The sequence below is a fragment of the Lissotriton vulgaris genome, chromosome 7 (assembly GCF_964263255.1).
Source record: "Lissotriton vulgaris chromosome 7, aLisVul1.2, whole genome shotgun sequence".
Lineage (NCBI taxonomy): Eukaryota > Metazoa > Chordata > Amphibia > Caudata > Salamandridae > Lissotriton > Lissotriton vulgaris.
Window position 1 is genome coordinate 338,718,945 of NC_141695.1, and position 288,358 is coordinate 339,007,302.

The 288,358-nt window shown below is 45.9% G+C and overlaps 2 protein-coding genes across 2 annotated transcripts in view; both read left to right on the forward strand.

The window, feature by feature from the left end:
- Positions 1-14,774: 14,774 nt before the first annotated feature.
- On the forward strand, positions 14,775-182,398 carry GYS1 (glycogen synthase 1). Its single transcript, XM_086930200.1, has 16 exons — positions 14,775-15,498; positions 59,463-59,644; positions 98,009-98,200; positions 98,923-99,108; positions 99,925-100,069; positions 125,605-125,722; positions 126,648-126,768; positions 127,523-127,629; positions 128,433-128,492; positions 131,639-131,717; positions 136,206-136,319; positions 160,808-160,934; positions 161,431-161,526; positions 177,497-177,660; positions 178,507-178,587; positions 179,415-182,398. The coding sequence occupies exons 1-16, from the start codon at positions 15,381-15,383 to the stop codon at positions 179,745-179,747; spliced, it is 2,223 nt and encodes a 740-aa protein (XP_086786326.1). The 5' UTR covers positions 14,775-15,380; the 3' UTR covers positions 179,748-182,398.
- An 80,723-nt stretch (positions 182,399-263,121) lies between these two features.
- Positions 263,122-288,358, forward strand: part of LOC147701524 (circularly permutated Ras protein 1-like) — a 223,338-nt gene continuing 198,101 nt past the window's right edge. The window contains exon 1 of the mRNA XM_086930201.1: positions 263,122-263,440. The gene's annotated coding sequence lies outside the window, so the exon portion shown is untranslated. The remainder of the gene's footprint in view (positions 263,441-288,358) is intronic.

The following is a 288,358-nucleotide window of genomic DNA, read 5'->3' on the forward strand; positions in this document are numbered from 1 at the left end:
CCTCTGCATAAGAATCGTTCAGCGCTATCAACATTTACACGGAACAGCGCTGGACCACTGCTGTTTTAAGGGAAGCGGAAGATTTTTTTTTTTTCTCAACAGGGAATTTAAGGATTATTTGCTTACTTGTTTTTATTGTGGCGTCTTTTGAAATCGCCAACTTCGACTCGCGAGCATTCGTTACCAGCATACGCGTGCAAAGGTTCGTGCATGACTACTTGAAACTCCGCTGATCAACATGAAGGTTTGACGTCATCGCGCAACGTTGGGAGCAGTAGAGACGAGCTTCTAGGAGACGATCTTTCAAGTTTTCCTGATCTCGTTGTTTTGAGACGTTTCTCAATCTTGAAATAACAGTGCACATCACAACAAAGCTCAGAGTCATCGTCTAATCGTGTTTTCCATCACGCTGAGGAAATCATACTGAAGATATTTATCCATTGGAAGGTTTTCAGTGACACGCACACTGCGTGTTGTGTAATTTAAATTATTTATTGTGACTTTAAAGTTTGAAGTTGGAATTATATATATATATATTTTTTATTTTTTTTATTTTCCTATTCTGCATTTAAACTTACACATAGTGTGTTAAATAATTGAATTAACATGTCTGGTATTGTACCTCCTCCTTCATTTTTGTCATCACCTGGTGAACCACCCAGGGCTTGGGAGATTTGGGAACCTGTTTTCTTAGCTTATGTAGATGTATTGGAAGAAGGGGAGTGTGAACCAGAAAGAAAGCTGTCACTGTTAAAACATTGTTTGGGTGGTATAGCTTTGAAAGAGTTCAAAACATTACCAGCTCTAGTAAATCCGGGGAACATTAATGTGTATGAATATGCCTCATTACAGTTAAGCTTAAGATATGGAAAGAAAAAGAATGTTGTCATGGAGAGGTTTATATTCTATTCTCGGAAGCAACGTACAGATGAACCTGTAGAGGATTTTGTCTCAGCTTTAAGATCCTTGGCTGTTACGTGTGATTTCGAACACATATCTTATGAGCAAGTAATAAGGGACCAGATTTTGATGAGAACTAATAACAAAAAAGTGCAGGAACGTCTTTGGACAACCTCTGATATGTCTCTTAATAATGCCATAGATATTGCGAAGTCTATAGAACACTCAGAGAAATTTGTCAAGGAGATTAGGGGCAATGATAAAAGTGATGTCTTTAGTGTACCTAAAGATGTGGATAAGTCTATGAAAAGTTTTTCACAGAGGAATGAATTTTCTTCTAGAAATGATAACAAGTTCAGGAATCAGAAATATGAGAGGAAAACCTCAAAACTATTATGTTTTAGGTGTGGAAGTGACGGACATTTAGCAGATTGTAAGAATTGTCCTGCTTTAGGGAAAACATGTTCAAAGTGCTACAAGAAGGGCCATTTTACAAAATTCTGTAGGTCATTACTGGGGAAGATGAATTGTATACATGAATGCTGCGAAGGTTATCAATTGGATGATGAAGAAACATTTCAAGTTAACACTGTTATCAATGTATGTGAGGATGGAGATTGCACTAAATTTCCATCTTGTATTATAACTATTGATGAAGTGAGTTTGGAAATTTTCGTAGATTAATGTGCATGGTATACCATCATTTCTTTAAGTGTTTTTAGAGAAAAATTTCCGAATAAGAAGTTACTCGAATCTGATGTATCCCCTGGTGGCTACACAGGCCACAAAATTGACCTAATTGGTTATTTTATTGCAAATATACAATTTTCTGACCGACACATATCAGGAAAAATGTATGTGTCAAGATCTGGGTTGTCGCTTTTAAATTGGCCACACCAACACCAATTAGGGATGAAAATTGATCCCAGGGCTAATCCTCCTGTTTATGTTGTGCAACCGTTGAATGTTTCAAGTGTTGCTGGCGATAGTTCACTACTTGTAGAGAATTTACGTAAATCTTTTCCCACTGTCTTCAGTGGCACTTTGGGTCGGTATAAAGGATTCGAACATGTCATCAAATTAAATGAGAATGCCATTCCTGTGAGGCATAGAGTAAGGAATGTTCCTTTATCCTATAGAGTCAAACTTAAAGAAATGCTAAAAGATTTATGTGAGAAAAACATAATTGAACCAATAGAGTCGTCACGTTGAGTTTCCCCTATTGTAATTTCGGTTAAGTCTACTGGTGAACTCAGATTATGCATTGACCTCCGCAGTGTCAATGGTGCCATTTGGGTGGATTCGCACCCCTTACCCAACCTCCATGAGATGGTTTCAACACTGGCTGGTGCACAAGTCTTCTCGTGTGTTGATCTAGCCAGTGCTTACCATCAGGTGGTACTTGCTGAGGAGTCCAAGAACATAACTGCTTTTATCACGCCTGAAGGTTTACACAGGTTTTGTCGCATGCCTTTTGGATTGGCGAGTGCAGCCTCAGTGTTCCAGAGGTTAATGAGGGATACCTTGGAGGGTTTGAGTGGTGCCATAGCATTTCAGGATGACATTTTGGTGCATGGAAATGATGATATAGAACATGACAATAATCTAAGGTGTGTGATTGCTGCTTTAGCGGAGAAAGGTCTTACACTACGTCTTGACAAATGCAAATTTAGGCAAAAAGAGGTGGAATACCTAGGGCATACTATTAGTGGAATGGGAATCAAACCAAAGAAGAATCATGTTAAGAGCATCGCGAATGCTCCTGTGCCCACATCGAAAGAACAACTCGTGGCTTTTTTAGGTCTTATCGAATTTTATGCTAAGTTTATCCCTAATTTTTCGGTAAAGGTTGACCCGTTCAGGTGTTTATTGAAGAAAAATGCCAAATTCGTTTGGACTGATGAAATGACACATGCTTTTCAGTCTTTGAAAATGTTTGTTGTGAATGCTCCGTGTCTCAAACCTTTTGTTGTTGGTGTGAAATGTATCATTATGGTAGATGCAAGCTCTTCTGGTTTGGGTGGAGTACTTCTGCAGAAGGATAGTGAGAAAGAATGGGTTGTTGCCTATGCGTCAAGAGCCTTGAGAGATGCTAAAAAGAATTATTCTGTCATAGAAAGAGAGTTACTGGCGTGTGTTTGGGGAGCTGAGCACTTTAGACCTTTTTTGTGGGGTACGAGATTCTTGATAAAAACTGATCATAAGCCTTTGGTGTATCTCATGGCTCCAGGTGGAGGCAGAACTAACCGTTTCCTATTAGAAACTCTCTTCTTGAAATTGCTCATGAGGGACATTTGGGGATATCTTTCACCAGAAGACGTTTAAAGGAGTCTTTCTGGTGGCCAGGTATTGACTCTTGTGTGGACCATTTTGTACGCTCCTGTTCTTATTGTTCTAACAGTGACAAAACAGCTGTTGCTTTACGTCCAGAACCATGCCCCATTGATTTACCTTCAGGTCCCTGGCGGAAACTGGGGATAGACATCATTGGGCCTTTTAGTTGTTTACCCAAACAGGAGGCTTTTGGTATTGTACTTATAGACTATTTTTCCAAATGGCCGGAGGTCAAGATGGTTAAAGAGGTTACTTCGTGTCAAGTAATAGAATTTTTAGATGAGATTTTTTGCAGAGAGGGGATTCCTCAGGAAATTGTGACTGACAATGGTCCACAGTTCGTGAGCAAGGAAATGGAACAGTTTTTTGTTAAATGCGGTATTGTTCATAAGAAGATTGCAGTTTTCCATCCTGAAGCAAATGGCCAGGTTGAACGGTTCAATCGTGTGATCAAAGAAGCCATACAACTTTCTATCAAGGGTAATTTGAATTGGAGGAATGCTTTGCAATCTATGTTGTTAGCTTACAGGACTTCACCCAACTCAGTGACATTGGTTACTCCCTTTGAGCTTTTAAGAGGACGGAAGCCCAGCACAAAGTTAGTTCCCTGGTGGCTAAAAAAAACCTTAACTGGTTCTGAAAATTGTTTGAAGGTAGATTTTGAAGCTGTTCAACACAGGGTTCAGTTGCATAAGGATAAAATGAAACATGACATGGTCAAAAGAATTGGTTCTACGTCCAGTCGTTCTATTAAGGTGGGTGATTCTGTTCGCATTAAAAAGAAAGAGGGTGTGAGTAAAGGTTTTCTTGTTTGGTCAAGCCCTAGGAAAGTTATTGAAGTTTTTAGAAATGCGGTCAGGGTTGATGGTGGTTCTGTGTGGAATTTGAGCAGAGTTTCTTTGTTTAATGGGCCTAGTCAATTGGTGGATGATTTGGACAGCAATGTTTTTTTTGATGTTGGGGAACAGAGAGACAATGGGGAACGCTTTCATGCTGAATGTAATTCTGACAATACTAGAGCTACACGTTCTCATCGTTTACCTGTTCGGTTTGATGACTTTGTGATGAACTGATTTTTTTTTGTTGTTGTTGTTTTTTTTGTGTTTTTTTTTAGGGGGGAAGGTGTGTTGGGAATGTACATATGCTCACATGAGCTGTCACGAGCGTTCAGGTGTGTCTGGCAGCTCGTGACAAGCTCGTGCTTGGGGGACATTGTGTTATTGTTTGAACATGTAGAATGTGAACAGTTATGGCTGTGATCTGTTATCAACATTACTGACTTGGAACTGAAGGCGAGAGGATCTGAATAAACTCCGTCTACCAACTACAACCTTCCTGTGTGATTTCTGACTTCCCTACACATAGTCTTGGCCAGAATGTTAAAGTTCTAAGTCCCAATTCCTCTGCAATCGGTCTAACTCCCAGATCTAGTCTCAAGGGGAGTAGCGGCGTGCTTGATGGAAGAGCAACCAATTGTCTGATGAATTTATTTTCCGTTATCATCATGTTTTGGGCAGAAGTGTGACCCCACAGTTCGGCCCCATAAGTAACAGCTCCCCGTGCCTGGGATTTATAGATCTGGATGACAGGACCAAGTGGACGATATGTTGATTTGTTCATCATCCTTGTGATCCCTCCCCCGATCTGCACCAATTTCATGTTTGCCCTGATCTGGTGTGTCCCCCATGTGTTCTCATTTAGGGTTACACCTAGGTATTCAAATGTGGAGACCCTGTCTGGTACCAAGGTCATGCAGTTGGTTAAGTTGGTTCTGTCAGTGATTGTTTTGTGCATCAGGAAGAGGGTGCAATGTGTGTCATCAGTGTAGGAGATGTTGGTGATGTCTTGTGATTGGATGATGTAGGCGAGCGATATCATGTATATGTTGAAAAGGATGTAACTGAGGGACAATCCCTGTTGGAATCTGCATAACAATTTATTGGTCTCTGATGTGGGGGGTGGTTGCCTGACCCTTTGGGTACTTTCCATGAGGAAGGAAAAGATCCATTTGAGAGCAGATTCTTGGATTCCAATCTAATGGAGTCTTCTGATGAGGGTGTTATGGGAGACACTGTTAAAGGCAGCAGAGAGGTCGAGCAAGATGAGGGCTGCTGTTTCTCCTCGGTCCAGGATAATTCAAATGTCATTGAGGATTGCTACTTCGGTGTTGTGGGTCTTTTTGAATCCTCAATTAGTGTTGTCTAAAAGATGGTGAAGTTTGAGGTGGGTTGCTTGTTGGTGGCCTTCTCCATCACTTTAGCTGGATAGGAAACTGGGAGATGAGTCAGAAGTTGCTCAGTTGGTTCGGGTGGGCTTCTTGAGGAGGGCGTTGATTTCTGCAAGTTTCCATTCATTCGGGAAAGTGACAGACACGATGAAGGTGTTAATGATGTGGGTTAGGGTGGTGATGATTGGTGATGTTCCCAGGTTTTAGATGTGGTGGGGGCATGGATCCGTCTGGGCATCTGAGTGGCTGGTTGGCATGACTGCCACTGTGTTGTTTCTGGTGAGGGTTGTCCATTTGGTCAGGTGGTCGTCTTGGTTGGTAGAGGATAGGTTAGCAACAAATTCTCTGGGGTTGGGTTGATGTGCAAAGTTGCTGTAGATATCTATAATTTTGCTGTGAAAAAAATTGGATAGGTTGTTGCAGAGTTGAGAGGCAGCGATGTTGGTGACAGTGGCTGAGGCCAAGGTGAAATCCTTAACGATCAAGAGGCTCTCCTTGCAGCTGTTGGAGCTTTGCAGTCTCTCTGGTATGCTCAAGTAACTGAAAAGTTAATATTTGGCTATCATTTTCATTTGCCAGGCAGCTTTAGTGTGGCGTAGAATCAGATTGCACGCCATTACTTATTGGATGTTCCTCTGGTATGCAGCGCGCTCTCAACAATGCACAGGAGAAATTAGGTATTGTTCACTTAATTCCTCAATGCACTTTATTCTGTGGAGCCTGGGATAGCCCGATGTATTGGGCGATCAGAGCATAAGGATGTGCCAGCCTTAAGCGGCTCTAGGCCTCAAAGGCTTGTGCATCAGCACAGAGAATATGCAAATATGAATGATTACAGAGGTCAGCATTTGCCTGTAATGTTGATATTGTTACTTTTTACAGCTTTTTGGCATATTATTCAGCTGCAAGTTACATGATACAGATATCAGAACTGGCTTTCGGCGCAGCCTCAAGGAGGTAATTGAGTTATGAAAAGAACAGAGACACATTTTTTTAAAGAACACAATAACATTGTAAGTCATTTGAAAAGCTATAGCATGTTTTTACTGCTGTTTTTGGGCTTTTTTTTTATGATTTTCAATGTATTTTCCTTTTTTTTTCAAGGGATATCTGGTCGTGCCGGACAGGGACAAAGTCACAAGTTCAACCCGACTGCGATGGAGAGTGGGCCGGCTACAAGGACTTAGTTAGGCCCACTGAACAAAGTACCTTAAATCCTGGTTACAGAGCATTGCATGGATCCGGGTTGAAGAAGTGCCGTGCAGCTGTAGCAATGCATCAGGTCTGAGATGTGGTGAGGCTTCTTTGCGCAGTCTTGTTGGTCTTCTTGCACCATCCTCGAGGATCCTGTCATCGGGCTTGTGATGCGATGTGAAGTCCTGGCTTAGAGGATGCGGCAAGCAGCTGGTGATAAGTCAGTTCCAAAGAGCTGCAAGGCTGTAATGTGGAGTCCAGTGCTGTCGTTGAGGATCAGTAGATGAGAGAGACAAGGACCAGGACTGTAGATGCGCTGTGCCTTCGACTATGCGTCAGTCTAGAGGACTTTGATGCAAGCCTTCTGCGCTGTGTCCAATCCACGCAGCCATGCGTTGGTTGCTCTTGAGGATACACCGCTCAGCCAAGGAGATGCGTTGGTTGGCCTTGGAGATGCGCTGCTCAGCAGAGAAGATACATTTGTTCTGCTGGTAAGCACCTCTGGCCAACTTCCAAGGGTCCTGGACTGGAGTGACACCACCAGGCAGGGTAGACTTACAGATGACAGAGCACAGGTGCAGATGCAAGGTTGTTGGAAGCCTGTATGTCCTGAGGTTTCAAATCATAAGGCCAGCCAACTAGCCCTTGGAGTCACTCTGGGTTCTGGGGTCTAGAGATGCAGGTCTAGTCCTCACCCATGCAAAAGGGCAGCAGGGTAGCTCAGGAAAGCAGGAGTCCAGCAGAGTAGTAGTCCAACAAAGTGGCAGCCCTTTCAGCAACACAGCAGTACTTCTTCCTGGCAGAGTACCCACGGGTACAGAAGTGTACTGAAGTAGTGGCTTCTGAGGTCCTTATTTTAAACACTTATTTCTTTTCCATGACATGACATGTAGATACACGGAGTAGAGTTACCGATAATCACGTATTCACTCAGCATACTGGGAACTACATTTTGAGCAGACACAGCCATTTTTTCACATAAAATGTGCACCCAGCGAACTAGTCATTCATTTACACTTGCATTTGGTTTACAATGTAAATATTTTTTACATTAAAACTACTGATACCTAAAGATACATTCATTTTGTCTTAGTTCACTTTTCCTGGTTTTTAGAAGCCGTAATTAGAAGCATGTATGCCGTGATTACCAAACAGTTTTGATATGGCGAGCATGCGCACATTGTGTAACTGTCTGTTTATTTTAGGTAAGTCCTAGATGAGGCATTTATTTTCGTTTGAGTACACATTTGTACAGCAGTGGGGGTAATTTGCAGTAGTGCACAATTCAAAATTTGCAAACATTCGTGACAAGAATTTTCAATTCTATTAAGGACTAGGAGGCGAGGATTATGCTTAGTCTCATTTCTTTATTGAAATGCTCAGCAGCCAAGTAAAAAACCACATTACCCAGAAACACTTGGGTAATAACCATAGAGTCTTGTTAGTATAAATAGGTGTACAGACAATCCCACTTCCTCTTTCTTTGGTGAGGAGAATCCAGGAAACAGTAAACAATCCAAAAGTCAATGCAACAGCAAAGATCAGTCCATTGAAGGTAACGAAGGGAGACATCCCAAACAGCCGAAGGCAGAAAACCAGGAGACTTCTTTAGAGAAGATAACAGGCGCTCCTACGAGGAACTGGAGGCGCATCACTTGGGATCAGAACCTGAAAAAAGATACAAAGCCGTAATAGCCATTCCAAAAAAATCAGACATATTCCGAAGTGAGGGTGGGAAAAGAAGACAATGCAATATATACTGTTGTAACAGATTAATGTAAAACAATTGACAGTAATACAATGTATAATCTATGGGTGGGATAATCCTCGCCTCCTAGTCCTTAATAGAATTGAAAATTCTTGTCACGAATGTTTGCAAATATTGAATTCTATTGCAGGACAGGAGGCTCCGATTATGCTTGTTCAAAGCTCATCCAACACCACAGACGCAACCGTAGGTACAGGTTTAAAGTAAAAAGTCTTAAACACTGAATCTGTTGACCAATCAGCAGCTTTCATAAGGTCCCCCAAGGTGACCCCCAATGAAAAAGCCTTAGAGGCCATGGCTCCACGAGCTGAATGAGCCCCAAAAACAGAAACATCGATCCCTGCCTCTCCCATAAGCCACCGTACCCAGCGAGCCAACGTAGCTGTAGTAACGGGGCGGAAAGGCTTCAGCAATGCAATTAACAGTTGACCATGCATATCAGAACGAATAAGAGAAGTACTCACCTCATAAGCTTTCAGGCATTGGACCACACAAAGGTTGGGACGCGCCGGAAAAGAAGGGTAAGAGATAATCTCAGTATCAGTCTTGGTGCGCCGGGAAAGGCGAAATGTAACCCCTTCAGGATTAAAACTCCGACCAGCAAGATCCAATGCGTGAACGTCAGAAATCCGTTTGCAAGAAAGCAAACATAACAACATGGTAAGCTTGGCCGAAAGTTGTTTGCGCGAAAGCAAGGAATTAACCGGCCAGGCTTCTAAAAATCGCAAAACAACCGAAACGTCCCATAAGGCCACATATTTGGGACGCGGAGGGACAGCCATACGAACCCCCTTAAGGACCTTGGACACCAAAGGATGTTCCCCTACAGGCTTACCATCAATCGGAACATGACCTGCCGAAATAGCAGAGCGGAAATTATTGATAGTACGGTACGCCAGACCAGAAGCCGAATACAGGGAGGCCAGAAAATTGACAATTAAAGAAACATCCGCTGATGTTGGATCAGCTTGCCGTTGAGCACACCAGTCACTCCAACGGTTCCAGGAACCCCTGTAACGCTTGTGGGTATTTGGTGCCCAGGCGTTGCTGAGGAGTCTGGTAGCGTCCGAAGAAAGGCCTGACACAGCCCACCGTTCCCCGAAATCCGCCACGCCAGGAGAAGGAGAGAGGCTGACTGAACTAGGGAATGCGGATTCTGAAGCGGATCTAACAGGAGATTCTGCTTCTGAGGCAGAAGAAATGGCAATGCGCAAGTCATTTCCAAGAGAACAGGGAACCAAGGTTGAGCCCGCCACAGAGGAGTGATCAGAATCAGCTCCGCCTGAAAACGTTTCACATATGCCAGAACCCTGGGGATCATCATAAACGGGGGAAACGCATAACACAGGGAGGTCGGCCACGGTTGAAGGAAGGCATCCGTTGCCAGAGCCTCCGGGTCCGGTCTCCAGCTGAAGAACCGGGGAAGTTGTGCATTGAGCCGGGACGCAAAGAGGTCGATCTGACAAGGGCCCCAGGTCCGTAGAAGTTGTCGAAATACCCGCGGATGGAGTCTCCAGTCGCTGAAATCCCTCAGGTACCTGGAATTCCAATCCGCCACCACATTGCGACAACCCGGAAGGTATTCCGCAATAACTGTGATCCCGTTGTGCAGACAGTAATGCCAAAACTCCTTGGCGATCTCCGCCAACAACCTCGAACGAGTCCCTCCGAGCTTGTTGATATAACGGACTGCTGATACATTGTCCATTCGGAGAAGTATACAGCAGCGGGACTGAAGAGGAGACAGACATTTGATCGCGAACGATCCCGCCAGTAACTCCAAACAATTGATGTGGAGACAGCGTTCTTGGGGGGACCAACGTCCCCCTGTCGTGACTGGACCGCAGCGGGCTCCCCAGGCCCATTGACTGGCATCCGACTCGATCACAATCTCCGGAGAAGATCCGAAGAGGGCCCTGCCGTTCCAGGCCTCCATGTGATTCAACCACCACGTCATCTCCGACTTCGCCTCCTCCGACAGAGGGATGCGATCGGAATAGCGAAGGCCCCTCTGAAGATGCTGAATCTTCAAACGCTGCAATGCACGGTAATGCAGCGGAGCCGGTAATATCGCCTGTAGAGAAGACGCTAAAAGCCCTACAACTCGAGCTAATGATCTCAACGACACCGTCGGACTCGAGACAACAGACTTCAATTCCCGTTTGATGTAACGAACTTTCTGACGAGGTAGCAGAAGTTGACAAGAAAGGGAATTGATTTGAAACCCCAAGAAATCTATCACCTGTGTAGGTTGAAGTACAGATTTGGGAACATTCACCAAAAACCCCAGAGACTGGAGCAGGTCTACGGTCCACGTCAGGTGAGACATAAGCTTTATCGGACAATCCGCTAACAGGAGGATGTCGTCCAAATAGATGATCAAGCGAACTCCGCGACTGCGGAGAGATTCCACGACCGGACGTAACAGTTTCGTGAAGCACCACGGTGCTGACGAAAGGCCGAATGGAAGAACCTGATATTGATACCACATCCCCAGCCACTGGAATTGAAGAAAACGGCAATGGGGTGGAAAAATCGGAACCGAGAGGTATGCATCCTTGAGGTCTAGACGGACCATCCAATCCCGTTCCCTCAGGAGATCCCTCAACAGATGGATCCCCTCCATCTTGAAGTGGCGGTAAACCCCTCCCGCATTGAAGTCCTTCAGGTTGAGGACCAACCTCGATCCCCCTCCCTTCTTCTCCACAAGGAAGATTGAGCTGACAAAGCCCTGAGGATGGCGCACCGTCGGCACAATCGCCCCCTTGGCCTCCAGAGACCTGAGTTCCTCTGTGATGAAGTCTCGACTTTGGTTTGAGAAATGGAGAGGAAAAGGAAGACGGGACTGACGAACAGGATGATAAAACTCCAGCTTGAAGCCCTGAACTGTCTCCAGCACCCATGCATCGCTGGAGATTGATCGCCAGTTCTCTAGGAAAAGGCGAATCCTGCCCCCCAGAACAACACTGCATGCAGGAAGAATGCTCACCTGAAGTGGCGGAATCGTGGTAGCCGCCGGCGGATCCACCAGCACGTCCTTTTTTGAACTGGCCACGTCCTTTTCTTGAGGGATAGAAGTTTGAACGAGGGGTATAACCCGAGTCCTGCTGACCTCCTCGCTGGGACTGGTACCCCTTCTGGGAGGGCTGTTGCTGACCACGGCCGGAGGAACGCCCCCTACTTCTTCCGGCCCTGTTGAAAACCGGACGAAGGGTCCGGCGGAGAGACGCTTGAGCCTTATCCAGGCCGCTGAATGTATTTACAAAGTTGGTCAGCTCCTTCAAAAATGGTTGCCCAAAAAGAAGACCCTGAGCCGCAGGACCCGACTCAGAAGTAGGCAATTCTTGCAGTTTAGGATCCAGCTTTAGCAAAATGGACCTGCGCCTCTCAGCAGAAAGCGCACAGTTGGCATTACCCAACTGGCAAATGGCGCGCTGGGCCCAATTAATCAGCTCATCCGGATCCACCATCCGGTTAGTACTTTTAGCCAGGAAACCAAGGTCCAACATTTTGGTGAGGGGACCCAGGAGATCTAAAACCTTGTCCTGGCAAGCCCGCCAGGACCTATCCAGACCCTTTTTGGGGTCTTTCGCAAATTTGCGGAGGTACGTTGTCATAGTGGGATCTACCTCAGGGGTCTCCGCCAGATGATCAGCCAAGTCTGGTCGCGGGCACTCAGACCGGAGACGGGCACGTACCTCCTTTTCAAAGGGCTGGCGTATGTGCTGCTGGACGTATTCCGTCACAGCCTGGGAAGGAAGCCAAGCCGTGGACTGGGGTGGACAATGTCCACCGGCTCAAAAGTCAGGACAGGTGGATGCGAAGACGCATCAACAAAATGCTCCTTGCATCTCTTTTTCTTGGGAGGGGGAGGAGCGGGATCCGAGGAAGAGGATGACTGCAGGTCATCGCTCTCACCTTCCTCAACAACAGCGTCAGGTTTGGCAGAGGACAAGGACAGCGCCAATTTCTTGAAGACAGAAGAATGTGGATTAGCAGGAGAAGATGACGATTTCTTAGCCGCAGGGACCCAACCCTGCTGCTCAGCATATTTAGTCAAGTGCCTTTTGAGAGACGTGATAGCACGCACTAGTGCTCTATTCATTGAGTGTTGGACTCCACGGTCCAAAGCCTCCACCAAATGTTGCTCCATGGAGTCTGGAGCCTCCTCATCGTACTCTTCCTCATCCTCATAGAAATAATCACTCATGATTCACAAGTAATGTGAAAATATATGCCCACAAATGAGGAATGTAAGGTATAAACAAGCCAAAGGCTCAATAAAGGGGGGTGAAAAAAAACCCTCACAGCAAGCCAAAGCTGTAGAGACTACAGGTCAAAATATGTAGAGAGTGGAGGGAAGGCTTACTGTCACCAAAAACGTCACCCTAGGCAAAGCCTATGCCAAATTTTACAACCAGTATCCTATTTTAGACACTGGCGTCGACAGGGTCAATCCTGGAGGCTTGTGGGCGTTTACGCCGCAGGGGACGTCCTTCAGATGAGCTCCGGTGAAGAAACAACACGGAGCGCCGGAAATACCAAAACGCGCATGCGCGTTGAACCGGCCGCCTGAACAGGAAGGAGAGCAGCTCGCGCGAACAGCGCGAGGCAGCCCTGACCCCAATAAACCACTCCACAACAAGAAATAGAACCCAGGCACAAAGCGCCTGACTTCAGGGTGGAGATGCCTCAAACCCAGCCGCGCCGCCACCGAAACGCAACGCGAACGGAATGGCGAAGGCAAGCGCAAGCAGCGCGATACGCGCGGAAAACAAAGCGGCAGAAATGTTAAACAGAAGCCGCGCAAGTAATACAAAGTGCAAGGCAAACAACAATAGTAAGGTAAGAAGCACTTAACTGGCTGCGGAGCAGCAAAGAAAGAGGAAGTGGGATTGTCTGTACACCTATTTATACTAACAAGACTCTATGGTTATTACCCAAGTGTTTCTGGGTAATGTGGTTTTTTACTTGGCTGCTGAGCATTTCAATAAAGAAATGAGACTAAGCATAATCGGAGCCTCCTGTCCTGCAATAGAATGGGGTTGTCTGCAGCAGCGTTAGTGAGTTCCAAATCATAGTTACAGTACATTGTTTCTTTTCCATGCAGCAAACATGCATTTCTAAATCAGATTGTATGACCCTGTGTGTTGTAAAGTTCTTCAATCCCTGGCGGCACAGCACCAGGTCCCAGGATAATGTGCTGCATGACTACACACTTATCCAAAAGGCGAGACCTATTGGCTTGTAGCGCCGCCACAATGCTGCATGGCTATGCCAATGTTTGTTCAGAATTAGTCTTCAGGCCAGGTTAACGCAGACACCACTGTTGTGCGCGCTGCAAATTGTCTGTGCACATAATCCTGGCAGAGCTGCCACTCATCCTTTAGAAAGTTCGTAGAACGAGACAGAGTTAGAGGCAACAAAAGTAGCATCTGCGCACTGTCACTGAAAAAAGCCCTACGTGACTCTAGACATTGTGCAACAGAAGCCTTTCCGCACGTACTCCACGACCTGTTCGAATGACCGGGGCTGGCAACCAATGAAACATTCGTACCAGTATCACACCTTCGACCACCACGATTGACAGTCAAGCAAAGCAATCGAAACTGTAATCCGCCAGCCAGTCATATTTCAGCCTACCAGAGGTATTTCAGCCTACCAGAGAAGTACAAACCCTGCCATCGTTTACACCAACCGGATTCCCAGTTTCCAAGAGCGACGGAGACGTAGACCAATCAGACGGGTTGTCCTGTCTAAAACCACATCAGAGTGCTACTTTCTGGGGCTTGTAACGGTGCCAGAAAACGTTATTTCTTAACCCGACTGAGTTTCTCCTGCTTATATAAGGAGTGTAACGAGCAAGCATGTACCGCAGTCAATGAACAGAATGGAGCAGCAACTGAAGGGGCGGAGTTTTTAAGCAAATCCCAATTTGACTCCGCCTATGGCGGACGTGCAAACAAATGCACGCTGTCGGACCACCAGAAGCTACCTTAACATTTAATAGCAGTGGATTCCTGTTAACGTGAAGAAAATTACAAAAAAATGGCTATTAAATCGAAAGAAATATATGTGGTCTAATAACAGAAACTGCTCTTGTTTAATAGTGTGATAACTACAACACCCGTGCAATTTTTAAAATATTGAAGACTTGTCTAATTTATTGTATGTGTACATGTTTTGTCTTTTCAGTTTAGGATTTATTCAACTAAATTCAATATACCCCACATTTTGCTTGAATCAAGTTCAAGGTAGCGATACCAATTACCCTTCCAAGATGGTCACTTTGACAACCAACCACAGGGGGGCGCACTCGCGCTATACCTGTCTCGCTGGTTTCCTTATTGCAGCAGAGCGCGCTCCAGTTCTACTGTGCAATGAGAGCGAAGGGATCTCTCTGACAGAGCCGGTCAGCTGCGCAAGCAGGGGGAGGAGAACTGGGGTGGGGACAGTCCAAGGGCAGCGGCAGGAGAAGGTTCAGTCAGAGAGGCAGGCTGCTCTCAAGGCTGCTGGGACGCCCGCTCTTCAGCATAGCTCTGCCTGCTTCTCCAGCGCTTTGGTGCTCAGCCCTGCCTGCTTCCCTCCTCCTGCTAAAACTGCCTGTATTTTTCTGTGAACTTGTTTAGAGCATCTCCCCGTTTTAGCGGGGCTGCATCTTGTAGTGCCTGAACTATAACTAACCTCTACCTGCCAATTTCGGCGCTTGACTGCTTGCTGCCAGCCGTCTTCCTTCATCCGCTTCTCCTTCCTTTTCGCTGCACCCTGTGCATAGAGCGGTTATTTCTCCATTTTGCGCTGACACTCTTGTTCTCCCTTCTGCTTGGTTGCCTTCTCTTCCCTTTGGTTGCCCAATCCACCTGCTTCTCTCATTGGCTGGAGGCTGTCTTTCATCCCGGTTGCTTTGCAGCGTACCAAAGGTAGACGGGAAGTGGTACTCGAGTTCCCCCTGCCACTATGCCGCTGACCCGGAGTCTTTCGGTGACCTCGCTTACTGGCCTCGAGGACTGGGACGATGAGCTGGACCTGGAGAACACCGTGCTCTTCGAGGTGGCCTGGGAAGTGGCCAATAAAGGTAAGCTATGCCTCAGACTGCTCCCCTGAAGGGATTTTACCCAATTATTGTATCAGCCGGCATGCCCCTTATCTTGTCGGAGGATTCTGTTTTACAGTTCTGGTCTATGCAGATAACACAAGACTCACCTATTGGGTAAATACCACACACCTTTGGCTCAAAGTGTCATTCTGGGTCACTCTCGGTGGCCCCGTCGGCTTTCATGTCGTCTCTCCCCAACATTTTCACATTTGCCTGTTAAAATATTAACTTTTGGGTCAATTGAGAGCTATACCTCCGTTATAGGGGCCTCCATTACATGAAATTGGAGCCCATGGTCCGCTCACATTTTAAATTCTGTCCCTGTTTAGCATTGTGCAAATTCTAGGTTGACAATACATGTTTTGGATAATTCCAAGCACTGTGCAGCCTGCCTACCGTCAGGTGGGTATGTGAGGGTGGCAGGTGTGGTGCGGTGATGTGGATCATGGCCTTCTGTCTAGTTTAATCCTAAGCCACTTGGGGCAGCCTCATTTCCAGAACTGCCACCCTTGATAACATGAGTTATATAAGGTGGAGTTACTGCACGACTACACCATTGCACATCACGCTTCTTGAGGATGCTTGTCTTAAGAATGGTCATGGTTACTTCCAAGGCCTCTTAGTATTACATCTTGCCTACAATGCCTATGACTGAATGCAGTGACTTGTTTCCAGTGTGGCGCCGCACTCAGGGGTCCCCTTTGTGTTTAAATTGTCAGTATGGCTGTGTTCACTGACTGTGCCACTTGACTTGCTAGTGTTCTATACATGATCCTGACGAATAATGGACCCTCTTGGATGAAAAACAGCTGCCTTCAAATAAACAGCAACAGAACAGAAGTACTCATCATGGGCCCACACCCTGACACCTGGAACGATACCTGGTGGCCCCCCCACCCTCTGAAGACCTTCAGATGGATCCCCCTCGAACACAGAAATACCGTCACTCACGCCCTGGTCCCCAGCAGACTTGACTACGGCAACGCACTCTACACCGGAATAAACAAAAACCTCACATGCAAGCTACAGAACATCCAGAACGCCGCCGCAAGACTGGTCCTCAACCTGCCAAGACACTGCCACGTCTCCCAGCTTCTGAGCAAACTCCACTGGCTCCCCATCGAAGCTAGTCACCTTCAAGATGCTCACAAGGCCCTCCACGATACCGGGCCAGCATACCTGACCACAGCCAACTCAAATTCCACGAACCCCAAAGGACCCTACGATCAGCCCAGCTCTCCTACTCTGTGGTCCCACACACCAGAAAGACCAGATCAGGTGGCCGCTCCTACTCCTCCCTCGCGGCCAGAGCCTTGAACTCCCCCCCCCCCCCCTCTCCTCCTCACAGACAACCTCTCTCCCCATCTTCACAAGAAGCCTCAAAACCTGGCTCTTCGACAGACCCCCTCCTTGATGGACTGGAACCTGCGAAACCCCCCTCCCCCAGTGCCTTGAGACCCTTAACAAACACATAATTGATTGACCCTCTTGGTACGGTCCTGGCCACTCGTAATGTATTTTGGTACGGACTTGTGTCCAGTAAGATCCAGGCCACTGGTTGGGCCTTTTGGTATGTCCTTGTGTCCATTATGATTGTAGCCACTGATGGTGCCATTGGTTAGGTTTGTGTCCACTATGATACTGGTTTCCAAAGTACTTTTGTTGCCTTTTAGAGTACCTCTATGTCTAGTATTATCCTCCCCGCCAATCTTGCCTCATGGTCATCATCGTCATAGCTTTTAAAGATCACTAACGATCGGGGAAGACAAAGATGTGCTTGAAAGCAGCAAATAAAAGTTCACCCAAATAAATTAATCTTTAGGGCCTCCCTAAAAGGAGTGATATCCTCTCGTGTTCAGTATGATCCTGGCATTGCCTCTTTGTACGCTCTTGTGTTTGGTGTCGTTTTGTTAACTGATAGTACATCCTGATGCAACATTCTGCCAAGAGATTCTTGTTGCCTCTTCAATTTACTATCTGCTTAAAGAGGCCTTTGTCACTGACGAAACCTTTCTGCGCCCGCAGAGACCTTGGCTTCTGACGCTGCCCATTGAGGCTAACACTAGAGTCACACTGGTCAGAAACAAGATATTTCACAGCTTGCGTCTTCTTTTGGCTCATGACATTCCAGTAGTGATACCCACACGTTTCAGTTCCAAGATAATGTTGTTGCTTGTGTTTGCACCAATAAGCTCTTTTGCCACATTTTCTGTACAGGATTGAATCCTTCAGTATCTCCACAGTTCACCCCGATGGGGACTTCTTTCACTAGGGCCTTTCTTTGAAAAAATCTTCCCCCTTGTTCAGCTACTCACTAGTGTGATTACACTATTCTTCCACAGAGACTGCTCTTTGAGATTTTCTGCTTAAAATGATCTATAGAGGTTACTTCATTACTGTTGCCTCTGCTTTCCGTTTTCATTCCACTTTATCTTTATTGGCCTAGTTAGTTAAACCATTGCAACATTCAAATAACATCTAAACCTTGTTAATTAAAACACCGAAATGGAGCATCTTCACAGACCTGGTATCTCTGTCCGTTTAGATACAAAAATAGATTTTAGTCTCATGGAGTGGGGAATCCATTTAGTCTCAATCTGCCCCGTTTTGTTAGCAGTTCTAAACTTTAGGAGACTTGCAGATGATGCCTCTAGCTGTTCAGTTTATTGTTCACAAATCTGGAATCTGCCTCCATTTATTAGTTAAATTTAGTCACTACCCGATGATGCTCTCCCTTGAAAGAAATATGAATACCTTCTGACAAGTTTGGTTGCTATCCTGGACAAACGGGAGATAAAGCAATTTCCTACCATCGGCTATTAAAGAATTGTAGAAATGCCAATGAAGTATTGTGTGGTAAAAGAATGGTGAGTGGAGTGTAAAGTGGTACGATAATGTATTTTTATTTGTGTTGGATGGATCTGTACATCACTGCATTGCTTCAATTCTCAACTTGATATCGAACTTGTTTTAGGAGATACAACTCGCCTATCATCTATCTATTGTGAAGCGATCTCTTAACGGACATGTCACACAATTTCATTGATGGTCCTAAATAGAAAACAGAGTAATATGGTCTGTGTGCTCCTGAACCAGTGCCACTGCAAGGTCATGTGCTCTGGAGCCAAAGACTAAAATAGTTTCCTGCACAGTTGAGAACTTCCAATGGTGCTGCTGAGTCACACAAAACATGGGTTATGGATGGTGCAGTCGGGATGCATCCTAAACGCAGTGTCATGGAGGCTTCAGATAGGAAATAGCGGTGTCCGGCATCCAATCACTGCACTGACTGACGGGGAATTAAATATTTAATATTAACAATTTCTTTATGTGGCAGGGGTTCTAGGAACATTAATCTGCAGCCCTGTGAGTCTCTCAAAGGGATTGGACATTAGTTGAATGTAACAGAACAGATGCTTAAGCATTTCCCAGTAAGTAGGAACGACCCATGCGCCTACATTAAGTACAGAAAAAGAATCCACCAAAGGCAGCCATGTAGCACCTGGGCTCCATAGTGCAGTAGAATATCTGGGAGCTTTTCATGTTGTTTTTTTGAGAAGCTAGGGGAACCATCTATAATTACTTTCCTGATGGATCACCCTGTCTGGAATTCTTTATGGTTAGGAGAAAGAATAAATAGGCTGATGCAAGCTAGGCTCTATAGGTTATTGGAGTCAAACAGCTGCTCTATCTGAAAGCCAGGGCACCTGGGACAGAATCCCTTAAATACCAGGAGCAGTTAGACACGACTGACTTCACTCCATCCCTGCACTAGAATCTCTTTTTCACTATAGGCCATTTTGTCCCAGGGAAGTCTTTAGGACGATAAGGAATCGGGCAGAGGGATAGTGACAACTAGAATGTGTCTACAAATAGTACTCCAGAACCATCTTGAGACTGGGAGTTTACAAAGCAGCTGCATGGGTGACCTCTGTGCATAGCTATGTGACTTTTTTGGTAGCCGAGCTGTAGTGCCCACACTCTTGTCAGCTAGCACCTGCAGATTAGTCACTCTGTCCTGGGGCTACACAAAGTGGGCTGGTCCCCCAGCCTGCAGTTAGTGACCATAGCAACGAACAGTCTCTGGTAAATAGAATGGCATCTCACCCGAGTCATAAGCCCCTATTCTCCAGAGTGGGAGACCCCTGCTTCTGTATGGCCCCAGGTTCAAAGTGAGCCATTTTGTTGCAAACCATCGTCTTCTGATGTCCACCTAGCATTTTCAGCGTTTAAACATAAAGACCAGTGATGCCCCACATTTGTGATATTTGTATACGTTAAAATTATATCCACCAAAGTCTGTATGACATCTTCTCTTTATGAATCGATCTTATATGCACAGCAAAAACCAGCCAACGCGTTTCGTTCAAATGAGAAGGGACTTCTCCTGGGCACAGAAGTAGTGATAGATTCTATTAGAAAGCCCAACTTGATAGTTATGTTTAGTTCATCCGTATTATCCATGAGCCGTTCATCCGTATTATCCATGAGCCGTAAGTGTGGGAATTCCTGGAATGATCCACCCAAGAGGAAAAAGAGTTGCAATAAATTACATTTCTTCCTTGATGTAATTAAGCCTACAGGTGTGATCTATATTAGGAGTATATAAGAGGAAAAGGGCATGTCCGCCCCATGTGGAGCACCTCAATCTGTGCTGGTTGGCGTGAGTTAAAACACTCCTCCCGGTCTCAGTAACACGGTGGATGTAGGAGCAACGTTTTCTGCGTTTGCTTAGTTTCTGGGGTGAAGCTCCTTAAAAAGCCTGGGAAACAATTACCAAAGATCACTTGATTCTATTTCTTTTCTGCTGCTGCCACCCAGTGCACCTGACGAGCACAGTAAACAATATAATTTAGGATTATGCAAAATATGTTTAATGGCACCAAGTTGGACATGCAGTGCTGCCAAAGCAAAACTATCCAGTAAATCCAATAGTGCAGAAACTACGATTGTTTGTGTAGCAACCTCCATGCTGTCTTCCTCTTTGGTTTGCAATGAGACCGACTCCATTTTAGCATAAAATGCGAACATGCTTTTTATTCTCACTTTGTGACGAGCAGTGACTGCTGATTATAGTGCTGTGAAAGGAGTCTCTTTGACCAGAGGAGGGTCTCTCCTTGATATGGCATCATGTTACACAAACACTATTTGATAAGGATGATCTCATGTTTTACAATACTGTTGTTTATTTAGTAGGCTGACTCTTCTGGGAGATGTTTTAGGTTTTTTAAATAATGCATGGCACAGGCGTGGAAAAGTAGATATTTTGATTGGGGAGCAAATCTTTGAGATGCTGGGAGGCAGCAGCACCGCATTCTTTTGCACACAGGGCTGAGTCTTGTGCAAATCGGGATGTCACTAGCGTGGTGTGCGTGCTTGCACCTGCAAAAGCAACACATGTATCCCTCATGAGGCGTTTAGTGGCATCAAACTGGTACATCATCTGGGTTGTGAAGAAAGCTTGCACTGGTGCAGTTTAACATAAATGATTGGGTATGCGTGCACTGGAACATCCTGGCTGCCTGTTGTGGGCTTCTATGGGATAGGGGAGGGCGAGGAAAGTGGATGGATAAGCTCATTGAATTCTGCTACAGGTGGTGCTGGCACTTGGGTTTCCCTTGCACTGGAAATCCCCATGGAGCGGTAATGCACCTTCAAGGCAAGGGCACGTCTCTGCTCCTGAGGGACTAAAAAGGTAATCGACAATGTCTCCTGCTAATCACAGCAGGTAAAATCTTTTTCTAGTTAACAACACATAGCGAAAGTGTGGACCATCCTGATTCGTCCCGTCACTGCTGCCTTCTGAGATGTCATTCGAGTTTAGCTTCTTCGAGTCTGATGCACAAAAAATAACTTCACTAAGATCACAGGTCACAGTGACGTTGGAGTTTGATAGCCATATAATTGAGAACCCTCCTGAATAAAGATGGCCCTTTGTGACTTCAGGTTATCTTTGTTCTTCTTGCCATCCTACTTCATCGCATGTACCTTCATTGAATTTACCGAACACTTAACTATCACTACAGTGAGTTGTGGCATGCAGTTACTCCCTACACCCTTTAATGTGGTGAAATCCCATTCTCTAGTTTTAAGGCAGCTGCATCTTTATTTTGACTTTCATTCGACAACAGGAGTTGGAAAAGGGAACTGCAGAGTTGACCTTTAAAATTTTATCTTTTTAAAGGCCATATTGGCTTTAATTCGTTATATTTGCTCTCCAAGAGTGCGATGTATTCCGGTCTAGCAGTTACTGTCTATTGCGCACAAAAGTTTTGGCAAACTTAGTGGAAGGAATCTGCCTGGTTTCCCATTGAGAGTAGGACGGGCTGCTCTTGCATTCACCAAAGACACCCATGATTGACAAGAGGTAAACAATTTTCTGTTGTCTAGGGTTGTGGAATTTAATAAAATACTTGTATGTCCGTGGGACAGGTTGCTTCGTAAATCTACTTGTCCTGTAAGAAAATCCACTTTCCCCTTTGGTGCCACGTAGCGTGTTGAAAAATTATGGCAGCAACCTCGTTATATAAGACCTCTGATTATGCCAGACTTCATACTAAAATAGGGTTTGAATATTAGCAATTCCCTTATTTTGCCTCCTTTTTTCAGATCTACATTCTGGAGGTGGCGGTAAGCAACAGCTTCACTACTGGAATACTGTTAATTCTGTGCGAAGCAACACACTTGCATGTTTTGGAGGTTTTCACTAGCTCTTCTCAAATCTTTTTCCATACTGAGAAAGGTTGGAATTTCTTTTCCTGACCAGGGCAGAAGTAAAACTTTATCCTTTGTTTGGTGGGAGGGCGGGGGAAAGTGGTTGGAGGGAAAGTGAACTTATAAACGTTAAACAGATTTTCGCATGAGCAAATCTACACATGCTAGTGATTACATTCAGTTCATAAATACTTTCTAGGAATACGATTTCCTGGCCTACTTCTGTAAATTCTTGCGAATTCATGAAAGCCATAAATCTACACTTATGTAAGGGCATATATCATGGGTGCACTTTTGTGACTTTTTAAAAAGAACTGGGCACCTAATGAGGTCTTGGGTTAACCAAGACCTTTGTTAGTATTAAAATGTTCTCCCTCTATTGGCTGGTTACAGTGTGAGTGACAGTATTCTACTTTTCTACAAAGAGAATATAGGCACCCAAATAGTTTTGTTCAGTGCCAGGGACTACTGCGGCAATTTGTTCTTTTTGAGACCAGAAAATACTTTTGCTTTTTGCCAATGTTTGTTATTATGATGCTGGCCTGGCAGCTGCCACAACAATTACGTTTTACAAAAACCGTGTCAAAACAAGACACTCATTGACAAAATCAAAAGGCTGACCACCAATGCCAGATCAACTGGCTTTGCCAATGCTTGTTCCCCACCCCATGTTTTCATCATCTTGTTGAAACTGGTTACACTGATTTTCCATTATGTGTTGATGCATGCAAGTATTTCCCAAAAATATCCATTTTACTAAATGATGCTTCAAAGAAATGGTACCTAAAACCGTTACAGTAGTTTAGCCAAAAGTTTCTTTTTTTTTTCCTAGTTGCAGTTTTTGTTAATCTTTTTATTTTGAAAGCAAAGAATCATCAGTCGTGCCTTCAGGCATCCGCAAATATTTGCATTTAATCAGAGAGCAGTTTCAGAACATTATTCATAGCCTTATATTATTAAACTTTTCAAACGTGTGTACACATTTTTATACTGGAACCACAATCGCTAGTGCAGTCCGGGCTAACATTTCCTTAGAGCGCTCACACTAATAATATTTGCTTTGCATTAATGAACCATAATGACAAGTTAGAGCAGCATTAGCATTTGAATACAAATATTACCTTAACTGCACCTCCGAAACGTCATCAACTGCTCCTTCAACTCCGCTACCTTCCCAGAAGACTGGAAACACGCTGAACTCACCGCCCTTCTGAAAAAGCCAACAGCGGACCCCACCGAACTCAAAAATTACCGCCCCATCTCGCTTCTTCCATTCCCGGCAAAAGTCATCGAGAAAGCCGTCAACAACCAGCTCGCCGCCTTCCTCGAAGCCAACAAATCCCTCGACCCCTCACAATCTGGCTTCCGAGCAAAACACAGCACTGAGACCGCCCTCATCGCAGCAACAGACGACATTCGAACTCTACTGGACAATGGAGACACAGTCGCCCTCATCCTCCTCGACCTCTCCGCAGCATTCGACACAGTCTGCCACAGCACCCTTCTACAACGCCTCAATAACATCGGAATCCAAGGAAAAGCACTTGAATGGATCACCTCGTTCCTCACCGGAAGAACCCAAAGAGTCCGCCTTCCTCCGTTCAAGTCCGAGGCCTCTGAAGTCATCTGCGGCGTACCTCAAGGATCCTCACTCAGTCCCACCCTCTTCAACGTATACATGAGCCCCCTCGCGGCCATCGCCCGCCAACACAACCTCAACATCATCTCTTACGCGGATGACACTCAACTGATCCTTTCTCTCACCAAGGACCCCTGCACCGCCAAAACTAACCTACACGAAGGAATGAAAAAAGTCGCCGAATGGATGAAACAAAGCCGTCTGAAACTGAACTCAGACAAAACAGAAGTCCTCATCTTAGGTACATCCCCCTCTGCCTGGGACGACTCCTGGTGGCCGGAAGCCCTCGGAAAAGCACCCATCCCGACAGACCACGCACGGAACCTTGGCGTCATCCTGGATTCTTCACTCTCAATGAACAGACAAGTCAGCGCCGTATCCTCTTCCTGCTTCAACATTCTTCGCATGCTCAGAAAAACATTCCGCTGGATCCCCTCCGAAACAAGGAAAACAGTCACCCACGCTCTGGTCACGAGCCGACTGGACTACGGAAACACCCTCTACGCAGGTACCACCGCTAAACTCCAGAAGAAACTCCAACGAATCCAAAACGCCTCAGCCAGGCTCATATTAGACATCCCACGTAACGAACACATCTCTGGTCACCTTAAAGACCTCCACTGGCTACCCGTCAATAAGAGGATCACTTTCCGACTGCTTACCCACGCTCACAAATCACTCTACGACACCGGACCAGATTGCCTCAACTCTCGACTGTCCCTCTACACCCCCTCCCGCCAACTACGTTCTTCCAGCCAAGCCCTCGCCACTGTACCTCGCATCAACAAGACCACCATGGGAGGCAGATCCTTTTCATACCTGGCTGCTAAAACATGGAACTCACTCCCCTCTTACCTTCGCCTCACCCAGAACCACCTAGCGTTCAGAAAGCAGCTTAAAACGTGGATATTTGACAAATAATCCTCCTCCCCTTCCTAAGCGCCTTGAAACCCTCTGGGTATGTAGTGCGCTATACAAATTATTTGACTTGACTTGACTTGTTTGTGTTGTGGGGGGTTGGTCCTACTTGTCTGAAGGACAAAATAAACATTAAAGCTTGCTGTCCTTGACCCCCTAACAATGCGTCCTGGGGGTCCGGCTATAGGAATTCCACAACCCTGTAAGTTATCCATCAAGGCGTCATCTTTGACGCCTTAACCGCGGCGCTTTTTCCGCCGCAGTGCGGGCTTTCTAAAGGGTGAGCGGGGCTCCGTCGGCCATTGGCCGACAGCAGCACCAGTAAGGTAGTTCTGGCCGACGGGAGCACGGAAGGGGTTATATTTGTGAGGCCATTTTGTTGGGTCCTGGGGCTTGTATGAGGTTACTGGGAAGAATCCTTGATAGCTACTGTTATTTAACACTTCTATGCCAGGATGCAGGTCACAGTGAGTTGATTTGGTAAACTCCAGAAGTACACCCTACCAGTTTGTTTCAAGCAGTCCAGTAGTCAAGGAGGTGGTATGTGTATATAACTTATAAACCGTATGGCACAGTAATTATACACCATAGACAGCAATGTAAAGTAGGAGGCGAGTTTTATATAAAAAAAAAGGAATAGTTCTTTATCTAAGTAAAAGAATGGCACGAAACCCCCAAAGGCTTTGGAAGCCTTCAAGAATCTCGTGGACTACAATTCTCTTTTTTTTTTTTCTTCATCAGTGAACCAAAGAGCTAAACAGGAATTAACCTTCTAGCCTCTTCCCATTTTCGCAGCAAACCCTCTGTGGGTTTGAAACCAAACCCTAATAACTAAAACATCCATCACCCAAAATTAGAAATGGGGTCAAACCATGGCCTTTTACAAGTTTTTATGGTGGTCTAGGCTGAGTGATACTTTAATCTATTTACTGTGTCTTGATGGTAATCTGGTGTGTAGGGCTGTGGGCAACATTTCTGCTCCTATGGCCCTTGACTCTCTAGAAGTAGCAACCTAAAGCTCTTGAGGTGTAATCTAACAAATTATCTAGGGTTAGAAACTCAGATAAGTCTTGACACATTATTAATCAGTAACTTCGATGTGCTGTAGCCAGTTTTACCCTAAAAAGAACAGATGTTTGTTTACTTATAGCTAAAAATTGGTTGGTTAAAATATGATACACTAAAAAAGCAAACAGGCTTGGCACCTTCTAGTCTAGGGTATGATCCCCAAACACAGTTCAAGCGCGTACACACTATGTTGCTATAACCTACATAGCATGCGTCCCTATTGACATCACAAATCTGTGGGGAATAGTTCTGGTGTTCTTTGGAACCTGTTTTTGTTTTAGGGTTCATGAAAATCATTGTTTATCCTAATCACCCAAAACAGCTTTTTTATTACGTTTCTTAAGAGCTATGTCTGCCCTTTCCTTTTCCAGTACAGGGAGAATCTGACCTGGCAGTTAGGGCTGGACATTTCCCACGGGGAACAGGGTCAAGACTAATTTGCATATAGCTGGGTTTAAACTGGAATGGCATGGGGAGGAAAAAACGATGGATTCAGGAATAGATCTCTGTACTAGGGTCAATGTTTTACGTTGTTCAACATTCTGTCCATCAATTGTCCTTTTTGCTTTTGCCCTATCCGGTAGCATTTTTGTTTGGGACAGAAAAGTCCTCCACATTGTAATGGACGTACACCCCTGCCCTGAGTGCCCAACTGTATTGATGAATGGATCCGTAATGCAGATTTTTTTGTTATCTTAGGCAACATAGATCGTGTGTGTGTGCGCCATAACATAGGCTTGTCTCACGAATCGTGATCTTGTTGGAACGGGAGGGGCACCTAAAGACCTACCCTTATAGTGGTGGAAACCTTCTGCCTTCACCACGAGTTAAGCAGCACGAGCGCAGTGGTGGCAGCAAACTATGTAGTGATCAGTTGGAGTGAACAGGTCTTATTTTAACCCGTATCACTGGAGTGAGCCCTACAAACGCACTCATTTTTTAAAGTTCAACTGCTGTGTGCTTAACTCACCCTTGGCCTACATCGGTTTGTTGTGAAGTGCTGTGCAGTATAGGAGTGGTGTGTTTGCGACGGGTGTATGTGTCCTTGGGAAGGGTACAATACAGCGATAATGCAGTACTAAGCAGTGCCTGCAGGGTGAAGTGCATGTGCTGGGTCTGTGTGTGCCTATGAGTGGTACAGTACATGTAGGTTGTAGTGCTGTGTATTGCATGCATGGTGAGTGCATATGCTGGATGTATGTGTGCCTATGAGTGCGAAAATACATGACGGATACAGTGCTGTGTATTGCACACCTGTTAAATGCATGTGTGCCTGTGAGTGGTAGAGCACATGAAAGGTGCTGTTCAGTGTGTGTAGTTTGTACACATGCTCTGGGTGTATGTGTGCCTGTCGATTGTACAATACATGCAGGGCCCTGGGTTCTATTTTGAGAGACCCAAGCCTGCAAGTGAAACATGGAGAGGAGCTAGAGAAATCTGCCCCCTCCCCCTCCAGACGGCTTTTGTTTTGCTGCATTCCTGTAAGGTGGGTGGGACACATGCTGGAGAGGGGAGAGCCAGGTTTCCACTGTACTCTACAAAGGATACTCTTTAATTCAGTGAGAGGTCACAAGGAAGGGGCTTGGGCACATCTCAGGAAGGAGATGTGGCTAGGAGAATCAGTAGGCCTGGGACCCTGAGCTAAACTTTAAAAAAAAAAAGAATTAGTTTTATTATACAAGTGTCAGCAGCAATATACAAATTACACCAGCAATGGCTAAAATACAAGTTTCTCTTCATCTATCTCAACCTTTGACAGATGGATATTTGGGAACATTCCACAGCCCCGGCCCCCACAATATTTCTCTTGCCCACCATTGCAGCCGCCGCTAGCTAAATTCTTTGGTATTTGTGCCACATATGTTCCCCAGAAACGCATAATATATGCCACCTGGCATCCAGGGGACTTCCTGTTCGGGCACCTCCAACATAATCCGAATCACCTTCCTCCTATATGCTTGTATAGCAAGGCACTCCCACAGGATGTGGAAGAAGGTGCCTCTCTGCTTACAGCCACTCTGACCTTCCCTTGTTGGTATGCGTCCTACCGTGAACATTAGTGTGCTGTTGTTGTATGACCTGTGCAGGATTCACAGTTGACCAGTCTAAATCTTGCAAGGCTCGTCACCTCCCTAGGGCTCTGTACCGCCTCCACCCAATCCTTATCTTCTAACAGGCCCAAATCGGACTCCCGTGTCTTAGTGAGTAGATCCGGGGAATTGTTGATTATCTTCTTGTATATGCATGACAGTGATTTCGCCGAAATGGGGTCTTATACAAATCTGTCCTCTAACGGTCTGCATTCAGGGATCTGGTCCCACTCTTTGAGGTGTCTGCCCAGCGCATGTTTCAATTGTAGATATGTGTAGTTTTCTGTGTGCCATAGTTGAAATTCTTTCTGTAGTTCTGGGAATGATAGCATTGCCTGCCCCCTCCACACATCACCTAGACGAACAATATCTATTAATTTCCATTTAGAAAAGCCCCGCAGGTTACCCACTTCCCGGAGCATTTCACTGCTTATAGAGGGGTCTCTTTTGTCAGGCGATTTTTCCCACCCTAGAAATCGATTTGTCCTAGAAGAGTGAGGCCACTGTGGACCCTGTGCGCCTGCCTGGGACAAAGGACTCTTAACCATGAGCAATGTATCCTCATCTTACACCTCCAATATGCAGGAGGAACCAGAGACTTAGCTGGTGAATAGGAGGCGCTCAGAACATCCAGTCGCTGTGGAGGCACAACCTCGTGTGCAGAATCTGACCGCTGGGTGCAGCCAGCTCAGGATTGCGTTTGGCAAACTCAACTGAATTGACTGCTGCCACTCCAGCACCCGTGGAAGGAGCGCTCTCAGGAGCTCTGGTCACTCCGATCCTGCGAAGTAAGAGTAAGACTGTTTTCTGGCCAGTTGGCCCTGGGGAACGTTGCAGCTAATTAGCGCTGCAGTGCTGGAACACCGTTGGCTTTAAACATAGTCCTAGTGGTCTCTTTAGACTTGTTCTACTAGTGGGGCATACCCTGGATGCCATTAGTGAATTGAGGAAAACATTATCTATAAAGCGAGGAGAAAGTAGGACAAGGGACTGCCAATGAAATACTAGTGCCCTGGCCTTGGTGGGATTCCATAGTTGTTTGTGAATGTTGTATTTTTCCTTTGTGTGAGTAGCAGTAAAAAGAATACTTTTTTCTCTTTCATAAAAGTGAGTATATTACTGCTCAATGATTTATTAATGCATGCATTTTGAATTGTGAGCCTGTGTTCACCCCCTCACGTGTTCACACCTCTTTTCTCCAAACCCCTCCCATACACTCGCATACACACAGGGAGACTTGAACAACTTGGACCACACTAACCCTGAGAGTTCAGTGTAGATGGGGTACTTGGCTCAGTTGCTCATGACCCATAGTAAGTCCAACCCGTGACATCAAGAGTAAAAGGACTCCACCCCTACAGTTTGGCCCAGTAACTCCTGCTTGCCTTGTGGCTCCCTGAAAGGGGTTCTGAAAATTGTGATAGCCCTAGGTACAACAGTGGTCAACTTAGTGGGTTTGAGCCTATGTGGGAGAGTAGCTAGCAAATAAAAACACAAGACAAACTGGAACAACTGTGCCATTCATGTTGGAATAATTCTTCTAGGGTACAAAAGGCTTTTTCAACATTGTTAAGTAGGCGAGTTAATGAAGCTAGTGGGGATCCGGTAGTCTGGTAGGGAGAATGCCTGATGAAAAGGACCAGACACTCTCATTGACATCCCCTGAGTCCCAAATGTCTGGGGCACCTTCTCAGAATTAGCCGATCTAGGTCAAAATGTTCCATTAGCAGGGGTGCACCATGAGACCAGTGGAACCAACAAGCTTTACCAGGTGGGGCTGAGAATAGGAGTTTAGGGCCAATAGCGAACTATGACTAAACTTGAATAACTCAGGAGTTTTGAAAGTGCTAGAGAGTCCTTTTGCATGGATGACAGCCAACAGAACATTATACCAAGGCCAAGAGTGGAGAAAAAGCACCCGTGTCCCCGTGAGACTGAGACTTGGAATGGGTAGAAACCATGTCCTCTTGGATCTGAAATAGTACTGGACAAGTCATCAATGTTGCATATGTTTTATACTCCTAAGGCACTTGTAACCACTGTTATCAGCTGGTCACAGGTTTTCTGGATTCCCTATGACTGTTACCAGACTGGCCAAGCTGAGGTCTTCAGAGTTGTTAAGAGATGGCCAAGGTGCATTACAATAGGACTGAGCGACCTGGCACTTGATTGCTTTGAGTGTACACCTTGGTTTTCTGCTGTGCAGCCCACACCATTAGGCCACAGAGCTAGCTCATTGACCCAGGAACAGTAAGGGTTGTAACTTACACTCAGGCTTATCACCAGGATATTTTTCTTGATGCAGATGGACCAGGATGCTGTCCGGCACTCTGTAAAACGTGCTCTTTAAAGGCAGACTGATGTAGGATGGTACGGTCTGCATCCCATGGTTACCCCCACTTTTTGCTGTGTTTCACTGGTTTTTCGACTTTAGACTGCCTGTGGCCCTGCTAATCAGGACCACAGCCTAGCTGTTCTCTCTCTCTAAATTGATACCATGTACTTTAGGTATATACCAAATTGGTTACTGGGTCACCCTTATGAGTCCCTGTATGTGGTACCTTAGGTACCCAGGGCATAGGTACCCCCCGAGGCCTACCAGGGGCTGAAGCATATATTGTGCCACACCTGGTTAGCCTTCCAAAATGGCACCACAGGTCTGCACTTGCAGCCTGGGTAAGGTGGTGTAAGCACTCCTTACTTAGATATAGTATACCTATGTCTACCTTTACATATAAACACATATTAACCTACAAGTCGCTCCTATGGCAGACCTTGACAATCCTGGAGGCAGAGAGCTTGAATTTATGTGAGAGGGTGCCCTAGCATGAGCTGAGCCCCTCTGCAGCTTTCGGAAATATCTCCTTATAGCTGTTCTATGATATAGCCATACCATATACTCTTAAGTGCATTATAATCCTCACGGTTAATGCTAACTTTGATTTGGCTTTATCAAAACATGTCGTGTTTGGTGTCAAACACTTTGGAAAACTACCCCCCGCCAGTTCTGGCGGCGGGTGTAGCATTCCAAGCTTTTAGAGGGAGAAGACATGTACACACTGGTATACCTGGTTAAAGTTAAACAGAGCCCCAGCATCACAAAATGGATGCTGCTGCCACAGACACGAGTCTGCCCTCTTGCTGCTGGATGAAACTCTGGCAGGGGAGGCCTGGACAATAGGTTTCCTGTCCAGGGAGGTGCTGGCACCTCCCCAGACAGGCTTTAGTGTATTGGGGCAGGGTGGGTTGCATTCAGTGAATGCTTTTCAGACACTACCTGGGGCACCATGATTCTTCCATGCATTTTCTAGTCCAAACTGGTTGCTGGGGCACTCTGCCCCAGCTTTGGCGCGAAACTGGAAAAAAGGGGAAGGGGTGTAACCACCTCCTCCCCAGGTCCTCCCATAGGGGGGGACCCTAGAGTTAGTCCAACCCCTAAACTTAGTATAAGTATAGGAACCCAGTCCCTAGGACTTTAGATTACCCTGGACGAACCTCGATAGAAGAAATCCTGGACCTTCGACATATCATTTCGACTGAAAGACTGAAGAATCTCCCTTGTGGTCAAGGAGTGACCTCCTTGTTCAAACAGGCACCAAAGAAGCATCTTTGCCACTCTGCATTTTCGAGGCTCCCGCCTGATACCGAAGAATCTGCAACACCGGACACGGACTTCCAGACATGTCTGAAGCTGACACGGGATCCCAGCAGAGCTGAGACCTGTAGCTGATACGAGAGACGTGGGACCAGAACTCCTGGACATCCTGCATTTTTGCGACTCCACCTACTTCCCGAAGTTGTGCATTGGGGTATTTGAAGCCCCTGCCCGAGCACCTTTTGCACTGAAGTACTGAGGCCAGCACTCCACGAGTGACCCTTGAGTCCCCTTTCTTCACCGCAGCTCGAGGCTCCTACGTGGTCCTTAGTCCATTGACTAGTGAGCCCCCACGAAGGCCAATCCTTTGTTTCTTGAGCTTTCCTGGTTGCTCCAGATGTGCTCTGACTCCCTTGCAAAGGAGGCGCCCCTCCGACCTTGATGGTCTGAACCAAAGCCAATCTTGTCATCTTGAGTGGGTTGCTGTTGCCAAGGCTTGTTGGGTCCAATCAGGATTCCGACGCTGATATACTTCGCGGGACAGCTTGAATCCAGCTCCTGGTTGTCGTCAACGCCTCCTGGTCCTTGTGGCTGAAGAGTCCAGCTTTACCTCTTTCACCTGACACCAGACATCGGCTGGCATTTTCCTGTCGCCATCCTGGTCACTGGCTAGTGACCCAGACTCTGTCCCCTCTGCTTTCAGGTTCTTCACATCTCTGATCCACCGGACACTTTTCCTCTGGTCGCCTGCAGCATTTCTTTGCAGCTCTCCATTGAAATCGATGACGAAACTCGACACCAAAAGATACCTATGCACCCGGCTTCCCTGGGTGAGGTAACACGAGTACTCCAGCGCTCCCATGGGTCTTGACTCTCGAAGTGTCCTAGTCTAAAAGGGTTCCATCCTAGTTCACCTCTAAGTGCCCTTATTCTTTAGAATTGATAATTGTTCGTTCTCCATAGAAAGTCAATGGTGATTCGCGGCTGTGTTTAGACACTGCACTCGTCCCCCGTGGGTCTCCTGCGTCCCTACCTTGGGTGGTTCCTGGTTGCCTCAGCTGTCCTACAGGCCTTAGGCCTGTTTTCTAACCCTCATGTGGTTGTTATACCACTATTTTAGTATATGGTTCGTGAGGCCCCTAGAGCATAACGTATACTGTGCAACTTATCGTATGCTAATTAAGTTCCTTGTATTGTACTTTTACCTCTGACCTCATAAAGAGTCCAGAGGGGTTGTGTTTAGAATAAATACATATATATTTGATATATACCTTGTGTGGTGTACTTTCATTTGATCATTCTAGAGATTATAGACTGGTAAAACAACTTGCTTAACTCCCCTCTAAGTCTTAGCCTGAAGGCTGGTCTCCATAGCAACCACTAGGATAGCTTTCTATAAGGTTGACTTCAAACCTACCATCAATTAATTTATTTAACTTTTAAGGCGCACAGCTACCCACACAGGGTTTCCCGGCGCCAAGGGATAGCTTAAAAGAATGAAAAGAGAACAAAAAGCAGCTTATTGCAGAAAAAGCCATGTCTTGAGGACTTTGCGAAAGTTAAGATAGTTGGTTTCGGTTTTCAATGAAGTAGGCAGGGAATTCCAGATCTTAGGGCCTAAGTGGGAGAACGAGCGACCGCCCATTCTCCCCAACTTAAATCTGTGAATCACTAAGTCACCCTTACAGGAAGACCTGAGAGAACGTGTGGGGTGATATACATGAATGAGTTCCTGTAAATATGTAGGAGCAGTACCCTGTTTGATCTTAAATATATAGCAAAGAGCCTTAAACTTAGCGCTGCTTGCAATCCTGATCCAATGAAGGTTCAGGAGTGACCGGGAGATGGAGACTCTGCGCGGGACATGGCATAGAAGTCGGGCAGCCGCACTCTGCATAACCTGAAGCTTTCTAAGAGCTTCATGGCCTCCCCCTAGGTAAAGAACGTTGCCATAATACAGGCGCGAGATGATTAGGACCTGGACAACCGTCCTTTGTGTGGAGTCAGGAAGCATCCAAAGAATTTTATAAAGCCATCTCAAGATGGTAAAACATGTGGCGGCCACCCTCACCACCTGCTGCCGCATAGAGGTTCTCATCAATAAGAAAACCAAGGTTACGAACTTGGGCAGCGGGTTGAGGGGAGGACCCATTTCTTGGGGCCAGTGTTGTGGGCCCCATAGGTTCTTGCGTTTGCCCAAGATGACGACATCAGTCTTGTCCCCGTTCAGCTTCAAAAAGTTATTACACATCCATTCTGAGACTTTATGCAGTCCCTGTTTAAGGACTGAGATGTCATCGGCTTCCATAGCGGAAAGAGAAAAGATGAATTGTGTGTCGTTAGCGTACGAAAATAGAGAGAGACCAGCCTCCTCCAGGATGATGGCCAAGGGTCTGACATAAATATTAAAGAGTAAAGGACTCCAGATAGACCCCTGGGGTACTCCATACGCTGAAGTACAGATTTTAGAAGAAGCTTTCGAGGAAAAGACCTGAAAGGTGCGGCCTCTAAGGAAGGAGGCAAGCCAGGCCAAAGCGGGACCGTCCTCTCCCAAGGACCGGAGAGAGGCAAGGAGAATGGAATGCGACACAGTATCGAAAGCCGCACTCAAATCGAGTAATGAGTGTTGTTGTCTCTCCGCGATCCATGCAATGACGCTGTCTCTCAGTGACTCCTAGAAGAGTCGTTTCTGTAGAGTGGTTGACCCTAAATCCCGATTGGGACGGATGCAGGAAACCCAAACTCTCTACATAGTGAGTTAGCTGATTGTTGACATGTCTTTCCAAGATCTTGGAGAGCACAGGAAGCAAAGAGAGGCCTATAATTCGACAGTGTTGAAGGGTCAGCTCCAAACTTCTTTAAGAGTGGAATAACCATTGCGTGTTTCCACTCAGGCGTGACAAAGGCATCTCTCAGTGAAGAATTAAGAAGCTCTTTTAAGACATTAAGAGAATCAGGGTGGAGTTGGCGCAATATTTTAGTTGGCGAAGGGTCACGTGTAGAACCTGATTTGATACTTGCCAAACAGTCATAAAAAGATTTTTCATCGCATTGTAGCCAGCCACATAATTTGGCTGCAGAGTCAGGCTCACTTACGTGAGTGGAGTCAGAAGTCGGCATGGATCTGACTGGGATAGGGAGAGTAGCCCAAAGTACCATAGACCAGCTCAACCTTCTCGATGAAGAAATCAGCAATTTTATCACACTGGGCCTCATCGAGGATCGGAGGAGATGGAGTAGTGTTAGAGCCTGTCAACTTCTTTACCACTGAAAAAAGAGTGCGTGAGCAATTTTGGGCCTGTGTGACAGTGTTAGCAATGAAAGTGGCTCTGGCCAAATTGCAGGATTTATGATAGTCTTTAAGGGTTCTTTCATAATCAGCTTTCGGGGTAGGAGAGTAGGATTGCCTCCATTTCCTCTCAATCGCTTTAAACTTAGATTTAATAGCTTTAAGGATATCTGTGAACCACGGAGCCGGAGGATGGTGGGGCATGGTGTATTTGGACACAAGAGGCAGACATGTATTTACAGCTGTGGTGAGCCAATTCGATACGGCAGGATCAAGTAAGGACCGGGGCAAATTAACATCCTGCAGGTTCTTAGATAATAGGTTGTTAAAGGCCTCAACTTTCAATTTGCCTCAGCGTCTAAAACTCTCATAAAAATCTGGGGAGACCCTGCTCTCAACCCCAGAAATCACCAGATTGATTTGAACCGCAAAATGGTCCGTCCATTCCAAAGGAAGAGCAGGAAAACTACAATCAAGAGAGATTAGAAAGAACAGGGTCAAGCAAATGACCTGCCACGTGTGGGTCCCGAATTACATAAGGAGATGTTGAGGGCCTCCAAGTCAGACAGAAAAGCAATGCGATATTACATTGAGAATTTTCTAAATGTAGATTAAGATCCAGAAGAATGGTAAAATTAGCAGCTTTCAACAAAAGGGGAGCAATAACATCAGAAAAGGAGGCTGCCCGTGTACCTGGGTTCCCCGGGGGGTGATATATCAAGAGACCAGGTAGGGTCAGCTGCGGATTAACTAAAAGTTTGAACTGGGCAGCTTCACAACCCTGGAGAGGCAGGGCTTCAAGTTTTCAGCAGTAACTCGCTTTAAAATATCGCAATACCTCCTCCTTAGTCTCTTTCCTTCCTGACAATAACATAGTCAGGAGGTAGGGCAATAGCAAGGTCGGGTCCTGAACTGACAGGCAGCCAAGTTTCAGTAAGAAATCGGGCATCCGGTTTCTCCGTGTTGAGGAAGTCAAAGATATTGTCTTTATGTTTGGGGAGGGACCTACAATTAATGCTCCAAAAACGCAAGCAATGTCGAGCAGAAGTCAGTAATATTTTACGACTCATTCCATCCTCTGACCTACTCCGAGGGTTATCTTGCTTTTAAATATTGTACCCAGTGAAAATCCGCAAAACGGGCATTTAAAACCGTGCATGGAGAGGACACAGATCTTACACTTGAAAGAAGGTCTGGGGTTAAGTAACTTTAAATCAGTAGCAGTGTAGCTTATCAATTTGTTGTTACTTACAGGGTTTTGGGCAGAGTCTCTGGGCACGGCAGGGCACGGACGGGCGCAGACAAGCTTGCCTCTGGCGCGCAGCGTGCTAGCATTTGCCCTCTTAAATAGCAGGACAGAACAACTAGCGCATCAACAAAGCTGGCGCTCACCCGTTGCCTTCAAAAGTGAAGGACTACCGGTGAGATGCGGGCCACACGAAAATACTAGAGTGTAAATGCAAGGTAAGAAAATAGCAGCAAGAAGATTAAAAATACTGTTAACCCCTTCCATGCTGGTGACGAACCACAGCCGTCACGCTCTGCGGCGCTCGTGTGCTGATGACGGCTGGGGTTCGTCACGGCCCCGCCCTGTTCTTTTGTTTACCGCACAGCGGCAGAAACGGCACAGCATGGAAGGGGTTAAGACTTTAATAAAAAATATTAAAAACGAAAATATCTCAGTAATGTGTAAAAGGAGCTAAAGTACTCCTGCAATTCATTTTAAAGTGCGAGTATGCATTGCAAAAGGTAAGGCGACCTAGGCACAACCCAATCCGCAAGAACTGCAATTTGTGATCTCTGTGAATAAGGGTCGTTTGGACTGGAGCAAGGTGATCACTACAATAGTGGACATCATATGCCAGGCCAACTTCTCACAACTGACACGACTCAAAATCATGGGCACAGAACAGGATCATCCCGAGTCGGACTGGTGAGAGAAGCGATCCTTAACTGGTCAACATTTTTCCTTCTTTGCAAGCATCAAATCAGAGGCCAGATAAACTTTGTGTACTCAGCCATCTGTTTCTGCTCTGTGCAGTAGGTCCGAATGAAGCTCTTCACCTCAGCTAGACATTGGCTATAAGAAGTGCTGCTGCTTCTTCTGGAAGTATGGATTCAGCCAGTTGGGTTCTTCGGTAGCCTTAATGTTAATCACCCCATTTGTCATCCAGGGTGCTAAGACAGGTTTGCTTGAATGTAATGATCGCTGTCACTTCTGGTACTTAGTACGTGTAACCTTTAGTTTGAACTACTCATGCAATTCCTGACTGACCTGAAGGTCATCAGTTGCTTTTCTCATCAGTTCAGCCATTATATATATATATATATATATATATATGTCATACAAAAGAGGCGGCACAACCAGGATACTTTTTAAGTCTGTTTATTAGACTTCACCCCACCAACGCGTTTCAGCCACAACTGGCCTTGCTCACGGTTGGTTAGTCCCTCCACAGTGTTGCTTTTTATACTCCCACAGATTACCAATTATGAGGCATTGTGGGATATGTAGTTTGAACGTGACAATTAAACATTAAAAACAAAAGGAAGACTTAGTGTGCTTTTTCAATTGTTACACTATAGTGACAAATCGTCCACTGTGGCTGTGTTATATTATTGGGTTTAGTACCCTCGATTTCTTTTCTCAGTCTTGCTCAAGATATTGGGTATAGTACCCATATGGGTGAACACATTAGTCCAGATGAACATGCAGGTCCTCTCCGAAATTCATCCCTCTCGGATGCTTCGTTCTGAGTCTGACAATCATCTTTGATTCCATTTGACGGAGTTTCCGAACTGTGTCCCCGCCTCTTTCCGATTTTTCCAGCATTTTTATTCCGTAGAACTGCATCTGTCTCCAGTCCCCATTTTGACATAGACTTAGGTGTTTAGCCGTGGCATATTGCATGTTTGAATTTTTCACCGCTCGGATGTGCTCCAATATCCGTTTTTTTAACATGCAGGTTGTGCATCCAACATATTTCATGCCGCATTTACACTCCACAATGTATATCACATTTTTTGATGAACATGTGATTTGTTGGTCAATTCTCATTGTTTTTCCATCGGGTTCTCGTATTTCTCTCATGTTCTTTCCAATTTTGCAGGCTTTGCACGAGTTACACGGTTTGAAGCCTTTTCTTTGATTTTGTAGCCAGTTTGGTTTTTGTTTTTCTTGGAAATAGCTTTTGACCAATAAATCTTTCAGGGAAGTGTTCTTTCTATAAGTTATCAGCTGCGCTTCTCCGAGGGTGCTGCCGATATCAGGATCTCCTTGCAATAGATGCCAATATTTTTTCATGATGCCTGTAATATGACCACTTTCTTTGTTGAATGTAGTTACGAACCTTGGAGACTTGCCGGTTTCTGTTTTTTTGTTTTGTTCAATTAGTGTTTGGGTTCTGGTTTTTGAGTCAATTTTTCTTTTACATTTATTTAGCACCCTCTCTGTGTATCCTCTAGATTTGAAGCTGCGTTTGCTTTCCTCAATTACTCTTTCTGCTTCTTCTGGTAATGAGCAATTTCTCTTCAAGCGTGTGAATTCGCCATATGGTATGCTTTCCAGAAGGGATTTAGGATGAAAACTAGTTCCATGCAACACACTATTTGTTGCCGTTTTCTTTCGAAATAGTGTGGTTTCAAGCTTGTCATTGGCCACGTATATTTTAGTGTCCAAAAAGTCTATTTCCTGCGCACTGGTGTTACATGTGAATTGCAGACCCAAGTTGTTTTCATTTAATTTGTTGAAGTAGCTTTGGAACTGTTTATTTGTGCCATTCCAAATAACAAACAGGTCGTCTATGTACCGAACCCATAATATTATTCGGTCTAGATCTTGCTGATTGTTTTGATTCCAGGCTACATGTTTCTCCCACCATCCCATGGTGATATTGGCATAATTCGGGGATAGAGAAATGCCCATGGCAGTCCCACAGATTTGCTTATAGAGTTGTTTTTCAAACATGGCATGGAATGGCACAAATAAACAGTTCCAAAGCTACTTCAACAAATTAAATGAAAACAACTTGGGTCTGCAATTCACATGTAACACCAGTGCGCAGGAAATAGACTTTTTGGACACTAAAATATACGTGGCCAATGACCAGCTTGAAACCACACTATTTCGAAAGAAAACGGCAACAAATAGTGTGTTGCATGGAACTAGTTTTCATCCTAAATCCCTTCTGGAAAGCATACCATATGGCGAATTCACACGCTTGAAGAGAAATTGCTCATTAGGAGGTGAGCATGTTCCCGTAAATAAAGCAGACTTATTGCCTTGTCAAAAAGTTGCCTATTATTTTAGAAACACACACACTGCATTGTTTAATACTTATTGTCACAATGTATTTTAAATAAAGCATTTCTAAATAAAATTCATTAAAATGCTTTGGAGTCTTTTTTAAAAAAACACATTTTTTAAAACAATTTTCCAGCCGCAAAATGCAATCATAGAACCAGCCACAAGGCGTTCCTGCACTCCAGCTGAAGAGCATACAGTTCCAGCTCAGTGCTTTCAAAATAATGACCCACGAGACTTACTGTGATTTCTGATTGTATTTTTTTTTTTATGTTGCTCGGGGTGTCATGCTTTCTGCAGCCCTCCACAACATTAAAAACAAACCTTAACAAAGCCAAAAGTCTTGCATACGGGTGAGTGTGATTGACAGTCTGGTGGGAGTGGTGAATGGAAGGAACGGTGGGGTGGAGAACCAGACTGTAAAAAAAAGCGATATGAAGCAGTCCGCGATGACCGCATTATAGCTCCTTTTTTTTCTGTCTTTTGGGAGTGGGGAGAAGAGACCGGGAGGTTGACGGATAGATGAGCATGGACAGGGTGGGTGGAAGAGAGAAGAAACTGGGACTGGGCAGGTGGGAGGAGAAGAAGAAAAAGCTGGATATGGCGGTGAGGGGAAGAGTAAGAGGAAACGGGCGGTTGGCATGAAACGGTGGCAGGTGGGCGGAATAAGAAGCAACATGAATGGGATAGAAAAGAAGCAACATGAGTGTCGGGCGGGTAGTAGGAAAAAGAAGCAGCATGGATGGGACACAGGTGGGAGGGGAGAAGAAAAAAAATAAAAAATAATACCCCAACAGCATCGGAATGACCCTAATAAATTTGAAGTAATCAATACTTGGTCCATCCTCCTGCTGAAAGAAGAAGGCAGCAAATGAGTGACAATGAAGCTGACAAATGTTAAGCAGTGGGCGAACTTGAAGCTCCTTCTACAATATCTCTGGCAAGTGGGAGTGTATGCTCAAGCACACATGCAGGCGAGTCGTAACTAGCAAGAACGCATGCGCTAGCGCAGGAGAGACCTACAAATGCTTGGTGATGCCTCTGCCCCTTATAGATCAAAAACTACAATTTTAAATCCCTCGTAGGGCATTATGGGGCGCTCCTTGCCCCTGGACAGTAAAATTAAACAAGCATTTACAATGCAATGGTCTCGGCATTATTAAAGGTAGAGCTATTGGCATTGCTCATGACATTTTTTCATTTTCTTTTTTTTTTTTTACACCTAAATAAATGGTATTGTCATTTACAATGGCAATAGATGAGCATTAGACAGTAGTAGAGAGTATTCCCGGACACAGAGCCACTTAAGACACACACAGACAGAGCCACACGCACACAGACGGCTCTGTCTGTGTGTGTTAGTGGCTCTGTGTGTGTGCGTGTGTGGCTCTGTGTGTGCGTGTGTGGCTCTGTGTGTGCGTGTGTGGCTCTGTGTGTGTGTGGCTCTGTGTGTGTGTGGCTCTGTGTGTGTGTGGCTCTGTGTGTGCGTGGCTCTGTGTGTGCGTGGCTCTGTGTGTGCGTGGCTCTGTGTGTGTGGCTCTGTGTTTGTGTGTCTCTCTGTGTGTGTGTGTGTGTGTGTGTGCATGGCTCTGTCTGTGTGTGTGTTTGTGGCTCTGTCTGTGTGTGTGTGGCTCTGTGTCCGTGAATACTATCTACTACTCTCTAACGCTCACCTATTGCCATTGTAAATGATGATACCATTTATTTATGGGTTTTTTTTTTAAATGTCATGAACAATGCCAATAGCTCTTACTTTTATAATGCTGAGACCATTGCATTGTAAATGCTTGTTGTTATCTACAATTAAGAGAATTTTTGTCACGTCTTTCTTCAAATTAAATTAGTATGGATAATAATTTGTCTTTACAGAGATTTATCAAAGTATCAAGATGTGGCTATAATCATACTTTTTGTTCAGTAGTGATGAACCAGAAGAATATGGCTAATAAAAGTGATGTCTTGTCTGCTAGTCAGTCACACAACTTGCATTCTAATGTCTCCGTCACTAATATAAGGCTTACCAATCAGCTCGCTCAGAACATCTTAAACGTCTCCAAGATTAAGACTCATTCCTTTAAAAACGTTGTATGATTTATATACTCCAAAACATAAATTCTTCGGGACTCCGCCCCTCACTGCTTCGCAGTGAGAGCTACGGTCCCTCGACCTAAAAAACCAAGTAAAACAAACCCACATGGTGCACTGACAAAGTATAGCAGCTTTAAGTTTGGTGTAAGAATCAACATTTTATACTATAGGGAACCTGCTGATGTTTAGCAGGGGAAATCTGTAGGATTATTATCGTACTATGCAGATCTTGGTGCGTTATTCACCAAAACAGCCATGTTAGTCCGAGAAAACTCATAATAGGCATTATATATAGCTGACGCGGGTATTGTTATTTATACGGTGTGATGAAGTGCTTTCACTCCTGATCAGGCCCTTAGAGTTTGTATCTGCCTATTATTTGTGGAGAGCAACACCATCCTGCCCTTGGTCTAGTCATTTCCTCTGTATTGGTGGAAATGGCTTTCACTCAAACTAAGAATGGGAGCTGATAATAGGGGCCTGAGGGCCAGCATGGAACCGAAGGGTGCTACAGGTGATACCAAACCAACCCACCACTCTTTATTTCTTTAGTGTTTAACTGAAATCATACAATTAATAAAACCAATTCATATAAAACGATCAGTAAGAATCCATTATTTGATGCAATTTATTAAGAGTGCAATTTACTAAGTCCACGTCTTTGTTACAGAAACAGTATAGCAGCTTTAAGTTTGGCGCACGAATCAACACGTTACACTGTAGGAAACCCGGATAAAAAAGGAGCAGCATAATGAAACCCCAAACCATATGATCACCTACCTCGGCTTCATAGACTGGAACTGGTGTCCTACAAACGCACACGCACACACGCGCACACGCACACACGCACACGCACACACGCACACACGCACACGCACACGCACACCCACACGCACACACACTCTCTCTCTCTCTCTCTCTCTCTCTCTCTCTCTGAAAGGGCATTCAGTAACTGAGCTCAGGTGATACTTTTGCAGTTGAGCTTTTGCACTATGAAAACCATGTGCCAGTGGGTGAACATCAGCTGATACCCGTTTTCTCTTTTCACTAACTGCTGGACTCGAGTGGCCTGCACTAGGGAAGAGATCCATAAAGTAGCAATGTAAAATGCTGTATAACTGCATGCTTATTCATAATCGGAACAGATATAAAAATGCAGAAAAAAAAGAAAAGAGTTAGTAGAAAACAACTTCTTTCGTGTTATGGAAAATAAAGTCAGTAACGCTTATTAAACAACCAATGTTTTATACAACATAAACATATTGAAGGCAAACGATATCCTTGCCAACAGAAAAAAATATATATTTAGGACAGCACTTTAATTTATATTTCAAACGCAATTTTTTAGTAGCTCCCGTGCTGAAGCTCCGTTGCTGTCCATGTGCATGTATCCAAAAAACAGCAAGTAACACAAACGAATATGCAGCAGTGACCAAGCATAGCAGCTTTGAGTTTAGTGCAAGGATCTCAACTATGGCCATGTGAAAGACGGCTAAAAAAAGAGCAAAAAAATGAAATAACAGACCATAGATCACCCACCTCTGCTTCAGAGACCGGAAGTGGTGCCCTGCACACCCATTGAAAGGGCATTCATTAACTGATACTTTTTCACTCTGAGCTCGCGCTATGAATTACATGTGCCATGAGAGTGAACAGTACACTGAGCACATAGGTGTTCGGTTTGTCTTGGGCTGCACGAGAGTGCAGGTGAACATCATCTGACACTCGTTTTCTCTTTTTACTAAACACTCTGCTGGACTCGAGCAGCCTGACTAGGGAGGACAAAAAGGCACGGCTCGTTTACTCTTGCTGTTCCCAGGTCAGAGGGCACGAGTGGAATCTTGCCGACCACAGCCTGTGGCTAGGGAAATAATAAATGCAATATACAAAAAGAAAACAAACACTTACATCGTCCTCGCGCGCTCCGTGGACCGGCCGCAGCCCCGGGTCTGCCGCGGCCGGTCCTGCAGTAAGGGGCACGGCGCATGTGTAAACCCGAAACCTTCAATGGGGCACGGCGCATGCGCAAGCAGCGGGAGGTATAGCTAGCGTCTCAGCTTCCGAGGAGGACAGCGCGTTCGCGCAAATCACCTTGCGCGCGGCCAGGACTGTCCTCCTCGGAAGCGGAGTCTCTAACTATAGATCTCTGGCGAGAGCGAGCTTCGCTCGCTTCTAGCCGAGACCTAAAAAAACATGCCACTGGAATGCAGATATTAACACAAAAGAGCCTTCAATGTCGTAGGGTGCATTAACGAGTCCTACTGATAGCACCACGAGCACCGAACGGAATACCAGACCTGTAACTTTCATCCACAGAACTAGCCAATAGAACCAGTATTCAACCTTGGAAGACACATACGCGCAATGAAAAAATGCTCCACAATTCCGCAGCCTCGAAATGTGTAGACCTGAAGAGTTACGTTACCTACAAGATAACAATGAAAGACTATAAGTAGGTCTTCAAGTTACTTCCTTGCAATTAAACACTGGCAAACTGTTCAGGTTACCACGCTGAGCTCAAAGGCAGAAAGACAGCTGTAACGTTACTTGCCTGGGACAAAAAACTTACTATCAGTTGCCATGTTACCACCCTGTTTTAAATACAGGCATTACCTTCATGAGAAAGATGAAGGTCAGACAATCTGCCATCAAGCCACTTGCCTGGCATGCTGAAAGCCTGACAGGCACTCCGGTTACCAGCTAGGGTTGAAAATTGGTTGGTTCATTGCCTCACTGGGAATAAAACGGTGACAATAGGCAGTCATGTTGTCTGCTGTGGATGAAAGCCTGAAATCTAAAGGTTGCCACCATGAGATGAAAAGCTGCACAATTCTTGTATTTATTGCCTTTCAGGATGGAAGGCTAACAACTGATAGTCATGTAACCTGCCTGGGATAAAAGGCTGGGATGTGCCTGGAAAGATGAAAGGTTGACCATCAGTCTCCTTGGCGGATGGATGTCAGGCTAACAGTCTGTTCACTCTGCGCCAGGGAACAAATACGGTCAACTTATTTTTGTGAAAGGCACAGTAGACAACCAAAGAAACATAACTTGAGAGGTCAGCAAATAACTGACAGTCACCACCCTGCATTTCCCAGTTATTTTACTGAATAATCAATCACCTCTACGCTAGACCTACTGGCCCCATCAAATGCCGTTTTTCTGATGACTTTATACCATAGTGGCTGTCAACCAAGAGGCACAATTTTGTCCTTTGAAAAGGGACCTATATACTAAGCCCGGTAGAGTCAGAGGTCTTCAGAAAAAGACAGAATCACAGCCACAGAGTATCTCAGTGGCTTCTTCTGCCAGCAAGAACGCCTTAAAATGTTCTAGCGGCATCTTCAATGGGGGTAAGCGACCAAAGTATCAGGCATGCAAAACCAACATCTCTGAGTGTCACTTAAACCGCAGCACAGTCTGGCTTGGGCCCATTAAATGCAGAAAAGAGAAGACAAGATGGCAGATGTTTTTCTAACTAAGGATTGAGGGCCTGGATTGCCACCCCCCTCGGAACTTTGCCTTTCCCGTACCACTATACATTTCAGAGGAAGATGTAGACCCTTCTCTTCAAAGATCAACTAGTCATGTATCCGCTTGGTCCTCTCCAACAACCTCTTTCTTACAACCCTTCCTACTCAGTACCACTTTCTTTCATTCCTTTTCATAATTAGTCCCCACACTGCTTTCCAGGTTCGCTTCCACCATGCAAGTCCCAGAAGCCCTTGTTAAGTCCAGCTGGTCAGCCTGCTCTACCTACTACTGAAGCACTCTTTAATTTGAAGCAATATGAAAGCCACCCTAAAAATTGGTAACTAGTTTTGAGGTAACTGCTACAGAATGGATGACGAGGTTAAGAAAAAGTATATGGATTAAGAAGAAAAAAAAGCACAATTTGCCATGCTTTACCACAGAAAAATATTGTTGGTCGTTCATCATGAAAGAATGCTAGGTCGATAAATGCAAACGTCTCCGCACCTGGGAGACGGAAACTCAAAGTAAAGCCTTAATTCTTTCTGGTATACACACAAAACAAAAGCTAGCCTTTTTTGGTAATTCAGTGTGCAGAGCGCTATGCACCAGGTCGCACTACAAATACAAGGCCATCCGTCCACAGTAAATGTAGGTAGCTGAGGCAACAAAAACTATCAACCAGCATATCACATCAAGACTCAACTGTGTCATTTGTTTTTGTAACTGAATGAGGAACTCTTGCTGTAAGAGTATTGAATTCCTCGTGCGCTCCGTGGACCGGCCGCAGCCCCGGGTCTGCCGTGGCCGGTCCTGCAGTAAGGGGCACGGCGCATGCGTAAACCCGAAACCTTTAATGGGGCACGGCGCATGCGCAAGCAGCGGGAGGTATAGCTAGCGTCTCAGCTTCCGAGGAGGACAGCGCGGTCGCGCGCGCGTGGCCGGCGCAAATCACCTTGCGCGCGGCCAGGACTGTCTTCCTCGGAAGCGGAGTCCCTAACTATAGATCTCTGGCGAGAGCGAGCTTTGCTCGCTTCTAGCCGAGACCTAAAAATGTGAGCGGCTCCTGCAGCTCATTTACTTATTTATTTGCTTTGAGTTTTTTCTTGTCCCATCTGCATTTTATTAACAACTAGCAGCCCGCCCTGACGTTGTCCGGGGCAGAAGGGGGCTGGGGGCAGCACCGCTGCATGAGACGCGCAGCAGAGCAGCCAGCAGCGGGAGCAGCAGAGCGAACTCACCAGCATCACGTGCCCAGGGTGTTGTTTCCTTGCCCCCGTTTTCTTGCTCCTGACCGCTTCTGGCCACGCTTGTTTCGTTGCTCCTTGCTGCTTCTGCCCATGCTCCTGTCCTGACTGCGGAGGCTGCCTGTCCACCGCTCCTCTTCGCGCTCCTGTACGCCGCTCCTCCCCGCGCTCCTGTCAGCACGCACGTCGCGGCCGGACTACTTTTTTTTATGGTAAATTTTTTAAAGAACTTATCTTTTTTTTTTTTTGTTACATAGCCTATGTCCATCTGCTTACCGACGTTTCCTATGATGTATTGGGTGTTTTGATTGGCGCTGTGGTTCCCGAGTTTACCTGGCTCAAAGGTGTGTGTTCTCTCTTTCATAATAGTAGTATAGAGTATAGATAGCACTCAAATGGTAATTAACTTTATAGTATCCTCTCACTTTGCAGTCAGTGAAAGAAAAATAAACACCAATCCCATGTTAAAAGAATAAGCAGCAATTGTCAGAAGACATAGCCTGACCTTTGACCTCTGTCTTCAAAGCAACTTTAAATCTGCCAAGATAAACACAGAATTGAAAGGCATCTCTTTATTTCTTTATTGCTGGAACTTTCTGATCCCCAAAAATCGTCTTGCAATGTTTGGGAAACGCTGCGTGAAACACCTTGTCTGGCCATTTCCTTGCAGCATTAAGCACTTTTGTAGCAAAAACATCCGAGAAGACAGTTTTAAGGGCTCAAACCGCCCTGGTTTTGTGTGTACAACAGCTTCGGACTTCTGATTTGTCAGAATTGATTTGATATTTATTTAGCAAGCACACTGACGCCCGTAAGCACTCCTCCTGTAAAAGGATAAGTTCTGGGGTCCTCTTCACCAGCCCTGTTGCCAAGCCCCCCAGTTAAGCACCACAATACTAATGAGCCGAGGCATTATTCTCTTTAGGGGAGCAGTCCCTCGCGCCAGCTGCTCGGGGTTAAGCTTTCTATAGGAATGCCGCAGGCTTCCAGTGCGTCTTTGCAAGCTCCTACTGCGGCGCTAAGGTTTAAGCACCTGCTGCAGAGATGTGAACGCAGCTCGAGTTCTGAGTCTCAAACTCCAGAGGGGTCTATCAGCAGGTCATCCTTCTCAGTGCGACAACATGATGCGCACCACAGAACTCGGCAAGAACCAGCGCCTCGATCTTTCTTTCTTTCCTATTATTTCAACACTTCACGGCATAAGAACAGCCTGGGGAGCGTGCAGGCCGATGCTGTACAATATTTGGTATTCCATGGGATTTCTGTTTTATTTTCCTGCTCTTCGCGCCTTCCGCCTCCGGGAGCCAATAACGAATCTGTACCTTTACCTTTCTCTTTGAGGTGTCGTGGCATGCATGCTCTAATACAGCTACCGCGTCACGATTTTGTAAGCCAAACATTGGCAATGCTTTCATTTTTCCTGCGTGTAAGGAAAGCTTTAGCTTAAAGCTTTGTGTCCGTTGAGCCTGCTTGCAGCCCTTCCTCCTTTTTAAACAGCCCATCCAGGCTGGATGCTTTGCTTCACGGCTTGGCTCCTCCCTGCGCTCCCGATGTCAGCACGCACATCGCGGCCGGCGCTACTTCCAAGGGACTACTTTTTTTTATGGTAAATTTTTTAAAGAACGTATATTTTTTGTTTGTTATATAGCTTATGTCCATCTGCTTACCCTGACGTTTCCTATGATGTATTGGGTGTTTTGATTGGCGCTGTGGTTCCCGAGTTTACCTGGCTCAAAAGTGTGTGTTCTCTCTTTATAATAGTAGTATAGATTGTGGGTGGCAGCCATTCTGGGTGCAGAGGAGCCAGCCATTTTTATTCTATCATGGTTGCCCTGTGGCACTCCACCCCCCCCTTTTTTTCCCTCTATCGTCGGAAGCTGCAGGCAAAGCCCCAAAGCCCTGGCACCCCCTTCCAGCTCTCCAGCCACCACCTATCCTTAGTGCGGCAGAACAGACTGTTGGTTTGCTCCTATCCAGGCAGGAGCAGCTTTTCCCCTCTGCTCCCACACGGTGGAAGCGAAGCTGCGTTCCACTGCCTGGGACAATGCAGGCAGGAATTTAAATTGGATTCCCTGTCTGCACTCTCCCGGGTAAGGAACAGCACTGTGTCCCAGGAGATGGGGTCTCCAGGGCCTTAGGGTGGCTTGACCAGTGTGCCCAGTGCCCACCGCCCCACATCCTGTTAAAAATAGCTTCAACCCTAGGCAATGGGGTGCTCAGGGCTGTAGGATGACTTGGAGAGGGTGGGTCCCACGCCCCTGCTCCCCAATAAAAAAAATGCATTAGCCCCTGGGGAGGGGGTGCTTGGGGCCATATTATGGCTTGGAGAGGGGGCTTGCGCACCCCCACCCCCTAAAAAGGTAAGCGGCCCTGTGGGAAAGGGTCACCGGGGCCCTAAAATGGCTTGGTCAGGAGGGGGCTGCAAGTCATCTCTCCACATTAAAATGCGTGTGCTGACCGCTGGGCCCTAGCCCATTCCAAAGGGTCTTATATTTTAAGTATGGAAGCCTGCACCTTTTAAAAAAAAAAATATATATATATATATACAGGACTGCGGATCGTTCACATATTTCCCTACTACGTTTTCTAATACCAAAACCATTAGAAATTGTTCTCAAAGGAGCCGTGAATTGATACAATTCTTCAGATTCTGCCACTTGTATCTGGGACTCGAGTGCCTACAGAGAAGCGAACACAGTGCAAACCATGGTCCGTGGGTCCATGGGCTCCAGGCGGAAGCAGAGATAGCACAACCCAAGGAATCATAGACACCACAGTAGTGGTTCTGTGGGATGTACACCTAAGCAGAGATGACACAACCCAAGGGCAGCCCCAGACTCACTGTGGGTTTATGCTGTAAACCGAAGCGGTAAAGGCACAACTCGCTTGAGGGGGGCTACTAACGAAGCAGTGAGAGGAAGCGTTTAAAATGTAGTCTTGTGGAGGAAGATGGAGATTAGAATTAGGAGAAGAGGTGAGGCAGAAGTGGGTAAGGAAGAAGGGGAAAGGGAAGATAAATCGATGGAGCGCTGAGCAAGGGTCTTCTGTGGCCCTGACCGCCCCAAACATAGACGACACAAGAAAACACCCTTAAATTTAGTCATTTACCAAGATACTGCATGGTGCGGGGTTAAACAGTGCAGTGCGGGAGGGTTGACTGCTGAACGAATCATGTCACTGACCGCTTTTTTCCAAAGCCATCGTAGGCTAAAAGCTATGTGAAGAAAAGCTGTTGATGACTGGCTCATTTTAAGGATTATGGGAGCCCCAAGCAAGACCTATTTTGGGGGCCCTGTTTTGAACAACCACCAATTCTATTACTCATTTTCTGCTACTTTAAGTTTAAATGGTGCTAAACAATACTAAATTCTGGTTAAACTTTCAGAAACGTGGTCACATAAAAATACAGCTGGAATAAGAACTGCCTGTCAAAAATCCTTCAGATGACACCAAGCAGAGAAAGATAGAGTAAGATGTAGATGTAGTCGGTGAAGAGGAAAAAAAGGTTGAGGTAGAGAAATAGACTGAGGTGAAAAAGTCAAGGTTTGCTGTCTCTTCGGGCCATGGAAGGCGGGGGCATGGGCAGTTGCCCACTTTGCCTATGCCTTAAATCCATCTCTAACTGAGGGAAGATAAACTCTGTAAAAATTCAAATCTGGCAAAATAACAAAACAATACAGAAGGAAAATTAGGTCTCACTCCATGTATTTTGTGCCTGTTCAGTTTGTATCAAGAAGGACCTTGTACGTCAGCTGCTCCAAGGGCCACCTCTGTAAGCCGAGTCCTGATGCATTAATCAATTTGAAGCGCAGTAGGGCTACCGTTGCCACAAGGCATTAAACAAAAGCCCAGGAGAGGAAACATGGCATCCTGCGATCAATGAGGACCTGGCAACTCCAGTTCCATTTGAATTGTGTTGCGATTGCTCCTGTGATCTGTAAAACAAAAAGGACAGACATGCATCTTTTTGCAGACCAAAGTATTTAAGCTTACATTTCATTTGACACTTTGTTTTTTTACAAAATCTATTTAGTTAAAACTTCAATATCGTTCTGTTTAAGAGTGGACTAAGTTTATATAAAAATATTGTACTCGCCTATCAACGGAGAGACTCGGAATGAAAAACTATTTATATAATTAGACAGCATTTGGGACACTAACTTTCAAATTCATGCATATAATTGGCATTTTATTGCCTGACCTCCACCACACCCACAGTCTAAAATAAATGTACATGTGCTTTACGTTTCAAACGGGATGTGCTTTATATGTCTCTCTCGTCCAGGAAAACAGTTGAGGAATTGCACTTTATGTGACTGATTTTGTTGCTTTACTATGCAAAAGTGAAGAGATTCAGATTGCATTCCTGGAAGCTCCTTCAACAGCCAGGCACGTAACCCCTGTATACAGCTGTTAAGTAGTAACATTGTAAATGCATCTAGTTTGACAGACACAACTTTTTTTTATACAGTATGCTTCTTTTTAACTGTAGTACTGACTGGACAAGTCTGCTGCTTGCTTTCACACTGGCAATGTGTGTAAATCCTTTGCAATTGTGTTGCAGTTTTCGAAACTTCATGTCCCTTTGTTTGGGGGGAGGGGGTGGAGCCAAACAATCAGAGTACGGAGGCCTTCGGCGGTGAATTGAGGGATGTTTCTGCTGTATCCCATTTGTTTGTAATGTCTCTTAACACTTCACCTTTATTACGAGCTCTTAAAGAGCTGATCACCTGTCAGCACAACACCCTTTTTAAGTCGAGCTTCGAAAACCTGTGGTATATACTTTAGTATATACTAGTTTATATACTTTGTGGGCTTAGAGCCCGCCCACTGCTTTTCATTTGTTCCTTTTAAGTGTCCTTTAAAAAGCCTTGCTTACAAGTGGTTAATCTTTCCTATTTGTCCCTCCTTTTGTCCTTTGTTCACACCCACTGAGCAGCGCCCTAGTAGTTGTGACCTTCCACTTGTCCCATTGTAACATCTGTTTAGGGACTACTTTTCCCTTTATTTAGGAGCATTGGACATGAGCACGCGATGTTTTCAGTTGCTCTGAGCTTAGACTGCTGTTTACCTAAACAGAGCTGTAATTTTTGTTCTCTCCTCACAACTGCGGCGCCCTCCTCCCTAGCGTGCCTGCAGAGGTACTTAATATCCTTGTGCCGAACCCTTTCCTACCTAGTGCGGTCCCCTTCCCCCCCCCCCCCCCCCCGACCCTGCTTTTTCAATTTTCTTTAAAAAGCGAGTGCTTCTGATCATTACTGTGATAAACACTTCTCTGTCCGAAAGATACATTTTTTAGCCGCGCAGACATTAAGTGATTTGCCCAGAATCACAGGATGTTCAGCCTCCCACCAAGACGCAAACTCAGTTCCCCAACTTCAAAATCAACCGCTTAGCAGTTAAGCCACATCCTCTTTATATTTATCTGCAATTACAAATAATTGTAATGCTTTAAGTTTAAGGCATTGTGAAGGGCGCTGATGTTTTTGAATAGCTAAAGAAAGGCAACAATGCAGTGTTATTCTGAAAACATAAAACAGCACAAGTGGTATTGTCCTTTTATATCTCCAGTTTCATGCTCTGTTTTAATTCGTAAGGGTTCATTGTTCATAGTATCCGTAGACCCGCCCCGGCGTCCCCTTCCGGTCTGTCCTGGGATGTGGCAGTCCTGACGCTGTTACAAGTTCTGGAGCAGCGGACATTTTCCCTGTGAGGAGAGGAGCTTATCTGACCAGCATTTTGTACATAAGTTTTATTTCCTTCGAAAACCAGGTAGATGGGTACCTGGCATACAGAGTTCTTTAGGGATGTAGTGCTTGCATTATCATTAGTCCAAATCACTCGTTGTTCTTCAATATGGAATAGTTTCTGATGTGCCAAAAGTTAATGCTGACTTCCAAATCAAATCATTTTCCTTACTTTTTTACTCTGCATTAAAATTGAAAAGTGCCATGTCTCTTCTACTTTTTAGCTGTACGACCCTGTTTGCACTTGCCTGAATTGTTTTTAATCTTGATATTTTAAGTACTTTCTCAAACTTGTACCTGTTGTGAGATAAAAGTTGTTGCTTGAATCTGTTGGTTTTGCTAGGAGGAAGGAGCAGCTAAAATCGGGGTTCCTGCTCACTTCTGCCATTTTTACTTCGCTGGGACAAGGAGAGGAGCCATTTTCTGACAGTGTGCACTCTATTGCTCATGCTTTTAAACCAAGGAGCTGCTTATGGCAAGCCCGTCTATGCCCGTCCGCGTCCCGGAGGAAACCAGCGCTGGCCATGCTGCTGATTTGACTGCTGATAAGAAGCAGAGATTGATGTATGATGGGACAACACTGCAAAATTTAGGTATAGAAGCGCCTTGCAAGAGAGATGTTATGGAGTGTGGCAAGTTCGATGTATTCCAGTGCGCATTCTGCAACTGGGTCTCTTCACGTGGAGCAGAGGAATCTCCCACTCACCTGTTAGCAGCTACACTAGACCTGGGAGGGAAAAACATGAGGGAGATCTCTCCGCTTTTTTGATAAATATGCACTCCCTGCAGAAGCATGAAATGTAGGTTTCTGACCTTCTCCAGGACTTCAACCAGATTTACTGTTAATGGAAACTTGGCTCACTGAATCTTCCAATCCCACGCCGGCAGCGGCCATTTCACATGGGTACAAGGTATTTAGGAAGGACCTTTCCCTTGGTAAAGGGGGGGAGGCTATTATCTTTAAGCAAGAATTTGATTGCACGGCTGTTACCCTGGGAGATATAGAGGGGGCAGAATGTCTAGGTTTCCTCTGCTCTCTAGCACCATATCAATCCCTTGCAGGTGCTCTGATCCAAGGTCGGTGGGTGCCATATTTAAATCCCTTAACGAAGCCGAAGAGCCTCAAATATAGCCACTTTCTTTTTCTGGGTGATCTAAACCTTCACATGGATATACCAATGGAGTTGTAAGTCATCTCTTTGACTGAGACTCTCTCAGCTCTTAACGTCTTTCCTTATGTGTCTTGTCTTATGCATAGGGCGGGACATAACCTAGTATATACAATAGAAGGGGGTTCCCCAAGGCAATACAGGATATAGGCAGGAAGGGAGGGGATCAAAGCATAAATAGAGAAGAACACCCTGCCAAAATGAATACCCAATGGTAGGCCTATATCCCTACTTCCGGCCTTTTCCAAGGTGCTGGAAAAACATGTGAATGCAGTCAATGTGGGAAAATATAATCTGCTGCCTAGTAAGTAGCCAATCGGGCTTTAGAGCTAGCTGCAGCACCGAAACAGCCTTGCTGGAGGTTACAGAACATATCAAAGAGAAGTTAGATCAGGGGGCGAAAGCAGTCCTAGTATTGATAGACCTGTCGGTGGCCTTTTATACTGTCCCTTATGCTAAACTCTTGAAAAGTATTGAGAAGCTTGGTGTCCCTGGTACGGCTTTAAAGTGGCTAGCTTCTATTCTAGAGGACGGAAGTCAGGAAGTTGTGGACTCCAGCCTTCACTGCTACCCTTACGAATTAGAAAGTGGGGGTCCAGCAGGGCTCTGCTCTGAGCTATACGCTTTTTAATATGTATATGACCCCACTAGCATCATTGGCGGAAGCATGCGGGGCTAAAATAATATTGTATGCCAACGACACCCAGCTGCTCTTCACCTGTGAAAAAGGGGCAGACTTTGAGGGGGGGAAAGATTAGAATGTGCCTCCCTAGGGTTTTCAATTTTTGGATGAGGAATCAATTAAAGTGCAACCCCGAGGAATCCGAGATTATCTTTTTGGGTGCACTCTGAAGAGTGGAGAGACTGGTGGCTTTTGGACTTGTCGCCACCACCCTCTGCTCACAACACAGTCAAAGGTCTGGCATTTTTATCGATAGCACTCTTGATGAAACATCAAATTCAAACTGTAGCGGGCACCTGTTTTGGTCTACTATGAATGCTGAGGAAATTTTTATCTCTATCAGTGACCACTAGGAAAACTTTAGTTGAGGCACTGGTTGCTTCCAGACTGCATTACGCAAATGTGTTGTTCCTGGGTCTACCTGACTACCTAGTCAACAGTCTTCAGGGATTTCAAAATGCAGCGGCGAGATTGGTTCTCATTTTAAATCCCAGGACACAAATGTCCCCTCACCTCCGTGCCCTTCACTGGTTACCAGTGAGAAAGAGGATCACATTTAAGGCTTTGATGCTTACTTTCAAAGCCTTACATGGCATGGGTGCCTGTTACAGCAGGAAGAGAATATCCCATTGCACGACATCAAGAACTCTGAGGTCATTATCCAATCGCCTGTACCCAGGATACGTCTGGCTCGATCTGGAGGAAGATCCTTTCTTTCTGGGAGTTCAATCCTGGAACCCTCTTCTGGTGACCATCAGAGACACTATGGATCTGGCTGTTTTTAGGAAACGAGTTCAATTTTGTTATTCCTCAATTAAGAGGCATAGGGGGTAGTGGAGAGCTGCCTATTAGCGCGAGGACACTCTTGCTCAGTAGCCGTGCGCTGTACAAATGCAAGTTCATTCAGTCATTATTCCTCATTAGTTCCTTTCTCGTTGTTTGAGCTCCCTGTGTCCATTTTTTGCTTTGCTGGAATTCTTTTGCTGCTAAATACAGAGCTGGCTCGGCACTGACACACAAGGCTTCGTTATGAGTCTGGCTGTCCAACGACCGCCAGACTTATGGTTGAGGTCTCCCAACCTCCCTTTTAAGACTAGGGCGATCAGGCCGCCCTGGAAACACGGCAACAGCCAGGTAATCACTCTTCCCTTGCGATTGCATGGTGGTTCTGACTCCGCAATATGCTTGGCGGGCCGCAGCGTATTAAGAGTTTCCTCACCACCACACTTTTCATGGTGGCGCAACTTCCATGAAAAGTGTGGGGGAGAGTAAACAAAGGGGGCCCTACAGGGCCCCCAGGTGCCTCACGCTATGTGGATGCACATAGAGGGGGGCTTAACATGTGCCCCCCAGTGTGCATGCACACCAGTACCTGCACAGCATGGGCTGCAGCAGTACATGCCGTGCAGGTACCGTCTATGACGTTCCGATTGCGGTGCCTATTTTATAGGCACCGCCCTGGGAATGCCAAAGAACCGCCTGCCAGAGCATTAAAAAACTCCTGATTCGGCGGGTGATTCCTGCACAGGTTTGGTGGTGCGGGTGGTCCTGTCATCGCCAAACTCATAAAAAGGCCCATAGCTTTGATCTCTGGTTGTTAACTTCTATCAGGTGAGAGAGACTTGAGAAGTGAATGCTTTATACATTCACCTCGCACAACATTTGCAAAACCTACCCTGCGTCAAGATTGAGCAGAAAGTTGGCCACCTTCGTGGGTCTGAATGGTCAGATTTAGTCTATTGCCCTCCATTGTTTTGCACACACCTGACTGGACAGTGGTCAAGTGCTTTAGTTCAACCGATGTGCCCCCAAAAGAGATTGGTGCAGTGTGCGTAACAAGTCAACCCACTCTACATTGAGTAGACTCTAGATAATTTATTCGTTCAGCCTTCTGAGCGTGATCTGTGCTCTGACTGTACTACCTTCCTATTGACTCCTGGTGCGTTGCCTGTGCATTCTGCCAGAGCAGGGGAGGGAAGTTGCTACTCTGTGGGAAGCCCCTCAAATATGCTCCCCTTTTGGCTAGCCTTCTTATTTTTGTTGGGGCCTATGCTCGTGCTTATAATGGGCCCTCTTTCTTTGGGCATGGCACCATATTTGATTTGGCTTCTATTCTGTCTTCATTAGTTGTGTGTCAGAACCAGAAGCTGGGAAAAGCAGTGGCTATCTTGAAAGGGAACATCATAGAATTTTTGGGGTTTGCAAAATTCCTGGGAATATATCTTGTGTGCTCTTGAGGTGGCACTGTGGGCTTTTTAGGTTTGAGCCAAGCATGTATTCCTGAATCGGACTGCATGACCCAGTGTGTTGTAACTGTCCCTGGCAGCACAGCATCCAGGATGATGTGCTGCATGGCTAAACACTTAAAAGGGCCCAAAGGTGAGACCAATTGACTAAGCTAATGCTTGTGTTTTTTTTTTTTCGTTTTTTTTTTGAATGCTACTTAAGACTCCCTGCGTGCTGAAAATTATACAGTCGGAGGCCACCTCGGCATGTAGCTTAAAGGAAACCTAGGTTCGGAGTCGATTAATATAATGAAATATTGCAATAAAATACTATTCTAAATTGGGTTTACTTATCTTGACAATACTTGCCATGCGTGGTAATGACTGCGTGGAAAGGGCAATACTGTTGAAGTTGAGTTGTAATGTCACACAACCCACCCAGAAGAGCACTAGACACACTGTCCTTGGGAGGACGGTGGAGTTGGGTTGGCCTGCTTGAACATAGTGATGTCCCAGCAGGCTGTTTAATGTGAAAGGGTAGCTGGGCTGGACAAGTGGAGAAGGACATTGACTGACCTTCAAGTCCTTTGAGAGAAGCTGGCTTTGGAGACCTATCTTGGTCTCTAGACACCCGCGTGCTTATCTCTTGCTGAAAAGTACATTTTTGTACCACAGACCACTGGATTGCAGGGTTGTCCGAGAGGTCACTTTTGCTTCAGAAACCTCCTTGCAGTGAGACCATGAGAATTTGAAAGGACGCATAAAGGAATGCTGACCGGTAACCCCCTCTTTCTGTAGCTAGGAGAGCCACCGGAACAGTGGGTTCCCTTTCGCTGCCCCTCCCCCTCTTTCATTTGACCGGTATGGTACTCAAGGTCAGCTAAGCCTCCTCTTGAAGATAGTGTAAGGGGCCAGGGCTGAAGCAGCGAGCCCCCTTGGAAGGGCATCGGAAGAGAAATCCATCTGGAGAGCATGAGAAGGGGCGTCCTCGCCTCTTGGCAGTGGTCGACAGCCACTTTCTCGCACTATCTTCACAGCAAAGGCAAGCAGATAAGCAAAGGGCGTTTAGTGCATTTTCTTCCATGTCCAGCTCCTTGACTGGCCCCGCTGTACCTCCCCAGGGCGGATTCCTTCTCTGCGAGCTCCATCTGGAATACTGCACTTTAATGTTTAATAGAACGTGTATGTGAAGTAAGTTTGAACATATCACGCTCTCTTTCACCTTATTGAAGCCACTTACCTAGTTAGCTACGTTGTTTATAAACTGCATTGACTGGAGCAAACGCAAGCTCAACAAAAAAGAAGCAAAGTCCATCTTCATGCCTGGCCACACACATAATACACGTCAAAGTTCTTTACATTAACCACCACAAATTCTAAACTTTCCACGCATCTCTACTTGCAAATAACAATGCACAACAAAAAGATGGAAATTCAGAACCGTGCCAAAAGTGCACTCGATTAAGAAAGTGCAAATGTGGCATACTAATGATAAAAGGTCTGACATTCCCCTCCCTCCACCCTCCTACTCCCGTTTACAAGGAAGTCATATTTCTCTCTTCTCAATTGTTCGTTTTTGCTCACCTTTCCTAGCTGTAACTCCACTAGCTTTCTATTTTTCACTTCACAGAGTCCTCACTCCTTCTCTTGTGCCGTATCTTTTGTTCCTTTGAAACGCGGTTATATACACTATGCTAACTTTTTTTTGTTTTTCTATTCTTTTACGTTTCAGAACACATCAGGAAATGCTGTAAAAATTTAATTGAAACAAAAATCAATAGGAATCGTACACCAGTTCTAAATAACCAATACCTAGACTTCTCTGCCCAAGTCATGCACACAACAGAATGAATGTGTTTACAATTTTCTGAAAATCGGAAGAGAGAGGGTCCAGCACACCCCCTTCAAAGCGAGCTGCCTCGCTTTCAGAATGAGCTGCCTCATCTTTAGAGCCAGCACTACTAGCCCTTTTGGATGACTAGCTTCTCTTCTCCCGCGCTTCTCGGCACCCTTGCAGCCAGGGCACCTTTTGACCGGAAAACGAATTGCCAGAACAACAAAACAAGGCAACAACCCTTCTCCATCTATGCACCCTTGATCTGCAACTAGATCCCCACATCCATCAGTACTGCACTAATGTGGAAAAAGCTGAAGGTGCACTTCAATGGCCACTACATCACAGCTCTGTACCAGCCCACTTCCCCTCTCAGAACTCCGCTCCTTTCCAAACACTAATTGAACGCATCTTTGTCTTTGACCACGTGCACCTCTCCATCATCTTTGTGTTAGATTTGTGCTACACAAATACCTCATACATACATACAATATCCTAGCTGTCTCTTTCTTTGGATGCCCGTGAACCAAAGGTCTAAAATTTGGTGTTGGACAGCTTGATATCAGGAGCGCTGGGCCTTGCTGCATGATGACAGTCTATAGAACTGAACTTCCTACTCTGACATTCAGGGGGGTTTTCATATAGTGCCTTGAACACAACACTCACTGTGAATTGGGGATAATTCTCACACGTACTGGCACCCAAAGTTCATGACTGAGATCTGAGGTGAAGATAGAGAATGTATTGCCCTGCTTTTCAAACTTATTGACATTTTCTGGACTACAGGGCGAGGAAACTGGACTGAGGTCCAGGCTGTTCTAACCTAGCCAGATTTTCAGGCTATTCACATAATTTCGATTTATATGCAGTAAATATGAAATTTAATAATTTGAATATTAAGTTATTATTATGAGTATTTGGCATGGATCCGAGCCTACTGAATCTATTTTAGACACTCCAGTCCGAGGAAATCCTTAAAAGGAGAAATTTCTATGAAAGAGCAAATCTGGCAAAAATATCTGCACTCAGAAGACTGCTTAATTTCACATTTCTTGCGGCGTGAATGTGGAAGGTAGTGGTCCTAATTGCTGCAAAAATATGCTTCTAGATAAGCAGATGCGACTCCAGATAAAAACCCCAGGATGGAACAAATGCTCCCAGAGACACCTTAGTATTGGTCATCCATGGACCCTGCTCCTGTTGAATCCGGTGTGGATGTTTTCTCGAGAAGGAGCTTGTTGTGTATTTTTTGTCCTCTGAGTTAAATGTGAGGAAATGTGCAACCGTGCAGGATTCAATATGGCTGATATATTTTCCTATCCTTATTAATTCTTTTGAACCTCGGTTGCTGCTGCCGCTTTCCTGCTACTGTCCCAAGTTTCTAAATTCCAAATTTATATTGTGAAAATTGATCGGGATACCGGTCAACACTAATTGCCACAGTGGAACCAACGTCTGCACTTTTTGAAGTCCCTGTGGGATTTACTGTGTTGCCACTTGGGCCTTTAAGGCTTCACTTCCCAACAAATCAGAGTCCGTGCTAGAAGTGTTTAATAAAAGTTTCGAAAACAATTGTATAAACTTGTGATATGTTTAGTTTGCTATTGTTCCCATTCTGTACTGTTTCATATATGCAATTGCTTAGAAATGCACCATGTTTCACCTGGTTTTCAAATAGCTTAGCCTTCTCGTGTTTTGTGTAATTCCTGGAATTAGAAAGGGCAACTAATCTCCCAATCCTGTCTCCCAGGGTGTTCTCGTCAGTGGTGAATTTGACAGTGTGTTTGTTCATTGAGGTGTTCCCATACTTGCTTGCTCCCTGATCGCTTGCTGCCTGCTCACATCCTGTTTTTTCATTCCACAGTTGGAGGTATCTATACAGTGATCCAGACGAAGGCAAAGATCACCTATGACGAGTGGGGAGAGAACTACTTCCTGATCGGTCCATATTTTGAGCACAATGTTCGGACTCAGGTAGAGCTGATTGACCCTCCGAACCCAGCCATCAAGCGCACAATTGAGTCCATGAATTCCAAGGGATGCAAGGTGAGCTGAGATCTGCTGGGTTGCCCATGCATGGTAGCTGATGCCCTCCCTGGAACCATAGAGGGGCTTTTCCATAGAAAGTAGCCCCAATCTTGAGACCCACTAAAGCAACATGAATAGTGCTGACAACACACCCTACCTACATTCACGATGATAAGGGTTCTCTTTGCTGCTCTCTAGCCCTAGCTTCACAATTCTACTTTAGGCAGAGTGCTAGAAATATGCTTGATGTACGGCACAATGGAGTTCTGACATGGATGATGTTCGGAACCCCTGTTGCCATTTAGCATCGCCTAGTTCAGCCCTAATGCGTTAACCTTTAAGTCTGGAAAGGTGTCTACATAGGTTAAACACTGTTGACAGCTGGTGTGAGCCGAAGAACAACTCCGCATTTTATCCTTCCAAGTTTGATACACTGCGAGCCATTTAATTGATAAGGATCGTCGCCAATATAAATGTAGTGTTTTCCAAATGAAATAAACAGGAAACATGAAGAAGTCCACAAGTGTAATTTAATCGCCTCATCCACCAACAGCCCAAGGTCGTAACTGACCAAGAATTCACATCACATTCCTATTCTAAGAATTACATAACATTCCTATTCTAAGAATTGTCCTGAGCAGAGAACCTAGATTCTTGAAGAGAAAAGATGCATGTTAATAAAGCACAACATTACACTATTGTTTACAGTGCCTGGAAATAACAGAAACTGCGATATGACATGCATATAAAAAGAGTCTTACTGTAGGGAAAGAAAGATCTATTATCCCCATAATCTGGAGTAATACATAACCTCCTGAGATTCTGGATTGATAGCAGAAGATGTGCTTCTGGCTACCCCTTACGGCTCAGGTTCAGCCTGCCGCTGTCCTAGTAAAACACTGCAGGCATCCCCCAAATATAAGTGTCTGTACCATTTTGGCTAGATAAGTTATGTACATCAGTAGTAATTAGATAGGTGTACATAGCTGGGGTTAGTGAGTAGAATTCAGGGCTCGGAGTGTGGAGGTCCAGTTCTAGAGCTAGCAAGAATAAAGATTTTTTTTTAATGGAGAATCAATAGTCTGCACTGTATTAATTGTGGTTTTTTTTTGTCTGACTTGCCTCTAACTCCTGGAATTCTTCTACCCCAGTACATGTTTTATCTATTAGGCTCTAGACCCAATATTCAGTTTGTTTCAGACACTTTATCACCATGTGTTTCAGATTAAATTTGCACCCAGTTCCAAATAGCTTTTTTCACCCAGCATCTTAAATTAAAGCCTGCCTTCAAACAGTGTAGAGCATGCCGGACACGCACACTGGAACTGCTCAAAGGCCCTGGCTGTGGGTTTAGGTTCTTTATTTCAGTTTGCCTCCAGGTATTCTTTTACCTGCTTCTTTGCTGTTTGCCTTCTGGAGTTCAGTGGAGAGCTTGCTATGGAGTTTTGTTCTCTTCTGTTGCTGTGTCCTATCCATATCCATCTTTTTCTCGTAATGATGGTATCTGTTTTCTTAATCGTATCTGATGAGCAGTTCCTGGTTTGAGATTGTTTGCGGCCAGAAAATGCACAAGATTCTTCTTAGGTTACTGGTGTGGAAGGCTGATAGTTTGTTGATAACGCTATGCATAATTCGCCAGTATTCTGTTGCATACAAGAGTGTGGACAGACCGCAGCTCTGGTAAAGTCTCAGCTTGGTGTTGGTGCTGTGCTGAGATGACCTCCACACATTGCTCAGTATCCTGAAGGTATTCCTGGCCTTGTTTAGTCTGCTCTTGATGTCACTGCCTCCCTCTCATCACATCTGATAGTACTGTCTAGGTAGGGGAACTTCTCCAGTCATGGCTAGGTCCTCTCCATCCTCCTTGATTTGTGAAGACTGGGATGGTGACCAGCATGACATCTGATTTCTTCATGTTGATCTTCAGGCCCACTTGCTGTGAATAGGAATTGAGGTGAGGCATCTTTTCAGGCACCCAATGATGTGTGCGAGAGAGCAAGATTAGGTCATCCGCATATTCCCCCAGTGTAGAGAATAACGTCCGTTTGACGCCTCTGGCTTGGTCTTGTGCTGTGCGTCGCATCACCCAGCTTATGATTTGGTTGAATAGCAACGCTGAATCGTGCATCCCTGTCTCACACCAGTATTGATTTTAAAGCTATACTCCGTATCTCCCACCTTGCAGGTAAAAAATTATCAAAGAGGCTCCTGATGAGAAGTATCTGCTGCAGTAAGCCATCAGCTCTCAGTACAGGGAGACTCTGTCTGGTGTGAAATCACCCTTCAGTCATTCCTGTGTAAAATCCTGGTGAAATCCTTATACAGCACATTTTCTAATGCTGTGGACTAGCAGTTCAGTAAGGAATTGGCTGGGTCTGCAAAGCCAGAGTGTGTTGATCAGATCCTTACTCTGTTGGAATAGAATCAAGAAAGAAAAATGTACCCTGCACATGTGATATCGTTTTATGGTGATCCCTACCTGGTTTAAGAATTTGCTGCCTAGAGCATTGGGATATATGGAAAACAGTCAATAGTTACCATATCGAGGAGGAGTTGGGTTCTTGCATTAGTCCTGTAATGGGCTAATTTCCAATGGCGTGAGGCAGGGAGTTTGTTCTTAATGATTTTTTTCGGTGCCCTGATGAAGGTGTATGGCGTTTTACAGGTTACACCGAAATGCCTGTTGGCATGAGATTGAAGCCATTATAGGACCATTAAACGATACCAACACAGGTCCAACATCAAGTGTATAAAGGACTGAGGAGAAGTGAAGTACACTAACACTGGGAAAAACTTTTTTTTTAATTATTTGTATGCAATATACATTAACCCCTTCCATGCTGATGACGAACCCCAGCCGTCATGCACTACGGTGCTGGTGTGCTGATGACGGCTGGGGTTCGTCACGGCCCGCCCCTGTTCGTGTTGTTTACACTACACCAGGGGAATCGCGGCCGCATGGAAGGGGTTAAAGAAGAATTTTATATGAGTTTTTCTCTCATAAACAAAAGACTATATTAACAATTGTTGGACACTGTTAATGTACAGAAATGTTATGTAAAGGTGTGCATAGGGGGTATGAGGTATGAACGAGTGTATTTTAGGAGGGAGTGGCTGTGTGTGATGTGGGGAGGAGCTAATTCATTTGGATTTTGTGACTATTTGCTTTGTGTAAGAAATCAACATATGTATTTAAAGAATCCTGTGTAACAAAGATCGGTTTCATTTTTTAATAATTAAATTTTGACCTAAATGAAGTGGAATTATGTTTTGGTACATATTGTACACTCTATATGGATTGTGTTTGTTTGTAAAGAGTATTTTGATAACATTGAGAGACTATATAGCGGTTGTTTCTATTAATAAGGGGAGGTGGTGTATGTTTGGTCTATTTTCCCTGTTCTGTTACTTGTATTTATTTCCGGGGCCCTCTTTCCCTATTCCTAGATCCTTACTTTATGCAACATCATAGAGCAGTACACAGAGTAGCCGAGGCCATTCTAGATCCTTACTTTATGCAACATCATAGAGCAGTACACAGAGTGGCAGAGGTCATTCAAAATTAATTTAAGTCCTGTTAGGTCCAGGTTTATATGTGCCATTGGCCATATAGATGTGTTTGCTCTTCTGAGAAGCCCACTGGTTCAGTGATATGATGTTCTTCAGTGTTGCTGGACTAGATGCAAGAGTGCCTTTCCCTATGTTAAGGCGTTAGCCCTGGCATCTCGCTAATAAGGGTGGGCGGCCAGCTACGCTCCGTGCACGGAGTGCGAGTAGTGCCGTCTCCTACGCATTTTGCGTAGCGGGCGTAGCCAGGCGGCACTACGCGCGCTCCGCAGACGGTGCGTAGCCGGCCGCCACCCGCCTCCCTCCCGCCCTCCCTAAATACTTCAATAAAAGGATAGAAAGCTTTTAAAAACACTTACCTTGTCCGCCGCGTCCCCGGGTCTCCCTCTCGCCGTCCCTGGATTCGCGCCGCCATTTCGAATACTAATGCGCATGCGCGGGTGCCCGCGCATGCACATTTCTCACGAGAAATGCGCGGGCGCCCGCGCATGCGCATTAGTATTCGAAATGGCGGGCCAAATACAGGGACGGCGAGAGGGAACCCCGGGGACGCGGCGGACAAGGTAAGTGTTTTTAAAAGCTTTCTATCCTTTTATTGAAGTATTTAGGGAGGGCGGGAGGGAGGCGGGCGGCGCGTAGTGGGGCTACACGGAGTGCGCGGGTGGGCGTAGTTTTGTGCCCACTTCGCGTAGCTCCGCGTAGCCCCACTCCGCACACTACGCCCAGGGTTACTCGCTAATACCCCATTGACTGCAGAGCTAGTGCAGTTTGAAGGTAGTTCAAAGCTAAAGCCATTAACTTGCCTAGTTATTTCCACAATATATTCAAGAACAGTACTTTTCAATGAGTCTTTCCAGATCTCGTGCTTGGCCGACCTTCCTGGTAAGAGGAGTTGGATGTGACTTGTGTGGTCAAAGTACATTCCTCATGTGGGTGTCATCTTTGCAAGTGATGGTGGTGCACTAAGCAGTTCAGTATTCATCTCAGTTTAAGGACAAAGGCACTCTGTATATTCTTCGGTGTGCCACTAAAGTGCTGTCAGATCAGATCAGGGGGATGGCTAGTGCTGGGTGATGTGCCACTGCAAGCTGTACTATAGACTAAACTTTGGCCAATTCTCTCCACTACTAAAAAAAATAAAAAAATCCCAGGCTTCGACCCGAGGACCTTAACAACTTCAGGTCAATCTCAAACCTGGCAAAAATCCTCGAGAAATTTGTCCTACTCCAACTCAACCAGCACATCGACACAAACAATCTCTTGGACGCTCACCAATCAGGCTTTAGAAAGGGCTGGAGCACAGAGACAGCCTCACTAAATATTGCAGACGACATCCACAAATGTATGGATGCCGGTCGCTGCTGCCTGCTCATCTTCATAACCCATCCACGGCCTTCGACACGTGGACCATAAACTTCTTCTCCACACATTAAAACAATGGATCGGAGCAGGCTGCATGGTGCTGAAATGGTTCACCTCATTCTTCCAAAACCGTTCTCACCAAATCAAAATAAATAACGCAACCTCCGGTAACTCCACTATAACCAGAGGTGTCCCTCAGGGTTCAGTCCTCTCACCCACTCTCTTCAATATCTATATCTATATTACTACCATAATCAATCAAGCCACATCACCTACCACCTATACGCTGACGACATCCAGCTCTACCTGGAAGTCTCCTCCCCAGAAGACATACGCCGTTTCAATGATACCCTAAAAGAAATTCAAAACTGGCTATCACACAGCCACCAGCGGTATAAAAGGGGGTGGTAATGGACGGAGCATCTGAAACAATCAAACACTCCCACCCAGTCAAAAGATCTGGGTTTAATCCATCACCGTTCTTTAGCCCACTCTGCCACCCCAGTTCAGACATGGCTATATGTAAATCAATCTGACCCTGTGCCTCATGGGAACAGTCCAGCCCGAACTGCCAAGCCATGTCTTCCCTGGACCGGAATCCAGCTTCCGAGGACCGGTTTCTGGCAATCCAGCCATCTTCAGCCCGGCTTGCTTGAATCCAGTGGCAAAGTGAGCAAGGGACTCACGTCTGAGCATACCCTGCCACACTTATGGCGGCCAAAAGCGGTATAAAAGGGGGTGGTAATGGACGGAGCATCTGAATCAATCAAACACTCACACCCAGTCAAAAGATCTGGGTTTAATCCATCACCGTTCTTTAGCCCACTCTGCCACCCCAGTTCAGACATGGCTATATGCAAATCAGTCTGACCACCCCCTTTTGTATCACACAGCCACCTAAACCTTAATCAAGATAAGACAGAAATAATTCTCCTCTCTAACAATGGACAAACCCACCAGGTCCAAGAACAGGTTAAGCTCATGAACTCCCTAAACTATGACCGTTCCCTAACTGGCTGCGCCAAGTAGCTGGGCATCTTACTGGACCCTACCCTGAACATGAGCTCTCACATAAAAGCTAACATTAGGAGTGCTCACTACAAACTAAAACTACTCAACAAAATCAAGCCCTTCCTCCCGCCTATGATCTCAAGACTGCAACGCAAGCCCTGGTTCTATCCAGACTAGACTACGGAAATGTTCCCCCACAGGCACAGCAAAATCATACCTAGCCCCCATGAGAACAACTCTAAACGCAGCAAGGATGGACACAGGAGCAAATAGGCACGATCATAACTCGCCCTCTCTGAAAAACCTCAAATTGCTCCTCATTGAAGCACAATGCCAGTTCAAAACTGCCTGTCTCACCAACAAAGTCCTTCACACTGGCAAACCAGTCTACCTTGCAGCCAAGCTCACTAAGGCAGGCCAGGCAAGAAATCCGAGGAGCACCAAAAACCTACTTCTCATTCCCCCAAAGAGACACAAACAAAAAGCCCTGGCTTGCTCCTATTCGGGAAATTCCCCCAAAATCTATAATTCACTGCCAGCAGATCTCCGAACTAACCCCTCCTTCGTGACCTTAAAAAATCAAAAAACGTAAGAACCTCCTCCTCGCCCGACACCTTTAACCTTCGGACCATACACCGTAGTACCTTCCCAAAGACTCTCCATTTTTGCTCTGTCTGCTCTCTCCTGTTTATCTGTGTACATGTTGTAAAGCGCTCTGATACCCTCGGGTCTTGTCCGCGCTATATAAAACTCTCTAAATAAATAAAAAGACCAGTAAGGTTCAGGTTCAAAAACAAGTTTATTTAGACAATTGTCCATAAAACATTCTAAAAAAATACAGATTAATTCAAACCTTTAAAATGAACCCCCCTCCTCACAACCCCATCCCCATTACATTTCATTTTTTAAAATTCTGTTTAACAGATCGTAAGAACCGAGCAATCCCAACTGCCACATCTAAATATTGCATCTCAGACAGTAACTCCACCGCTTTGTTCCTATGAAGCGCATCATATTTAAAAAACAAAGGTCTTAAAAACTTGATCCGATTTGCAAGATAAAAACGCAGTCCATAAGAATATGCGTAATAGTGCATTTGGCTTTCAAAGGGCAAGTACAAAGACCACTGCAACTCTGTCCTATATGGGTGGGATGCATAGATTGGATTACATCCCACTCGAGCCCTTAGGATTTCTTTTCTCAAGCCTGGATCTGGTAACTGATAAATAAGGGAAAACACAATCCTGGCCAAGTGAAGCTAACAAGAAGCTAATGGATGATTTATTCTTTAAATCTAATTAACCACATTGTTGTGACATCATAGCAGCAGATTCTTTTAAAGCTCGTTTGCCTGGGAAAGTTAGCCAGGATGTGACTGTACCACTATTTAAATGGAGATTCTTCATTGCAGTCAATCGGGTTCTAACGGCCTTTGCTCACATCCTTTCACTGCTTTGGCTCTCTTCCCAACACAATCTGGGTACTTTAACCACCTCATCATTATCCAGCAGGGTGTGGAAGTATCTTGTAGCTTGAATGGCGGCCGCTATGTTCCAAGATAACAGACTGACCTCTCTCCTTATAGCCTGGACCATGGTACCTTGTGGGAGTGATAGACGTCTTTTAAGCACAACCCCTTCCAGTCTGTCCCATTCATAGGTTGGATCTAGAGAGAATATCTCTCCTCCATACAGGCCTATTGGTGGGATCGTCCCTTCATAGGCCTTTAATAATGGGTTACGGGATAGGCCCCCAAATCTGCCATTGAATCCAGATAAACGGCATGCCTGCAAGAGGGCCTTCTGCCTATTGGCATACCATTGCGCATCCCAATTCAAATTTTTCCTAAAAGTTAAACCAAGATATTTATACTGTTCCACTTGTTCCACCACCTTAGAATCTAGATACCAGGCAAAACTCTGCACTTTTTTCCCAAAAATCATAATTTTCGTCTTTTCCAGATTAATGCGAAGCCCGACACCTTTAACCTTCGGACCATACACCGTAGTACCTTCCCAAAGACTCTCCATTTTTGCTCTGTCTGTCTGCTCTCTTGTTTATCTGTGTACATGTTGTAAAGTGCTCTGATACCCTCGGGTCTTGTCAGCGCTATATAAAACTCTAAATAAATAAAACGACCGGTATGGTCTGACCACTGCTTGAGGAATCTGTTTGGAACTCAGGTTCACAAAGGTCAAGTTAACAGCTTCCCCGTGGGGCTTATTTACTTTGTGTAGCACTGCTAACCATCAGCAATGGCGCTAAAGCGCTTTATACACTGTAGAAAATCGGATTTTAGTTAAATAAGTGAAACGCACATTACTCAACACCTTCATATTCAGTAGAGTGCACTATTGTAATCATTGTTGGTAACCTCCCCCATTACTTCTATACAGCACTAGATAAGCACATAACCTTGACTTCCAAACTCTGTACAATTTACCCTAGCAGACCTCCATTTCATCGTTTAAGCAGTAAGCCCTTAGCCAACTGGCTCACCACTAAAATCCAGGCATTATGTAATCTAGTGAGGCTGTAAATGACCTAGCCCCAAACTACATTTCTGGCATCCTTTCCTTATACACACCTAACAGAAGCCTGAGATCCACCAACCGCAGTCTTTCAGTCCCACACAAGGCATGTTTTAGCACCTGCAAGTTCACTCCTTACAATTTCGAGGCCCTCTCGAAGAGTAAAAAAAATATAATTGAAAAATTACCACCTGCAGCTCTGAAGAAGAGTGATTGCTCCCCCAATTTGCTGTAAATCTGTCAATTCCATGCCTTTATATTGCAACAGCTAGTCCTGTTATGGCACTTGTTACATATAGATCCTCGCATTTGTTGAAATTAACCAGGACATTCGCGGCTTTGTCTAAACTGTATTAACAGCCCAACCTTCAGTTACCTTTTTACCGCAATTTTTACTATGTAAAACATTTCTGTTCAGAATGTTACTGCTGCAAAATAAAACAGTAAATCACCCATACAAGGAGATGTGTTACAAAGCAGAAAATGAGTGGGGAGTTGTTGTAACGATTTGCTTTGAGAATCTAGCTCTGGCTAGACTATCCCCAACAGAGTTCCTAGATATAGCTTCGCAAAAAACATTGCGTCAGGAATTGGCCAGTTAGATTATCCTTGAGGCGAGACATGAACATTGCAAGGATGGCCACCATGAATATTAATAGATGGAAACGCAGTTTAGGAGTGCTGGTTAATCTTATATTGCACATTAAGGCATAAAGATACTTTTTTTCTTCTTGCCCCTTAATTGGTAAATTTGTTTTCCAGGTATTTAGAGGTACCCCGTTGTAATGCATTGTATGAGGTACAAGTTATCTTTTATGTACCTCATGCTAAGACTGGCTTTCTGTGATCAGATTTCTTTGTTTGAAATATGACTTGGGCAATAGAGCTGGGGACTGCTTTTAGACGTGCAGGGCAGTCGGTGAGTAGTGCATTGACTTATTTGACCATGGCTTTTACTAATCTCTCCAAATTAGTTCTGGGGAAAGAGGTGTATTGTGATTATTGGATGATAACTGCATAAGTTAATCACCCTAAACATTGTAAACTTTCTTCAGTTATTCTGCAAACGTTTGGTTTCCTTATCCCAGACAAACACTATCTTTCTAACACCTCTACTAGTTTTACAGCTCTGTAAGTAACACTCTTCAACCCATAGGGCACTAAAGAATCCGTTAAAAGCGACAAGAAGTTCCTAAATTACCTCAGAAATGTGTTCTGCTCCTGTTGATGCGTTGATTAACGTCCCATAGTGTTTGTGCCTCCAGCAACCTGAACGAGCCTCAAGATGCTTTTATTGCGTCGTGGAACACAGCTCTGTTTTAACCGCTGCAACTTAGATGCATGATACTTCCACACTCCGGCCTAAGAGCCCTTCTTGTTATGTGTATTTTTAGAGCGCATTATCAGGCGCGAGGGTATCGGACTGTGAGAGCCGTGCTTTGAGGGGGTGGTGGAGGGGAGTAATCGAAGAGCCAGGTCTTCAGCATCTTGTGGGACTGGATGAGGATGTGGCTAAGTGAAGTAGGAGTGATATAGGAGAAGGTGTGACCTCCAGTTCTCTTTCTGTGTATGCGTGTGGGTGGGGGGCAAGTATGAGTCTGCTGAGCAGAGGTGTCTGGATTCTTGGTGGGAGGAGCTGCAAATGCTCAGATAGGTAGTGCTGGTGTTGTGCAGTGCTTTGAATGTGTGGGCGAGGAGTTTGAATTGACTCATTTCATTTTTGTAAAGTGTGTAGTTGCCGAAGAGGTGTCCTAGTGCTTGGAAATCACAATAAGTGAAAACTAAAGGGACCTGACATGTTCATGGATAAAGATAGAAAAGCCAAGTTTTTAGGGCTTTGTAGAACAGTGGTAACTGGTCATGGGCCAGGAGGAAGTTTTCCTTGTTTGGCACTAGGTACTGTGAAGGCGTGACTGCCTGTGTGAGAACAATGAACCCACCCGACAGACAGAAGGCCAGCATCATAAGGCCGGAGATTGCAAACCGGAGCATAGTGCATCAATTTTCCTGGAAGGCAGCCAAGACCTGAACAACGGAAGGCTTTGAAAGTAAAGCACATGGATTTTTAAAATTACATGTGGAGGTAGTTAGCCAGTGTTCAGTTTAAAGGTTGGTGGAGGTCTAAATGAGGGTAGAAGCCCTGAGTGCTAGACGTGCCCCAAAGTTCTGAATATGATGTTGCCTTTGCATCAGATAGGATGAAGCACCTAAAAATAAAGAATTGCAATAGTCCAAGACCGATTTATAGTGGCCTGGACAACCAAGCGATGAGGTTCGCTGACAATATAATGAATCATTTGGCAAAGTAACGTGGGAAGTAAAAAAGCAAGCGGAGGGGAGTTTGCTGACCTGAGAAACTAACCAGAGTTCATGATCAGACAGGAAATCTAATTTCTGAGCTGAGGAAACGGGAACTAGTTAGAAACCCGAATGGGATGAATAAAAGCCGGCAGGTAAAACTTGGGGCCTCTGCGCCCAGGAGAAAAATGGACCAGAGCTGTTGAAGTATATAATGGTAAACTGCATACCTTCACGCTCTCTCGTACTTTTTATTTCCTGGTTGTAAGTCAATGGAAATGTGAGCATGTGATTGAAACTGTTACCTCGGACTAAACTAACTAATGAGCAGAAGGCAGGATCTTCTGACAAGAAAGAATGTAAATGTAAATTGATACTTGTATAGCGCACTACTCACCCGCAAGGGTCTCAAGGTGCTTGTACGAATACCGTTGTGGAACCCATCCTGGCTTTCCCTGTGAGGCGTCCACTCCTGGGCACCCTCAAGGTGGAGGCCAGGCATCCTTAGCGTTGTGGGGGTCGTTGTGGAGATTAAGAAAGCTATTGCCCAGAGTTGCAGAGTGGGACTCCATGATTGGAATAGGCACTGAGGCGAGAATTATCAGGTCCGTGGAATTTTTGAGCCCAAGACCCGCCGAGGCGGGGAATTGAACCCTGGTCCCGGGCTAGACCTCTGCATTGAAGACTAGATGCAATAATATAAATAAGCACCAGCTCCACTACTTTCTATAATTCACGCTTCATGTTGCCAATCCACAAAAGGAGGCTACACTTAATACACCGTGCAGAAGATGTGCAACTGTTCAACACTGAATAAAATGGCTTCTAGGCCTCAGAAATGCATGAAACCATACAGACATATTAAAGTTAATGTGCACTTCACGTTATTATAGAAATGATATTGCATGCAGCCATTGAACATAGCAGTACATGTTAAGGCCTACATGAGTACTGACGTGTTCATTATAAAGTTTTGCCATGGAGTCACAAGAATAAATGGTTCCACTTTCTCATGAGAATCTAGGGGTCGTCGGTACATAAAGCTACATCCGGCTGAGCGGATGAGCTTGTTTGGGTATAGACCTATAGTTTAAAAATTGCAGAAGTCCAGGAGAATTGCGGCACTCCATGAGAGAATGCTGAAATCATGAGAATAATTACGGCGCTCCATGAGAAGAGCTTTGAAATCCGTGCACGAATGAGCATGTTATACCGCTTAATCATAGTTTGAGAGATGGGATTTGACCCAGGCATGAGCATTGCTTTGGTTGCCAACCTCCAATAGACCGTGAAACATAAGAACCCGTATCAAAAGTGGCCGATAAGTCCAGTAGGAGCAATGCAGAAGATCTACCCTAGTCTGCCAACATCCCTAGATCATCAATCACCAAGAGTAAGGCAGTCTCTGAGCTATGAGATTCCTAGAAGCTTGATTGGGCAGGGTCCAAGGTGGAGTTGGATTCAAGGAAATATGATGCCTGCCTATTGATACCCTTCCCTATAAAGATTTTTTGTTAGCTTTAACATAAAAATGGGCAACTAATTACAAAGAATGGTGGGCTCCGCAGAAGGGTTTTGAGAAGGGGTATCACCGTGGCATTTTTCCAAGGAGAGAGAACATTGGAAGTTAGTTTATTGCAGATGTTCTATGGAGTCTGAGTTACCAGTGGAGGCCCTAATCTAAAAGCGCAAAGAGGTGCAAGGATCCGGTAGGCGCCAGAAGTGATAGACTTCATGCTGTCCACCATAAATTCAGAGAACAGAGGTTCGAACTTGGATAGTGTACATTTTTGGTACTCAAAAGAGGTGGTCACAGACTGGCTTTCACAAAGTAAAGGCAGCAGATGGAGGAGACTTTGTGTGCAAAAGTCTGAGACTGTCGCAGAAAGCTTTAGAACATTCCAACACAGAAGAAATGCAATCTGGTGAAGAAAGATTGCGCTACCTGAAAGTTATTTTGTAGTATTGCATGAGTTGACAATTTTTGTGGAGTTATAATTGACCCTGGAGGTTTGCATGCACTGTTTGGAAGACCAAAAAGCTGCCCTTAGGTCAAATTTTTTGAGGAAGAGTAAACGTTATGCCAAGGCGTTCCAGCTAATTGCAGTAGAGTTTGCCTTCTATGAGGGCTGTGTTTTCCAGGGTTCTGTGGGACGTGAGTGATGAAAATGAGGAAACCGGTAATGCTTAGGCAAGGGCTGACAGAATCCCGAAGTTAAAGTGCTCTGGGTCCTTCTCTAAGGTAGAGGTAGATGGAGCGGTCCTTAGTTCACGGAGAATATTACTAAACCTATCCACAGATAATCTAGAACTGGCATGTTTGTTAAGGGTTTGCCATGGAGTAGTACCTCTGTTTGGTTGCTTTGGCGGGAAAGAAAGCAGAAGGGAACCAGGAAATGGTTCTTCCAGGCAATGGATATGGTGAATTGTAAGAGCCCATACCAGTGGAGGTGAGGATAAGGTCCCACAAGTTCTGGACACGTGGGTGGGTCCAGGTAGCTTTCTGTACAAAATAAGACCAGGGAGTGAATGTAATAGCAAGGCAGAATCTTAATTTGTGGGTGTCTGCCCAGATGTTTAAGTCTCCAAGTACCTTAAATGGGGTTCGACTTAAGACTAGTGAAAATAGTCATCTAATATTACCAAGACCGTGTCTGGTGAAAGCTATCTGCTGATAGCAGAGGACACCAGAAATAGATGGATAGTGAAACTGTAACAGAAAATCACCAAACCGGCATTAACCAGATCCCATCTTAATGAGGCATGGTTAGCTAGCATTCTACTGCTGGGGACGGAAGAAGCCAATGCACCCGGCACTAGGGAGGAAGATGGAGCATCAGGAGAGGCCGTGGATGCTGAGCAGGGGGTACAAAAATATGAGCTAAATATCGGATGTATTTAGGGATGTGACACTGGCTGAAGTTATCCGAGCATTAACTGAGGGAGTTGTAGTACGGAGGGAATTGAGAGAGCAGCTCATGTTGAAAGTAAGAAACTCTCAACAAACAAAATAACCACAACAGTAGCAAGTGAACTCATGCCAGCCCAACAGCTCTTGTACTCACCTCACAGGACGCTTCTTAGTTCACCTACCTTCTTAACCTTCAATCTTCCCGTCTTACGAGGCCAAGCTTAGAGTCCTCTTGTGATCAGTGGTACCTCGTGTAAAACTATTCTAACAATACATTTTCATGGATGCTTATTCTCTGTTCTCCTTTAATAGAAATTCAGACCCATCATCTGGAGCTATCCTAACTTTGCCCTTTCAAGTAACCACAAACCAAACCGTGTGTTCCCTTTCAATCAACAGTAGCTAAACCCAGCACTTTTCCATTTTTCAATCGTCTATTGCCTCCAACCAGCAACAGTGTTGTCTTTAACATGTGTACAGAGAACTTGTTAAGCATTACTTCACCTACTTCTCAAAAGACTTTACCTACATGTACTAAACCCCGCAATCATTTAAATTTGTACGGTTATCATAGTCTCTCTACAATCCCTTACGACAGGTCAGTCCCTGCTGCCATGTTGTTTTGTTTGGCGGGCTAGTCGTTCCTTGCTATGACTCGGCTTCCTCCTAGTTATTGACTGTAACCTCTCTTTCAAGGTCTGTTTAGGCTTGGGCAGACTTTGCTAAGTTTAACTCCGTGAATTGCTGGAAAAACTCTGCTGCGCTCTGCAGAGTTCCAGCAGCGGCAGAGTCTGTTAAGTCGCGCTGCTCGCACTGACTTTTAGTGCTAGGAGTTTGTCCCACAATGTAAAATACGCGGCAGAGGGTGCTGCTGCTTTCTTTCATTTGCATAGACATTCTACTCGAGCGGGAGCTTCCTCAACGTAAGTGCATGGATTTCTCAACGCCAGCTGTTGTGACCTGCTTCGACCGCCGGCATTGAGAAATCTCGCCAGGAGGAGGCCAAGCGTGCAATTTTTTTGTCATGAGCGGTAGCCAACTTAACATTGGCGAGCCACTCAAGAGAAAAAAATCTGATCTAGTACAGCGTTACTCTGGGGTCCCCACACACGTGCCCAGGCACAACTTGTAGGCTAGCTCGTTGTTGTGCATTTGCTGGTGGAAGATGGAGGCCTTTTCTTTGTGCCAGTATAGACGTGGCCCCCTATCTGTTTGGCTGGCGATGACGCAGCACCTAGCTGAACCACTGGGTAAAAGCTCTGGTGAAAGACAATCTGATTTGGTCAGATCTTCATGCACATGGAATTTACCATCCGTGGCAGACAGCAATGGACAAGACTTGGTAAAAGAACAAACTTTTTTTTTCTTTCTTTACAGTAGCGCTTTCGCTAGAATGTAATAGATTTACTGTTCCAGTGTTCCAGTATTCTACACTTCAAACTTACCAAGTCAGTCCATGACTTTCACAGGGCTTCGCTCCTTAAATTCCATAACTGGTCAGACTTATTGCTGTATCTCAATCCAGAAAATTAGTCCACTTTTTTTGGGGTGGTTTAACACCCGTGTGTCATCGTTCACACCAAAACTTAAATCTTGCATAACCATCTCTAGGCAACACCACACAATCAAGACCGACCGCCAAATACAGCTTAATTCATTTTTCGATACGATTACTTTACTCCATTTCATGGGAGTACTGCGAGTCATTCGAAAGTTTGAACAGAGGCGGCGCCAGGATAGAACCAATCATCCGAGAGGTTGGCCTGAGGGAACTTACTTAGGGAGTGGCTGGCTAAGCCAAAACCTACACTGGGTTTACACCTCTGCAAGTAACACCCTTCGACCTATAGGGATCTAAAGGATCCATTACAAGCGACTAGTCGTTTCTAATGACCCTAGAAAGTAAATGCTCCCATTCATGCTGGATTACTGCTCCAGAGCGTTTGTCTCTGGCACCCATCACAGGCCCTCTAGATAGTTTTATTATATCGTGTAAAACAGCTTTGTTTTCACTACGGCAACTTAGATGCATGATAGTTCCACACTCTGGCCATGGACACCTTCTTGTTCTTTTTAGAGCGCACTACCACACGTGAGGGTATCCTGGCGCTGAGCATGCGTGAGAGCCTTGCTTTGATGGGGAGGGGAGTAATCGAAGTGCCATGTATTTAACTACTTGTGGAACTCGTCAAGGATGTGGGTATTATGTGAAGCAGGGGTGCAACTAGACCTGAACTTCGGAGGGGGGGCTAACACTCCCAGTAAGGGCCGGCTTTAACACTGTTGGCACTCAATGCAAGTATTTTTTGGTGCCCCATGACCTCCTCCATGAATGTCCTCGCTCCCACTCTCCAGCAGTGCCCCTCATAACTCTGTAGCCCCCCACTGACATGCATTTCAATTTTTTTTATAGTGCTACTGGTAGCTCACTCACACTCTGTTCTGTGATCTGCATAGTACACGTTATTTGCTGCAGCCACGTTGACCCTCTGCGCTACTTTATGATGAGTCTAAACTGCCACTAGACAAAATTTGGAATCTCTAACCAGTAGGAACATTAATCACCCGAGTACTCTTGACATTTTTATTGTTGCCTGAAAATTGCTGGAAACACAAGGAAGTTTGTATGTTTTGAAACCAAAAGTTACTTTAAACACCGCGCGCCCACCAAAGTCAGGGGCAGATGCGGCTGTACCGTCGGCACCGCCCTAAAGTCAGCCCTGCTCCCAGCAATGGGGCAGGGCAAGCATTTCCAGAAAGTGGGTCGTAGCTTATCTTATAGCCATTATATGAAGAAAAGTGACAAGTTGTGCAGATGAAACATTACTAAAACAAAAGTATAACAAACATTTTTTTGTAGATTTGATGCTGTTCCTAGGCTTCAACTTATTGCAAGTCCAGAAAAATGTTCCTCACCCATCGCCGACTGAAGGTACGCTGTAAGTTTAGCCCATTAGATGTAAAATAGTCTAAGTCTGGATGCACAACGCAACAGCCTTGTGACCTTATGTGATCAACAGAGAGAGCTTTAAGTAGCATACTCAAAAGAGGGGGCTTTGTCTCCGCCCCCATGTTGGTTACTTTGAGTACAATATTTTATTGGGCAGAAGGCGTGTGCTGCCATTGAGAAGAAATGCTGGTCATACTCTTGTTGGATCCTGAGGGGAGTTCAAACAAATGTAACGATGTGGCAGTCTGCATTGGGAAAACTTCTGTACTATGTGGTAATAGCATTGTCTAATAATATTCCTAAAGCATCATGATGTGTTCACTGTGTGCATTAACTACACGATGGGCCAGGTTTTTATTGATTGGCTAATCCTATTGGCGAATAGAGGTTTTCATTAAGGATGTTCCCGCATTCAAAATGGCTGTGTCGTTCACATTAATGCTGCAGAGGCGTCTGTGCAGATTTTTTCTTTTCTATTTAAGTTTGTGCTATGAAGAATAAACAATTGGTTCTGTCCTTCCATCCCAGTAACCCAAAGGATATGCCTGTTGTTGCAGCCCCAACAGGCCTCCTTGATCCTTTCTGCTACATCAATGCACTGTCTCAGTTTGCACTCCCAACTGCAGCCACCACACATGTGCCGCTCCCTGAAGCCATGGGAGCCAATTCAGTTATTAGGATAGCCCGGACCACATGGCTCCCTTTTGACTATAAATTGGGGAAAATTACAGATAGGTTAAGAGCGCAACAGGCGTAGCCACTTTTTAGCTGTAGATCATTATATCCATTTTACAAGAAGACAACACTTTCATTTCATTGCGAAATATCTGATCCTGTGCTTTCTACAGAGGCAGTGCTCATTCAACTCTTAAACACTACACCCTGCAAATTCTGCTCTATAGTGCAGACTAAAGATATGTTTAATGATTGGATGTGATCCTTCCACCAAATTCTAGCAAGCTAAACCAGTTACCAGATTTCTTGTAGGTAGTTTAGGTGGAGTGGGTTTCTCCTCTGAGAAATTTTTGAAACTTTGATGTCACATTTGCTAAAATTACTCAGAGCTTTATAGGGTATTCATAAAATCTTGCAATACTTTAATGGTGCACCAGGGAAACCTGGGATTTTCTAGCAGCAGATCCAGTTTTTTTTCAACTCTCATAAGTCTGAAATTACTTCTGCTATACCGCGATCAGCTTTTTTTCCATTGGTGAGTCCTTTATGCCAAGGAGCACATACAATATGACAGTGTGAGAAATTTATCATGGATACTTCAGTCAAGGCTGTGGGTGCCTGTAAGGATTCCCTCTGGTATTTAGGGTCAGCATTTTGCCATTGACACCCCGTATAAAATGAGTACAGGAAATCTTATGACAAGAATGACCTCAAATATCAGTTCCAACATTTTGCTATGGATCCAACCCATATGCTAAGATTTACATGCATCATGTCAAGGTCTTTGGTGTTCGGCAAGGTGTGGTGAAGCATGCTCTGTGTGCCTGCCGCCGAGTGTGACTGGCATAGCGGCTTTCTCAGTTAGACAGTTGGAGTCCCCACAGCCAAGGATGGTGTCTTAATAGAAGCATGTCAGGGCCTACAGTTTGACATGGGTAGCACCTTCCATCCATATGCTATTAGTGCCCTTGTCCATTAGGCAAAAATAACCTCCATTATGCCAGACCAGCCGCACACTTGCACGCATACACTCACACACAAACACAGCCCTTTTAGCCTATGGGAGTTGCGCTACTGATGTGAAGTAGAAGCGATATAAGAGCAGGTTTGACCTCCTGTTTCGTTTCTGTGTATGCAAGGAGGAGTCCGGCTGAGCTGAGGTGTCTGGATTCATGGTGGGATGATCTGCGACTGCTCGATAGGCAGGGCGTTTGTTGTGCTGTGCTTTGAACATGTGGGCGAAGAGTTTGAATCGGCCACATTTGTGGATTGGGAACGAGTGGAGCTCCCTGAGGTGTGGAGTGATGTGTGTCCGGCATGTAAGTTTGAGGATGAGCCTGACTGCCCAAGGGGCCAGCCAGTGACTGACTGAGGGAATCCCACAACTGAAGAAGGGAATCACACTTATTGGCTAGAAAGACTGGGGCAGTCTATTGCAGGGGAGGTATTGCATCTGTTGGTATGTTAAGTCACTGGTGAGGTAATCTTGACTGGAACCCTGACTCTTGGAGAATTTTATCCTGGAACTGGTAAGACAAATCTATGGGTCCATGTGCCCACTGTTGAGATGCTGCGCAACCTGCAGGTCTCCGGTTTGAATCCTGTACAACCAGCTTGACTGCCCATCCTCTAAAAGTCGGCAATCTTTTAGTTGGTTAATGCCTCTGCTATTTAAGTGCCAAGAGTCGGATCAGTATATAGTAGGTGCTATAAGAAAGACCAATATTATGATTAACCATGCCATAATCACATTATTTGTCCAGAAAGCTTTCTGTAGCCAATGACGCCTGGATGAAACACTGCAGAGCACTCTGCAGGCCCTCAGCCAGGAAGGCTACTTAAGAATTATGAACTCTGCAAAGCTTAGTTTGAAGGGCCTTATACGCTATTTCATCCCAACATTCAGCCTCCCGTCGAAGGTGCCCTTTGATTATGAAGAATGATGCACATCCTGACAGACTGTTTGCAACAAGTGTAATGGCAGGCTGACACTTTCCCACATCCAATGGTCTATTCCCATATCCCCCTCTAGTTATTCATATGCGTATTAATCTAGTCTTGCAGCAGTGTTTCGGGCTTTGCACTTTCTTTATAACAAGTAAACATACATTTCTATATATGGCTTCACCAACATGGCCGCTACTGCTGCTTCTATATCGCCATCTGTTTGCATTGCTCTCTACAATGCTTGGGGTAATGGTCTGCTCAGTAAACTCTTTTGGCAAAGCAAAGGTGTTAAGAATCTGCATTCTTCCTGACACTACTTTTATCTTTGCGACACTAACGTGTCAAATGCAAAACAGAAAGCTCTTCGTGTCTGTATCAATCCTGGGGTGGAAGTGCATGGGAAAATCAAGAACTGTGATGTCTCAGAAATGTGGGGCAGGTTAGTACTGAGGCACAATAAGTAAGATACTGTCAAGATCTGGGTTACATGACCTCGTTGAAGAGATGGCTGGGTCAATATGCTTCCACTTTAACCTTTGGTAAGGCAGACCCTGAAGCAGAGGTCAGACCCGGGACCAGGGTTCGATCCCCGACGCGGCAGGGTGTTGAGCTCAAATGTCCACGGACTCGATAATTCTCGCTTCGGTGCCTGACCTAATCATGGGTTCACACTCTGCAACTCTGGTCATTAAGCTTGCTTAATCTCCACAACGGCCCCCCGCGACGGGATGCCTGGCTTTCACCTTGGGGATGCCCTGTAGGGGCTATCTCACAGGGAAAAACCAGGACGGGTTTCCAAGGCAAGCACGGAGATACCCCTTCGGGGGTCGATTCTGGCGCTATATAAGAAATTTAATAATAATAATAATAATAATGTCTTTCGCAGTCCTGGGCCCCACACATGACTTTGTGCCAAACCAATGTATTTCAACCGTGACATTCAGTAACCCCATGTATTCCCTGTTCGCCGTCAGAAGGGGGCCACAGGGAAAGACCTTGGCCCAGCTTTTTATTTTCTCTCCATTTTTATAACCCTGCTCCAGTGCTCCCCTTCCTCTTGTTTTATTTTATAGTATTTCTATTTCCTTCTCCATCCTCCAGGCCACTTGAAAGACTTTGACCGACCTGGGTCAAGGCACATTTCCAGTGATGGTATTACATCTGCCACATCTGGGGGCGGGGGAGGGGGGCGGCAGTGGAGCGTCCTCTGCTGGTAGCACACTAGACATGTATGTAATATCCCCTTAACCATGAGCAGGTGCTGCCGTCTCTTCCTCACACAGTATTTGCTTTTTCACACCTCTACTCGACCCCTTTTGTTGCACGCATCCCCTACCTCTATTTATAGACCCGCTTGCAACACCCTGACCCTCCTCTCTCTCTGCCCCGTCTGTCTCTCTCTCTCGCGCATCGGACGCTCTCTTCTTTCCCCCCCCCTCATATCTCCATCCGTCCCAGTGCTTCCTGCCCTCTTTCTTTTCCTTGGCACTTCCCTTCAGCTCTCCTCCTACACAACTTACTTTTCTTTGCTCTTCTCTTGAACCTCTCCCACACTATCTTTTCTTACGGCTTTCACACGACTTCCAATCGCACCTTTTTGTTCACGTTCATCTCTTCTAGAGTTCCCGCTCTCCTCTATCGCATGCGCTTAGCTATGCCTGTTCCCTTCCTGATAGGCCTCCCTAAAACGGGCTTAGAAAGTCTTTCTCGGGCATTCTCTTCCGCTTCTAAACCCTCCCCACTGCTTCCACATCCTCTTGTCCCAGTTGCTTCACTCACCCACTCCAATCTCTCTCAACCTGCCCCCTCTTTCTGAAACATCCCCTCTTTCCTTGCTCCTGTTTTATGCACGGTTCACATACAGTGACTGTCCTAAGACTCACATACATGCCAGTGGTGTGTTTTCCGTGCTCTGCCGGTGATCTTGGTGGTGTTCCGTGATCCCGGAGGTATGTGCCTGTTAATTATAGCCGCGCCCCGAGTGTCGTGATGTCCACGCGCTCCCGGATCCGGTTACCGCGTCCGACGTGGCGCCTGCTCGGGGAAAGGTCAACGCGTCCAATAGAGCCCACGCGAACGCAGGGCCCGAAATACCCCGTGCCCGGCGAGAGGTGAAGGGTAGAAGGAGCGTCGGCAACCCTCGGGGCATGCACGCGAGTTCACCAAAATGCCAGCGGTAGCGGAAGTGACATAACACCCCTGCTTTGACCTTCACTCACACGCCTTTGACCTTCACTCACACGCATGCTAACATATGAACCCATTCAGACTGACACTCACATAAACATACTGTCATCCGCAAACACGCACACAACATACATTTGAAATCATTTTTACGTGCCTCATCTTCCAGAGAGGATCATATTTCAACAAATTGAACTCCATTTAACAACAGTAATAGTGAAAAATATTACCCCCCCCTCCCTTAACCCCAACTGACGTCCACAAGGACGAGCTGCCATGCCACTGTGTTCCTGGCACAGAGTTTGCAACTTCTGAAGCCAGGCGACGCGACCCCTGAATGACATGCAGTCCTCCGAGGTGGAAGGTCCTGTCTTACATGGAACCGTCAATGCCACGTCATCGGTGTGTGACCTCCAGAGACTTCCCTGACACGCACCTGTGTGGAGGTTCGTTTGTCTCCAAGAATGCAGCAGACACAATATCAGTTTATGAATAATCTTACTTTATTTGTCCTGAGTGCAGGGAATGCTGCCGCTCATTGCCTTTGCCCGCGGCATCTCAAAATGGCTGCTATCACACTCCCAGCGTACGCTCAAAAGACTAGAGCGCAACACCACAAATCTCCCCCCTTTGCAATGATGGGAAAGGACAGGGATGGGGGGCACATAACATAAGTACATAACAGTCTTACTTGGCTTTCATGTCAAAGTCCTCAAATCTCTTCTGAATCTTGACCAGTCTACCCAACCTGGTCCTTAGGTGCGTCGGGGTGACGTCCACACGTTTGTCTCTTACTGAAAGTCTCCCTTCGTCCCTTGCTTCCGCATGCCTCTCTCTCTCTCCTTTCCATTGGCATTTGGGCTCCGTGGTGTTGACTGACTGCTTGCTCCCGCACTCACTCCGTTCCCAGCTGTGTCGGTCTTCGCTCCCTCAGCTTGGAGAGGTTGGGCTTTGCGTTGTTCTCTCAGGTGCCTGCGCCGTTCCTGACCCATTTCTTTCTTCTGGAGTAGGCGGACTCATCCCTTCAGGATCTTCCCACTTCATTATTTTGTTGCATCTTGCCATACTGTCTTGTGATCATACCAAACCATCGCTCAATATGGCCGACCTGGCATATGGCTCCACTACTTGTAACAGTGGACTAAACTTGCTGTCACCCTTCTTCTTAAGTACGGCCTGTTTCACTCTTACCCACTCGCCCTTTTCCAGGATTATTTCCTCCCATGTTGCTTATGCCTGGGGTGTGCCTGCTTACACAATGGAGTCTGCTTGTACAATTCCTGTGGGAGGGAGGCTCAGCGCCGCCTCGCGGTGTCTGTGGCCACTCAGATATGCCCTCCCCCACCTGGTGCAGCCGATTCCTCTGCCACGCTCGGGTCTCTGATGCAGGGTCTCGTGGGCCTGGGCGCACGCCGCTCGAAAAAGTTGCAGCGCCCTCCGAGCCTCGTCGCCAATTTGTGGAGGTTCGTTTGCCTCCAAAAATGCAGCTGACACTATCAATTCATGAATAATCTTACTTTATTTGTCCCAAGCGCCGGGAATGCTGCCTCTCATTGCCTTTGCCAGCGGCATCTCAAAATGGCCGCTAGCACGCTCACAGCATGCACAGGGCGCACGCTCAAAAGACTAGAGCGCAACACCACAACCTGTCGCTGCTTAATTCTAGCCCATCTAGAAACCTTTTTATGCAAAGTGGATTTTTTGGTGGCTAAATAAAACCACATAGCTGAGTTCTCGTAACGACGTGTGCCTTAATACGATTCCGAAGAAATAATGTTACGTCTGAGTTTTAAAATCGCGGAACTGAGAGTTATTAAAACTCGCAACCGCACTAAATGGAAGAACCAAAGTTCAAAGAGTGCGCAAAATATGATTGATTACCTCCGTCTATGGTGACCAACTGCCATGGGTGCAAATTCAGGACGGTCAATGTAAAAATGCAGGACTAAGGGTCAAAATTCAGGCAAAAATTCAGGATAGGAGGTCAAAATTCAGGACAAAACTTAGGGACAAAAGGTACGTTTTACAGACACATCAAAGGAGGTCGCACAATAGTATGTAAGTAAGCACATCCATAGCCAAACCTATTCCACCATTTGCAAACCTATCCATCATGTATCCTTCTATCCACCCTATCACTCCTCCCTCCACCCTATCACTCCTCCCTCCACCCTATCACTCCTCCATCCACCCTTTCACTCATCCATCCACCCTTTCACCCTATCCATCCCTACACTCATCCATCCACTCTTACACTGATCCATCAATTCACTCATCCATCCATTTACCCTTTCACCCATCCTTTCACTTACTCATCCATCCACCCAGTCACACATCCGTCCACCCTTTCTCTCCATCGACCCTTTCACTTTACCATCCTTCCTTCCATCATCCACCCACCCATCTCCTCATCCACTCATGAATACACCCATTGACCTTATCACTCATCCATCCTTTCACTCCTTCACTCATCTGTTCATCCTTTTGTCCATCTACCCTTCCTTTCACTCACCCATCCTGATATCTACCCTTTCACTCATCCATCCGCCCTTTCACTCGCCAATCATCCGCCCTTTCACTCGCCAATCATCCGCCCTTTCACTCGCCAATCATCCGCCCTTTCACTCGCCAATCATCCGCCCTTTCACTCGCCAATCATCCGCCCTTTCACTCGCCAATCATCCGCCCTTTCACTCGCCAATCATCCGCCCTTTCACTCGCCAATCATCCGCCCTTTCACTCGCCAATCATCCGCCCTTTCACTCGCCAATCATGCACCCTTGCACTAATCCATCCATCCAGCCATCTACCCATCCCTTCACTTACTCACTCGCCCACCTTTTCAAATGAATTATGAGCTGAGCCTTTGTCTGCAGAGTTGCAACCAGAAGAGGCCCATCAAGAATTTCACCTTTTCTGTTGGTCCTAAAGCAAGGGGTGGGGTGGGGTTAGGGTTCACTATGCCCCTGCACATAGACAATCTGAAAAAGTAGAAGTCATGAGTCCTGCATAGTGCCAGGCCATGAGGGGACTGTGAAATGGTGTTGTTTCCAGGGCTTTAAGTGGGATGAAAAAACTGGGGGTTCTCTCAAAAGGGGGTGTTTGATGTAATTAAGCGCATGGCTTAGAACACCCAAGCTAAAAATCTGTGCTTAGTGTACTGCCCGACTGGTATTTTGCCTCTTCTGTAAATGTATCCAGATATATAAAAGACAACCAGTAACGTTATAACTATAACAAGCCAGAACTATTGGCATTGTCAATTGTTGTTAGTTGAATAAAATACAAAAGCAGTAACCATGGCTTCGTTGAATATAATATTGAAAATGCATCAGTTCTAAAATGATGAGACTGTGAAATAACTCTAGCCCCTTCTTTTTAATTTCTTTCACCAGCTTCTTTTCTTAACTGGATTCATGCCCTTTCATTTTACTTGCAAAAACACAAATCGATTTCTGAGCATTGAATATAGAAAATGTTAAGGTAATCCATGCTAGCGATTTAGGTCCTGTTTGTATTACATGTTTTACTTCTTCTTGCATACCCTAAGAGTATTTGCTTTTTGCAGGATGCTTCTATATGTTTTATATTTTCGTCTAGCATTTTACTCTTGTGTATGGCATTCTTTGACCTTGGTCAACTCCAGATGTTTATAATGGAAGCCACGACTGAGAGCACTGCAGCGGACATTTCTCACAGTGCCTGTCACTGAGTCAGAAAGGTGTTCAGAATACATGGTCTGCCAATCCTTGGCCTCTCTGCAGTGCGCACAGAGCAATAGTCACATTTTCCAGTTGCAATAGTGATTCTGTGCAAATATGCAGGGCCGTTTCTACCATTAGGCCAGACTAGGCAGCCGCCTAGGGTGGCAAAAGGGGGAGGACGGCAAAAGGGGGAGGGCGGCAAAAGGGGGAAATCATTTTTCATATAATCTATAATAATCAGGGCTGTTAATCATTCATAGCGCTACTTGTAACGGCCCTGCTTCTTGTTGCTGGCCTGCCCCCAGAGAGACTGGACCAATGAAATTACAAGGGGCAGGCCTGTCACCTTTCGATTAGCCTCTTGGCGCACAGCAGACTCGGAGTGCTGTGGAGCTGAAAGGGGGAGTCGGGGGCATCAAGGCAAGTACTCAAGGCAGCCTGCTTCTGTTGCACGTGGTGAGAGAGACTTTAGGTGCCAGCCGGTGTATTACGGACATGGTAGCATTCATTTAGTGGTCGAAATAATGTCCACTTTTCCTTCTCTGACGCTGTCAGTCGCCCGTCTCTCTTCCTCTTTCTCTAATTCCCTCTGTTTCTCTCTCGCTGCTCCTCACTGTGTGTGAGGGAGGTGCACGCATTGTAAATATTAACGAGCGAGGCCTTTCTTGGCGCACTTTCTTGACATGGAATCTGTAGTGAGACGTGCAAAGCCTACAGCCGCTCTCTGCTCGCTCCCTATCTCTACAGCATTTGTTGTGAAATGCCACCCTTGTTGGTCGAGGTGCCGGCCCTGTCTTTACACCAACGGGATAAGGGCAAAAAGGAAAGCTGAACAGTTGTTTCATTTCACATCTCTTCCTCCCCTGCAAGGAGGTGTGTCTGTACCCCCGTGGCTCTCACACTCCTGGCCTAAAAGCTGGCCTAAAAGCGGTGTAAAGAACGGCAGGTGGGCGGGGGTGCCAAAATCGCATCTGCAGTCTGATCGAAATGTGAGAAGATAGGCGCGAACATGTGAGGCGATTAGCTGTTGTAACGTCACATTTTTTAAGCTTAAGAGGCTGTGGTGGCACCAGGCTTGTCAGGCCGGGAGTAGTCGGTGTCTAAAATCACTTTGCATTCACCAGGATACAGCCCTGTAGGTTTTTTTTCTTCCGCTGGGATTGGGGTGGGGACGCCCTCTTCAAAGAGAAAGGGAAAATGTCCTGTGAGAGAGTTGAAAGGAAACCGGGATGGGGCATCATCTCCTCGCCCACTCTCACTCCGACTGTCTGGAGTTTAAGGACTGATTTGCAATGCCAACAGCCCCAGTCATGTGGGTGTCCCTGAACGGTTCCCAGGGCCGCACCTCCTTCAGACCAAAATGGACCCAGCTCTCATCCATCCACCCTCCTAACTGCCCCTTTCTGTGGAGCGGGTGGCTGTCTATCTGGTCCTTCCAGCAGGAACAAACAGACAGGGGCTGTCATGGCCCAGGAGGTTAAAAACACACACAGCGGGACTCTGCTTCCAAGAGTAGTTGAGACACTGCCTCGTCCCTTCTTCCGTGCTCTGGGGTCCGTAGGAGGAACCTGGGAGGAGCGAGGTTGATCAGACCTTACACCATAGGGAGCAACCATTCTGCATCTCTGTAGGCCTCTCAGGAGCGCGGGTGCTTTTAAAAAACTTTTTGCAATATAAGCAAGACTTTCCCGTTCAAAGCTTGTGTAAGACATTTCTGCTGTCAATCAAACCGAGGGATGTTATGGGAATCAATGTTCTTCTAATACGGCTATAGGTGCAGTAGGCAGCCAGATGCAGGCGTGTGCGTTTGCTTGCGTAGTTATTTAGGCCTTCAGTGGCTTCTGGGGTTGGCGTGTGAGGGTAGGTAGGGGTTTTATTACTCTTGTGAATAATTAGTAGTAAAAGGGAGGGGGCGGCATTTTTCAATTCTCGCCTAGGGCAGCAAAACACCTAGAAACGGCCCTGCAAATATGTGCCAGGGAGGTACTGCGTTGTCAATATTTTGACGGCAAAAGAAAATGCAGTGCGTACAGATGAGAGGGTGCATTGTGTGTTTGAGGGGTGGAGGTGTGAAAGAAAATGTGTGGTAGTGCATTCAGGAGAGAGCAAAAAGATGGTGCTGAAGAGGAAAGAGATGAGGTGTGAGCTACACAGATGGAGGAAAGGTGGAGAGGTGTAAAGGGAATATAGGTCTTACAGAGTGAACATAGCAACAGTGATTGAGACACTCTGAAGCTACTGCCCTCAGTAAAACGTAATTGTCCCAATTCTAGAATTGAAACATTTTTAATATCCTTCCCAACAAAATAATTGCTACTCTTCAACTGCTAAGATCCATCTGCAAAGCCAATAATACTGACTGGTTTTAGGTGTATGTCAGTTGTTGTTTTATATATCTGGATGCAATAACAAAGCTCCAAGAGAAACCAAAAATACTGGGTGGGTGGCACACTATGGGACTCACAGGAATTTAGTGCACATGTGTAAACCACACCCTTAATTACATAGGCTATGCCCCTTTTAGAGACCCCCCTGCTTTTTCATCCCACTTAAAGAACTGGATATTGTTGTTTAGCACTGAGCGGTATCTGTAGTGCCCACTGGCATTTACCACTGGACATTCTGTGGTGGGTACTGTTTACCACTGGATGGTGTCCGTGGTGGGCATTTTTGTTTTCCACTGGTGTAACAGAGCGATGTCGAGCACTCCAGGCTCAGTGTGGGAGGGTTGTGGGTGTCAGAAAGTCCGCTATAGCTTGATACAGTTTAAACACACAACAATAAGATCAATGCCCTCACAGTTCTAATATAATTTGGAATATTATACCTTTATTTACATAGAAATAAAACCTTATTACACTTAAGATGCACACAAAGAACCGGATGTTGAGGTATGCCCTCTGTTTCACTTGTAAATCGTTGTTGAAATGTATACGTTTTCAGAACTAGCCTGGCGGATTTACTACAGTTTGTTAACATTTGTCAGTCGGTGGGTCAGCTGTTGCAGACCAAGGAATCCAATGTATCGGAAGTTAATATGACCTGTCTGCTCTCTGCCATAGATATTTAGACGACGTGGATGCAAGATAGCAGAACTCTGTGGGTTACAGCCCATGTGCAGGAGTTACCCAGCAACCTCTCCCACCTCCAGAATATCCTCCAAAAAAGGAACCATGCCCCAGCCTAGAACATAGAGCGGTCATTTCACAGCAGTACGGCGTGGCCAAGAGGCGGGTTTGCCCCAGCACCAAATCCTCTTCGAATGCATAGGGCAGTATACTATGGCCTGCTCACCCACACTCCTCATCACGTCTCCTTTCCCATATGTAACCATTATCAAACATTTTAGTACAGTTTCAGTGAGGTGAGTTACATATACCACGTTGAACACTCCATACATTTATAAAACAATAAACTGGAGCACTCCAACAATTTGTTTAACAGTTTGAGGACACCTAATCAAAAACGTTAGTCCATAATTTCAAGGTCATGTGATATATTTTTCTCCTCTTTATCATGTTTACAAGCTTCCAAACAAGTTACATGATCATCAGTCTACAGGTCTATTGTCCCCAATGGGACTAATTCAAGGTTTGTGACTATACACTGCATTTCTTATTCCTCCCAACTATGGTAGATGAAGGTGATATAGCTGCCAGAGCACGAGTCTCTGCTAAGGGAGCTCTCCTGTGGCCTATTGGACTCTTGGATTCTTCCTAATAACAAAAGTAGTCGTCCTCATCTGTTTAGCAGAAATATTTTGAAGCTCATACTTGAGTGGTGTTGCTATTCAGTCATGGGCGACACTGGGGTAGAGAGCCCTGATGAGCTCTGTCCTGCCATTTGCAAAATGAATTGAGGACGACTATTTTTGTTATAAGGAAGAATCCAAGAGTCCAGTAGACCGCAGGAGAGATCACCTAGGAGAAACGCTTACTCTAGCACCTACATCATCTTGCTTCAAGTAGTATTCTTAGAGGAATAAGAAATACAGTTTGTAGTAACGCCTTGAAAAAGTCCCATTGGGGATGAAACTCCTGTCGGCTGATTATCATGTACTTGGCTGGAAGAGTGTAAACCTAATAAAGACCGCGAAAATATATCCCATGACCTTGGACTTCTGGACTAACTTTTCTCGTTATTTGTCCTCATGCAGTGTTTTTTAAACACATTGTTGGAGTGCTCCAGTATAATATTCTATGATGTAGTGGGTTGTTGTGCTTTGAAATAATACCATCATTGCACTTACAGGTTGCATGGGCATACACTGTGGAAGCACCAGTCTTTGAACTAATAGTCTTTCTGTAGACTTTCTACCCTGACCAGTTGAGTGTTGTGCAATATCTTTTAGGTATTGTTACAAATATCTATCCGTATTTAACACATAATACGTTGACATTACAATTGGAATATTGGTACCCTGTGTGAGTCCCACCTACTCTCAGATCTCGCCATGTTTAAAAAATATATTATTTATAACAACTGGTATCTTTTCTTTATTTGCAAAGGGTCAAGGAGAGGCAGCAGCACCAATCCCCTGAATTTGCTTTACCGTCGTGGTCCCCATTCATTCAGTGGGCGATGCTACCATGTAGTTAATCCTTTCTGTCAAAGGAGCTCAGGGCCGCTTCATTCACCAGCTCTGCCCTGAGCTTGGAGCCAGATGCTCCATTGGTTTTTGAGGAACTTAGTGGCATCCTGCGGGTTAGTGAAAAGTAACTTTGATTGATCTTCAGTCTCACTGGGTACTGCATGGCATAGTCCTATCCTAGCTAATGGTGCTGCTACTTCACAGCAGGGTAAACTCTCCATGCAAAGCAACTGTAAATTCAAGAAAGATGGAGATAGTCACCATTTTATTGTAGATATCCTCTTTTTCTTTTTTTCTCTATCCATAATCAATATAACATAGCATGTGTATTTGTAAAGCGCACGCATGTTTACCCCTATCTGGCATCTTGGCGTTGAATAGCAGATGTTGGTTATCCAACTTCATGGTACTCATTTTATCGACCTCAGAAAGGATGAAAGGCTGAGTTGACCTGCAGGGATTTGAACCTGTGACCATGAGGTCAAACACAGGCCCCTACAGTGTATGCATTAGTCCACTACGCCACCAGCAATGTCGTATCTCGATCATCTCTATAGGTTGGAATACGGACCGCAGTAGCTCTGAAGGGTCTCTGGCACAAGCTTACTTGCCAGAAATGGATGTGTCCTCTTCACTATAAACATTACTGAGAGGTCTGACCTGCCAAACAATTTAGTAAGCAGGTTTTTGTAACCTAATCCTCCATCATTTCTATGTACGTTGTTCCTGGTACGGCTGTAATGCTGAGATTGTTGCTGCGTGGTTGCGTCTCCAGATCTTTATTCTTGACCCAAAGCACCTCCAGCACCTTCTCCATTTGAGGAGATTTTCACCCCTTACCCCTAACCTTTATCCTCAATATCAGATCTGCTCCGTTTTGTGTTAATCTTGGTGATCATGTCCCTTCTTCATATGATCTAAACTCGTCATGAGCATGTTGAAACTTCCATCATTTGTTTGAAGACTTTTGTACATATCCAATAGTAGGATGTTGATGTGAATGTCAAGTGTGTCATGTTCCCTCTGGACAGTCTCTTGCCTCTCTGTTCGTTCCTTATATCACCAAGGGTCAATCCGCAGGATGAGTGGGAGGCGAAGTGGATTCAAAATTGTGTCATAAATAATTTACCAAAATGATTTCCCTATGTCTTTTTATCATTCAATTTATTTAGTGAATATAATTAAAATTACGCCAGAATGTAGCCAAGAAACATTGTACAAAACAGAAAATCATTTGTGTGCACACAGCACATGATTTGTCTAAGGAAACCATTGAAAACCAGATTAAAGAGACTTAATCAAATAGTCGAGTATAAGAAATTGGGTTATTAGTTGAGGAGGGTAAGAACCCACCAAAAGTAATAATCAGTCCTACTCGGGGTGAACCCTTCAAGTCACTAAATTAACCCAATCTCAACTCCCGGGTGGCTAAGGCACATTGCAGACCGGCTTACCTTCGAGGCAATGTGTACATTATTTATGCAGCAGGATCTGACACTGTTGATAGCTAGATCCACTGCTAGAATGGGATCCAGCCAGCTCCAAGATCCAGCAGCTATTTTTAAACCAGATCCAGAATCCTGGCCATTTCCAGTGTTGTCCCATTAGTGTCCTTGTGAAGTCTGCAGACTCCAACAGACGGCAGCCACACCAGTGCACATTCAGTGTGCGCTTTGCTATGCGGAGCGCTAACCTGTAGAGGAGCTGCAAAAACCTCTTGATTTGTAATTGAAACCAAGTTGCATCCTTGCTGGGAGCAGGTGAAGCACATAGCAAGCATAGCTGGAGATGGAGCAAGTCGAAACAGAAGTTAAGAGGCAAAGTGAGATCTAAACGATTTTCAAGGCTTTTCTTAGGCTCTGCGTGTATGTAAGATATGCAGATCTATATACATCAGTGAGTTTCAGATAAATCTGCCTGTATACATACTCCATCATAACCACTTCTGTACCAGTAAATACAACCTCAGTTTTGTCGCACTTAATGTGTTTAATACTAGCAAGTGGTATCCATTTTAATGATCTTAGAATGATGAAACTTTTACCTTAATGGGTTACATGGATTTGTGTGGCTGCCGCTTTACTCATTCAGCTACTTTACCAGTATTGTAATATGAAATTGTGACCTGCTTGTAACGCAACGATCTCGGCAGCAGGCTGATTAACCAACTGAGCTATCTTATGTAAAACGCAAGTATTTAGCCTATACATTACAGACTGTGCTGTGAAGAAGGGACATTGACGACCTGTACTGAGCTATCGTACCAAAATCCAAATCTGCTACATGAAGCGGCACACGCACAGACACGATGTGGTACCCTGATACTTCTGGCATACATAAAGAGATCTGCAGCAGATGCTTTAACCCCTGTCTTTTCGGTGGGTAATTCATGTCGGAACGTAGAAAAAAGAGAGTGTTGAGATAAGTCCCTCCTAGGCTCTTTTTCTGTAATCCGCGTGTCCACAAAATAAAAATCTGGAAGCCACTGGGGAAAAAAATCCTTGAGTGGCTGACTTGGATGCAGTGTCTGTCCGACCTCAGAAGGGGAGGAGGACCAGTATTACCACAGGACCTAAGAGACCTGGCATACTAAGACCAGGAGAACCAACAGGACATTGAGTATTCGGACCAGAAGAACCAGGACCAAGAGGATCAGGAAGACCAATTAGACTGCGGACAAGCAACCAGGCCAAAGAAGACAAAGTGAGCCACAACTACGAGAACCAGGGGCAGTGGAGCAGGGTCATGGGGACAATCACCAGGAGTACCATCACCAGGAGGATTAGGAGTAAGTGAACCATGGACCAGGAGAGAGAAACCCGGGAAGGTGAACTGTGAATAGAGCCAGGAACTGGATGAGGACAAGGAAGAGCAAGACCAGGAGGACTATGCCAATATGATCGGCACCAGGAGGACCAGAAGGACTAACAGCAGGAGGATTAACACTAGGAAGACTAAACCAAAAAGTCGAGGGGGAACTTGACAAGGAAGCCCAAGAGAACCAAGACTTGGGGGACCCCGGCCAGAGGGGCTTGGTCTGGGACCAGGAAAACTGGTGGGACCAAGAACAGGACGACTGGAGGAGCCAGTGGGGCTGGACCAGGAGCATGACCAGAAGTACCAAGAATAGACCTAGAACCTTGAGGAGGACCAAGATCAGAAGATCTGCACCAAAAACACCCCGGAATCAGGAACAGAAGTACGAGTTCAGAACCCAGAGGAGGACCAGGAGGGTGAAGTAAATAATTGGGAGGGGAAGGCCTAGGGAGCAAAGCTAGGGGAACCAGGGCCAAGAGGAACAGGACCAGGAAGATCAAGTGGACCCAGGCTAGATAAACCGAGAAAGCTAAGACCAGGAAGAACTAGATCAGTAGGGCTAAGAACACTAGGGGACCAGAAACGGGTGGAGAAGGGCCATTTAGGAGCAGAACCAGGAAGGTGAAGAGAAGTACCAGGAGGTGAAGCAAAAGGAACAAAAGGGCCGGATGCAAGAAAACCAGGACTAGAAGGATGAGGACAAGGATGAATAGACCCGTGGCCCTGGGGATGGCGTGATGTATTAGGAGGGCCTAGAGAGTCTGCACCAGGAGGAGCACCACAAAGAAAGACAAAGGGGAGCATGAGGAGGAAGACCATTAAGAAGAGAATGGGGACAGGACCAAAAGGAGGAAAAGAACGAAGAAGAGTAGGGGCGGGAAGCTGATGATTGGAGGAGACTCCATTGCAAAGGTGGAGTAGAATCATTAGTAGGATGAGACGTAGATGACCAGGAGGATGAGGAGGACCAGGAGGAACATGGGAGGAGGAGATATAAGAGTAGGAGGGCAGTGTGATTCTAGGCCACATGCATAAGGACATGTCCTAAGATACAGAGACCATACCTCTCATAAACAGTTCTTACTCTTCTTGGATCACGCACCCACTTTATAGACCCCAACTTTTCAGCCTACTTTAAAGGACTGCTTAACCGCTTCAGCTTTCCTAACTAACACACAGGCTGCATTTTCAGTTAACCAGTAATCTTTACTATCTCATTTTCTGTTGCCAATTTCTTGGGGTGGAGAGCTGGGAGAGTTTGTCAAATGTAATGCATAAGGTGACGATCATTGGATACACCCCTCTTGCCATCACCCAGTGGCGGCCGACATGACTCACAGGTGATGGCACGGGCGACCGGGGGAAATAGTATTGCACAATAATAAAAACACTATATATATATATATATATATATATATATATATATATATATATATATATAACAGCTCCACTCGCACCGGCCTGTCGCACTCCAAGGCGGGTGCCTGCCAGTCGGGTGCTGCCTCCTATTTCCCGAGGATTGCGGGGAGGGATTGTTGAAGCTGACATATATATATATATATATATATATATATAATATAGGTTCCCTCTCTCTAGATCTGCGTACGCGGTCAGAGCCTCCACGCCATCCACAGAAGGAAAATACGGACCACCAAATCAGCAAGAAGTTCTTGTTTATTTATATTCACAAAGCCAGTTCAGCGACGCGTTTCGAGCACGAGTGCCCTTGTTCACGCTGCAGTGATATATATTATTTATTTATTTATTTTTTTCACGAGGAGGGTCGGTTTCGGATTCATAATCCTCATCAGCCAGGCTATCTTGAATCCAGTGGCCAAGTGAGCAAGGGACTCACATCTGAGCATACCCTGCCAACTTAGGGCGAACAAAGCGATACAAAAGTGGATGATGGACGGAGCGTTTGAGCAAATCAAACACTCACCCCCAGTCAACTGATCTGGGTCCCTTGCTCACTTTGCCACTGGATTCAAGCAAGCCGGGCTGAAGACGGCCGAAATGCCAGAAACCGGTCCTCAGAAGCTTTTTTCCGGTCCAGGGAAGGCATGGCTTGGCAGTTCGGGCTGGACTGTTCCCATGAGGCACAGGGTCAGACTGATTTGCATATGGCCATGTCTGAACTGGGGTGGCAGAGTGGGCTAAAGAACGGTGATGAATTAAACCCAGATCTGTTGACTGGGTGTGAGTGTTTGATTGGTTCAGATGCTCCGTCCATCACCACCCCCTTTTGTACCGCTTTGCTCCAAGAGCAGAGCTGCCCCACCCACCCATAAAGGGAACCTACAATGATAGCTAAACGTTATCCTCATTTTGTATTTCCTTTACTTACACTGCTCAAAATCAGTGGGGCGACGCTCCTTGGCCATAGAGGAGGAGCTGCCACTGCGGCTTCACCCCCTCATGGCGCCCTCGCCCGCCTCCTTCTGACGCACCCAGTTGGATCCCTAAACTCTTTCCATTTCTTGCACTGGCTAGACCTGTTCCTAAACGAGTCCTTGTCCGGACCTGTGCAGTCAGACCCACTCACGAACCCTAGCCCTGTGTGCCCTAATGAGTTCCACATGGCGCAATTGCAGACCGTGAAGCGTTTAGGGTAGCACCCCCTGAAAAATGAATACCTTTGAGAGCACAGTACCTGGTTTAAAATTGAGGTACGTGAGCCTAGTCTTAGTCACCATGACTCAGCTCTTCAGAAGCATGCCTATGCAGCCTGCAGCCCTACAATGCGCATGTGTAATGACTGAGGGGAGCACATTTTTAACAGCACATTGCATGTTTGTTCGACTACACAGACCCACGCAGTCTCTTCATGACTAGCACGGTTTCCCAGCTCCTTAAAATGCCCGGTGTCAAAATGGTGCTGAAACGCTGATTCATGCGGCAGTTGATGCCGGGAGGGTCGCAGGCATGCTTGGACTATAAATGCACGAGCCCGTGCTGGAGTGCAGGGCGCGCGAGGGGGTTGCGCAGCGACCTCTGTAACATCTCTCCTCGCGCCACATGCGTGTTCTGAGAAGGAAGAGATGATGACGCGGGAAAGTGTAGACCTGTTAGGGTGGGCTTGAAATAAATGACATGGCGGGAGAGAGAGGAATGAAATTGCGCTTCCTGTGTTGTTGCTGATGATGATACGCGCATGTTTCAAAGCCGCCCAGGGACAGGCGCATTAATAGAAGTGTGGGAGGGTCGTGCACACTGGGCCCCGCTGCAATGTAACTTTCTGCTGCCTAGGCCCCACCGGGTCCCATCCCCGCAGCAGCCTCTGTGCCCCTTTATTAACATCGGTATATCGCTGTCTACTTTTTTTGTTCTCATTCAGTCCTTTGTCAGCTGGTGCAGTCAGTGTGTCGCAGCCATTCAAGGCGCCTTCACTCAGTAACGCCCCACCCCGGTCATGTTGATCTTCATCACCTGGTGCATTCTGGGCCTTGCTGCCATGCAGGCTGCTTCCACCTAGGGCGGCTTTGTCTGTCATCTAGGGCCCTCCGTGTCTGGCTGCCATTCATGGAGCAGGCTTGCTGTCATTCAGGACTGCATCACCTGATGCACTCTGGGCCCGGTGGCCTCCAGTTCCACTGCCACCTGCTGCCCCCCGGCCCCGCAGTCGCCTGGTGCCCTCCGGCCCCGCAGTCGCATGGTGCCCTCCTGCCCAGTTGGAGCGTTGTCTTGGCGCAAAGCTTCACACAAGTACACCTGTCTGATCAGATCCATTCATTTTGACATGCACCCTTTAATTCTAACAGAATAAATGTTTTCAGAATATCATCGCAACCTACAGGGGGCTTCCTTGCTTGACAGAAAAGTGTATGACCCCTAGTAGGCGCCAGAGAGTCCTAACGGTCATCACCTACCTATTCAGGAAAGTTGACTAGAGTAGATGAGCTCCTGAAGTAAAATCAATATCCTCTCCTGATAAGGTTGTTTGGTGATCTGGAGGTCATCACAGCTGCCTGCTGGCACGTGCACTGCATATCCAATTGCGTATATAATGTGGAATTCTAGAGATGAGATAACTAGTTGTATTGCGGTATTCCTTTTACAATTTTCGGTAGGCGGTGCGCACTGTCTTATATAGCTTTTAACTTTGTGTTACTATATACAAACACATGCATTAAAATTGTTATATATTCTATTAGAAATTGTTGCAGCCTTGAAAAAGTTGCACTTAGACGAAACACGTTATCTCGCAGTTGTATACGCCCACACATCAAAATGCATGTGAGTGTTTGACATATCTTACAAATAAACTGCTAAAATTTATGAACAAATTTCTCAGCGGCTTATGTAAAGCAATGGACTACATGTAACGTGCTTCGGTATCACTTGTTCGAAACAGTTTCTGTGCTTTTGCTTCCTACAACAGTGGGATTCTGCTTTGCAGTAGTGGATTGTCTTCTAGAACACTGCATAATAGTAGTAGAGGTACATATGAGACCCAGCAAAGGAGTATAGAGCTCGTCATCAGCATCGAAAGGGTTAAGGACCCTGCACAGGCTTTGTGTAGTTGCATTTAAGACCCATAAATGGTCTGTTGTCTATAGGAACACAATGTGGAACTACTGTAGGTGCATGTAAGACACCGAGATGGTGCGTTGTGTTGAAGGGACTTGCGTGAGGTGTATTATTTTACAACACTCCTGTGTGTATAAGAGAGGTTGATTTGAGCGCCAGAGGTGGACTATTGCCTTAGCGTACCATGTTTGAAAGTAATGTAATTGCATTAAAGACCCTGACCTGAGTTGGTGCATTATATAAACAGGGTTTCTGCATAGAAATAGTGTGTATGCTTTTAAGGTATATAGTTGGTGCATCATCTCCAAAGAGCCTGCTTGATTGTAGTGTAGATACATTTGAGACCCAGAGGTAGTGCATTGTGATCAAAAACTCTGTGTATGAGTAGTTTACATACATTTATGTGAAGAAGTAGTATTAATGTAGTGTAGGTGCAATTAAGATCCTGAGATGTTGCATTTACTTCAGGGTTCGTGTATAACAGTAATCTGTAATTTAATGCCTAGTGATGGTTTGTTGTCTCTAAAGACCCTGCCTAGAAGTAGTGAAGGAACAGGTATTACCCGGAGATGGCGCATCACCTTCAAGTACTCAGCGGGGAAGTAGTGTTGGTGCATTTAAGATTAGAGATAGTGAACTGTAATCGAGGGCTATATTTAGAAGTAGTGAAGGTACGTTTCAGAACCAGAGATGGTGCATCGTCTTTGATGACCCTGCATAAAAGGTATTTAAGGTGCATTTAAATCAGATGTTGTATTGTGATCAAGGACTTTAGTTGGAATAATGTAGGTGCACCGAAGACCCAGAAATGCTGTACTGTGATGTCAAGATCCCTGTGTTGAACTCTCGGCACCTGTATAGGAGAGAAGTCTGCCTGCTTTGTAGTTTCTTCTATAGTCTTCCTTTCCCGCCTCTTCTTCGCCAGCCTTGTCCTCTGCTGGCTGACAGAGGGTCTCTGGAGTTCCTGACCCAGATCTTGGAGTCTATTCTTTATTTTTTTCTCTATCTGCAGGAGCGCATTGTCAGTTATCAACTGTTGGCAGATAGATCGCAGACTGTGCAAATTGCAAAAATTTTGAAAATGGTCAAAACTAGGAAAACAATGGATGTTTTTTTAAATATTATGTATATTTAAATTTTATATTGTTAAATTTTAATCTGTCAATTATGTGCTTTTATGGTTCATTGATTTTATACCGAATAAAGCGTATTCTGATTCGGATTCAGTTATCATGTTGGTGGGGAGATAGTGTGGCCGAGAGAGAGCAGCCTCAGCACCTACATGTCTCTCCTTCTCTCCTCAGGTGTACTTTGGCAGGTGGTTGATTGAGGGCAGCCCTTATGTCATCCTGCTGGACATTGCCGCCACGGCCTGGAGCCTGGACCGCTGGAAGGCGGAGCTCTGGGACAGCTGTGCCATTGGCATTCCCTGGTACGACCGTGAGGCCAATGACGCTGTGCTCTTCGGCTTCCTTACCGCCTGGTTCCTGGGGGAGGTAAGGGCTGCTGGCCTCAGGTATCGCAATGTGCGGCGATGGTGTGGTGGCAAAGCGAGCTATCCAAGAAAGGGGCAGCTTTGGCCCTGGAAATAGTGCGCCAAGGGTTGGCTGCCCCCCACCAGCCCGGCTGTGCACGGCCTTTGACAATCGCATTCTGTTATTTTCCCTGTCCTCTTCTTCCGTTCTCACCCTCGTTCTCTTTGTTTCCACACTTGACATTTCCCTCGCACTTCTCACACGCTCTGTATACTTTATCACCCCCGTTTCACTTTTTGTGGGCGATTTCCCTTCCCACATTTGCTTCCTTTTTCACTCACTCTTTTACTACCCATCACTACTTCTCACCCATTTTCATTCTTCAATCTGTCAGCCGCTGTTATCTTTCGTTTTTTAATTCCCTTTAATACCCTGTCACCTTTTTCCTCGACCCATTCTTCTTTCTCGCCATCTCATCCTCCCCTTTAGTTTCTCTTGGCCTTTTTGTCTCCCCCTCTTTTCTCACTCTGTTTCTCCCACCCTCACTCCCCCTTTCTTCCCTTCTGCCTCTGTTTTGGTCACCTGTTTGCTCCCCTACCGTACAGCGTGTCGTTCTCATAATCTGTTTTTCCCCGCGCCTCTCTCCATCTTTAGCTCTTAATGTCTTTACTGCTCACTGTCGCCCTTTTTTCTGTCAACCCGTGTCTCACTCTTTTTGTGACCTTTCACTTCTTCCCTCACAGTTTGCCGCTCAGTCAGAAGAGAAGCCCTTCATCCTTGCCCACTTCCACGAGTGGCTGGCCGGCGTGGGGCTCTGCTTATGCCGCTTCCGGAAGCTCCCAGTCGCCACCATCTTTACTACTCACGCCACCCTGCTCGGGCGCTACCTGTGTGCGGGCAGCGTGGACTTCTACAACAACCTGGAGAATGTAAGTCCGTACCACCTCTGGAAGAGGGGGTGTGAGGGTACTATGAAAGGGGCAAGTTAGCATGCTGGGCACACGTGGGCACCTTCAAGACCTATGAATGTGGGTGAAGGACGGGAGCCAGAAAGCCTTGGCTTCACGCACTGGCACGATCAGTGTTGTACACACAAAATAGCCAAGTTTTGGTCTCATCCGGGTTACTTCCCTCTCCCCCAGTCACATTGGGCTAGAGTGCAGAAATATTGCCAAGAATACAATTGATATTGAATTCCACATGATCAAAGTCACCACGAGGCATCTATCCTGTCCAGGGTGCTGCTTTTACAAATTCTTGTCTCCATGTACTTTACCTATTACATTGAAACAAGACTACAAATCCGATGGAGCACTGATTTTCTGACTAAAGCCTGGACGTGGAAGTCGAGATGGGATGAGTCCTGTGGAAATACTTGAGCTAAGCAGCCCAAGCCCTGTAAGGCTTCCAGAGGTGCTAACTTCATGTGACAGTCCTGCCCCGCTGGGGTTTGAGGCACTGAACGCAGTATTCCTCTCAAACTGTTGATTTTCCACAGAGTGAAGTTAGATGTTTGTGGTAGGTGACATAGTGAAGTCCGTGGATGGGGGAGGATTGTTTAAGGTTGACCACGCTGAAGTCCACAAAGGACATTTGGTTTATTGAGAGGATGAACATGTTGAGGCAAGAGTCCCTCTCCAACTGAAGGGGAGTTGAGAGGTTTGCCTGTGGTCCAGCATGTGCCTAGGGTGGTGAGGACATGTAGGTTCATTGTCTCCAACTCTCAGTTTCGGTTTTCTTTCTAGTTCAACGTGGACAAGGAGGCTGGCGACCGGCAGATCTATCACCGCTACTGCATGGAGCGGGCGGCCGTGCAGTGCAGCCACGTCTTCACTACTGTGTCGCAGATCACTGCAGTAGAAGCAGAGTTCCTGCTGAAGCGCAAGCCTGGTAAGCGCATGACCACAGGGTGCTATGTTTTATGGTCATCAGTCCCTTCTTCCTTTGTAGTAAAGATCCAATCCTCTGCACACTGCAGTAAGACGAGCACAGAGTTCACCTTTGCCTGAAGATACAAAGTTCTTTATTTTGCCCTCAATCAATCAATCTGGATTTACAAAGCACGGCTAATCACCAGATAGGGTAATACATGATGCACAGCACTGGAGCCAATGGGAGATTATGTTTGGCCAGTGGGACCTTGAAACGGCTGCTAGGTCCAGGCAAGCATATCCTTGGGTTTACTGTTCAGGCTGGCAACTATTTCCATGTTGTTTGTTCACCAACTTGGACAATAGACAGTTATCCTGGTAGCAGATGTGTCTGTTTGGCACGCCAGGGTCCTGCTGGTTATGGTGGCAGTGTGGACTGGACATGACGGAGCTGAAGGGAAGAGCGCCAAGGGGACTTGGCGTGGCTTTTTACCTTCATTGTGTGCTTAAGTTATGTTGGCTTGGGTACTCTGTGCAAGATGTATTGGTGGCGATTGTGCAGCAGCGGCCGCAATGGCTTGCGGGTGGCCGGGCGGGCGCGTTGCGCGCACACTCCGAGTCACATGGTGGGGGGGGGAAGGGTCACGTATATTTTTAAAAAAAAAGAATAAACTTATCATTCCGCCGGGTCCCGCGTCTCCGCTCCTGCTATTCTTGGTCTTGGACCGAAGCACAGCCAGGCCCCACTGACCAATCATAACGCTGCAATGCAGCATTGTGATTGGTAGGCACCCAGGCCCACCTGGCCAATACCAACGCTGCAATACAGAGTTGTGATTGGTTTTGACCGTCCTGGTTGGACGATCAACCAGGGAACGGGAGCCTGGGCTTGTTCTCCATACATCTCCGTCCATCATCCCCTTTGGTATCGCTTTGTTCGCCCTGAGTTGGCAGGTTATGCCCAGACTTGGGTCCCTTGCTCACTCTACCACTGGATTCAAGATATCCTGGCTGATGTGGATTATGAATCCGAAACCGGTCCCAGGATGCTTGTTCGGGTTCCAGGGAAGAAATGGCTTGGCAGTTTGGGCTGGACTGTTCCCATGAGGCACAGGCTCAGACTGATTTGCATATGGCCATGTCTGAACTGGGGTGGTGGAGTGAGCTAAAGAATGATGATGGATTAAACCCAGATCAGTTGACTGGGGGTGAGTGTTTGATGTGCTTAAGCACTCCATCCATCATACCCTTTGGTATCGCTGTGATGCAACCTGCATGGAGAACGGGGAAAGTGCGCATGACTGGTGTGGGCGGAATGAAAACAACTCCTCCCCTGCCCTGGTCCGAGAGCAGAGCAGACCAGCCCGCAAAGCAGCAGGAAGCTTAAAATGATAATACCTTGAAGTTATTATCAATTTATGTCTCCTCTTCCCGCACTAGAAAGCAGAGGGGCGACTCCTTTGCCATAGCGAAGAAGCCGCCACTGCGATTGTGCCTACGGCATGTCGATGGAGATGGACATCGAATGACCACTCTGTTACACCTGGAAGGATTTATGCATGGATGTTTGTGTTTCCATGGGAGGGAGAGGCGCAGTTGTTTTCGGTTCCCTCTGAATGGCTTTATGTATAGGTATGTATATACAGGCATTTGCGATTGCGGCTGCAGAATTGTCTTAATTTACACATCTTGTGTTGATGCGTGCATAGCTCTCTGTGAAGTTTGCTTGTGCATTGGTATGTGAGTCTGTGTGTTTCGAACCATTTTACACATATTTGCACTTTCTTGTAAGAATGGTGGGGCCACTGGGTTTCTTTTGAATGGGTTTGTGTAGATGCTTTTGGCAATATCTGCATTTGTCAGCACTTTTTTGCTGCCTATAGCATTGGTACGTGTGTTCTGCTATCAATTTGTTGATTTTTGTTGGTGGGCGTATTGCATGTTTGTAATACTGTGTGCTTGAGTTAATGTATGCGTGCATCTTTGTTGCTACGTATCTACATGTGGTAGTGTCTGAATTGTTTTCTGCGCAGTTTTGTTCTTCTGTTGTGTGGCTAACTCTCCGAACGTATGTGGGCTAGTCAGTGTGTGCTGGAGTGAGAGACTGTTTTGTGTATGAGCCACATGTATTAAACAATTTTGCATTTGCAAATGGTGCAAATCAGTAATTTCAGCAGTTTGAGAATGCAAAATAGCCTTTCAATATGTATGTAAGGCTTTGTAGTCTCAATTATAGGTTATCGCAAAAATAGCTATTACCTACAATTGCGACTACAAATGGGGAATTACAATTTGCGATTCCTTTAGCACATGTGCTAAGCATTTTCTGAATGGCAACTGTCCATTTAAGAAAATGCTATTACCATTGACTCCAAGTCGATGGTTAACATGTGCAAATTTTAAAAAAATGCATTTTTCAAAGTGCCATGTAGCGCACGCATCCCCCTAGCTTTACGTTTGCACATTTAAGTTTTTGGGGTGCTTCAGGGGGACCTTAGGCCCATAGGCACCCTTGGCTTTGCATCACCTAATTTGTGATTACCAATTAGGGAATCAGAAAATAGCTAATGAAAAACCATTTACACCTATGGGCCATTTACACCTATGGGCCTATATATGGGCCAATAATATTACCTAGTAGCAATTCACTATTTACTGAATCACTATTGGGTAATATTAAGGAATCAATAAATCTTTGGCGATTCCTTGCATACAGAGCATTTTGCAAATATCAAATAGCGATTCGGTAAAAATCGCTATTTGATATTCGCAAAATGCTTTTTTGATACATGTGGCCCTATGTGTTTTTCAATTTGTTGCTATTTCTACATTTGTTATTGAAAGCAATTTCTCCTGAAAAATAGCAGATCTGATGTATAATGTGTAAAATAAAGCGCACATAGAAGCATTTCCACTTTGCTGGTGGTGCAGGTGAAGAAGCACCTCTGGTTGCATTTCAGAGTAGCGTTGATTGCTTTCCAAGGGAATTGTGGAGTTAGGAGTCGAAGGAAGGCTTATAAGACATGACATGCTCGCTTTGCATGCTGAACTGGTCAGAAGAAAGCCCAAAGCAAAACCCCGCATAACTATTGAGTATCGGGGTGCAAGGACCAGCTAGGTGTTGGTACTATGTGACTGTCCTATTTGTCTGAATAAAACCACACCAAGCCTTTTTATCTTAAGGACCGTAAATCTTACTCGAGTGAGTGTCCGTAGCAGATAGGGCATCGAGCACTAAAGTACGGGTGAAGGGAAAGAATTCCAAGCAGCCTCATTACATTTGGCATCACAAATGACATTACAGAGCCCATTTGAACACAATGTAAATGGGGCTGGAATCAAGGTGGGCGCTTTTAACTTGGAACCACGCTTTAAAATAGCCCATAAACACGAGGACCGAGGCAGCGACCTTTCTGTTGAGAAAAGGTAAATTTCAATAAGTTTGCATTTCAAATGTCTTCCAGACTGTGCACCAGACACAGCCTTTGTGCAGTGATACACTTCACAGCTGGAATGTCTCCAGCCTGAAACACCCATAACAGGGGCACATAGGTGTGAGGGCTCTGCACTTAAGTGTGTTGAAGGTAGAAAAATACATGGCCTCATCTAAAGGGTCCCCTTCAACCTGCAGCTCCACCCCTACTCACCCATAGCTACAACAAGCACTGGCATAGCCAATAGGTATTGCCTTTGGGAGGATGTATGATAGTACAACGTGATAATTTGATCGCGGTACTTTACATCGCAAGTCGTTACAACGACTTTTGTTGGAGGGCGCTGATTTAGGATTATTATAATTTTCTATTCCAACACCAGCCCAAGTAACAGTAGGGAAGGTGTTCGAATCGAAAATTACAATATTCCTTAAGCAACCGCGCCATCCAGCGCAAGTCGTAGTAATGACTTGCGTTGTAATGGCAGCGTGGTAAAGGTTGTGCTGTGTAAACACCGCGTTGTAAACAACGTTTACCCTTTGGGATTAGTGTTTAGCCATGCAGCACATTAGCCTTGGTGCTGTGCAGCCAGGGATTGAAGGGCTATATAACTCTTATGTTGCAAAATATTTTTTTTAAAAACAGGAAAAATGTGGTGAAATAGTGCACTTTTTAGCCTTCATTTCCAAAACTAGGGTGCAACTTAAAAAAATAAAATACCCTTCTTGAAACCCTCGTGGAAAAAAATGGCAAGCAATCTTTAGTTTGCTGAATTCTGCTCTCAGTTTAGGGAGTGCTGGCTGTAGCCTTTACTGTGACATGCAGAGGTTTGGATTTCCCCTCCTTTTATGCTGATGTCTGTACAAATATTGCACTGCTACCTAAAGGACCAAATTCTAAAACTCGATGTAGAGTTGTGTGATTTTTTTATTTTTTTATTTTATTTTTTAAGCAGATGAGCTTTAGTTTGCAGCTGCTGGGTACAGTCTTGGCCTTGTACTCTTTTTCTGGAGAGAGAGAGAGACTTTCTTCATCACTAGTTCAATTATGAAGCAGCTCAGCTCAATATCTGTGGCAGACCGCAAAATTGACAAAAGATTGACAAACGCCATTAGCTGAACATTTTCCATCTCAATGCAACTATGCATTGTTTGCTTTACTGTAAATATCAAACTACGTCACCCTCTGAATATGCTCTCAGTGATTTGAGTGAAGGTTGGTAATTGATGCTGTCTTGCATTCAAAAGATGTTACTTGATGAACGTGCCTGGACAAATTGCATTTGTGTAGTGATTTGTGTTTGGATTTAAGATTTTTCCTTGCCTTCATTATCGGATGTTGCAGGTGTTAAATGCGTGCCTTTTGTTGGCATGTTCTTGTAAAATACTTCCAATAGACTGTAACCTTCAAGAGCTTTGGAGTTTTACCAAAAGTATAGTGCATAATGAGAAGCGTGTCATAATAAGAAAAGTATAACAATGGTCTTAACAATAGGCTATGAAGCTCACTGAGAATTTCAGAAACTGAAACTGTTCCAGTTACCTTTTTTCTGAAAAAAAGAAAAAGCAAATTAAATAAACAGGGCAATTTAAGTAGCTCTTCCTTTAGGGAGACTATATGCTTAGTTGTGAAACTTTATTACCTCTTGTGTTGCTCACCAAAGACATGCCCCAGTGATTAAATGCTGTGTTTGTGTAAGATTGTTCTCAGACGCCCAACAATCAGAGCTGCTTGGTCTGTTTTAATTAACAGCACAGATTGCCACCAGGCAGCAGCAGGGACGTGGTCAGGCAGGGGTGCACTCGCAGTAGTGTAAACACTGCTGTAAATGGTTGCCTGTCCTGGCTCAGACCCACAGCTAGCTTCGGAATCCTCTTTTTACACTGTTTTCCTGACTTTGGTGTTGCTGAAGCGACCGACTTCCTTTCCTGGGTTGCGAACTCCCACGAACCGGAAGGTGGGAAGTTGTTTTCTCTGATGATATGAGGAGGTGGTCACCTTTTTTTTTTTTGTGGAGGTGAAATGCATCTGTGTAAGTTTAGAGTACCCGGGCTGCTGCCATACATCTTTGCAGACTCTGCGCTCATGATCCAATTCTCAACAGCAAAGCAATCAATTGAAACGAAGAGGTGATTTTATCTCTTTGCATGCAGGGAAGCCTGGGGCATGGAGCTGGGGGCTGCTTTTGATCTCTCTGTATTACAATGTAGATTAAAGCTGCCATCAAACACACTAAAACAAAAGCACGGCACGTGAAGCAGCTGCAAATCTTCCATCAAGCTGGCGAATAAAGTAAGCAAAACACATCTCACTACAGAGGCAGGCAAGCAAAAAAGAGTGCTCTGACTATCAAAAATTACAGAAAGAGTAAGAGCACATGTAACAGGGGCAGTCCTCATAGGAGGTTACAAAAATTCAAAAGGCTGGATTACCAAGAATATTAACCAAAGAAAAGCAGAAATGTATGTAATAACCCACCTCTTTCCCTAAAGAAACTTGCCCGTCCGGAACACCGAACTCCAGTTCCCCCCTCCTCTCCATTTCCCCCTATTCTGTTCCTGGCCCACTGACCTGTAGGGGTAGGGTTCTTAGCGCTGGGATACCTCCGGGTGACTACGCGCTCTATAAATTTTTTTAATAATAATACAGTAAAAGGAGCCCATATTCCAGACGTAGCATGTTTCAAAGAGACGGCGCCCTAGCACTGCCTTGGCAAGACCTAAAAAGGGCAGAGCTTGAAGTTTAATCAGCAGCCTTTTGCTAACAAAAGTGTTAATTGAATTTGCAAATGGAGTGCTTTCGCCATCCCCGCATCACACCAGTGTTTGCTTCACCTGCCCTTCAGCCACTGCAATGAAGATAATGCACCTCCACTGTCTGTGAAGCTGTCCTCCTCTTCCATCTGGTGCCAATGCAAACCAGTCATTTAAATGTATCCATCCAGAGTATGAACGCAGTGGCAGCTGATGACATATAAGTGGTAGGGCGTAAAGGTTACGGGGTGAGTGCTTCATCTCGAGCTAGCCTGTTTGACATAAAGGGGCTTTAGCGGATGGGAGGGTTCTCCCCAAAGAGAACATTTTAAAAAAGAGTGGGCAAATGTTCCAGTGCCACTGCAGACTGCATGGGAGACCGGATTGATAGACCTAATGCAGTTAGTTACCATCAACATCCTCCAGTCCAAAATGAAATCTGAACTTGAAGGCAGAGCTGGAAGAAGGGCAGGTATTTTCACACCCAGCAGATAGGCAACCATTGGCACTGGCACACTTTTTGGGGGCGGCGGAGGTGTGCAAGTCATGTCTGTCGACCCTCCCCCTGTAAAAAATCATTTACACACCTCCCCTTCCCCACTCTTACCTGCACCGGGCGGCAATGTTAGGGGCTGCTCCGGGGTAGCAGTAGGTGTAGCTACACCACTGGGTAGGCATATGTGTAACCATTTAAGTACACCAACAACTATCCGCACCCAGACTCGTCGGTAATTAAGCGGTCTGTAAAACTGGTCCCTACTGGGCCCTATAAAACTGTCCTTAACTTCACAGACAAAAACACTTGTCAGTTTAACAAGGAGTATAAAAACCAATAACGCTATATAATCCATGTGTGCAATGCAGTCCAATTTACGTTTTTCACGTTTTTTTAATTCAACTTGTTTTTTTCATTTTCCATATGTTGCCAGGACTGGAGACGTTTGATTTAAAAACTGCACGGCGCTCATGCCGCAGCTTCGTTACAGGACCTAGCCTGCTCGAAGGACACTGCACACATTGATGCCACTACGCCAGGAGGCGCTTGACTAACATAGTTTCCATCGTTTTTTCCATGCAAGAGTCTTGTATAACCATACTTTAATCTCAGCCACTTTTATGTGTAGCTTCTGCCGTCTTTGAGTTGTATCTCCCCTAAGGCAAGCATGCGTAACGTATGCGCCAGGAATTAAGTGGCTTAACACAAATATGTGCCTATCCCCTGGATCAAATGTGGCACAAACCCAGTCCCAGTGCATGGTGAGGGCGCAAGTACACGAAAATAAGCACATAAAGACAAGATGATTCTGTTCCCGAATTTAATGGAACTCGTATCTTCCACGTGGTTCACCGGTCACCTGCTAATTTGTTTATTTATTTAAATGTATTTATCTGTAGAAAGTGGAATGTTCAGGTTTCGCAATCGCAGGACTCAGGAGGATTTTAACACCAACTCCTATTGTGTGGGCACGAAAAGTCTAGGGGCAGACAGAAGAGATGACCTCTCCAGTCCTCCCACCACTGCGCTGTCTCAAGTCACGTGCACATTGTAGAGGCATCTAGTAGGAACACCTCCTGGTCTCTGTAAGCCAGTCCTGACGTTGCTTCTGCTCCTACTTTTGCAGTGAACCTCTCCGCTCACTACTGAGACTGTGGACTGCGGCTTTGAGTCACTCCTGGCTCAGTAATGTGCACTGTTGGCGAGGCTGTAAGGGAAGCCTAGTGCACATGTCGGGCTGGCCGGATAAAGGCAGCAGTCGAACTCGACATGCGCACTTGGGTGCGCTCTACTCTTGCTTCTGTACCTGCAGGTGCATTTGATGGCAACATATCTCACTCAACTACCTGCAACGTGCCTATGCGGCTGCCGCAGAACTGAAGCATTTAAAAATAATGAGGGCACAGTTGTCTAATATAGTTCATTTATTTTGCGGTCAAAGGGGCTCAAATATAAGTGGGGCAACACCCTCACGAAGGCACTGCCCCTGGATGAACATCAGATTCTTTTTTCATGTGTACATTATTTCCCATGTATTTACTCGACATGTGTCCAGTCATTATATTTAACGTTCAACCCTTAAGCTAATTAACTGACCTGACTGGATCAGTGGTCTAGCAGTAGTCTAGCAACAGAGAGAGCATTTACCTGATCCTTTTACCTATTAATATTGTCCAATATAGCACAATCCTCACAAGTAAATAATGTTGTTACTTTGTACATTTTTGCATCCTCACACTGCATGCTGTCTCAATCATTCATTACATTATTTAAATCTGGCATTTAAAAAGTTGTCCTTTTTATTAAAACCTATTTGTTGCCTTTTTTTCTTCTTTCAAATGTCCCTGTACTTTCATTCCAACCTCTGCGTGCCTACTCTCTCTGAACACAACCTACGATTGACGTGTATGTTTGACTAATCTGTTAGCAAATTTCCCTCAACTCATTTACAAAATGCAATCTTTCCCCATTCAGCTGAAAATCATACCTATGCAACCTAACAATACCTAATCTCCTTTAACTCCTTTATTAATCCCGCCAGACATGTGCTTGAGCTCACCCCCCCACCCCCCAATAATGATTGCAACCAAGCACTATTACTTTAGTCCACCATAAAAAACTGAAATGACTGCATGGAATGGTTTGCTTTGAGTGCACAAAACTCATCCCATTAAGAAACCAAAAACACTGAACTAACCATTAACCTTGGGTTTCGGAGCAGAGTGCTGCCTGGTGTAAAGCACTTCAATGCCTTGTTTGGAGTAGTAAGCTCTATATCAATATAATTACAATTTAATTTGACTCAATGTGTTATAGGAATTTCATACCACCCATCCTTTCGAGTCTTCAGAGAGGGTGCATTTTAGTGGTTTGGGAAGGATTGCTTCTTGACATCAACGGAGATTAAACATTTTATGGAGGATGAGGGAGGGTTTCATGGGGTGACCTAAGGAAGTATTTTTGGATGAAAATGGTTCCAGTGAGGGTGACACGCTTACAAATAGGATGAATTAAGTAACGCAGGACCCCCACTAATGGTCCTTACAACCTCTTCTGCCTTAGCAATCTTTTCAAATGCAGTGGGACTAAGTGATGATCAGAAACACCACCATCCTGACATACGTGGTTCTACATTTTTCTCGGTAGCGTGTAGGCCTTATCCCATTTCGATTATTTGCTTGGGCTTACACCAGATCTAAACTCAATAGCTGCAGTCTGTCTGCATACAATGACTTACCTTATCACACCCCTCCTTAGACTTACTGATCCACGGATAAACACTGAAATCTCACCACTCATGGAAAATAAGTATTTTGTGGCTAACCAAATGATTTTAGATATACCCAGAGAAGCAATGACACAATCCTTCCAAACTACCATTAATATTGTACACACTCCTGCCATTCTCTGGGAGGTATACCAGCTATTTTTTAAATGAAAGTCATTTGTACTGTGTCAAATCTGAAACATGAAAGAATTCAAAAGGCGCCTAAATTAGTAATGGAAGTACGAGAATCCAAAACCAAACTCGGGGACAACAACAGATAAAAATTTACAACTCATGAAATTAAAAGATCAATAAACCCAAATGGATAAAGCCAGAAATATATATAGCTGGCGTCCAAAACTAGACTATGACCACAGTATTAAGAAAGGCAAATTACTACATTCACTGAGTCATGGGGAAGAGGAGGCCAGACATGTTCTCTGAATAAGAGATCGCAATGGAAGCCTCTTTATGCCCCCTGATGAGATTGGCATTGCATTTATGCAGTGCCACGACACACTGTATGGACCTACGCAACCTATTGCACATAATAATATTGATATATAATTTTATCCCACTCTCCTTCCTGTGGAAAATAAACTACCCTTAGATTTAGTACTGATAACAGAGGAGATCTTGGAGGCCGTTTTGCAATTACCATCTAGTAAAACACTAACCCCAATCTGCTTCCGGTGAGCTCTTAATGGGCCCTGCATAGTCCTTGGTGCAAGTCCACATGATGTACACCTAAACGCAAGAGAGAAGCACAGATTACTGTTTTTCTGAACCCTGATGGACCGGTCAACAAATGTGCCTCATACAGGCCAATCTCCACGATTAATACCGAAATCTATAAATCTTGACCAAGGTTCTGGACAACTGCTTCTTCAAGGTAATTGAAGGTAACCTGAGCCACAAAGACCTCAGCGGGTTCGTTCCAAACCATTTGACACAATTTATTATCACATGAGTATTGAAAGCTGTGGCACTACCTGACGCTAAGCAGCTGACCCGGTTACTAATGGACTATGAAAAAGATTTTGATAACCTTTCATGAGACTTCTTATTTCCCTTCCTAACATATGCGGGGTTTGGCCCTAACTTCATCTCATATAGTTCTTTACTATATAGTGGATTGGACTGATGGCACAATTGAGAATTGGGGGCAAATATTCGAACCCTTTCTCATAAGGTGAGAAATAAGGTAGTCATGCACACCATTCCCTCTGCTCTTCGCCCTGCCCATCAAACCTCTAGTGCTAAAGACAAGACTACTAAATCATAGGGTTTACATGTTCTGAAACTATTGAAAATATAGTATCTCTATAATATGGTGACCTTTTAAAGTAATTGGGCAACCCTAGCTCATCCGGGCCAGGGATAATCCAAACATTGAATGAATTCGGCCAATACTCCGGGTTAGGAGTAAATTGGAACAAAAACAAAATACTCCTTCTTTGTCTTGTAATTAAAGACCTTACCTGGTCCATTCAAGGCAGTGTACAAATAAGTACACACTGCTTTAAATAACTGGGTATTCAGGTAGTCACAAATTAAATGATAATCAGATCAGAAAACATACAGCACATACTCGATCTTATACGGAAAGTCACACTACCGGTTCAAACATCCAATTTCTATAATTACAAAAATTATATTAATATGATACTCCTCCCAAAAATCCTGTACGCACTCCAAAACTATGTATTTCAACTGATTTGAAATGTCCCCAGAACACTTTGTTCCCAGGTGAGATCCTTCATTTTGCTCGGTGAGCACCGCAGAGTAGCCACGGCTAAATGTATGTTCACCTTTGATGGTTTACTCTGTATGGCTGACCCCATATCCTATTAAGAGCTCTACGCCTGCTAGTAATAACTGATTGGATATATGGATCCTCCAATGGATCCAGTATAAAGGACAGAGCTATGGACATCTTCCCCATTTATTGATTTATTTATTTAGTCATTATGTTTATATAGGCAGACTCCCCCAAAGAATTCCCCACTCCCAAAGTACTATTTGGCTCCTTGAGGGCTTCACTCGCACAAAAACAGTGGACTAACAAATTCACTGGGGAAATCCCACTACTGTCTGTGAATCCGTTTCGCCCGGGTCACCGCCGTGAACAGCTTCAGGGAATGGGACAACCTTGACATTTCTACCTTGAGCAGTATCACTGTGTCCAACGCAATGAAATTCTTCGAGGAACTACACAGTGTTTGGCCTTGAGAACTACCGATTCTTGTACTTGCAACTGAGGCGTGCTATGACACCATACCTTGCAACATACAAGAGGTTCCTGAATTTATCCCAATTGAGGTCAAACTTAAAAGGTCAGTTACCTTCAAAGCAACGGGTATCTGCTTTGTATAGATCTCTTTTCATAAACATTGCTGACACTATTTAAAAAACCAAGATTAACATGGAAAATGGATCTGGGCTTCTTGGAAGATGAAATGTAGACAGCTGTGTTGATGAGACCCAGGGAAGCAGCAATATCTGCTAGGTATAGCCTGATACAATTCAAGTGTTACATCAAAGCTACATAACTCTGCAACCATTGTTGCGAATACAACGCAGTCCCGATGCAACGTGCTTTAGATGTCAAACTGAGGAGGGGGGCTTCCTGCACACCATGGGCATGCAGAATTATTCAACCTTTTTGGAACGCTATGACTAGCATACAACAAATTGCAATGGGATTTGAATCCCAAAGTGGCCCTACTAGCTATTATAGAAGGTGATGGCTTTGCATGTGCTGAAAAGCCCCCATTGAGACTGGATCTGATACTCAAAAAAAGAACCATCCCAAAATTGGAAGAGACAATTTGCCTTGAAAAGCAAGTTTAGATGCATGTTGCACCATAGAATTGCCTATGCTTGAGCCAGGAGATGATCACAGTAACAAAACTAAAGTACGATTGGTTGAATGGAATTCCAATTATCTTTGAATGGGAGTTGTGTATTAAATATGCTCACATATGGGATGGTGTGTACATCTCGATGCTGATGGGTGGTGACAGACACTGTTATGTTGTCAAGTTTGTTATCATAAAGCTTCAGTGATGCTGGCTGGGGAGATCCCTGCCTCTTCCTAGCCTCAGGTGACTGCAGCCTCACCCCACCCCACCCCTGCCTTGCGCGGTACGCTGGAGAGTTGAGCTGTGAGAAGAGGAGAGCTCTGAGCCCGGCATGCTGCTTTAAAGTGAGGAAAATGCGAGGAAATCTAAATCAATATAGCGTGAAGCAACGGCAGCTTACGCGCTGAAAATGAACTGCGACTTACCGGTTAAATGCAGGCGGCGGAGAGTTGGTGAGGCAAGAGCCAAGTTGAGACGCGGAGCTGAGGCGCGGTGCTCTGGTGCTTCATCTCCACGTTTTCGTTGGAGCCTGTCAGCGAGAGGCTGCTCTGCAAGCGGCGCAAAGGCGGGAGATTCAAGTAATCCGGAGTAAGCGGAAGAGCTGAAAAAGCGGATTGAAGTAGCAGGTATGGGAGGTGAAGTCGTGGTGTAGGTCTGCCTTAACAAAAAACGGTTTTACAAGAAAAGGACCGGTATTCGAGCAGCAGTGTTTTTTTTCTTTTTTCATTACGAAAGTGCTTGATGGCTGTTTAATGACTGAGCATTTAAAAAGGTTCTAACCGGAACTTATTAAAAACTGTTTTCAACTCATTCGAGCGCCTAGTTAAAAAAAAAGACTTTTGTTCTACAGTTTCAGGGGGAAGAAAAAAAACTGAGGCAACAAGCAAGATGAGAAAACAGCTGAAACTTGCTGCAAAAGCAGATGCTGCGCATGCAGCCAAAACTAAAAAAACGTTTAATGCAAATCAAATCCAATCAGATACCTGCTAAAGCTTCTAATAAAACGTATCAAATGGAGACGTCCCTCAGCCCTGAAGGTTCAGAGACCGATGATTCTCTTCTGAATGAGACCGGTATGCACGAGGGTATGAATGAGGGTGCAGACTTGATAGACCAGGATAAATCTTCGGGGGCCCTCCAAGTAAAAAAAAAAAAAAAGAGTTCAAGAATTCCAGGGACTTTACTCTGTTTGTTAAGAAGAATCTTGTTCCTTTCACTGCTCAAGCATCTGCAAAATCAAGCCAAGAGGTATCGGGCAGCCTATACTTCTGCCCTTAGGGGATACAACTCGGCCTCCATCGTTAAGGTCTGTCTTACCTTTTCAGTCTGCACCTCCTCTTCCAGGAGTCTCCGCCCATGATGTGAGACCAGAAGAGCCATTGATAAAAGAAGAATCTCCTGCTCTCCTTCAAACTATTAATTTGACAGTAGCTACTCCACTCCCACACTCTCCCGTTGCAGAGAAGGATCCACAACATCACCTAGACTGCATTCCTCAGGTTCAACAAATGCTATTGGCATCATCCCAGGCACAATCCCGAGCCGACCTCTACTAAAATAGCAGAGGCTTCAGTGCAAAGAGATTACTGTGGGTCTCAGTCAAGATCAGAAAGACCTGAGCTTGGACTTCAAAATGAGGAGGCTAGCTCATATCAGATTAACATTAAATCAATGTTGAATTTAATACTGGATGAAATTCGCGATATGAAGAGATCACAAGAAAGTGAAACAGCGGTGCTGCACCTCCGACTGGGAAAGATAGAAGAGGCAGTAATGAGCTTTCCTACACGAATTCTAGAAGCCAAATCGAGGATTTCTCAATTAGAAGATAAGATGAACGGTGCCCTTAAGCAAGTAAATGTAGCGGTACAGGATAAAAGAATTCTGGAAGATAAAATTGAAGAACTCAAATTATTTACGCAGTTCAAATTTACGCATTATTGGGGTCCTGGAGAGGTCTGAAGGTGTAAACTCACTTCAATGGGTGGAGTCGTCTCTTAAACAAACAGTGATTCTCGAGTTCTCTTGTAATTTAACATTGACTAGGGCTCACCGTGTTCCAGCCCATTCTCCACCACATATTAAGTTCCCAGGTACTATTTTAGTTAATTTTGCGGACTATCGTATTAAGGAAAAAGTGTTGTCAAAAGCAATCCAGATGAGACCATTTTATATTAATGATGGAACAAAATGCAGAATTTTTTCTGTTATGTCCGTAACGGCTGCAAAAAGGTGTAAAGAGTTTGTAAAACTTCTATATCTTTTTAGGGCTCAAGGGGCGCAAGCCTCTATAGCGCAATAATCAAAACTAAGAGTTCTTGTACAGGGTAAGTCTCATATGTTCACGCAAATTGAAGAGGCCCTGGAGCTGCTTGAGGCTATTTCTGCCTGGAAGTAGTTCGATGATTTCTCTCTTTTTGGGTAGTTCTGATTAAGGGGGGAGGCAGGACACCTATGGTGCTGAACCAGGGCACTAGGAGTTACTAGGGGTGTGAAATGTGCACAGCGGGGGAGCTCACATTTAAGGGGGTGGGCGAGGTTTTGGGGTGGGAGTCTCTGTGGAGCGGGGAAGGGGCGAATAAATATAAAAAGGGCAGGAGCAGTCCGAATAGAAAAATCCCAGAAAATGGAAAAGCAATGTCAAGATTTTCCAACATTGGGAGTATGATTCCAAATAACAGATCTCGTATTATATCGCTTATCGTTAATGGCTTTCTAAACGGGCAAAAATATGGCGGTTTGATTAGGTGGTTGGTTACATTAAAACCCCACGTTTTTTTAATGCAAGAAACCAATTAAAAAAAATTATTTACCAAAACGTTTTATTCCGGGTTGGTTTTCAAAAGCCTTTTTTGGGTCAGCTGGGTTCGCCGTTAGAAGGGTTGCAATTTTTTTTTTCTCTAGAGATAGCGACTGGGAATTTATACAAGAAAAACAAGACCCTCAAGCAAGATGGATTTGGATTAAAGTTACAATTAATGGCAATATTGTAAATTTTATTAATTACTACGGGCCAATTACTGATGATTCTTCAGCTTTATCAACAATTCATAATCTACTTATAGGTGAGCCTGGCCAAATTGTTTTAGGTGGTGATTTTATTTACATACAAAACATAAAAATCGATACCTCGAATAAGAACAAAAAAACAGCTAAAACCTCAGACAAAGAAGTTTTTTGATGGTCTGACTTCGGATTTATATTTGACCGATGCTTGGCATGGGGTTAATCAGACTGCTTTGGAGTATACTTGCTACTCCCGTTAATTTCATACCGCCTCTCCAATTGATTTTTTTTTTTTTACTTCTCGATCATTGGTCCTTGTAGCTGCAAAAATTGGTTCTAATGCTTTTTCCGATCACTCATTTGTTTAAATTGATTTAGAATTAGGGAGTGGAGTGAGGATGAGGTCCAGGTGGCAGATGGACCGCCTCCTCCTTCAGGACCCTCTTTGGGTGGAGAGTTTTAGGGTCTGGATTCTGGATTACTTTAACACGAATGAAGGGCCAGCTAAATATTTTCAGTTTGGGGTGGTTTTAAAGCAGCATTTGGGGTCAAATGATGGCTCTATTTGCAGGAAAGGGGGAAAAACATCTGGGAGGAAAATTGCAGAACTCCAGCAATCTCTTCAGACCACTTCCAGGCTTCATCACTCTCCAACACAGGGCCAATGGGAGAAATCCGAAGTCCTTGAGAGATTTTTTTATTCTTGATGAAATCAATAGTTCCCAAACTTATCTGCAAAAGGTATATGAAGAAAAGCCAAATGGTTGGAAAAATATTAGGCTGGGCAACAAAAGCACGGCAGGAATCAGCCTGTGTATTCGAGATAATTGATCCCAAAATGAATACAGTAGTATCGGATAGAATAGAGGTTGATCTGTTCTTCTTTGAACATTATTATCAACTCCACACTACAAAATATACCATAAGTCCTGAAGCGATTCAGGAATATTTTTGCAGGAGTAGAACTTCCCAGATTAGCTAGAAACTCAGTACTGCAAAATGAAAATACAATATCAGAGATTTCACAAGTTGTAAAATCTATGGCGGGGGCAAAAGCCTGTGGGGATGATGGATTACCCATCGAATGTCATAAAACGTTTGTAAAAGAGTTGACTCCTTTTCTTAAACTCTTTAATTATGTTAAGACAGGTGGTGTTCCTGCGGGGTTTAAGAGGGAGATCGAAGTTAGTTTTACGAAAAAGGGTAAGGCACCTAACCGTGAATTTTTATAGACCCATCAGTCTTTTAAATGCGGACTATATGATTCTGATGAAGATCTGGGCACAGGGTATCGCCCAGCTGACCCAAGAAGTAATTCACATGGATCAAACTGGTTTTGTTGCAGGGCGGGCCATGTCCTCTAATACTGGATATCTGATACAAGCATTGGATTATTATAACGTCAATAGGACACCAGCCTGTATCATGATGGTTGATGCTGAAAAAGATTTAGTTAATTGGGATGCTTTATTTTTCGGACTTGAAAGATTAAATTTTTCCGGCCCAAATTATTTCTATGCTACAAAATATTTATAGGGGATCTCAGGCGCAGTTAGTAATAAATGACAACCAAATTCGCTCTGTGGATATTAACAGGGTGTTACAGGCGCGGGAGGAATAGGCAACACGCTTATTTTAGTCTTTGTGGGTTTTATTTTGAAATATAGAGAGTCTGAGCTTTTCTTCCGGGTTGTTATCGTTCCTCGTGGTGAACGGCTTCTCGCAGCCTTCCGGATCCCTGATTCGGCAGATGCAGTTCTACGCCCTCTGTCGGGTTTCCGTCGAGGTAGATCTCCTTCGGCTTCCGTTTTGCCTCTCGAGTGAAACAGAGAAAAGGACAACGGTATATCAGTTGTCTGTTTGAGATTACTAATATTTTACGGGTAAGAGAGTGAGGATCCAACTACGTGTAACACACAAATACACTCGTGCCGTCGTGAGGGGTTTTGTGCTCAGGGGAAGGGAACACCAGGAAGGGGGGAATATATCCCGAGCTTAGTCCGCAACTGCTGTCTTACGAGTAACCCAGCCCCTGAATCTCTCACGTACCTGGCTGAGCCACACACCTCCCGCGGGTGTATGGCTGGGCGGCTCGTGGTGTCTGTGGCCTCCTGGCTTCTCCGGCTCCGTGTTCTCTTCAACGACTCCCCGCCTTCTCTCCTCGTACGCTGTGCTCCGCTGCTCCGCTCCGCTTTCGCCTTCCTCTCCACTCCGCTCCCTCCGGGTGAATAAAACACACCTCCGATTCGTTGTTTCCGGAATAAGACGTCTTCGTGTCCTGTTGAGACTCCTCCCAGTCGTAGGTCCATTCCGAATTAAAGGGCCACTGTTCCGAATGTGTTTCTACCTCTGTTTCGACATTCTGTGGGGAGTACAATGAGTGAGAGGTAGTAGCTGTCAGATGTCTATTTGCATTTTGTCTACAGTCTTGTACCTGTGGTGACCCCATGGTGTTACACACCTCCCCCTCCGGACACTCCCGATCGGGGAGTGGGTGACGAGATAAAAAATCCGCACCAACATTCTCACTGCCCTTCCGGTGATGTATAGAAAAAGTGTATGGCTGCAGTGATAGAAACCACCGTAATACGCATTGTTCGCTTTATTGCGTGCCATCCAGAGCAGAGGTGCATGATCTGTAAAGAGTTCAAAACGCCGACCCTCGAGATAATATGCCAGTTTTTCTATGGCCCACTTGATCGCGAGGCACTCCTTCTCGACAGTGGCATATTTTAATTCACGAGTCAACAGTTTTCTGCTGACATATAAGATCGGGTGGTCAAGCCCATCGCGACCTGTTTGGGAAAGCACCGCCCCTATACCATAATCTGATGCATCAGTGTGCAAAGAGAAAGGGCGAGAGAAATCCAGGGAGGACAACACTGGGGTGGAAGTAATCGCGGACTTCAGTATTCAAAAGGCCTCCTGCATTTGGATGGTAGGACGTACCGGAGCTGATGCCTTTCCAGTATTTTTCAAAGCATCTGTGAGAGGGGCGGCAATATCTGCAAATTGCGGAATAAATCGTCGGTAGTAACCAACAACACCCAGAAAAGATCGTAATTCTCTCCTAGTGGATGGGAAAGGAGGGTCGGCAATCGCCCTCACTTTTTCAATTTGTGGCTCAATTAAACCATGTCCCAAAACATATCCAAGGTATTTCACCTTTTGGAATGCGAGTTTACATTTCTTTGCGTTCACAGTGAGACCCGCATTTCGTAGGGCTAGCAATACCACAGACAGATGTTTGAGATGAGTTTGCCAATCCGGACTGTAGATGACAATGTCGTCTAAATAAGCAGATGTGAAATCAGACAAACCAGCGAGCACAGTGTTCATTAGACGTTGAAATGTCGCTGGTGCCCCATGGAGGCCAAATGGAAGCACTGTGAACTCAAAGTGCCCCTCATCTGTCGAGAACGCAGTCTTTTTGATGTCTTCTGGTCGTAGAGGCACTTGCCAATACCCTTTAGTCAAATCAAGGGTAGAAATGTATTTAGCATGGCCCAGTTTTTCAATTAACTCGTCCACTCTAGGAATGGGATAGGCGTCGAAGAGCGAGATGTCATTAAGAGCTCGAAAGTCCATGCAAAACCTTCGACTGCCATCGGGTTTAGGGTCCATGACAATAGGACTGGACCAATCACTTTTAGAGGGGCGAATCACTCCTAGACGAAGCATTTCATCCACTTCGGATTTAATGGCGGCTCTCCTGGCTTCGCGGACTCTGTAAGGTTTAATCCTAACCTTTTTGTTAGGCGGTGTATCAATGCAATGTTCAGCTAGAGACGTTCTTCCTGGTCGGTTGGAAAACACGTCTCCATAATGTTCCAGTGTCTCTCTTAATTCCAACCTTTGAGCCTTCAGTTCCTCATTGTGAACAAGCATGTCAATAGTTGAGCCAGCCGAGCCTGAATCAACAGTCAAATGGATGATGGCGGGAGGTGGACCCAACCATTTTTTTAAAAGGTTGATGTGATACGACTGTTTACGTGAAGCAACCTGCAATTTATAGCTACTGCGCCCAATCACCTCCACTACTTTATAGGGACCCATCCATTCCGCCTTGAATTTATGAGAGGAGGAAGGCAGGAGAACTAAAGCCCAGTCCCCCACATTGAGTTGTCTCCACTTCTTACCCCTGTCGTAAGCATTCTTTTGTCTATGTTGGCTAGCTACAAGATGAGTAAATGTCAAATCCCTTAATTTTCCCAGTTTAGATTTTAGAGCCCTGGCGTAATCAAGGGTTGCACTCGTCTCATCCGACTGTTCGTTAATCCACGCGTCCCTGGTCATTTCCAACAGGGAGCGGGGTTGACGGCCGTACAGCAGTTCAAAAGCTGATACCCCCAAGCTGCTCTGTTTTTGTGCCCTGATGGCGTATAATGCCAAGGGTAGCATACGATCCCAATCATCCCCGCTGACTTCCATCATCTTACGGAGGGTTGTTTTCAGGGTACGGTTGTAACGTTCCTCCAGTCCGTCCGTCTGAGGATGGTAAACCGAGGTACGGATCTGGTGGATGTCCAACGTGCCACAAATTTCTTTCATTAATCTTGAAATGAACGGCGTACCCTGGTCAGTTAAAATTTCCTTCGGAAACCCAACCCTGCTAAATAATTCAATCATCTTGTCGCCAATCTGTTTTGAATTGGCCGCAGACAAGGGAAAAGCTTCGGGAAACCTCGTGGCGTAGTCGACCACTACCAAGATGTGTTGGAACCCCTTCTTAGTCTTGGGCAATGGCCCAATAAGATCCATGCCGACCCTTTCAAAAGGCTTCCCAATGACAGGCAATGGCTGCAAGGGGACCGCCGGTGGCCGAACCATATTCATTTTCTGGCAGATCTCGCAGGCCGTCCTACAGTAAGATTCTGTATCTTTATTAATACCGGGCCAAAAAAATTGCCTGAGGATATTCAGGGTCGTTTTTTCGGCGCCGGAGTGGCCGGCGATGATATGGCTGTGTGCAAAGAAAAGTACTTGTTCTCTGAAAGAGACAGGCACTAACAGTTGAGCAGGGTCTCCCTCCTTTCCTATTCTGTACAATAGATCATTCTGGATTATGAACCCGGGGAAAACCCTAGAACCCTCAGCTCTTTGGTGGGCCTGGTCTCGAGCACTGAACAGAGTGGGATCACTAATCTGTGCAAATTTAAAGCTTTTATCCAAAACCCAGGGGTCTTGTGAAATAAGAGTGTACCAGTATGGTTTGTGCGTCCGAGGAGCCAAAACCTTTAGATCCTCTATCTGTGTTGTCCAAACCGCCTACTTCTTTCAACAAGGTATCAGCTACACATTCACAAATGAGTTGTGCCACTTTATCTCCTCTCTTGATCTGAAAAGCATCAGGCCCAAAATTAAACAGGAGAATTAGAACATTACCCCTGTAATCTTCATCAATAACGCCAGCCCCAACGTCAATGAAGTGTTTAGCCGCTAGTCCTGATCGTGGAGCTATCCTGCCATAGCACCCTGTGGGAACTGCGATTTGCAGGTCCGTTTTGACTAGTGCTTTTTCTCGACCGGGTATCAGATAATCATATGCGCTGTATAGATCATATCCTGCTGCTTTTGCTGAACCTTTAGTGGGAGATGTTGCATATTTAGTCAATTTCACAATTTGAAGGCTACGAACAAGAGGACGTTCATTTTGTTTACTACCCTCCTCACCAGTAAAACCCTTAGCCGCTAGTTTATCTTTAAACATGTTCAGGAAGCTAGGGTTATCTGTCCCAATTATTAGATCTTCGGGTAAATTGGACATTACCCCCACCCTTACAGCTTGTGAGGTTCCTACTGTCGGCTTTATAACAATGTCCGCAATAGGGTAGGGTCGGATATCCCCATGTACACATTTAATATTAACCATACCCTGAGAAACGTATTGATCTGACTGGACATATGGTGATTGGATTACTGACTGTCGACAGCCAGAGTCTAGCAAGGCTAATAACGAGTGTCCATTAACTTGTACACTTACTCTAAAGGATCCTCCCATCTCCGCGGAGAATATAACGGCATTGGGAAGGTATCCGACCTCCATCGGTTCTTCCTCATTCCTTTTCCTTGGACACATCCGGGCAATGTGGCCCCATTGCCCACAATCAAAGCACTGTGGACCTGTATTTGCACTGTTCTCGGTCCTCCAAGTACGGGGGCGTGTAGTTTGTCTACCTCGGAAAACATTCTTTTCAGGTCGCACTACTATTTTCCTCTCCTTTTCCATCTCAAATGGGAAGCTTTTAGGTTGTGCACGAGTAAACGATGAGGCCATTTCCACAGCTTCGGCAGTTGTCAAATTATGGTGTTGACGAAGCCATTTTTGGGTGGCGTAGGGGAGAGCCTCAAGGAACTGCTCTAAATAGATCCGGTCAAGTATTTCCTCTTTGCTGCTCGTAGTGGGTGTGAGCCATTTGTCCGCGGCCATTTTTAGCCTTACAAACAAGGTTTTAGGATTTTCCCCTACAGAACCCCTCTCTTTTCGGAATTTTAGGCGATATGCCTCAGGGTCTAATCCTAAGTGGTCGAGTATTATTCTTTTTATTTCTGCATAAGAAACCGGCCAACCACATGCCCTGGCTGCCCTTTCGAAATTTAATAGAAACTCATCGGGATCTTCTCCGTTTCTATACTTTTGTAGGGAGACGGCTGGTGTTCCATGGGTAATGGTTCTTTCAGTTGTTCCTCCCCTTTAGACAGGATCGAACCAGGGTTGTTCGCTTTTATCTTCGAATGCTTTTTTGATTACCTCTCTATCTGCTTGAGCTGATACTAAATGTTGTTCCAACACCCACTCAATTCGTTCTTGTCCCTTTACTAATTGTTCCACAACGGTCTCCATCTTGACTCCACAGATGGTGCCTATGCCCGCATTCTCCACCACTGTTACAGGCGCGGGAGGAATAGGCAACACGCTTATTTTAGTCTTTGTGGGTTTTATTTTGAAATATAGAGAGTCTGAGCTTTTCTTCCGGGCTGTTATCGTTCCTCGTGGTGAACGGCTTCTCGCAGCCTGCCGGATCCCTGATTCGGCAGATGCAGTTCTACGCCCTCTGTTGGGTTTCCGTCGAGGTAGATCTCCTTCGGCTTCCGTTTTGCCTCTCGAGTGAAACAGAGAAAAGGACAACGGTATATCAGTTGTCTGTTTGAGATTACTAATATTTTACGGGTAAGGGAGTGAGGATCCAACTACGTGTAACACACAAATACACTCGTGCCATCGTGAGGGGTTTTGTGCTCAGGGGAAGGGAACACCAGGAAGGGGGGAATATATCCCGAGCTTAGTCCGCAACTGCTGTCTTACGAGTAACCCAGCCCCTGAATCTCTCACGTACCTGGCTGAGCCACACACCTCCCGCGGGTGTATGGCTGGGCGGCTCGTGGTGTCGGTGGCCTCCTGGCTTCTCCGGCTCTGTGTTCTCTTCAACGACTCCCCGCCTTCTCTCCTCGTACGCTGTGCTCCGCTCCGCTTTCGCCTTCCTCTCCACTCCGCTCCCTCCGGGTGAATAAAACACACCTCCGATTCGTTGTTTCCGGAATAAGACGTCTCCATGTCCTGTTGAGACTCCTCCCAGTCGTAGGTCCATTCCGAATTAAAGGGCCACTGTTCCGAATGTGTTTCTACCTCTGTTTCGACATTCTGTGGGGAGTTCAATGAGTGAGAGGTAGTAGCTGCCAGATGTCTATTTGCATTTTGTCTACAGTCTTGTACCTGTGGTGACCCCATGGTGTTACACAGGGTTACTAGGCAAGGTTGCCCTTTATCACCTTTATTATTTACCTTTTTTATAGAACCTTTAGCAATTAAAATAAGAAGGTAATAGGAATATACAAGCACCGATCCCTGAAATGGCTAAATTGAAGTTATCTGCTGTTTATGCTGTTCTCTATTTATCCTCTGAAAAGCAAAACATTGATCGGATTCTGACCAAATTTAGCCAATTCGAATTAAGCGGGGGGCATACAAAATGAATCCAACTAAAACAGAGATTATCATATTAAATATTGGACCTGAATTCTTGCCCCATAATCTTTAACATCAGGCTCGTAAAACAGATCCTATACAGTATCTTGGTATCTATGTAACAGGGCAGTTTAATGAGTTGGCTAAACTAAACTATGAGGGCACTAGTATTAAAATACAGAAACTTTTGGAAAGATGGGCAAGTCTGCTGTTAACCTTGATAGGGCGAGTGGCGCTTATCAAGATGTCTATATTACCCCTATTCATTTTTATATTTTCCAACATCATCTTCAAGGTCAACGCCACCTATTTCAAGGGACTCGATTCAATGATTAGATCTTTCATTTGGAATTAAAAGGTAACTAGAATCAAACTTACGGTTCTACAATTAGATGTAGAATCAGGTGGTTTAGCTTTACCGCATATTCATACATACTATGACTCAGCGTTTTTTACATTTTGCAGCTTGTTTATTATCCAATACAAAATGTAGAGAATTTTTTATTAACAAAATGATTGTAGAAGCGGGTACTCAAATTCCCACTTTTCTCAAATTCGAAACTCCCCAAAAAAGCTAGATACAAAACGCTCATTTATTTTATAGGAAGACTGAACCCATTCTTTAAACGGAGTGGGTTCTCGGGTCTATATGCCTTAAAGCTAAATGAGTGTAGAGATCCGAGTCTCAATATACATTCTTAGCATATTAAAATCTGGCAGGGTTCTGGCTTGGTTACAGTTAATCAGTTTTTTATTCAGGACAGGATCATAACATGGGAAGAAGTTCAGACAAGGAGCCATGATGGTATTACGCCTTTATTTTATTAATATCTTCAAATTGTTTTTTTTAAAATAAATACAAGTTAATATTGAATTGTTCTCCTTCCACGGTAGCTACATCTCTTTTCTCTCTCAATATCAGAGGGGTAGGTCATTGGTATAGTTTATTGCAATCTCAAAATCAATCCTTTTTTGGTAGAAAGCTTTTTTTAGAGAAGGTTACTTTGGAAACTGCATGTTCTTTTTATAGAATGGCAAAATATATCAGTTGCTGGCAATAAGGTTCTTAGAGCTGCCAACTTTAAGAGAATGGCGTTTTTCTCCCACTGGATGGCGTATTATACTCAAAAGGCCCTTAATAAATGTAACCCTCAGGTTGAAAATAGATGTTTTTGCTGCCTCTCTTCAATTGAAGGGGGATGGAGGCATATAGGTTTCTCTTATCCAAAACTGGAGACGTTCTGGGGCAAAATACTTGATCATTTTAGCCAGGCTATAAAGAGACCTTATCCCCCAATTTCGGAAGCAGCTCTGTTTGGTATAACAAGACGGGGAAGTTAGTCTAGTTAACTCTGAGGGCCATTTTCTTGCTATTTCAATGTTAGTGGCCCGTTCCCTAATTTTACAAAATTGGAGGTCTCGCGAACCACCTTTATACGAAAAATGGTTTAATAAGATGAAGCGTACCAAAAATGTGAAGAAGTTTATGCTAAACGAACGGGAGCACTTAACATGTTTCTCTACAAATTGTACTTTGTGATATATAGAGTGATAATGTATGTTCAATCAAATTATTTTTTCAAGCTGTATTTTCTTTATTTCTCTTTTTCCTGGACCTTGACTTTGTAAAGATTATACTCTATTTCCTAATTTCCTGCTCAATAAAAAAAACAAAAAAACACGTTCATCATAGCAATGAAAAAGCCAGTAGCCCAATACCCTTCTCCCTAGAATCCATTGCCTCTGTAAATTTGCTTGCCACCTGATGCACTTCCCCACTCTTACCTCTTTGATAGCTGAGCAGCAGCCCATCTATCTTTCTGCTGCATTTCAAGGACCCAGTAAATGCTGTATGGTTGTCCTCTATGCCTCTACAACCAGTGCTTCTTTGACTTAATCAACCTGATCCACTGTTGCCTCACTTATTTGCCCAACTATCATCCTTTTATTTATTTCTACCACCTATGAAACCTAACCCCAAACCATTTAATATAAAATGATTTGCATTGGTCACTTCGGTGATGGAGGTGCTGGATTTATAACTATGGATGTCTGACTTAAAGAAGCTAAACTTCAAATGAGTTTGTTCTTAAGTATCTCTCTTGAAATCTTTGTTGTCATATCCATCATCCATGAGAATTCTCTCTTCTCATGGCCACATCCCTTCATTCTTACCCTTTTCATCTGTTTCTATTGTGCTGCGTCACTTGCTCTTGCTGCTTGTATAACTCCAATTTCTCTGACCCCCTCTCTTTTCACTGCTCACAGATGTGGTGACCCCGAATGGACTAAATGTGAAGAAATTCTCTGCAATGCACGAGTTCCAGAACCTTCATGCGCAGAGCAAGGGTCGGATCCAGGAGTTCATCCGAGGCCACTTCTATGGGTAAGCTACCATCTCAACACACACTTTCTCTGTCTCTCTAGTGTCTTATTGAAAACAGTGTCATTGTGTTTGCTCCTCCAGAGAAGATTCTGTTCTTTGGGACCAGATGACGTCTCTCAGCCCAAGTCCACTTGGTGACGCTTAGTAGGAGATGAACTTGCCTACAGGGAATACGATTTCAATAACCTAGTGTCCAGGCCATATTTTAGACAACATTCACTCTGTTTACAGTTAAATAGATGAAAGTCCATATACCCTGTCTGAATCTTGTATAATAACACGGTTTAACTGGCCTGTAGGGCAATTTGGCATAGTCTGATGGGCTGGTCTGACAGAGCAGTGTTTATGGGATTTTTATTGGTTGTTTGTGGGCCTATTTTAGGGTGTACTGGGATGGTTTTTGCTGTTGATTTCTCTGATTGTACTACGAACATTGCCTGATTAAAGCAAAAAATGCATGCAGTCACTCTTAGCACACCTATGCAGCTTGTCTGTACACGTTTGAGTGGTTTGCTAATGAGGGCCACTTTAATTTTGGTGCCTGGGCCTAAAAGCCTTGGCTTCCATCTCCATCTCCTGGTTTTATTGATGGCAATAACAGTAGGCGTATATATGTATGTATATAGATTTCTGTTGATGGTACTTAATGTACGGCTATGCATAGGTTTGTGTATATATGTGTGTGGGTCTGTATGAGTTTGTGGGTCTAATAAATGCACTGGCGATAAGGCTTTGTATGTATGTATGTTTGTTTTTGAGAGTGTGCCCATGTTCCAGTATGCGGGCAGTGACTTGAGCTGTATTTTTGCCCAACAGTGCTGGCACTGATTTAAGTAGTGTGTGTATTTTCTCTAGTGACTGCAGTGATGGGAGCAATATGTACATGTCCATCAATACTGACATTAAGGTCTCTTCCTCCTTCTAGGCACCTGGACTTCAACCTAGACAAGACTCTTTTCTTCTTCATCGCTGGACGCTACGAGTTCTCCAACAAAGGGGCGGACATCTTCCTGGAGGCGCTGGCTCGCCTCAACTACCTGCTCAGGGTAAATGGATGGAAAGGAAGCAGCAGCCGGAGGAGGGGCATGTTGAGATTGAGAGGCAGAGAGAAGGGAGACCAATATTGAGCCCTGTGCACAGTCTGTTGACGAGGGGGCTAATATTTTAATTTTGCTTGTTGCCTCAATAGACATACAAGGCTTGGGGCCGAGTGGGGTCTACCTGCACTTTAGGGTCAACTTCACCCCCCTGGGGAGGGAGATCTAGGACCCATTCACATACATTTTCAAAAACAAGGTTTATGGACTTTGAAGATCCATAAACCTGTATAAAGGTAAAACCAAACCCTAGAGAGACATGGGATGGAGTTGATGAGGAAGAGAAACCAAGTGATGGACAAAATATGCTGATGGGTGAAGGAAACCAGGAGGAAGCAGGTAGGGAAAGAGAAGCACCAGCACATGGAGGATTAGAGAAGGGTGCAGCTGAGATGGTAAGTAATGGGATCGAAAGGCTGGATTGAGGATGTGGAAGTAGTGAAATTTTGAGACTGTGGCCAGATAATCCACCCCACCCTCAACGTTTGCTTCTCATGAGTTCGCAGTGGTGAAAGAAAACCTTCGCCATCTTAGAGTCCGGTTTCAGACACATATCTTTGGCTGCTGTAACAGCACTTGGTTTTTGAAACTCTAGAGATCTGAACTCGCCCGTTGTTGTTATTTCTTTGCAGTCATGTGCTCTTTAGGCTGCTGTTGGGTAATGTGCTTGTTCATGGCGACCTTCTCCCTTCTTCTCTTCCAGGTCAATCACAGTGACCTCACAGTAGTGGCTTTTTTCATCATGCCGGCCCGGACAAATAACTTCAATGTGGAGACACTGAAAGGGCAGGCTGTCCGTAAGCAGCTATGGTGAGCTATAAAACCCGCCTGCCCACCTCATTTGCCAATACTGGCACCTACACACTGCTCAGGCACTACACATCTTCGGGAGCCATACATAGCTCTGTCAATGCACCTTAGTCCTTACCTACAGCTTCCCCTGCTCATCGCGAACTGGGACACATGTGGCTCTCTGCACACCAGTCCTTACCAGCTTATCCAAATGCTAGGACCTACACATAGATGTGCCAATCGTGACGAGCAACATCTACCACTACACCACCAATTAGCCTGGACATGACTCTTTCTGTGCATCTCAATAATGACCAGAGGGATGCCTGGGTTCTTGTACCTGCATATAGCGCTGTCATTGCTCCTTAGTCCAGTTCGTCTGCATCACCTGCTAAACCTAGACTAAAACCACTAGTGCAGCCAATGCTAGACTGACGCACCTCGTGTGATTCCTGCACCAGAAAGCACCAACATCTTACTTTCTCACTTCTGGCCTGAGAGACCCAATTGTGCTCCATACTGTACCCTTTGTCGCTTCCCCGCTACCGCATGGATTGAAACTGTCTGTTGGCGCACCTTGCTATTCCAGAACAGGGATCCACACACCACTCTGCACTCTGATCTGCTGGGATCATTCTGAGTAGATCACTAGCACCCTCTGAGGTCCAACACTGCACAATACCAAATACCAATTTAAAATAACTTGGCACAGCAATGATTGTGCCCCCTGTAATGATATGTAGCACTGCAGTAGTTCCACTGGGACATGTGCAGACTGGCTGCTTCTCATCCTTCCATAACCTCTCTCCCTTTCTCTCCAGGGACACAGCCAACTCTGTAAAGGAGAAGTTTGGGAAGAAGCTGTATGAATCGCTGCTGGTGTGAGTATCTCACTATTTTGGCAGGACTAGTGAAGAACAGTAATAGTATAAAGAGTCCTCTTGCCTTGAGCCTGGAACAAATCCATCTGAAATGTACTCCTGCGAGATGCCATCTTCTCAGAATAACCACATGCCCGTCTCCCCAAGCAGCCCGAGTGAATCTGCTATATCAGTCCCTTCTGCTGCTGAATGTAGACTTGTTTATGTCCTGCCTCGTGCTGTTAGAGTTCCAATCGCTCTGATCAGCTTTTATGCGTACTTAACATGAAGCCAATGATTTAATAATATATAAGAAGTGCACCACAAATGCAATCGTCTCTGGTTCCTTAAATAATTAAAGGTTCTCGCCCTCCACTATGGGCGTTAATAGCAGTTGCCTGTCAAACATAACAAATGCAAAGCACACGCGGCGCTACACTAGGAGCTGCATGGATAGCCCGCCTGAGATTAGAAACTCTATCGCAGTAAAATGGTATGGAGTAGGAAAAGAGACCCTCACACGGACACCACATCTCGTGACTTGAGGGAGGACTTCGAAGAAGAACAACTTGCAAATGTCTAAGCTCAACTTTAGATGGCCGGAGTATGAATCTACAGCATTATACGCTAAAAAGAAATGCCTACAGGCTAAGTATCTTTTTCTTCTAGCCAAGTAAACATGATAAATTGATTGCCCAGAAGAAGCAAGAATATGTAACAAAAGAATTTGATTTTTTTGGCAGAGTGACATAAGGTAAAGACTTTGAACAATTTTTGAAAGTGGAAATGTTTGCCAGGGATTTATTGAAGGAGCCTCATAAACTCATCAAATATTGGTCAGGGTACTTGGCTCGAAGATTTTGGATCAACTCCTGTACAAGAAGTGCCGAAGCACATTGAATGTTTGAGTAAAAAAGACACTGGCATGAGTCAGGAAATCGAATGTGAGACTCCAGTAAGAAAAGCTGAGCAAACAGGCTGCTATTAAGGATTTAAATAATGAGAAATTCCTGGGCTCAAAACTTCTTCCAAGCAAGATCTTTATTTGTCATCCAGTCTGCTGTGCAGCTGCCTCCTGAAATGAACCCTCTGTTGTAGACTTGCATGCATAGACCCAGATTCCTGGTCAACTGGCGTGATTAGTTCCATATATAAAAGGAAGCATTTACAAATGTAGTAGGCTTCACCTCAAATAATATTTCATTTACCTGGGAGTAGTTAGATACTAATAGAAAGGTAGCATGGTCTTTCACTTTGTGGCATTTCAGTTTTGCAAAATTTAGTATCTGGTTTTCATATTTACCTCGCAGTTTGATTACTGGGAGATGAGATGGAACATTTAATACAATTTTTTACTGAAATATAGTGTAATGCAGTATTTAAGACCAGACTATGTCTGTAATTGAAGATGCAAATTCGACTTTTACTGCTTACAAAACTCCCAACGACAGCGCTGGAAATCACATCATATGACCTATGACCTCACAGGCCATTGCATAACATGACCCTTTGTGTCTGTGACAACAGCATACCCGTTATTTTGTGGAGGCTTATGTTGTGACCCCTAAAATATGTCCTCTTTGGAACACAAAGTAATGTGGAAACTGTATATTGTGCATGGTAGACTTGGACCAAGTCACAGTGGCTTTTCAGCGCACATTGTAGGGACACAAAGCGCGTGCAATCAAGAACAGACCTGCCTCGTGTTCTATTTTCAAGCACCTACAAAAATCTGGAAAAAATCTAACGTGTGGGGAGTATTGATGTTGACTAGGCATAGCATACATGCTCAAAGGATAGCAGGTTCCACAGCTGGGTAGTACCTTTACTCATCCTAAAACTGAAAAGGGATTCCAGAGTATTTCATCAGCAAGGGTAAACCTCCTGGATCTGAGCGTCTTGATAGAGCGATGGAATCAAAGAGATTTGACGGAATGACCTTGTGACAGAAATTAAAGATGTGTACCTACCCCTGGTGCCACTAACCTTGAATTACCTTGTTTTAAAGAATAATGAATGCTTATTACATAAGAACCCATCTTGATAAATCCTCCTTTCTTTAAGCAGAGCAGCTCCTGCAAATAATAAATAAAATAGCCATTTCATACTGAATTGCTTTCAGCCAACATAAAACATCTGTGAGCCCAGACCTGTGCCTGCGCGGGCAGAAGAATGAAGGGCACAAGAGTCCTGAAACTAGGACCAAATACTAGATATTGAGGCCTTTCCTCCCGTTACATTCCAACTCCACAGCAACTGCAGACGAATCACAATTGCCCACCGTCCACCTGCGCTGGACACCCTCATTTTCTAGGATGAGGAGGGAGGACAAAAGTGGAAAAGAAATTAAAATCTTTTCGCTAAAAGCCATATTATGTTTTTTTAAATAGAGCTAGGCGCATTGTCATTTCTTCCAGAGCATTCACTTCTTGTCCATCCCTAAGCTTGATTGTGTCCAATTTGTAATGTGAAGGTTGAACAGTGGTAACTAGATTACACATTATTTTCCTGTGGTGCAAATATTACCATTAAGGGAAATGGATGTAATATTCTAAATTGTTCTGCATCAAAAGATGGAGGTGATTCATTGGATCTGATCTATAATCCATACACAAGATGTGAAAGTCATGTTTTCATGCTGAGTTGAAGTAGGAAATTCTGAAACTTGCGCCCACAAAGTTAAACTTTGTACAAGGCAAAATCACAGCATCACGAAGCCTGTTTGTATTCTGTTTATATAATAAATCCTCATTAAAAACTTTAAATTGCAGGGCCATCATATGACCTTGATTGGTTGCTTAGGTGGTATTGGTATTGGTTACTGATTGCCGCATGGACAGGCGTGGCTTGAGTATGCCTCGACCATCTGTTTCATCAGCCTACACGACCATGGTTTGTTTACTGTCCCTGTTTCATGGGCTAATAGCAATAGCTCAGACACCTCTATCCAGCAGGCTGTTCCTTTCACACATCCCGTTGCCCTGGAACTACCAATGGAAAACAGAGCAAGGATGCTCCATTTGCATAACTAGAAATACTACTACTAAAGCTACGGTTGTTGACAATGTCTTTCAATTTTATTGCATCGTCTGTTGACTCGTCACTGGAAGGCATCCAAGAGCCACACGTGTTACCATTCTGCCCTAACTCTGTGTTCCACTCTACAGAGGAAATCTACCAGACATGAATAAGATGGTGGACAAGGAGGACTTCACCATGATGAAGAGAGCCATCTTTGCAACACAGGTATGGGCGGGTGGTGCTCCTACGGTGTGTGAGGCTTCTTGGAGCATGTGGGTTGTGTCTGCTCAATTGCATTGTGTTCTAAAAGAGGACCATAACGTTGCTGAAGGTGTAGATTTCACTCTAAGAGGGTGGCAGGCTTTGCTTTGGAGAGGGGAGTTGTATTCAGTTTGACTAGTACTGTTTTGAATGCAGGGTTTTTCTACGGATATGAGATGCATTTCTGTGTTTTTTTCTGGAAATGGTACTTATCTAGCAATCTTAGCGGGTAGCTTTTTTTCCAGATCCTCTACGCTATAGGGAGTACCAGCAGTCTTAGAAGTGGTGGTGCATGTTCTCTCTAATGGCCTAGGATTTTGTATTCTGGATTCGAGGTCTGCAATATTTAGACAGAACTGTGTTATGTCCCTGACACTTCAGATGGAGCTGTAGTGAATCATTCCAAGCCTATCCCATTGGAGATGGTATAAAGTTGGTACCAAATACAGTGCAACCCCAGGTTATCAATATCAAGAAAGTCCTAGTTCAATCAAGGGTGTTTTGCAAATCACTCATGTTTCATGCACATAGTGAAAACCAGAAGATGTGCGCCTGTATGGGTCCAAGCTTGTGATCTTAAGCAGGTTATGTTATTCACACTTATACCGCGCGCAGCTGCCCCAGCAAAGGGGCGTCCCGGTGCTTGACAAGGTACACAAAACACAACTTAGTTAAAATCAGAGAAAGGGAACAGCAGGATAAAAAAGATCAAGGCTAGACAAATAAAATGGTCTTAATGCCACGTCTAAACTGCCGAAGATCTTCCAGAGCCCGAATGTGAAGGGGAAGAGAATTCCACCATTTCGCCGCCAACACCCGAAAGGCACGGCCACCGGCTCTACTCATCCTGAAGCGCGGAACAACTGCCAGGTTTTGGCCCAGAGATCTGAGGGTGCGCGAGGGTACATATGGTACCACCAAGTTCTCCAATATTTGGGGGGCTGAACCCTTGAGGATTTTAAAGGCAAGGCATAGAACCTTGAATTTGATCCTCTGGTTCACAGGGAGCCAGTGAAGAGAACGCAGCGTATTAGAAACCGAGCACTGCCTTGGCAGACCTATCACCACTCTGGCTGCAGCATTTTGAACTCGCTGCAGCCGGGTGAGCTCCGACTGATTAATCCCCGCCAAAAGCGAGCTAGCATAATCCAGCCGGGACAACACTGACGCTTGAACCACCAGGTTGCCTGGTGGGTGCGTCAAAGAATTTCAGGATAGGTCTTAAACCTCTGATAATGCCGTAGCAAGAGGCTGCCACCTTCTTGGTGTGGCAGATGAAACTAAGGGTCGGATCAAGCCAAACCCCTAGGTTTTTTATCTCCGCTGCTGGAGAGGGGGTCACACTCAATTCAGGTGCTACCAATTACTAAAATGAATGGTGAAATATTCACTTATGGCCATGGTTTGCGAGGCCTCTTGGTGACTCTTGTCACAGTCTTTGCAAAACCTCAGCTCTGCGTCTTTACAGAATGAATAGACCAGTGTTAATTTGTAAATTGCAACTGTTTAATTCAAACTTGCACGGGTGATGCTGTTCCTGTGAAGATTTCAGTGGATTTTTAAAGTTCTAGATAAGATATTCTAAAGTGCCTGGGGCCCAGGAGCTTGACTTGCCCTGTGGTTACAGTTCGAGGGATTGAATAAAAGGCGTATTTCCATGGGTCAGAATTACCAACTGGTGCAAGATTTTCTGGTGTCTTTGGAGTGCATTGGCCTTCCATCACCTCTCCGCTTTAAGGGGTTGGGCAGGAAGAGTTCCTAGATCTTAGAATTTACTGATCTAGGTAAGGCTATTTCAATTGCAAGAGCTGCACTGCCGTGGCTGTAGCATTTTCAGTATTCTATTCCTAGTCTGGCTCCTTACCTCTGTTCTGTCATTCTTGGTGGGTCTGCGGCACCGTTCAGAGGTTGTTCCACTTGGCAGATATTCAGAAGTACTTGTCTGGGACCTTTCAAAGATCTCATTGCCACCAGTCCAGTTAAAAGATGGACTTGCAACCTTTGGAAAGAGGTCATGTGACATGGACTCTTGGGATTTTCTGGGCCAACAGAAATGTCAGGGTTGCTTGTGCAGTGATGGCCTGGCTGGGTCACCACTGTAGTCTCTTATCTGTGCTTGCTCATCAGTTTTGAGGCTGGTGACTTCTTTTAATTTAGGGGTGCTATACTGTCATCAGGGCACTCAGAAATCCTCACCACATTTTGCGATCTGGGCCCTTCAATTTTGTCTGGGATGCAAAGGTTTAGGGAGTTTATTTAGGGAGCATTTATAATTCTCAGCCAGATCTTGTGTTTTGGGGCTCGGGGTAGAGGATGGGGGTAATCCCAAAAAGCTTCTAAGAGGAGTATAGCTTTAGAGTGCGAGGGAAAGTAAGCCTGTGAAAATGTTTCATTTCTATGCTTTAGGGTGTTGATTGTATGTCTTGGCCAGGAAAGCTGTTTTTATATTGAGGACATAAATGCGTGGGTTGCTTTATGCCTTGAAAATAAATAGTTACTTTACTCTGGATGGGTGCGCAGTCTTGGAGAATGTGGGGATGGTTTTTATTTTTTTCTCGAAGTGTGAGGTCTTTGCTTTGTAACAATAGAGATATGTTATTGGGGCTGTGGGCTGTGTAGGTGCAAAGAAGCTTGCTTTTATGAAGAGATACCTTCCAAGTGGATGGACTTGCACAAATAATGCAGTTTATTGTGCTGTGAAGCCATGGGCTTTGGATGAGAGCTCTGCAGTTTGTTGCAGTCCCCATCCTTGCAGGGAGATGTGCTTGGTTCCCAAAGGGGTGAATGCATCCATGGTTCTGGAGAGGGTGATGAGGGATGGTTGGGCACATACCCTTTTTACTCCTCCAAAAGCCTCATCCTACTGCTATGACCTAAAAAAGACTCTTCTATCCCTCCACTATCCTTTTCAATCAAAATAATCGGCTAACATGTTCACTTCTCTAATTTCATATTCCACTGTACTAATTCACCCCAAATCCTTTATGGGTTCCAGATTAGCGTGCTACTCGCCAACAAAGCTTTTCAACACTACATCAGGGTTACAATCACTATATAAATGTGAACCTTGTTCCCTCTTCTATCCCTCCCCAACCCTTCTCAATCCAAATAACTGACTAATATCCACCCCTCAAATTACTTTCATATTTCACCATACTAATTCACCACTAATCCATTATGGGTTTCTGGAGTAGCGTGCTACTCACCAAAAAAAGGGCTTCCACACCCCATCAGGGGTAAGAAGCGCCATATAAATACAAACCTTTTTTCCTCTTCTATCCTTCCAAATTACTGACCAACATATCCACCACTTAAAATTTACTTGAATTTTTCACTATACTAATTCAACACTAATCCTCTATGGGCCCCAGAGTAGCGTGCTAGTCGCCGAAAAGCGCTTCGACGCCTCGTCCGGGGTAGTAAGCGCTATACAAATGCAATGACCATACAATACGCATGAAGCTGTATATGAGACAAAGATATGGTTAGATTATAGGACGGGCAGGTCTGCAGACGGGTAGGTAGGGTTGTCTCACCTGTGGAGGTGCACCTTGTGTTGAGGTGGATAGCCATATGTGATTTCTTAGAAAACGATTTATTGGAATCCCATTACTGAAAATCCATTACACCTAAACTGTTTAATAGATGTTTTCAAAATGAATGGGCATTTACCATTTCGTGGAAACAAATTCCTAAAATGGCTTTTTTTGATCTGCTTTTTCCTTATTTTTCAAAGTGTAAATATAATTTAACTTGAAAAATAATTATCTCTGTTGCTTTTTCTACAAGACTTGCATAGATACTTTGCTGCCTATGCTCATATATATCTGTTTGTGTATTCTTTTGCTTAATGGGAACACCCCCAAACCCTTTTGTGTGTGTATATATACATCTCAAATATGCACACCCGCATATAAATATATGCAAGAATGCTGTATGTGTTTTCATACAAAAACGATTCCATTAGAAAAGCATTACTAAAAAACCACACATTTTTAGAACTGTATTCGTTAACTGGAATTTGATATGGGATATGCAACTGTTTCCCATTGTTAACAAACATTCTATAGCAGATTTACTATACTTTTATTTATTTGATACAGTAAAATACTGTTTTTCTTTCTTTATTTTAATGTCATTTCTAATTTGTATTTCCCTAGAATTGTTTTTCCTTTAAATTGGTTTACCACGAGTTGCTTCCCACCAGTATGGTTTCTCAGTTTTTGTTTTTCCATTCATTCACATACTTTAGAAATCGATGGGCTGCAGAGGCACTTGTAATGGCAAGATGCAAAAACCGGTTACCTACAATTGTATGGGATTTAGTGTGCTTGTTGGAGCATTAGATGCGTAATGAGTTTGCATGTCTGGTGTTTTGAAATGTTTGAAGAAATAGGACAGTTTTGGGATAGAAAAGAATGATGGTCACTTTCTTGTCTCCTGTTCTCTCAGCGTCACTCTTTTCCTCCAGTCTGTACCCACAATATGCTGGATGACTCCACTGATTCGATTCTGAATTCTATTCGAAGGATCGGGCTTTTCAATAGCGGTGCTGATCGAGTCAAGGTGAGTGCCCAGAGCAGGGTTGGCACTAAGGGCTCCAACCCCCCTGCCTCTTCTCCCCCCACCACCCCCACCTTCTTGGCCTCCTGTTACCCTGAATGCCTAATACCCTCTGTACCTGATACCCTGCCGTAATTGTGGGCACCCACCATTTCCAGACTCCCTCCCTGAACTCTAGTATCCTGCCTCCAGGGGCTCCCTCTAGCCCTGCACCCTGCTTCGCTCCTGCCGTGCTCGCTTCTCGCATTACCCTGTAGCGCTGACTACTCCATGGTTTCTGCATAGCCCTGCACACAAGTGGGTTTTCTGTAAAATATGACTAATCGGCCCCATGGCTTCTGCAACTCCACTCTTGACTGCCTATATCCCTGGCATCTTTTGTGAACTTCCTGTAGCTTAACACTGACTGACTGACTGACTGAACTATTGCCGAGGTGTCTTGGTGATAATAGGGTGCAGGGACGGCAGCTGACAGGTTCAGAGATGAGTGAAGAGCCAGGTTTTTATTTATTTTCAAAAAAGTGATGTGCTGGGCTGAAGTCTCAGTGGTACAGGAAGAGAGTTCCATAACTTAGCCGCTAAGAAGGAAAAGTATTTCCCTCCCACCACCTTGCTTTTTTAATCTTTGGAAGGTGTACCAATCCAGAAGTAGAAGATCTTAGAAAGTGCGACGGTACATAGCGAGGAAACCAGGATTGCACATTCTTTGCCTCTCCTCCAAATATGGCTTTTGTACTAGGCAGAGTGCCTTGAAATAAACCCGGTGTCTCACTGGAAGCCAGTGAAGTTGCTTTATGCTAACGGAGGTGGGATGGTGTTTGGGTAGCTTGAGCAGTACTCGCGCTGCCGCATTTTGAATTGATTGGAGTTCTGAGAATTGGGCTGCACCTAAATAAAGAGCATTGCAGTAGTCTATTCTCGATAAGACCATGGCTCTTACCACCGTTTTTCTCAGAGAGAAAGGGATGAACGGGAGGATCTTCCTTAGAACTTTCAACATGAAAAAACAGGCTGACGAGACTTGATTAATCTGCGGTGCCAGGGTTCGATCTTTATCGATCAGAAAACCTAGGTTCCTTGCCTTATTTACTGGTGCCGGGCAAGTACCGGCTACAGCTGGCCACCGTAATTGGCTCTATACCAGTGAATTCTGTCCAAACTCTACCACCTCTGTTTTTTCCTCATTCTGTTTCAATAAGTTGGAATTTATCCAGGACATCAATGCGGTGAGACATTTGCAGAACCGGGCAGCTGTTACGTCCATGATTTGTGCTACGGACACCACTAGCTGGGTGTCATCTGCGTATGACACTAGTGTGAAACCGTAGCTTTTTGAGTCTAGTCAGAGAGCCCAACGTATATGTTGAATAACGTCGGAGATAAGGCCGAGCCCTTGGGAACTCCATCAGGGAGGGTAAACTCTTCAGACTGAAGGCCATCCCAGAGGATCAGTTGTTCCCTGAATGACCAAAAAGCGGTAGGAAGGGCTAATGCTTTACCACTGATGCCAACATCCTGCAACATTCGAACTAGTACTGCATGGCTTACGGTGTCGAAGGCTGCTGTCAGATCAAGCAATATTAGGGCGGCCCTTCCACCACCGTCCATCACCTTCCGAATCTCCTCTGTTGCCATAATCAAGGCAGACTCAGTAGAATGCAGCGATCTAAAGCAGTGTTGGGTAGACATCTTTCTACTTTGCCCCAACTCTCACATCCAATCTACGTCCTTCCATCTAAAGGCTGTCTGTCGCCCTGCCCGCTCTTTACAGTCGCTGCAGCTCTTCACACATTAGTAAGCAGTCTGCAGGCAGCACCCTCCCGCTGGTCACCCTGTAGATCAACGGCTGAACCGAGACCGCCACCTGTTTCCCTGATCCCCTTCCTGCCAGTAGCTCCCGATACCCATCCCATCTCTTTCTGTAATATTTCCCCTAAAACTACGCTGCCCTCCCTGACCCAGAGACTTTCTGTAGTGAATCATCCAAGGATGTCGCTAGCACTTCGTTTTCCCCCAGTGTCCTTCTGCAACAATACCCCACACTTGGACCTCCCTCTAGCTCTGGCCCGTCTTTGCTTTCCTGTCATGTGGGCTAACTAAACTGTCTGAATCCAGAGAGCCATGTTCCCCCTGTGGGAAGTCTGTAGATCTGCCTTCCGCCACCAAGAGTGCAATGCTTCCCACTGAGTGATTCTTGAAACCCTGCCTTCCTGTGCTCTCCTGTAGTACTGCTGTACTTCTGTCCCTATACTCTGCCGGTAGCCTGTCCAGTGCATGTGCATTCTATACCTCGATTCTTTGTTTCCTTGTCCACACCTTGTGTCTTTATAGAACCTGCACAACCTCTGGTGGGTGCACTGTAGTCCATCCCCGAATGTGAATCGCTGCTGCCCAACCAGGTAGGCTCCCCATAGCCTGCCCCTTCTCCGACCCAGTGCCCCCTTTTGCATTCCGTAGCCCTCTCCCACCTATTGTTTTATGGATGCTTTGCCCTCTCTTACTCTTTTAGCTCGTGTATCCTTGTCTTCACAGCCACTATCGCTAGGTGCTCTAGGCTCGCCATCTGCCTGCGGTTCTCTTCTCATTCACTCTCGATGTGTACTCTTGCTGTGTTCTGCCTTTCCTGTGTACATATTAACGCTCTGTGCCTTTCTTCTACTTTCCCGGGTTGTGCATCAACAGCTTCACTGCCCTTTTTTCTTCTCTTCTCTTGCATTACCTCTCCCACTGACCTCTTCCTCTCCTATGTGTGCAGTAACACTCTTGCTGTTGTCCCTACTGACTTTTCTAGATGCGCATTCACATTTTCACTATGTTCTTCTGCTCTTCCAATATGTGTATTAACATTTTGCAATATTATTGTTCTGCCCTCTCTAGGTGTACATTAACAATACCTGTATTCCTTCTGTTTTGTCTAGGTGTGAATTAAAAGGCTGAGTCTTCTTGCTTTCTCTAGGTGTGCAGTAACCGGCTCAATTCTTACTCTCTCTGTGCATTAACATTCCCACTATCTTCCTGCTCTCTCAAAGCGGGCATTAAATTGCTCACTGCCTCCCCCAACGTCTAGGTTTGCATTAACACTTACTACATACGCTAAATGTGCACTAACACTCACTGTCTCCCGCCTGTTCTTTCTTGGTATCCATGAACACCCACTGCCTACCTCCTACTTTGTCAGTTTGTGCATTAATAATCTACTGTCTTATTGCTGCTCTTACTGCCTTTCTGCTTGGTCTAGGTGGGCATTAACAGGCTGTGATTTCCTCTCGCTAGGTGTACACTGGCACTCACTGTTGACCCCTCTCTGTGTGCATTAACAGTTGTACTGTCTGCTTTTTCACGAATCCTCTCACTTCTCCCCCCTCTCTCTCCAGGTGTTTATTAGCACTCACTAATTTATTAGCACTCACTAACCCCTTTCTAGGCATTCATTAACACTCACCCCCCCTCTCATGGTGTGCATTAACACTTTCTCTTTCTTCCGTCTTCCATAGGTGTGCATCAACACTTACTGGTTCCCCCCTCTCGTTAGGTGTGAATTAACATGTATTATCAGTGTTTTCCTCATGCTTTCTCTAGGTGTGCATTAGCACCCTCTGTATTCCCACCACTCTCTCTAGGTGTGCAGTAGCACCCTCTATATTACCACCCCTCTCTCTAGGTTTGCATTATAAACCTCTGTATTCCCATCTCTCTAGGTGTGCATTAAAAACCTCTGTATTCCCATCTCTCTCTAGGTGAGCATTAGCACCCTCTGTATTCCCATCTCTCTCTCTCTCTCTCTAGGTGAGCATTAGCACCCTCTGTATTCCCATCACACTCTCTAGGTGTGCATTAGCACCCTCTGTATTCCCATCACACACTCTAGGTGTGCATTAGAACCCTCTGTAGTCCCATCCCTCTCTCTCCAGGTTTGCATTAGCACCCTTTGTATTCCATTCCCTCTCTCTAGGTGTGCATTAGCACCCTCTGTATTATATTCCCTCTCTGTGTGCATTAGCACCCTCTGTATTATATTCCCTCTCTCTGTGTGCATTAGCACCCTCTGTATTCCCATCACACTCTCTCTAGGTGTGCATTAACACTCTCTGTATTCCCATCACACTCTCTAGGTGTGCATTAGCACCCTCTGTATCCCCATCACACTCTCTAGGTGTGCATTAGCACCCTCTGTATTCCCATCCCTCTCTCTAGGTGTGCATTAGCACCCTCTGTATTCCCATCCCTCTCTCTAGGTGTGCATAAGCAAGCACCCTCTGTATTCCCATCACTCTCTCTAGGTGTGCATTAGCACCCTCTCTCTAGGTGTGCATTATAAACCTCTGTATTCCCATCTCTCTAGGTGTGCATTAAAAACCTCTGTATTCCCATCTCTCTCTCTAGGTGTGCATTAGCACCCTCTGTATTCCCATCCCTCTCTAGGTGTGCATTAGCACCCTCTGTATTCCCATCCCACTTTCTTGGTGTGCATTAGCACCCTCTGTATTCCCATCTCTCTCTCTAGGTGTGCATTAGCACCCTCTGTATTACCATCCCACTTTCTTGGTGTGCATTAGCACCCTCTGTATTCCCATCCCTCTCTCTCTCTCCAGGTGTGCATTAGCACCCTCTGTATTCCCATCTCTCTCTCTCTCTCTCTCTAGGTGAGCATTAGCACCCTCTGTATTCCCATCTCTCTCTCTCTCTCTCTCTATGTGTGCATTAGCACCCTCTGTATTCCCATCACACACTCTAGGTGTGCATTAGCACCCTCTGTATTCCCATCTCTCTCTCTAGGTGTGCATTAGCACCCTCTGTATTCCCATCCCTCGCTCTAGGTGTGCATTAGCACCCTCTGTATTCCTATACGTCTCTCTAATTGTGCAGTAGCACCCTCTGCATTCCCATCACACTCTCTAGGTGTGCATTAGCACCCTCTGTATTATATTCCCTCTCTCTCTGTGCATTAGCACCCTCTGTATTCCCATCACACTTTCTCTAGGTGTGCATTAACACTCTCTGTATTCCCATCACACTCTCTAGGTGTGCATTAGCACCCTCTGTATCCCCATCACACTCTCTAGGTGTGCATTAGCAACCTCTGTATTCCCATCCCTCTCTCTAGGTGTGCATTAGCACCCTCTGTATTCCCATCCCTCTCTCTAGGTGTGCATTAGCACCCTCTGTATTCCCATCCCTCTCTCTAGGTGTGCATTAGCAAGCACCCTCTGTATTCCCATCACTCTCTCTAGGTGTGCATTAGCACCCTATGTATTACCACCCTCTCTCTAGGTGTGCATTATAAACCTCTGTATTCCCATCTCTCTAGGTGTGCATTAAAAACCTCTGTATTCCCATCTCTCTCTAGGTGAGCATTAGCACCCTCTGTATTCCCATCACACTCTCTGTGTGCATTAGCACCCTTTGTATTCCATTCTCTCTCTCTCTCTCTAGGTGTGCATTAAAAACCTCTGTATTCCCATTTCTCTCTCTAGGTGTGCATTAAAAACCTCTGTATTCCCATCTCTCTTTCTAGGTGTGCATTGAAAACCTCTGTATTCCCATCTCTCTCTGGGTATGCATTAACACCCTCTGTATTCCCATCACTTTCTCTTGGTGCGCATTAAGTCTCTCACGGTCTCCTCTCTAGTTGTATGTTAACACTCTTATTCTCTCCCTCTCTTCTCTCTCTAGATTTGCATTAACATTCTCATTGTGTCCGCCTCACTCTAGGTGAGCATTAACATGCGCACGCGCTTCCACTTCTCTGTATGTGAATGAATACCTGTTGTTTTCCTCTTGCTTTGAGTAGATGTGCACTAACAAGCCTAGTGTCTTACACACTCTAGGTGTGCAATAACAGATGTGGTGTCCTTCTCTAGAACTACAGTTGCTCTCTAATTGTGCATGAACACACTCATTTCTGTAGTAGGGGATCTCTGTGTATAGTCATAATCTAGTGAATAGTCCCGCCCATGTGCGTGGACCCCGGCAATCAAAAATAATCTCTTAAGTTGTCAAAATAATGCAGAAACTGCAAAGACACTTAAGAGATAATTTAAAGACAAATAATGCAGCCTATATCCACAGGCTACACTGTCCAGTACTTCAACTAGAAATTCCACCAAAATTCACCACACACAGCACAGCCTGCTAGTTTCTACCATAGAGAAACCTGCCTCTCCTAGTCAAAGACTCAGGAATGATAGAGAGGAAGGCAGGGACAGACAAGCCCCATAGGCTGCCATTATGTGGCTTAAATAGGATACTGTGCCTTTAAGAGAACTTTCCAGAACTTCTCCCAGTATCCCAGAATGCATAGCAGGTCCCTCTTACTTCAGTTCTTTTTTCCGGCTCCTGCTTACAGGACCCTGGCATTGAGCTCTCCCTTTCTCAAGGGTTTATTGGAATTGTTTTTGCACTTTTGAATTTTAAAAGTGTTACAGTTTATTTCTTGGTGCTCTCCTCTCCCTTTTGTGCTGTTTTTAGGTGTTTTGGGGCTCCAAGATGCCTGGCCTTTTTGTGAAGTGCCCAGCATGTGAGAGGAAGAAGGCCAAGAGTGATCCCCATGAGGTCTGCATCGTGTGCCTTCCGGAAGATCATGTCCCTGAGGAGTGTGTAATCTGCCAGCAGCTTTCTGCTCGGACCTTGAGGGACAGATTGAAGATCAGGCTGGCTGGCCTGGAGGATAGGCGTCTGCGGGCTGCAGGTGGGTCTAGGCAGCCTGGGAAGGTTCCCTCTGCCTCTGCTGAGGCCCCCGGGGGGCTCCCCGGGGGCAGGAAGTCCAGCAATCGGTCCCATTCTCCGTCGACGTCGATGGCATCGACGACGGCGTCGAGAGGGATGACGACGGCGTGCTCCCCTTCTCCCCGGGGCTCCGGGTCGAGACGGTGTGATGGCTCGACGGCGAAGGAGAAGCCGACGTCGAAGCCGCCGTCGACGTCATCGTCGTCGAGATCTTCCTACCGTCGACGAAGGCACAGTGACGTGTATCGACGCTCGCCGTCGAAGCGGCGCCGACGCTCGCCGTCGAGGCGACACCGTCGGTCGTCGTCGAGGCGACACCGTCGATCGCCGTCCAGGCGACACCGCCGATCGACGTCGAGGGGCTCCTCGACGTCGGGATCATCAAGACGGCGGCGCTCGTCGTCGAGGGCGGGCCGCCCGACGTCGAGAGGACGACGAGAGAGGTCGCGAAAGAGGAGATCGACGTCGAGGAGTCGGCGTTCGACGCCGAGGAGAAGAGGGTCGACGCCGAGGAGACGGCGTTCGACGCCGGAGTCCAGGAGACGTCATTCGACGCCGGAGAAGCGTCGTTCTGCGTCCAGCAGACAGCGGTCAGCGTCGAGGAGTAGGTCACCCTCTCCAAAACGGCAGAAAAGGGACTCGTGTCCCAGGAGTCACGCTGCGTCCAGTGGAGGTCGCAAGAGGAAGAGGTCGCCTGCTGATGGAGATGGCTCTCCGCACCCCTCGCCTAAGGGATCACCGGGCTCGGTGTACGAGGAAGTGTACACTCCGTCTCGGCCCAGGACTCCTACTCCTCCCCCCGTGCCTAAGGAGGACCCTCCACCCAAACCACCGCTGCCTTCAGGAGATCCCTCTCCACCTCCGATCCCTCCGCATGGGCCCACACCGCAGCCGAAGGTTCCTCCGCCGAGGTCCACTTCCCTGCCGTCCCTGCCTGTTCCTCCTAAGGGGACTCCGAAACCAAAACCCCGGGAGGAATTTAAGAAACCCAGTGATGAACCACGGAAGACCCCCCCACGTAAACCAAAGGAGCGCCCACGAGCTGGCAGGTCTCGCTCTGGGCGGAAGGAGAGATCGCGGCACAGATCATCCACGCGATCGCGGCACCGCCATAGGAGGCGCGAATCGCGCTCACACACGAGGTCCTCTGGGACCAGGGATTATTCACCTACCCTATCGGGGTCACCGGACACCAGAGTGTCCCCGATAGATGACCTGGTTGCCTTTCAGGACGTCCTGTTGAGGGGCGCGGCGAAGCTAGGCATATCCCTGACAGTGCCTACGCCAAAGACATCGGTCATTTTCGAGACTCTACATCAGAAGCATCTGTCTCGTCCCCTCCTGCCCCTGGTGCCGGGCCTGGAAGAACCGGCTATGGCTCTGTTTCTCACCCCGGCGGTGACGAGGGCGGCTCCGTCGAGATTACTAAAGAAGTACCAGGCTCCCGACTCGGATCCGGCCTTTTTGAGAGCTGAGCCCCCGCCTGACTCAGTCATCGTCACGGCGGCCCGCAAGCAGCATGCCAACACCCCGACCTCCACGGTCCCCCCGGACAAGGAATCTCGGTGGATGGATTCGGCGGGGAGAAAAGTCTGTGGAACTTCCGCTACCTCCATGAAGGCGGCAAGTGCCACAGCTTTGTTGGGACGCTACGACCGCGCCCTCTGGGACTCCCTTGAGCGCTTTGCGGAGCATTTGCCCCGGGAGCAGCGTGAAGACTTCATGGAAGTCCTGAGTGAGGGGATGCTGGTGGCCAACCAGATAATCAGCGCGGCTGCGGACTCTTCCCTGTTGGCGGCTCACGGATTTTGCCACGGGATCAACCAGCGGCACCACGCTTGGCTCCGGCTTACGTCCCTGAAACCGGACGCACAGCAGAGGGTGGCCAATCTACCGTTCTCCGGTGAGACCCTCTTCGGGAAGCATGCGGATGATGAAATGGCCCGCATGAAGGCGGAGGCAGAAACGCTGACGGCTGTGGGCATGGAGAAGCCCAAAGAGACCAAGAAGCAGTACCGCCCCTTCCAACGGCGGTTCGGCGGACAAGGCCGTGGACGAGGACAGGCTTCGGGGCACTCACAACAGCAGCAGCCGTTCCGTAAGCCGTTCCAGAAGCGGCAGAAGGGCAGGGGAGGCCAGCAGTCGGCTCCAGCGCCCAAGGGCCAGGCGGGGTCTAGGCCCTAGGAACTTACTTCCCCCGGATCCGTTACCCACTCCGGTAGGGGGAAGCATACAACTTTTTCTGGCAGAGTGGAGAAAAATTACTCAGGACAAGTGGGTGCTGAATATTGTTTGCAATGGATACAGTCTTCGGTTCACCAGCCCTCCTCCGGCTATTCCCCCGGTCGGCTCGCAGTTTCAGCTGCGCGAGCTTCAGGCGGAAGCGGATGTCCTGTTAAGGAAAAGGGCGATAGAAGATGTACCTCTGTCTCAGAGAGGAAGAGGTCTGTACTCCCGGTTCTTTCTGGTTCGCAAGAAGGACAAGAACGAGTTCAGGCCCATTCTGGATTTGCGACAGGCAAACAAATGGATTCGCAGAGAAAAGTTCTGCATGCTGTCGTTGCATCAGATTTATCCTCAGTTGCAACAGGGAGACTGGCTTTGCGCTATAGACCTACAGGATGCTTACTTCCATGTGCCCATTGCACACAAACACAGGAAGTTCCTGCGGTTCCAAGTCGGCACCAATCATTATCAATACACAGTACTCCCATTCGGACTGAAGTCTGCGCCGAGAACATTCTCGAAGTGCATGGCGGTGGTAGCAGCACACCTGAGGAAGAACAAGGTGTTCGTCTACCCTTACCTGTACGATTGGTTGATCAAGGCATCCTCCTTCTCGGAAGCACGAGCACACTTCCAGAAGACGTGCGTTCTCCTGAACAAGCTGGGGCTGCACATCAACATGGCCAAGTCTGTCCCGACTCCGGTCCAATGCATACAGTACTTGGGAGCCTCCATCAATACGCTGTCAGCAAGCGTGCCTCCTTCGGAAGAGCGACGATTATCACTCCTTCGGAAGGCTCAGGCTCTTATGACGACTCCATCTACAACAGTGAGGACGGTGTCTTCTCTACTGGGATCGATGGCCTCTTGTATCTTCCTGACGCCACACGCACGGCTGCACATGAGACCGTTGCAGGAGTGCTTGGAGGACCAGTGGGATCAGAGGAAAGGATCTTGGGACGACAAGATTCGACTGTCGCTGCATGCTCTTCAGTCTCTGAAGTGGTGGTGTTCGGCGGAGAATCTCCTCAGAGGGGTTCCCTTTCACAAGGACATTCCCACGCAGACTGTCGTGACGGATGCGTCTCTTCTGGGATGGGGAGCGCACTCCGGGACTCTACAGATTCAGGGCATGTGGTCACCGATGGAGACCACGTATCACATCAATTTCCTGGAACTCAGGGCTGTTCACTTGGCGCTGAAGGCCTTTCTTCCGTCCTTCCAGACTAACTCTCTGCTTGTACAGACGGACAATACCACCACGATGTATTACCTCAACAAGCAGGGGGGCTCGAGATCGCGCACCCTGTCGCAGGAGGCGCAGACGATCTGGCACTGGCTCCTGGCCAGAGGACTGACGATAACGGCCACCCATCTACCAGGTGTGCAGAATGTTCAGGCAGATGCACTGAGCAGACAGCTGCAGGAAAACCACGAATGGGTCATAAACGACGAAGTACTAGGAGAAGTCTTCGCAAGGTGGGGAACTCCAGACGTAGATTTGTTCGCCACCGCCGAAAACAGCAAGTGCAGAGACTTCGCCTCCAGATACTTCCAACAAGGGACTCTGGGGAATGCGTTATGGATCGACTGGACGAACAACTTTCTGTACGCCTTTCCTCCCATTCCCCTGATTCCGGCGGTGCTCATCAAGCTGGCCCGGTCCAGAGCTCTGATGATACTCATCGCCCCGGAGTGGCCCAGGCAGTGGTGGTTCACGGACCTACTTCACCGGTCTCTCCTTCCTTACATTCGGTTGCCGTGCAGGCCGGACCTTCTCACGAAGTTCGGGGGACGGATGTTACACCCCAACCTCTCGTCTTTGAGTTTGGCGGCATGGCTCCTGAGATAGTGCAATATGGCCATCTGAATCTGCCCGATGATTGCATGGACATACTGAAGGAGTCTAAGAGACCTTCCACTCGGACTTCATATGCTTACAAGTGGAAGAGGTTTTGTATCTGGTGCCAGTCTAAGAACCATGATCCTACGACCTGCAAGGAAGATGTCATCCTTCCTTACCTTTTACATTTGGCGCAGTCTGGCCTTAATGTTCATTCCATTAAGGTTCATCTTGCTGCATTGACTGCCTACAGGAAATGCCCTTCACAGATTTCCTTTTTCCAGATCCCTGTGATCAAAGACTTTCTGGAAGGCTTGAAGAAAGTATTCCCTCCTGTCAGGCTTCCCTCGCCTTCATGGGAATTGAATGTGGTGCTGTCCAGATTGATGAAGGAGCCTTTTGAACCTATTCATAAGGCTTCGTTGCAGCACCTGTCCTGGAAGGCGGCGTTCCTCGTGGCCATTACATCGGCCCGCAGGGTGAGTGAAATTCAGGCGTTGTGTTGTAATGAACCTTATACTGTATTTCATGCTGCTAAGGTTGTTATGCGTACTCACCCTAAATTTCTTCCCAAGGTTATTTCTGATTTTCATGTCAACCAGACTATAACTTTGCCTACGTTTTTTCAGAACCCTTCATCCCCAGCGGAGAGGTCTCTCCATTCCCTGGATGTTAGAAGGGTGTTGAAATTTTATCTGGATAAAACCAAGGATATTCGTAGGTCTGACCAGTTGTTTATCAATTATGGGTCGGTCAGGACGGGTCTTGCGACCTCGAAGCAGTCCATCTCTAGGTGGATTGTGTCCTGCATACAATTGTGTTACCAAAAGGCTAATAAGACCTTAGGAGGTAAGCCTAAGGCTCATTCCACCAGGGGCAAAGCTGCCACGATGGCTCTGCTCCGTAACGTGCCGATTGCTGAAATCTGCAAGGCAGCCACTTGGAAGTCGGTTCATACCTTTGCTAAGCATTACTGCCTGGACACTGACGCCAGGGCAGACGCTCAGGTTGGCTAGGCTTCGCTGCGGAATTTGTTCGCACAGTAGTGGCGTTATGTATGTTCGAGGCATATGGGCTGCAGATGGTACATTATGAATAGATCGCCATCTGGTGTTGGGCTCGGATGATTGCACTTTGTTTTTCTCTTGGAGAGTCTTTTGTCTCTTGGTGACTCCTCCCTTGGTTGGTAGTGCGCATGGGCATCGGCTCCATCCTTAGATTGTTTTTTTCCGCCATCGGGTTCGGATGAAGATCGAGACGCTCCAGATCAACTTCACAAGAAAGTGATTTTCGGCGCGTATTCCTTTTCCAATTCAACGGTATTGTTATTCGAACGCGTTCATTTCCATTCCGACGCGTTACAAATTCAAAATAGAAGAGAAAAACTTGGATCTACGTCGAAGAACAGGAGGCCTTTCTCGACGCAGTCAAGCCCGGAGTCCATGGAAAGGACTCCATTCAAAAAATGTCCAACGTGTGGTGCTAAGTTCCCACACAAGGACCTACACGAGGTGTGCAACCTCTGTCTATCGCCTGAACACGAATCCAGGGACTGCGAAGCCTGCGCAGCATTCTCCTCCAAGCTAACGATTAGAAATCGTCGAGCTCGAAGACACGAGGTTTCCAGAATGCAGGCGGAAGCGATCCCGGAGCTGTTCGGAGACAAACAAATCGAGGAAGAAGAGGACCAGTCGGGGTCGGAAGGGGACCAGTCGGAGGTTGAAGAACTCATCGAGCAACAAACCGTGAGTGACGACGTCCCCTTACCTAAAAACCGACCCCGTGCGGTAACGACCCCGCCCTCGGGCCCGGTCAAACCGCTGAAAAAAGTTTCCGACGCCCCGCCCTCGGGCCCGGCAACGAAACCGAAACTGAAACCGAAACACTCGGACTCCCACCATGTCGGATCCGAGAAAAGGGCGACATAGACTTCGGCACCGAGGCTACATACAAAGGAGAGCTCGGGATCGAAACATTCCATGTCGAAACATAAATATGACTTATCGCCCAAGAGACACTCGATACCAAGAAAGTCGGAATCGAGCAAACATTCGGTGTCGAAAACAACAAGATCTGACGATCGAAAACAAAAGCACCTCTCGGAACCAGGACCCTCGGTACCGATTCAGGAGCAACAGACAGATCCCAAACAAAAGATCTTGTTTATTGATCCACAAACTGGGAAAGTGGTCACGAAGAAGAGAAAGAGTGAACAGTCAGAAGATAAACCTCTTCCTTCAAAAAAGAGAACAATGGGGACGAATATAACTCCTCCTGCTTCTCCTCGTCCTAGAGTAACACCCTCTTCTCCTATTCCTCACAATAGGCCAAATATTCCTACACCTTCTACACCAAGACCAGCTACACCTCAGTCAGATGTAGACAGTGATCTAGGGGAGGGAGAACCTCAAGGGGATGACGAAACTATCCCAGATGAGGAGGATCCATGGGAAAATTATGATGTAGGGTCAGATGAGGACAACGACCCAGAGCTATATCCCTCAAAGCCTTCACCACCTGATGATAACACAGGTTTTGTGCAGCTCATTAATAGGGCAGCAAAATACCATAAGGTAGATATACATACAGAACCTCAAATAGAGGATTTCTTGTTAGAGACTCTACCTAATGCACAGAGAACATCAGGTACTCTTCCTATGTTGAAAGGTCTTCTTACTCACACAGATGAGATATTCGAAAACCCAGTGAGAGCCAGGGTGTTAAACCCAAGAATTGATAAAAAATACAAAGCGGCTCCAAAGGACCCAATATTTATTAGAGGGCATGTACCGCTAGACTCGCTGGTGGTCTCAAACGCTCGTAAAAGAGCAAACTCATTATCTACAGGAGAGGCTCCTCCACCAGATAAAGAGTCAAAGTTAATAGATGCATCAGGTAAAAGAGTAGCATCACAGGCAGCGAATAGCTGGCGTATAGCCAATACACAAGCACTACTCGCACGTTACGACAGGGCACATTACGATGAGTTAGAAAAACTTCTTACACATCTCCCAAAAGAACATCAGAAGAAGGCAGACCAATTAATACAGGAAGGTAAAATAATAACAAATACTTCCATTAAATGTGCATTAGACGCAGCAGACACTGCAGCAAGATCGATTAACACTAGTGTCATGCTAAGAAGGCACGCATGGCTTAGAATCTCAGGATTCAAACAAGAGGTACAAACAGCCCTACTGAACAAACCATTTGATCAAAAGACATTGTTTGGTTCAAGTACAGACGAGACATTAGAGAAAATGAAGAAAGATACGGAAACGGCTAAGTCAATGGGAGCATTGCAACAGCCAACACACAGAGGTTCCTTTCGTAGATCCACCTATAGAGGGGGCTCAAAGAACACAGGAACGAATCAGCAATCCACATCTTTCACACCAACATCACCCAGAGGTAATTCAAGAGGCAGTTACAGAGGTAACAACAATAAGGGAAGAGGCCGCGGAAATAATAATAACCGCAACGCCTCAACACCAAAACAGTGACTTCATAGAACTCCCCACAGACCACATAACACCGGTCGGGGGACGTCTATCACAGTTCCTACCTGTCTGGGAAAACATCACGTCAGACAAGTGGGTGAGACAAATTATCCAACATGGTTATTGCCTAGAACTCACAGCTACCCCCCCAAACCTCCCCCCCCAAACAGCGTCCAATGAGTCAGGATCATCTGACATTGTTAAGAGAAGAAGTGCTAGCACTTCTACAAAAGCATGCAATAGAGAAGGTCCCAAAAGATCAACAGGGCACAGGAGTATACTCTCTATACTTCCTAATCCCCAAAAAGGACGGGTCCCTACGAACAATATTAGACCTCAGACCTCTCAATGCTTACATAAATTCGGAGCACTTCCACATGGTCACGCTCCAACAAGTACTCCCTTTACTGAAGAAAGGGGACTTTCTTTCTACACTGGATCTAAAAGACGCTTACTTTCATATCCCAATTCACAAAGCCCACAGAAAATACCTAAGGTTTGTGTTAGAAGGACAACACTATCAGTTCAAAGTCCTTCCATTCGGTGTCACAACAGCACCGAGAGTTTTCACAAAATGCCTAGCTGTGGTGGCAGCACACCTGAGAAGACAACAAATACATGTCTTCCCATACTTGGACGATTGGCTAATAAAGGCCAAGTCAAAGGAAGAATGTCTTCACAACACACAGAAGACAATTCAATTGCTGCACCACCTAGGTTTCACGGTGAACTACAAAAAATCACACCTGCAACCAAACCAGATTCAGCAATACCTGGGGGCTACAGTGGACACAGAAAAGGCAATAGCATACCCCAACCCAATCAGAGTACAGACAATGGTCGGGTTAATAGAAAGATTTCAACCACAACACTCACTACCAGCACGAGTGTTTATGCAACTATTAGGCATGATGTCCTCCTGCATACTGCTAATACCACATGCCAGACTACAAATGCGCCCACTACAAGAGTGTCTAGCGACACAGTGGAATCAGGCTCAAGGTCAGATTACAGATCTGGTGTTGGTAGACGACCGGACGTATCGCTCTCTGAAGTGGTGGAACACAGAAAACATTTCCAAGGGACGGTCGTTCCTAGAGCCAATTCCACAAGTGATAATAACAGCGGACGCATCGCTCTCCGGATGGGGAGCGCATATGGACAGATACACAGTACAGGGGAAGTGGAGTGTGCAGCAAAAGAAACTGCACATCAACTACCTAGAGCTATTAGCAATATTTCTAGCACTAAAAGCTTTCCAAATGCAAATAACAGGCAAAGCAGTCCTGATCAGAACAGACAACATGACTGCAATGTATTATATTCAAAAACAGGGGGGGACACACTCTCTCCAACTGTCCAGACTAGCACAGGACATATGGAGATGGGCCATTCCTCAAAAGATCTACCTGTTAGCGGAACACCTACCAGGAATTCAAAACCAAATAGCAGACATCCTAAGCAGACAGTCAGAACAAGTACACGAATGGGAGCTGCACGACCAAATACTACAGCCATTCTTCCAAAAATGGGGGCAACCAGAGATAGATCTGTTTGCCAATCATCAGAACGCAAAATGCAAAGAATTCGCATCCAGGTACCCACACCAAAGGTCCCAGGGCAATGCACTGTGGATAAATTGGTACAACAGATTTGCTTACGCGTTCCCTCCTCTACCACTAATTCCATTACTGGTTCGGAAACTACAGCAGCATTCAATGACAATGATACTAGTGGCACCCACGTGGGCAAGACAGCCGTGGTTCACCACGCTGCTACAACTCTCACAAGTACCACATCAAAAGCTAAGGTTATTACCCATGCATCTTACACAGAACCATGGAGAAATAATGCACCCAGATCCCAAACAACTGAACCTAGCGATCTGGCTCCTGAGGTCATAGAGTTTGGGTATTTAGATTTACCACCAGAATGCATGGAAATCATTAAACAAGCAAGACGTCCTACCACCAGAGCATGCTATGCAGCAAAATGGAAGAGGTTTGCTATACACTGTAACAGTAAGCACATCAACCCTCTGGACGCATCCACTAAACAAATCATTTGCTATTTGTTACACTTACAGCAATGTAACCTAGCATATACCTCTATCAGAGTTCATCTAGCAGCCATAGCGGCATACCTACAAAACAGACATCTGTCACTGTTCAAAGTACCAGCAATTAAAGCTTTCATGGAAGGACTCAAAAGAGTCATTCCACCAAGAAGACCACCTTCCCCAGTCTGGAATCTCAACATAGTGCTTACCAGACTAATGGGGCCACCATTTGAACCTATGCATAGGTGTGAAATACAATTCCTCATATGGAAGGTAGCCTTCCTCATAGCTATCACGTCACTTAGAAGAGTAAGTGAACTGCAGGCTTTTACGATTCAAGAACCATTTATGCAGCTACACCAAAATAAAGTGGTTCTTAGAACAAACCCAAAATTCTTACCGAAGGTTATTTCAGCATTCCACATCAATCAGTCAGTGGAATTACCGGTTTTCTTTCCAAAACCACAAACAGTAGCTGAAAGAGCCCTACATACACTGGATGTTAGAAGGGCCATATTGTACTATATAGAAAGAACACAAACTTTCAGAAAGACAAAACAGCTATTTGTTGCGTTTTCTCCCACACATAAAGGCAATCCCATCTCCAAAGCGGGCATTGCCAGATGGATTGTAAAATGCATTCAAATATGCTACTTAAAGGCAAAGAGAACATTAACTGTTCCTCCTAGAGCTCACTCTACACGTAAACTAGGAGCATCTATGGCATTTCTGGGAAACATTCCACTAGATGACATATGCAAAGCGGCTACCTGGGTTACACCGCACACCTTCACAAAACACTATTGTGTAGATGTGCACACAACACAACAAGCTAGAGTGGGACAAGCAGTATTAAAAACATTGTTTCAGACAGTTGCAACAGACACGGGCGACCACCGCTAGGGAGAGAACTGCTATATAGTCTATTCATAATGTACCATCTGCAGCCCATATGCCTCGAACGGAATATGCTACTTACCAGTATGCATCTGTTCTTGGCATAGAGGGCTGCAGAGTGGTACATGCCCTCCCAGCCTCCCCGGAAACCTGTGTCTGTTCCAACATTATCTTATTTAGATACACTTACATGGGCACTCTTATCTGTATTCTACTATACTACTCCATCTAACCCTACTATGGCAAAACAATCTAAGGATGGAGCCGATGCCCATGCGCACTACCAACCAAGGGAGGAGTCACCAAGAGACAAAAGACTCTCCAAGAGAAAAACAAAGTGCAATCATCCGAGCCCAACACCAGATGGCGATCTATTCATAATGTACCACTCTGCAGCCCTCTATGCCAAGAACAGATGCATACTGGTAAGTAGCATATTCCTTATTCTCCACCGCCGCTTTGGTGTGGGGATGGGCTTGCCATTCTATTCACTAGATTATGACTATACACAGAGATCCCCTACTACAGGAGTAGTAGTTTCTGTCCTGTAACTCCAGTTCTGTAGTAGGGGTATCTCTGTTATAGTCATAAGCGCCCGCCCTCCTCCCCGGTGGAGATTTTTTCATCATACAAGAATGCGACAGGTCTGGCGTGCTTCGCCTTCAAAAAGAACTGAAGTAAGAGGGACCTGCTATGCATTCTGGGATACTGGGAGAAGTTCTGGAAAGTTCTCTTAAAGGCACAGTATCCTATTTAAGCCACATAATGGCAGCCTATGGGGCTTGTCTGTCCCTGCCTTCCTCTCTATCATTCCTGAGTCTTTGACTAGGGGAGGCAGGTTTCTCTATGGTAGAAACTAGCAGGCTGTGCTGTGTGTGGTGAATTTTGGTGGAATTTCTAGTTGAAGTACTGGACAGTGTAGCCTGTGGATATAGGCTGCATTATTTGTCTTTAAATTATCTCTTAAGTGTCTTTGCAGTTTCTGCATTATTTTGACAACTTAAGAGATTATTTTTGATTGCCGGGGTCCACGCACATGGGCGGGACTATTCACTAGATTATGACTATAACAGAGATACCCCTACTACAGAACTGGAGTTACAGGACAGAAACTACTCCTTTCTGATGAATACTTCTGACCGGAGATGCTTTCTGAATCTTACTCGGCACCAGACTGGATCCTGCGACTTTTGCAAGAGCTCCTGCATGGGCGGGGGCTTCATCTGCCTCCTTCCAGACTCTCTCATGCCATGATGATGCATCTCTGCATGTTGGCACTACACCATGTTCTGACATCAGTTCCTTTTTTCCATGCCCTTCAACTTGGATCCAGAGCTCTGCTTCAACTTTTTTTAAGCAAAGTATATTTGCTTCTCTAACCTTTTTGGAAGCGTGTAGGAATGTCGCCCCTAAAGATGGCCGCCTTCAAACCATGTTGTATGTGCCACAAACAGATTTTGGTTACAGAGCAGCATATCTGTAGTGCTTTAGTACCAGCCACAAACCCAAGTCTCTTGACCAATACATCCAGATGCAGTCTTGGGTTGCTTGTGTTCCGTTTCAGGGAGGACCTGGCCTGGCAGTTCTGGATTAATTGTTCCTATTGGAACATGGTCGAGACTGATTTGCATACAGCTGTGTCCAAACCGGGGTGATGTGGTATCAATGGACAAGGATGCGTCCAAGCAACTACACGTGGCTGATATTAAGTCATATAGTCCATCCACCACTTTTTTGTATACTTCAGCACCCTAGCACCATCACGAAGGGGGAAGCCAAACTCTGTGTCATAGTTCTTTACATAGCAGGTTGCGGCCTTCAAGAAACCATGCTGCAGATGTTCAAATTCATTCTGACTTCCTCTGGAGAGCAGTTGGGCTCAATGGAACTTCCAAGCCTCCAGTCAAACTTCCTTTGGTGTGCCTTCCCCAGCACCGACTGACACAAAACGGTTAGCCATCGCCAGTTGTCTTTGTCTCTACCTCTCTTCATTACTCTCTCCTCCCATTATCGCTGCTTCAGGCTACAGTAATGCCGGTTCCAGATCTGGCTCCAGCCCTGTATTCCAGTGCACCTTCAGCAAGAGTTAACTCTGAGTCACGCTACACCATATTTGATACGCAATCATATGTGAAGGGAAACTGACTTCTAATTCCTCTACCTCCTCAGCAGTATTTTTACTCTGCTGTTGACAAATCATGCCAGTATGCTCTCCAGGTAAGTGTTGCTGTTGGTCGTAAACTGGGCAGTCTGGATTGTGTCTGAGGTAGGCGTTAAATGGATTGTTACTCACAGTACTCCCTAATCCCTAAGAAGGGTGGGGGCTTGAGACTGATTATAAATCTTAGGTTCGTACACTCATTTCTCAAGAAGTTCAGGATTATGACCCTCATTCATGTTCTCCTGGCCTTTGACCAGTAGGATTGGATGGTGTCCCTGGTCCCTGGACCTACGGACGAGTACTTTCATGTGCCAGATCTGCAATCCCACAGATGTATCTCCATTTTGGGTTTTGGGTTAAATTTGACTTTATTGTCCTGCCTTTCAGACTTACTTCAGCAGTCTGGGCTTAGCAAAGGTCATGTCGATTGCTGCAGCCCAACTTCTCCGGTCAGAGCTCGCTGCAGCTAGTTTCCAACCATCCGCAGAACATAAAATGCTTTTGTCAATCCTGGGTTTTTTCCTCAACCAGTCCAAATCTCATCTTAAACATTTGAAGAAGATAGTCCGTTATTTGGCCATTTTGGGCACAGTCCCCTTGAAGGCTTTTCTACCATTGCAGTGACTCTAGGACAAACAGGCTATTATCTGTATGCTTCAGGCTATAACTATTGTTCCTGTGTTGATGGTTCTGTGGGTACTTGGGCTACTACCATAATGCATCTCCTGCTGGTGCGTGTATATATTTCACTCACTGCCTGCAGTCTGTCAGGGTGCAGTTTTCCCAAGTCACATACAGTGTTTTCTACTTCCATCGTACCAACCATTTTAAGTGAGTAAAGTTACACCTCCCCTGTAGGTGGTACAATCTTTGCTTGTGCCACATGCTTTGGGACTATATAGAGGTGGTTGTTGCATTGCCATGCAGCGGGCACTCCGAAGGTAAGCTCATCTGCACTCTACTGCCCGAACACCTCCAGGCACAAGCTCTTTTGTTATCAACTCTACTACAGATGGTCATCAAGCCTCTGACAAGTACGGCTTCCCCTTCTTCCTGCAAGGCTATGGTTCATGAAACCAAATCTATCATCTTCCATGACCACATTGCACTCCTTTGCCTGTTTCATTTTACTATGAAATAACTGAAGCCCTTAAGACTACATTAAAGAAAGACAATCTGTACCATAATGTCCCTCTCTGCTGGGTTCACTCTCATATGTTTCTACAAGCAGTAACTTCTAATTCTAGCTGCATATTAAAGCAGCCTGATGACACATCTCTCTGAGACGCACAATGTAGATATATGCTGCATTATGAAAGCCTGGCTACAAAACTGTTCAGATTATTCTCTAGATGAGCTTCTGCCACCCTATTATTCTATCCTTGGGTTTGATTGGCAGGGCAAAACTAGCAGTGGTGCAGCAGTTCTTATAAAAATGATCTTGTAATAAAAAAAGAATCCTTTGGGAACACTTGTGGGAGAAACACTGGCATGCATGTATAAAAAAAATTCTAAAACTATAATCCTGCTCTGCTTGTACGCCCTCCCCAAATCAGTCTAGAATTGACTTTAAATCTAATTGACGATCTAGGCAAATTTGCCTTGAAGAGCCGCTGTACTATTATTTTCGGAGACTTTACCCTGAGGCAATAACAGTAAGCCAGCCTGCCCTTTGCTTTCTCAAAGACCTACAAGTCTTCAATCTCACAATTATTAAATAAAGAGAACACTAATCACTCAGCACCTGCCTTCTTGATGCACTGATCACTTGTAGCACAAATTATCCAATTCTTGTGGCCTGGACTAACCACTCCGCTGTCCCCCTCACCTTAAAAGATCAGAAAATTAATAAAATTAGTACTATGAAATATGTAGTAATCTAGAGATGATGGAGGGCTTTGAGTCGCCCAGAGGCTACTATCATACCTGCCCTCATTAGCATCATAGCGAATCTTGAAGCTTGCCGAAGATGACAAATTTATCGGACTCAATTCTACTCCTAAAATGATAAAACCTGCCACGAGTCAGAGTCCCCATTCTAGAAACTGCGCTTGGCATGCGCATGAAGCTGCCCTTAACTTAGAGGTTTTCAGGGCTGAAAGAAGAGTGAAATGCAGTCACGAGTCCAAACCCCTGTATTCTACTTCATTCTCCAATTAGAAGCAACACCCTCTCTCCTTACCGTTCTGTCTGGGGGAAATGATGGAATAGTTGGTCTTTACCCAGTTGCATCCGGTTTTAGAGACTCCTTGCTTGCTCCATGCCGTCCGGCCGGCTGTGGACGGGTCACCGCATGGAGCTAGCGGTGTCCTCTGTGCCCGATGATCTCAGGGGATTTGTGGTGTCGGGCTCTGGTCTCTCTGCACCCTTCAAAACTACTTACCATCCCCTACTTCTGATTGGATCACAGGTCAAGGGCTGCAACGATCTAACCCTGAAAGAGATTTGTTCCTTTTTGAGAATTTTCAGACCATGCCTCCCCCCTACTAAATCAGAAGAAGGATCTACCAGACATCTACCAGACATGTTGTGCATGAGTCTGTGCTCTCCCCTCTTTGTGTGCATGCTGCCTGTGGCCAACTCCCTTCATTCCATGGACATCCAATGTTATACAAATGCAGATGGCAGGGAGCTGATCATCAAAACCCTCAAACTGGAGCGGATTACAAAAGATGCTGCTGCCCTCTGTGGACTGGAAACGACAGTCCTGCTCCTGCTTTGGGCATATAAAACATCTGAAGATTCTTCCTTTTATTGCCCCAGATTGTCACACCACCGTGGTAATTAATGGCTCTTGTACGTCACGCTTGGACCATGGGAATGTATTGAACCCTTCCTAACCAACTCCTTCCTGGCTGCAGCTCGTGCAGGATGCCTTCTTTGGATGCCTTCTTTGGATGCCTTCTTTGGATGTCTTGTTACAGGGTCAAGAGGAAGGGCCCCATCTCTCACATTCTGAGCGCATTAGAAAATCCTTCTGTTTAAATCCTTGGATATTGGACCTCGAGTCAGTCGTTAGTCTTCCCTAGCATTTAAAACCCCAAAATTCCACGTACGCCCCCCCCTAAATGATTTCACTCCTATTCATTTCTGTTGCATATTCCCAGGATTAAACCAATTTCTTTTGCTGATGGGGCTTTTTCGGTTTCCATAGCAAAGCAGCGAAACAAACTACTTTGAGAACTACAAGCACTCCCCACTCCCTTCATTACTTACCTTTTGCAAAAAATCTTGGACCCTACTTTTTAATCCCTATTTTTAAAGGTTTAGTGTGATCCTTCCATCTTGTGTACTTGTATAACAGGAGGAAGCCTCAATGCATGTGCGCTAATAAGCAACCTATAACCTTCGTGTGAGCACTTCATACCTGTCCCCTTAGCCTCCTGCCCTTGACGGCTCTTTCTCTTTGCTGTCCCTTCTGTGCATCACATCAGTGAGTCACAGGCCTTTTCAGTCCAGCCTCTGTGTACTTCATTTTACCCTGGGCAGCTGGTTCTTGGGACACATGCATGCTTCTCTCAAAAGTGGTGTTGCTGTTGCGTGTAGGGCAGTATATCTTGCTCCTGCGTTGTTTCCTCCATCACATCTAGCTAAAGAGCAGGAGAGACTTGCCCGTTCTGACCAACAACGCGCCCTTAGTTTCGACATTGATGGGACTAGGGATACCTTCTCGATCATGGGGTTTGGTGGTGCAAATAAAGAAAAGGCAGCCCAGACCAGACCCTATAGCAGTGGATTGTCCTCTGCATCAAGCTGTGCTATTCACTGGCAAGTCATCATCTGGACGGTCTTGGGGCATGTTCACCGGGGTGGGAGGTTCTGTAATGTCCTGTTGCTGACATCTGCCATGGCCCATGGGGGTGTCTGCCCATACTTTGACCTGGCACTAGTTACCATATCTTAAGTCAACCGAGGGGGCCAGTGTGTTCGGTCCTGCAGGACTTCCTTGTGTGAATCCACTCCTCGGACCCGTGTCTTCAGAGGGGCGTCACTTTGGTACTTATTCAAACATTGAGGAATCTGCAGTTGGAAGTATCCAGCAGAAGAATTTGGATTTGGTCCCTTTGGTATTGCTCTTTCTGGTTTATTCTCTAGCTGGTTCTCCCACACCCCACCTCCCTGTTCTGTGGAGTGGACTTTTGGAAGTTACATCCCACGCTCGTTTTTGCACACTGCCTGTACAAAGTCCTTCTTGTCAACCATGCTCCGCGTCTGACAGCGTGCAAAAAACAGGAGACGACTGACGTCGGCATGCAGGGGTGGCTGCTGTGGGCAGAGTTCCTCTCCACTGGACCACTCTTGCTCTCTCTACGCGTGTAACTATTCTACCCCTACTCCATCTGTGTGTACATTATCAGTCACAATGTGTCCCCCTTTAATCTTTCTGTCTCTGGATGTTCATGAACGCTTTCACTGCCTCCCCCTGTTTCTAGGTGTGCCTTTAAACTCTCCCTGTTAGGGTGACCACCTCACTCCAGGTCATTACGAACACTGTCTCTAGTCCTGAACTTTATATCGACAAACCATTGTTTTTAGGTGTTTGTGTCTAATGAGTTCAGTGAGAACAAAGCAAGACTGCAGCACCCAGACTGCATTAGGTTATCACAGAAAGGTCAATGACTGGAAACTGTCTGTAGTGACCTGGCGAGAGGTGGCCACCTACTGTCTCCTTCTCTCAGGTTATTTTCCACCTGTATTTCCTCCTTTCTACCACTTCTCTGCTGTTGTTGCTAGGTGTGCATTAGTGTTCTGATGGTCTTCCCCTCTGCTTAGGTGTGCATTAACAAGCGCAGTGTCTTCCTCCTCTCTGGGTGTGCATTAACACTCTCCAGCCTCATTCTCTCAGGTTATTTTCCACCTGTATTTCCTTCCGCCTGCCACCTCTCTGCTGTTGTTGCTAGGTGTGCATTAGTATTCTGATGGTCTTCCCCTCTGCTTGGGTGTGCATTAGTGTTCTGATGGTCTTCCCCTCTGCTTAGGTGTGCATTAGTGTTCTTATGGGCTTCCCTTCTGCATAAGCAGGCTGTGTTCCTCCTCCTCCTCTCTGTGCATTAACACTCTCCTGTCTACTCCTCGCAGGTTATTTTCCACCCAGAGTTCCTGTCCTCCACCAGCCCACTCCTGCCGGTGGATTATGAGGAGTTTGTGCGTGGATGCCACCTGGGGGTCTTTCCCTCCTACTATGAACCCTGGGGCTACACACCAGGTAAGAGCTCACCCCTCCGCTGTTACCCATTGTGAGGTACCCTTTGCTTTTCCCCTTTGTCTTGATGTATTCTTTTCTTACTAATTATTGTGGTCCTGTTTTGTTTGTAATTTTAGCCCTTTTACATTTTCTTCATCGTTTCCTGTTACAATTTGCATTATTCTTTCGTTCTTTTTATTTGCTTTGCTCGTTATTAATCTCTCGCTCGAATTTTGCACCATTGGGGGTGCTGTTGGTGTCCATTCTTTGTATTATCCTGCCACCTTGTGGCTGAATAGAGAATAGCAGTCGAATTGTCGCTTATGACTCCTTTACTATCGCACTCCTGCTGGTTTCCTCTCCAAATCTCGTTGTTGTAATGATCTCACTTAGATGTAGTATGCATGTCTTATCAGTGACGTCCTCATAACACGATTTGAATGCTGTCCTGGCCTTTGTCGTGTCTCACCGTGAGGTGCACGCGAGAGTAAACCTCCTGTCTTCTCTCCTTTCTTAGCCGAATGCACCGTGATGGGGATACCCAGCATTTCCACCAACCTGTCCGGCTTCGGTTGCTTCATGGAAGAGCACATCGCGGACCCCTCGGCCTACGGTCAGTACTTCTGTGCAGGGTGCATCGCCGCCCCCTTCCTCTACTCCTTGTTTATTGCATGGATTGGCGCATGGTCACTGTCTTCTTTTAATTGTTGAGGTCCCGTGCAATAAAAATAGATTTTCCTAAGAGCGCTTGATACCGCATCTATGCCAGATGTGATGGTACTCAATTTACCGACCTTAGAAGGAAGAAGGATAGAGGTCGGAGGCATTCCTCCCCCTTAACTGCAGATCACGTCAATGTATTTCTCAGTGACAGCTGTTCATTCAGTGTTCTTTTTTGCGAACTTTTCTAAGCCACTTCTGGCATTAAGCAAACATGCATTTATGGATGACGTAACCTTCCGGTCACCTGAGCCAAATTCAAGACTCTGGAGACAGAGAGAGGCACCGGAAGAGTGATACTGAGGGAAGCATGACTAAATATGTTGTACGTGGAGGGGACCGAGCCAGGAAACATTCAGCTCAAAGGCAGGGAGAGGGGAGCAGGGGAGAGAGATTTCAAAGCGCTTCAAGAGTGGACGGAGCAAGATAGGGGAGAAGGACATGGCCTGTGGTGAGAGAGCAAAGTTCCATTATAGGCAAATGACCCCACCCACACCACAGCAGAATAGATATGCATGAATAAATACACAACAACTTTTTGTTTGGAGAAAATTTTGCTGCCAGTTTATTCCATAGAAAGGTATGGTGGGTTATCTAACGGGCGATCCAAGGGCAGGCAGCTGTTCCAGCCTATGCTGCCCTGCCCGCCTGATGAGCCAAGCACTGTGGAAAACCCTATCAGCGCTACCCTTATAGGGGTGATCCCCCTTACTGGATCAGGTGACACATTGGTCCCTTTTTACTCACGCCCCTTTCAGGGCGGAGCGTAGCAAGGCAAGCCTCCAGTTGTTCAGGCCCACAACCCCCGAAGGGCTAACGGGGCGCTAAAGTAATTGTTCCAGGACCCTTTCCTGCGGCTCCTGGGATTTGGCTCTGGCACCCTTATTGTGCTCTTGCAGAGGTACCCTTCTGTACCTAAACTGCTTCCAGATCGCCCTGTAACTCCGCCTGCAATGACAAAGAAAACATTACAACTTCCTCTGTAGTTCGCTTGCCTGTCCCATGCCGGGTACGCTGTAGGGTGGGAGACGACATGGCAGGCAACAAAGAGGATCTAAAATGGAGGGAGGAGGCCTAAATACCCCCTTCCCCCGGCGCACCATACATTACGTGTCTGGCGCGCCCGGTAATTGGACTCCTCCTGGTGTCCCGCAGTAGAGTGTGGAGGTAAGGAAGCGCCCCAAATGGAACTAAGGGGGGCCTCCCTCTGAGATGGCCCCCTGCGGGGAACGAGGGAAGCCACATAGTTCCATTATAGGCGCAAGACCTCACCCACACCACAGCAGAATAGGTATGCATGAATAAATACACAACACAACTTTTTGTTTGGAGAAAATATTGCTGCAGGTTTATTCCATACAAAAGTATGCAAATATGGTGGGTTATCGAACGGGCGATCCAATGGCAGGCAGCTGTACCAGCCTATGCTGCCATGCCCGTCTGATGAGCCAAGCACTGTGGAAAACCCAATCAGCCCTACCCTTATAGGGGTGATCCCCTTACTGGATCACGTGACACATTAGTCCCTTATTACTCGCGCCTCTTTCAGGGCGGAGCGTAGCAAGGCAAGCCCCCGGTTGTTCAGGCCCACAACCCCCTGAAGGACTAACGGGGCGCCAACGTCATTGTTCCAGGACCCTCCCCTGAGGCTCCTGGGATTTGACTCTGGCACCCTTATTGTGCTCTTGCAGAGGTATCCTTCTGTACCCAAACTGCTTCCAGATCGCCCTCTAACTCCGCCACAGCTCTGGAGGCGGCCCCTGTCACCTAAAGAGCCCCAACCAACACAGCTGTATTCTCACTTGCCACCTGCAATTTCCTAGGCCTCATTCATGTCCAGTAAGAACAGATTCTAGCCCACCTGCGCCAGGTGCACCCCAACTTTGTAAAAATAATCTTTTGATGTTTGCCCGGCATAGCGCATGCCTGCTGAAGCCAAAGCCCCTTGCTCTGTGAACTTGCGCATGGAGCAAGTTATGCTTCACTGGGAATGTACCAGTGCCTTACATGACCTGCAAGAAGGTGATGGCTTCCCAGGAGGGAGCTCTTAAACATCGCTAAATTACCCTGCAAGCTGATGTGGCTCCCACCTCCTGCAACCTGTAGTTGCAGCCCTTCTAGCATTTTGTGCTCCCGAACGCCTGTGTCCCCAATGTATGGAACATTAGCACGCTTGCTAAGAAGACCACTTCCACAACCAGCCTATTTACTCTGGCTATGCGGACAGGGCATTTCATGCATCGCTGAATAACCCGTAACCTGCCCTGGGAGCAGAGTGCACCTACTTTGTTGAGGTTGGCCAGACTTGTGCACAGACCTTTGCGATTAATAAACCATGGCGAACAAGATTGCTCGCATAGCGCACACTATTGCAGTTATAGCAACCAAATGGAGTGACAATTTACGCCAACTACCAGGCTTGCTTAAGTAAAGCTCGATCACAGATACCCAAATACCTGCTAACCAACTGTGACCCTTGGTGCTCTATAGGTCTTGCTTTCACTCTATTTATGCAGATTCCTGCAATGTACCCTTTTGCCCATGGGTGGGTGGGAAAATACCTGTAACACTGCAAATCCCACTGCACTCACATACTCAGGCAGTCCAATGGTGGAGGGGGGATCCTAGCATTGGTTCTGCTACATTGCCTGGCCTCCTAGCCCGCAAGCACCCTCGTCTGACAGCAGCTTATCTGCTGTGTTGCCCCTGCGATGACTGCACCCTGGTGCAAGACGTCCCGCTCTGCACCTCTGCTAACAGACTGCCTTCAGAGAGGCTGGAGTGAATGGTTCTATGTTGTCCATCTGGTCCTAAGAACTTTAGTTTGCTTTGGCAGGGATAACATTGTTGCATCTGTCACACTAATAGTGGCAATGTGCAGTTCTCTTGCATTCTACATTTCAGAGTGGGACTTCATATGCCCCGAGACCACAGAGTTGTGTGCATCTTACCAATGATACTTATTAGAAACTAAGGTTCCCAGTGTCAAGTGGTGACTATTCCGCCATGGAATGTGTGGCTTAAGCAAGGGGGTCTTTGTGTATGTGCCATTGTCCCTCCTGTCGTACGGTAATTTTGCCATTATAGTTTAATCTGTGGTATTCGCCTCCAGACTTCTTAGTCTGCGTACTGCTGGCCACGTGCGCATCTGCTGGCGTAGTAAGAGAATCAACCGTTGCAACATGCAATACAACGCCCACATTAATGTGCTACATTGTAGGCAACATATCATATCTCTTCCCTTTGAAAAGGTACCCCAAACCGCACTGGTCATTATAACCAAGCTGTTGCCTGGTCAGTTTAATCTGTGGTGGTTGCACCCAGACCTCCCAGGCAGCTTTGTTACTGTCAATGTGACCAGTTGCAGAAATAGAGGGAATCTCATGCTTTCCACTTGCAACTACAGCGATTATTTAAATTAGTATGATAGGGTGTATCTGCGAGAACTATCCACAGGTAACTGACACCCTCCCACGTGCAGTTGCTGTGAAACCTGATGGACTAGTCCATCAAATTCAGCCAGCCACCCTCCAAGGTGGAGTTTTGCACGCCTAAGCTTCTGCTAGTGTAAACCACGGTCACGCCTCTTGTCCAGTTGAATTTAGCGATTCATGCTTACAACCCAGGGGTTCTAATACTGGGCTGTAAATATGAGGCACAAGATGACCTTAAATAGTTGGCTTGGAGGGCTGGGTGTTGACATTGCCTGGCTGAAGTGCAATACCTTTGACTCCTGACACAATTGATTTGCCAATGCAGGGGGGGCGGGGGGGTGTGTGAGTCAAAATTATCCAGCCCGCTCACTTCCTTTCCCAGCTATCTGTGTATAGCGCTTGCTGGAGCATGACGCTTATCTACTTGAAGTGCAAGTGTTCCCACAGGCATGTTGCAGCTGGATCAGATCTTTCCTACCCCGCTACTGATATTCATTTTAACCACCACAGAGGAAGGACGGTTGATTGCCACCCGAAAGTAGCCAATTGGCTGACATCACAGCGGGATCTGGCAGTCGTATTTTAACTTTATATCCTTACAGCATGGCTGTTTAAAAGCGGCCTAGGGTGACTTTAAACAATCAGCATGGTGTGGTGGGTGCCACAAACAATACCTGGCTTAAGTGCAATCCCTTTGACAGTCACTCCTGACACAATGTAGAGGCAAGAGTTATCCAGCCCACCTTGCGTCCTATCCCAGTTATCTGAGTAAAATAGTGAAAGATGCACATTAGAACTGGCAGCTGATACTGTTATTTACGCCTGTAAATGCTCTGCTCAGAGCAGCCCGCTAGCCAATGGTTTCCATTGAAAGGCGGTGTCAACAGACTTCCAAGCACTTAAGGTGGTCCCTTTGAGTAGGGCTCTAATCTAACAGCTGCCCCTTGCATCCGATACCGCCTCTAAGCCGCTCAGTGCTACTGATGCCTGGCAGTCATATTTAACCTTTATATCCTCACAGCATAGCAACACTCACTGCTGCCAAATGCCTTGGTGTGGGAACGTCCACTGATCGTTCTAATCAATACACCTATTATTTAAAGTAATACTTTGCAAATGAATAAAACTATGCACCAGCAGCTGAACATTTCACTCGTTAGTAAATATGAAACCCTAGGATTTGCCCCTCGAATTAAGCCAGTCACCACCCTAGGTGAAGTCTAGCCCTTCTGAACTTCTGCTCAAATACCAGGGAGCCGACAAGACCGTGGGAACAGGAGGGGACAATATGGATGAATCCCTGCCCTTTCTTGAATACTGGGAATGCCAAATGTTCTGTAATACATAGTTGCCAGTTTGTGCTTGGACTTTAACTTTACTGCTCCACCCGGTTTGACCCCAGACTTTGGAACAACCTTCATAGTAAACTGCCCTTTCGTCGAACATGCCCTTAATGGTACATGACATTCTTCAAACATTGCGCAGAAATTCCCTTCTGACCTGCTCGAGCCTGCGGCCATTCTGCTGAAAGCCCTGTGTGCCTGGGTGAGGGGAGTGCTACTAACCCTCAAGTCCTCAGAAAGCTCCCTCACTGTTGCAAGTGCCCCAAAGCATTTCATATAAAACATTTAATGGGTAACAACCCAGTTTGCGCCCATCTTAATGTGCCAGGCTGTGCGCCGTTTGGTACCCCACATATCTCTTCCCTATGAAAAGATTAAACAAACCGGCCAAAACACAATGCACAGGCAGCGAGTGTGGCCAATCAGATGCCCCCAGTTCTGTGTGATACAAACCATAACGCTCCGTGTGCAAGTTTGAGCTTATCATTCTGGGGTGCTAAGCCCTAATGTGCCCCTTTACCTGGGTGATCCCCAGTACGAGGGTAAAGACTGATGACCAAGTGCTGCACCAGCCAATAACAGGTAGACATGGAGTGAATTTACGCAATCTCATGCCCTACAAGGCCGCTCAGTGTTCCACCTCACCTAAACCAAGCCATGGGTGGATCACCATGTCCCTATAGCCTGCCAACCCATCTGTCATCTGCACTGACGGGTGCTGTGCCACCATGCTGGCGTCCCTCACCAACCTTACATCCCCTAACAGTGCTAAGGTATCCCAGCGTGCCAAAAGGTTATCCAATGTATTTAGATATGAGGACATGGAGTACAACATGAGCAACTATGCCTGCCCCATCTGTAATAAACATGTCAACTGTACTAGTAATTGTTGGTATTTTTGCTCCAACCCTTCTTCCCAGGCTGTTGAAGACAGCACACCTTTTGTGAAACTCCTGGGATGGTTATGTTATGTTATGTTATTGTTTTTTATTGTGCGCACAGCTATTCCAGCCAAGGAGCGTCCTGGCGCATAGACAAGGAGAAACATAACACAACAGGGAAAAGGAAGACTAAAAGGGACAGCTAAAACAGAAAAGTTTTTATTGCTTTCCGGAAGGTCGTGAGGTCCTCCAGCAAACGGATGTCAACCGGAAGAGAATTCCAGGTTAGTGCAGCTTTTACGCTGAAGGAACGTCCTCCCATACGGCTGAGCCTAAATCTAGGGACAACAGCAAAGGCCTGGCCTTGGGAGCGGAGGGCGCGTGCGGGGACATAGAAGGAGAGACAGCTGGACAAAATTTCGGGGCCTATACCTCTCAAGATCTTGAAGGTCAGACAAAGGACCTTAAAGAGAATACGCTTCCTCACTGGAAGCCAGTGTAGGGAGCGTAGAACACTCGTCACCGGGCAAAATCTGGGCAGGCCAACAATCGCTCTGGCCGCCGCATTTTGAACCCATTGCAGACGGGTAAGCTCAGCCTGGTTAGCCCCGACTAGAAGAGAGCTTGCGTAATCCAGGCGCGAGATGATGGTAGCCTGGATTACCAGCCGTCTGGTTGGGGCATCGAAGAATTTGAGCACAGGTCTTAAGCCTCTCAACAGGCCGAAACAACAGGCTGCTGTTCTTTTGGTATGCCCTACAAAGGAAAGGCCAGCGTCCAGCCAGACCCCCAGATTTTTCAACTCTGACACCGGGATCGGAGTAGGTCCCAGCTCTGATGGCCACCATTGATCACCCCACAACTCCACTCCCCTTCCGACAATCATTACCTCCGTTTTAGTGGCATTGAGCTGGAGACAGTTTCCCGTCAACCAGCTAGCCACCGCCTTCAGTCCATCATGGAACCTGGGGGCATCTAGTTCCGCGTCCCCGCTGAGGGTAACCGCCAGCTGTGTGTCGTCGGCATATGAGACCATAGTTAGGCCCCACTGCCTAGCGACATCAGCCAGCGGTCTCACGTAAAGATTAAACAATGTGGGACTCAGCGAGGACCCCTGCGGAACCCCCCTGGCCAGAGGCTGGAAGTTGGACTTGAAGGGAGGGATGGCAACACAGAATGAACGATTGCCGAGGAAGGAGCGGGACCATTGCAGCGCCTGACCACCAACGCCAATCTCCTCGAGCCGATGCAGGAGGATGCTGTGAGATACCGTGTCGAAGGCGGCGCTGAGATCTAATAATATCAGCGCCGCTGTTTGACCAGCATCCAACCTCGCACGGAGATGTTCCACCATCACAAGAAGAGCGGTCTCCGTGCTGTGCCCAGCACGGAAGCCATTTTGTGTGGGGTCGAGGGCATTGGTCCGGGCTAGATGTTCTGACCGGGCCAGACTGACATGGGCCTCTGTTATCTTTGCCGGCCAGGGTAACAGCGAGATGGGGCGGTAACTTTCAGGCTTGGACGGGTGAGAACGGAACGGAAGTATCTCCCCATAACATGTGTTTATTGATACCTCTGAGTAGGGCTCTAATCTAACTGATGCCCCTTGCATCGGATACTGCCTCTGGCTGCAAGGTATCTTTCTCCTAGCCTCTAAACCAGCTCCGCAGGTCTTATCTAGTAACAAGGTGCCTCCTTGGTGAAATGCGCTAACATGACTGGCTGTGGTTGGCGAGACCCCTATCGGGCATGAGCTCTTTTCATCCCTCTTAGTGATCCTAGTCACCCGTAAGGCTCTTCTGGGAAGTCGCTGATCACTACCTACCCAACCAGGAGTTCCAGGCACTGCTGCACACCACCTAGCTTGTGCTACCAGGAGGCACACCACGCCCCTTCGTTAGTACCCAAGCCTGACTCCGTGGCAGTGAGGAGGACACCGCACTAGTATAAAATGACTGGCGCATCGTTAAACGAAAACATGTCAGCCAGGCACCAATATTCCACAGCCTCTCTGCCTCATGGTTGCTCACCCCTGTTACATCCGCCCAGGACTTTAGGCTGGTTGAAAACTGAAGGGTCTCATGAGCTTGTGTAGGCAAATTATGTGCATAGCTGGTATGCCGCCCGACTAGTTTTTCTCTGTTTCTGTTATTGCATCTGGATATATGGTTGTAGTTGAATAGGATAACTAAGCAGCAACTGTGGCTTGTAAATAACCTAGAAAACTTCCACTTGAAGCACGCTGACACATGACAATATTACTTATGATGCAGCTGGAACATCATACCTGACATGTCAAGGTTGTTAGGTGCAAAGATAAATAGTCTCAACTGTGGCTTGTGAATGAAATTGAAACTTTCGCTTGAAGTGCGCGGCACCAGACAATATTGCTGTTCCTGGGTTACAAAAGGGAATGGAAATCCACAGAGAACCTAACTCTTATAGGCGGGGGGGTGGGGGGGACGACCTGTGCAAGTTTAACAGTGGACCCCGAAGCCATAGGTCTTTGCTTGAGTTACCGCCTAGCACCGCGTTTGCTTCACCACAACTGCACATCACGTGCGAGGCGGCCGCATTACTGCGAACAGGCACCCCCCGTGGAGGGTGAAAGTTAACATGTGGCCATCTTAATCCTGCTTCTGCCGCTTTAACTACCAGACTCATTAAGGCACAAATAAGTGCTAGCAATAGAAATCCGCACCCAGGAGGCAAGGCCCCGCATAAGAACCATTTGCTTGCGTTTGACCATTTAAACCAAGCGCCGCCATACTACCTGTAGGTAGACATGAGACAACATGTGAGAGGCGGCGATGACGACGGGGCCCCTGCCGCTTTCTCTGTATTTTGATCATGTTAGGAATCATGAACGGAAACAAATTCACACCACCATTGAAAACGCGCGGCGTTAAGAAACAGGAGCTACGTTGCTACTCAGACAAATTAGATTTCCACAATATGTGACTGAGCGGAAAGGTATGCGATCAGCAGCGCAACCTGTGATCTGAAATGTGGCGGACTCTAACCACAAGCATAATACCTGACTAACACTGACAACAACCAGCATACCACCAACGCTGCCATCAACACTGTCGCCCCGGTCAGTGCCTTGGTGGGTGGCCGCCTCTTCCCGCGTTAGCAGAGTGGGACACCCTTCCTTGTGCATGCACTCTCCCTGACAACCTCGACCAAAACCAATCATACTTAATACCTGGCTCGGTGTTCTAGACACTGTGAAATTCTTTATCCGCCATCGATGTAGCCCCATTAATTACTTCATGCGGGCAGGCCGGATGTCGCACCGAATCCATACGTGTGGTGCAGTGCCTAGCCTAGAGAGACGCACTGTACCATTGAAATGGTAATACCGTTTCCACTAGGTTGATATAGGTCTTATTGAAAGGGCCAGGTTTGCTTTAGAATCAATTGGTCTTTGTTCTCAAAGACACACTGCATCTTAGGCGCAGGGAGTACTAAGTAGGGCAATCCAAAATACGACCAGAATTAGAGAACAACCAGTACCGGACCACTGTGATCTCCTAAGGCGACGTGAACTAGGGAAATACCAACAACTCCCAGCTCACACATAGACTTCTTCCCCTCATGCCGAACAGCTATGCAGCCCAAAATGACCCATACCGGTCCTCAAAGGCACAGTAAGCCTAACCCAGACACCGTCAATGTAGCATTATCCTTCTGTGCCATACCCAGGAAGCCCCCAGCAATGGGGAAGCCATGAACAGGACCAATGACTATCCCGCTGGTGGGACGAAATGAGGAATGTGGTGACCCAGCATAGCCCCTCTAGACACCCTTGGCAACTAGAGAAGCATGGTAAGGGCGGCGCTCGACCCCCCCCCCCCCCAAAATGGCTGCCCTTTTCAGAGTCCGGTACTCTATCTCCTGCGCAGTGGCCTCCTGCCCGCACCATTTCCAAAACCACAATGATGCCCAATCACAAGAGGCCAATTTAGGCCCAGCGTGCGGCACCTACCCCTCTGCGCTGATATCGGCGAGATAAGTGCCTCGACGCCTGACCTCATTATAAATCCACCCCCGGCGGATTGGTCAAGTTCTTTGCTCTTCGGACCAAATTGGAACCAGACAGTTAATACTACAGCACTGTGTTCCTAATAGGCTATGTCCCACTGGCACATACATGCACTGTGAAGGGACCAAGTATGGGGGTACAACCAATCCGTAACCGTGCCGTGCTCTAAATTGTCCTTATGCCTCATTCAAGTGCGGGCAGCGTGGCGTCCGCCATCAGAGAGGCCGATCCCCGCCCGCGAGACAGGCTGCAAAAGTGAGGCAGAGTGTTTACTTGCTGTATTTCTTCATCCCCAAAAAGGAAGGTGCCCTGCTGCCTATGCTTGACCTCAGGCCTCTGCACTACTATTCCAACCTCCGTCTGTGCGGTCAGTAGGGAAGGTGTTGGATTTTAAATCCAACACCTTCTCCCCCCTCCGCAGGTCGTTGTTACGACTTGCGGGGTAATGGTATGCGTTGTTATAATGCGGTCGTTGTAACGACCTCTTTGTAATAACATGCGGGGTGGCGGTTTTGTGGTCAGGGTTGTTTACCCCTAAGAGATCATATGGCGACCCTTGAACGGAATGATGCCATCTTACACATCCTCAATCATCTGGCACATCACCACTACCTAAGATTTGTGTTAAGTGTTGTACATTATCAATTCACGGTGCTGCCCTTGAGGGTTTCTACAGCACCAAGCGTATTCACAAACTATCTAGTTATGGCTGCAGCGCATCTTTGCCTCCGTGCCATTCATGCGTTTCGATATCTGAAGGCTTGGCTGATGGAGAGCAGCCGGCAGCAATGCCTAGTACACACTCATATAGAGAAAAGGGGCATACCAATATTCTCTCAGGGGCCTGGATAAACAGTAATATAATAGAATGCACACAAGGGATTTATTTACATTAATGTATTTGACCTATTAGTATGCAGTCCAATATGTCATATTTTTACATCAACATCTCAATTTACAGTTGTTTAAAGATCATTTCAAGAAAACATAATTATTTAGAGAGGAAAAAAGTTCCAAAGCAGATTCGAAGATTATTAATTTTGTATTAAAAAAATGTATATTTATACAGCAGTGGTTCACAAAAAATCAGTCTCAACATACATTGACAACAGTTTTTCTTGAATTACATGTATCTTAAGTGACCGCATGTCAATGTATAGAGTATCCAGATCCCACATTCCGTATTTGATCCTGTCCAGCAAGCAGAACTCTGCTACAAAGAACACATTTGACCATAACTTTTAGAGGAAATTGAGTGCGTTTACTTTTTGTCGCTTAAATCCATGAGACCATCTTCAGGACACTGGGTATTTCAAGATGATGTAAGGCCCCTCTCTGAAGGCCCAAAATGGGCAGTTATGAGTTGGACTTGGAGGACATTCTCCGATGGGAGTCACTAAATATATTGTCATGACTAAACGTGATATCATTGAAGATTGAGGTGTCCCTTGTGTCAATACCACAAAGACACGTCCATTTTATGAGAAATTTTTAGGCGGATGCAGGCCAAAACTTAAATTTGGCAAAACATCACTGATGTTAACATTAATGTCTCTTGATGGGTCGTGGTTTCCCTGTGGCGTTCGGCATGAATTAGACATTCTATACATTGGCATGTGGTCCCATAAAATCTATGTAATTTAAGAAAAACCATTGTCATTGTATGTTTGATTTTTTTGTAAACCCCTTATTGTATACATCTTTTTTTTTTTAATACGAAATTATTAATCCACACACCTGCTTTGGGATTTATTGCATTCTAAATAATTGTTTTCTTGAATTTATCTTTAAATAACTGTGAATTGAAATGTTGTCAAGATATGACATATTGACTTGCATAGAAACTGGTCAAATACATTTATGTAAATAAATCCCTTGCGGGCATTCTGACCTATTGTAGTACACACCCAGGCAGCATTTTGCTACTACACAGACATTCAAAGTGAACGCCAAAAAGTTGCATCTCAGCCACAACAGGTTCAAGTGTTCCTAGGAGCAGTGCTGCAATCGGTAACAAGTATGGCCTACCCAAACCAAGAGAGGGTGATGGCATTACAAAGTCTGCTTCCCCTTATTAATATCCCACACCCATTAACTGTAAGAACAGTAATGAAACTGCTTTGAATGATTACCTCATGCATTCCCATAATACAGCACAAACTAGTGTGATGGAATCGGTCACTGGCTTGCCTTTTTCTTGGCCTTTTCCTAGACCTAGTCAGCTGCAAGTAACCATCACCACGTATGCCTCACTCACAAGCTGCACAGGAGCACAGCTGAAGAACATGGCAATTCATGGTACCTAGATGCAAGAGCAAAGAGGTTATCACATCGACTAAGTTGAACCGACCGCAATACAGTTGGCTCGCAGAGCCTTTTACATGCTTATTCGAAACAAAACAGTCTTTGAGACGACAGGCTATCTGACCGCCATGTATTGCATTCAGAAAGAACGGAGGACTCGCCTACCTCTTCTGTTAGCCAGAGCTCAAAAGATGTGGCACTGGGCCATTTGTAGTCATGTACAACTGTGCAGAGCATCTGCTTAAGGTGGACAATGACTTTGCAAACCTCGGTTGCAGGATACATCAACAAGTACATGAATTGGAGAGGACTCCCCAAGTATTTAACCAATACGTCCAACAATGGAGCACAACCATAATCGATTTGTCCTCCACCACAGAAAAATCAAAATCACCAACCTTCGTTTATAGGTGAACACAGTCTAACCATACCTCGTTCTGATGTCACTAACCTGGGCAAGGTAGTCCTGGTTCTTAACGCTTCTGGAACTCTATCTATCCACATGAAAAGCTCCCCATCAAAGCACATATTCTGATACAACATCCCTTGCAGCTAAGCTGCAACTCGGGTATCTAAACTTTAAGAAAATGAACCTTGCGATTTTGCACTTTAGGTCATAGAGTTTGGGCATCTTAAGCTACCTGAAGAGTCTATGCAAATCCTGCGAGAGCCTCACAAGCCCACTACTCATGCTTTTATGCAGCAGAGTGGATATTCCTGTCCATTATTGCTTCAGTAACAAAAGAAAACCTCTAAAGGCTTCAGTGCAAGACATAATTTGTTATCTCTTTCATCTTGAGAAGGCAGGGTTAGCATAGCCATCATTTAGGTTACATTTAGCAGCAATTACTGTTTAGTGCAAAGCAGGCAACACACTCTATTTAAAATTCCAGTCATCTTTAGACACCACCCATGGTGTATGTAAAGAGAGTAGTCTCTCGAAGTGCACCACTAGCCTCTTCATGGAAACCTTATTGTGGTACTTACCTGGCTCAAGAGGCCTCCTTTTGAGCCTCTTAACTCTTGCACTTCGCAATATCTTTCTTGAAAGGTGATTTTCTTTAGTTGCAACCATTTTCCAAGAAGGGTCAGTGAGCTGCAGGCTCTAGCTGTACAAGAACCTTTCATTCAAGTACACATGGATTGTGTTGTCTTCTGGACTAATCCTAGTTTTTTACTCCAAGGCGGCTTCCCCGTTTTATGTAAACCAAACCTCAGAGCTGCTAAGTTTTTTTTTTTTACAAGCCCAGAGTGAGTTGCAGAGAAAGCACTACACCCGTTTGATGTTAAGAAGGCACAAATGTCTTATATTGTATTTGTAAGCCAAAACATCTGCTCTGTGTATGTTGCTAAATATACCTTGCAAATCCCATTTCCAAGTTTGGTTTAGCAAAATGGATTGTCCATTGCATATACAAGTCTGCTGTGCAAGGCAAAACGAACTTTGTGTACTCTGTGCTGCTGAAACATTCCACCAATGACACGTTTTCTTAGCTGACATATGCAGGGCAAATGCTGGGTCAACATTGCACACTTTCAATTAACATTATTGTGTAGATATTTTAGCCAACAGAAGGTTCAAGTTGGCCGAAGAGTCCACATCTGCCTCATCTGGTTTCTATCCTCTGCTTCCTGGGAGTGCACTGCTTTGTAATCTAAGCAGAGCATATGATCTACAGAAGCACATACTACAAATGAAAAATATCATTTACACTGTAGCTATCCATTTGTAGCTTATAGTGCTGTAGATTCACATATACCCTCCCACCTCGCTCGCTGGAAGCAAGCCAGTGCAGCAGGTGATATTTTTCACTTGCACAATGTATCTGTACACTAAAACTTTCAGCTTCGCTAACTCTGCTTACTACATTCATCCGTTTGGTGGGGTAAAACACAATCTGAGGTGGAGTCTCTGCTCTGGTGCATTGTGGGGTTGAGGGAGGAGTCATAATACACCCGTGTAAGAGTCTTAATACACCTGTGTAACTGAAGACTTCTAAAAAACAAACAAAGTAAATACGCCTTAGTCTCGGCGCCAACACTATGGGCCAGATGCATCCGAGTTTTGCCCATTCTGTGTCTATGGGAAAATGTGTACATGCATATGGCCCTATATTGCAGGATTGTGCAAAGCATGTAAATCTACAGCACTAAAAATTACAAACTGATAGTTAGAGTAGGTAACATTTTTCTTTCTTTTTGGCCTATTTTTCTCTTCAATTTTCTTTTTGGCATTGTTTTTTTCACTTCCCATGATGCCTTGGGATAGCTCCCACATTTGTAAACCTTTCTTAATAAAGGGAATATTAGTTTATTGGATTTATTTTTCACTTCTGGTGAGGTTTCCATTATGCTAGTATATTGTTTTCATATAGTGAACAAATGTGCAGATATGATAAACACCATATTGTTTGTTTCAAAATAGTCATACTGTTGTGAGTGTGTGTGATTTTGAAATGTGAGGAATAGAGAAAAATCTCGATTGCTGGGAAACTGAGCCAGCTTGAAAAGACAGATACTGCCCTTTAGGATAGAGCACTGTTCCCTCTAACTCTGATTTGCAACATGGCGAGGAGGTTTCTGGGAAGACCCCTCTTCTCTTGATTCTTATTAGACCCACTGATGCCTCCATTGTTCTGTCACATCAATAGACTAGGTGTGAGTGTTTGATTGGTTCAGACGCTCCGTCCATCACCACCCCCTTTTGTACCACATCAATTACAGCAGCATCATTGCCAGTGTATTTTGAATGCATAGATGTCAGCTTGCCCATCAATGTCAAGTTATTCTGAAGGTTGAGGATGTATGCATCAACGAGTATGCTTTATTGAGGACTCTCCGGTTATGGACTATACTTCACATCTACAATGCCTCTGTCTTAGCCCACTAGGCTCCATAATGTGTGGACAAATTAGAAGAGGCACACAGGATCCATTCTCCTCTTCACCCACCCTCCAGTTTTTTGACTCAAAATATCCCTTTAGTACAACTTATTGTGAATCGGTAGCAAAAGGGGGGTGAAATTGGTATCCCCTTTCTTACCGATTCACAATGACATTGCATCAGTTGTTTGCTTTTACTAGTATGGTTGCAAACCATTGACTGGATACCAACTCCTCCAAGAGATATGTAGTATCTTGTGTTGTATTTATCTGGTTACTTACTCCCTAGCTGCTCAGCCAGTGTGAATCTGATGCATGGATTCTTGGTGTGAGAGTCTTGAATGGAATGTTTGGCTGCCTGGATGCTTGTGTGTCAGTTGGAGTACCATGCTGCACTCCTGGAACATGGTGTATAAGGATTAAAGCTAGATTGTCGGATTTGTTTCATGCAGAAGCTTGGCCTTTGGTCTTAGTTGGTATTGTTTGAACACAGTAAATGTTGCCTTAATCTTGCTAAATGTATTTTTGGAACAATTGCAGAAATATTTAGCTGTCTGAATTTAATGCAGATGGCAATTGTGGGTGGGGAGCGGGGGGGGGGGAGAATTGATAGGACCTTGTTTACTTTTGTCTTATGAACTGTCTATTTACTGGTTCTGAACAAGGCGTTGCTTTTAATAGCGAGATGCTGATGGTCCAGCGATTTAGACCACTGTCGTAAACCTCTTTACCTGTTGCTTCTCTCTCTTCCTCTCTCTCTCTCCCTCCCTCCCTCCCTCCCTCCCTCCCTCCCTCCCTTGTCTCCTTGTTCTTCTTCCACTATTTCTGGGCAAGGTATCCCTATCTCTATTTGTCTTCTTTCTTTCCTTCTCTGTGCCTTTCAATCCTTTGCTACCCTATTGTCTTGCTTCACATATTTCTAAAGCTGCCTCTCTCAAGCACTCTCTCACTCCCAGCGGTTTACCTTGCAGGTATTTACATCTTGGACCGACGGTTCCGGGGTCTAGACGACTCCTGCACCCAGCTTACCTCCTTCCTGTACAGCTTTTGCCAGCAGACGAGACGGCAGCGTATCATCCAGCGCAACCGGACGGAGCGTCTGTCAGACCTGCTGGACTGGAAGTACCTGGGAAGGGTAAGAGTCGAAAACTGCTAGCTGGGTGAGAGATGAGCAAGGGAGGCGAGGAAAGGACCCTGATAGCCGAGTGTCATGGTACGGATAATTGATGAAGGTGGCAGAGTGTGAACTGACAATTGAACGAAAGAAAATGATATGGGATGGTGCTGTGATCCGAGTGGGTCCGGACGAGTAATGGAGTAACGCTTAGCTTGAGTATAAGCGAGCCAGTATGAAAATGAGAGTAAAACTGCAGGGTAGGGATGAACAAGTTCATCAGAATGCTGACTGGTGAGTAAATTACATTTGCAAACAAGACTGCAGAGTTTCGGGGTGACTAAGGAACTTTCTGAATGTGAAGGAATTGAGAAAGGAAAGCAACCTTCTAGAGTTAATTCTCTGTGGGAGTGGACAGATGAGGCACAACTCGAAGAAGATTGAGAAGGGAAGACTTCAAGTAGTAGCTTGCAAGGGTAAAGGAATAAAACTGCAAGAAATGTTGGGGCTTGTAAGGAACAGAGATTACCACGATGGAAGAGACCTTACTGTAAGTCTTAAAAATAAACATCCCTAGAAAAGGATATTTATTCCGGTTTTAGGAAGTCCAACATCTTGGAAGTCTTTGACCGAGATCTTAATCTGGAATGCAGCGTTTTTGGACTGGCTCCATAGAGCGATTCCAACAGATTTTTAGAAGGTCTGGAATAGATCGACCAGGAATTCATCGTTGAGTTTATTTGGGAAGTTAATAGACAGGCATGTCAAGGGACAGAGGGTATTACACCAGAGATATCCAGGGTAGTACTAAAGCATGTATAAGTTAGATTGAGTTCTGATGTGTGGCTGTCTGCTTATATCTTACAGTATTATATGTATGCTCGACACATGTCTCTTGCCAAAGCATTCCCGGACAACTTCACCTATGAGCCGCATGAACCCACCGCAGTAAGTACTGCACTCTCTTTCTGCACTGTTGCTTCTATGGCAGAACCTTGATAGTAGACTTGTCTTACTCTGTGAAAAGGGTCTGGATTCCTTAAACTATTGGCACATGAATGGCTCAAAAACTCTGTCTTCTGAATGTCGTAAACACATGTTCTTCTATTTGCACCAGAAGTGAAAGGGCAGCGGAGTCATTTTAGTGAACTTGTTCATACAATTTTCTTTGAATTGAGGCGGTTACCTTTTTGGGTGAGGAGGCTGCCTGCTCTGGGTGGTGACCGGAGTTTGTTTGATTCGTTTATAGTTTTTCACTGTCACTAGCTGCTGTAAACATTCCAAACAGGTCCCATCACTTTGTTGATTCTTTGTCTATAGTCCTTAACCCACCATCTTTTCATGTGCAATAAAACATTTGACACATGCATGCATATTGGCATGGATGATAAATCATGTGTCTAAAACTGTTGGGCTTTGTCTTGTGTCCTATATGTGCCATGGTTTAGCAGTTCATGAAACCAAGCTCAATATTTGGTCATCCTTACTTTCCATGGTCACAACCCTCTAAAGCCACAACTGTCCTGATGACCTCCAAGGAGTATTTATCAGTGATGCATTGTGACTTTGTTGAGATGTTTTGATGCTTTGCTATCTGGTACCATTTATTGATAAGTAGCTAATGTCGCCTGCTGATGTTGCCAGACAGCCATGTGTGCCTGAATCCAGATTTTAGTTGCCCTGGTTATGATGTTTATTTTCTAGTTCACTTCCTTGTTGATAATTTGTATGGGTTTGCACATGGTCAATGGGAGCCTATTCCTTGTATGTTTCAGGCCCAAGGATTCCGGTACCCACGTCCTGCATCCGTCCCACCATCCCCATCGCTGTCACGCCACTCCAGCCCACACCACAGCGAAACCGAAGAGGATGATGAGCGCTATGACGAAGAGGAGGAGGCTGAAAAGGACCGTCAGAACATCAAGCCTCCAGCCATGGGCGTGGTAGGGCCTGTTCCTGAGTGGAGAAAGCGTTCCAAGAAGGGATCTGTTGACACCAGCAATGCCAGTACCTCAAGCAACGCCAGCAATGCCAGCACACCCACCAATCCCAGCAGCCCAAGCGAGCTAAGCAGTCCCAGCGGCTCCATTCTAGAAGAGAGAAACTAGGTGTGCCCATCCTCTTGTTGATTCTCTGGTGCTTGTGAACGGTTATTATGGAGTACCACACAGAAACCAAGTGGCATTAATGGATGTTTCATTCTATAGACCCTTGAGGGCATTTGTGGAGCCAGTGATCAGAGGAGTTTTGCACCAGTGTTGCTTTCTTTGTCCCCATCCACTTGGCACACTGATCTTCAACTTTATTTCGCACTTTTCGGTTCTGATCCTTCTGGTTGTGTGTTCAAACTTTCCTGCTGCTGCTTTCGTTCCAGCTGCTCAATTTCTGGAGGTGTTTAAAATCAGTTCAGAAAGCATCCTGGATTCAGTTTTATGACACAATCATTGTAGATTTAGACCATCCACACCTTAGGTTTATTGCATGCTCATGCCTGGAACATGTGTCTCTTACTGTAATGTTACCTAATTGTGGAATGTTGGTTTACTCAAACCCAGATGTGATCAAAGTCATGTTAAGCATATGAAACCCGGATAATGCACAACGTATAGATGTATATTGCAAAGGAGTAGAATTTACACCAGTTTACCGAAGCCCAGAAGAATCTGAATATGATGTAGGGTAAATCGAGCTTGGAATGCGTTAAGCCTCCACCATTGCCAGAGTGTTTAATGTTATGAGAGTATTGGGAAGTAGATCGCGAGGATGGTCTGAATCTAGATGGGCAGGGTCTAACAAGGTAGTAACGTCGAGAATTGGAAGCCAGGCATTTGTCCAAATCTCTGCTATGCGAAAGCCTGAGCCTAGTTGATCTATACATTTTGAATGTGCAGTGATTGTTCGAGCACGTTCGTGGGACATCCTAAAGCAAACATGCACAGAATAGAATCAGACATACTGTATCAGTTTATTGTTTTGTGGTGTGGACTAGCAGAGGAGCTGTGTTCCTTGCAGGTGGCAGGCCACCTAAAGTTCAAAGCACAATGCGTTCGTTGGTGGCTATGGTTTCGGTCCTTACTCTAAAAAGAAATATTAGGACCTGTTGAAGTAGGGCTCCATCAGAGGAAGCACTGTTTCTGGCATGTTTTGGACAACTATTGGTCCTGTTTATGCATTCTGTAAATGGGCCTGAATTGCAGTGTCTTTACCCATGTTAGACTGAGTGAAGGCAAGTTATCAGCCAATGAATTTAGTATCAGTTCACAGGACATTGATGAACCTCTTTAAAAGCAGGTGACTTTTTCACTTACACTCTTGGCCAACAAAGAGAACGTTTGGAACTGGTGTGTTGTTGCTGTCACATAGCATCTTGCAGATTTCCTACAACGTCTCTCCAGCAGGAGGAGGTGTAGTAAGTAGTGCAGGAATAGTGCATGTGGGCAACGCCGTGATCTCGGAGCAAAGTTACTTTAGGGGATAGTTGTGTGGAGGTCGCCAGTAACGTTCTGACTTTTCTTGAAACCTGGCTCCAAAGAAAATCTTTTGGTGCAACTCATGTGTTGCTCGTAGCGACAGCCTGTCATTACATGCTGGCTATTAGGGAGTGTTATATGCCCCTTGGTTGTCCATGTCCCTTTGCCATGTATGCTCAAGCAGAGCAGTATGCGGTTGTGTAGACATCTCATTGACTGCAGAATCTCCGCCTATCCACAGTTATTGTTGAGGATGGTTCAAGGGCACTGGTCTAAATGACCACATAGCACACATATGTTTCTCCAAGGATAGAGGTGCTGTCTGTCTTGAACTATCAGAACTTATTTAATAACTGCAAAAGTCTTTGTGGGGGTGGCATGCACGCGGGTTCCCTCTTTTGTGAATCATTCGTACCATGAGATGAAATCATTGAAATGTTCAATTCTTTAGTATTTCTACCTCAGAACTATTGTTTTACTCTCTGCATAACTTTTCGACTGCCAGTGTTTCACATTATTATTGAATCTGTGGCTCCCCTGTCTTTCTAGTTATCTTGGAATCATTCAAACCGGGTACAGAGCCCACTATGTCAGAGGCCCGTCAAGGACCCTTTCCTCCCATAATGTGGGGATGGTTTGGTCTTTAGATTTTTTTTATTTTTTTTTATTTCTACAGATGTCCACTATCAATCTGGACTATTCCCGGTCTTACTCCACTTGCTAATTTAAATGGTCCATTAAGTTACGATCATGGATAAACAACCCGGTTGTACCCTACAATCTACCCTTCTTGGATCATATTTCCACTGAGCAGCTTAGTTGATACCCCATGGCAGTGCAATAGAGTATTGGTGGTTATCATTTGACATTAACAAGGGTAGTGTTTTTTGAATAAGAGACTTTGCAGCTATCTAGCACTGAACAATACAGCATTTATGACATTATCACTGAGTTTTTGTGACTTTTAGTCAGTAAATAGAACTGTGAACATCATGTGTCTGACACCACATTGTTGTCTTTCTTTCGAATGCGCTTCCAACCCTTTCCTTTGAAACATACAGAGGGTCTTCCAGAGTGCCTCCCTCCCTGTGCCACAGATCTTGCAGAGCTCGCATACATCTTCCGCTATAAAGTGTGCTCATTTCCTTGGGTGTGTTCTGTGTATTATGTCAGTGTGTGCAGATGTTGATGTAGGAAGAAAAAAGAAATCCATACGTTATCTGAGGTCATTTGGAAAAGAGAAAAAAAGAGTATTTAAGAATATAAAAATAAATTTTATGATTTCAAAACACCAGGTTCTATGTGGTCATCTGTCTAGCCAAAGCCATTCGAAGTCTTGTGTGTATTTTGTTTTTGATTATTCATTGAGCAGGAATCTACACTCCAAAAAGAGGCTCTTGGTTTTCAAGAGAAGTATAGAAAGGTAAGATACATAGCACTATAGTAAACAAAAGCTAGTTGGCAAAAGCCTTGTATTAAGCCTGGTTTGTGTCATGTGTAGCTTTAGATATACATGCACTGCAAACTCATGCCATCTAGTGTTGGGCTCTTGTTTTTCTTCAAAGAAGTCTTTTGAGGCACAAGGTATAGTGACTCCTCCTATGACTGGCTGAGCGCATGGGCATCACCTCCATAGTTACATTGTTTACTTCTGCTGTCTGGGTCGTATGTACTTTGCCTGGGCTCTAAAATGCATGGTTTTCTTTGTCGGGCCTCTTGAGTCCTAAGTTCCCCAGTGAATCTAGTTTTCCATCGTTGACCCTCCATCCGATTCAAGTCTTGGTGTCCTCAACACCGCTCTTAGGGCTCTTCCGTCGGATCTTGCGCTCAAGAATGTGGTGGAAAAAACACCCATTCGCTACTGTATACACTGCCATCACAAGTACTTGTGGACAGATCAGCACACAGATTGTAATCCTAGTCCTGTCGCTTCGGGATAACAAGGTCTCCTGCTCTGCTTGCCTCAACTTCTGCTCTAAAAAGACCATCCGTAACTGTTGATCACACGCCGTAAAACAACACTTAGATGATGATACCCCCAACTTCTTTGGGGATAACATTGAAGCAGAGGCAGGTTGCATCCTTCAGCCAGGAACTAGATTCCCCCTTGTACTCTGAGGTGCCGGACCTGCAGTCCACGCCAGGCCAACATCCGAAGATGGCAACTGTGAGTAATAGTTTTCTGACTAAGTCACACGCCACCCCTCCAGCAGCCAGGCATTGAGGCCTTAATTGGGGACACACTGCCATGGAAGTCACTGACCTTAGACTTAAGAGCCGATTCCAGTCACGACGCCGAGCAAGCCATCCAAGACCCAGCCCACCTCAATGCCAACCGCTCTATCAAAGACCTCTGGGGTCTCAGCACCAGATTTGACTGGCATCTCGGAGCCAAAACAATGATAGGCGTTGAAGAGAAATAGCCTTTTTATTTTATTTAACAATTTATAGAGCGCGCAAATACCCAAGGGTGTCTCAGCGCTATGAACTGTAAGGATAGCGAGAAGGCTTTTTATTGCTCGAATAGCCAAGTTTTCACTTGTTTCCTAAAAGATAAGTGTTGAACTGGTCTTAATTTGTTAAGGGAGCAGGTTCCAAAGTTTAGCCAATGCCACTACAAATCTACTGTCGTCCCAGTTAACTTTGTTTGTTTTGGGAACGATAAGAAGGTTGGCGGCTGCGAAGGCTACGCTCTGCTGGGCGCATATGCTTGAAAATCTTTTTTCAGATATTCAGGCCCTGTACCATGAACTGCTTTATAAGCAATACATAGTGCCTTAAATTTCGTTCTTCTTTTTATCGGCAGCCAATGGAGTTGGCGTTTAACACTGGAAATTGGCTTAAACTTTGGAGTACCTGACAATATCCTAGCGGATGCATTCTGTATCCGTTGCAGCCTGTTCAGCACATTTTCTTGTGCATTAATTAACAGGCCGTTACAGTAATTAACTCTTGACATAACTAGAGTACTAATGAGTTTTTCCAAAACTCATTGGGAGATAAGGTAGCAATTTTTTGTATCTTCCTTAGAACGTAAAAAAAACGAAGAAGCCACCGCATTGACATGCTGTTTAAAAGTGAGGATCTCCTCAAACATGAAGCCTACGTTTCTGGCCTTCTTAACAGGAGTAGGGAGCACTCCCAATTCCTCTGGCCACCATGTCGGAGACCATCCCGGAGTTAAGTTGCCAAAAACCATTACCTCGGTCTTGTCTGAATTTAATTTAAGGCAACTGTTTGCCATCCATGAGCTGATGGCCAGCATGCCATCATGAAAGCCAGCCGCCACTGCCGCCCTATCTTTATGCACCCCTAGCACAAGTTGTGTGTCGTCCGCATAGGACGTTAGACCCATACCAAAAGTCTTATTACACTTGCTAAGTCTGTCACATATATATATTAAACAGGGTCTTGCTCCGCGACGATCCCTGCGGAACACCACAGGGAAGAGCAAAGACTGATGCATTCTAATCGCCCATGCTGACTGACTGAGTCTTTTCGGAGAGAAAAGAGGACAGAAGAGCCTTGGCCCTTCGTCCGACACCTAAGGCTGAGACATGGTTGATCAAGGTGACATGATTAACCGTGTCAAAAGCTGCTGATAAATCCAGAAGTACCAGGACTGTGCCACCTCCTCTGTCTAGCACCATTCTGATTTCATCTGATGCTTTGATAAGAGCAGTCTCCTTGCCATGTCCTTTCCTAAAGCCAAATTAAGTGTCGTCTAGCAGTTTATTCTCTTCTATAAACTGCTGGGTATTCATATTTTTTTCAAAGATCTTCGCTGGAAAAGGTAAACGTGCGATTGGTCTGTAGTTTTTTGGTTCTCCTGGATCAAGATTACTTCTCTTTAGCAAAGGTTGAATAATGGCCTTTTTCCATATTGAAGGGTAGGTGCCAGAGCAAAACATAGCATTGCGGATGCTCATTAAATTAGTGCCTATCCCGTCTGAAAGCGCTTAGAAGACTGACGGGGAGCATGGGTCAGACGGGGATCCTGATTTAACTGTCTTAATCAGATCAGTGACCAGTTCCACCGACACTGGTCTGAATTCCATGAAACTGGGGGACTCTCCAATCATGTTATTGTCATCTAACTGGTTCAAATACTCCATAGGTGTATTAAAATTTGAATAGATATGGCCCACCTTGTCTTGGAAAAAAACTGGCTAATGAATCACAAATTGATTGGGAGGCTTCTTTGATAGTATTGACCACTGGCCCTGACAGGGTGGAAACTACACGAAACAGTTTTTTACTGGAGTTTTGTGCTGTTTCTATTGTTCTGGTATAGTAGTTGCTTTTTTCTATAATTATGACACGTTTATTCTTTGACAGGGCTGCTTTATAGGGTGTTTTCTCCAAGTCGCTGTATTCTTGTCGCCAGCGTTTTCGCTGATTCTGTTTCTCTAATCTAAGCGCCTCCATAAACCATGGCGCTGAAGGAGTCCTCATGTTATTGGAAACTGCCTTGTAGGGTACTAATTTGCTAAATGCATTTTGGAGCCATTCCGTATAATTAGTTGCAGCTAATTCCGGGTCTAGCACAACCTCTGGTTGAGAATCTACTAAATTTTGTCTAAGATGGATTTGATTGATGCTACTCCAGGCTCTAAATTGTTCAGAGGGAACGGGATTGGTCTGCATAGAGACAGGTTGTAATATCCTGATGTCAAATAGTACCGCACAGTGGTCCGACCATGTCAGAGGGAGAACCATTCTATTGAAGTTTGAACACTATTTGTGAACAGACCATCTAATGTGTGCCTGGCTAGGTGGGAGGAATCTGCCCCTGTTTCCGTAATGAATAGTAAATCAAGATTATAATTATCCAACAAATCTACAATCTCATTTATGTTTAGGGAGAGAGCGTGCATTGATCAGAGCAGAGAGAATCTTATCCTTCTTCTTGCCCAATCAGCCTTCCGTGGCAGACTCCGACGATCGGGAGCTGCCGATTCTTCTTTAATGCCTTCGAGAGAATCTGGACTATCGACAGGAAAGACTATTCATTCATCCCCGGTCCAGGAAAGTCACTGCAAAGCATCCACCGAAGGTGCAAGATACACTCCCTCGCAAGAGGAAGCTGACCTTTGAAGAGCAACTAACATTGTAACTCCCTCCACCTCCAAAGCTTGAGTGTCAAGACAGGGGCACCAGTCCATTGACCTCCAGACCTTCTCTGCCCTTGCCCATCCCTCGATGACTAGCTGATAAAGAGTGTAAGCAAGCAGCAGTGTTTGGCTCACACGCACATCACCTTGTATCTTCTCCACCATCTCGGTTTTACCATCAACATGGGAAAGTCCCACCCCTATAAATACAGCCCGTCCTAGGGGCAATACAGAACCCATTCACCGGTAAAGCTTATCCCAGCCCCACACGAGTCCAAGCCTTTCAGCACTTGCTGCCTCTTTTTTACCCAAATCGTCAGCTAACAGTGAGAATAGTGATGTGCCTCCTCGCATTATGGCCCCATTCATCACCATTGTTCCCCACACAATAATCAGTGGTAATGGTCAACTGGTGGACTGGGTCTAGAAAAGGCCTGCCCCCACAGCTGACTCCTCTCTCACAGGCTGGGGTGCACATCTACAGGCTATTACTGTTCAGATTCGGTGGACCCCCGTTCAGTAGATCTTCCACATAAACTGTCTGGAGTTCATCTTCTTCTGCTACCCACATCACAAGACAGTCCTGATCAAAACGGACCACGTGACTGCTAAGTATTACCAGCAAAAAACACACACTCCCCAACTCTCTGGTGGATCACACAAAACCAAATTACCCAGAGTACATCTGCTAGTGGAGTATCTTCCGGTAGTGGCCAACGACTTTGCAGACATGCTCAGCAGGAGGCAGCAACAAGTCCACTAGTGGGAATGCCACAGTGAAGTCCTGCTCCCCCTTATTTCTAATGTTGGGAGTTTCCCAACAGATCTGTTAGCCTTATCCAAAAATGACAAATGCCCAAGCTTTGCCTCTAGGTTTGCAGACCACAGTCCACTTGCAATGCACTATGGATGAACTAGTCAGGGACATCTGACAACACTTTTCTGCCTCTCTCACTTCTTACATATGCGATTTGGACTCTTCAGCAGATCTCCCTCACTCTTGTCCTAGTAGCTCCCATGTGGGAAAGGCAGCCATGGTTCACAAACCTCTTCTGTAGTCCCTCATGAAAAGCTCCCCAACAGCCGGACCTTCTTACCCAACACCAGGGAACACTCTGGTGGCCCAATCCCAGGCCCTGGGTATCTGGCACCTGAGGTCCTAGAGTTTTGCTACCTCTGTCTGTCACCTGAGTGTATGTCCATCCTCAAAGACTCGTCGTCCCGCTACTCGAACCTCCTATGCATCAAAGTGGAAGAGGTTCATCCACTACTGCCTACCCAAACACAGTGATCCACTAAAGCCCCAGTGCAGGGGACCTGGTTACCTTTTTTCACTTGACCTGTTCGGGCCTGGCTCACACATCCATATGTTTACATTTAGCTGCAGTGACATCATACCGAACAGGGAACACTGGTCAGTCTGTCATTAAAGCAATTATTTAAGGACTTATTATTTATTTATTTAAATGTTTTATATAGCGCTGGCTAGACCCGGAGGTATCAGAGCACTTTACATGAGCATCATAGTTACAGGTTACATCTTTACAAAGGTTACACAGTTATTAGAGCATGGCAACATAGTTACTTGTAAGGTCGAGATAAAACAATAAGCACAAATACGTAAGGGGAAAACAGGCAAGGGGAAAGATTCAGGAGAGGGATAATGAGGGGGGAAAAGAGAAGAGAAGGGTGACAGACACATCATGGAAAGAGGAGGGTAAGGGAGACAGGGACACAAACTTGTAGACTAGTCAAAGCAACGTCCAAAGTCCAGTAAGCTGGGATCCCAGGGGAAGTGGTATCACTTCTCTATCTCTGTTGCGGGAGGTTCCCTTTACGCAGTGGACTCTCTCAGAGGGGTCTCTGAGACTCCAAGGCCATACATACTGGATCCTTCCCCAAAGAGGGCAGAGGGAGTGCTTTGGCAAGGGGTGCCATACCATACCATACCATACCTCAGCTGTGAGTGGCTCCCTTGGCGCAGTAGACTCTCTCAGCGGGTTTGCTGAGACTCCAGAGTATAAATATTGGATCTTTCCCCAACAAAGGGAGAAGGAGTGCTTAGTCAAAGGCTACAAAGGACAGGGGGCTAGGCAGACTAGCAGGCATGGTGAGCGATTCAGGGGAGAGGGGATAGGAGCTAGGGAAGTAGACAAAGAGAGATAGAGTACTAAATGGGAATACATTTAAAATAATGAGTTATTATATACCGCTGGCTAGACCTGAAGGAAACAGAGCGCTTTACATGAGGAACAGTAATGTTGCAATTTACATCAGTTAAAAATCACATAAGTATCAAGAAAAACATTTAAAGAACATAGGGGACAAGGTGAATGGTGCAAGGAAGGTAAGGGGATAGGGTAAAGGGGTAGGAGGAAGATAGGACATAGAGATGAGGGGAAAATCTGCCCAAGGTCCGGCTGGGTAGGTGATGGCAGGGGGGAGGGGAGGGAGGAGAGTCCACAACCCATCTCCTCTTCAGCTATGTGGTAGCTCCACCGGGAATCGGCCAAATCGCTTGGTCTATACAGTCTGGGGTAAGTTCCACAGGTTTTAAGTCCTGATGTGTAAGCAGGTTAGGGGATGGGTTCAAGGCCTGATCAATGTCCAATTGTTGAGCCAGGGACGTAAAACAACGTGGAGGGGACCACTATGGAAGCCATCTTGGGGTCATGCAGGGGACTGTACTGTACACTGGTGGCCATTTTGAGGTCAGGCGCCTGGCAGTTAGAGTCAATTTCCAGGACAGTGGCTGCCAGAGAATAACAAATCCAGCATGCACACACCATCACACGCACAGACATACACAAGCACATGCAAATGTGGGCACACACTCTCGTATGCGTACATACACACACAAGCACATAGACAGAGACATCCAAAAACACAAGCACACATAAAATCCCATGCTTTAGTACAAAAACACCCAAGTACATGCACACGCAAACACCATCACATGCACAAACATGCACTAGCACACACAAATGCGCTCACACTCTCATACACACACACAGACACACACAAGCACACATACAGAGGCTACCAAAAACACAAGCACACATACAATCACAAGCTCCAGAACAAAAATACCCAAGGACGTCCACACAGGTACATGCACACACACCATCACACGCACAGACATGCACAAGCACACACAAATGTGCGCACACACTCATAGGCGAACAGAGGGTGCACACAAGCACACATACAGAAGCATCCACACACAAGCACAATCCCATGCTCTAGTACAAAAACACTCCAGTACGTGCACACACCATCACACGCACAGACATAAGCACACATACAGAAACATCTGCGCACACCAACACGAGGACACATAGAATCACATGCTCTAGTACAAAAATACCCAAGTACATGTCCACACCATCACACGCACAGCCATGCACAAGCACACAATCCCCGTGGGTCACTTGTGCAAGTCGCTAGCTTGACTCTGGACCTACTAGCAAGCGTGATGGCGCCAGGGTAGTGCTACCCTCCTGCGGGTGTCAATGTGGGTTCCAGGGACGTTTGTGTTGGACTCCTATCAGTTCAACCTTTGCTCAGGTGCCAGTCTGTTATTGGATAGTGTCTATATATTGGTGCTGAAAAATGATGAATGACTCCGGGCGGTTACCCGGTATAGTTTTTGTCTTGTCCACACCTGTACTATGGGCTCTTCCCGTCTCTCACTTCTCAGTCAATGATACTGTGGACTTTGTATGTTTGGCCTCCCACACTGTACACCCAGCGAGGACCCCGCAGGATATCACTTTAAGGCAGCCCTGTGTATGTGCCTCTTGGATAGGAGCCCTGATTTCAGCAGATTCTCAGGATACACAGTACGATCCTGGAACCTTCATGTAGTCCTCACTATGCTCATAGGGCCCCCATTTTAGCCCCTTCATTCTTGCCTTCTCCAATTTTTGTCTTGGAAGTATCATTTTTAGTCGCAATCCCTTCCCTGAAACGTTTGGCCGAGATGCAAGTTCTCACACTGGTAGAGCTCCGTACAACTAACCAATTGTCTGGTTGAGGTGGAAAGGAGGGATCACCTTGGGTAGAAACCATTTGAACTCCTGGTGTTCTTCCCACACCCAGACTCGGTAGTAGTGAAAGACTTTCACACAATAGATTTAAAGAGGGCCCTCGTATTTCATTGATGGAACAAAATAATTTTGTAAAATGCAACACTTATCTGTCGCCTCGACTAAACCACACAAAGGCAGTACCATTTCAAAACCAGGCGCTGCTCGCTGGCTAGTCATCAATCAATCATTGCATTTGTACAGCGCGCTACATACCCGTGAGGGTCCCAAGGCGCTGGGGGGTGGAGGGAGTTCCTACTGATCGAAGAGCTAGGTCTTGAGAAGCCTTCTGAAGGTCAGCAGGTCCTGGGTCTGTCGTAGGCTGGTAGGGAGAGCGTTCCAGGTCTTGGCGGCAAGGTAGGAGAAGGATCTGCCGCTGGCGGTGGTTTTCCGGATGCGAGGGACTGTGGCGAGGGTGGCAGAGCGGAGGTTGCGGGAGGGGGTGTGGAAGCTGAGCCGGTTGTTGAGGTATGTTCCGGTGTTGTGTAGTGCTTTGTGTGCGTGGGTGAGGAGTTTGAAGGGGATTCTCTTGATGACGGGGAGCCAGTGTAGGCTTCTCAGGTGGGGTGTGATGTAGCTGCGTAGGGGGACGTCGAGGATCAGTCGTGCCGAAACATTCTGGCTTCGTTGTAGTCTTCTCAGGAGCTTGGTTGTTGTTCCTGAGTAGAGGGCGTTCCTGTAGTCTAGTCTGCCGGTGATGAGGGCCTGGGTGACGGTTTTTCTCGTGTTGGGAGGGATCCATTTGAAGATCCTGCGGAGCATTCGGAGGGTGGAGTCGCGGATGACGCCCAGGTCGCGTGCGTGGTCGGAGGGTTCCGGGGCTGTGCCTAGCGATGAGGGCCTCCAGGAGTCGTCTCAGGCTGATGGGGTGGGTCCGAAGATAAGGACCTCAGTCTTGTCTGAGTTCAGCTTTAGTCTGCTGTCCTTCATCCAGTTGGTGACGGCCTTTATTCCTCTGTGAAGGTTTGCTTTGGTGGTGTGGAGGTCTTCGGTGATGGATATGATCAGCTGGGTGTCGTCGGCATAGGAGATGATGATGTGCTGTCGTGCGACGTGGGCGAGAGGTGCCATGTAGATTTTGAACAGCGTTGGGCTAAGGGAGGATCCTTGTGGGATGCCGCAGATGATCTCTGTGGTTTTGGAGCGGAAAGGCGGACGCTCTGGATTCTGCCAGAGAGGAAGGATGTGGTCCAGGCCAGGGCCTTCTCTTGGATTCCGGCGTCATGGAGGCATGCTGATGGGGTGCAGTGGCAGACCGTGTCGAAGGCAGCTGACAGGCCCAGGAGGATGAGGGCGGCTGTTTCTCCTTTGTTATTAAGGATCCTGTTGTCGGTGGCGGCGATGAGGGCGGTCTCTGTGCTGTGGTTGCTGCAGAAGCCGGATTGGGAGGGGTCCAAGATGTTGTTGTCTTCTAGGTAGCGGGTTATGTGTTTGTTGACAATCTTCTCTGTACCTTTTGCTGGGAACGGAAGCAGGGAGGTGGGCCGGAAGTTCTTGAGGTCCTTGGGGTCTGCCTTGGCGTTTTTCAGCAGGGCGTTGATCTCGGCGTGCTTCCAGCTTTCCGGGAAGGATGCCGTCTCGAAGGAGATATTGATTGTTTTCTGGAGGTGGGGTGCGATGGTTGTGCTGGCAATGTTGAAAACGTGGTGAGGGCACGGGTCGGAAGGAGATCCGGAGTGGATGGAGTTTATGGTTTTGATGTTGTGTTCGTCGCTGACTCTGGATCAGGTGGTAAGGCAACTGGTGTGGGTGGAGGTCGTGGGGATGGTGGTCTCGGTGGTGGGTGTGGGGGTGTCTCAGTTGAAGCTGTCGTGGATGTCTGTGATCTTGCGGTGAAAGAAGGTGCCCAGGGAGTCGCACAGTTCTTGTGATGGTGGGATGTCGTTGGTGTTGGAGAGTTCTTTGACGATGCTGAAGAGCTCTTTGGTGTTGTGTGCGTTGTTGTCTAGGCGGTCCTTGAAGGCGGTCCGGATGAGTTGGTGGTGTCTGGGGTGGCGTTCTTGTAGGCTTTCAGGCTGTCTGGGGATCGGTCGCGGAGCCATTTCTTCTCAAGCTTCCGACAGGTGTGCTTGGAGGTCCGGAGGTCCTCTGTGAACCATGCGGCTTTCTTGTTGGTGTGGTTGGTTGTGGAGATCTTGAGAGGGACGAGGGTTTTGGCGCAGTTGTTGATCCACTGTTTGAGGTTGGTAGCAGCGGAGTTGGGGTCGCTGGGGTCGGCAGGTGGTCTCAGGGCGAGGGTGGTGGCCAGTTGATCTTTGGTGACCTTGCCCCAGCAGCGGCGTGGCAGCTGTTGGGTGCGGTGGTGTGTGGTGGGTTTCCTGAAGGTGAAGTGGACGCATCTGTGGTCGGTCCAGTGGGGTACTAGGGTGTGGTTGAAGGAGAGGTGAGTGCTTGCGGAAAAGATGGGGTTCAGTGTGTGTCCAGCGGCGTGGGTGGTGTAGTCACGAGTTGTTTGAGTCCGAGGTTGTCGATCAGGGCAGTGGAGTTGGCGTTGTTGTTCATGTGTGTTCAAAACTGCTACAGCAAGGGAAAAAGGCAGCTTCCTACTTCATCAAGGCAGCATTCCACACACACACACAAAAGCAGCCTCCATGGCCTTTTTGGGTAATATCCCAAAAGTTGATATCTGTAAGGCAACTACCTGGTCCACGTCACACATGTCACTGAACACTACTGTGTGGATGCCCTCGCATGACATCCGGCTCAAGTAGGCTAGGTTTTACTACTTACCCTTTTTCAAACCTCTGCAATATCCTATGGCTAGCCACCACTTTGAGGGGGAACTGCTTTACATTCTATGCATAGTATGTGGATCTACAGCTCCATGCACCATGAACTAAAAATGTTACTTACCTTGTAAGCATCTGTTCGTGGCATGGAGTGCTGTAGATTAACATGCACCCACCTTCCTCCCTGGAAGCATTTGGCTGTTGCAGAAGTTTTTTATTAACTTTCTTTCATATATTTTCTCCTTGCATGATCATCATTCTGCATTTCCGTGCTATGTCGATGCACATTCTCCTTACCAATCATAGGAGTCCTTATAACTTGCGACTCAAACTACTTAGTCGAACATAAACAAGTTGTACACGTCTGAGCCCAACACTAGCTAGCAGAAGTATGCAGAGCATGTGCATCTACAGCACCACATGCCACAAACCGGCTCAGACGTGAGCTCCAGTACTCCAGTTTAACATTTGCGCGGTTCTCTTTTCGGTCGGGTTCACTGCCTCAGTCGGTATTGTAATCGATCACGGCTTTCTTCTCAGTCTTCAGGTCCTAATTTGCAGCTTTACTTGAGTGGTGTTCAGAGGTGCTGTTTCCCCTCATGGACCTCTTACTTTTGGGCCAACTTCTATCTCCTGATTGGGTCTCCCTACCATGCCTCAATGATGGTGGAGCAGACGCCCTTCCACTGTTGCCCTCGCAGCCATGCAAAGTACCTTTGGACTGACCTCTTTCAGGTCTGTAATTTGTCTCTCTCACCTGAGCACAACGTGGCTGCCTGTGATGCCGGTTGTTCTTTCAGCTCCCAGAAGAACCCCCAGGACTGTTGGGCTCATCTTCTAGAAATGTCAATTAGGAGCAAAGATGTCACCATTGACTTGTTCGACACCGAGAACTTCGAGGAGGAGCACCATCCACAGCCGTTGGCTGCAGATGAGGAAGATTTCTCCTCAGATGACAGCTCTGGCTCCGGACTAGAGGTTGAGAATCTTTCATCTGCTTAGCAAGCTGTAAGTACGGTACCCGCCCCCTCAACACCACCTGTATGTCATTCCAAGGGCAATCCAGCCAATCTAGAGCACCCGAGACAGGCCACCGGGCCATCACTGCCTTTGGGCCATGCTTCAGTTCCGATCCGCATATCGGGTTAACACCTTTGTTGCTGGAAATGGAAACAGTCATTGGAGCTGAAACCCTCTGCGTCGACCAAAGAGGCAAACCTCAGTTCGGTGTGTATCAAACGGATCATCTATAAACTCCGAGAGGAGATTGATGCTCGACAGAGACAGTTTATTATTCATCCCCACAAATGCCAAATCCCCATCTGCTTTCCGAAGTCTACTGCTCAGCCATCCAAACACTAGCTGGAGATCCCAGCTCCACCCAAGCAGCGCAGGAAAGCAGACCAGGTGACCAGCATTTTGCCTTGCACACAACCATCACCCCAGCCTGCTCCACATCACTCACCTGCCCTGCCTGCTTCTCCAAGGGACCCCTCTACAGTACATCTCGGGTCACCTCATTCTGACACTGGTGGGGGTGGTCATTTAGAAGAGGGGGGACACCTTTCACACTTCCCCGAAGGGTGATAACTAGACTCCTCTGATGCAGACCCACCAGCAGACACCGTTATGTTATGTTATGTTAAGGGGGTGCTTATAAAGCGCACTGTCACCGTGAGTTTCCTGGCGCTGATTGGATGCTGAAAGGAACAGAGGGACTTTAGCTAGATTGTGGAAAAAGCCAGGTTTTTAATGATTTACGGAATTGGATGAGAGTGTTAGAGATCCTAACTGGGAGAGGAAGGGAGTTCCAAAATTTGGGGCCAAGGTAGGCGAATCTCCGACCACCAGATCTGCAGAGTTTTATGGAGGGGACAACCAAGAGGTGTAAGTGTGATGATCTGAGGTTACGTGAAGGACAGTAGGGCCGAATGAGGGATTTCAGGAAAGCGGGGCAGGAGCCAGAGAGAGACTTAAAAATAAGGCAGCCAAGCTTGAAGGCTGCCCTTAGGCTAACAGGGAGCCAGTGCAATTTGATGAGAAGGGGTTTGGCAGACTGCCATTTTGGTATCCCGAGGGCCAGTCTCGCCGCCTGGTTTTGAATGATTTGCAGCCTATAGATGGAACATTTAGGCAAACCATGATAGATGGAATTCGAAAAATCCAGGCGGGAGAGGACGAGGGCCATGATAACTTGCAACAGAGCATCGGGGGTGAGGAGGTAAGCCACCTTCCTAATCCTGCGCAGCTGGAACATGCAGGAGGAGACCACCGTCCCCACCTGAGGCCCGAGAGATAGCCCAGCGTCAATGGTGACCCCGAGGCTTTTCACCGAGGCCACCGGGATAGGAGGGGGGCCAAGTTCTGCCGGCCAGAAATGTGGACCCCAGTGGGCAGCGCTCCTACCAGGAAGGAGGAGCTCCGTCTTTCCTGGGTTCAGTTTAAGCTGGTTCTGACACATCCACTGAAGGATATGGGACATGACTGCCTGGAAATTGGGAATAGCAGAGGGAGAGTTTAAAGAAAAGATGAGTTGCAGGTCGTCCGCGTAATTAAAGACGGTGACGTCCCACTGCCTCAGGGAAAAGAGAAGAGGACGAAGATAGAGATTAAAGAGAAGGGGGGATAAAGAGGAGCCCTGGGGGACCCCACAAGGCAGGTGCTCCCTAGGAGCCCTGAATGTGCCTAGGCTGAGGGTCTGAGATCTCCCAGTGAGGAAGGATTTGACCCATGCCAGCGCCAGGCCCTGGATGCCGGCCTGTTCGACACGGTGGAGAAGGATGTTATGGTCCACCGTGTCGAAGGCGGCCGACAGATCTAATAGTACCAAGGCCTGGGGGGTACCCTTGTCAGCTCCGTCTCTCAAGGTGTCCAGGACGGCCAGGATCACTGTCTCTGTAGAGTGACCAGGTCGGAAACCGGCCTGGTTAACTTCGAGAAAGTTAGAACTCTCGATGAACCTAGAGAGACAGGCAGTGACATGGGCTTCCAAGATTTTAGAAAAGAAGGGTAAGAGAGAGATAGGACGATACTTGATCCCACTTGTACCCTGCCCACCCCACCCCTCTCATTCCCTCTGGACCACTCCACTTACTCCCACAAACTTGTTGGTAAGCCTGCCAACTTCCATAATGGGGTTCTTCACACTGAACCTCTAGAGGGAGTTTTTCTATTTGAGACCCTCTCCTCCACTGCACCACCTAATACCGCACCATGCTCAAGGGCATGATGGGCCATACCCCTGACATTTTTCAAGACCCTGACCCTGCTAAGGTCATTACACACAGAGTGAAGAAAAGATCCACAGCACTCACTACTGACCCCATTTACATTTGTGGACAGCGCCAACCTGACTCCCTGGTTGTTACTACTGCCCATAAGAGAACCAACTTCCAAGCTACTGGTGATGCCTCTCCAGATAAGGAGAGCAAGCATATAGATGCTACCGTAAAAGGGTGGCCGCTCAAACGGCCAACCATTGTCCTATTGTTAATTCCATTGGGCTACTCTCCAAATAGGACTGTGCCCACTTGGATGAGATGGAGTGGCTCTTCCAACATCTTCCAGAGAAGCACAGGAAAAGAGATTATGGGATCATCTGATGGTAAACAGATCTCCAATACCACTGTCTGCTGCACATTAGATGCCGCCTACACTGCGTCCAGAGAGGTTAACTTCAGTATCCTTCTGCACAGACGCACCTGGCTCGTTATCGCCAGATACAAGCTGGAGGTACAGCAGAACCTGAAAACACAAGCACAGGTGCACCACACAACAAAAGTTGTCAACGATAACAAAATATAAAGTCCAAATTCAGTCACGATGTTCATCATTTTTAATAATAATTTATTCTATTTGCAGTAAATAAAAGTGGAGTCAAACTTATGTGACTCTACACACAGTATCGTGGCCTGGATACAGAAGTCCTTGATTTTGGATTAAATATAATCATCGGACGGGGAACAGCCTTTGGTAAGGAAGCCTAGGACCCATCAGCCGTTGGATGTGTTTGACCCACCCAATATTCAGTGCCCTGAAGAAGTCCTGTACCGGGACGAAACGCGTCGGCTGTACTCTGTGTAGAGTCACTTAAGTTTGACTCCACTTTTATTTACTGCAAATGGAATAGAAAGGGAAAAAAAACTGATGAACATTGTGACTGAATTTAGACTTTATATTTTGTTCTCGTTGACAACGTTTGTTGTGTGGTGCACCTGTGCTTGTGTTTTCAAATTGTTAGGTTCCAGAAGGAACAAGCATTGTGACGGTGGGTGCAGTTCAGTGTGCACACAGTCCCCGGCTAGTATAGAGGGGATTAGATTAATGGAGGGATAACTGGTTAGGTGCTGTTAATTAGAAGGCTTCACTGTCGGGTTCATATATTCCTGCGTCCAGCAGAACCTGCTTAATATGTCCTTTGATTGTTAACATCTATTTGGAATGCAGGCAGACCAGACACTAGAAAAAATAGTCTATAGATAGACAGCAAATGCTATGAGCGCACTCCAACACCTTCTCCTCATGCCTCTCGCCCTTTCATGGTTGCTCAAAGACCACCTCCCCAGACGCCTCCACGTCCTACCAGCATTCACAGGGGCATCTTTTCAAAAGGCAGAGGTAGAGATGGCTCACCCAAATGAGCTGCTACCACCATCAAAGCCCGACTTGCCCCCCCCTCCGCCCTCACCGGAGTACACAACACCTGTTGGGGGTGCATTCAACAACTCTTTCCCACATGGCAGAACTTCACTTCTGTAGTAGGGGATCTCTGTGTATAGTCATAATCTAGTGAATAGTCCCGCCCATGTGCGTGGACCCCGGCAATCAGAAATAATCTCTTAAATTGTCAAAACATGCAGAAACTGCAAAGACACTTAAGAGAGAATTTAAAGACAAATAATGCAGCCTATATCCACAGGCTACACTGTCCAGTACTTCAACTAGAAATTCCACCAAATAACACCACACACAACACAGCCTGCCCAGTTTCTATCATAGAGAAACTTGCCTCGAGAAAAAGACCAGGCATTTTAGAGCCCTAAAACGCCTGAACCAACACACAAAAGAGAAGGAGAACACCAAGAAAGTAAACTGAAACACTTTAAAAACACAAAAGTGCCAAAATATCCAATAACCCTTGAAACAAGGGAGAGCTCAATGCCAGGGTCCTGTTAGCAGGAGCCGGAGCCGGAAAAAAGAACTGAAAGTAGAGGGACCTGCTATGCATTCTGGGATACTGGGAGAAGTTCTGGAAAGTTCTCTTAAAGGCACAGTATCCTATTTTAAGCCACATAATGGCAGCCTATGGGGCTTGTCTGTCCATGCCTTCCTCTCTATCATTCCAGAGTCTTTTTCTGGTAGAGGCAAGTTTCTCTATGGTAGAAACTGGGCAGGCTGTGTTGTGTGTGGTGTTATTTGGTGGAAATTCTAGTTGAAGTACTGGACAGTGTAGCCTGTGGATATAGGCTGCATTATTTGTCTTTAAATTCTCTCTTAAGTGTCTTTGCAGTTTCTGCATGATTTGACAACTTAAAAGATTATTTTTGATTGCCGGGGTCCACGCGAGAAGAGGGAAGATTTCCGCCTTACGTCACTGAAACCAGACGCGCAGCAAAGGGTTGCCAATCTTCCATTCTCTGGCGAAACCCCATTTGGGAAACATGAAGGCGGAGGCCGAAACACTCACGGCTGTGGGTCTAGAGAAGCCCAAAGAAACAAATGAATCGTACCGCCCGTTCCAACCGCGGTTCGGTGGACAGGGCAGAGGACGTGGCCAAGCTTCGGGACAGTCACAGCAACAACAGCAGTTCCGTAAGCCGTTCCAGAAACGCCCGAAGGGCAGAGGAGGTCAACAGTCGGCACCAGCGACCAAAGGCCCGGCCGGGTCTAGGCCCTGAGCACTTACTTCCCCCGGATCCGTTACGCACTCCGGTAGGGGGAAGCATCCAATTTTTTCTGACAGAGTGGAGAAAAATTACTCCGAACAAGTGGGTGCTGAATATTGTTTGCAATGGATACAGTCTTCGGTTCACCAGCCCGCCTCTAGCAATTCCACCGGTCAGCTCGCAGTTTCAGCTGCGCGAGCTCCAGGCGGAGGCAGATATCCTGTTAAGGAAAAGGGCGATAGAAGACGTACCTCTGTCTCGGAGAGGAAGAGGTCTGTACTCCCGGTTCTTCCTGGTTCACAAGAAGGACAAGAACGAGTTCAGGCCCATTCTGGACTTGCGACAGGCAAACTAATGGATTCGCAGGGAGAAGTTTCGCATGCTGTCGTTGCATCAGATCTATCCTCAGTTGCAACAGGGAGACTGGCTATGTGCTATAGACCTACAGGATGCGTACTTCCATGTACCCATTGCACACAAGCACAGGAAGTTCCTTCGGTTCCAAGTCGGCGCCAATCATTATCAATACACAGTACTCCCATTCGGACTAAAGTCTGCGCCGAGAACATTCTCTAAGTGCATGGCGGTGGTAGCAGCACACCTGAGGAAGAACAAGGTGTTTGCTACCCGTACCTGGACGATTGGTTGATCAAGGCCTCCTCCTTCTCGGAAGCTCAAGCACACTTCCAGAAGACGTGCGTTCTCTTGAACAAGCTGGGGTTGCACATAAACATGTCCAACTCTGTCCCACCTCCGGTCCAATGCATACAGTACTCGGGAGCCTCCATCAATACGCTGTCAGCAAGCGTGTCTCTTTCGGAGGAGCGGCTATTATCACTCCTTCGGAAGGCTCAGGCTCTTATGACCACTCCATCTACAACAGTGAGGACGGTGTCTTCTCTACTGGGATAGATGGCCTCTTGTATCTTCCTGACGCTACACTCACGGCTGCACATGAGACCTCTGCAGGAGTGCTTGGAGGACCAGTGGGATCAGAGGAAAGGATCTTGGGACGACTGTCTCTGCATGCTCTTCAGTCACTGAAGTGGTGGTGTTCAGCGGAGAATCTCCTCAGAGGGCTTCCCTTTGAGGTTCCGTGACAATTGTAAGTGGTGTTTTCGACTAGCACGAATATGGTCGAGTCTAGTATCTATGAACCGCAAATGACGAGTTTAGTAAGTGTGCGCAGTTTCGCTGTGCTAACTTAAACCGTTCGTTTGTTACGTGGGTTTTTCATCTGTACCCACGGGTTCCATCTTAGATACGGCATCCATTTTGTCTCTTGCCCTCAAGTAGCCAGCGAACGGACGCTGTCCGCTTCGCGACCCTGGGACTCCCAAGATATTTGCGGAAGACACATGTTCTTTGAAAGTGTCTTTATGACGAGGGGGTGGCTGCTGTAAGGCAGATGACGCCGCTCGAGGCTCATCTTGCTGCACGGACTTATTGTCTCAGCCGTGCATCTCATTAGGCACGTCCCTTTGATGCCTGTATCTCGTGCTTCTCGATACCTCCCCTTTTTACACCCTTTCCGATCTCCCTACTGTCTCCGTCTTCCTCTGCACCTGTCTTCGTTCCTATTTCGATCTACTTTACTGCTGATTGGAATTTGCTAATGGTGGGAAGATGGGTTTTTACAGTTGGGAACCGCCAAATGTTTCCGCACTTATGTTCCGGACCTTGTGTGTTTCAAAGTGACCAAAGCGACCCCTCTGAGAGCGACTTGTGGGAACCAGGTTGTAAACTATTGTGTATCATGTTATCCTATGGGTAGAAACTGTATAAAAGGAGCGATCCACAAATACAATTTGAAGCAGTCTCCCCGAACTACACTCGATGTACTTCCTGTGACTTCTGTGTTCCCTGCAGTAAATAAACCTTGACTCTTTGACGCCGAAGGAAGTGTCCCGTGTCTCTGTGACTTGTACGCCGGAGCAGGTTACCCACGAAGGTTTCAGGTGTTGTGCCCTGGCACCGCTGGGTCCAAAAGAACCCAGTCCTTCAGTTGGCGCCCAATGTGGGGCTGCATCAGTGGTACCGGTCCAAGCCCGACGATCGTGAGGAACTTCGTGTGAAATCTCCGAGGGAAGGTGCACCCCGCTTCATCGATCCTGTTGTCGAAATAAGTGGCCCGAAGACTTTTCCCGCGAAGATTCCCGCCTCCTAACGGCTGCGACGGACTGCTGCCCTGACTGTAGACCTGTTTTGGCGCCTGGCGTAGACCTTGGTATAGCGAGACGATTGACGGGCCTTCCTGAGGACGCCATTGATCTTTGAGTTAAGTATTTGTGGGTCGCTCCCAGAGTTCTTGGTTGTAGACACTTTAGCGAGTGTCTTTGTTGTAAACACTTTAGCGAGTGTTTTTGTTGTAGACACTTTAGCGGGTGTCTTTGTTGTACACGCTGTGTGAGTGTTTTTGTTGGTGACACTTTGCTAGCGTACTTTGTTGTTGTTGTATTTGTTTGACGACTGCAGCCGCCAAAGACCGAGGGTTTAGTTTTTTGCTGGGACTTGGTAAATCCCGAAATCCCGTAACCCTTGAAGTTTGTGAAACTCGGCTAGTGTGCAAGATGCCTGGTCGTAGTACTTTGTTCAGTTGCTTTAGACCTTGTGGTGCGGATTCCCTGCTGGAGGACTCGTGTCCGATACCTCCGGTTGGAACTCCTACTTATGATTTATATAGCAAACATGGGCTAGGCCCAATTGCTTTTAACGATTATTGGATAAAATATACAAAGAAAGACGGCGATCTTCGTTGGCCACCTCACGGTAGCTTCGAAGCGTCGATCTTAGATAATTTGGAAATAAAGTTGTTCGAACGTAAATCTAGGCCGGCCATGTTTGATGCCTTTCGGTTGTGGCGCAAAGAAGTCCGACAGAAAGAGATCAGACAAAATAAACGTAGTCAGCGAGATACTGTTGCTACTATAGTGAAGAAAGCTGAGCAATTTCAGCGTGATAAGGAGGATAAGGATAAGGAAGTGTTTGAGAGATTACAGCGTATGTCCATAGACAAATGCTATCCTGCTTTGCCTACGGAGTCGGATAAGAAGGAAGAGGCAGTTGAGGATTCTTTAATGTCTTATCTTATGAAGTCGCCACCTCCGTACGTACAGGGTACCGCAGCTCCTGTGGTCCCTGCCGTACCTGTTCTTCCACCTGTTATTCCTCCACCAGTTCCTCAACCTGCACCCGCTCTTCCGCCTGTTCCTGCTCCTTTGCCTATTTCTATTCCTACTGCTCCTCCGCTTCCACATACTCCTGTTCCCGCTACTGCTCCTGTGTTGTTAACCCCTGTTGCTGCTAATGTCTCTACTCCTTCTCTTGTTAGTCCTGTGTCTTATTCTTCTCCCTCTACTCGTAATCGTAATTCTCCCATTGCGACAAACTTCTTCCAGTCGCTCGGGCCTGTTTTTGGATCTGCTGGTTCTGATGGTCCTCAGAGACGTAGCCAGCTTCCTGGTAATAGAGAACGTGTTGCGCTATACAATATGGCGATGGGTTGGATGATAAACCCTGTTAGAAATCCACCTCGTGTTGTCCTCGAAACGTTTGATCAATTCAACATACCAACTCAGAGATATGTGTTTGATGAAATGTGCAAGTTCTTACATGATCAGATAGTGGTTAATGCGCCTGACGAGGTGCTGTCCGCCCTGTCTGAACTTCGGCTTCAGTTCGCAACTGGACTGATAGTCGACACTAATGTTCGACGTGCTGTTGAGCGCTTACTATCTCTTCGTCCCGCTCCTATTCCTCATGCATTGTTCGTTGAGGACATTGAAAAACAAACCGAGTCTGGCCAATATCCTATGCGTGAAGTTCCGCCAGTTTGGATACCAATTGATAATACTGGTGCCCAGCCAGTTCCGGCACATTTCCAGAGAGTGTGGATACACCTCCCATGGAAACGATCGGAAGTGCTTCAGGTGAAACAAACTTTGCCCGATCCTCGCAAAAATCCTGCTGGGTATTACAAGGAATTATCGCAGCTCGTAGACGCTACGATAATGAATCTTGCCGATATCGACATGTTGTTCGGTAATATCGTACCACAACCGGTATGGGCGAAGATTCGTCACCAAGATCACGCGAATGAATTAGGTGGTGATTGGAATGCCATTACAGCGGCAGACGCTGGACAAGTGGCTGCTACTAAACCCGATCAGTTGATTGCTGAACTTCCTCAGCGAATCATTACATTAATGAAAACGCTTATGCCAGCTATGAAGGTAAATTGGGATAAGTTGTCAGCCTGTAAGCAAAAGAAAGATGAGAGTGTCTCGGACTTCTTTACGAGGTTCGAGGAAGCATTCGTTGATCATAGTGGACAGGATATGGGTACTGAGGGTGGACAGAGGTTGTTTGTGGATAAGTTTGTGTCAAACTTATTGCCCGACTTGAGCAATAAATTAAGGAATTCAGAAAGTGCGTGGGCCGTTTCTACCTCAGCTCAGATATTGGCTACGGCACAATATTACGAAAATAGAGAAAAAGAGGAAAATGATCGTGCCGATAAAAAAACGAAAGAGCTAAAAACTAAAGTGTTGTTACAACAAGCATATCCGCCGCGTTCTAATCAGAATGCGCCTCAGCAGAATAGATCGCAGTCGCAATCGAATCGATCGCAGCCGCGTAATGATTCTTCTTTCCAAAGATCTTCATTAGGGTACAACCAATGTGCTTATTGTAGACAGGAGGGACACATTAAATTCAATTGTCCTGCTTTAAATGACCGTAGTGGTGGTAATTTGTCTAGAGGAGGCCGTGGTGGTGCACAGCACGCATCACGTGGTAGAGGTCGTGGTGCTCAGAATGATCGCTCTGACCATTCATCAAATTCTAATAACTGTTTCGATCAACGTGGATCATCGCAAGGACGATCTGCGCAGTACAATGTAGACGATTATTACGTCGATCAGGGAACTGACGATAGTAATTACTAGGACAGCCAAAGACAAGGAGAGGGAGTGGTATCAGTTCCGGTTGATCAGAGAGGGCCTTACGTCGCAGTTGCTACATCGGGCGTCGTTGAGCCTTTTCTGTTGGACACTGGTGCAGCGAAAAGTTCTATCATACATTCGAAACTCCCTGGCGCACCTTTGTCTGGCTTAACAAATGTTTCCGTTGGATTCTCTGGCGCCCCCGTTAGCAATCCAGTTTCGCGCCCTTTGCCCCTTAAAATTGGGCCTCGTGAGCTCGAAGCTCCATTGATTTTGTCTACTGGTTGTGGCGAAAATCTTTTGGGTCTGGATTTGCTTAAACGCTTGTATGCAACTTTGTATTGTTCTCCTGCGGGTGTAAAGCTTACGTTAGGAGAGAGTGTAGTCTCTCCCATGTACTTGTCTCTCGATAAGCTTCCACCGGAATTGGATTCTCTTCCTGCGTCTTTGTGGGCGACGGGTCCAAATGATGTGGGCCTACTTGATATCTCCCCTTATGTTGTTCAGTTGAAATCTAATGTGCGATTGCCACGTATTCCCCAATACCGTATCTCCCTTGATGGTGAACGAGCTTTGTTAGCGATCATCTATGATTTGATCGAGAAAGATGTCATTGAAGAAACTCGGGGAAACGTGTGCAATAGTCCTGTACTGCCCATTCTTAAACGTACTGATCCTACCAAACCGCCTGTTTATCGTTTTGTTATCGATTTACGGGAGGTAAATAAAATTGTGGTTCCTCAATTCCCTGTTGTGCCTGACATCACGGCGCTACTGACTCTGATTCCAGCTACTGCTTCATGGTTTTCGGTGATTGATTTGAAAAATGCATTTTTCAGCATCCCGATTGCCGAAGAGAGTAGGGACCTTTTCGGTTTCTCTCTTGGTGGACGTAGCTTCCGGTTCAAACGCGCTCCTCAGGGCTACTGTGAAAGTCCATCGATTTACAGTCAAGCTTTGAAGGGTCAACTAGATGCGTTTAGGTTGCCGGTTGGTGCGGCTTTAATCCAATACGTCGACGACTTATTGGTGGCTGCTGATACTCAGGACATCTGCAAAATCGCTACAGTGTCGTTGCTGCAACATCTCTGTGAGTTAAATCACAAGGTGTCACCTTCTAAACTCCAATATTGTTGTCAAGAAGTAACCTACCTAGGTCACTTATTGTCAAAGGAGGGAAGGAGATTGACCCCAGAGAGAATTGCAGCGATTGCACGCATGGCTGTGCCACAAACCCAAAGAGATGTGCGTGCCTTTTTAGGTATCACGTCGTACTGCAGGCAGTGGATTCCTAATTTTTCATTGCTAGCAAAACCATTGGTGGCTCTTACGTGCAAGGATGTTTCGACTCCTTTACCATGGACGGAAGATTGTCAGAAAAGTTTTTCTGAATTACGTGATTCATTGTGTTCGGCTCCTGTGTTAGGTACCCCTGATTACAGTAAACCGTTCACGTTATATGTTCACGAGAGGGAAGGTTGTGCTTTGAGCGTCTTAACGCAACCTTTTGGTGGTAAGCAACGTCCATGCGCATATTTTTCCTCGACCTTAGACCCAGTAGCTAGAGCATTGCCGAGTTGTTTGAGAGCAACTGCGGCAGCTGCGGTCTCCATCCGACAATTAGCAGGATTGGTCATGGATAATATGCTTACGGTGATGGTTCCGCATGCAGTCGATACTCTTTTGAATCGTACGAAAACTCAGCACTTGACGAGTGCGAGGTTGTCTGGGTACGAATTGACGCTTTTGGCAAGCCACATTCAGATAAAACGTTGTAATGTCCTAAATCCGGCAACTTTGTTACCAGTTAGTGCAGAGTCAGATGAAGTAGCAGAACATGACTGTTACTTGCGGACAGAAGAGGAAACGAAAGGTCGTGTGGACCTTAAAAACACCCCATTGGAAGACCCGGATGGCACCCTGTATGTGGATGGGTCATGTTTTAAGTTGCCGAATGGTGATGTGACTACTGCTTATGCTGTGGTGACATTGAATACTGTTGTTGAGACTGCGAGATTGAATCAGAATTCTGCCCAGGCTGCAGAGCTGATTGCTCTCACTAGAGCATGTGTATTAGCAAAAGGTAAACGTGTGAATGTGTACACCGATAGTCAGTATGCTTTCGGTGTAGCGCATAGTTTTGGACGGTTGTGGCGAGAGCGTGGTTTCTTGACGTCGCATGGCACGAAAATACAGCATGGCCAGCTTGTGAACGATCTTTTGGATGCATTGACTTTGCCTGCTCAAGTTGCAATTGTTAAGTGTAGTGCGCATCGTAAAGTGACGGATGATGTTGGTCGTGGTAATGCGTTTGCAGATGAGATTGCTAAGGAGACTGCTCGGAACCTTAGCACTCGAATGTATGTGACAAGTTCGGTTAGGTGGCCTACAGAATCAAGTATGTGTGAAAATACCATAGAGAGTGTGAAAGCAATTCAGAATGAGGCCACCGACACTGAAAAGATGAAGTGGAAAGAAAGTACGGGAAGGTTGGATGTGAATGGTTGCTGGATTGATTTGTCGGATCAGAAAAGATGGATGTTGCCTGATGCGTATGTACTGGCCGTTGTGCAAATGGCACATGGGTTAGCACATATTAGCGCGAAAGGTATTTGCAAGTTGCTGGCTGATGTGTGGAAGAATGATGGAATTACTAAGTGTGCTGAACGTTTGGTGAAGAATTGTATGGTGTGTATAATGTACAATCCTGGCAAAGGAACCCCAACTCCTCCTGGCAGTTTTGCTCCTCCTTCGTATCCCTTTGAGGTGATCCAATTGGACTTCGTCCATATGGAGCGATGCAATAACCTGAAATACGTTTTGGTTGTGGTTTGCGCATTCTCCCGATGGATTGAGGCCTATCCCCTCAAAGACAATACTGCTTTGTCTACTGCGAAAATCCTACTGAAGGAATACTTTCCTCGGTATGGAATGCCTAGAGTCGTGTGGTCAGATAACGGAAGTGAGTTTGTTGGAAGTGTGATGAAGAGTGTGTGTAAGGGCCTTGGAATTAATCAGAAATTCCATAGCGCCAATCATCCCCAGTCAGCTGGATTGGTTGAAGGGTACAATGGCACCCTTAAACTAAAATTAGCGAAGATTCAAGCTACGACTGGACTTTCGTGGCCTGATGCTTTGCCTCTAGCATTACTGTCAACTAGGGCGACTGTACACTCCCGAATAGGGCTTAGTCCCTATGAAATAGTGTTCGGCCGTCCTGCGAATGTGTGGGGGGTTCCTAGGCCAGGAATATTCTCTGATCTTGAGTTTCCGATGTTGATTGATTACTTACATGACTTGACTGCTAAACTGAGGTTAATTCATCAACAGGTTTACGACGCCTTGCCGACGCAGACGGAGGGTCCAGGCCACCAGCTCCAGCCCGGGAACTGGGTGGTTACTCGTAACTTCTCACGAAAAAACAATCTGGACCCCCGATTCACCGGACCTTACCAGGTGCTCCTGGCCACGAGGACTGCCGTTCGTCTTGAGGGGCGGAAAAATTGGGTACATGCTACCCATTGTAAGCGAGTCCCTATTCCTTTGCCGGCAGACCCGTGGATAAGGAAAGGCATCGCGTCAACAGAAACAGAAACATTGCCGGCGTTTGTACCTTTTAGCGACGCACAGCTTGTTGGAGAACCCTCAGCGCAGCAGAAAGCCACTGTTGAACATTTGTCAGCAAAAGACTCAAGACCAGATCAACGAACTGATCAGCAGGACGCTGTCTCTTCAACAGATCCTTTGTTCGACGAGCAGACACGTCCAGGGAAACATCGATATTCTTTGCGATCTCACACTAAGGACAAATAAAATTTTCTTGTTTTGCTGAAATTGATAACTGCAATATCCTCGTTTCCCATGATCAAATTTTGAACATTCGTATCATTGAAAATTGTTTTGTATATATATATATATCAAGCTTCTTCCTTGTATCTTTTTCCTTCCACAGCTGAGAAATATTGTGCTAAATAAATACATATTGTGTATTGAGGGCCGTAGGGCCGCGCGCGTACTTCCTTCTGGACAGTAGGTCTTGACGCTAGGTTAAAGACCGTCGGTTCCTAGGAACTCCTGGGGATTGACTATTGCTGCACAGAACGAAGTGCGTCAAGAAACGTTGCGGACGGTCGTAGGGAAATGGCATTTTCGAAGCTGAATGATTTGGAAGGAGCTCAGGCGTATAGAGTCAAGCTGCAGAAACTTAGTCGTACGAAATGTTTTGTATCCCAATTGTTTGTTTTGTTTTTGACCGCTTCTGCATTTTTGGCGGGTGGGGTGTATTACACTATGTCTTACTTTTCCCTTGCTACTCCTACTCCTACTCCTTACCCTAACCTTACTTCTACTGCTTCTCCTCATTCCTTTCATATGTTACCAGTACACGAACAGGCTAGACGTGTAGAATTCCGCAATAATTCCTTTATCCAGCTCCTCCATCAGCATCAGTTAGTGGTTAACACTACTAATTGTTGGGTGTGTGGGTTGATGCCACATACTACGGGTAAGGGAATTCCATATCTGGTGTTACCGTATAGTTCCCAAGGGTCAGCTCGAGCATTCCAAACAATGTTTCGAAGCGCACTGGGTTCCCACCCCACGCAAGAACAACGTTCCCCCAACTTTGGTCCTACCTCGTATCAAAGGCTGCTATCGATGGCTATAGAGGATATGGAAGATGAGATCCATGATCCTTTTCTTGTCCCTAAGGAAGAAGTACAAGCCTATAGGGTCCTAAGTAGAGGGGAATATAGTATGTTCACTAATGAAAAGCAGCTTAAAAGCTCGTCTCCAATATGGGTCGTACCCCACACTGGTAATCTTTGTCTTGTGGGTCGTGGCTCGCAAGCCTCACTTGGAGTAAGTGCTTGCACTGAAAGTTACGTTCTGCCAATGTCCCCGTCCCCTGTGTTTCTGGCTGCCAAGGGTACATACTTTATCTGTCATGATCGTGCATACACATGGTTGCCCGCAGACTTCATGGGCTCATGTTTCGTTGCAAATCTGTTGCCTCCGACGTTTACTGTAGATGCCGATTATCATAAGACTAGAGTTGTACGAGGCGTAATTAGCGAAGAGGATACTGCCGGTCAAGAGGCAGGAGACTTTTTCAAGGGTTTCCTCCCGTTTTGGGGACCTATAGTTAATAGTAGGAACCTGAGACATTTGACTCGAGTGGTAGAATCGACAGCTAATATTACTGCCAGCGCCCTTGGTAATATCACCACAGAACTTCAGGCGGAGAGACTTATGACATTACAAAACCGTATGGTGTTAGATGTTGTCTTAGCAGATCGCGGTGGGGTATGTAAAGTGATCCATTCGAGCTGTTGCATTTTCATTCCAGATAATGCTCCTACTGTCTATCAAGCCATCTCGAAGTTGCATAAGATCTCCGAATCCATACACGTGGATGTAGGGGATTGGACGCTACTTGGTTGGTTTTGGGGCCTGATGTCGACTTGGGGTTGGAAGATTCTGACGATCATCGGGGTTGTGGTAGTATTCCTGTTCACGTGTTGCCTTTGTGTGCAGTGTGGTCCTGCCTTATGTGGCCTCTGTGCTACAACGTGTATGAGACAACCATCTGTTACCAAGGGGACTCGATCGGACAGAGCTATGCTACAACGACATCTTGATGGTCTGATGAATATCGAATATGATTCCGACTAGTGCTTGCCTACATGAGGGCAAAAGGAGCGTCTGAGGTTCCGTGACAATTGTAAGTGGTGTTTTCGACTAGCACGAATATGGTCGAGTCTAGTATCTATGAACCGCAAATGACGAGTTTAGTAAGTGTGCGCAGTTTCGCTGTGCTAACTTAAACCGTTCGTTTGTTACGTGGGTTTTTCATCTGTACCCACGGGTTCCATCTTAGATACGGCATCCATTTTGTCTCTTGCCCTCAAGTAGCCAGCGAACGGACGCTGTCCGCTTCGCGACCCTGGGACTCCCAAGATATTTGCGGAAGACACATGTTCTTTGAAAGTGTCTTTATGACGAGGGGGTGGCTGCTGTAAGGCAGATGACGCCGCTCGAGGCTCATCTTGCTGCACGGACTTATTGTCTCAGCCGTGCATCTCATTAGGCACGTCCCTTTGATGCCTGTATCTCGTGCTTCTCGATACCTCCCCTTTTTACACCCTTTCCGATCTCCCTACTGTCTCCGTCTTCCTCTGCACCTGTCTTCGTTCCTATTTCGATCTACTTTACTGCTGATTGGAATTTGCTAATGGTGGGAAGATGGGTTTTTACAGTTGGGAACCGCCAAATGTTTCCGCACTTATGTTCCGGACCTTGTGTGTTTCAAAGTGACCAAAGCGACCCCTCTGAGAGCGACTTGTGGGAACCAGGTTGTAAACTATTGTGTATCATGTTATCCTATGGGTAGAAACTGTATAAAAGGAGCGATCCACAAATACAATTTGAAGCAGTCTCCCCGAACTACACTCGATGTACTTCCTGTGACTTCTGTGTTCCCTGCAGTAAATAAACCTTGACTCTTTGACGCCGAAGGAAGTGTCCCGTGTCTCTGTGACTTGTACGCCGGAGCAGGTTACCCACGAAGGTTTCAGGTGTTGTGCCCTGGCACCGCTGGGTCCAAAAGAACCCAGTCCTTCACCTTCCACAAGGACATTCCCTCGCAGACTGTTGTGACGGATGCTTCTGTCCACGGGTGGGGGGCGCACCCCGGAAACCTTCAAATTCAAGGAACGTGGTCCCCGATGGAGGCTACGTATCGCATCAATTTCCTGGAACTCGGAGCGGTTCACTTGGCACTGAAGGCCTTTCTTCCGTCCTTTCAGAACAACTCTCTGCCTGTACAGACGGACAATATGACCACGATGTATTACCTCAACAAGCAGGGGGGTTCAAGATCACGCACTCTGTCACAAGAGGCGCAGGCGATCTGGCACTGGCTTCTGGCCAGAGGACTGAGCAGACTGATTCAGGAAAACCACGAATGGGTCATAAACGACAGAGTACTAGGGGAAGTCTTCGCAAGGTGGGGGACTCCAGAAGTAGATCTGTTCGCCACCGCTGAAAACAGCAAATGCAGAGACTTCGCCTCCAGGTACTACCAGCAGGGGACGCTGGGAAATGCGTTATGGATCAACTGGTCGATCAACTGGTCGAACAGCTTTCTGTACGCTTTTCCACCCATTCCCCTGATTCCAGCGGTACTCATCAAGCTGGCCCGATCCAGGGCTCGGATGCTCATTGCCCCGGAATGGCTCAGACCGTGGTGGTTCACGGACCTGCTTCGCCGGTCTCTCCTTCCTCCCATTCGGCCGAACCTTCTCACGAAGTTCGGGGGGCAGATGTTGCAACCCAACCTCTCGTCTTTGAGTTTGGCGGCATGGCTCCTGAAATAGTGCAATATGGCCATCTAAATCTGCCCTAAGATTGCATGGACATACTGAAGGAGTCTAAGAGACCTTCCACTCTGACTTCCTATGCTTACAAGTGGAAGAGGTTCTGTATCTGGTGCCAGTCCAAGAACTATGACCTGACGACGTGCAAGGAAGACGTCATCCTTCCTTACCTTCTACATTTGGCGCAGTCTGGCCTTAATGTTCATTCCATTAAGGTTCATCTTGCTGCATTGACTGCCTACAGGAAATGCCCTTCACAGATTTCCTTTTTCCAGATCCCTGTGATCAAACATTTTTTGGAAGGCTTGAAGAAAGTGTTCCCTCCTGTCAGGCTTCCTTCGCCTTCATGGGAATTGAATGTGGTGCTGTCCAGAGTGATGAAGGAGCCTTTTGAACCTATTCATAAGGCTTCGTTGCAGCACCTGTCCTGGAAGCACCTGACCTGTCCTGGAAGGCGGCGTTCCTCGTGGCCATTACATCGGCCCGCAGGGTGAGTGAAATTCAGGCGTTTTGTTGCCAAGAACCTTATACTGTATTTCATGCTGCTAAGGTTGTTATGCGTACTCACCCTAAATTTCTTCCCAAGGTTATTTCTGATTTTCATGTCAACCAGACCATAACATTGCCTACGTTTTTTAGGAGGGTGTTGAAATTTTATCTGGATAAAACCAAAGATATTAGTAGGTCAGACCAATTATTTGTCAATTATGGATCGGTCAGGATGGGTCTTGCTACCTCTAAGCAGTCCATCTCTAGGTGGATTGTGTCCTGTATACAGTTGTGTTACCAAAAAGCTAATAAGACCTTAGGGGGTAAGACTAATGCTCATTCCACCAGGGGAAAAGCTGCCACGACAGCTTTACTCCGTAATGTTCCGATTGCAGAGATCTGCAAGGCGGCCACTTGGAAGTCGGATCATACCTTTGCTAAGCATTACTGTCTGGACACTGATGCCAGGGCAGATGCTCAGGTTGGGCAGGCTTCGCTGCGGAATTTGTTCGCACAATAGTGGTGCTAATTTCTTTTCTCCACCGCCGCTTTGGTGTGGGGATGGGCTTGCCATTCTATTCACTAGATTATGACTATACACAGAGATCCCCTACTACAGAAGGAGTAGTTTCTGTCCTGTAACTCCAGTTCTGTAGTAGGGGTATCTCTGTTATAGTCATAAGCGCCCGCCCTCCTCCCCGGTGGAGATGAATATTAATGTAAGGAATGCTACAGGTCCGGCGTGCTACGCCTTCAAAAAGAACTGAAAGTAAAAGGGACCTGCTGTGCATTCTGGGATACTGGGAGAAAGTTCTGGAAAGTTCTCTTAAAGACACAGTATCCTATTTAAGCCACATAATGGCAGCCTACGGGGCTTGTCTGTCCATGCCTTCCTCTCTATCATTCCAGAGTCTTTTACTGGTAGAGGCAAGTTTCTCTATGGAAGAAACTGGGCAGGCTGTGCTGTGTGTGGTTTTGTTGGTGGAATTTCTAGTTGAAGTACTGGACAGTGTAGCCTGTGGATATAGGCTGCATTATTTGTCTTTAAATTCTCTCTTAAGTGTCTTTGCAGTTTCTGCATGATTTGACAATTTAAGAGATTATTTTTGATTGCCGGGGTCCACGCACATGGGCGAGACTATTCACTAGATTATGACTATAACAGAGATACCCCTACTACAGAACTGGAGTTACAGGACAGAAACTACTCCTAGTTATGCTATGCTAAGCTGAAGTGTACTTTGACCATTCCTTCTAGGGCCCATTCCACTCTGATATTTATTTATTTATTTATTTTTTGCAATTTGTTTAGCGCGCAAATACCCGGGGGTGTCTCGGCGCTGTAGCGATCAGAAACTGCACAAACTAAAGCATCTATTGTGTAAACAACCAGGTCTTAAGTTTTTTCCTAAAGCTAAATAGCGTGGGGCAGATCTTAATACACAGAGGGAGTGAGTTCCACAGTCTGGCAGTAGCCCCTGTGAAACGTCTGTCACCCCAGTTGACCTTTCTTGTGGGTGGGACGTTCAAAAGATGGGCTGAAGATGAACGGAGAGTTCTTGGTGCCTCTGGAGGTTTAAATGCTGATTTGAGGAACTGAGGTCCCGTATTGTTAATAGCTTTATAAGCTATGCATAGGGCCTTAAACTTTGTGCGACTTCTCACTGGAAGCCAGTGCAGATTGTGAATAAATGGGGAGATGGAGTGATTTGGGATCTTGAGCAGTACCCTGGCCGCAGCGTTCTGCACCAACTGCAGCTTATTAAGCACTTTAGCCTGAGCATTAAGGAGAAGGGCATTACAGTAATCAGTTCGTGAAAATACCAAGGAGGTGATAAGGGTTTTTGCCGCCGAAATAGGTATGTAGGGTAGATTTTTTTTAATTTTCCTCAAAGTGAAAAAGGATGAGGAAACAACATTTATTTACATGGTGGTTAAAGAGAAGCCGATCATCGAAGATGACTCCAAGGTTTCTTACCTTCTTGACAGGTATAGGCAGTGGACCTAGTTCACTTGGCCACCACTGAGGGGGACCAGCAGGGTTCTAACTTGCCAAACAACATAATCTCGGTCTTGCTGGAATTCAGTTTGAGACAGTTGGCCGCCATCCATGAGCTGATGGACAACATTGCTTCCCGGAAATTGGCGGCCACCCTGTCATCAGCATAGGTGGTGAGGCTGATGTCATGTTCCTTTATCACCCTCGCCAAGTCCGACACATAGATGCTGAAAAGAGTCGGACTTAGCGAGGAGCCCTGTGGAACACCACAGGGAAGGGAAAGAGGAGATGAATAAAAAGAACCCAGTTTAACAGTCTGAGACCGGTTATGTAGAAAGGATGCAATCAAAGCCTTGGCTTTGCATTTCACCCCTATGGCTGCGACACGGTCGATCAAGATGTTGTGATCGACCGTGTCGAAAGCCACTGACAAGTCTAGCAATATCAGAACTGCCGCTCCTCCCTTGTCTAGTGTGTACCTAATTTCATCTGCTGCTTTGATAAGCGCTGTTTCAGTTCCATGTGCACTCCTAAAGCCAAATTGGGTGTCATCCTATAGGTTATGAGTATCAACAAAATCGGAAAGTTGTTGATTCATAAGGCTTTCAAAAATTTTGGATGGAAAAGGTAAACATGCAATTGGTCTGAAACTAGCAGGGTCTGTAGGATCAAGCGAGGTTTTTTTTAAAAGGGGTCTGATGATCGCTTTTTTCCATACCGATGGGTAGGTACCTTCCTGAAACATATTATTGCAAATGGTGGCTATTGCAGGTGAGAGAGCTCAGGAATGAGGTTGAGAATAGAAGGAGGACAAGGGTCTAATGGTGAGCCTGATTTAATGGTGGTAACAAGATGTGAAATTTGCTCAAGTGTAACTGAATTAAAAAAAGAAAAAGACGGAGAATTGGGAAAATAATTGGGGACTGGGGATTTAGGTGGAGACATAGCTTGAGGAGAGAAAGCAGAGAATATGGAGGTTACTTTGTCAGTGAAGTAGTCCGCCAGCGAATTGCACAGCTGTTGGGAAGTTTTCTCTGGTGGAATAGGAGGATTAGTCAAGTGGTTGACTACATAAAAGAGCTTTTTGGTGGAGTTTTCTGCTGACTCAATCTGGGTGACATAATAGCTATTTTTTTCTTTGACTAGCTGCTGCTTATATTTATAGAGGGCACTTTTATATATGAGTTTATCTGTGAGGTTAAAATGTCTCCGCCAGCGTCTCTATAAGTTCCTACAAAATTGTCTCTGTAAGCGCAGGTTTTCAGAAAACCAGGGGGCTGAGGGCGAAGTACGATTTCGAAACATAACTTTTGGTGGTACAAAGACATCTAGAGCAGTATTAAGTTGTGAAAGATAGTTATTAGAAGCTATATCTGGGTCTGTTTCGGTTGTATCTAATGATGAGGCAAGAGTGGCTGATAAATGAGGGATATTGATGTTTTTCCAGTTCCTGGACGTAACTGGAAATGCAGATTTCATTGGAGGAGCTGTGGGATTGTTAAGCCTAATGGCAAAAAATACCGCTGAATGATCTGATAAAAATGTTTTCCTGGGGAACATTCCAAGCTGACATATGCAAAGCACCTACCTACAATTCACAAAACATTACTGTGTGGACGTGCTAGCTCGCGAACAAGCCACAACTGGAAGGGCAGTACTCTGTATGCTCTTCCAATCTACTGCAACACCCACAGGATAGCTGCTGCTTTTAGGAGATTAAGTGATTTGCCCACATTCACAGGATGCTGAGCGGACCTCGAGGCTCAAACACAGATCCCCAGCTCCAAAGTCAGCAACTCTGACTGGCCACATCCTTTGGGGATACATGTTGCAGTCTCCCTTTGTTCACCTCAAAGGTGCTGCTCTCACATCAGTGGACTTGTTTTTAGGTCGAGCCTAGCGTTGCAGCGCATGCACTGCTCGTTTTGCGAGGCATGCTGTAGTAGGATATATTATAGAAGTGGTGTGGAAGCCCCGCCCATATTTTTCTTTGGCTAGCATCATTGTGCATGGTAAATGCTTGTTTCAGATTGATAATGAGGCTTCTTAGCCCCTCCTTGTTACTGCCCTGTCTCCTTTTGTGACCACCCATCAGGACTGGATCTTTACTTGTGGAGAAGTGTGGCTCAATGATTAGAGCGGCAGACCATGATGCAGAGGTCTAGCCCGGGACCAGGGTTCAATTCCCCGCCTCGGCGGGTCTTGGGCTCAAAATTCCACGGACCTGATAATTCTCGCCTCGGTGCCTATTCCAATCATGGAGTCCCACTCTGCAACTCTGGGCAATAGCTTGCTTAATCTCCACAACGGCTCCCACAACGCTAAGGAAGCCTGGCCTCCACCTTGGGGGTGCCCAGGAGTGGACGCCTCACAGGGAAAGCCAGGATGGGTTCCACAGCGGTATTCGTACAAGCATCTTGAGACCCTTGCGGGTGAGTAGTGCGCTATACAAGTATCAATTTACAAGTATCAATTTACTTGCGGCATTACACGGTCTCCTCATTAGTCGGTAAGCACTATATGTTTTTCACAATGGCGACAGCTTGTCTGGTATTTGTATTCAGGGTTTTGGCGCGCCTGTAGAAGAACCAGGTGAGCAAAGCTACTGTAGAGCCAGAGAACCAAGTCAGCAGAGCTGCTCTAGAGCCAGAGAACCAGGTCAGCAGAGCTGCTCTAGAGCCAGAGAACCAGGTCAGCAGAGCTGCTCTAGAGCCAGAGAGCCAGGTCAGCAGAGCCGCTTTAGAGCCAGAGAACCAGGTCGGCAGAGCTGTTGTAGAGCCAGAGAACCAGGTCAGCAGAGCTGCTCTAGAGCCTAAGAAGCAGGTCAGCAGAGCTGCTCTAGAACCAGAGACCCAGGTCAGCAGAGCTGCTCTAGAGCCAGAGAGCCAGGTCAGCAGAGCCGCTTTAGAGCCGGAGAACCAGGTCAGCAGAGCCGTTGTAGAGCCAGAGAACCAGGTCAGCAGAGCTGCTCTAGAGCCTAAGAAGCAGGTCAGCAGAGCTGCTCTAGAACCAGAGACCCAGGTCAGCAGAGCTGCTTTAGAGCCAGAGAACCAGGTCAGCAGAGCTGCGCTAGAGCCTAAGAACCAAGTCAGCAGAGCTGCTCTAGAGGCAGGGAACCAGGTCAGCAGAACTGATTTAAAGCCATAGAACCAGGTCAGCAGAGCTGCTGTAGAGCCATAGAACCAGGGCAGCAGAGCTGCTCTAGAGCCTAAGAAGCAGGTCAGCAGAGCTGCTCTAGAGCCTAAGAAGCAGGTCAGCAGAGCTGCTCTAGAGCCTAAGAAGCAGGTCAGCAGAGCTGCTCTAGAACCAGAGACCCAGGTCAGCAGAGCTGCTTTAGAGCCAGAGAACCAGGTCAGCAGAGCTGCGCTAAAGCCTAAGAACCAAGTCAGCAGAGCTGCTCTAGAGGCAGGGAACCAGGTCAGCAGAACTGATTTAAAGCCATAAAACCAGGTCAGCAGAGCTGCTTTAGAGCCAGAGAACCAGGCCAGCACAGCTGCTTTAGAGCCATAGAACAGGTCAGCAGAGCTGCCTTAGAGCCATATAACCGGTCAGCAGAGCTGCTTTAGAGCCAGAGAACCAGGTCCGCAGAGCTGCTGTAGAGCCATAGAACCAGGTCAGCAGAGCCGTTGTGGAACTTGAGACCCAGGTCATCATAACTGCTATAAAGCCATAGAACCAGGTCAGGAGAGCTGCTGTAGAGCCAGAGAACCAGGTCAGCAGTGCTGCTGTAGAGCCAGAGAACCGGTTCAGCAGAGCAGCTCTAGAGCCAGAGAACCAGGTCAGCAGAGCTGCTCTAGAGCCAGAGACCAGGTCAGCAGAGCTGCTCTAAAGCCAGAGAACCAGGTCAGCAGAGCTGCTCTAGAGCCAAAGAACAATGTCAGCTGAGCCATTGTAGAGCCAGAGACCAATTTCAGCAGAGCCGCTGTAGAGGCAGAGAACAAGGTCAGCAGAGCCGCTCTAGAGCCAGAGAACCTGGTCAGTAGAGCTGCTGTAGAGCCAGAGAACCAGGTTAACAGAGCTGTTGTAGAGCCAGAGTACCAGGCCAACAGAGCTGCTGTAGAGCCAGAGAAACAGGCCAGTAGAGCCACTCTAGAGCCAGGGAACCAGGTCAGCAGAGCTGCTGTAGAGCTAGGGAACTATGTCAGCAGAGCAGATGTAGAGCCAGAGAATCAGGTCTGCAGTGCTTTTGCAGAGCCAGAGGACCAGGTGGGCAGAGCTGCTCTAGAGCCAGAGAACCAGCAGAGCGGCAGTAGAGCCTCAGAACAGGGTCAGCAGAGCTGTTGTAAAGCCTGAGAACCAGGTCAGTAGAGCAGTTGTAGAGCCAGAGAACTAGGTCAGCAGACCTGCTCTAGAGCCAGAGAACCTGCTCTAGAGCCAGAGAACCAGGTCAGCAGAGCTGCTCTAGAGCCAGAGAACCAGGTCAGCAGAGCTGCTCTAGAGCCAGAGAACCAGGTCAGCAGAGCTGCTCTAGAGCCAGAGAACCAGGTCAGCAGAGCTGCTCTAGAGCTAGAAAAAACAGTTCAGCAGTGCTGCTGTAGAGCCAGAGAACCAGGTCAGAAGAGCTTCTGTAGAGGCAGAGAACGAGGTCAGCAGAGCTCCTCTAGAGCCAGAGAACCAGGTCCGCAGAGCCTTTGTAGAGCCAGAGAACCAGGTCCGCAGAGCCTTTGTAGAGCCTGAGATCCAGGTCAACAGAGGCATTGTAGAGCCAGAGAACCAGGTCAGCAGAGCTGCTGTAGAGCCAGAAAACCGGGTCAGCAGAGCAGCTCTAGAGTCGGAGAGCGAGGTAAGGAGAGCCGTTGTAGAGCCTGAGACCCAGGTCAGCAGAGGTTGCAGAGCCAGAGAACAAGGTCAGCAGAGCCGTCGTAGCGCCAGAGAACCAGGTCAGCAGAGCCATTGTAGAGGCGGAGACCCAGGTCAGCAGAGCCGTTGCAGATCCAGAGAACCGGGTCAGCAGAGCCACTGTAGAGCCAGAGAAGCAGGTCAGCATGTATGGCTCTAGAGACTGAGACCAGATAGCAAAGCCACTTTAGAGCCAGAGAACTATGTCAGCAGAGCTGCTGTAGAGCCAGAGAACCAGGTCGGCAGGACTGCTGTAGAGTCGGAGAACCAGATCAGCAGAGCTGCTGTAGAGCCGGAGAACCGGGTCACTAGAGCTGCTGTAGAGCCAGAGAACCGGGTCAGCAGAGCCGCTCTTGAGCCAGAGAACCAGGTTAGCAGAGCTGCTTTAGAGCCTAAGAACCAGGTCAGCAGAGCTGCTGTAGAGCCAGAGAACCAGGTCAGCAGAGCCGCTGTAGAGCCTGGGACCCAGGTTAGAACAGGTGCTGCAGGGAATACAGAGGTACAAACGCGAGTTGAAGCTATTGGCAGTGTAAATGAAAATGTCTTTTATTTATGTTTTAAAAACCAAAACATAAATAAAAGACATTGTCATTTACAATGCCACTTGCGTGAATGCGAGACCTATTTCATTGCAAATGCTTGTTACTTTCAGTGAAGAACCAGTCTCAAATTATTGCTGCTTTCTAGGCAGGGCCTGCACACTCTGGCTGGTGTCATCTGGTCCGTGAAAAATCACTTCCAGATCTTTGCAGATTTCGGACCAGACCCAGACAGCGAGATTAGCCACCTTCACAAAGAGAGTGTATTCACTCATCCAGACGGAGCTCTCTGCAGCCCTGACCGATTGAGACCTGACTGCGCAAGAGGGGTGGTGGGATTCACTGCAAGGCCTCAGCACAACAGCAATGAAGAAGAGTCCAGACAAAGTCTAACTCTACTCTCCTTTGGCACAGCCTCTATTGATTATTAATATTAGATTTTTTTTTAATTTGAATAGCTTATATTATTCTGCAACATTGTGAATTAATATATTCTGCCTTTTTTGACTAGCTGCCCTGTAAATACGGACTGATGTGGATTTTCATAGATGCTCTGGCACTGTTACCATAGTAATGTCTACTTTTCAGCAGAGATGTACTAGAGGTTTACCAGAGCGAATCCTGGACTCTTTAGGTCGAGCCTAGGGCAGCGGGCAAGCGGTGCTTAGGAGATGACCTCTTGGAATCGGGTTGTACTTTTTGGAAAGCTCATGCATGTACTGCACTGTTTTCAATGAGAACTCTGGCATGTACGGCAACCACCTTGCGGGAGCGAGCAGCCTCGCCATCTGTTTCCAATTATCATGCCCGCGCTTGTTTACATTTGCCCGCCTCGCGGTCACGTTCACTTTTGCACGTCGACCAGGCTGCAGGAGCTTTGCTAAGATTCTTAGTAAGCATGGGTGGAAAATCCGTTCCGCTTGCAGATTTTCGGTAAATTCGCAATCCGCGAGATTCTCGAATTTCCTGCAAAATCTGCGAGCGGAACGGATTGGGTCAAAAGTTCAAGCTGACTTTTGTAACTCTTTTAGAATGGTGCCGGCAAGCTGCCAGAGCCATTCTAAAATAGTTACAAAAGTCAGCTTCAACAGGAAGCTTTAATAGATGAAGTAAAGCAGGTGCTAGAGTTGAAGATCAAATTCAGTTACACAATCATTAATCACCCCAAACTTGGGGTGATTAATGATTGTGTAACTTAATTTAACTTAATTTGACCTTCAACTAGAGCACCTGCTTTACTTTATCTATTAGAGCTTTCTGGTGAAGCTCTTTGTAGCTATTTTAGAATGGCGCTGGCAGCTTGCCGGCGCCATTCTAAGTGGGGCTGAGAGTAGAAGGGCACAAAAGTGGGACAGAGGGCAGAAGGGGATAAAAAATGAGTGGGGCAGAGGGCAGAAGGGCACAGAAAAAAGTGGTACAGAGGGCAGAGGGGCATAAAAAACGAGGATGGCCGTGATTAACCAGGCAAAAATAAAAAACTGCGAACACGCAAAGCGCCCTGCGAAATACCCGCAAACACGCAAAGTGCCCCGCGAACACCCGTGAACGGTTTCCGTGTGATTGTATAGACTAGGTGTTAGGAGACTGATTGTTATAGTTTTGCTGGCATTATTTTAAAGTAGTATTCTGTTTAGTAAAAGCAGAATAAAGTCCATTTTCTGTGGAAAAGTATCCCCTTTTTCACCTCAGAGCATTGATGAGGATCCCCACTGTTTCACCTGAACATAGAATAAGTTACTGAAATGCATAGGAGCCATAAAATGTTACTAGATAATTTTAGGATTTACTTTCTGCTTAGGGTTGTGAAAAATTATAATTTTGTTTGTAATAGTGGTCGCTACTTTCTCCTGTTGTCTATAAGTTCTTAATAACGTGTTTTCTAGTGTTTTTTTAAACATGACGTTGTCATTTATGAGTGGGATTGTTTTTTCTACTCAATTGACTTCTGCACCCACTTCCCAACCTATGTCTTTTCCTACAACTGCTTCTTTGCATTCTTTTCACCCTTTTCCTGAACATGAGCAGGTTAGAAGATCAGAATTCGTAAACAATTCTTTTGTACAGCTTCTGCATCCACACCAGTTAGTGAACATCACTAATTGTTGGGTGTGATTTTATGCCACCTACTACAGATAGATGTATTCCCTAGTTTGTCCTGCCATATGTGGCCTTTGTGCTACTACATGTGTAAGGAGACCTGTCCCGAGAGAGTTGCTAAGTAATAGGATTATGCTCCAGCAACATCTTGATGATCTGATGAATATAGATCTGGATTCAGATTGACATGAGTTTAGGTTATTGCCTATGTAAGGGCAAAAGGAGGGTCTGAGGTTCCGTGAATTCTGAACCTGGGTCATAAAGGTTGTGGTTCTGTTACGATTTTGGTAACAGCGAGCCGTAAACAGTGAGTTCAGCAAGTATGAGTGTTTTCATCATGTTACACTGATGGATTCACTGTGTATTTGAAAATTTCGTTCTGAACCATGGGTTCCATTTTGTGCATGGCAGCCATTTTGTAGTTGCCCTCACATAGGCTGATGACTTTAGCTGACTGCTGGATGACCTGAGTGAACTGACCCTGTTGCCTGAAGCTGACCTTGTTAGACCAGTTTCCTGCCCAGTAGCTGATCAAGATTAAGGATCAGAGCACAGGAGATTGTAAAGTTTGGTATGCACATACACACCACTTATCCTACCTCTCATCTGTTTCTGTTCTTCTTTTTATGATCTGTTTACGATATGGGTTTGTCCAGCTTGTGTAAGAAGGAATGTTGGTTTTTTTGCATGCTTGCAAAAGCTATGACTGCCCCTTACTTTTGTGCTGAGTCATGTAACCCTAAAACATATAAAAGGCCTCTGTCCTCTGTATTCCTCAGACTGCCTCATTCAATTGCTAAGGCAGCTGGGTGACGTAGCCTCACTTAATTAAGTTTAATAAAGATGTATTTTTCTTAATTCAGCTTCTGTGCCAAGTTCTTTATTGATATTAGTAAGACCCCTGAGAATGGAGATTTTGGATTTCCACAAAATGGCTTTCTAACCTCCTCCCCCTCAACACCGTTTTCATTTATTTAATTTTTCTTCCTCCCTCGTTCATTCAAGCGACGTCGAACGTCCTTCCACTGGCTGTTTGTTTGCAGCTTTCCATAGAAAGTTCACACGCAATCCTTTGAGACTAACTTGTTAACCTTATATCCCAATGTGATGATTTTCATGTGGAGTGTGAAGTCTGGACCATACGAGTTAATCTGCCACTGAAAATGGTTTTGAGGCCCATAGTACAGAAAGGCAGATTGAACATTAATTGACCTTTGCCTAGCTAGTGCCCTGATGCATAGTTGTTTTGCACTTGACTGGTACTGAGGGCAGTATGCTCCTGTAAAACGTGCAATATATAACTTCCAGTTATGAACACAAGGGTTCTTGTATTACAAGAGGTATGTAATTCCAGATCGAGTTGGTAATCCCGCTACCAGTGCCATTGGGAATTATGAGTTATCTCTTAATACTCCTGTTTCTTCTGCAGGAAAACATCAAGGGAGAATTCGGTATTACCAGCAGAATCAGACCCTGGATTACAAATTCCCCCAATAATTCCTAGTTTGTCTGAGAGTTCCAGTTGTTATACCAGTCATTTCTGCACCCCTGGAGCAAAAGGGAATGCTGGTATTCACTCCCCTGTGCTGAATTAACATCACCACAACTGGGCCCTTTGCAATGAGCCCCCATGTTTTTTGTGGTATTGTAAATGTAAAAAAATTGATACTTGTATTAATGCTGTTTTACACAGTGGCGATTTCCCTTTAGTTTTTATGAAATATGCGCCATGTTAGGGACGGGTGGGGCTTTTAACAGGAATAGCGTGCTGCTGTGTTGCCCTACCCAAAGTGAAGATGTGAGTTCAGAAAATGTCTGCAGCTTGATACTCCTCAGCTGGCTTCCATAGCAACTCACCAGCTGTGCGTTTCTTTTAACTCTTGGTTGCGTTAATTGGAAACAGCTCAACACCATCAAGCATCACCTTCCACAAAAACACCACCACATCAGTATCAAACATTAGTTTGTAGCAGCACCACAAATAACACAAGGATTCCAAGCAGATTACCAAACCTTAAGTTTAGTTGTTGCTTAAAGTGCATCAATTTTTTTTTTGTGAATATGTTTTTAATATGCAATTTATTTTCGAAATACATTCTGATCGCATAGAAATATATTGACATATGTATATGTACACAAAAAAACTTTGTTCATGAACATTTTATACCAGCTGCTGTGCCCTGTGTTTATACCATCCCAATACTTCTGTTCAAATCTCTGCCACTGTATTGTGCTACCCTATTATTAATATTATACAAATATACCCTGCGGTTTAGTTGTACAAAATAACACTTTACGTAAGTACTTCTCAATACAGTTCTATAATGTGCTTAATAAATGTGTTAAAACTTCCACACACGATAATGTACAGCAGAACTAACAATTTATAAGGTCACAAGGCGAGACCTATTGGCTATGCCAATGCTTGTTTTTTTATGTCAACCCCTCTGCAATTTCAGACATGTCTAGTTCATTTTAAATGCTTGTCTGTCCAAGAGCTGTCTTTGCCCAGGAAGCCCTGGTGTCGCCAGTTGGGATCTCGGGGCAGTGTCTCTTGATTTTAAACAGAAAGTTCCCAGAAGCAGTCTGACGTGCAAGGGTTGTGCCTCTTCACCTTTGGTACCAGTGCCCCTTTACCATTCCTTCTTCATTTATTTTATGCCTAAGATTCCTACTTAGCTTGTCTTCCTTTTTATCTCTCCTAAGCTTTACTTTCTTCATTTCTTTTTTACCTATTTTTTCATATATTTTCATTCCTTTTTTTGTTTCTTTCCTTTGGTGCTTTATTTCCTTTTCTTACTTCTGTTATTTTATATGATGTCTCTTTAAATTTTCATTTTTCCCTCATCTTATTTTAGTACAGCAAGATTTTTTTTTCTTTTTCATTTAATTCATGCATAATTTATTTAATTCTGTATCTCTTTTCTCACTCTGCTGAGTTTTTTTCTTTTTCACTTCCTGTTCAAGCTCCATCACTCTAGTCCTTTGTGTTTCTCATTCTTTTGCTATTTCCTTCATAACTGTACACTTTTCCTACTTAATTCTTTATAATATTAGTATCTTTGTTTCTTACGTTTTAGCTTAACACGTTCATCTACTTGCGTATTTCAGTATATATAAAAACGTAAAGACACTACCATACTGTATATTACCATTGTTGATTGTCTGGTGGGCTGAAGCTTCGAGTTATTTATTACCTTTGTTGAGGGTTGGAATGGGCAGTAGAACTATCACATTACTGTGTTCATCTGCATGTACGGCTTAGGCCATGCCGTTCTTTCGTATATGCAAGTCATAAGCATAGCTGTTTAACACGAACAGGAACAGAATGTCATTGTATAGACCCATAGTGTGAAGCTTGGAGTCTCGAGAGAATGTGCCTTCACAATAATCTCCTCTGTTTGTGGATATAATATGGGATTTGACCCTTGCACTATACTAATGTCTGATTCTGCATTTATTTCTGCGGTTGCTCCACAGAAAAGGCTTTAGTGGGCCACGTTTACGTTCACTAGTGCAGGATTAATATGTGTGTATATAGCCATTCCTCTGTGTGTGTGTGTGTGTGTGTGTGTGTGTGTGTACATTTATGCCATGGTGGTGAAAATAAATGAATCGCTAACTTTTTTAGATTATTTAGAATAACTACTAATTAACACATTTATTACTACAGTATGAAGGTCAAACTCAAGTTTATGACCAGGTACAGGACAGTTGAAATTGAAAAAACACTTTTTAATTGCCTCACATACTGCCGTTAACAATTCACTGGATCACTTCAAATGGTTGCCCGGTGAGGAGCTCCGTCCGGGAGCTCCCGGCCACACATAGCCTTTTTGGCTAAGATCGATGGATTCCTATATCCTCCGGGGATCAACTTACTCAACCGAGGTTCCGTCCTTAACTGCGGTCCTCGATGCTCCAATCCTAGGCGTGTTAGTCTGAGAATTTAGACAGTATTTGCGCATGAGGCTTTCTCCTGCGGAGTTCCAGAGCCAGCATGGCCGATGTCTGGTGGAGCCGCTCAGTTCTGCTATAGGGGAATCTGGCCCAGGTATCTCGCTGTGACCGACTCCTACCCAGCCGGTCTTCCCCCACCTTTTCTCTTATTTTACTGGTGACCTACGTTCGACAGATCCCTACGCCGATGCCTCTTTGATCTCTCCCGATGGCAGCTGAAGAGCCGAGCAGAGGTTTCCCCTCCTGACTCTGGGTTCGATTGCTGCTGCGATTCCCTACAGCTTGCCTGCCTGCTTTGCCTCCTCGCAAGACATCTGGGCCGATTTGGGGGCATAGCGAGGTAAGAAGTCCGGGCACCACTCTTGTTTGCTATTCGCAGCCCTTCACTCCTCAACTGTGCCGGAGACGCGCCCCATCCAGTTTTCTTAACTTTGCTGCACCTCCTCGCAAGACATCTGGGCCGATTTGGGGACATAGCGGAGGTATGAAGTCTCGGCACCTCTCTTAGTAACTATCTAAGGTCCTTATTCTGTGGCCGTGCCGGAGAGGCACCCCCTCCAGGTTCTTTAAACTTTGCTGCCTTCCGCTCTACGGCCTGCTGCTTTGGCACCTGCATTCATTCATCCTTGACCTATGGGCACCGGATCGGAGCTTTGATGATGATTTTCAACGCAGAAATGACTTAATTCATTGATTTAAGATGACAGCACGTCTGGGCTAGGGCTGTCTGCTTTAGTGGACACTGGTGGGGCTACTACGCGTGCTTGTTGAGGTTCCTTCAAAAAGAAATACTTGTTGCTTGTTCCACTTTAGTTACTGGTGTGTTCCAACTCCTGTCAGATGGCACATTGAACGCAGGTAAGTCTCCTCAAGATCGTCGCCAAGAAATATGTAGTATGTTAGTCCATACATGCATATAGCCGAGGCAGATGAAGTTGAGTTAAGTAGAAGGTTTATTTAGTCCATAAGTTAAATACAGGAAGTAGAGATCTGGAACAAGCAGCCCCATAAGGAGCAGCCTCCTAGCTGCTCAGCCCATCTCCCAACTGAGAACACTCACACCAGACACCCAAGCATTCCACTCATGTCAATCACACTAACATTCTACCCGGAACACTTGCACTGGCTGAGCAGCTAGATGAAGAGGAGTACAGAAACATATGTACAAATCTGAGGATACTACACACTGCTGCCTTCCCTGCCCTGAACTTGTGCTCATGGACAGTACGGCTATGACTTTGAAACCGGCTGCCTTCCCGCTCCGGACTCTCTGGCTCTTTTACCCCCTCTATTTAACCTCCGCGAAATTTGCTCTTGGTGTTTTTGGAATTTTCTCCCTTGACTTTCTAACTTGGATCTTATGCACCCCGCCATTTTGTGACTTTCTTCTTTGACTCCCCTGTCCCTGATCCGCCATCTTAGTGATCTTTTACCTCTTCCTCTGTTCCAGCTGGGCGACCTTTCTATCGCGTCTCCTGTGCCACGGACCCACTCCTCGTTGTCGTTCTTGTTAATATCTCTGGTCCCACTCCTGCTTTGCTTTACTCTGACTTTCCTGTCCGTATCTTCCTTCCTTTCCCTTTCTTTCTGTTTTCCCCCCTCTTCCTTCCCCTGCCCCTTCGATAGTTCTTGTCTCCGATTTTCTGCTGCTTTTACTGTTTTTCCACTGCTTTACATGCCTCGCCTAGCGTCTTAGTTTGCCCTCCTCGAGTATTCTCATGTCCCTAATCCCTGTTTTCACTATGCCAAGTCAAGTTAAAATTTGTATAGCGCACTACTCACCCAGAGGGTCTCAAGGCGCTTGAGGGAGGGGGGTTCGCTATTTATCAAACAGCCATGTTTTGAGTTGTTTTCTGAAGGAGAGGTGGTTCTGTGTAAGGCGGAGGTGGGTGGGAAGAGAATTCCAGGTTTTGGCTGCTAAGTAGGAGAATGATCTTCCTCCCATGGTGGCTCTTCGGATGCGTGGGATCGCGGCGAGGGCTTGATTAGACGATCGTAGATGGCGGGTGGGGGTGTAGAAGGTCAGGCGTGTGTTGAGGTAGCTGGGTCCTAGGTCGTAGAGGGCCTTGTGTGCGTGGGTGAGGAGATGGAACTTGATTCTCTTGTTGACGGGGAGCCAGTGAAGGTCTCTCAGGTGACCGGAAATGTGGTTGTGACGTGGTATGTCTAGGATGAGTCGGGCGGAGGCGTTCTGAATGCGTTGGAGTTTTTTCTGTATTTTGGCTGTGGTTCCGGCGTAGTGGGTGTTTCCGTAGTCCAGTCGGCTTGTGACAAGTGCTTGGGTGACCGTCTTTCTTGTTTCGGTGGGGATCCATCGGAAGATCTTTCGGAGCATGCGTAAGATGTTAAAGCAAGATGACGAGACGGCGTTGACTTGTCTGGTCATTGAGAGGGAGGAGTCTAGTATGAATCCTAGGTTGCGAGCATGGTCCGTAGGTTTGGGCGCACTGCCTAGGGCCGGAGGCCACCATGAGTCGTCCCATGCGGAGGGGGATGATCCAAGGATGAGGACTTCCGTCTTGTCTGAATTCAGTTTTAGGCTGCTGTTCTTCATCCACTCGGCTACGTCTTTCATCCCTTCATGTAGGTTGGTTTTGGGGGTGTTTGGGTCTTTGGTGAGGGAGAGGATCAGCTGTGTGTCGTCAGCGTAGGAGATGATGTTAAGGTTGTGCTGGCGTGCGAAGGATGCGAGGGGGCTCATGTAGACGTTGAAGAGGGTGGGGCTGAGGGATGATCCTTGTGGTACTCCACAGATGACTTCGGAGGCCTCTGACCTGAAGGGGGGGAGGCGGACTCTCTGGGTTCTTCCGGCGAGGAACGAGATGATCCAGTCCAATGCTTTTTCTTGTAACCCGACGTTGCTGAGGCGTTGTACGAGGGTGCTATGGCAGACCGTGTCAAACGCTGCTGAGAGGTCCAGGAGGATGAGGGCAGCTGTTTCCCCGTTGTCGAGTAGTGTTCGGATGTCGTCTGTGGCTGCGATGAGGGCGGTCTCGGTGCTGTGTTTTGCTTGGAAGCCAGATTGTGTGGGGTCGAGGGAGCCGTTAGACTCGAGGAAGGCGGTGAGCTGGTTGTTGACAGTCTTCTCTGACTTTGGCAGGGAATGGGAGGAGCGAGATGGGGCAGTAGTTCTTAAGTTCGGTGGGGTCTGCTGTAGGTTTCTTCAGGAGGGCACTGAGTTTGGCATGTGTCCAGCTTTCCGGGAAGGTAGCAGTGTTGAAGGAGCAGTTGATGATGTCCCGGAGTTGGGGTGCGATGACAGACGGCCTTGTTGAAGATGTGGTGGGGCCATGGATCGGTTGGTGATCCGGAGTGGATGGAATTTGTCAAGCGGATGGTGTCTTCGGTGCTGATTGGGGTCCAGGCGCAAAGGGTGGTGGTGGGGGGGCTTCAGTTCGGTGGTGAGGGGAGTGGATTGTTCGCGGAAGCTGTTATGTATGTCAGCGATCTTGCTGTGTAAGAACGAGGCTAGAGAGTCGCAGAGTTCTTGAGAGGGGGTGATGTCGCTGGTGCCGGCGCTGGGGTTGGTAAGCTCTTTGACGATGCTGAAGAGTTCCTTGCTGTTGTGGGCGTTGTTGTCGAGTCGATCCTTGAATGCTGATTTCTTGGTGGATCGGATCAGCTGGTGGTGTTTGCGGGTGGCGTCCTTGAGGGCGGTTATGTTGTCTGTGGTTGGGTTTTTTCCGCCAGGCTTTCTCGAGGGTGCGGCCGTTTTTTTGGGAGTTTTTGAGGTCGTCATTGAACCAGGTGGCTTTTTTGTTTCCTGGCTTGTTGTGGTGGTTTTTCACGGGCGCTAATTTGTCAGCGCAGCGGGTGATCCATTGTGCGAGATTGATGGCTGCATGGTTTGGGTCCGATGATCTGGTGGGAGGGGTTTGCTTTAGCGCTGTGGTGAGCTGGTCGGTGGTAATTTTGTTCCAGTTTCTGCGGGGGACTTGTTGTGGGTGGTGGTGTGTCGTGGTTTTTCTGAAGTTGAAGTGGACGCAACTGTGGTCCGTCCAGTGGAGTCCTGAGGCGTGATTGAAAGAGATGTGCTTGCTGGAGGAGAAGATTGCGTCGAGCGTGTGTCCGGCGTAATGAGTGGAGGTGTTTACCATTTGTTTGAGTCTGAGATTGGCGAGGTTGTCCAAAAGGGTGGTGGTGTTGCTATTGTTGTTCTTTTCCATGTGGAAGTTGAGGTCCCCTAGGAGAATGTAGTCCTCGGAGGAGAGGGCGTGTGGGCTGATAAAGTCAGTGATGTCTTCGCTGAATTGTGTGCGGGGTCCTGGGGGTCTGTAGACGAGGGTGCCTCTAAGTGTAGTCTTGGGGTCGGTGTGAATCTGAAAGTGGAGATGTTCGGCGGCTGTGATGGTGTCATCAGCGCTGGTCGTGATGCGGATGGAGTTCTTGTGGACGATGGTGATGCCTCCTCCTGTTTGGTTGATGCAGTCCCTTCGGATGATCTTGTAACCATCGGGGATGGCTATGGCGATGTCGGGCACAGATGAGACGTTCATCCAGGTTTCCGTGAGAAAGGTGACGTCCGGAGTCATGGTGTCAAGTAGGTTCCATATTTCAATGCCGTGTCTGTGGACCGAGCGGGTGTTGAGCAGGATGCACTTCAGGTGGTTGTTGTTTGCGCTCTGTATGGCGTTATTGGTTGTAGTATGGGACCTGATGCAGCTGAACTTGCAGGATTGGCAGGTGAAGGGTCCATGGGCGGGTCCTGGGGCGGCTTGGTGGCAGTCTGGGAGTCGGCCGGTGTTGAATGCAGTGAGGGTTGCGGCGTCGTACGTAAGGCGGGTGGAGTGGTCTTTGCGGGGTCCAGGGGATCTGGCTCTGGGCGCGGGCCAGGCGCGGACGGGCGTAGACGGGCTTACCTTTGGTGTGCCGTCGGCGCGCATAGGGCGCGCACGCTGCGCGTGAACGCTGCGCGCAAGTGCATCTGTCATAAGTGGAGAGTGGAAGGGGGAGGAGGGAGGGAGGAGCAGCTGGGAGGCGGGAGCGGGGTGGCAAGTGGGGAGGGGATCGATTGTAGGTGCTGTAGGGAGCGGGGGTAGGGCTGCGGGGAAGCAGCGGCTGGGAGCGGGGAGGAGAGACGGGCTGGGACAACAAAATGGCACCAAACAACAACAAGGTGATGCAGGGCGAGATCGGGGCACAGAAACTAATTCAGGCAGCAAATACGATCAGCAGCCGAAACGTGAAGCACAGTCTGGCACACAGATTAATTTTAGCAGCAAATAAGATCAGCAGCAAATACGCGATGCACAGGCTGGCACACAAATTAATTTTAGCAGCAAATGCGATCAGCAGCAAATACGCGATGCACAGGCTGGCACACAGATTAATTTTAGCAGCAAATACGATCAGCAGCAAATACGATACCACAGGCGAGATCGGGGGCACAGTCCGGCACAGAGTGTGGAAGCGCTACAAGGATGGCCAGGAGCGGGAGAGCGACCGCGTCTGACCAGGTCAGGGCGTGTACTTTATTGTACCTCTGTAGATACTCTTGTAAAGCGCTCTGATACCTTTGGGTCTAGCCAGTGCTATATATAACTCATAAAATAAATATATACAGGCATGCTGGGTATAATGTGCTATTTATTACTATAGCTGTGGAAGGAGACTGCCATCCTGACTCTCAAGGCTTTGCCTTCAATGAGTCATGGCCCCAGCCCACACACAACAGTAGTAATAAAAAGTCCATATACTCTGTGCATGTGCATCAGTACTGTATGTTTGAAATAATATGCAAACTTGAAACTTAAAGGAAGTAGCTTCCCTTAGGAATATGCTAAACTGAAGTGGCCACAGTGAATGCTTGATTCCTTATTGTAGTTGCGTCTGATCAAGGAACAGCGAATTGATTTTAGTTGTGCAGCCTAACTGTGTCTTTTTGTACTCCTGGACTCCGCTTTGCAGACAGATAAACGATTCATAGAAACCACACCAAAACATAAACGACCAAGCCTACTGCAGTGTCTTGAGGTGACGCTGAAACTGAGGGGCAGCTGAACGCTCCTCTCCCCACGGCTAGACAAGTTATTTAACAAATACTATAACATCTCATTATGTACTGGATTTATCCCACTCTTAATGCTTAGTCCAGGACTTTCTAGCCAAGCTTCACACAATCTAGCATGAGCTAGAGTGGTGTCTAACACATAGGCAAGTTTTCCTTTATTCTTTGTTCATATGTTAACTTCTTCATTCTCATAACCTTTCTTTTCTATTTCTACAATATTTAATATCTATCTTACTTTACTCATTTCACATGTTTGTTTTTCACTCATCTATTTACTTTATTTCAGCTTTTAATCCATTTAAAAATATCCTTATTGTGTATTTTCTATTTTTGTCTGCTTTCCTTTTGTTGCTGTCATATCTTTAGTTTCAGCAGTCTTTCTTTTCTCAACTCTAGTCCATTATCTTTTTGTCCCCAGCTCTTAGTTTGTCAAATTCTTCCTCGTCTCCCAAACATTCCTTTGCCTATTTACCCTTGTCTCCTGACCATTCTTTTCCATCTCACAGACTTTGGTTTCCTGTTGTAAAGCCACTGAGTTACAGCTCACAGTTAGTACATTTCCCATTTTGCATCCGTTCTTTTCCGTTCACTCAGCTGTTCAGTTTCTATTTAGTGCACCCCTTTCTGACTATATCTTGTGTGCTTGTTTTAAGTCTCTGCTGGACACCTGTTGTGCGTTTTTGGGTTTGCCTATTGCCGTTCCTGCACTTTTCTAGTTTTAGTGGTCACTCTGCTCCCATTTTTATGGCCGTGCTTTTCCCTCCTTCATCAGAGCTTGCCTGCTGGCTTTCTCTATTTTTACGGTTGGCTTTCTTCTGTTTTGATGGTTGCCTGTGTACCATGTGTTTCAGCTAACCTTTCATTTTTAGGTCTTGCTTAGGCAACGCTTGCGTGGTCTCTTCAAAACATGCTGTATTCAGGTATGGACTTTAAGCTCTACCAATTTTACGAACAGCTTTTCAATTGGCTCCTCTTACTGTCCTTTGTAAATGGTGGCTTTTGATTCACAAATATATTTTAGTAGTCCCTCCTTAGTACCTCCCTAGTACCTCCCTCCTTCTGTTACCTACCATGAGGACAGCCCCTCTTACAGGTGTACTTACCCTCTAGGTTTCTTTAGCAGTTAGTGGTCACTATTTAGTTAATGAATGTGTTGCTGAAGTAGGCACGACATGCAAGACTTGCTAAACACTTTATTTTTAATCGTAGGCTTTTTTAAGCAGCGCAGCACACCGCTCTTTATCTTCAAGAATGAAGACCGTGCGCCTTTCCTGACCGCATTGCACACGTTGCACTTTACCTTTAACAATGGCGGCCACAGCTTTTTTTTTCTTATGCACAGCTCGCCAAACCTTTTTTAAAAAATCTATTTTATGCTTTTTTTAAATAGCGCAGCATGCCACCTTCATCTTACAATTGTCTTTTTAAGCAGCGCCGAACGCCGAGCGTTATCTTCCAGAATGGTGGTTGTGTGCCTACCCTAACTGCATTGCACACTCTGCACTTTACCTTGGCAGACACTGCTTTTTTCTTCTTCTTATAGGCAGCTCGCCAAACTTTTTAATTTTTTTTATTTTAAATGAAAGGGTTTTTTAAACAACGCAGCATGTCCCCTTCATCTTAAAAAACTGAGGCCACACTCATTCCCCAATGGCATTGCATGTCTATACTTTGTAGCATTTGTTTGTTTATCAAACGCTTTAGGAGGGCGCCTGCTCCATGCAAATGCAATGCGGTCTTTAAGGGCTTCTTTGACTGCCTGAACACACATTGCAACAAAATGGCTAACTGACCACAGGGCCTGGACAATTAATGGAAACTAAAACCATCTGCTCGTAAGTCAGCTTTATTTTGCCTCTCCCTCCACTCCCTTGTACCCGCGCATCCTTCAGTCCACCCGGCTGCTGTACACCACTCAGGACTGCAGAGGAGGAGTTGGCCGGGTGGTGTTTGGGACACATGCATACCATGGCATGGCATGTTGTGGCATTTCAATGCTTCAGAGTAATTCTTAAGTTCAGGGGTAAAATGAACACACCAGTGATATTTCGACAGATGCACATTTTATGGTGGCGCATTACCTTCATGTTTATTTTTTTCATTTATGCCATCCTGTTATCACTTTTCTATTTGTACATTGTTCCCTTCCCCCAGTACGTCGCCATGCCACTTTCCTTCTTTCCCACAACTGTCCTACATACAATTTCACTCCCTCTGCACTTCCTGCTTACACATACGCTTCCATACTTTATAGAGTGCACTTTTTTCTTTTAAAAAAGTACTCCACTGCAAATAAAACTACATAAATAAAAAAACGGAGTCATTCATAACGCCAATAGCTCTACCTGTACAAATGCGAGACCTATTGCATAGCAAATGCTTGTTAGATATTGCTTAGACAGCGTATATGCTGTCTCTTTAAAGCCTTTTGTTTTCTGATAGTGGGGTTATATGCCCCTCTTTGCTTACCTTTGGTTGGCTTCATTGTCACTTTCATTTGCTTGCTTCTTATTGGTTAGCTGCCATAGGCTTCCTTCCTCTTCATGTGTTTGTACCTCACCTGTAGTATAGGCGTCTAACTTGTGTCCTTCCGCTGCTCATTTTAGATACTATTTTCTTTGGGTTAAGTCATTCTACCAGAGTGCAAATTTTCAGCTGCCTCCCTTTGTGGTGCTTATCGCCCACCCTGGCCTGTGGTGCTTGTCGCCCACCCTGGCCTGTGGTGCTTGCTGCCTGCCCTGGCCTGTGGTGCTTGCTGCCCGCCCTGGCCTGTGGTTCTTGCCGCCCACCCTGGCCTGTGGTTCTTGCCGCCCGCCCTGGCCTGTGGTTCTTGCCGCCCGCCCTGGCCTGTGGTGCTTAGCACTCACTCTCCGCAGTGGTGCTTGCCCCCCACTCTGGCCATGGTGCCCTGGCCCATTGTGTTTGCCGCCCATCCAAGCCTGTGGTCTTTGCCACCCACCCTGGCCTGTGGTCTTTGCTGCCCACCCTGGCCTGCGGTGCTTATCGCCCACCTTCACCTGCGGTGCTTGCTGCCCACCCTTGGTGCTTGCTGCCCACCCTCACCTGTGGCGCTTGCTGCCCACCCTTTCCAAAGTTTCTTCCTGATCGCCTGTGTTTCTTCCCACGCTCCACCTGTGTTTCTTGCTCCTAAACTTGCTCGTGTTACCTTGACCCCAACCTCGCGCGTGTTGCTTGCCGCCCATCCTCGCCACTCCATCAGATGGCCTCAATATTGTATTATGCTTTAACATTTAGCGCACCAAAGACCATCAGGTGAATGATCAGCTTTTTGTGGGGTTCTCTGGGGGTAAAGAAAGGTTAGGCAGAGCAGAAAAGGACATTGTCAAGGTGGATGGTCATCTGCATTATCTGCTATGTATTGGCTAGGGAGCAGCCCCTAGAAGGAATGAGGACTCGCTTCAACATGGCAAGGCTGGTCCTACTGCATTGTCTCGTGAAATGCCTGTTTTTGATATCTGCCAGGCGAATGTATGATGGAATTCCGCGTGCGTTTTTCATGCATGCCTTAGGAACTCCGTCATTTGTTCAAATGCGTTTTTTACATGCATTTGTTCTTCACGGAAGTTGTTTTTACGACTTACCTTAGGGGCGCTGGATATTGGAATAGTTTAATTTACTATTCCAACTGCAGTCGGCGCAACAGTAGGGAAGGTGTCGAACTTTAATTCCAATACGACTCCACCATTGCACCCCCCTAAAGCAAGTTGCCAAAGTCTTGCATGCAGAACGATTATGTGCTAAAGATGCATTTGTTCTGTTGCCAGCCCTGTGAAGGCACAGCATGATTCTGGCTTCATCCTAAAGGACTTTTCCCCTGCTAGGCTATGACATGGGCATCCGTGCACACAATTTTCACTGGTGCCTTGACAGTCGGTTCTGATGGGAAGATAATTTTCCTGTTCAGCACTACAGGACTTTTGTGGTGCCCACACCTCAGGCCCTTCACCTTGGGAAGTAATGCTTTGGTATCTGTTCTAAAGGTGAGGAATCTATTGTTAGAAGTATCCATTAGCAGATCAAGTTACTTACCTTTGGTAATGCTATTTCTGGTGGATACTCTATTTAACTGCAGATTCCTCACCGCCTTCCCATTCAGGGATATCTTAAGGATTTTGGGGGCCTGAAGCCAAACATATTTGGGGCCCCTGTTTAGCTGTGAATTTACGATCCAGTTTCAGCTCTTTCATGCCCTCTTTGGCCAGGTCACTGACAGTGCAAAGATGCACTCGTACAAATTCTAAATGTGTTTCAATCAAATATCCAGCAATAGTGCTGTTTTTTCAATATTCTAGAACAGCAGCCACTCACTAATGTTGCTGCATATAATCTTTGTACATAGGAACAGTGGTCCTAGAAGAGTTAATACAATATAAAAATCACAACATAAATTCAAGACTGAGACAAAAGGTATTTGTTACTCATGGTGTTTAATTCACACTGAGCAATTATCCGTTATTGGCTCTGTTCACATATTTTTGTATACAGTGTTGTCCCTAGGTGGGGATTACAAGGGGAAGCCTGGGTGGGGTGATTGTGATTCAGGTGAGGGTAGGGCAGTGACTGCAAAAGTGTAGTGTGCATCAAAATAATATATCACTTAGAAAGCAAGTGGCTCATTCTTCGAGCCTTTTAATCATAATTTACCCCCAAAAAATCTTTTGTTGTAGCCATGGTTTAGATATTAACACAGTACTAAATCTCTGTTCAAGCTGGCTTGATTGAAAAGTACAGAGCTGGTTCTAAGGGCGCCCCCTGAAAGTCTGGGAGCCAGGGGCAGAGCCCACTTTACCCATGCCGTGAAATGTTTCTGTTCAACTTATCCTTTCTATGGAGACATCTCCCATTAACATCTAAAAAGGTCCCAAATTAGAGATCTGCACACTGGTACTGAGTACTGGTACTGCTCCGTAACCGAGGGCGCAGAAAGAATCACTCAAAAAATCGATGTCGGCACGCAGGGATGGCGCCTATATTGGGCTTCACTCCGTCATTGCCGGGTGGAAAGTGGTCGACACGTAGCCGCACAATTCCACTTAGGGCTGCGCTTGAGCACTGCTATAAAAACCCAGATTGGTGCCTTGAGAATATTCTAAAGGTAAGGAATCTTTTGTTATTTCAATTAAAGAGCAGTACCGAAGGTAAGTAACTTGTCCTTCTGTGCATTGATGAGAATGGAAACAGGCTTGTGTATTTCCCAGTATGCTGTTAGCTTGGTTGTGACTGTTTAGTCACATGGGCTTCTCCTATTTCAGGTGCTAGTAGTAGCAGGGGTACAGGGCAAAAATGGTTAATGGTATCAAACATGTCTGGCAGTTTTATAAGAATTTGGTGACTGCTGCTGCTTTGAAATGTTAAGGTATTACACCATGCTTACGTGAAGAATTAAGTAGAGTCCTGGGAGATTTTAATAATTTACCCTCCATCTTCATAAAAAGGTTTAGAGGGCAGGTATTGGATGGAGCTCACAAATGTAACTTTGAAAGGGCAGCAGAGCGACCATGCAGCATAGTAGTATCAAGGGTTGTGTTAGTTAAAGGGAACAGTTCATTTTCAATGTCAGTTCTTATCTGGGAGATCATATCGATGAATAAAGTGTGCACTGATTACATAGACCTTGCAATGGAGCAACTTCCCGATTAGTATTGTCACTATTCCTGGTTAAAATTATCCAAGATATAGAAAACTTGCTCAGACGCATCATCTCAGACATCTGTCACCTGTTGGAATTCAAAACACGTGTGCAATATCCGGAGTGCTTGAATTTGAGAATGATTCAGTGACAACTATGTATCGTGAAGAAAGGAAGTGATGTATAGTGTAGGTTGGAAATGGTCGCTAAGTCTGGGCAGGGTTCGAATGTACTTATTTTGATATACAGACAACATGGTTATCATTGGCTAATTCCATCGCAAAGTGTGTTGCAGGGCTCTTTTGTGTTCTGAGTAGTGTAGCACGCCCAGCAGAGAAAGAGAGCTTGAACAGGCAATACTCTGTGAGCTTCTATGACTCCGATGTAGACATAACACCTGCGTAAACACCATAATGCGTCATAGTGTTGATCATCACTGGCAGAACTACTCTCTTATGCAGAGTACAAAACAGCATTGCAATGCCAACATGTCTGGCTTTTAACTGTAGGTGCCTCTTCACTCGCTGTCAAGTCCAGAAATTCTGTAACTCACTGTACCTGCACTCTGTCACTCATCCTTGCAAGCATGCAACCATTCATCCTTCCTCTGACTCATTTTACATTTACTCGCCCATCTAGTCAACCTCACACACGCATTTAATAAGGCTGCAAAATAAATAGGAAGAAGAAAAACATCTCTGCCTAAACATGGCAGACATCTGCCCGCAATAAAAAGTAAAAGTATGCATTCGCAGCAATGTTTCCTGCAATGGTATTGTATGTGGTGTTTAATCATTTTAAAGTTCCAATATGACCTCCACATTTATACCACCCCATGAGTGCCACCCGCATTAGAAGCAGTGGACATGTAAGATGAGGTGCAGTTGAAATGAGTGGCAGCTGAAATGAGTGGCAGCAAGCACCAAAGTATTACTCTCAGGATAGCTGCAGTATGCTCTAAACAAATGAAAAAGGGATACAGAAAGAAATGAAACTGGACGTAGAAAAAGAAGAAAAATAAACATAAACACTGGACCACCCCACCCGCCTTCACTCTAAAATGCACTTATTTTCGGACTGATGTGCAATATGATCAGGCAAAACACTCTTTCTCACAGCCCATTAGTCCAAGTCTATATCCTGCCCTATATGAGCGACAATCAAACAGACCATTGGCAGAAGATGTCTGATTAAAAGCCTCTCTATATTTGTGTGTGTGTGTGTGTGTGTGTGTGTGTGTGTGTGTGTATATATATATATATATATATATATATATATATATATATATATATATATCAAAAACTCCTTCAAAAAAGAGAGCAGAGGCCACGTTAGGGGAAACACCATGGAGACATCTTTATTCAGACCAGTTTGCTCGGCGAATGCATTTCAGCTTCGTAAAGCCTTCCTCAGCGCCCACAGTCATTAACAGTTTATTCGACGCCAGCGTGGTTTAAATATCCTGCCCCTTGCTGTTACGCTGTGTTCTACTCTGCCCCCAAGACTGAGTCCCTGCTCACCTGCTGCAGTTTGCGTGGTGTGAGCAAACTGCAACTCCCAGAGTTCACCATTTCGTCCAGGTAAGTGATGCGGGGGTGGAAAAAATATGCAGAGTTCAGGGCACCACGCTGAAATCAAATCCAATCAGCTGTGTGCTGTCAGAATTCTTGCGCCCCCTTGGGTCCCCAGACCGCACAACCACAAAACCACAGGAAATATTCCGGCGGGGGTAAACATGAAGTCACGAGCACCCAGCGTAGAGTCAATGACCCCATCACCGCCCTTTCTCCTCCTGCGTTCTGTGGCGGACCCTGGCTCATCCAATACCTTGGAAAAAACACATAGAAACAGTCCGTTTCTGCAACAGCCAGTGATAGCCGGGCCACTTGAAATGCGGGGACCTCTGTTGCGTGCCTCTGGCTGACACGTTAAAAATGGCACAAAAACTCCTTCAAAAAAGAGAGCAGAGGCCACGTTAGGGGAAACACCATGGAGACATCTTTATTCAGACCAGTTTGCTCGGCGAATGCATTTCAGCTTCGTAAAGCCTTCCTCAGCGCCCACATATATATATATACACACACACATACATATATATTCACTGAAAAAAACCATAGGTTTCAGCCATGTTATAGTTAAAAATTAGCATTTAAAAAACCTTAGAAATTCACTGAAAAAAACCATAGGTATCACACATGGTATCGTTGGGAATAAGCATTTAAAACCCCTTAGAAATTCGCTGAAAAAACAATAGGTTTCACACATGTTATAGTTAGCTGGACATTTCACTCATACAAAATCATTGAAATTCCCCTGTCATAGTTAATTCAGCTAACTGGTTGAAATGTCCAGCTAACTATAACATGTGTGAAACCTGTGGTTTTTCATTGAATTTCTAAGGTTTTTTAAATGCTTATTCCTAACTGTAACGTGTGTGAAACCGCTGGTTTTTTCATTGAATTTCTAAGGCTTTTTAAATGCTAATTTTTAACTATAACATGGCTGAAACCTATGGTTTTTTCAGTGAATTTCTAAGGTTTTTTTAAATGCTAATTTTTAACTATAACGTGGCTGAAACCTATGGTTTTTTCAGTGAATTTCAAAGGTTTTGTAAATGATCATTTTAAATGTATTCATTGTTATATTTTTTTATACTGATTTACTACATTATTTTAAACTATTTATTTTTTGATATTTTATTTCTTTAAATTACATTACATATTTTTAATATAAATTGAAAAAAATGTTTTTAAAAATATTGAAATTGTAATATATATTTTTTTTATTTAATATTTTTTTAATTTATACATATTTTATAAGCAGGCAATGATATCCTATGGAAGGAAATTCAAGTTACTGGTAAGTACAGTTAAATTTACTTTTCAGGAATAGCAGTGAGCTAGATTGGGGAATTAATTCCTCTTCAATCCTGAGATCCCCTGTGAGCCAACTAACCCACCAGGTAACTCCAGTATGCGTGAGGGCAGCTGTGTTGCAGAGGGGTGTTCAAAGGGCACGCCCCCTTTTTACAACACTGCAACATAGCTCCGTGGCGCTTACTGGAGATACCTGTTGGACTAGTTGCCCACTAGGGGACCTCTGGATTGAACAGGAATTAACTCCCCAACGTAAAACGCGCCTCAGGGCATGTTTGCACTCACATGCATGTTCTTACATCACCTCAAGCCCCGCTCCCTACCTTCACCACTGTGCTAATGCGCCCTGTAAAGTGTTCTAAGTTGGGGGATTAAGTCCCCTTACATAGTGGGGGTCCCTGGGAGCCAACTAGCCCACCGGGAACCTCCAGTGTTCGCCAGGAGGCTGCATTGCAGAGAGGTTTAATGAGGCCACCCTCCTTTTTACACCTCTCTGCAACACAGCCTCCTGGCGCGTTTGCAGAAGGGGAACCAATTCCCCTTGCATACTGGGGGTCCACGGGCCTAACTAGCCCACCTGGAACCTACAGTATGCGCCAGCGGGCTGCATTGCTTTGCCTCTGGTGGTGATCCCCGGGGCAGTGTGGGGGGGATTTGGGCCCCCCCACACTTCTTTTTCACTATGCCCCCGGGATTTGGCCCCCCCTGGGGGGTAATTTGGAAAAAAAGCAGACCGGGTTTTAAAAAAAAATTGGGGGCCTTGGGGGTCCTTGTGGGTCCCCCTGAGCAGGCCTAGGGGGTCAGGGTGTTTCTACCCTGCCCCCTTTTTGCGTTCTGCACGTTTGTTTTTCTGCTTTCTTGTGCCTCGGTCTACCGAGCACAAGATAGCTGCCAACACTTCCTGGTTTGGAGTGTTCACAGCCAATGAGCATGCAGCTCGTACTCGGAAAGGTATGCGTATGGTACTCGTACGGTACTCGTACCCCGCGATTTTTGTCCCCCAAAAAATTGGGGGGGGGTCCTTGTGGGACCCCCCTGAGCAGGCCTAGGGGGTCAGGGTGTTTCTACCCTGCCCCCTTTTTGCGTTCTACACGTTTGTTTTTCTGCTTTCTTGTGCCTCAGTCTACAAAGATGGCTGCCAACACTTTCTGGTTTGGAGTGTTGACAGACAGTTGACAGCCAATCAGCATCAGCATCAGCTCGTGCTCGGAAAGGTACGCGTACGTACTCGTACGCGTACCGTACTCGTACCGTAAGCGCCTATAGATATACTTATGATTTTACTTTTGATTATCTCAGGAACTACTGAATGGATTTACACCATTTAACAAAGAGTGAGCTGCGAACCGAACTCTACCTTTATGCCAAATTTGGTGTAATTCCGTTCAGCCATTCGGGCTGTAGCCCTGGCTAAAGGTCCTATGGAAAATTGCATGGGGAAAACACATTTTGGGACCCCCTTTTTTCTCGGCGCCCGCTGCACGTATTGTGAGAAGTTGGCCTGGTATATGATGATCACTATTCTAGTGAGCACCTTCCACCAGTCCAAACAACCCTTATGGTGATGGTTGTAAAGTCAACCTTATAGACCAGCTATCCTAGAGGTAGCATGGACAAAACAGTTTTGGCTTTGGCAACCTCAGCTAACCTGATCTGCCAATAGCCAGCTGTCAAATCAAATGTGCTCAGAAACTTGGCAGAAGCCAATCTATCAATGATCTCATCTGCTCTTGAAATTGGGTGAACATCTGTCCTAGTGACAGCATTGAGACCTCTATAGTCCACACAGAACCTCATCTCTCTCCTACCATCTTGGGTGTGAGGTGTTGGTACAAGGACTACTGGGCTGGCCCATGGGCTCTTTGATGGCTCAATCACTCCCAGTTCCAGCATCTTCTGCACATCAGTCTTTATACAGTCCCTGACATGGTCAGGTTGCCTGTAGATCTTATTCTTCGCAGGCAGACTGTCACCAGTGTCCAACTCAAGGGTGCACCAGTTAGTCTGACTAGGTGTTAGTGAAACAATATGCCTGTAGGACTGTAGAACTTGTCTGCAGTCATGTTGCTGCTGGTCAGAGAGGCTGCCAGCTAAGGTCACACCATCAACTGAACCATCATCAGGGTTCTGAGATAACAGGCCTGGGAGAGGGTCACTCTCTTCCTCTTGCCCCTCGTTTGTAGCCATGAACAAGCCCATGTCTGCCCTGTCAACATATGCTTTCAGTCTGTTGACATGGAGTACCCTGGGGGGGCTCCTGGGAGTTCCTAGGTCCACCAAGTAGGTGACCTCTCCCTTTTTCTCAACAATGGTGTGGGGCCCAGACCATTTGTCCTGGAGTGCTGCTGGGGCTACTGGCTCTAACACCCACACCTTCTGTCCTGGCTGGTACTCAGTCAGCACAGCCTTTTGGTCATGCCAAGCTTTTTGAAGTTCTTGGCTAGCCTCAAGGTTTTTGGAAGCCTTCATATACTCCGCTATTCTGGAGCGGAGACCAAGTACGTAGTCCACTATGTCTTGTTTAGGCTTTTTGAGAGGTAACACCCATCCTTTCTTCACTAGACATAGGGGTCCTCTTACAGGATGTCCAAACAAAGGTTCAAAAGGGCTGTAGCCAACCCCCTTCTGTGGGACCTCTCTGTAAGCAAACAGAAGGCAGGGTAGAAGGATGTCCCATCTTCGCCTAAGCTTTTCAGGTAAACCCTTGATCATACCCTTTAGGGTCTTATTGAACCTTTCAACAAGCCCATTACACTGTGGATGGTAGGGAGTGGTGAATTTATAATTTACACCACACTCTTTCCACATTGCAGTTAAGTATCCGGACATAAAGTTTGCACCTCTGTCAGATACTACCTCCTTTGGAAAGCCCACTCTTGAGAATACTCCCAGGAGGGCTCTTGCCACAACAGGAGCTGTTGTGGTCCTTAGAGGAATAGCTTCTGGATACCTGGTGGCATGATCCACTACCACCAGTATAAATCTGTGCCCAGATGCTGTTTGGGGATCCATTGGTCCAACAATGTCTATCCCAACTCTCTCAAAGGGTACCTCCACCACAGGCAGTGGTATCAGGGGGGCCTTTGTAGTGCCACCTGCTTTGCCACTGGCTTGGCAGGTTACACAGGAGCGACAAAACTTCTTAGTTTCTGAAATATGGGGCCAGTGAAAGTGAGGGACAAGCCTGTCCCACGTCTTGTTCTGGCCCAAGTGTCCTGCCAGGGGAATATCATGGACTAAGGTAAGAAGGAAACTCCTAAAGAACTGAGGTATTACCAACCTCCCGGAAGCACCAGGCTTGGGGTCTCTAGCCACAGAATAAAGGAGTCCTTTATCCCAGTACACTTTGTGGGTACCTTTAGCATTCCCCGCAGCCTCAGAAGCAGCTTGCTGTCTGAGGGGTTCAAGAGAGGAACAGTCTAACTGTGACTGCCTCAAGTGTGCCCTTGAAGGCCCCCCTGTCCCAAGAAACTCAACCTGGTCAGGTTCAAGCTCTTTTGGGACAGTTCCCTCAGAGGTCTCAAAATCAGCTTCCTGTGAAGGCTGCTCCTCACTAGTAGGCAGGGGGGAAGGCACTGCCTTTACTCTACTGCTTTTTCTCTTGGAAGGTACTTGGTCCATTGTTCCAGGATCCAAGACCTGTTCAGTGAGGCACTTTTTGGCCTGTGACCTGATCACAGCAAGGACATGTGATAAGATATACCTAACATCTCAGCATGAGTCCTGTACTCCACTTCTGACCATTGTGAGGATTCAAGGTCATTGCCCAACAGACATTCAACGGGGAGATCTGCACTTACCACAACTCTTTTTAGGCCAGTTACCCCTCCCCAGGAGAAATTAACAACTGCCACTCTGTGTAGTGGTGACATTGCTAGCATTGGGCACCAGGTAATTATCACCCAGTATAATCTACCCAGGGTCCACAAAGTCAGATGTCACCATGGTGACACTGGCACATGTGTCCCTGTATGCTTGAGCCACTTTATCATTTATCAAAGGTGTCTGTCTGTATTTGCCCAGAGTACTAGGACTCACAGTAGAGGATATAGCCATGTCCACATCACAGACTAGAACATCCTGAGTTGGTATTCTGACTAGGCCAGAATCCATCTCAGTACCTAGGGTTAACCCTACTCATACCCTTGGATTGAGAACTATCACTGCCAGCTGAACTAGGGGGTGCAGTTGCCTTGGGGGCAGCAGTGGTAGGGGCTGACTCTTTCTTGGAGCAGTCACTGGCCCAGTGACTAGTGGCCTTACAAAAATTACACCAAGGTTTCCTTTGGCCATCTTTCTTCATTGGACTTTTGGGGCCCTGTAGAAGACTTCTGGTCTTTTTGTTTCTTCTCCCCACCCTTCTGGTCTACCTTTTTCTGATCACCACCTTGGACCTGGTTTTTCTGCTTAACCCTGGTTCTGGCCCATTTGTCCGCCTTCTTATCCAATTCTTGGGGGGAGGTCAGATCTGAGTCAATCAGGTGTTGATGCAACAGCTGGTTCTGACAATTGTTAAGTATTTGCTCTCTCATGATCAAATTATACAATCCTGTATAGTCTTTAACTTTACTTCCCAACAACCAGCCTTCCAGAGCCAGTGGCACAATCAACAAAATCAGTCCATCCCTGAGTCTGTCTCTTCTGGGTATCTCTGAACATCAACCTGTACTGTTCAGCGGTTAAGCCAAACCCATCAATCAGAGCACTCTTCAGGACCATGTAATTGTTAGCATCAACATCACTAACTGTGAGGAGCTTATCTCTACCTATTTCTGAAAAGGAGAGCCACAAGATTGCTGCCCACTGACTTTGGGGTACCTGCTGTACTTTGCAGGCCTTCTCCAAAGCAGTTATCCATTTGTGGATATCATCCCCTACTTGGTAAGGGGGAACAATCTTACTCAGGTGTCTATTGTCATAGGACCTGTATTTATCCTTAGGGATACTGCTGCCACCAGTGGGCTCTAGCCCACCTAACTTCCATTCTCTCTCAAAGGCAAGTTTTTCCTTGGCTAGGGCAAATTGCTCTCTCTCAATTCTGAGATTGACTTCCCTCATCCTAGCCTGGTGTTCTCTCCTCTGAGGAGATGTCATTCCCCTCTGAGAACCCCTAGAAGCATTGGACTGATGGGACTCGCCTGAGCTAGACCTATCCCTCCTATACCTCTGGATAAGCCTACTTATAGGCCTGAATGGGGCTACCCCATTCTTAGCCCCTAAGTGGCTTAGGTTAGCCTGGCTAAGTCTCCTAACTTGGACCTTGCTATCATCATCCCCAGACTCCCCTACTTCTTCCTCATACTCTAGGACAGGGGGATCAGTAGTATCATCTGAAGAGGGTAGGACCTCATCTGCATTCCCTGCAGGGTCTGCACCAGAGGCCTTTAGAGCTTCAGACTCATCTAAGAGCTCTAGGAGTTGCTGAAGTGTAGGGTTGGACCCTTGTTTTAGCCTTCTTGTTGTACACAAGTGTCTCAGTTCCTTGAAACTAAGGATAGAAAATCTGGAGGGTACCTTCGGAGGGTTACTCTCCACAGGTTGGAGTCCACTGGGCTCTCCTGTGCCAGACATTCTTTAGTGAGGTGAAGGTGATGCACCTACCTACACTAAGTGTTTTCCTACTGAACCTCTCTAGGAGTTGTAGTCAGGGTGTGCTAGGCCCTTTGCTCTACAAAAAATAAGTTCAGTAGAACTTAAGTATTCTAATCTTGTTTTATATGTACCTATAGGTACTTGTATGATCTTCCAAATGATATTGCAAAGATTACAATGGTAAAACAAAAGCAAGCTGAAATCCCAACCGCTGCACACCAATGTGAGAAGTTGGCCTGGTATATGATGTTCACTACTCTAGTGAGCACCTTGCACCAAACAACCCTTATGGTGATGGTTGTAAAGTCAACCTTATAGACCAGCTATCCTAGAGGTAGCATGGACAGAGCAGTCTTAGGCTAAACTCAAGAGGGCATGTGAAGCCAGCTGTTTTACCATATGCAATCCCATTAATACCAAACGAACGGACACCACACAGGATATATATTCAAAATATATATGTATTTATTTCTAAATCAATCCCCTGAACTCTTTATGAGCACAGAAGCACAAGCGCAAAACAAGTAACTTAATAGAATATACAAAAGTTGCACAAATATGGATAGGCCCTGGTGGCCCGCTAAACCATATACTAAAAAAGTGGTATAAGAACCACGTCACGAACAATGGTAAGGCCTAGGGCTTTGGGAATTGCTGGGGCTACACTGGACTAATAATAGTTGGGGAGCAGGAGGCCCACGGGATGCGGGTGTAGTGTCTAAATGCACACACATGCACACATAGAAGTCAATGGGTGCATAAAGTTGGAAAGTTAAAGGTTTGGGAGTCTTCCGACTGGACTAGAAGCTAACCACTTGAAACTAGGACACTAGGAGAGTTACTCTACACAGGAGCACCGCAGTACTCTCGTTACCTCACCCACAGGAAGCGGGTGCATAGGTCCCAAAGTGTGTCAGGTTCGTCGTGGAGTTCGATGGAGCCTTGGAGAAAAGATGCTGAAGGCAGCCAGGCGATAAGAGTCCGGGTGGATCCAAGGGTGGGTCGAAGATGAAGAGGACCTGAAAGCAGAGGGGACAGAGTCTAGGTCACTAGCCAGTGACCAGGAAGGAACCAGGCGATGTCGCGTTGCAATCAGGTGCTGATGGGAAGCTTGTCTCTGCAGCCATGTGGACCAGGAGGTGTCGACGATGACCAGGAGTCGGGCACGGACTGCCCCACGAAAACTCTCACTGTCGGCGGGGTCGGCTTCAGGATTGGAGTCAACAAGCCTTGGCGAAGGCAACCCACACAGGAAACGAAGTTGGCTTCTTACTCAGACCAGCAAGGTCTGAGGGGCTGCTTATTTTCAGGGAAGCAAGGGCCAGCCTGGGGCCAGCCTGGAGTCACCAGACCAGTGGTGGAAATTCAAAGGATCGTCGCCAAAATGGCAACTAGCCAACGGGCAAGTGACCGGGCAGACGCGTCGAGCAGAAAAATGCAAAAGGGCCCCACGCAGAACTCGAGAAGTGTGCAGGGCAGATCTTTGGTGCAGATGCTGCTAGGGGCTGGGGCTTCTTGGTCCCCAATGCACAGCTTCAAGGAGGCCTCAGGTGCTGCACAGTTAGCAGGTTACAGACTTTTCAAGATGGCCGGTTCCACGTCTCTCGTCGCCTCCACGGGTCTCAGCTTTGCAGGGACTGTGGATCAGGCTGTTGGATGTCTGGGAATCTGGTTCTCGTTGGGCTCTGTACTCGGGCTCCAGCGGGAGGCGGCAACAAAGCAAGTAGTTGATCACTGGATGGTGCCTGCTTGTGCAGGGTGGTCACTCCTTGACCACAAGGGAGATTCTTCAGTCGTCTTCAAGTAGATCGTCGAAGGTCCAGAGTTTTGTATCAGAGTTTCAGTCAGGATTAATCTAAAGTCTTGGGACTCAGCTCCTACCTACATACCGAATCTAGGGGCTGGATTACCTGCTAGGTCCCTCCTATGGGTGGGACAAGGGAAGGGGGTGGTTATACCCCTTTCCCTTTGTCCAGTTTTGCGCCAAAGCTGGGGCTGGAGAGCCCCAGCACCAGTTTGAACTGGACTATGCATGGGACACCTTGTGTGCCCCAGGTAGTGTCTCCTTTCTTTCAGCCCTCCCTGCCCTAATACAAAAAACCCTGTCTGGGGTGGTACTAGCACCTCCCAAGACAGGAAACCTATTGTCCAAGCCTCCCTCGCTGGAAGGACTCCCAGCAGCAGGTGGTCAGACTTGTGACTGTGGCAGCAGCATCCATTTTGTGATGCTGAGGCTCTGGTTAACTTTAACCGGTATTGGTAGGAACAACATGTCTTCTCCCTCTAGAAGGGTGGAATGCTACCCCCGTTGCCAGAACTGGCGAGGGGGTAGTATTCCAAATCGTATGACACCTTACTCGACATGTTTTGATAAATCCAAACCATAGTTAGCATTTAACCGCGAGGATTATAATGCACTTAAGAGTATATGGTATGGCAATATCGTAGAACAGCTATAAGGACATGGTTCCGAAAGCTGCAGACAGGCTCAGCTCATGCTAGAGCACCATCTCACATAAAACCAAGCATTCTGCCTCCAGGATTGTTAAGGCCTGCCGTAGGAGTGACATATAGGTATATATGTGTCTAGATATAAGGTTAGATATAGGAATACTATATCTTAGCAAGCGGTGATTACACCACCTTGCCCCAGCTGAGTGATCAGCCAGTTCTCTCAACTTGGATGACCAGCCAGGGGTGGCAAAAGATATCCTACAGCCCCTGGTAGGCCTTGGATGCACCTATGCTTTGTGTACCTATAGTACACTGTACAGGGGCTCATAAGGTGATCCAGTATCCAATTGGTAATGCACCTAAAGTACATTGTAGTGAATTTAGAGAGAGAACAGCTGGGCTGTGTGTCTGATTAGCAGGCTCACAGCCACATTAAGTCTAAAACCAGTGAAGCAAAAAGAAAAAAGTGGGGTGGCAATAGAAAATCAGACCCTACTCTCCTACACGAATCACCCCCAAACTTTCAAGGAAGGAGCCGGAGCAGAGCAGGCAATTTTCTTGGAGAAATTCGCGAAGATTCGTCCACCGGCGCCAAAGTTATTCCAAATAGAATGTTGCGGATTTCCTATGGAAACTAGGTTTTACCGCCAGTAGGTAATATATACATATATATATATATATATATATATATATAAGACCTAATGAATGACAACAATGTCATTCTAAAACCCTCGGACAAAGGGGGCAACGTAGTACTGATGAGTAGGGAATATTACAGAGGTGAAGCATTAAGACAATTGTCGGATGACAAATTTTACATCAAATGCAACACCGACCTTTATCAGCAAAGTATAATAAAGTATACGCGAATATGATACGCTAATAAGGAAATGGTATGATGCACAAATGCTCAGCAAGGATGAACATCTATTCCTACGAACCAGCCAACCTCTGACCCCAACTTTCTACCATCTCCCTAAACTTCATAAAGACAGTGAGCACCCTCCTGGCCGTCCTATTGTCTCATCCATAGGCAGTCTCACAGAAAACATGTCTCGACTAATAGACAATACCTTATTTCCCTTAGTGATGAACTTAAAATCATACGTCCAAGATACTAAGGACTTTTTGAATAACATCCAGGACATAAGGTTGGAACCAAACTGCCTTTTGATGGTATTGGACATTTCTAGTCTTTATACGATAATAGAACATGGCCATGGACTATTAGCATTACAAAATTTTCTTAACCTACGTCAAATGAGATTCGCAAAGCACAATATCGTGATTTTAGAATTTGTGAAATTTTGTCTCAATAATAACATCTTCTTGTTGGAAGAACAACTTTACAAACAAGTGTCTGGGACGGCGATGGGTACCTGCTTTGCTCCCAGCTACGCGAATCTTTTCGTGGGCTGGTGGGAGGAGCAGGTGCCCAGGAGCTGCTTGGTGGGGCAGGAGAGAGGTGAAACAGTATGCTGGCACCGCTATATAGATGACCTTTGCATCATATGGCGGGGCTCAAGAGATACGGCGGAAGCCTATATCAAACTACTCAATAACAACGAGTACAACTTGCACTTTTCAGGGACCAGTGATCCGGTGGCAGCGGTTTATCTGGACCTGAAAGTGTTTGTAGAAGGGGGCCAGCTTCATACCTCTCTCTATAGAAAAGAAACTGCTGGGAACTCCACTCTTTTCGCCAGCAGCAGTCACCCACCTCAACTAGTGAATAGTATTCCGTACGGAGAACTACTACGGCTCCGTAGGAATAGCTCCAAAGACCAAGATTTTGAAGCAGCTGCTTCAAGTTGTTTGAACAGGTTCAGAGCAAGAGGATATGGGAAAGAATTGCTACAAGATACTTTAAGGAGAGTAAGAAAGATCCCTAGACACACACTACTAACATCTAAGCCATCCAAGAAAGGACGAAGGAAAGAGCTAATGACAGGCGAAGGTACAGGGAAATTCCGAATGATAACTCCCTTCTCCTCAGGAGCAAAAGATCTGAGAGCCATGCTACAGAAAAACTGGTACATTCTCAAAACTGATAGTGTGCTCAGTGAAGACCTGCCCGCACACCCATTGGTGACATTTAGTAAAGCCAGACCGCTGGGGGATCTATTAGTCACCAGTCATCTGGAGAAACCGCAACCTAGAAACAACACACTGAAAGAAATGAGGGGTTTCTTTCCTTGCAGTTGCTGCAAAGCCTGCTCAGGCAGCAAACGCGTTCTATCCTATGTCATACCTGACACAGGTAGAACGATGAAAATAAAAATGTTTATTACCTGTAGCACCCCCTTTGCAATCTACTGCCTGGTATGTCCATGTGGTCTTCGCTATATTGGAAGTACCATCAATCAGTTAAAACTGCGAATACTAGAACACCTCAGGGCCATAGACAAAGCGGATCCTTCGTATCCTGTGGTCCGCCATTTCGCAGAGTGCCATAGCAAGGACCGCAACCAGCTACAATACTTCGGTCTAGACACCATTGAACCAAATCTAAGGGGTGGAGACAGACTTAGACGACTACGTAGACTTGAGTCTAGGTTTATCATTGATTTGTCAACAAAACACCCTCGAGGTCTGAACAGTGGGGAAGAACTGGCTTTTCACTTTGGCAAATAATGTTGTATTGTTTCTGAAATTAATCTTTATATCCGCTGACCTTGCATGATGCCTTATGTAATCCAAGATAGAGAGATGTTTCATCTATACATAAGTGCGTACATCTACGTGTATATATATATATATATATATATATATATATATATATATATATATATATATATACACTTACACCCTTTACTAAGCACATGCAAGGACAATCAGCAAATTAGGATAATATAGATTTGTAAAACTGTACAATGTATCTGGAAATTTGGAATATCTTTTCGAACATGAATAGATCAACATCATTTATACCATCATGAAAGATAGACAACTGGTGCCATTTTTTCTGGCTGCTGTTGGCTGCATCGGTCGTTAGAAGTTTCACTTTGACTGTTTGTAGCCATTAGTAGCCTTTTTGGAGGAACATTTCGTTTCCACCATAATGTGAATATGTATTGCCATGATTAATTATGATTTGAAGCTTCATGGGCTCTGGTGTTTTGAACTGTTTTTCTTTTTCTTTAAAAAATACGACTTGTCTCATTATAGTCTGATCACATAATTACATGGACTATGTTAGTACATGGGACACAAGCCGATCCACGGCTCAATAACAATGTTATTTCAATGCATTTGAATATAATTATACCCTTTGACGCAGAACTGCCATCTAACTGTGGGCTTGATCAATGTTGTAGAATCAATGCACTTTGAATAATATGTGTCATAACATCACTACAAGATGGCGCCCATAAGCGACGTATAGGGGTGATGTCCTATGTCTATGTTTTCATGATGTAGAAAGAAAGAAAAACGTTATTTATATAACATGTCGAAATGGAGTGCTTTATACACTGACGAAGGCAGTACGCCGAAACACGTCTGTGTAGCTTCTGCACATAATAAACGCTATGTGGACACCGGAATCCCTTTGAGTGCTGCTATTTCTTTCTCCTAAGTGAATGTGGGAGAAATTTGGAGCGTAATATCTATATATATATATATATATATATATATATATATATATATATATATATTTATATACACACACACATATATATACATACACATATATACACACACACTTTTATGAAACCCTCACTGGATGATGTCATCAGTGATGTCATTTGAGAAGTAATCAGTGATGTCATTTGAGATGTCATGAGTGATATCACTGACCATGTCATGAGTGATGTAGATGGAGTGGTTATTAGCAGTGAATTGCGGGAGCATAAGGTATAGTTGGCTCAGGTAACTACAACTGCCAAATTTCTATGGTTTTGTGTGTGTAAAATCAGAGCCTATCTATCTGAGCCTAACAATAACGTCCCTGTAACCTGTTTGTTTTTTCTGTGAATTTCTAAGGGTTTTAATGCTAATTCCTAACTATTAGGCCACTTTAACATTTGTTTGTTTCTTAGCTAGTTTCACCACATTTTATTTAATAAAAATTGCACTACAAATTCACCTATAAGTTCAATTTAGTAATAAACATTTTTAAAAGTTTATAAGTACATTTTATTCACATATTTATTCGTATTTTCCATTGTAAAAGTAATGATTAACAAATCAAGGTAAGATAACTTATGTAGTCTTTCTAGAAATTCCATACACCAATGTTTTTCTTTTTTCTATTCATTTTATGGATCCGCTCCCAACCGGAAGCACACATTCAATACTAAAACATAACATTTAGTACAAACATATGCTATTGCAATTTCAATAAGTGGACAACTGCCTGTGAGTGACTGTGTGGGTGTGTGAATGGCTACATGGGTATGTGAGTGGGAGTGTGAGTGGCTGTGTGGTTCTGTGAGTGGGAGTGGTTTTGCAATCCTGTGAGTGTGTGTGAGGGGCTGTATGGGTGTGTGAGTGGCTGTGTGTCTGTGAGTAGGTGTTTGAGTGGTTTTGTGGGTCTTTGACTGGGTGTGCGTCTATGGGTGTTTGAATGGTTGTGTGTGCGGGTGGCTTTGTGAGCGTGTAAATGGATATGTGATTGTGTGAGTGTCTGCTTGGCTCTGAGAGTGGTTGTGTGAGTCTGCGAGTGGGTGTGTGAGTGAGTTGCTGTATGGGTGTGTGAGTGAGGGGTGTGCGAGTGGTTGTGTGGGTGTGCATGTAAGTGACTGCAATGGTGTGTGTGTTTTTTTGGGTCTGTGATTGGGTGTGTGAATGTTTGGGTGTTTGAGTGGGTGTGTGAGTGAATGTGTGAGTGGCTGTGTGGGTTCTATGAGTGAGTGTGTGAGTAGTTTTGTTGGTCTGTGAGTGGGTGCATGGGTGTGGCACTTGGTGTGTAAGTGGTTGTGTGGGCGTGTGAGTATTTTGTGGGCCTGTGCCTGGGTGTGTGAGTGGCTGTATGGGTGTTTGACTCGGTGTGTGTGTGTCTGTATGGATGTGTGTGAGTGGGCAGGTGTGCGAGTGGTTGTCTAGGTCCCTGAGTGGGCATGTAAGTCGTTGTGTAAGTGGGCATGTGAGGGTGTGATGGGTGGGTATATGAGAGTGGGTGTATGGATGTGTGAGTAAGTCTATGAGTGGATTTGTGGGGGTGTGTGAGTGGCTCCGTGAGTGGGTGTATTTTTTTTATTGTCTGCTTGATCTGTCATGGATTCGCTTGGGGGCCTCGCTGATTGCCGCTGTGGATCTGCGGATCCTCGCATGAGCAAAAAACAGCTTCCCACATTTTCTTGCCCAAGAGGGATCTCACAGACCCCTCCATCAGTCTCATAGGTTAAGGATACCTGTATCCTGACCCCTTATATCCTATGGACTCCCTGCGACTGCCAGTAGGTAGTTATTGGTAGGACCTAGTTTCCTTTTTTTTAAAAAACATTTTTATTTATGGGTGGCACAAGCAAATTAAACACATACAGACCATTTCATTTAACAAAACATCCAGCATCTGCGTCAATATTACAAGAAGCAGTTAAAAAAAAAATTAAATTAAAAGAAGAAAAGACAAAAAAGTAAGATGAGTAAGTAGGACCTAGTTTCCATAGACTAAGCTTTTTTTGTTTTCCCAATAACTTTGGCGCGGTTTGAAGAATCATCAACATTTTTTCAAAACTAGTATTCCAATCACTTCAGCTGCTGTCTGGAAAGTTTCGGGGTGATCGGTCAAGCAGGGGCTGAGAAATAGGGGAGGGTCCCAAACTTTTCCCCATGCAATTAGTTTTGGAGTTATTAAAAATAAGATGTATAGATATCTAGGGACATGAACCCTCCGCAGATATGACAGATCTCAAAATGAGATCTGATTGGGTGACAACACTTCAAACAAGAAGTGTAGGCAGCCATCTTGGCATACAAACTTGGCCTGGTCCCAAGAAAAACGTTTTTAAAAAACAGAAGGGGGCAGGGAAGGAATACCCTGACCCCCTGGCCTGATAATGGGGTCCCACAGGGACAGCACTGGGGTCCCCCCAAATTTTTTTTTAAATGTTGCTGCAAATTCGTGGAGGATTCGCAAATCCACAGCAAAAAAATGTTTTAAAACACAAGCACAGGCTTGTTTTTTAATTTGACTACCGGGTGGGCTAAGTCCCGGGGGGAATGGGTTTGATAAAATGACTGGAGGGAGTGCATGTGGCCAACCTACATGGGCCACTTTCATCCCTGGGGACAGCCACTCCCATGGCATTCAAATTATTGTGAAGAGGAGGGGGGCAGCGCTGCCCCCTTGCTCATGCCGTTTTCGTCCCCGGGTACCGATACACCCTGAGGCCTGCCCGTGCATTTATATATTGGGAGGTGGGCATGTGGCTCACCTCCTGGGCCTTTTTCGGCCCCTGGTGTTGCCACCCTCCCAGGGCCCGGCTTAAATAATTAAAGAGAGTGGGGGCCACATGGCCTGCCTCCTCTGGCTGTTTTCAGTCCCTAGTACCCCAAGCCCACGGGCCCGGCCACACTAAAAAATGGCAGGTGGTGCCCGCGTGCCCCCCTTCTGGAGTCATTAACAGCCCTAGGGACCCCATCCCCAGGGCGAGGCTCAACTATGCCCCGGAATGTCCACCCCGGGACATAGTGGTTCCCTGCCAGGAACTTCTGTAGGCAGGGAAACCTCTGTGTGCTCTCACTCTGGAGGATCAATTATAAAGTTCCGGCCAAGCAAGAGCAAACAGTAAGTTAGCTCCCATGCGGCTGGGAGCAGGAAAAATGTTCCCACCTGCTGGGAGCTGACTTTTTGCCTGTTTCCCTGCCTGCTGTGAAGTGAGCAGGGAAATAGATAAAAAAATGCTCCTACTCATAGGGAGCAGCATCTTCTACTACACCCAGCAGGTGAAAGCAATACCAGCTCCCACTGGAGACAGGGAGCCGGCTGGGGCCGCCAGGTAATTTGGGCTCCCCTGCGGCCCCCAACAAAGAGGAAGTGGGTGTCCTGGGGGGGCTCCATGGCACCCACACTTTACTGGACAGACCCCGTGAGATGGGGTCCCCAGGGCAAATATTGGGCTGTGGAGGGGGACGAGTACCCCCTCCCAATTCTTAATTTGGCAGGGCCTACAGAGGTATGGTCCCCACCTCAAAATGGGCCTGGGGTGTTGTGCCTGGCCGCCCTAATTATTAATTGCATTGGCCCTGCGGGATGGGGTGTCCAGGGCCACTATTGACCCAGGGGTATGGTAGCATGCCCCCTCCTCTATCAGAAAACGGTGGGCCCTGGGGGCAGGATTTGGTCTGTGGGGGCCACAGAGCCCCCCTATTTAATAAAAATGAGGGCCTGGGGCATGGGGTCCCTGGGACCAATATTGCCCTGGGGAGGAGAGCTGCATGCCTCTCTCCGACATACGAATTTGGCTGGACCCCAGGAGATATGGGGAGGGGAACTATGTGCCCCCTCCCAATTTACAATAAGGTTGGGCCCTTGGAGATGTGGTCCCGGGGTCAAAATATAGACCGGGGAGTGGGCCACATACCTTCCACCCCTAAAAAAAATGTGGTGGACCCTGGGAGATCTGGTTGCTGGTTGCTGGGTCAGAATCAGCTTAGGGAGGTGGGCTTCATGGCCCCCTCTTAGGTTGGCTGCCTTTGACGGGTTGGCTAGAGGCCCTGCAGCCAACACTTCGCTGCGCATGCCTGAAGACCATGAGCGGTGTGGGGTTGGCTGCATGCAGGAGGTTGGTTGCATTCAGGGTTTGGCCACAGAAAAAACACACTTACCTGCCTGCCTTCACCACTGCCTCCTCTCCCTCTCCCTCTTAGCCCGCTTCCAGGGCAGGAAGCAGGAAGCAGCAAGCACCCGGCTCCCAGCCTCCCTATAGTCAATCACAACGCTGCAATGCAGCTTTGTGATTAGTCTGAGCGCCGTGTATCAGTGCTCAGCCAGAGAATGGGAGGCTGGGCATGTTCTCCATGCAGGCTGTGATGCAGTCTGCATGAAGAACCTGCGAAGTGCGCATGACGATTCAAAGTGTCCTGCGCACTTGGAGTGGACAAACGACTCCTCCCCTGCTCCGTGAGCACAGCGGCCTTTCCCTATCCTGCCCCAACTGAGCAACGGGAAAAGTAAAATAATATTGAGTTATTATCAATTTATTTTTACCTCTTTGACCTGCTCTGTGGCGCGACACACCTCTGCCTTAGCGAAGGAGCCGCCACTGCCAAAATTATTGATTATTCATTTATATACATACAAATTCGAAAAACAAAATAATTTGAATGCTTGAATTACAACCTATGTGTTACGTCTAACATTGTATATTGAGACAGATCTGGTTGCTTAGCTTGAGTCACTTTTCAGCTAGTACTTAAAGTGTTCTGTTTCCCATTGTAAATGCAGAACTAGAAACAGTAGAATGCAAAGTGGCATGGACCAAAAAGCCAGGGCTAACTGAACATCTCACTCCTAGCATTGCACAGCTTGATAGTTCTGAAACATGTCTTAGTTTTGCACTGAGGTTTTGAATCTAGAGAAATGTGTACAGGTGACTTTGGGAGAACCAGTCAGATTGTGGTGCTCGTTTCTATCCCATGTACACGTCACGTCGCACAGCCTTGATAAAAGTGGAACACACATTTAACGTTCTAAGTACGTTCATGTTGGGTAAAACGATGTTTATAATATTTCTTGTCTGTTTCTCTGAGAAGCTTTTAGCCCATGAGTTTCATGTGAGTTTTACTGTGATTGTACAGTGTTCGAGGGTCTTATAAATGCCTAATCAGTAACAAGAACAAGACGTCTCTTTCTGTTGCCTAATATGGTACACTCTTTAACTCTCACCACAACTCCTACTTCTGTGCTTAGCATTTGAGTACTCTGTAAAAGCCTAGCATTTCTAAAACATATCAAACCTCCAGTTCAGGGCATGCTTCAGCACTCCCAGGCAATGCAGAGAACTAGTGGGCGAGGCACATTTCATTTGGCAGAACTGTCTAAAGTAGCAATACTTACCAGTCACCCCAGTGTTACTGTCTGAATGATGCAAAATGTATTTATCAACAGTATTTCTGTTCTTTCAGTGCCTATTTTCATGGCTTTTAGAGTTGGCAGACTTGAATTATACTCAAGTATTCTTGATTTTTTTTTATTCATTTCTTAAAATAGCAAAGAATATGGGGGTGTTTTAGGGGGTTGGGGTGGTTTTTCACATGACAAGTTTTTGCAACAGGAAATGCCTGTACGTCTCTCTCTATATGGCTGCCACTCCTTGGTGGTACACCTTGAAGTGGTACCGCGCTCAAATATAGGGGTTTACAAAGAAAAATAAAATGCCCACTATTTTGAGCCATATCCGAAATGGCACTTAGAGAGCTAGCAAGCTGGTGAACCGGACTCTTTCTAGGGAGGCCCAGGGAAGGGGATTTGCACATGGATGAGAGTTTGAAAACATTGCGCCAAATGTCCTATTTTACAGCAAACATTTCAAAGAAATAGGTCAAAGACGGACACGATTTTCAGGCAGCTCTTAAAGAGAAATCGTGAAATAATCCAAAATGTCAAGGACTGCCTAATTGGGATACTCTTCCACAAGGGCATTGTGAGGTCATTTCCAAAGGAAAATCTGAACAAAGGGGGCCATAATTTGCCCTTTGCGACACAACTTTCAAACAAATTGACTGAAACGTCATCAATTTTACAGCGCATTCTGAAGAGCCATTCGTTAATTATTCAAAGATTTTTTTGTGGTGTGCTAGAAGTTATGATCCTCCCCATAGACATTTAGGTGGGGTTGGGCAGTGGCACGGGGGAATAATTAATCTCCCCTTAAAAAAATCTTTTAAAAATGGAAGCAGAACAGAGCTTTTAAGCCCATGTTCCTTATAAACTTTGCTAGAAAGACATAAATTGTGCAAGCAGTTCACCTAGTCTGGGTATAAATTTGGCATCTATTTAGAATTTTTTTCCATCTTTATTCACTTCATCGCCCATCTCTTTTATTATTCCCATCGTGCCACTTAGCTCTATTTTCATTCATATCAATTCCAAATTACATGGTTGATGCTGGGAAAAACAATGATTGAAGGTTGCACAGATCTGCTTACAGCAGATCTTAAGGCTGGTCTTCAGGTTGGACTTATCTGATAGGCTCAGATGCTAGAGCTACCACGCAACGTCCACGACTCGCCCTCTGCGATTCTTGCAGCACTTGTTCCTACGGACACTTTCATCTTCACTAGTGTTGTTGAGCTATATAGCTACGGAGTAGCTGGTGATCCCAGATCTTGAAGGGACACCTCAGGAGGCTCAAAATCATGGTGATGGGACTTGCTTCTCTCCATATGCACACATTACTTGTTACAATCTCACCATTTATCTCCACTGCACCATTGAGCCTCTTGTGCTGGTGATTGTTCATGAAACGCTATCGAAAAGGATCTAGAATTCCAGCCTGAAAGTCTGTCCTGAATACTCACATGATCTCCGCTTCCAGAAGGGAGAGGAGTCCCAATGGTTGGTCATACAAGTGTTTGTCTTGTTTTCTTCTCTCATAGCTGCACTCCAGTGAGTTGATGGTTGGCAACCAAATTCTCAGTGGGAGGGACGACATCTTTGACTACACACCCAAACAGAATGGATGCCTGATATATAGGCGAGTGTCTCAATACATTCTGATAAATCGATGAATGGACCTCTGTAGATCCATTTGCTTCTCCGTTCCAATATGCCACCAGCAACTGGTTAGTTAGTGTTAACATTATTCTTGTATTCAGAGACTTAAGCTCCTTGAAACAGAGGGGAGGTGTCGGTCTTCAAGCTATGAGGGGAAACTAGAGATGGGTCAATTTTTTCTCAGCGTTGGAGCCACAATGCTATACACTAGGGAGTCACAATGTCTATGTCTACCACAGGCTATCGAGTTAAATAATCTGTCATCAGACATCAATCATCAGGCATAGAACTGATGGCCTGCTGGCCTTGCTCCAGGAAACGCCTTTCCTTCAGAAAAAGACTGAAAACATGGCTGTTCGTACAAGAATAGACGTCTTGTCAAAACTGGTGATCCTACCTGTGAGTTCAGTGCCGGGGCACTCCTAGGAGTAGCTGTGTGCTATACAAATCCTGTTTCATTCATTACTCCTCCCCCCCATAATCACCATATTGTGTTAAAGGGAATCACATGTGCTATGGCAGAATAAAGACATGGGCATGTAAAGTATCAGTACGGATTAGTGTTTGAGCACACCAAATCCTTAGTATAACAACAGTGTTGCTGATTTCAGGGTGTGTGAGTGCGTGGTGCTATCTGATGAATTACATCAGATGCCCAGATGCCAGAGTGTAATGCTGAACACATCCAAAGTGATGACTAGGCCTCATAGGGTACAGTAACTGACCACCAGGACTTCATTTTGGGGTTTTCTGCAGCTGCAGCTTGCGCTTATGACAGTCTGTTACCTTCCTTTGTTAGATTTTGAAGATATAGTTCAACAATAGTGTGCGTACAAGAAGAGGGTATCCCCGACTAGAGTTCCTAATTCGGGATAAATCAAACAATTGAGAATACGATAAATTAGGAACAGGTTGAATTATGGACTTAGACTGACATTAGACAACAGAAAATGTATCTTAACCAAAATTTGGGTACAAAAATATTCGTTCTTTATTAAATCATGATAAGTTTTAAAAAGAGTTACAATGATCTTTGGGTATATGTGAAGACCTTTCTACATATATTGCATACTGTAAATTCCAATTTATGGATTTTTAAAGTGCATTACAGTAAATATTTAAAACATGGCTATAGGTTACAGTGTACTACGCGCGTTTCGGCTGTGAGCCTTCATCAGGAAGCCATGACTGTTTCCAGTTACCCTTATAGGTGGATTGGAATCTGCCTTGGCCGTTCTTAAGGCTGAGATTTTGATTAGTCCTGCCCATAGGCTGTGTTGGGTCTTCCAATAATGGTGTCCGGTAGAGAAGTCGATTCGGAGGAAGAATGCAAAAAACCTTCTATATTCAATTATATCTGGTGCGCTAATATCGAGTTTCTATGTTGGTCGCTTGGTGTGCAAATAAGAAATAGTGGCCTGGGTTCGCGGTCCGCTACAGCAAATTCTTTTCCGACGGTCCCGAGGGCGGTCCAATGATGGATTCTGTGTGGCGTCTCCGGAGTAAATCCCGGTGGGCCGAGAGCGTTATATGGAGGTGTATTTAAGCTCACAACGGGCGCGTTATGTTGCACAAGAGGGTTAGAGGTCCGCTACAGCAAATTCTTTTCCGACGGTCCCGAGGGCGGTCCAATGATGGATTCTGTGTGGCGTCTCCGGAGTAAATCCCGGTCATGGCTTCCTGATGAAGGCTCACAGCCGAAACGCGCGTAGTACACTGTAACCTATAGCCATGTTTTAAATATTTACTGTAATGCACTTTAAAAATCCATAAATTGGAATTTACAGTATGCAATATATGTAGAAAGTTCTTCACATATACCCAAAGATCATTGTAACTCTTTTTAAAACTTATCATGATTTAATAAAGAACGAATATTTTTGTACCCAAATTTTGGTTAAGATACATTTTCTGTTGTCTAATGTCAGTCTAAGTCCATAATTCAACCTGTTCCTAATTTATCGTATTCTCAATAGTTCAACAATAGGCCAGATGTGCTACTGTTCCAGTTGCAAAATCAATTTGTGACCAGTCTTTTTGCGACCAGAAACTTATTTTGTGAACTGACCTATGTACTAATAGGTTGGTTCGCAAAATAAGGATTGAAGGCAAGTCAAAATCTGTCCTAACTAATTAATATTCATTAGGTAGGTTGCAAATTGCAACAAATTCCAACTGGTCATTATTATAGAGATGGTGGCCAGCATTGGTAACAGATCACCATCTCAGACTGACTTTAAATAAAGTATATTTTTTAAAGCAGCCCGTTTTTCCTTAAAGGAAATAGGCCTCATTTTAGAAAAAAAATGTGTTATATAATCAGAAGTTTCAGAGAGTTGGCTGTGGTCTTCTGGGCCACTGCCTACTCCCCCCTTAAAGTTTTACCCCAATTCACAGAGGGAAATGTGCACAAAGTGGTCCCTTTCCCTTTTGCAAATAGTATCCACTGATAAATATGTTACTGAACACCAATTTGGAAGGTAGAACCACAACACGCCCGTCCTAGCTGCAATTTGGCAACCTTTCTGAAACCCATTTTAGGAGATAGTACATCTTTACCAACTCCTTTAATGGGTTTGTTACACTGGAAATAACTTTTTGCGGGCGCACAAATCTGGAGTGTTTGAGACTGCAAAAGAAGTTGTGTACACCTAGCCCTACATTAGTATTTTTCCCCCCTTGCTGTGATATTGGGGTAAAAGGATGTATGGCACTTCCTAGGAAGTTGTGTGGCAGGTCTAAGCTATTCGATGTCTCTTCTGTTCGTACTATGTTTCTAATCAATCAGTGTTTATGAAGCGCTCTTTCACCTGTTAAGGTCTCAAAGCGCTGGGGGGGAGGGGGAGTGGGGCAGCTCTGTTGGGGCCATTCGAAGAGCCAGGTCTTGTGGTCTTTCCTGAATTTATCCAGTGTCATGCTTCGCCGGAGCTGGAGCTCGTTCCATGTGTTGGCTGCAAGGTGGGAGAAGTGCCTTCCACCGCCCTGTTCCTGTGGAAGCGTGGGACGGTGGCTAGGGCGAGGTCGGCTGAGCAGAGGTTTCTCTTGGGTGTGTGGAAGGAGAGGCGGTTGTTGAGGTATTGAGGTCCGATGTTGTGGAGGGCCTCGTATGCGTGCGTGAGCAGCTTGAAAGTTATCCTTCTTTCGATGGAAGCCAGTGGAGGTCGCGGAGGTGTTGGGTGATGTGGTTGTGTCTTGGGTTATCGAGGAATAGTCTGGCTGAGACATTCTGGACAGTATGGAGTTTGTGGAGGAGTTTCTTGTTGAATCCTGTGTAGAGGATGTTGCCGTAGTCCAATCTGCTAGTGATGAGGGCTTGAGTGACAGTTTTCCTGGAGTCTGCGGGTATCCATTTGAATTTAGTGTGCGGAGGGTGTTGAAGCATACGGAGGAGACGGCGTTGATCTGGTAATTCATTGTGAGAAATGAGTCCAGTATGATGCCAAGGTTGAGTGCATGATCTAAAAGTGTGCAAGTGGAACCGCTTAACTCACCATTCTCAGGGCTGGTCAACCCACCCACCTCAGGCCTGGTTAACCCATCCACTTCATGCATGGTTAACCCATCCACTTCAGGCCTGCTATATTTCATGCCTTAGAGCTGGAAACACAAATCTCTACGGGGCTGACTTGAATGAGGACTGTAGGTAAATCTGAAGTCACTGGGAGAAATTGGTGGTCAATTACAATAATACAGAAGGGGACAAAAAGGGATGGGCCTAGGAATCCTTGTGCACAGAGGATGAAGGAACCCTTATTCTCTAGCTTCAAGGCGCACAGCGAGGACAGTTTATATGTACATCAAGAGCTCAAAACTAAAACACGGACTGGGCCACATACAACTTGTGATGGACATCCAGCTGCAGGTATGAAAGTGCGTAGATTATGGGAGAGTTGGCAGATATCAGACCTCACTGCATCTTCAGGCCAAGCTTTATTTGGTGCTTGATTTATATAGCGTGAATTCGAACCGAAGGTATTAAGAGCGCTTTACAGAGCACCAGTTATCTTACACAAGGACATATTAATTTTATTTTTTTGTAGGCATGGGGAGATGAAGTGATTTGCCCAAAATCACAGAATGTTGAGTCGACGCCGAGTTCTAGACTCGAACCTGGTGCCCGAGCTTCAAAGTCAGCAGCTCATCCCCTCAAATGGGCACCCATCTTGCCAGACTGTTTAAGGAATTGGATTCAGCCCTCACCGACCTTCCAGGAGCAGTACCGTTTTGCACAGAGACTTAGTCTAATTGTAGCAGAAGCCTGTCACACATGTGGTACATTGTCCAGCAAAAGTATATTGTGAGGGGCCCAACTGAAGATGCGAGTAAAGAAAGCAGTAAAAGTGATTTGCTGAGGATCACACGGTTTTACCAAGGATTCAAGTCCGGATTGAACCCACGGTCCAGGTGCCAAGGTCGACAACATAGTCACTAGAGGCGCGAGTGAGCAGGTCAAGGGGTGCCGCCAGCCTTCATGCTTGTACTCTTTTCACAACTAAGGAATGGAGGTTGCATTTGCACTCTGCAGACCCACGAGGAAGCCTCACAAATGATTTTCGTTTTTGTCGAGTATTCAAAGTAAGCTAAACTTGTGACGCACATTCCATACCAGAGGCTCATAGCGGATTATTGACCTTTTAACGCATTGTGTGAGAGGGCAGGGAGCGGCGTAGCCAAGGCGCTACAAAACTGCAAGCAGGAAACACAATCCAGCGCGACGCTCGTCCCCGGGTCGGGTGCGTATTGTGTGTTGTGGTGCAGGTGGATGCCGGTCGGACTGGCTGCGGAATGCGGTTGTTGTGCTCCCGCTGCGAGGATCCTCGTGACTTCTCTCCTCGAGTCGTTGGGGGGTGAACAGTTTCTATTCGCCTCCGCCTCGCACGCGCGACGGTTGTTCCCTCACCGCGGACCGCGAACTCGTGTCCAGACGAGGAAAGCTGCCCTTGGGGTCCGCGCCTTCGGGAGGCTGTGGCCGCAATCTGCGTAAAACTCTTCCAGAATACGGACCCGCTACGCCAGTGGCTGCCGCTGGTGAGAGTGACTTTATTTATTTATTTATTTATTTGTGCAATTTTATATAGCGCGAACTTTACCCGAAGGTGTCAGAGCACTTTACATAAGAACCATTTGAGAACATAGCAAATTTTTGCTTTACATAAGAACCAGTTGAAAACTTAAGGATTTAGGATTACATGCGTTACATAGAGGATACAAACAGAAAAAAATTGCAAATGTACAAGAGGTAGAGTCACATAAGGAGGAGATACAAATTGAAATACTCTAGGCATATACTGGTGATATCTCTATCTACAAAGGGAGGGATGTACCATGCTACAACGCATACCATTACAACTACCTACCGTTACAACGCGAACATTACAACGCATACCATTACAACGCATAGCGCTTTGGGGTGCTGGATAGTGGTAAGTATAATTTACTATTCTAACTCCAGTCCCCGTGGACCCTAGGGAAGGTGTTGGATAGTAAATTATACTTATTCCCTATCCTAGAGCGCCCCCCAGCGCAATGCGTTGTAATGGTATGCGTTGTAAAAGTCGCGTTGTAACAGTAGTGCGTTGTAACAAATGCGTTGTAACAGGTGTATACCACAAAGGGAGGGGATACACATGGATATACTCTAAGAGTCACATAGGAATCGTAGAGAGCATAGCGGACTACTACATACACTAGTGATTAGAGTTATCTCTATATACATAGGGAAGGGATAAGACTGGATATACTCTAAGAGTCACATAGGAATCGTAGAGAGCATAGCGGACTCCTGCATAGTCTAGTGGTTAGAGTTATCTCTATATACATCGGGAGGGGATATGACTGGATATACTCTAAGAGTCACATAGGAGTGGTAGAAATTACAAAGGTCTACTGCATATACTAGTGATTAGAGTTATCTCTATATACATAGGGAAGGGAAACACATGGATATACTCTAAAAGTCACATAGGAGACTAGTCGTTAGAGTTATCTCTATATACATAAGGAGGGGAAACACATGGATATACTCCAACAGTCACGTAGGAGACTGGTCGCTAGAGTTATCTCTATATACAAAGGAAGGGATATGACTGGATATACTCTAAGTATCAAATAGGAATGGTAGAGAGAACAACGGTCTACTGCATATACTAGTGATTAGGGTATGCAAAAAACAAAAAAAAACGGGTGGTGGTGAAAGCAGTGTGTATGGGTGGTGCACTGTAGTTTGAGATATTGCATTTTTGTGGGGGAGACTAAACTGACTAAGGTCATTTCATCTTGAGTACAGGCAGGGACACTGGATTAATCTGACAGTGGAAAACCAAATTATGCGGCACGGTTGATTACATTATTTATACATTAGGAAAAGGCAAAGTATGTGACAAAAATGCAGCACATTCTTAGTATTTTTTTGTTTTGTTATTTAAGCCATATTAATACTGTTTGGGCAAACATTTCACGTCATAATACCCGTTTAGCACCTGAATACAGCAATTGGTGACCAGTTAAACTTTGCAAAAGGGCTGCCACTGCACCATGCTCAGTTTTTGTAACTTTTGATCCATTTGAGCTGGAAACAATATTTATTATTTTCGAAATCTGCAAATCATGCAACAGTCTGTAGATTATGTGGAAAGAGCTGTAAATCGATCATTATACAGAAAATGATGCATCCACAGAAGCTAATAAAATAAGTGGCTGTGTCTCTAAGACTGTTTGGAGGTGTCTCAAACTATCATGAAATGGGCTATTGAGACATAGTGACTAATAGGGACGTTGTGGGATCTCCTGAAATGGCTAAACAGATCATTGGGAGACTGGTGATCCTAGCCTAGGGGGCATTAGGATATTTCCTGTGGGAACGTTTGGAAGTGTCCCCTTGTGGAAGAATGCAAAAAAATCAAAGCTTTCTTAGACAGAACGTATTCATTGACCATTAGTACTTGATCGAGAAGATGGAGTTAAATGGGGTAGGGTAGAGGAGAGTCAACGGTGAAGGAAAACATGACTGGGCAAGCAATAAGTGAATAGAAGTTTCCACAAGATGAAAAAGAACCAGGAAACCAAATAAACAAGATGTTGAGTGCTCTGTCCCAACAGTTGGAAATTCTTCAATCCAAACAGCTCTGTCATCACTTCCTTCTCCTTCTTTCCATCCCATAACATAACATGTGTATTTGTAAAGCGCACGTTCACCACTACGGGTATCTTGGCGCTGAATAACAGATGTTTGTTGTTACCCAACTCAATGGTACTCATTTTATCGACCTCAGATGGATGAAAGGCTGAGTGGACCCGCCGGGATTCGAACCTGTGACCATGAGGTCGAACACAGGCCCCTGCAGTGGACGCATTAGTCCACTGAGCCACCAGACCCGGCTTCTCTTCCTGCAACTCCTTGCAGCCTTTCGTTCCTTCGAAGACCAGGTTTTTTAGTTGTCATTGATGTGGCAACTCAAAGGAAGAATGGTCCATTAATCACTATCGGTCCACAAATTACAATTTGGCTAATTGCTTCCATATTTTGATGGTCCAGCTGAGGCCCTAATGTAGCTCTTTATTCGTTGCAAAGCCAGCTAGCGCCAATTCTGACACTGCTATTAACTGCATTTATAGGATTCGTAATATTAAATAGTCTCGCATACCCTCCTGTCAACTGCAGGTGAGGCTCAAGGAGAACTCCTCATATCACTGATGCACACATAATGTCCTCCTATGCATTAGTGGCAGTCAACAACCTCTTCTCCATACCATGCTCTTGTCTCCATGAACATCTCTTTACCGTGACACCATGAATACAATCGGCACTCTAACCCTCAATAAAGCATAATATGATGCTAGAGTTAATTCTCATTCTGTCTTCAGGTGCTATGTCGATCATAAATTGAAGCACACAACTTTACCCTGAAACTACTTGTTCTTATCGCGTAGTAATGCTTGTGGTGGCCTCACCGTCAGCAGTCTAGGGTCCTTGATGGCACTGGTCACCAACTAAACAGTTCTTCGACACACAGTAGTTGAAAAGAATATTCTTTATTGGTATTGTCGTCTGCATAAACAGAGCTCTTCCTCCAGTGAATTTAGCTTCTCTATTCCACATTAATAATTCCAAGAAAGAACAAATACAACAGAAGACATCCTCAGGCAGAAGACAAACCACATTCTACCCAGTACAGTAAAGGACAGCACTACAGATAATCTCTTTACATACACGACCATCCAGTGTGACCTTGGTCAAAGGGGCAAGTCATATTTTGAGTGGTACAGACTTGGTTCAATTTGACTTAGGAATGACATAGTAAATGTCAGTGTCCCATCAGTCTTATTTCTGTAAAAATCAATAAGACTGTATTTTTATATTCACGAAAGGATCAGCAAATTAAACAAAAAAGATGAACAAGGTTAAGCCAAAGCAGCTCCTAGCACCTTCTGAAGCCAAGGGCGTGGCCTGAGATATAGTTGTTGCTCTTGGAGGTAAGTACCTAAAGTAACTGCTAAGGGAATTACTAACCCAGACGGCTCAGCGTAATACTTTAGCAAATGACTTCAACCAGCTTTGCCTGGTTACTTGAAGGCAGGTATTTGACTTTGAAGATCACAGGAGTTTCACTCCCCACAGGTCAGTTATTGAATTGCTACATTGTATCCGCTGCCTTGCTGTCTTTTTGCCACATTTCTGAAAATTAGTGCAAAGCCGGCCAAGTCGACTCAGGGGACCCAGTACTGATGCACTGGAGATGGGTTGACGCATTGGTGGATAAACAGAGGGTGAAGGGACCACTTATATGTGGGCCACTTGTAGATCCGATTGGTCCAAGTTCAGTTCAAGGTGCAAAGGGAGGTGCAGGTTTGGAATTGGCTCATTTCTAGTAACACCGAAGGGTTCTGGGTGGCTAGAAGCCCCCTATCTTGGTTGTTGTCGATATTTTCCGGGCCTAGGGAGGACCCGCAGGATTGAAGGCACTCACCAGGTGGGTTGGGGCCCTCATTTAGGGTCAGTGTGCATCATACGAACAGCCCAAAGTTAGCTCAGGCAAGGTAACCTAATGGATTGTCCACCAAGATTACTCCCTGAAGGAAGAGACCCAGTGTTTTGGTTCAGTAGAAGTCCTCATCAGTGGTCAACTATTTCTTGTGCTGTTTCAGCCTGGTTCTCCTTTAAGTCAACTCTACACTCGGTGCAGGAACTGGGTCGGTTGCAGCAGACCAGTTCTCCAAACAGCCGGGCACAACATATTCAGACATTGTAGATACTGCCAGCACACTCCGTAACATATTTGCACACGGCCTATTGGGCATATCTGCTGGCCTCCCTTAGCATTTTGGTACTTGTAGTGTTTTAGGACTGAGTGGTGGGGGAGGAGTAGGGTGCACACACAGTCATTGTACAATCCTCTAGCAATTTCCAAGTAGGTTTTGATGTCTAGTAAGTCCTTAGTCAAAGTCTTAAATCCTCTTGTGCAAATGCCTTTTGACAAAAGCCAAGATTGTTTCCTGGTACTTTCTCGAGATGACAAATAGTTCTGTTAAGCTGAGGTCTAACGGGAATCCAGTGGCCTATTAAAGGCCTTTCCACTTAAAAATGTAAGATCAAATCCAAAATTCTGGGTATTTCTGTCATGACGTACATTGTTCTCTTCTTCATGCCTCTCACTGTAACTTTACATAGAATGATGTGCATGGGTCATTGAACCCACAGCGGGGTCTGTCAGGGATACTACCAGTGCCTGCTTCCTGAAGGGGGTTGTTTGCTCATGGACTGAACCTAGTATGGGAACCCAGTATTTTGTGAAGCCACTGTGCTACATACAAAGATAACATGCTTAATAACACCAAATTATTGCGGGCTGTCACTTGGCTTGCATACAGCCATTTCTGAGGTTTAGTCCCTCACTCCCCTGGGGGGAGTTCTTCATTCAGGAAGCACAAGCTCTGGTTCTGTAACATCTCAATGGAGACAGTCTGCTGCAAGAATACCACCTCACTCAACTGAAAGCATCCTCCAGGAATTTGCACCCATGATGGTGGTGCATGGAAGTTAGTCGGGATCACACACACTTTCAAAGAACTCTACCGGCTCCCCTTGTCACCCCACTGCACCTTCAGGACTTGCTGCTTCATTTTCAAATCACTCCACGGGGAGGCGCTGCCTTGCTAAGCTTCCAAGACCACACTCTAAGGTGGCACCTGCAACTCCTAGACCATCAACACTGGAATATTGGAAACCAAGATGCAAGAAGGAGAAAAACAGAAAACGCCCCTTCTCCTGCTAGGACCAGGGAAACTGGATCCAAACTGATTGAATGTCAGAATACCATATACAGAAATATTGCTCGACATAAATATTGTATTCTAAATATCATTGAAAAAAATATCATTCCATTGGGTGTAGATTTTGCTGAGAGGTGTGGCCAGCTCCCCTACTATGGATGCCGATAAAGAGGCCTGTATATGTTGATAATTGACAAAGCCACTAAGCACCTCGGGGCTTATTTACAAACCCCTTGCGCCGCTGGTACGTCACTTTTTCCCGTGTTAAAAGTGGCTCACCATACAAGGACTCTGTAGTAGAATTTCAAAACACCATGTCCCACATTCTGAGTTGGATGAGCTGCAATCATTTGAAACTTAACCCAGGCAAGACCGAACTGGTCTTGCCTGGACAGAGTATACATAGTTGGAATCCCAGCTTCTGGCCCTCCTGCATGGGTGCCCCCCCATCTAAGTCACCCTCGGTCAAGAGCCTGGGCATCTACATCAGTGAAGACCTTTCCTTAAAAAAACAGGTGGGAGCAGTCGTGTCCTCCAGTTTTTTCCAGTTGAAAAAAATAAAAATAAATTGCCTGTTTCTTCTCTATTGCCGCCCTCACTCAGATCGTCATCTCCTTGGTCCTGTCCAGATTGGACTTCTCTAATAGTCTCTATCTTGGGCTCCAAAAGGGAGAGCTTAGACGCCTCCAGCTGGTTCAGAACCAAGCAGCCAGACTTCTTTTGAACATCCCTAGAAGGCAATCAGTTAGACTTGGCCTGAAACAGCTACACTGGTTGCCGGTGGAGCAACGCGTGGCCTTCAAAGCGGGCTGCATTTTATTCAAATCTCTACATGACACTGGTCCCCAATCCATCAGAGACTTATTCCAAAGATACAGCCCTCCCCGCAACCTCCGGTCCACCCATAAATCCCTTCTGATTGTTCCTCCGTACAAAAGGAAACGTCTTGGAGGCAGCTGCTTTGACCACCTTGCAGCTGCCTTCTGGAACTCTCTCCCCCCTCACTTAAAACTAAGTGATAATCTCCTCAGCTTCAGACATCTCTTGAAGACCTGGCTTTTTTCTCAGGCACATCATTGAGCTGCTTTTTCTACTAATTGACTGACGCGCCCTGTTCCTTCCTACAGCGCCATGAAGCCCCCGGGCGTACGAGCGCTCAATAAATGACAATTAACATTAACATTAACAAGGTGGACACACCATCTGAATCTCATATTGATGAGGTACTGGACCGCTGTCCGTGGACCCCAATACATCTGCATTGCGCTGCACTGCTGGAGGGCCCTCTTTTGCCGGAGGAACTGACTGCAGCACTGAAAGACCTACCCCTTGGTAAGACGCCAGGCCCGGATGGCCTGTCAGTAGCCTTTTATCGTATGTTCACCTCACAGCTCCAGCCCTACTTGCTGCGTCTATATAATTCCTTCTCGGACATGGAGGGGCCGTCGCCTTCCTTGGGCATGGCAGAAATAGCTCTCATCCCCAAGCCGGGAAAGGACCCTACCCTATGCGCCTCTTACCGTCCTGTCGCGTTATTGAACACGGATCTCAAACTCTATACCAAAATGTTAGCCAAACGCCTGGAACCCCACATGCTGGGACTTGTGGAGCCTGATCAGGTTGGCTTCATCCGCAACCGGCAGGGGGCAGATAACGTGCGAAGAATTGTCCATTTGGTAGGGAAAGCGCATCATTGGAATATACCGGCGCAGGGCTCGAAAAATTCACTCGACCGCTCGCATTTGCGAGTGAGATTGATTAAGGACGAGCTATTTTTAGGTCCTACTCGCCCTTTCTGGTGAGTAGGAATACAATCTTGACACTTGACCTCTGCCTCTGAAAGCAGAGGAAATGTGACAAGATAGCAAGATTTAAAGGCATCTTTATTGCTCACAAAGTAAATGAGCAATAAAAATGCTTTTAAATCTTGTTAACTCATCACATTTGCTCAGTTTTCAGAGTTTGAGGTCAAGTTCATTTAAGTTAGGTCGAGGAGATTTTGTAGTTTACTAGACCTGCAGGTCTAGAGCATGTTTTATGATTTGTCGAGCCCTGCGGCTTGTCTTCTCTCGCTTGACGCGGAAAAGGCCTTCGACCGGGTGGAATGGGGTTTTCTTCACTCGGTCCTACACAGGGTTGGTCTGGGGCACAACATGATCTCGAGGATTATGGCACCTTATCTCTCCCCTCAAGCGCGGGTCCATGTTAACGGGCAGCTCTCAGACCCCTTCTACATACACAGGGGCACTCAGCAGGGCTGCCCCCTATCGCCTCTGCTCTTCGCTCTGGTAGTGGAGCCCCTGGCGGAGATGATTAGGCAAAATGAGGACATCCACGGCCTAAATTTAGGAGGGCGCCAGAATAAAGTGGCATTATTTGCGGATGATCTTATCCTTACTTTGTCGCGCCCACATACCTCCCTTCCGGCGCTCCACGCTCTCCTGCTGACCTTTGAAAGGGCGTCCGGCCTCAAAATCAATCATGCCAAGTCTTGGGCTTTAAACCTCACGATCCCGAAGGAGGAGCTTCCAGCCTTGGAAGCACTGGCTCCATATCGGTGGACTGCAGACCATATTCGTTATTTGGGCCAGAAACTGACTCCCTCCCTGGACACGTGGTCTCAAGTAAATTGGCATGAATGCAAGACGGCTGTCCAGGAGGACATGAGGAGGTGGAAGCCACTGACTATCGCCTGGCTTGGCAGGCTTAACGCTGTCAAAATGTCTATCCTCCCAAAAATGTTGTACTTGTTTCAATGTCTCCCCACCCCCATACCACAACAACAGATACTGGACCTTCAGAAGGAGATCACTAAGTTTATCTGGGGTGGCCGTCGACCGCGGTTCTCCCACAAGATCCTCATGCTGCCCAGAGATAGAGGGGGTCTGGCATATCCTAATCGCCTGTACTACTACTGGGCTTCGCACCTTCGTATTGTCTCGGAATGGACGACCACTGAAAGCGAAAAGGTGTGGTTCCATATGGACCGGACCGTAACGGGACGCGCTATCTGGGACCTTACATGGCTTCACCGGACGGCGCGCTCCCGCAGTGCCTACAAAAACGGTCCTTGATATATGGGACAAAATAGCTGTACGTAAGGGGCTGACGACATTCCCTTCACCTCATACCCTTATAGCAGACAACCCGCTCTTCCCACCGGCCTGCCACACACAAACATTTGCCAAATGGTTACAGGGAGGGTGCAGAGTCATTGGAGACATGTTTGAGGGGGGACTCTTAAAGACGTTCGCCCAGTGCAGGGACGAATTTCGTCTCCCGCCAGAAGCGAGTCTCCAATATCTGCAGTTGCGGCACTGTGTATCGTCGCCCACCTTGTGGCAGGCGTCTACTCGACCTTACACCCCCTTTGAGTGGCTGGTCCGCTCATTCGATGATTCGAAGGGACTCATATCACGGACATACCAGATCCTTCAACACCCGCCTACACTGACACTACACCCGTACCAACGTCAATGGCACCTGGCGTCGGGAACGGAAATCACACCTGGACAGTGGAATCGTCTCTGGTGCGACATTCCTAGGGTCTATCGCAGCATCCCACAGAGGGAAAATGCGTATAAAATTATGACACAATGGTACTATACGCCGGTCCGGCTGCACCATATGTTCCCTGCCACGTCCCCCTTGCGTTGGAGATGTTCAAATGCATCTGGCGATTTCATTCACATCTGGTGGGCCTGCCCGCTCCTGACCCTGCTCTGGAAGGAAGTCCTTAGTCACATCAAGGAGGTGTTGGGGTTCCCCCTGCCTGACTCCACAGCCATGATCCTCCTGGGCATCAAACCTGCCACCTTGAAAGCACTTACGAGCAGCGATTGAACTATAGCTTTACATATGCTTGGGGCGACTAAACAACTCATTGCACTCTATTACAAAAGGCCAGAGGCGCCTCCGATTGCTGCTTGGTTTGTGCGACTGTGGCACGTTTTAACTATGGAGCTCTTCACTGCGCGACTGCAATTGCGAGAAACTTGTTTTAATGCTGTGTGGCGTCCCCTGGTCCAACACCTCTGTAAAATAGAACATGCACGATACTTACCTGTCAAGCTTAGAGCGCTGCGTCTTTTTGAGGATGCCCTGCTCCCGCCAAATCCTAATAAGCTTATTCCATGCCCAGACTGATTAGAGTCACCCATCTCCCAGCGCGCCCCACAGTGCCTCCGGTTAGCCATTACTGAGTGTTACTCACCTATCCAGATAGCTGTTTTTGTCTCACATCCTTCCTTTCCCCATCTATCTCTGCTTTGCTTCTGTCTGTCTCTCACTATCTACTTTGTAGGGGCTTCTCGCCCATGTTCATAACGTTACTGTCCTTCTTTTAATGGGTCCTGAAATGTAACACAACCCGTAATTATGGACACATATACTAGTATATGCAGTTGGCTCACCACGAGTGGTAGGCGGCATGCTCTTCCATCCTTGGTTCCCTGTTGCCTGAGCCTACACTGAAAAACATTCGCAATTGACGCGGCCGGCCCTACATGGGTTGTAGGCTTATTGCTGTGTACTTAGAGACGTGAGTTGTACTACTCTCAACGTTATTGCTTGTAGACAGGCCTCAAGAAACCCTACAATAAGTTGTTATCGCTGCACATACTAGTTCATGCGGCCGGCCCAACTAGGGTTGTAGGCGACATGCTGTGCCTAAATTGGCCTTTCAGAATTTTTTTTTCTTTCTCTAGTGAGAAAGGATTGCAAAATAATGCGGCCGGCCCTGAATGGGTTGTAGGCTTAACGCAGTGTACACATGACCCTTTGTTCCTTTCTTGTTTTAGAAAATAAAACAGATTTCAAACAAAAGTGGCGCACCAGCGGCGCAAGGGGCTTGTAAATTAGCCCCCTCGTCTCCGTTGCATGATGAAGGGTGCACTGCAATTGCACTCTTAACCTGAGCAGCATTGCGTGCTCTGCTGAGAAACAAACAAAAAGTATAAATCCAGAGTGCTAGTGACCTTGAGGATATGAGGCAGCTGAGAAACAAAACACAACACATAACAATGGGGCGTGGCTGGACGGCCAAAGCAGCAACTTTCATCTCTACACATGGTTTGAAAACTGCTTGGAATGTGTACAATCTGAATAAGCTGTGAATGATTCACTAGGGGGAAAGCCACTTTGCTTTGTCTCATAGTGAAATGTTCTGGTTTAAGGGCAGAGGTTATAACCATTCATCAGTAGGCGTGGGCTCAGTAAATTAGAGGACGTATGATATTATTTTTGTCTGAATTATGAGGCAGGAAGTGAGGCAAGGAGTCCAGAGCACTGGAACACAAACCAGTCTCAGAAGGAAGTTCCAAGAAGCCTGGAGATTTTTCTTGAAAGCAGGAGATCTTGGTAATGTATGCTGCAGCTACTTGTACCAGACTGTGTAACAAGGAAGGGTTTAAAGGCTTTTCTGAAGGTGTGTTTGATCTGTGGGGGAAGGGGTTCTGATGTGGAGGGGGAGGCTGTGTGAGCCCCGAATAATATAAATAACACAGAAGCCTTTGCCTATTATACCTCTACCTAAAATTAAAGGTGGACAGGTATGGAAGGTGGCTGGGAATGATAAAATGTTCTGTTGGGTTGCAGCGGCGGCCCCTTCACTATGGCGGAGGAGTGTTGTCTCCCCGCTGCCAGTTGCCTTGAAAGACAGGAAAGGAAAAATAAAACGATTATAAACATGTTTTATTTTATTTTTATTTTTCCTTTTCTGGCTGAGTCTTTGGAGGCGGGGCCAGGGGATGACAGTCACTGGAGGGGGAGTGGTATGCACTGGTATCAGTGCCCATGTGGGTTTGGCAGGCAGTCTCAGGACAGCCAAACCGACATGCGCACTGAAGATGTCTCCAACCTGAGCTGCGATGCCGGGTTAGAGATAGATGGCACAGGCTCCCAGTCTCACTGGGAGTGTAAATTCAGGGCGCTCAGGCCAATTCTGATGCTGCTCTCATGCATGAGAGCAGCGTCAGGATTGGCCATTGGGGAGTCTGGGAGCCTGCAGGTATGTTTTTTAACATTTGTTTTTATATTTTATTTGTTGCCCGTTGTCCCCTCGCCCCGTCGTTCTTCAATGACACCAGACGCTACTGTTGGGTTGAAGGAGTCAATGTCTGTAGCAGACATGTAAGGAGCTGAATCAACCATACATTTGTGCACACAATATATCATTTTCCATTTTTATTGTGGACCTTCCCTGCAGACAGAGAATGCCTCATATCAGTTTAGGCAGTTGTGCCATGATCTGGATATTTAAAGGATAGCCCACGTTGTACACTGGGAGACTAGAGCGGTGGCATGGTCCAGTTTGGCATTGATGTGGTAAGGGCAACACCAGTCTTTTGTCCAACTCTTTCCCACTTAACATAACATACATTGGTACCAACATGTACTCAAGTTCCACCACTGCTAAGTTCATCTCTCCCAAGCTCCCTCTTGGCAAATAGCTCCCTATGACACTCAAAGCTAGCTTAAGATTTAGGTAACACTTATAGTCAGCTGTATAAATTACTCAAAATGTAGCTTTGGTCTTCTAGTCTTTTTTTCCATTGAGTACTATTACCTACATTGTTTAAATGCACTTGAGTATTTCAACTAGTATATGGATTACATGATTTGGGGTCTGCCGGGCCATCCAGCATAGACAAAGGTAGTAGTGCTAGCCTTTTTAGAAAGGAAATCTTTGGTGTGATGAGCATGAAGATATCTTTTGTGTGAAGTTTTGTAAAATCATGTGTCTCAAGTGGGTCTTTAAATGTTAGTAGTTTGGACAGGGGACTAAACTCAAGGGTCTGAAGTTCACCGAAGCCACCTGATTTTCACATTTACTTGTGTTCACAATATTTATAGGATGTACGGAGAGGCCCCTTCTTTTCCTCATGAAATAAACATCCAGAACCAACACTTAATTTGAATTGGTGACTGGAGATGGGGCACAATGGCACTCATTTCTGGGGACTGGCACTTAATTTCACTCTACAGATTTTGACTCAGAGCAAGAGAGAGAAAAACACCTGGGACCTCATTGACAAGATTCTGACTCATCGGTGCGTTAAGGCCCCAATTTCCTTATGCCTACAGTAGAAACCCTTGCGCCACCATAGATGTGACGTATTTACAATACGGCGCACCATCGCACAGGGCTTTTTGGCGCATTGCTGGAGCTGCTGGGTAAACCAATGGAACTCTAGCAATACGTCACAATAGAGAGGCGATGCAGCAGTTTTCACTGACTCATCGCCCATTGAATGGGGACCTATGTGTTAGAGCATGAATAGGTGACAAAGTCACCTTGCGCTCAAACATATTGGCCCTGGATGTGACGCACACAAGTGCGCATAGTACCCACTTGTATGTGTGACATCAGCACGTAATGTTACAAATTGTGACATTACGTGCACACACCTACCTGCTATGGCCCACTGACCTTGTAACTTGATTGCATAATGCAAATAAGTTGCTGCAGCTGGTGTGGTCCCTTGAGCACAGCCAATGCGTCCTCCCTACGCCTGGGTTTAGCAGGCGTAGGGATTGTGACACATGGTGGCGCAGCGGGCCGTAATTGAAAAAAACCTTGTAAATACCACAGTGTCACTTTACGGTAGGCTTTTCCGACAGAACGCCTACCTTGCATAAATTAAATCCTAACCTGGTGCAGCGGATTCCGACGCTGGTTGACACTGTTGGAACCTTCAAAAAAGTGGCTCATTTGCATCCATGTAAATATGGAGAAAATGAAGTACAGCGTTGTGTCAAAAAAGTGACGCAAAGGCTGCTCAAGGCGGTGCAAGGGGATTGTAAATAAGCTCCTACATAGGGAAAGAACAAGGATGAGAAAGATAGAAAACAGTGACAAAGGGAGCAAGTGGTTCTGAAAAAGAACCTACAAGAGTGAGACTGAAAGGCAGGAACTGTGGGATGCTGGGTTAAAGAGGCATGAGGTGCTATCAGGACTACGCAGCCTGGCGTTCATCACCCTGACCTCCGATAGTGCCGGCAGGAGGACTCTGAACTAAACTTTGGCCCTCTGCACTTATAGTTTTCCACATGAAGCCCTTTAAGGAACAGCATTGTACTTTAAATACTTATTATGTTTGTGTACATATATATGTCCAATTAGGAGTCAATTTAAAATTCAAGGCATCAGAACATTAAAAAAGGTATGGAAAATGTTGGGGATTTAAAAAAAAATCTGAGTATTTCTAAATGAACTGCTGCCTGTAGAACAGTGTTAGCGAAGTAAACACGAATTTGCACGAATAGTGAAACAAAACATTTTATGACGAAGAATAAATCATCCCCCCGCCCCCCATCCTCTTGATTTACTTTTAAATATGTAGGTTTTTAGTTTTCTGTTCCAGATAAAAGACCTCCACCAGTCTGTTAATTGGGTATGTTCACAACATCTGGACAAAATCCTCGCCTCTTTATCGCTTGAAGACAGCAATGGCAGGTCAAATATGAGCAGTTGACCGTTGAAAGTGTTGGAAACTGCATTCAGTGTTTTAGGCAACGGCGAGATCCATTTAAACATTCAAAGGTGTTGCTGAAATAGGCATATTTTGCAGTGGATTATGTGGCAAAAATGGCAAATTCATAAATATGAGGTCATTACAATGTTCACGGGATGATGTCATGGCAGTGGTTCTGCTGTTACCGGGCATGGGTCAAGCCCCTAAAGGTTGCAGGTGCAGCTGCCAAGCGGCACCTTTCCATGTCTGGCACCTATCTTGCCATTTTAATATATACAGAATTTGACCTTATTTGGGGTAATGCATCGAAGCCCTCTTATTCCAGTTTTTTCTACTGCTCAGTAGTGTATCTGAACATTCCTTTGCATTATAGGGCCATGCTGCAGGTGGTCCCGCTTGGATATGTATGTGTAAATGAAGGTCAAGTTAAAGGTGCTTTGTGTGCAGAGGGAGCGGATTCATGGTCTGGCCCCGTTTACAAACCACAGAGATATTTTGAGGTCAGCAGTTGTACTCAAACTGTTTGTTTCCAGGCGGCAGGGCACTACACGGAGAGGATGTGTGATGAAGCAGCAGGAACTCCCTATGTGTTTAGCTGCCTCCATCTTTGCATTCTTTAGCTCTGCTCTGCAGTTATTGGGTGTGTGTGTGTGTGTGTGTGTGTGGGGAGGGGGGGGGGGGGTTAGAGATGGTAGTCCACATGGACTGATACATGATGTCATCGCTTGGTCTAGCTTTTGTTCGGCCATTGGCTCGTGGCCCAATGAATTGTGTGGCCTTGGCATTTGCTGTGCTCTATAAAGAAAATCAGTGCACTTTTCTTATGGATCTGTTTGCCCTGTTTGACATAGAAGATACTTTATCATCTATAGATTTACAAGTCACACACTGGGAGCGTGTGGATCGATTTTAGATAAGCAGAGCTCGAAGTGAGCAGGAACTAGCATGAACCAAGTTACACTGATTTTACTTTACTGTTAAAAAGTTCAGTTTTGTATGCATTAGTATTTGTTTAAAGTGAACCTAGCTGCAAGGCAATAGAGCTCTCTGTATAGGGTCCACTATTCCTCCATAGTACGTTTTACCGGTATAATACTTTTTTCATTGTAAAGAATGACTCTTGCTTCTTCAGCTGGACCTTATAGTCCTTATGGAGATGTTTTATTACTTATGCTTGAGTTGCGCTGGACGGTACATAGTGGTACCTATTTACACCAGCTGCTTCCAGCATCCTTGCATGCCCCCACCAACACACCTTTGGTAAAAGTTCATTACTTTTGTATGTATAGATGTATGTATACATCTATGTATGAGACTTTAAATGTTTGAACCTGGCTGCAGAGCATCAGAGCTCTGTGCAAGAAGAGGGGATCACCGAAAGAAATGGGGAACCCGAGTGAAGGGCGAGTCGGGGGCTTTTTCAAGTCCGATAGGGGGGACATACTTGTGAAAATGATTGGTGCAATCTTAGCTAAAACGAAGCAGAAGAGGGGTACTCTTTTGGAGTAGATGCGATTTGAGGGGTGTGCATAGGGGTCATTATGTTTCGTAAAATTGACCGCTATGCCCATATCTGGCGCTTTGGGGTGGTGGATAGGGCTGCAAGCAGGGCCTGGGCTCAGTGACACTAGCACATTGTCTGCTGTCACATTCTCTCTTCACATTCCATGGGCGCTGATATTGGGAACGCTGCTGAGCACATTTTCTAAAGCGCACATTTGGTTCCATTTATATTGTTGCAGTTTCAGGGCCTGGTTACAAGTTGAGGCGTAATTTATCACCCCTGGCGAATAAGGATGTTATGTTAAATATTATTTATAAAGCGCTCGTACGCCCGTGGGCTTCATGGCGCTGTAGCGAAGAGAACATACAATAAAAAAGAACACAACCCTACTGGTAAGCCTGTCTGAAAAGCAGCGTCTTGAAAGAATGTCTAAATGTGAGGAGGTTAGGACTCTGCCTGAGAGACAGTGGGAGTGAGTTCCAAATGCCCGCTGCCAGGTGGTTAAAACAACTGCCGCCCAGGTGTTTTTTCTTGAAGGACGTACAATTAGAAGGTCTTTTTTGCAGAGCGTAAATTTAATGAGGGACTGTACCTAGAGACAAGATGTTGAATAAACTTGGGGCCAATGTTTTGCAGGGCTTTAAAGACAATACAACCTGTTTTGAACATGACTCTTTGCGCCACTGGCAACCAGTGGAGCTTTTCAAGGCCTGGACTAATAGATTGCCATTTAGGTTGTTTAAGAATTAGTCTGGCTGCCTGATTTTGGACTAGTTGGAGTCTTTTGAGCTGGCCCACTGGTAATCCAAGATATAAACTATTTGAGAAATCAAGGCGGGACATAACAAGGGCAATGATGACCTGAATGAGGGCGGGGTAAGTAAGAAATTGGGCAATTTTTTTTATCCTCCGCAGTTGAAAAAAGCCAGAGGAGACAACAGCTCCAACTTGACCCTTGAGTGAAAGGTCAGCGTTGAGTGTGATTCGTGACTTTAAAGCTCTTTAAGGAGTGAAGTAGGGGACGGAAGTACAGGTTAAATAATAAAGGTGAGAGCGAGGATCCTTGAGGGACCCCACATGTGGAAGAGGTTTTGGGAGCTGTGAAGGGACCAAGCTTAACAGACTGTGTGCGTCCAGTGATAAAAGAGGCAATCCAACTTAAGGCAGGGCCCCTGAGGCTGGCCTGTTCGACACGGCTGACAAGGATGGAATAGTCATCCGCGTCGAACGCGGCCGACAAATCAAGGAGCACAAGGGCCTGGTGGATGCCTTTGTCCGCGTTTGAACGCAGTGTATTCTGGACAGCAAGGATGACGGATTCCGTCGAATGACCGGGACGGAAACCGGCCTGATTAGGTTCCAAATAGTCTGTTTTTTCAATGAAATTAGACATACAATTCGCCACGTGAGCTTCCAGTATTTTGGAAAGATAAGGGAGTAAAGAAATGGGTCTATAGTTAGTCAAGTTTTGTGGGTCTGCTCCTGGTTTTTTTAACAAACGAATAAGCAAGGCATTCTTGAAATTATTAGGCCCTTCACCTCTGGACAATGATTTGTTTAGCAGGAAAAGAATCCCCTGCGGAATGGCAAGGCCAATTTCTCTTAAAATGTGCGGGGGCAGACATCATTAGGGGAGTCGGATTTAACACGACCCAAAAGGTTAGAAAAAGTTTTTGTGTCAATGGGAGTAAAGGTGTGAAGCAGCAAAGGATTATGATGAATGTCATTCAAGGGGGCCGAGGTAGAGAGATCCAGAATACTCTGCTTAATGATGGTAATTTTGTCAAGAAAAAAACGTGTTAAGGGAGTTACAGAGTTCTTGTGTAGGGGTAACTGAGGGAGCTGTTCTATCACTACTACTGAGATCTTGCACTATTTTAAAAACATCTTTAGATTTGTTATGTGAGTTTAAAATAATTTCTGAGAAATACTCAGTTTTCTGTTTCAAAATAGAATTTTTTTTAAGGTCTCTTCCATGAGCTCAAGGTCTTTGGGCAAAGATGGTAAAGTCATGGCTAAGGTGTCTAATAGGGCTAAGGTGTTAATGCCCTTCCATTTCCTAATGGTCCCCCCCTTCCCAGTAGTCTGTTTCAGGTATCCTCGTACCTCAGGTACCTCGTGGTACATTATTTATTGGATGCGATAAATAGCACCTATTATGAGTTCAGGAGTAAGATGCGGATCTTGGTGTTTAACATACCAAAATCCGTATGATATGGCAAATACTGTGTGTTTTCTCCTGTTAAATTTCACCAGGTTTGATTAGTCGAAAGGTAACAAATGTTGGGTTATTTATTGCATCCAATAATTATTGGATGCCTTAAAAAAAAACTCATACATCCACCCCGCGCGTTAAGAGCGGGATGTATGGCCCGCACAATTTGTAATCAGCCCTCAGTTTATGCCAGTGCTCGGAACTCAGCGTGCACATGCAAAACGCTCAGGCCCTTACCTACAGGTGTATTTATGCAAATATTCACCTTGTGATGGTCTGTTCTGTCACACATTGGAATTATAAGTAACCGGGACGCCCCAAAACAAAAGATAGGGAACGGTACGAACCATTTCCCAGTGCATTATATTTGTCGGACCGTTGCAGGTACATGCCTCAGAGGCGAGCACTGGATTTTAAAAGGATGATTTTGCCACCCTTGGGGATTTTGTGGTAGAGAACCAAAATGTAAGCTATGTCGTGCTGCCTGTGAGCTTTGTTTTCAAAATAGAATAATTTAGCCAGGCGACACAAACATACATACTTGGGCCTTACACAGCAGCACTATGCCAGAGCGTACACAGACCCCTAGACATCATTAGACACAATACTTAGAAAGTCAGGCATCGCTCTGCAGCCCTATCTCTCATGTGCCAGGGAGACCCTGGCTCAGTTGATTTCGGAAAGACAAGTGTTCTGCAGGCCCGGCTTAAGGGCAGTGTGACCGGTGCAGCCCCACCTTCGAAGGGGGAAGGTGTGTTTAGAAATAACTTATGGGTCTAAAATTTTCTGCTGCAGAGTTCTTTGTGTATTCAGCAGTTTTAAGAGAACAATACAAATGTCAAGATAACTTTGGTGATAAAAGTTCTGGTAGAGAGAGATCATAGTTTTGTCCAGTGGCAGTTTTGACTCGTCATAAAGTAGCGCTGGGGTTGCCTACAGCATGCAGATCAAGAAACTGTATACTATGTGGCTAGCTCAGTATGTCACTGCTTTTGTCACAGAGATCCTTTTATTACAGGCAGTTTATAAATTACAAACCTAATACAGCTCAGTGACCTATGAACTGCCATCAAAGAGCTGCATGCAAAGAGCATGATTTAGACAGAGCAGACTTGCTCAGAGAGTGCCCTGGTCGACACCAAATTTAGCACACCCTCCCATTCGTCCTTTCTAACTGTCAGTGTGCTGAAAACATGGGAGTGGCAGAGGTGATGTGAGGGAGGCACATAAAGGAGAAACATGACCAGGAATTAAGTCAAACTGCAGAAACGGGCACCTGCCGCCTCAGGAAACAGTGTTTAAAGGCACTATTCTCTGAAGCTTCGTCGGGAGAAGACTGCTGCAGGCAGCTGCTGCACCCCTCTAAAGGTCTGCGCCCTGGGTGTGGGTTTAGTTCGCACATGCTAAAGGCCAGCCCTGGGTATTGCTTGGAATATTATGTTTTTCCCCATTCTTTCATTATCTTGTGAGTAGAGCCAGCCCCAACCACTCTGGAACCTTTTAAATCCTGCGTTTGTGCTTCTCCAGACCAAACACTCTTAAAATACACCTCCTACTAGTCTGGATGACTTGCAATTTCAACACCTTTTAATCCTCGTTGTCTTATGTACCATTTCCTATAGACTGAGTTACACGCATATGATTGTCTCTGTATAATGCGTGTCTGATGCAAAGTGCTCTGACACCCTACACTGGTATGAAAAGCGCTACAAAACAATAAAAATGCATGCGATAGAGGGGCTCAGAAGAAATGAAGGGCACTGTGGGAAGGTGGCAGTGAGGGAATCTGTGGAAAAGGAGATTATAGGGCAGACGCCAAAAAAGATTCTTGCACCAGGCGCCACCCTTCCCTAAAGCCGGCCCTGGTGTTCTGTGTCACGTTCATATGAAGACAAGCATTGGCATAGCCAATAGGTCTCGCCTTTGGGACCCTATAAGTGTTTAGCCATGCAGAATGATATCCTAGGTGCTGTGCCACAAGGGATTGAAGAGTTATAGAATGACTACACACTGGGTCATGCCGTCTGCTGCAGGAATACATGCTTGCCTCAGGAAAAATTTATACATAGATTCCAAGGCTTTTTAATGCAGAGACAGAAAGAAAAGTGCCTTGTTGCACGTGAACAGTACTATAACAGTCTGTGTGTGACTGCAAAGTACTATGAAGCAATATATTGTGAAATCATGTACCTTCCCTCTTCTGCCTCACTTTGGATCGTTGAAGCAACAGAAAGGCAGTAAAGGTGCTGCCCAGACTCCAGCACAACCCACATAGAGGGGTTAATGCACTGTCATTTTGTCATGGGCCAAGATGCAGTTTTGTGGCATCTGCAGTTTATGGGGAAATTGGTAACACAGGCAGGGTCCAGCTTTGAACAAGGCGCTCTGTGTCTGACATGAGAGTTGCAACGGTGTGTGTGGTGTGCTGTTGGGTAAAAGAAGCAAGGGGCGATGCTTCCCCTTTGAGAAGGCTTGCATGTGGTGTGGCCTGGGTGGGTAGAGGGCAGGGTTAATTCGGAAGGCGTGAATGTTTTGTCTCCTACCAAAAAAAGAAGAATGTGAGTCCAGGCAAAGTTTTGTCGCTTTGCAAAGCCAAAATGTATAGAGGGACAGTGTGTATTTATCCACCGGGAGGACATTAGGGAACAGGAGAAGTGTTTCCGTGTAGTCAAGCCACCATTGTGTGCTATTCATGGGAGGACTTGAGGCGCACACATGTTTTGCTTGCAAAGAGGGTGCTTTGTGTTTTATGAGTAGGAGCATGGATGAGTGTGGAACGCTTTTGGAGGAACGTAATAAGGAGAGTGATGCGGTCCCGCGGGTGTTGAAGGGAGGATGATGTTGGAATTACTGTTTTTGTTGTCTGCATGTTGTTTGCAGAGATGGTGTATTTGCTTGGCAGACAGGGGGCAATTGTTGGGGATTCGAAGGCTATTTTGTTTGTTATATTGATGAATGTTGAAGTTCTGTTTTGGGTTCAGCCTAGACGAGTAGTGGCGGCTGGTGACATTTGAAAGTGGCGGGTCATAAAATTAGTGGTGGGGTACACAATGGTGAGCGAGCAAGCCCGAATGACCTAAGGAAGGTTCGGGGTGTTCTCCCCTGAGAACATTTTGAAAAATTAGTGGGCAAAAGGTGCATGTTTATCGTAACGTAGCAAGGGACAAACATATTTCCCTGATGTGAGGCTATAGTTCAAAGGGAGATGTCTGAATTCGAATACTAGTGCTTATGGAAATTGGGTGCGATGGGTACACTTTGATAATACATGCTTCTATCAAAGGTTTTAAGAGTTATGTTTATCGTAACATAACGGAGTCCTGATTGGAATTAGCATCAGAGAAGTAGTACGAAGAATTTGAATGGGGCCGTGGCATTAGTGGGGCAATGCCCCAGTGCCACCAATGGACGCACCGCCACTGTGAGAGAGAGCATGTTTATATATTTATATAGCGGGAAGTTGACCGGAGGGTATTGGAGCACTATTAATGAGCAGTAGTTACATATTTACACAAGGACACAGTGCTGCTTTTACGCACAGCGTCCCCTGTCCCACTGTACGTGCCCCACCACTCAGCCGAACTCCTACTCACACATTCCAGAAATTCACAGAAATAGAGCCGGAGGTGCAGCCCTCTCGTACACCACTCCTAAAACCTGGGTGGAACTGCCTCAATCTTCACATCGGAGCCTCCTCTGATGTGAAGAGCTACAAAAGGGGAACACAGTGAGCGTTCCAGTGTTTGAAATGTTAAGTATTTTCATGTGTGAAAATTTAAGGTACCAGTAAGACCATTTTATCAACATTTCCTGTAGGATATTCCTCTCACCACCAAGCCTGCTTTAGGGGTTTGACTCTATAGCTTACAAAATAGTTTGATAATTGCATAGTTCATTTAATGTCAGGAAATAGTCTATGCAAAATATAGTTTCTTTCAAGATGTTTTTGCGGGCTCCCCAAGTTGATTTGATTGCAAGTGCTTGTCTCGATCAGTGCTTTTCTCGATTAAAAAGCTACACTGTAAACCCCCATAGGCGGCGAAGCTAGGCAATCAGCGAAGCGGTACACCTCGCCGGTCTCTGTGCATACAACAGGAATGTAACCTGCAACGCTCCTTTCTGTTTTCTTCTTCGACCTTTCTCTATCCTCTCTATCCTCCGGGGCGTGGGACCAAGGATGTCAACCAAGCAACACAAAGGGGCAGAGGACGACATCGACAAGCAGAACTTGAAAGACTGGCAATCGGACCAACCCCAATAAGACTAGAAGCTGGTAGCGAACTCCCCCCCCCCCCCTCCGGGCGTTTTTCTTCTTTTCCTCTTCTCTCCCATGTATATTCTATGCTCCATGTAAATATATATTTTTCTACAATAAAAAATTACAGAAATAAAAAAAAAAGCTACACTGCATGTATTTATTGTAATGAGCAGAACTGCATTACTCAATAACATAGGCTTTGTAAACATGTCTTTGCAGAAACCTCATTGAGCATTACTAAGCGAAGCTGTAGCTTCCGGCACCTTTTAACTGAACTCACATAAGAGCAGCTCCTTTTACACACACCGCCACCATAGAGACGGTTAAACACACTTACCTTTGAACTAGCTGGGGGTGGCGCAGAGCTCCTGAGCGCCGAGGCAAACAAATGTTTGTGAATGGGAAAGGGCTGGGTCAGCGACGAAAAGCTGACTACTATGTGGCAGATCTGAACAGGGCTGAACTGGCCGTAGCAGGCACCAGGCGTTTTCCCGGTGGGCCGGAAGGGAAAGGGCCAGTTTTTAAGCGATTGGGCCAGTTTTGCAGCAGTGCTGCAATATCATCCCCCTTTAACAAAACCGTCAGCAGTGCTTAAACGGAAGCAATGTTGCTTCTTGCTAGCATTACCCCGCCCCCACAGCCGGTCCGGCAGAATTGCCAGGGCTGGTTTGTGTTCTCAGTCCGGCCCTGGATCTGAGCACCAAGAGCACACATGTCGTCAGGCGGCGGGACGCTTCCTTCATTAATCAAGGTGTAAGTGGCGGTCACAGAAGTTGCAGGCAAATAAAAAGACGGAAGTAAGGGGATGAGCCTCAAACAATAAAGGGGAAAAAAGGTATGGCATGGCACCGTAGAAGTGCTGACAAGTTCAAGCAGTAAGGTATGTATTTGACCACGATTGGGTCAAAGGAACGAAGGGGCAGGTTTATGGGGGCAGGCCAAAGGTGAATGCAAGAACAGCAAGAGCCTCATAGGAAGGAATTTCTAATGCATCAAAGGATTTATGGCTGCAGGTGTTACTATGGGCAGTCAGACACTGGAAGAGGGGCGTGTTGTAACAACCCCGGGCTGGGACATGGCTGTGACGCATAATTCTGTGAATCCGTCACACACTGCATGAATTCAAACTCTGGCTACCCGTCCAACTTGATTTTCCCCTCACAAAATATTGTCCAATTGTGCGAGATCTAGGGCAATCTGGCAACCCTGCTGCCAAGTGGGCCCGCAGCACGCAGGGGGAGGAGAGATGTGGGGGAAGGGTGGTGTGGAGTCCTCGGAGCATGAATGTGTGGGCAATCGGCATGCTGTGCAGCAGGTTCAACCCTGCTGTTTGATGTTTCTGTTCTTACACTGCCCTGCGCCGACAGTGTGGTGTTCGGGAACCGTCACCAAATTGAGAGGAGGGCCATGCATGTTACCGGGGGCCGGAGCTGAGGAGGGGCTCGTGCTTGTGATTGGCTGTCCGCAGTTCTGCTGTAGGGTGTTTTCCTGCAGGCTCTCCGCTCCGTCCATCACTGCCATGGAGTGGAGACTTTGGAGCGGAACTAAGTGGAAGATTGCTGTTTTGGGGATTAAAAAAGAATGCGGATAGTGTGATCTTTGTGCCTGTGTTCCCATCAATGCCAGGGAGAAAATAAACTAAAAATTGCAAACCTCGACGGGAGTGTGACCCATTTATCCTGTTCAACCTGGGAAGGATAGTGTGAAAAGTACAAATGGCTTGGTTCTGCCGCGGGGTAACGCACCCATGAGGAGCGCTGCAACAAACCGTCAATTTTGAACCCACCTGGAAGAGATATAGATATAGATTTATAAATCAAAACAATACCCTTTCAGGCATAGAGTGACGCATAAATTATGCAAAAAAAGAAGCAGAGAACTCTGGTTATTTCTCAAGTTTAGGTGGAAAGCAGCCCCTGTTAGAGCACTCTCAACACCAACGGCACTCTAGATCCGCTCACCTCAAATGTCTGCTTTTCCATCAAAGTGTTTAAGCATAGGATTAGCACAGTGCCATCCATGCAGAGACAGAAAAAGACAAAGTCTTTTGCAATTTCTACAGCAAAGTCTTTAAGCATAGGACTAGCAAGGGCTGTCCATGCTGAGCTGTAAAATGACAAAAGCCATTTACCACTCCAGGCACAGTATTACAGCTTTGAATCGGTAAAAGACCAACCAAGCAACCCCTGACACAGTGTTTCGCTCTAATTAGAGCTCTTCAGAGAGGTATAGCTTTGTCCAGACACAAGGGAGCACCCAGTATTAAGTCAAAACAATACCCTTTCAGTCATAGAGTGACGCATACATTATGCAAAAAAAGAAGCAGAGAACTATGGGTAGTTCTCAAGTTTAGGTGGAAAGCAACCCCTGTTAGAGCACTCTCAACACCAACAACACTCTAAATCTGCTCACCTCAAATGTCTGCTTTTCCATCAAAGTGTTTAAGCATAGGATTAGCACAGTGCCAGCCATTTTTACTGCAAAGTCTTTAAGCATAGGACTGGAAAAAAATAACCTATAATAGGGCATTCACCGGGGCAGCACCCATAATCTGGAACTCTTTCCCACCCGCCATCCGAAGAATCCCTACTCTAGCACGCTTCAAGAAGGAGCCCAAAACCTTCCTCATGGGTAAATTCCTTGCCTAATGACCACCATGCCTGACCACAAATCTGATGTTTCTAAGAGACTATCTTTCTTCTCAGATCACCGATCCCTCCCCGCAGAGAATCTACGGGGCCTTTAATTTCTTTACTAAATCTAATTTTGATTGCAATATTACTTTGGTATCCCCAATATCCCTATGTTCCCCACACCCCTGTCTCTCCACACCCCTTTGTACAGTTTCTGTATACTTCTGCACATTGACTTTGTTTGTACATTGTGAGAATTCCTGTAAAGCGCTCTGATACCCTCACGGGTCAAGTAAGCATTCTATAAAACTCTAAAATAAATAAATAAATAAATATCCATTCCCATTGATCAGAGATGGAGACATGGACTGATAGTTTGTCAGGTCCTGATTTGGTTAAGGCTACACCTCCTGGTTCCCACTGCCAAACGCTTGACCGTCCACAAAAAAAAGGGGGAGGGCTTGCTATTATCTATCACGAGTCACTCACCCCAAATTTTGTTTCTGTCTCTAATTCGGTGTGTGAGGCTTTAGCTTTTAACATTTATTCTACAACCCATAAACCTTTTAAAGGTATACTAATATACTGGCCTC

Excerpts from the sequence above, each read along its gene's own strand:
- GYS1 (XM_086930200.1), top strand. The coding sequence starts at position 15,381 with ATGCCGCTGACCCGGAGTCTTTCGGTGACCTCGCTTACTGGCCTCGAG. Across the intron at positions 131,718-136,205 it reads GAGCCATCTTTGCAACACAG|CGTCACTCTTTTCCTCCAGT; the intron begins GTATGGGCGGGT and ends CTGTTCTCTCAG. Across the intron at positions 160,935-161,430 it reads ACCCTGGGGCTACACACCAG|CCGAATGCACCGTGATGGGG; the intron begins GTAAGAGCTCAC and ends CTCCTTTCTTAG.